Below are 288,358 nucleotides of genomic sequence, written 5' to 3'. Positions count from 1 at the left end.
AGCTTCCTAGTGCTATGACTAACCCTTTGTGCCACCAGGGAGGCCCTCACCTTCACCCTTTGAAGCCCAGGCATCGCCTTCTCTGTGACCTCTGTGACCTCTTTGAAGGGGAATGAAAGGGATGGGTCTCCCTCCCTTTGCCGAACCCCAAGCGTCCGTCGTGCACCCCCGCGCACACGCCGCGCAGAGCCGTTAGCGAGTCTCTGCACCGCAAACTGGGCTCTCCTGGCGGGATGGTTAGTTCCATCCACCTGTGTCAGAGGAGGACCCCACAGCGCTGGCTGAGCGGGCTGGAGGAGACCCTTCTCGCGAGGGCAAGGCAGGGGTGATGGAACTCGGGGCCTGCAGAGGAGGCGTAAGGGAGGGGTGTGGCGGGGAGATGGCGGGGGGACAGCCCCCCACGCAGCATCGGGGAGCGCAGGCGCCTTTCACTGCGCGAGGTTAATGAGCACCCTTGACAGTCCACGTGCTAATTAGCTAATGACAGTCACAAGCCTCGGAGACACTTGGCACAGCGCCGCAGTAACGGAGCCGTCAGCCACTTATTTCTTGAAATGAATCGGACTCATTACAAATGAACCACCAACCAATCCCCGCGCCCCCGGCCGTGAGCCGCAAGCCTCAGTCACCCCTATTGTCCTTCTGAGATGTGGGGGGTGGAGGTTTCCCGCCCAGCTCGAGGCGAAAACTTTCCTCTCAGGCTGAATTTGCTGCGCAAGAAGACTGCAGCAGAGGGAAGGCGGCCTCTCTGGGATCCCCGGTGCTGGGGAGCTGAGCTTTTAATTAAAAATGGAATGGGGTGCAACCTGGGGTGGGGGCGCAGAGGACCCTGAGTTCTCCTGCACTTCAGGCGCCGCGGGCCACCCACAGGGGCAGGGAGGCACGTCAGCCGCAGAGTTTGCTTCAGGCTGGAGTCTCATGGAAAGACAAGGGGCAGCTCCCCAGGGGAGGTGGAGGCCACAATGCTGGTGGACTCCCCTGAAGGGGTGACCCTCCACTCAGTACTCTGGGGCACAAACGTCACATTTATTTTTCTGAATCAAATTTAGCCTGACTTAGGTCTCAGCCCTCTCGTTTCATAAGGTATAAAAAAATCAGGAGTGACAGATCCTAATTCCCTGAGGAGGAGCCTGGGGTCTCTGGTGGCCTCCCAGATGCTCAGGACATGGGCAAAATATATGTTGGAAGATGGAGGGGGTCAGGGTTGGGGGTGACCTGAGATTTGCCCCAAGTCTCACAACAGAGAAGAGATGGGTCCTGACTCGCATGCAGCACTGCTAACCCATCCGCCCTCTCGCTTCCCAACAACGCCCCAAGTATCCAGTGGGCCAGGGGCGCTCAGCCAGTGGGGAAGTGGTCCGGTGCCCACACGGCACTTCTGGGGCCTGCCGCGGTGGTTAGCCCTCCGAAGGGCTATGGAAGTGGCAGGGAGAGACACCTTGTCTCCAAGTCTCGTGCTCAGAGGGCTCAGACGTGAGTAGGAAGTGAAACCACTGAGCCTTATGTCAGTGAAAAAATAAAGAAATGAGGAAGCAGGAGGAGGAAGTGTGCAACCCAGCTCAGATGTGGTCAGCTGTGGGGGTTAAGTGGGGCACGAAGTGCCCATGATGGGAAGTCTTAGTTGTATCCAGAACCCAAAGGTCATGGCAACCGGTATTTATTGAGCAACTCCTGCAGGCCAAGTCCTCTGCAGGGTGCAGGCGGTGTATAGATTAATCAGACCTCAAGTCCACCGCCCCGTCCAGGGACCATCTGACATGCTGGGACATTCAGTGCAGTAAACGCAACCTCAGGTGCCCATATAGGTCAGGCGGGGACAGGAATAGAGTGACTTCCTCCCTCGTGGGGTGTGTGAGGTGTGGCTTACAGGTTGGCTGTCCTTCAAAACATAAAGCTGCTCCCCACCCCAGGATTTGGGATTGGGGAACAGTCAATGTCTCCCTCTTCTTAACTACCTATTTGCAGGCTGTTTTGTAAACTGTGGCCTAGCTTTTCATTTCTTAATGCTAGCTTGGGGAGCGTAAGCTGGAATTTTCTATGTAGAATTTTATGGTTGGGTTAACGTTTGCTAATGGGGTCAAGTAAGAGCTGAGGTACATTTATTTTAATAAATAGGCACAAACAGTAACAATGGTTGAAATGAAATTTTTTATGAATATTCTTATATCTGTCAAAATAGCTGGTCATGTATGAGTTTCTTGACTCCTGTTCCATTGATCTGTCTTACAGCAGCTTAACATAGCTTTGACAGTCAACAGTGTAATTTCTACAGTTAGGTTCTCTTCACTATTGTTATGAATATTATATATTTTTAAAGATTTATTTATGCATACAAGAGCTGGGGCACAGGCCAGAGGTGTGGGGGGTGAGAGGATTCACCAGAGACAGAGTGGGGAACATAACAGACAGACCGAAATACACTGCTGAGGGGAGCAGCAGGCGAGACAGGAGAGGTCTGTTGCGCCATGTGGGTTGCTCCCTGGCTGGCTGGGGGTTGAACTCATGCTGCAGAGGCTGCAGATTGCTTCATAGTGCGGTGCTTAACCCCTTGCACCACCAGAGAGGCCCTGTTATGAATATTCTATTTTGAATGCTGTTCTAGGTCTTTTTATTTCCTATACATTTTAGATTCAACTTGAAGCTTTCTACAAACAAAAATCTCAAATTTTGATAGGGATCATTATGAGGGAAAGTGAGATCTTCACAATATGAGTCTTTAAATTCATGCATGTAGTATATCTCTCTGGTTTGTAAAAGTCTTTAATTTCTCTAAGCAATAGAATCTAGTTGGCAGAGTATAGGGCTTCTACATATTTTATTAAATTTGTCTATAATTATTTCATGTTTTTATGTCCCTGTATTTTAGAATTTTATTTTCTGGCCATTTGTTGCAGTTATATAGAAAGATAATTGATTTTTCTATAAATTTTTCATGTTGCGTCTTTGCTAAATTTGCTTATGCTAATCGCTTTCTTGAAGATTTATCAGAACTTTCTATACACATAATCATAACAGAATGTCATCTAAATTATCAAATTTCTGGCACAAGTTTGTTTAAGCTATAATTTTCATTATCCCCTATTGTCCTTTTAATATTTGTATGACTTACAGTGATGTACCTTTTTTTAACTCCTGGTGTTAGTAAATTTTACCTTTTCTTATTTTCTTGATCAGGTTAGCACTCTGCTTATTTAACTATAATTCCCAAGAGTTTTAGAAACCCCTGGAAACCTTAAAAATGAACATTCTTGGGTTTTACTCCAGATTACTGAGTTAGGAACTCTGGGGTCTGTCCAGCAATCTGTGTTTTCCTGGAGATTCTAATGCACACTAAGTTTTGGAAAGTTACCATTTTAGGGAGAAGTTTATATATTACATTGATCCTAAAAAGTATTGGTTTTGGTTTAATTGAACTTTGCTATTATTTTTTCTCTATTTCACTGATAACTGATTTAATCTTTATTATTACTCTCTTCCTACTTGTCTTTCATTTGCTATTTTTCTCTTAAGGTATAAACTAAAATAATTGATTTTAGATGTCTGTTCCTTTCCAGTGAGAACACTTAAAGATGTAACTTTTGTGCTAAGCACTGCTCTAACTATATTCCACAATACTTGCTATGATTTGTGTGTACTTTTACTTAATTCAAAGAATTTTCTAAGTTTATGTGTTAATTCTTCTCTGCCCCTGGTACTGCTTTTTATGTATTTTGAGATTAGTTTTTCAAAAAGCATTTTGTTACCGATTTCAAATTTAAGTAGTTTGTTTAGATAATATAGTCATCATGTTTCAATCATTTTATATTTGCTTAGATTTAGAAATTTTAAATCATTGAGCATGTGGCCTATATTGGTGAATTTTCTTTAGTTAGTTGGAAAGAATGTGCATTCTGCTATTGTTGCTGGAATGTTCTCAAATGTCACTTAGATGAAATTAATTGGTGAGATTTTTACTAATTTTCTGGTTACTTAGTCATTCAATTACTGAGAATGTCATGTTTAAATCTCCAACTATGATTGTGAATTTGTCTATTACTCCTTTAATACCAGCTTTTGCTTCATTTATATGCCATCTTTTTAATTATGTGTATTTTCTGTTAGTTTCATGATAGCTACTTGACACATTGGTTTTGTTAATCATTAAAAGATCATTCTTACTCCTAATAATATTCTTTATAGTATTCGTGACTATTGAAATCATCACTCTAGCTTTATTTTAATGTGTTTTCATTATGTATTCCCATGCTTCTACTTGTCTATATAACTATTATTTAAGTGAATTTCTAGACTATATATATTTGGGGCTTGCATTTTCATCCATTATGACAATCTACCACTTGATCAGAGGGCTTCAATCATTCTTATTTATTTATTTATGTGTAGAAGAACTGGGGTGTAGACCAGAGGTGCTTGGTGTGAGAGGATTCACCAGAGACAGAGTAGGGAGCAGAACAGGCAGACTGACTGAAATACACTGCTAAGGGGAGCAGCGGGAGAGCTAGGAGAGTTCTGTTGCACCATATAGGGTTAGCTCCCTGGCAGTGGATTGAACTCAGGCTGTAGTGGTGCTAGCACTGAGACTTAAACCCTAAGCCACCAGTGAGACTCAAATAATCATTCATAGTTAATGCAATTATCAAGGTTGTGTTGCTATTTACCATCTTGCTATTGGTTTCATGTTTGTCTAATTTGCCCTATTTTTTTAACTGCATTTTATTATTTTTCATATTCCATTTCTTTTCCCCCCCTTGGTTTATATTTTGTTTCAGTTTTAGGTTTACCATATGCTTTTAAAAAATCATAGTCTACCTTCAAATATGTTGTAAGTCTTTCATGATGTGAAGTGATATAACAGTGTATTTCTGGTTCCTCTTCCCATGCTCTGTGCTGTAGATATCATAAGTGTTACGTCTACATATGTCTAAACCCATAAGATAGGATTTTTTTTTTTATTTTAAACAGTGAGTTATCTTTTAAAGGTTTTAAAAATGAGAAAACTTTATATACTTTCCATTTTAGTCATTCCTTATTCCTTGGTGTGGTTCCAAGTTTCTAATTAGATTTCAAAAGCGACGGTTTTAGCAGTGGATCTTTGGGAAAGATTGGTGGGAAATTAGGTAGAAGAGGTTTGGGAAATTAGGTGAAAGAGTTTGGAAATCCTGGATGACCTTGAGTGTTGTCTTACAGACTTTAGACCTTATCTGAAATCATTGCAGATTGCGTGACCAGATTGGGCTACAGGAAAGTTACACCAGTATTGGTGGGAAATTTATTTGAGGCCTGTGAGATCATTCAACTGTCTGAGATGACAGTAAATCAGAGTCATCCAGTTCTGGATGGTCTGAACTGCATGGAAATGCAGAAGAGAGGACTGATGCAAGGGAATTTCAGGAGCTAAAATGAAAAGCATGAAGTGGTTCGTTTGATATTTGGAGAGGGCCGTGGGGACAAAGAAAACATTCAGAGTTTTCCTTGGCTGACCAAACATGGCCACAGCACCAACAGCTGAGGTAGGGTGTGCAAAAGGGCTAGTGTGAGAAGAGTAATAAATTCAGCTTTGCATAAATTGTGTTTGTGTTGTTTGTGGGAAACCTAAATGAAGATTGATGAATATCCAGCTCCAAGGAAAAGTCAGTGTTTAGAATACAAAATCATATCCGTGAATGTGTATCAGACTAGACTATTTACTATGGTGGTGTTTGTCAAAGTGTGTGATCATGGAACACCCGCATCAGATTCACCTGCAGAACTGAATGAAGTTAGCGGGTTCCTGAGCTGTGAGTAGGAACAAGAATCTGCATTAATAAGTGCACAGTTGATTCACATGCCCATTAAGTTAGGGAAAAAAACCAAACCCTGGTTTAAAGAGTAAGAAGAATTTGGACATACAGAGCTTCCCTCATATATTATTCTCTCACATCGAAAAGGTGTGTGAGATCTTGAGAATTCAAGCTGGAAGATGCCTGGTGTTGGATGAGGAGGTGCTGAGTACAAGCATCGGTAAACAGATCTGCAGAATACATGAGAAAAAGAGTTTGTAGTCGAAACAGTTTTTATCCTCAAGCTTCACGAAAAAGACACTTTGGAGGCGGTGTTATGTAAGAAATGATAGGAGGAGGTGAAAAATTGCTGATAATTTTAAATATCAGAATGATTTCTGTAAGAAAGCAGTTAGGAAAGTCTCTTTGCTAACAAGACACAGCCATGTGGCAGGACCACCCTTCTGATGACGCCACCATCGTGTCAAAGTCCTGTCCCTCATAGTGCGACAAAGGGTGAATCTGGGGCTCCGTGAGATCCTTTTTTGAGGTCTGTCCACAAGGGTAGAGTTTAATGTCTTAAATTCTGATTGTCCCCAATACTTATTGTGACTATCTGCTTGTGTAAAGATTTAGAGAAGTACTTACAGAAAATACATAACTGCTTACACAAAGTTCACAGAGAGGTTTAACTGAAAGGATGTGGACTTCTAGTGAGTCCGACCCTGACCCGCGACGGTGAAGGAAATCAGACATGGGGGACTGTCATGTCCAGCATGCAGCAAATCTTTATTGTCTTAGTGCTTATTATATACTATTTTAATTGTAGCAGGTGTAACATCAAAGCATACCACATAATGATAACATGCATGAGTGATTAGTCTATTTTCTTACTATTATCTATTTACTTCAGACAGTAGGATACCAGGCGGTTAGTTCCCACACACATAATCTTATTGCCTCCTAGCCTGAGCCTGGGAAGTTCGCTCATTATTTTGTTGTTGTCAATCTGTGGAGATGTACGCAGTTCACTTCCAGGCTCTCAACACCAAGTCCTGTCACCCAGAGGTTTTCCTCCGAGACACATGTGTTTTCACATGCCTTAGGGACTCGGGTCAAGGCCCTTCTGCTTACTGCGCAGGATCTCTCCATTTTATTATTCTCAGGCTGTGGAGATGTACAAGCCCGACTCCACGCAGGTCACTTTCCAGGCTCTCAACACCAAGTCCTGTCACTCAGAGGTTTTCCTCCGAGACGCATGTGTTTTCACATGCCTTAGAGACTCGGGTCAAGGCCCTTCTGCTTACTACGCAGGGTGGCCGCCTCCAACAAAGGACATTGTGCTTTTGCAAGCAAATTCTGGTCTAATTTATGAAACAAGATATAGTTTTCAGATTGCTAATATTGATTATTGATTTCTCTTAGGATTGTTTTGGGGTTTTCATAAAGATGGAGATTGTGTTTAGCACATGAAATAGTAACTCAAAGGCAGTTAATTGAAAATGTGTGAGCTGTGGTTAGCTTTTAGTGCCTTTAAGAATCATAAAAGGTGTTGAAAAGAATAACTTTGTCAACATATTCAAGGTCCTGTCTTGAGTGATTTATATATAGTAATTAATTGAAGCTTTTAAAAAGCTCTGCCTGAGGAAGGTACAAGCATTTTTATAGGTGAGAAAGCTGGGGGGCGCAGGGAATGTGTGATAGAAACCTGTGTAGTATAATGATGAAGAGAATAAAGAATAGAAATAAGATAGGATCACTGAGAAAAGAACAAAGCTAAAGAATGAACAGGTGCTTTAAATAAATCGGTGTTGTAAACCAATGGTACCTTAATAAAAACCATTGTATTCAAACAAATATAAATAAAGCAAATAGTTTGCATCCACTGGAGATTGCACAAATAACCAAGGTTAAAACACAAATTAGAACACTGTGTATCTTATTGTATCTTACGTATCTTCCACAATATGTATCTTCAGCAGAGAGGGTGAAATGTGGTTAAAGCAATTGAAAACAAAAATGGAAGTCAAGACAATGCCCTCAAAGTAAAAACAAGAAAGGCTGTTGAGGTTAATCAGAAAATGGGAACCAGAAAGGCATGGCACAGCAGAGGCTCTGGAGTTTCCTAAATTGTTTCTGACAACAGAAAAATTAAGAGTTTACCGAGAAATCAGCACCTGGGTGGTTGAAAACCTCTGAGAACGGCTTGTTTCTGGACCAGCCGGGCTCACGGCCAGGCGGGAGGAAGACTCCCGGAGGGCTAAGCTGGCTTGGTGAAAGGATTTTAATGACTTTAGGGAAAAGGAAGAAATGACAAAGTCTGTAGTAAACGAGTCTTGCTCACTTTATTTAGGAGAAAACTACAGGTTCTTCTAACAGTGGATTTAGACTATAAAATATTTGCAAGCATTTATTGCCCTCAAACCAGGAAGTTTTCTTGCAGAATGAAGCACAAAGCAATAAATGAACAGAAGGAGGCAGGCCGTTGGGAGTCTGTCTGGAAGGTTCCATAGGTGGTGGGGGCTGCCAGGTGCCTCATGTGGCTGAATGAAGAGAAGGTCCTTCCTGCTGGCAGGTGACTGGGTGGCCACACTGAAGGGGGTGAGCAAACACATCTGTGTTTGTGAGTTTGGCTTTCAACGTAGGGGTTTAAGAAAGGAAACTGGAGTCATGTCAGTGAGAGGCCAGGCTTCTAGGGCAGTCCAGGACAATCACCAGCAGAAGGCAACAGGTATATTGATCACCGATGTGGGTGGTCGCCACCAACACCACTAGAAGGGAAATACAGCTTTACATCCAAGAGCGATGGAGAGTACCCTTCAATGCACTTCAACACAGAGTGACTTGGGGAGGAACGTGCTAAGAAATGTTGGAAGACAGCAAGGTATCAATACCGAGACGGATGTAAAACTCAAATAGTAAAAGAGGTAAAAGAAAGAGAAGAAATACACTCTGAAGTGAAGGAATTTCACTCTGAAGCTTGCGATGATTCCAAAACAGAGTGTGTGTGGACAAAGGCTTTTTTTTTTTTTTTTAAAGATTTATTTATTTATTTATACAAGCACTGAGTACAGTCAGAAGCGCGGGAGGGTGAGAGAATTCACCAGAGCCAGAGCAGGGAGCAGAACAGGCAGACTGACGAAGTACACTGCTGAGGGGAGCAGTGGGTGAGACAGGAGAGGTCTGTCACGCCATGTGGGACCCTCGCCGGTGGCCAGGGATCGACCGGCGCTGCAGAGACTGTGGGCAGCTTCGCAGCCCAGCGCTCAACCGCTGCGCCACCAGGGGAGGCCCATGGACAAAGGCTTTTAATAGAACAGGAAGCCAACTAGCCAGTGGATCTTTGTTGGAAATTTTTAAAATTTTGTCTGCATAACAATAGGGATCATTTGATTCAAAGGCGGCTGATATCCACAGTTCCTAAATGTTAAAGAGCAATGCCTTTAAAGACACATTTTAGTAAGGATATTGGGGAACGATGAATGGAGACAGTCCCTCTGGAGGGAGAGGCAATGTCTATAATTTTATGAGTCACTCGCAGCACCTGATACAGCTTTTGGCCATGGAGAAATTTCCCCACTGTTAATGCAGGGAGATACAACATGTGTTTGTTTAAAAAATCTGCCAAGGGCCTCCCTGGTGGCACAAGAGGTTAAGCACAGCACTGCGAAGCTATCCTCAGCCTCTGCAGCATGAGTTCAATCCCTGGCCAGCCAGGGAGCTACCCACATGGCGCAGCAGACCTCTCCTGCCTAGCCCGCTGCTCCCTTCAGCAGTGTATTTCAGTCAGTCTGCCTGTTCTGCTCCCCACTCTGTCTCTGGTGAATCTTCTCACCCCCAGCCTGTACCTCTGGCCTGTACCCCAGTTCTTGTATGTATAAATAAATAAATCTTAAAACAAATAAAATAAAAAATCTGCAGAAAAATGTCAAATGAAAATATATAAGAATATTTAGTTTTTCAAATGAAAATAGAAAATCTTGCGTAAACAGAATTATCAAACCAATATTGAAAAACAAAAAAAATTGAGATGCATTTATTCAAAACCAAAGCAAAAGCATACTATTTTAGGTGAGATATTTTGAATTCAAAGATAGTCCTAAAAATATGCAGTCTCAAATAGTTCCTGTTCCTGCACAAAATAGAAGCAGGACCACATGTCAGGGGAGGCTGAGACCCAGGTCCTGGCACAGCTTTACCCACCGTTGTTGCTCTCATTTAACGAGCCATCAGCATCTGGCTCATGCTTCGTTAGTATCTCGGTAAGTAGCTGCGAGAATCACATATTTTAGTTCCTCAGGAACTGAGCATTTTTCTAAGATACTGACAGCAAAATCTTTTTACCCAGTTCTGGAGTTATGTATGGAAATCTGTGCCACATACACACAAAACCAATAAAAAACGTGTGTGTGTGTGTGTATGAGAGAGAGAGAGGTTTTGAGGAACTAGCTTATCTAACTGTGGGGACTAAAAAGCCTCAAATCCATAGAGCAAGAGGGCTATGACTTAAGAATATCTGATGTGCCAAGCAAAATACCTACATTTCCCCCGTGTTTAGTAGGGCAGTTTGTAGAAAATAAGCAGAAGACAAATGCTTATAATCAGACACCAAAACTTCCTTTTGGAAAAGGCCCTTTGTTAAGAAAGAACATTTGGAAAATCTATTCTTGCAGTCCTAATAGACTCAGACTTGATATGAGAGATACCATTGACAGGAAAAAAATCTATCAAACTGGAAGGGGAAAATGTATTAAATTTTTGAAGTAAAATTGACTTGATTGGAGATTGATACAGTTGAATTGCTATGTCTCTATATATTTGTGAGTATTTTACAGGTCCTATTGGGTGAGACCATGTAAACTAAGTAGGGAGATTGGGAAGAATCTGTGTGGTCAGTGAAGTGTATGAAAACACAGGCAAGATGAGGAGGAAGAGACCGGTAGGGTCTGTATTCAGCACTCGGGAGAACCTGGGACTTAGTGAGAACGGGAAGCCCTGGCCCCAAGGAAAAAACAATGTCAGAGTCATCCCTTCTTGCTCAGAAGCAGTGACCCCACCTCAGGCTGAAGATTTATAATGAGCAGAGCCTCCTGTAAGGGCTTACACAGTGGCCAGGGAGAAAGCCATCCTGCAAGCTTCTATTCTGGAGATAGGACTTGGGGTGAATTCATTAGAGGTTTGAGAAGAAATCATGGGGGAGGGTTTGGGTGGGAAATAGAAGAGAGGTTCCTTTTTCTCAAAAAGTACTTGAATAGGGTGTGTGACTACCTCTGGCAAAGAACATGTGGACATGGTATGTGACGACCATTTAGCTTCTCACCAGCACAAGTAAGCCCAGTGGGTTCCTGCCTTGTCTGGCACTCTGTGGATGGCAGGCAACCAGAGATCAGGGGTGTTGGGCCAAGGCTGTAATGTTGTTTCAGGGAGGAAGAGGTCTCTGGAGAGGGATTTACGACTTTCAAAAGAGTAGAGAAGCACGGATTGGTGTGGCTACACAGGAAGCCCTGGAATGAAATCATACTTAAGGAGGACTTTTGAGAAGTAGATGGAACAACCAGAACATGGTGGGAATACTGTCAGGAGACCGAAGCTCAGAATTAGCTGAGTTTGGAATGGTGAATGAGGATAAAATATGTATATGTTTTGTTGGAAGCCAATAGGCTGGACAAAGTCCACTTGCTTGGGTCAGATGGTGAGATTTTTAACTGCTAAAAAGGAAAAGGGAAAGGAACTTCTGTTTCTATTTTCTCCAACAAGAAGAATGATAATAAAACTGGTTTGCACATAATCTATAATCTCATAAAATGGGATGAAAAGTTGAAGGTGTCTAGGGAAATATTAGGAGCACTTACGGATTTCAGATGACTATATTAGAAGGAGTAAAATGTACAAACCTGTATGTGACCTCAGAGTTACCATCAGGAATATTTGAACACTCTGATTCTGGAGAATGGAAGCAGGGCCAGGAGATTAGTGATGAACAAATGCTCTTCCAGTTTTAAAAAAGAGGAATTCTGCAAATTACATGCTGGCAAATCTGATTTTAATCCAGGGAAAGCTTTTAAAATAGAATATTAAACAGATGGCTTGTGAGTACAGAGAAGAGGAAGCAGTGACTCACTAGGGAAAGTCATGCCAAACTCATAATCATCCTCTTTTTTAATTATACTCCTAGATTGGTGGAACATGAAAAATTGGGGGAAACCTTTAGAAAAGCCTGCCTTGATTTCAAGACTACATTTGCCAAATACTCTCATGACAACTTGGTAAACACAAAAACTATTATTACCTTGATGCTGGGATGATCAGGGAAAATGGAGGCCGACTGAGCAAAACCCTCCAAAAAGTTTTGATTAGTAGGTTGATGTCAACTGGAGAAAATGCCGAAGAAATATGTCATATGGTTCGGATCTTGGCTAGCTTCATCAATTGCTTGGCTAAGGACATGGAAGGCCACGTGAAATTTGCAGATGATACAAAGCTTAGTGACAAAAAAGAGATAATGTGACAGATGCAAAAATTGAGATTCAAAATAATTTTGACATGTAGAACCAGAGATAAAATTTGACAGAAACTGACAAGATAAAATTTAACAAGGACAAATGTAAAATTCTATACTTAGATATTCATGGATACAGGATGTTAATGACCTGTCCAAATTTCCCACCTCCCCAGCTTCTAACTCTAATCACTGAATTCATGTCTCTGCTGTTTTACTCTGCTGACATGACACTTGAATTTTTGGGACCTTAGGTCGGAAGAATAAGAAATCTTTTACTAGTATTTCAGCCATGCTCTTGGGCGAACTCTGGTATTATTGCAATTCTTACACACAATGTTCACCATAACGGAATCCATTTTGGCTGTTCTGGATTTCATAGCTCTGATATCTAGTGTCACTTTGGCTGTGTCTATGAATCAGCTGTTCAATACATGCCTATTTGATGCTCATGGGAGAACATGGAATAGAATGCAGCAGCCCCTGCATTGCCCTTGCTTCAATAACCGTCCTTTATCTTCGGTTCTATTTGAGGTTTTGTTTGCAGTATGTAATATCTACGTTTCATATAAGAATTGAGTGTACCTGAAGCACTTTCCTTCCACAGATTGGCAGGAAACTTAGGACCAAGACATGAAATCAATCAGTTGGATGGAAGATGAGGCCATAGATGTGACTCTGATCTCCAAGGAAGGAGGTATGACATGAAGAAAAGAGCCTAGAACTGCAGCGTGAGAGAAACCAAGGGAGTTATCGCTGGCGAGCGACACGAGAGAGACGAAGGACAACAAGTGTGATGGGGGTGAGCCAAGCGGGTACCACAGAAGGCAAAGATGTGGACAATTTTCAGAAGGGATTCATCATCATTCCTCAGGGACTCAATGAAGCCAGACACGCCCAACAGGATAAAAGATGTCAAATATTTCAGTGGGGTTTATCCAAAGCTAAATTAGCAATAACATTGGCAAAGGTGGCTTCTGTGAGAGAAATGGAGGAAAAGCCTAATAGCTAAAGGGTACAAGATGGAGAGGATCACTTGTACATTTGAATAAGGGAGAGGATAGAGAAAGAGCTAGAAAGGAGGAAAGGGTCAGACGAGCGTGCTATAGCTTATCCATATAGCAGGAACAATCCCTTAGAGGCAGAAATGGACGCTCCATAAAGAAATACGTTTCTGATTGAGGAAATTCCCTCCAGATGCCCATCTTAGTGACTTTTAATGGCTGCTTTTCTCATGTTCTTTCCTTATCCTACCTCTTCTGCCTCCCCATCTCAGGCCTTCCGTTCTTTTCTCTATCCCGTTTTCTGTGGAGACCAGGGACAACTGCTTTGCATTTTTTCTGTCCTCATACCATGAAATATCACATGTGCAATTTCAGAGAATCGGGGGATATTTGGCTTAGAGAATGATGGAAAGAGGGAAGAAGGCAGAAAAGACTAGTTCCATGTCTCTCTGAGGGAAAACTTTAGGAACCAGGCATTCAATTACATGAAATTGAATTTAGTTTGGTGCTTAGACGAACCTGCCATGAGATCCTCTGAATTATCTTCCTCCTGCTCGATGTTTAAGCCAAGTGACCTTGCATCTGGGAGGACATGAGTCTTCATGACCCCAAGATAGCTTTCAGGTTCTTCCCTAAACATTCCCAACAAAAGTCTTGATGACCCTCTCTCTGGATGACCTAGCTCACCTGTCCTTCCTCAGAGTGGACCGGGACATGGAATGGACTGATTATCTAGATATTGGGTCACATGTTCCATTCCAAGCTTTGCTTTGCCCAAACCATAGGGACCCCTACATTAGGCAGCTTTGGGGAAGGTGAAATGGAGAAATTGATTTTGGAAAGCCACCTGACAATATTCCCCTGGGACATTGTCCTAATTATGGGGCATGCGTGTGATGCTGTCAGTTCAGAAGAAAGAAAAAGAATTGAGGAGCTGTTCTTTTAACACTACCTTTTACTCCCCTGAACATATTCCTTTCCACCTCTAGTTTCATTTTCTGCTTCTCCTTGTCACTTATCTCTTTTCTTCTCTGTCATAACCAAAAGTTTTTACAATAAGGTGAAATAACACAGAATAGGAGCAACCAAAGTGAGAACTTAACCCACTGTTACCAATTCCCCCATTTTTCCCTCCTCCATCCCTGGGTCTGAAAGTTGTGATTATAAAGAAATAATGTATTTTTAGTGTGACTTTACAAAATTTGTGCCATTTTTATAGTCAGTATGGATACTGGTTTGCCTTTTTTATTAGAATTGCTAGTAACTTTGAGGCCTGATTCCCTTTTAGTCCACGTTCCAATATTCAACTGCATTTCTGCTATATTCATTCAACACATAACTAGTGTCTTTGCCCATCTGCAGTCACTGAAGCCCACCAGGGGAAATGGTAGGGGAAAAGACCCAGGTGACCATCGCCTCTGACTTCTTGCTATCTCCTCTCAGGTAATCCTGTAGTGTGGTCAACCAAGATTGTGTGTATTGATTGTTGTGGCTCTGTAGGCTTACCTCATTCCCACAAGCACTTCAGAATTCTACCACACCCTGTACCCAATACTCTTCTGGCCTGCTGTGGTGTGAACCGTGGACTCTGGGTTTTGTCTGGAACTGCCGTGACATCAGAGAGGAGGTAGTGTGTGACTGCACATGTGAGTAATCCAGTCATTTCTCTTTTTGGCAGGGGGAGGAGAGCTGGGTCTCCTGTTCACTTCCCCAACTGGTCTTCACAACTCCACAGCTCTCGTGATCCCTGGGAGTAAATCTTGCAAAGAAATTATTTTCAAGTTCTGCAAAATGTATTGTGCTAAAGGAAATGTCACCACAAAGACTTTGGCAAATCTCATCTTTGCTGGGTAGGTGCCACAAGCAAATATCTATGTGAAAATAAGTCATTAAAGTGAGGTGTAATGTCTGGGAGTTGAGGCTGGGAGTCGAGTCTTGCGTCTGGGTTTGCTGATGTGTTGTGTGTCACCTTGCCTTCACCAAATGGATCAATAATCACCTTGTCTAATTTTGCTCCACCTTGTCACTGTTACAGATGACAGTGGCCACCAATCAGAAGATCTCAAGGTATTGATTTATTGGAATTAGATTTGGCAAAAGCATATTTAGTAGAGAATCAAATAGAGGATCACAGGTGTTGTGATGCTGTAACTGAGAAGGAAAACCTACCCAACAGCGGGAACTATTACTTGGCCCTCAAGTCTAAGACCACAGGGAAGAAGAAATGACTTAATAGCTGTCTCTCTTCACCACCATCCTCCACAATGTCAAGATTTGTTAGTGAAACAGCCATTGCAGCATTTAAACTTGATGCACAAACTTCCCATATCTGAGAAAAGATAAATCAGTCTCACAGCAGCCAAAGCAAATGCAAAACACAGGAAAGCAGTTGACTGCATGCTGGAGAATCCAGCTACAGAGGAAAAGAGAAAGAAAAGCTGTCTTGACTTGTAGAATTCGGTTCTTTCTGTCACGTGATTTGGGACCATCAGCTTTGGACCAGCATACAGGGGCAAACGGTGATGGGATTTATTTGCTTTAAGCAGATGGATATCAAAGACCAGGGACCCAGCTACCATGGCTGCCCGCACCCCTACCCCTAGTTCACTTTCCAGAGGGTTCCTGACATACCAAAAGGAGAAGTAACAAAGACCAAATGATGTATAAGCTGCCGTGATGACACTTATTTGTCAATCTGCAATCCTTCTTTTGTGCTTTGCCTGTAAGAATTTGGAGGGTTGTCACAAGTGTCCTGGATGAGACATATGACCTGGTGACTTCTTTTTCTATTGCTGCAGTTCAGAGGCACTGCCAAGGATATAAACGTAGGTCAGATTCTATTGTAGTTTCTGCACATGTGGGTATTTGCTAATATGATAAATGTGTATTTATTTTTTTTTGCTAATATTGACTAACAGTCAATGGCATGTAAGTTCCAAAGTCAATGCGTTATACTGTCTCAAAATTTTAATAAAATAACTAGATAATGTAAACTGTTTCAGTTCTTGTAATTGATACCACTTTGTCACTAGAACTTTCCCATGAATTGGGAAACTACAACCCCAACCAGGCCAGGTTAGCTTAAAAATTTCTGTCCCAGACTGTTTTGATCTTCGTGTCTGGTTTCACCCCTAGGGGGGCATCACATCTGATTTTCTACTCCACTTTGCTAAATCAGGGAATGTGTATTTTCTACGTCTTTTATTAGGAGGATTGAGTTTCTCATTTGTTTTCTTCTTTTAGGTCTTTCTTCAATTACTAAATTGGGCCTGATTCTTGAAGGCTAAACCTGAGGATCTGGTTGGTAACTTTAAAAATAATTACAGCATCATGTTGCATGAATTCCTTCATAAGGACCCACGAAGAAGAATCGTTGATGGCTGTTAAAATTATAGGGTTGTTATTTTACTTAAGCTAAACGGAAGAAACTCCATCCAAATGGGAACTCATTCAAAACACCTTTTCTTCTGCCTTCCAGAATATTAAAAGTAAAGATTATAAAGCCTAAGTAGCTTCCATGTGCCTTTAAAGGATGTGATTTACATGCTCAGTGCGGGGCACAGAGCAGTTAGTAGTTGCAGTGCTTTCGGCTCACTTTAAAAGGCATCTTCCGTTTCATTTGATTTTCAGAATCCCTAAAGATTCTGCGCATTTCGGTGGAACCCAAAGGCTTGGTCAATGATGGATGAAAAGGTGCAAGGAATTTCTCATGGGGACCACATACCTGTTTATGACAACCTGACAGCCCTTTGATGTGATTGCTCCATGAAAGGTAATTCAAACGTTTTTGTGGAGGACAAAAATCCATTTGAATTTTAGGATCCTAGACTTTAGTTCACGATACTGAATTCCTTTAGCATTTCATATGGTGTGATAGGAATTGTATCTTCCTCGCCCACCCCCACATGCTGGAGTACTAATTTCCAATACCTAGGGAGGTAACAATGTTTGGAGAGAGGGGTTTTAAAGTGGTAAATAGGTTCAAATGGGTTATGGTGGGGCCTGCTCCAGTCTGACTGGGGTTTTTACAGAAGAGTTGTGGACACAGATGCCAGGATGAAGCAGCAGCACAGAGGACGGCTCGTGTGAGCAGACAGTGAAACATTTCCTTGTAAGTCAAGAAGAGAAACCTCAGAAGGAATGAAACCTGCCAACACTTTGATCTTGGACTTCTAGCGGCAGAAAAAGAAATGCCTGGTCTATAAGCCACACTTTCTGTCTGTGCTCTTTGGTTACAGGCAGGCCTCACAAATGAACACACTGCCCATATCCGCTCTTGTTTCTTCTTATCCTTAAATTGGGGTGTGTTGGGTTAACATTTTGATGTAGCCTACTTCTGGAGCAAAGTGAGGCCTGAGGACTTTTCTTTGCAGTTGTCAACTATTTGCAAGTTTGGTGGAAATCAGGCACCATCTCCAGCACGTGGTCATCTAGCACAAGTGACCCTCTATTTCCCCCTCACCCAACTCCACACTCCCCCTAACTTTTAACTACACATTGCATTAGATCAAATATTTCAGACAATGTAAGAATAAAACATTTTCCAAGTGTTCCTAAAAACAGATCCCTAATAACAGTGAGCTTTTGATGAAATCAACGCATATACTCTGGCTAAAGAAAACATATGAAGGGCCTCCCCTGGTGGTGCAGCGGTTGAGCGCTGGGTTGCGAGGCTACCCAGTTTGATCCCTGGCCAGTTCGATCCCCGGCCACTGGCGAGAGTCCCACCAAAAAAAAAAAAAAAAAAAGAAAAGAAAAGGAAACATATGAAGTTGGTGGGAAGGTCACAAAACTAAGCAAAGGACCAAACAAACCAACTTAAAGCAACAACACCCACCATTAAACAACCAGATAATAAAGAAAAAGGAACAGGCCATGCCAAGAGTCTTGGTCATAAGAACTGTCTGAGATTTGTAAGGCTCTGCTGCTGGGATTAATCAGCTTCAACCAGCTCTAGTGTGTTGATTGCACTTCAGGATTCTTGTTCTGGAAGGGATGGGGCGCCTGACTGATATGCAGTCATTTGCCCACCCCTTGGATGGAGAGGCCAAGCCAACTTGAGTAACATCCCCATTCACCTGTGTCCCATGAGGCAGAGCCCATCCCCACTGAGAAAATCAGGATGGAAATTTCAAAAGAAGGCAAATAGGGAGAGGAAGAGGAAGAGCAGCAGTCAAAAGGCAAGAAGCATTCCCGAGCTCCTCACCGTGGGGTTGTGTTGAGCATCACTCTTTGGTGGTGCACACTTGAGAGCATCCCCCTGTGAAATTTCTAGATGCTTCTTTCCAACCTGCAGTTGGTCCACTCACATGGTCCTGTGAGCAGAAAAGTGTCCCTTCTGTTGTGCTCTCTCTAGGAGAAGCCAGTTGGCTGCTCACAGGAACACTCTGGATGCTCTTCTTGGTACATCTGGCCCTAGGTTGGTGGCAGACTGGTTCTAAAGCACTTTGAGATCTTTTGGCACAATGAGAAGCTTGTTCGTGTAAATATTATTATTAATAGTCATTATCGGAAACATGGAACATCTTGATAGCAGGAGAAAAAGAGGAACTGGCTCTGGTGGGCGCCAAGAGGAGCAGCTGTGTGGAGCAGACATGGAGCTGTGAGCTGTCAGACCTGCAGGAGAACACACTGCTGCCTGTTGTTTAGCAGAGTCTCCCAGGAGAACGCATGGCAGAGGCCCTGGGAGGTTCTAGGTGCTGGAATATTAATCTGTGTGCTTCAGGACAAAGATTTTCCCCTATAATTACTCTTTGTAAGAACTCCCAAGGACAGTGTTGGCCACGTTCTGTCCTTTCCTTCTTTTGGAAATGTCAGAAGACAGTTGGATGGTTTTGTGAACACAACACCGGTGCCCGTGACCTGTCAGCTCGTTTTCTCTGGGTTGCCTGGCCCTGGGCTGGGGACTGTGACATCAGCTGCGTTGTGCTCTGCACAATGGCTTTGGGGTCCTTGGAGGACACAAGGCGAGTTGTCTCGGCTCAGAGAGATCAGCAGCGCCTCCAGCTCTTTGACACTGTGACCCAGGGACTTCCGGAAGTCCTGGGGCAGCTTCTGCTTGTTGCTGTTGCTCCCAGAACTAACAGTGGGCGCTGAGATGTGGCCCTTGAGTCCTCTGCACGCCCTTCTCTCAGTGCACCTGGATTTCCAGCAGTTACACTTACTTTTGACGTATCAGTCTGCCTAGTGTCAGGGGAACTTCCTGGTCCTCTTTTTGATGATCTTGGGCTCCCTGGGTGGTCTAAAGGCAGCTGTGACACTGAATACCAGGCGGCTACCACCTCCATAGGCCGTGCTGAGGAAGAGAACACTGTCTGTCCTCTGAGGCTTCCAAAATATAGGGGTGTGTGTGTGTGTGTGTGTGTTACAGCAGTTCCCTTCTGGAACCCCAAGGTGCAGAGTACTGGGGCCCAAATGGAGGGAAGCCCATCTGGACACGAGAATCATCAAAAGCCACAACAAACTGAGCTTTGCTGTTATGAATGTGCCACCACCCCGCATAGTCGAACGCTGCAGCCCAGCATCTGTATTACCCAGTCGCATCATTTCTAAAGCAGCCGCTGCTCGAAGAAGAGCTGCAGCCATCCCGAGCACATCAGCGGGACAGGGAGCCCTGGTCCTCGTGCGGGGTTCGTGGCGGCTGACCCCTGTCTCGGCTGAGGAAGTTGTCACAGGGACGTGGACTCATGGACTCATCAGATGGTTGTACTTGGCAGAGAAAGTATTTGTGGCATTTCAGGGAGCCCCAGCGTAACTCCCTGGCTCTAGAGATGGCCAAGGACAGGGCCCAGCAGGTGGCCACAGGAGGAAACCAGGCGTGCCTCGGGAGACTTTGCTGTGCCCAGCTCCCAGCCGCAGGGCTCTGCCCGCAGCCTGGCAGCCCCCGAGGGCGGAGTGGGGCCCACGAGGGCCGTGGGGGTGCGGCCGGGAGAGCGGGGTCCGCGGGCTCAGGTGGCGGCCTGGACTGACCGGGCCCTGTTCCCAGAAACAAGGCAAAACACAGAAGTCAGAATCCAGAAAAGGAAATTCCTCCTCGCCTGACACTTTCCTTCCCCCAGAGTTTGGTTGACATTTAACTAAAGACACGGGTGAGAGTTTCAGTTCTAGGCAAGTTTGGTGTTTGTTGTTTTAAAGTCCAACAGCGTGTGTGTGTGTGTGTGTGTGTGTGTGGTGGGTGGGTGGGTGGGTGGGTGGGTGGGGGGCGGGGGAATCTTGTTTTCTTAGACGGGCCGTCGCCGTCGTCCTGCCAGCAACAGATCTGCCTTTTGCTGCATGAAGAATTCCATGACAGAGACGAGCCCCTCCAGCGCCACCGCCCCACTTGTGCTCCTGGAGGCCACGAAGCTCAAGAGAGAGCCCCAGGGCTGGCCCCCGGCCCCCAGGGCTGCGTTTCTGCCCTGAATGGGGAGGATGAAGCTCAGAGCAATAAAGCAGGTTCTGTCCAGGGGGTGAGCAGAGAAATGAACAGGCGGTGGTGGAGGATGAGAGTAGAAAAAGTAGAAAGGAGGCGTCACAAGACTCACCCAAGAAGGTGGGGCCAGAGGGATTAACACAGCCATTAGCCCAGCTGTGGAAACCATCAGCCTGCGCAGGGAGGGACAGGAGCACAGCCCTGAAGGTGAGGGGATGGAGATTCAGGACTAACCATCCACGCACAAAGATGAGCCAGTCTCCCGAAAGCAGATGATAAAACCTAAGGCTGCCCCCATGAAGGGGCAGCACGCCTTCTGCCCCCCTGTGACTGTGCGGGCGCCTCTTTTCACCAACTCTCTCCCTCGCGGGGCAGCAACCTCCTGCCTGCCCTGACCTGCACCTGCCGGGGCGTCTCCCCGACCATGAGGCCTCTCTCAGCAAACCTGTCCGTTTCGGGACAGCTCCTTCTGCCCGCTTGTGCCTATGCGAGTGTCTTTTACTCTTTTGTCCCTTTTCTAATAAACCTGCTCTTTTAAATATAACTAACATCTCTGTCTTTTGGAGAAACTCGCCTGGAGAACTCGCCCTGCACCGCTGAAAGGGGAGCTCTGGGGACACCTTTCCTGGGGTGAACCCAAGGACCCCGCACTCCAAGGACCCCGCACTCCAAACCCACTGACTCCAAAAACGACATCAGCAGGGCTTGGAGAGGAAAAGTTCAGGAAAAGCACAGAAATGCTTAATGGAGAATTTTATTGTTTGTTTTTAATTTTTTCCCCTTCTCTTTGTAAAATTTTTAGTAGAATGACCTGCCAGCGTGCTGTGTGTTTGAGTCTGTTTAGAAACAGCCGCAATGGGTGGCTGATCTCATGGTGGTGATGGTGGTGGTTGCAGTGATGGTGACACCGGTGGTGTGGTACTGACTGGTGGTGATGGTGTTGGTAATGGTGTTTGTGCTGACGGTGGTAGTGTGTGTGCAAGCATGCGAGTGTGGGAGAGGAAGTCAAGCGATCAAAAGGCAACAAGCATGACCCCCCCCCCATCCCCAGCTTCCTACAATGGGGGTTGTATCTGAGCATCACTGTTTGTGCACACTGGAGAGCACACCTCCTATGGTGTTTCTAGATGCTTCTTTCCAACCTGCAGCTGGTCCACTCACATGGTCCTGTGGGCAGAAAGTGTGCCTCTGTTGTGTCCCCACTGTGAGAAACCAGTTGTCTGCTCTCAAGAACACTCTGGATGCCATTCTTGGTGTATCTGTCTGGCCCTGAACTTGTGGCTGACTGGTTCTAAAGCACTTTGAGATTGTTTAGCATGATGAAAGACTTGCCTGTGTAAATGCTAATAGTCATTATTGGAAACAAGATATATCTTGCTAGCATGAGAAAAAGAGGCACTCACTTGCTTTTGTTGGGTACCAACATCAGCCAGGACAGACCTGTGCTTGTGATTATGCCATTTTAGACAGTGGTTACCTCTGTGCCTAAAACCACTCTGAGCCCTGTATTTAAAATTTTTTATTTATTATTTATTGTTTTATTCATTAATGTTATCCATTGCATTGTATAGCACTGTACAAGTTTCAGGTGTGTCATATCAATTCTCACAACAACCCACAAGGCAAGCACTCTTTATTCTGTGTCAAAAGCTTTTCCTCCTCTGAGAAGAGATCGCATCTTGTGGGAAGGATCATACTTTATTTCTATTTGTCTGGCACATAAAAGTCCCCATCACCACTATTGGCTTAGATTGCAAAGCTTTGGTTGACAGATCAAGTTTGGATTTTTTTCTTCATTGTTGGGTGACTGGAGGTTGGATAAGGTGGATCAGCTTCATGGAAGTTTGTGATCAAAAAAGTACCTTCTATTTATCTCGGTTTGTAAGTCTCAGCAAATAAGACCTACATCTTTAAGTTCAAGTTGATTCAGCACTGTACATTAGATGAATGCATTATTTTTCTTAACACATAATTTTTGATAATTGGCTGTAATGTTAAGGATAACTCAAGCATGAGCCTGAGTAGTATCTGGAGGCTAAAATTTTTCTGAATTGTCCTTTGATTTATCAGAGAATACATGTGCAAAAAAACTTATTAAAACATCAAAGAAAATTATGTTTAACATTGGACTTTTAACACTGAACATTCTATAAAAACAGATGATTGATTCCTAATAGATAATAAAGGCTATTGTCCTGACCCTTAGAAGAAAAGAAGGCTTAATATACTTACACCTTGCTCCACTGTGCTATTTTCTTCAAGTCTCATCTGTTTATCTTGCCCAATTTGGCAAGAATAGAAGAATCATGGAAATGCAGAAATTGCCGCTGGAGCAGCAACATGATAATCAGCCGCACCAGCCTCCCATCTTCGGTCTCCTAGATAGTAAGAGGAGTCCAGAAACTTATTTCAGTTTTTCTAAGAACTCGACAGAAACCATATATCTTCACGTGATAAGATCATGCCGGCTGACTGAAATTAACTTACTTTGGGAAAGTATTTTATCAGTTCAATGTGCTCAACCTGTTTATTTCTTGCTTATTGAAGCTCTGTATGTGTCTTTGTATGCAGCCTTTGGAAGAAAATTGAATTATTATAAGCTGTTCTTTCAGTGGTAAAAATCTTTTCAAACAAATATTTCTCAAGAAAGATGCAAATAAAAGCAACCTTCGGAAAGAATGGTTGGGAAGCAATTTCATTCACTCCACTCACTTTTAATGATAGGGATTTGAGAGACAAATCAGTCCAGGCCCAGAGTATAGAATCTCAATCCAAGGCTTACTTACTCCCTTAGGGTATCAGATCCTTTGCTGAGTTGGTAGAAAATGTATTTCTCCAAATATATCTTTTGTTCAATATGAGGAATGTATATTCTCCATATTCTATTCCTGTTTGTACCTTTCCAGTGACTCTAAGGGGAGGCAAATCTTTTTGTCACAGCAAGAAAGGCAATTAAAGGGCACCTGATTATATGGTACTGGATCATGCGGATGAGGTGACAGTAAGGGGCACACCGTGAGAGTGTGTGGACACCTGCCTCGATGTCCTATCAGGAATCCTCATCAAGACTTCATCTCAAGGTGAAATGAAGATAGTGGCAGAGTGAAGACCCTGAGCTTGCTGCCTCCAGCCATGCACAGCAAAACTGATGTAAAGCAAAGTCAAAACCCCCAGGAAAACTGATGATCAGAACATACATGAGGATGAGCAGAGCATCGTACCAACTGGAAGGCTCAGAAAACATTCTACATGAACTGTGTTTAGAGGGATAACAGGGCAGCCAACCCACAGGAGGGAGGAAGGGCTGAGGTGCCTAATCCCCAAGCTGTTGACTCTGACACACCAACGCCTGGGCTCCTAGGGTTAGATAGGGGTGTGTGAACGTGTGCTCAGGATGGAGGGTGTTCTCCTTTTGAGTGGCAGAGCCTGGGGCATAGCAAGGACTGCTGCTTTGAATCTGAGGTTCATAACAGAACAGATACAGTCTGGCTTGGGTCAGGGAACCTGGACTTCCTCATAGAAGAGGCTGCTATTGAAGTCTAGGCCGAGATACCAAAATACCTACCACCCTCACAAAGAAATGCTTCACAGTAGTAATTTCAGATTCCTGAGTCTACTGGAGGTGATCCTTTGATGCCTATTGCCCTGATCGTCTTCTGAACCTACTACGCTTTGCCAGTTCCTGTCCCCTGACTACTCCATAGATGCACAAACAACAGTTGAGATCTACTCCTTCTAACACCCAGACAAAAATGAAAATGAGGAGACAGAACATGGTACAAAATGACAGAATAAAAAAGCCTTGAGAAGAGCCCCACTCAGTGGAGTGTGAAACATGACAGAGGGGAATTCAGGGCAAACATCCTGAAAACACTGATGGAAATAAGAAGAACAATGGAGTATATAAAATGACAGAATAAAGATAATGAAAATATGAGGTGCTACATTCAAAAATAATGCAGTTAAGCACTATAGCTGATTAAAAAAATACAATTAAAGGGCTCAATAGTAGAGAAAAAGAAGCAATAAGAGAATTAATGAGCTCAAAAACACAATGTTGGAGAACATTGTGTAAAACAAAGGAGAGAAAAAGAATTAAAAAAAAATGAAAATAGTGTAAGAGTTCTGGGACAACTAAAAGAGAATACCTGTATCATGGGCATTCCAGGAGAAGAAGAAAAAGGGAAAAAAGCACAGAAACCTATTTAAAGAAATAATTGAAGACCATCTCGAGCTCAGAAATGAACCAGAAGTTATGATCCAAGAGGCCCAAAGAATTCGAAACAACACAATACAGACAGGAAGACAGACAGACACCAAGACACAGAATAATAAAGTTGTTAAGAACCAACGCCAAGGACGGAATATTAAAAATGTCAAGAGAAAAAAAGAATAATCTATAAGGGAACACCAATCAGACAGTCAGCAGATTTTTCAACAGAGGAATTACAAACACAAAGGGACTGGAAAGAGATATTTAAGAAAAAAGAATCCCTTAAACAGCAAAGTTAACAATCAAGACAGAAAGAAGAGTAAGGAGCTTCACTGAAAACCATAAGGTGAAATAATTCATCAACATGAAAGAAATCGTAAAGGGTTATTATATAGCAACAGAACAATGACTATTGAGGCCGAATTATAAAGCAACATGACAATGACTATTGATACCTAAATCACTTAGCGTGGAGGAGCATGCCAGCATTGCCTTAGTACTGAAAGTAGACCAAGACAGCATGAGAAAGTTACAAACAAGTGTTCTTGATGAATATCGATGGAAAATGTTCAACAAAATTCTAGCAAATTTTAATTCAGCAGTAGATCACAAAGGCCATATACCACAGTCAAGTGGCATTCATGCCAGGTATGCAAAGATGGCTTAATATGTACAAATCAACCAATGTAATACACCATGTCAACAAAATTAAAGATAGAAATTGTATGATAACTTTGATAGTTACATAGGAAACATTTGATAATATTCAACACACATTTAGAATAAAAACTCTTAAGTAGTATGGGAATAGATGGAACCTACCTCAGTATGGTAAAGGTCATATATCACAAATCAGATTAAATATATAAGCAAGAAGCAAAATAAATCTAGAAAATAACTCCATTTACAATAGTTTCAACCTAAAATAGGACATTGAAGACCTGTAAAAGGAGAAAGAAAAGATAGTATTTAAAGACTTAGATGGCAATGTAAGAGTTGGAAAGATATCCCAAGCTCACAGATTGGGAGAATCAAGGTAATGAAAATGACTTTCTTGTATAAAATGAAAACAAATTAACACAATCCCCATCAAATTCCAGTGACATTTTTCAAAGAAACTGAACAAAAAATACTAAAATTTATATGGAACCACAAAAGGCTTCAAATTTCAAAAATAACCCTTAAAAAAGAGAGAGAGAAAAGAAGGAACAATTTACTCAACTTCAAATTTTACTATAAAGCAACAGTATTAAGAAAAACATAGTTTCAGCACAAAAGGGGAGTCATGGACCAGCGGAACAGATTCAAAAGTCCAGAAGTAAATCCATGCATATACCAGCACCTAATCTATGATACAACACCCATGGCCATAGAATAGGGGAAAGACCGTCTCATTAATCAATAATTCTGGGACAATTGGAAAGCCACACATAAAAGAGTGAAATGGATAACTCACCAACATACACAAAAATAAATTCCAAATGGATTAAGGATTTAGATATAAGACCTGCAACAGGGAAATACATAGAAACATTGATGATATGTCCCATGATATCGGCAATAAAGATTATTTTGAATACTTAACATCTATGAGAAAGGAATTAAGAACAAAAATAAACAATTGAGATCACCAAGTTAAAAAGCTTCCATACAGTGAAAGAATACATGAGGATTTAACAAATACCCTACTGAGGGAGTGAAAATATTTACACAACATCTAACTGTGAAGGGTTAATATCCAAGAGGTATTAAAAAGCTCATATAAAGCAATAACAAAAAATTAAATAACCCTACTAACAAATGGGTCACAGACATAGACAACTCACCAACGACGAGATCAAGAAGCCAAGACATGAAAAAACGTTCGTGGTCACTCCCAATACAGCACATGTCAGAAAACCCTCAACAACAATTGTTGGTGGAAATGTGAACCAATGAAAACATTGCAGGTTTACCTTAAAAAATTAAAAATGGAAGTACCACATTTCCTGGGACTCTCACTCTTGGGCATGTATCTACAGAATATGAAATCACCGACAAAACAAACCCCATATGTTCCACAATATTCACAGAATCATTTTATAATAGCTCAGACATGAAGAGCCTAAATCTCCTTCAATGGATGAATGGATAAGCAAATGCAGCCCATTTGCACCATGGAATATTACACAACCAGGAGAAAGGATGGAATGAGGCATTTCAACTAAGTGGAGAGGATTATGTGCAGCAAAACAGATACTGAACATTCACCTAGCAGACAATTAGACAACATAAAACACTTTCAAAAACTATTGGACATTCAACAAACATCTTGAGGGCCCTGGAATTAAAAGGGACAGGGACAGGATGGGACCAGAGGACACAAGGGATGGTGGTGGGAAGAAATAAGACCAGTAAAAATTACTGATTATCTTAAAAAAAAGAAAGATAAAAATATTCTTTTTAAAAAGAAAAACCTCCCTGAAGAAAATACAGCAAAAAAAAAAAAAAAAGGAAAATATATACATGTGCAATAATAAATAGCAGCATGCTTAGGAAATTATAGCTATTATTTCTGTGTAACAGCTTGTTGATAATTACAAGTACAGGTTAATAATAATAATAATAATTAATAATTAAAAAAACCCTTCATTTGAACCCCTTCGTGAGCCTGGTCTCCTTCTCACATATCCCTCTCATCATTCTGTTGCTTCCTTCTGACATTTCAGGACCTCAAAGCACAGAGGAGACCTATTTGCTAAGCCATGGACCTGGGCAGATCAGCCTCAAACCACTTTTGAATGTTCTTTTCACCAGCGTGTTCGCCAGTGGAATGAAACAAAATATTGAAAAGGAAAAATATGTTTATTAAGGGAAACAAATGGCTTTTATTGGAATCAAAGGAAAGTACATAGTCAACCTGCACTTCAGCAAGACGGAGCCCATGGAAATTGCAGCTAATTCTCGAAAATGGAGTAGAGTGGACACATCACGGTGTCTACGGGAAACGGGACAGATGTAAAACACTGACCTTTGGGATGATGAAATCGAAGATGTGAAACCTATTCAGAGTTTGTTTTGCAAGTTATTTGCTTCTATTTTGGTTGAAATAAGTTCAAGGCCTGTGGGATGAAACAAAGATTTAGGAAAAGCTGAAGAAAGAAAAATGTGATGGAAATTGAAGTGTGGACTCATTTTCCAGAGAGAGGACCAGGGAAACATTGTCACCACTAGAACCCCGTATGTGAGTAGGGTCCCCTCCCCATCGAGCTCATCCTAAGGGCACCCCAGGCTCTGCGCCCTGGTCACATTTCAGCCAAGTCTTGTGACGTGGATGGGACAACGGCCTGGGAAACGTTTCATGGCTCCATTTCTTACTTGGCTATTTCAAAATAATTGTGAAGTGCAGTTTAACGAAGTTGAGAACTGTAGGTTTCATCTGTTCATTGGCAAGTAAATGGGGGGATTTCTGGCCAGGGGGTGGGGGCGCAGGGGGAGCTGGAAAGCTACCCAGCTCAACTCTGCCGGAAGGGGTCTGTATCCTGTCTCCCATGCGTGCCAGCTAGAAGGCGGACGGCAGGAAGGGGCACAGCTCTGCCCCGCCCAGCTCTGCCTTGTGATGCCCCAAAGTGCTCTCTGGCATCTAATCAAAACCAAGCTCGCTGCCCAGTCCTCCCTGTGCCATGCTCTGTGCTCCTTGATGCACCAACTTTGCAAGCTGTGGATAGACTCCTTTTTTTGTTCTTTAAGCAACTATATGTGATACAAGTCCAAGGGGTGATTTGAAGGAATCTTTTCCTTGTGTGATTGTCAGTTCTCAAAATTGACTATTTTGAAACTTTGAGCTGTGAGTCTTGGGAGAGCAGATTCTGGTGAACTGTACTGGAGTCTCAGAGCTGCAGCTGCACACACTTAGCTGCTTTTGGAAGGCCAGTGGTCTTACCTCCTCTTCCACCAGGAATTCAAAGATTGCAGAGGTCTCCCTGCTTTGGCCGCTCAGGCAGTGAAGCCCAAATGCAGAGCCCTCCCCTCGTGGGGGTGGCACTTCCAGTCGGACTTAGAGAAGCAGTGAGGGCCTTTGAAGAGGCAGGAGGCATGTTCAGTGGTGAATAGCACAGGCTTCCAAGGCAGAGAGGTGAGAATCTAATGAGTTGTGACTCTAACTAACAAAGTAACCCTCAGCACATAATCTAATACAACTTGTTAAAATGTACTCAGCATTCTCTGTGCCGCTCTGTGTGTGTGTGAGTGAGGTGAGTGTTTTCATTTATCCTCGCAAGACCTAAAACCTGATATGGTAGAGAAAACTCATGTTTTTGGATAAATTAAGAAAACCATCCATAGGGCTTAAAGTACCCTCCGAAGGTCACATGTGATTTGGTGGCAGAACCTGGGCCAGGCTCAGCAGCCTGGTGCTCCTGATCACAGGTACACTGTCCTGTGCTGCTCCGGGCAGCCTGGAGGGGACATGCTTTTCTGGGAATTCTTTGTTTCCACTTGGAAAGACTTTGTGAATATATCATATTCCCAAGCACATTGTTCAGCGCATCTGACTTATTTTCATAGTAAGACTTTCTAGGTAAAGGAAGCAGGGTGTTGATTTGCGTTTTTGCACATGCTTCTTAAAAGGTTGTAATGGCCTGAACCTACACCCCTAACTCAGTATTGTGGGCAAAGGTCACGTCCATGGAAACAGTATGATTTAAAAAGTCTCAAACCGGCGCCTCCCTGGTCGCACAGGGGGTTAAGATGCAGCACAACGAGGCTATCCTCAGCCTCTGCAGCATGAGTTTGATCCCCGGCCAGGGAGCTACCCACATGGCGCGCAGACCTCTCCTGCCGCCCGCTGCTCCCCTCAGCAGTGTACTTTGGTCAGTCTGCCTGTTCTGCTCCCCACTCTGTCTCTGGTGAATCTTCTCACCCTCCACACCTCTGGCCTGTACCCCAGCTCTTGTATGCATAAATTAATAAACCTTTATAAAAAGTCTCAAATCAGCCTTTTGGGTTCATGTGGTCCCAGTGGAATTTCTTTTACTGAAAATAGGGTTAGTGACACCCGCTTCAAAGATTTCTTGGGAAGGTTTGGGAGAAGATGTGTCCAAATTACATCCAACAAAAAGTTCTGAAAGTTCTTTTATATTGCTACCTTTTCACAATTTTTTTGCCTCCACAAATTCTTTCAAAAAAGATCAGATTTAGGGACTCCCCAGTGGCACAGCGGTTGAGCACTGGGTTGCGAAGCTGCCTGCAGCCTCTGCAGTGCCGGTTCGATCCCCGGCTGATCCCCGGCTGCTTCCCAGCTCCTTCTGCCTGCTCTGCTTCCCGTTCTGGCTCTGGTGAATTCTCTCACCCTCCCACGCTTCTGACTGTACCCAGTGCTTGTATAAATAAATAAAAATAAATCTTTAAAAAAAAATCGGATTTAGAAATTTCAATGTAAAGAAATATAGCCAGATTTTTGAAAAATTAAGAAGGCAAAATGAAATAGATGACTTTCTATAAAATATTAGAGAAAAATTAAATATCAAAAAAGAAAACAGTAACAGATGTCAAGCAAATATAACTGCTACAATAGTATTTATTTACAAAAATACATCTCTAATGCAAATTTCAGATTTAAGGAAACAGAATTAAAATTATATTCAATAATTAATGATAAAAATTTGTAAGGGGCCAGCAAGCTGTAAACAATAAAAGCAAGAAATCAATATAAATATCACCAAATGGAAACAAGCAAAATATCTTTCTAAATTAATTTATTTTCTTATTTTTTACATCATTCTTCATTTTTATTTTATTTTATTTTTTTTAATATTTTTTTTAATAGAGGCATGTTTTTATTTATTTTATTTATTTGTTTGTTTGTTTTTTGTTTATACATGCACTGGGTACAGTCAGAAGCGCGGGAGGGTGAGAGAATTCACCAGAGCCAGAGCGGGGAGCAGAGCAGGCAGAAGGACCAAAGTACACCGCTGAGGGGAGTAGCGGGCAGCAGGAGAGGTCTGCGCGCCATGTGGAACCCTCCTCTGGTGGCCGGGGAGCAGCCGGGGATCGAACCGGTGCCGCAGAGGCCGCGGGCAGCTTCGCAACCCAGCGCTCAACCGCTGCGCCATCGGGGAGGCCCCATTCTTCATTTTTAAACAATATTTGCTTCCCCGCCCCAGGTGCAGTCCCCATAGAGTTTCCTTCCCCAAGGCACCCGAGCACCATCACCTCAGTCCCTGTGCTCCTCCCTCCCTCCCTCTGATCCCGCTCCCTCCTCCTCCCCTGCAGGATGTCTCTGATTTATAATCATCTGTTTTTGCTTTGTTGTGTTTTGTACTGTTATTTTTTTTTGACACCGATGTCTTATTTGGTTCCCCTATATTCCTGCTATAAGTGAAACCATCCAATATTTTTCTTTTACCTTCTTTTATTTCACTGAGCATAATTCCTTCTAGTTCCATCCACGTTGCTGCAAATGGCATGATTTTATCTTTTTTGATGGCTGAGTAATATTCCATTGTGTGATTCAATCATCTATTTTGGGGCATTTGGGTTGTTTCCAGGTTTTACCTTTTGTAAATAGTGCTGCAATAAACATAGGGGTACAGGTGTTCTTTTGAATCAATATTTTTATGTCCTTTGGGTAGATCCCTAGGAGTAGAATTGCTGGGTCATAAAGTAGCTCCATTTTTAGTAGACTGAGGAAACTCCAGACAGAACCTCCTTTCCATAGTGGTTGGACCAGTTTGCACTCACACCAGCAATGTAGGGGGGAGTTCCTTTTTCACCACATCCTCGCCAACATTTGTTGTTGCTAGTTATTCTCACTGGTGTAAGGTGGTATCTCAGTGTGGTTTTGGTTTGCATTTCCCTGATGATAAGGGATGTTGAACATTTTTTCATATGCCTGTTGGCCATTTGAATTTCCTCTTTAGAGAAATGTCTTTTAAGTTCTTCTGCCCATTTCTTGGCTGGATTGTTTATTTTGTTTTTGCTGAGTCATGTGAGTTCTTTGTATATCTTTGTGATCAGTCCCTTATCAGTTGAATGGAGTGCAAAGATTTTTTCCCAATCAGTGGGGTGTCTCTCTGTTTTGGTTAATGTCTCTTTTGCCATACAGAAGCTTTTCAGTTTGATATAATCCCAGGTGTTTATCTTTTCCTTGTTTTTCTTTGCTTTGGGTGATGAGTCTTTAACGATGTTATTGCGATGTATGTCTTGTAGTGTTTTACCTATATTTTCTTCTATATATTTTATGATTTCAGGTCTTATGTCCAGTTCTTTTATCCATTTTGAGTTGATTTTTGTGCACAGTGAAAGGGAGTGGTCTAGTTTCATTTTTGTGCATGTGGTGGTCCAGTTTTCCCAGGACCATTTATTGAACAAACTGTCCGTGTTCAAGCAAAATATCTTAACATGAAGAGAGAATTAGCTTATACTGATAGTTATAATGAACAAAAAAGGGCCATAGCTCTGGAATTGTATATTCTAAATAACATAGCAACAAATTCACGTGTTCAAATTGTTTGAAAATATAAGGAGAACATGCCATACACATGATAGGAATAGAAGGTTTTAATTCTAAAGTCATTTTGAAAGATAAAACAAGAACACAGAAATTAAATAATGGTTAGGTATTTAAATTGTCTTCCCCAAAACAAGAATATATATCTCCAGGGGCCTCCCTGGTGGCCCAAGGGGTTAAGCACAATGCTGTGAAGCTACAACACTGCAGCCTCTGCAGCCCGAGTTCAATCCCTGGCCAGGGGATCCACATGGCTCAGCCGACCTCTCCTGTCTCGCCCATTGCTCCCCTCAGCAGAGTATTTCAGTAGATCTGCCTGCTCTGCTCCCCACTCTGTCTGTGGTGAATCCTCTCACCTCCCTCCCCCGCATCTCTGGCTTGCACCCCAGCTCTTGTATGTATAAATAAATGAATCTTTAAAAAAATAAAAAAAATATCTCCTGATGCATATCTGAAACATTTTCAAAATAGTCCATATACTCACATATAATAAACAATAAATTCCAAGTTATTGTAATATGCAACATTATATTTTCTGAATATAACAATAGCAAATAAATAGGAGCATAATAATAGGATATACAACTTGAACTTTAAATATCCTGACAACTTGCTGACCAAATAGGCTTTTCTAAATAAATATGTTTTTTATGGAATCCTGGAGAACATTCATAATAAAAATATATGGAATGTGTACAAAGAATTTGGAAAGGGAACTGCACATAAAGGTTAGATTTAATATTACTGCACACACTGTGATAGGTCAATGCGCACGTGAAGCAAACAGAAGAGACTGGAGCGATGGAGCCACCAGACAGGCCAGGAAATGCTAGGAGGGAGCAGCAGTTAGCAAGGAGCCTGGAAAGATTCTCCCTTAGTGCCTTCGAAGGGTGCAAGGCCCAGCTGACACCCTGATTTTGGACATCTGGCCTCCAAAACTGTGAAAGAATAAGTTCCTGTCATTGTCATCCTCCCAGCCCACAGCAATTTGCTATGGCAACGACAAACACAGGTCAGTTCTGCAAACCCATCCAGATCACCAATAATATTTATTATGTAAGAAATACTCAATTTACTAATATGAGCAGGTAACTCACAGAAGAAATACAACTGCTTTAAAAAGAGAAAATAAAAAGAGAAAATAGATCAACTTCATCTATAAGTAAAGAAATGCAAACTGAAATAACAGTTCTTTGTTTTTGAATTGGTGAATAGAGAGAGTGATGAGAACAGCAGTCTTGATGCTGATATATTCTCATACTTTATTGTTGAGTGTGTATTTTCCAGTCAATTTTGGAGACAATTTGGCAACGTGTATCAAGATTCATAAACATGCTCATATTTCTGTGTGTAATTCTTAAACATAGGCTATTGTCTAAGATTAAAACTTGTTGGGACATGGGGGTTGATTCTTCTAGCACTTTTTGCTGCATTTACGTCTAGGCTGGTTTAGGAATTTCTTAAGGGATTCTGGACAGTCGCTCAGGAACTGACTCAGGATGGCTGTGGTCAGTGCCAAACCATGACGGAGAGTGAGGTCACACAACAATGAAAGGGGACCACTGCCAAGACCCGAGCAGGGATGTGGGGTTCAGGGTCCTAGGAACAGAGGCCCTTGGAGGGTCCCCACTGGGACCCATTTTCGGTCTCGGGCTGTGGATAGGTGGCTGTTGCATGGGTGTGCTTTGGAGACAGTCTAGCGAGGATGACTCCTGTGACTCCATGTAAACTTGCTGTGCTTCACTGTGCTCTTTCATGAAGTGGAGATTTCAGATGGAGTCTGAAGTTGTTGGTAGGAATAATGAGGTGACAGAGCAGGGGTGTGCAGCTCTGAGCCCAGTACATTCTGACCACAAAATGAGGCTTGGCTTTTGTGAGCTGTGGCATATCTGCTGGAGACTGGAGATCTGGTTCCAGCCTGTCCCTAGCCAGCTGGGGGAGTTTGGACATACCAGGTACTCTCAGAGACAGCTGTGCTAGATTAAGAGATCTCTCAAGTGCCTCCCTGGTGGTGCAAGGGATTAAATCTCAGCACTATGAAGCTATCCGCAGTCACTGCAGCACAAGTTTGATCCCTGGCCAAGGAGCTGACCCACATGACCCCCTGCACCTATGGCCTATACCCTTGGTTTCTAGCAGTGTGACCTGAGGCATGATATTTAGCCCTTCTGTGACTCAGTTTCCTCATTTGTAAAACAGGACTAATATAAGAGTGACTGCCTTGTAAACTGCTGTGGGGATACCCAAGGGTTGTGATAATATCTCTGAAGGCCCACAGCAGAGAGGTGTCAGAGGTGAGGGCTCACCAAGATGTGGTGGTGCTGACTGTGGTCCTAGCTTGCTGAAACTCACACTTGTTTTTTGACTTTTGTAGGGACATTAGAAATATAGTCTCTATTCTGATTCTGAATATTTTAACCATCGTCTACAGAAACTGTAGACTTTGTGGTGACTTTACAGTAAAATTTCTAGCTACTGAAGAAGTTCAGAATTCTGAATAATCCTAATATGCTTGATTTTTGGTGCAAAAAATAATATTACTGTTCTTTGATCTCATTCACTGTGCATTTAAGTCATGACTAGACAAGGGGTCAAAGGAGGCTGAGCAGTAACGTGCATCAAATGACAATATCCTCTGGAAAATACTACAGGATACATGGAAGCAGGCTCACCAATTAAAGTTATCAGGTGGAATTCCATTGCAGTAGGATCATGTGCTTGGAATTAGCCAGTTCAGGGAGACGTGTTGGAACGGACACCACTTCCACCAGCAGTAAAACAACATGTCCTATGCAGGCAGAGCCACTCCTTCACGGAATGAGGTTTCCAGTTTTAATATCTCACCTGCCTTATGCCAGCATATTAGAGTATAGTGCAAATTCGAATCCCTCTCCTCTTCCCCTCGCCCACTCTTTCCCACCCATAAATACCAGATTTGGTGTTGGGGATTCCCAAAGGGCAAATCACCCAGTTATTCCTGCTGTAAAAATAGATTTGAAAGATGGTTAAGAAAAAAATGGAGCAGGCATGGGGCTTAAAGAATTCCATTAGTGTTATTGATGTACCACATTATACACTTTTAATGGAATCATTAGCCAAAGAAGAGAATAATAAAAATTTAAAGATGGAACAAAATGTAGAGGTAAACGAATCCAAATCATTTATTTTACAGATGAGAGAAATGAGGCCAAGAAAGGTGAAGGGACCCTCAAAATCACCCATGGCAGCACTGGGACAGCCCCCCATCCTGGCCTCTGGGCACCAGGGTCTTAGTGGGGACATCTGCATTTCACGATGGCACCTCCATGCTCTGAGTCCCTTAGCAGGCGATGTTTGTGACATTTATGAAATCATGTGACATATAGAAAAACAAAGCAGGGCTCTCTCATTATACTCCCTTGCTTTTATTAAGGAGCCTTTTGGGGAAATACATCTCAAAATTGTGGAATGATGGATATCAGCCCTGAAGCTTAATACTGAAAAGTTCAGTAACTCACCAGAGACTAAAACTGTAGAAATATTGCCACTATAGCCCTTCATTCAACACAATGTTTTCCAATCTGTTTTTTAGCTGCATTGAAAAATTAAGTATCAGAGAAAGGAATGAAAAAGTTGACTCACTGTAGGTGGCCTGAGAGGAGCAAGAGAGATTTGTGCTGGCACAAGAATCTCAGCGATCGGAGAGCTCAAAGTGTATGTGTGGTGTGTGGGAGACAATGTGACTTTAAATAAAATCATTCAGTCACGAAAATTATAGGACCCCGTGTTGATTGACATAGTATGTATGCATAGATGTAGATGTTTTTTCTGGTCTTAGTCTCTGGGGAGTCGGGACCGATCATTGAACCCAGGGCTATTCAGTTCTGGAGTCTGAGCTCCTACTTATTAGAGAAAACTTAGAAAATTCTAGAATAAGTGAAAGACAAATTAAAAATCACCTATAGACCCATCTTCTAGAGACAGCCATTCAACAATCTGGTAGAAGTCTCTCTTTCGATAATTTTTCCTTGCCTTGAAATTCTTTTTGGCTATCTCCACCTCTGGCCCTATTCCCATCATTAACCCTATTCCCATGTCATTAAAACAAAAACAAAAAACAGAAAAAACAGGTGAAGCTGGAGAAGAGAGCTAGGTGGCGTCGGTGTGTGGATGTGTGTGGTAGGGAGGAGCAGGAAACTGGGGGTTTGGGGGTTGCCTGGAATCTTTGGTGAGGAACACATTTTTGAAAATGGCCCCTTTCCACCTTTGGGCATACTGGGGGCAAGTGATTAGAGGCCGTCTGTCATGACGCTCAGCAAGAGTGCATTTTGCATCATGACGTGCTACATAAACATGTGTGTACACACACACGCCCCACCCGTAATCAAATGACTCCTCTTTTTGCATTCTTCTATTTTGTCAGTGCTGATCAAGACTCATTAAGCTGACGTCACAATCAGCCTGAGACCCTAGGGCAGGCTCCATTTTGCTGTGTAAATACCTTTTTTCCCCATAGGGTGAGTGAATTTAGTTTTAGCTGTGAGAAGCACAGAAGAAACATTTTGGAAAAGGCGGGCAGAATAACACTGGGAAAACAGCAGAGCGCAAGTTAGAATTCTGGCACCGTGTCAGTCCCTGCGCCACCCAGTCCAGAGTGTGGTGATGCCGGGGCTAGAACTGCAACCTCGGGCCTCAGGGCAAGTTGTGCAAGCAGAGGGGCCGTTCACTTACCTTCCCACTCACCGTCCAGGGCGCCTCACCGGTGCACAGCAGAGAGCATTAACGGGGAAGGGCGGGGTTCACAATCACTTATACCAATTGTTTTTCTATCAACCATGCAAATACCTCAGCAGAAATAACCAGAATGTTAAAAACTGGTTTTCCAGGAGTGACTGGATTTTGTAAAACATTAGTTTTCTTCTTGTAATAGTTTGTACTTTCCAACTTAAAAAAATCCCCAGGAGTTATTTTTTATCACCAGAAACAAACAAAAATGTGTTCTTTTTCTTAATGGCCCTATAGCTGGTAGTGTTTTATTGCCCTTCTGGTTTATAAGGAGAGGGAATTCTCACAATTAATCTTAAAAGCATCTTGTAATTTCTCTGTGGCTGGGATTGGTGGCAGGTTGCTGTGCCTGGCACAAAGGGTCTCATCCCCAACCACCAAGGTGCATCTGTGGCCCAGGGACCTAGGAGTTAACTCCTGAAGCAGCTGGAATTGGAAGACTTAGTGTCACTGACATTGTTTCCTCACTTCCAGAAAGACTCTTCACAACCTGAACATTTACATGTACTTAAAAGCATTTGCGTCGCATAGATGGTGTCTCTTCCTATTTACCCCAAACATCTATAAGCAAGACCAAGCCCTTGTTCTCTGTTCTCTTTGCTGTTTCCTTTAAAGACTTTGGAAATGAAGATATTTCACTGTCATTAAATAACTCAAAGTTTCCTGTCATGAGGAAAAAGATAAATGGCACAGTTTCAAAATTACAAAATAGGCATATTATGATAAATTTTGGGAGGAAGTTTCCTGAAATAGCCTCTGTGAAGTTTTAATTGGACTCTCAGTGCTGTTTTGTGTCTTGTGGGGAGAAGGCTGAAGTAATCTTAGACCCGTGGAGAAAGGACACGGTGATGCCACCTCAGCAGTGAGGGCTGACAGTCAGGTGGTCCAGGCCAAGGGAGACCAGGCTCACACCGAGAACACTCTGCACGCCTGTGACCTTAAGGTGCTTGTCAGGTTCCCGAGGATACAGACTCAGGCAGATTTTAATGTGCAAAACTAACAAGGAGGCAGGAGGAAGACACAAATCTGCTTCCCCCTTTAAAAATGGATTTGCTTGATTGCGGGGGAATGGGGTTGAGGACAAGGAGTTCATTTTCATTGGCTAAGGAGTGGGCTAAGGGCAAAGGACTTGGATGACAATTATTGACTAGGTGCAAGCTGGGAGAGGTTTTTCCAAATAACCAGATCTTCTGTGTTGATGTCCCACCCCACCTTCACCCCACTAATTGCGTGCCAGAAGCTCTCTTCTTCATATTCCCAACATCTGCGCCCTCTCCTCCCCCAGGCTAGGGCGGTTCCTTAGTTTCAGCTGAGATTCAGCTGAGCTTCAGCTCAGATTGTGTCATTGTTGATAAGCTGCGTGTCTGAAACAAGCTTCAAGTCAGGTCAGTTTCGCATTGCTGGGAAACTGGGGCCATTTGTGTAGTCTAGAAATCTGGGGTCATTTGACCTTGATTTCAATCTGACAAGCATATGTTCAACTTTATAAAAAAGTACCAACCAGTTTTCTGAAATGATTACACCATTTTATATCCCAAACAGCAGTACTGGAGGGTTCCAGTTACTCCACTTACTTCCCCTTACTTCTTAAGGTAGAAATGTAAATAATTTATTTTAGACATCTTTTATGTTCTAAATATAAGCATTTAAAAGTGTAAATTTCTTTCTAAGAACTGCTTTAGCTGTACACAATGATCTTGATAGACTTCTTATTACTTTAAAATATTTTAATTGTGATTTGTTCTTTGATCCATAGGTTACTTAAGAGTGTGTTGTCTAATTTTCAAATAGTTGTGGATTTTCCAGGTATTTCTCTCACTGATTTCTGAGTTAATTGTGCTGTAGCCAGGGAATATGTTCTGTATGATTTCGATCCTTTTCAAGTTGCATGGCGTATGGAGCAGCGCATGGTCTACATGGGTGACTGGGCACGTGAGCTTAAAAAGGATGTGCTGTCTCTAGCCACAAGCAGTGTTCTACAAAAATCAATTATATTAAAATAATTATTTTGCAAAGCAGAGATGGAGGCATCTGTCTAGGCAAGAAAAGCAGTGTTTTGGTTCAGAGGGGTCAGTGTTGTGGTTTTTTGGAGTCAGTGGGTTTGGAGTGCCGGGTCCTTGGGGTCACTCTGGGAAAGGTGTCACCAGAGCTCCCCTTTCAGCGACACGCGGCAAGTTTCTCCAGGAGACAGAGGCATTAGCTGTATTTAAAGGGCAGGTTTATTAGGGAAGGGATAAAACAGTTAAAGACACTTACATAGACACAAGCGGGCAGAAGAGCTGCTCCAGAAGGCACAGGTTTGCTAAGAGAGGCCTTTTCTCCCCTAACAGTTGCAGGCAGGTGGCCTTGACAGGTCACAGCAGGCAGGAGGCTGCTGTCCTGCAGAGAGTTGGTGAAAGAGGCACCTGCAGAGTCACAGGTGGGTAGAAGGAGTGCTGCCCCAAGCCTGTGCAGAGACTGCACTGACACAGTCTTCTTCTGTTTGGGAGGGGTCAATCCTTGTGAGCCCTCAGTTGGTTGCTAATTTTGGATAACTATGTAGAATTTGAAAGGGGCCGGAGATTCTACAATGGGCTCAATCTCCATATCTTTACCTTTGGATGCGCCTTTGGATACCTGCTTGGATGTTATGCTTTGTGATCTGGACATCCGCGCCTAGGGATACTAGTCTGCGCCTAAGGATATTAGTTTCGGCAACTGTGTCCTCTGCGGCAACTGTGTCCTCTGCGCCTAAGGATCTTAGTTTCCATAACTGTGTTGTCTGAGCCTAAGGAGCTTGGTTTCCTTAGCTGTGTCAATGGCTATGTTAATCCCTTCTTCGCCCACCTTCTTGAGTGAGCCAGGTTTCTGGTCTTGTGGAGCACCTCCTTCTCAAATTTTTTTTTTTCCTATTCCTGTCCTCCATCAACAGGATCTGGGAATTCAAGATTTCTAAGGGCAATAATCTGTGTTCCCAACCCAGGCCTTAGGGTCTCACTCCTTTCCAAATGGGGTCCCAGACTCAATGCAGGACTTTTGCAAGTGGAGAAGTGAATCTCCTCTGGAGTCCTACTCCCCATAGAACTAATTCCAGGGTCTGATGATCAGCTTTCTCCACCATTTAGATGCAAGAGATGTGAATCTTTTTATGTGCTGGGAAGAGGCCCCCTGGTTTTCACACCTTGCTGTGGTCAGTGGCATTTTCTTTGTCTTTCTCCAGTGTATTGATGGCACTCAGCAACAGTCATCTGATCCCCCAATCTGTAGAATTACTGGTTTCCCTAATCCTCTCTAATGCACAGACACTGCATCCATCAGGACATTCCCTTCCTTCACTCCATTTCATTTCACAGCCAGCGGAAGTTGTGACAATCGCCCTGCTACAGTGATCCAGAGACCCCAGTGTTCTACCTCTTGCTGTCCGTGGGTGGCCTGGCTCCCAAATCCTTGCTTTAGAGCCTGGAAACAAGTGCAGGAAGCAGTTTTGAGCAAGAAGACATTAAAATGTGAGGCAGCTGCAAACAAGACTTGTGTTGATCCAGCAGAGGCTCCAAACCTGGCACAGTGGCTGCATTTCCCCCCATTGAATCCTTTGCACCCACATATGAGCTAGTTATTGGAAGTGGGCTGCTTCCAGGGAAGGAACATGATGTGGGCAAGTCAGCCCTCCTTGGCTGAAGACTGTGCCAAGAGAGGGACTCATCTGTGAGGCGTTGCGCACGCACCCGAGGTCGGCCAGGAATCCAGGGGCCCAGGCGGTAGGCGCTGGGACCCTGAAGGGGGATTGGAGGGCACATTGCAGCATCCACTGCCCCAGTACCAACGAATAATTCCTAAATGTTGTCTACACTCCAGAGAGGTCATTGACGTCTTGCCACTTATGTGCTGAATATTACAAATGGAACACAATATAAAGCATGATTTCTGTGGGGGTTAACCTGCAACTATAGTAGTGTTGGTTCTAGATGAAGGTTTATCCATAAGATAAAGTCTCCACCCACCAGGCCACTCCTGTACAGCATCGATGAGATAGTTCTGGGAATCTCTAAAGGGAGTTTTGCTTTGCAGAATCATACAGGGACTTGGAGTTAAGCAAAGAGCAAGGAGACATCTTAATTTTTCTCTCTCATGCATGTTCTTTTCTAGATACTCTGATTACTACAAGTGACTTCTGACATGTTCCCTACAGGTTTTTAGGGTAAGTTTGGCTTTGATAACGGAAGTGGGAAGAAAGATAAAATAGAAGCAAAGAAGGCTGGATATGTGTGACATCAGCTCAGATGGAAAGTGATGAGGTGGCAATCGAGCGGAAGGCGTGGCTTCACACCAGCCCAGGTGAGAACACATTTGCAATCTGTGGGTGACCAATTAGTCATGACTGTGTGAGGTGCCAGCAAGTTCCCTTTAAAACCACAGAGACCAACAGCCGTACAGTCACCTCTAAATGAGGTGAAAGCAGATCCAAGAACCAGAACTCAACCTCCCAGGTTCTGGTTAGAATAGGAGCGGAACTGAACCATCTAAAAGGATGGGCAGAGGCTGTTTAACATGGCATCAAAGAGAATGCGAAGGGCTGTGAAAGGGAAGATACCTTCATGTGCATTGCACATTGCATTAGGGAAAAATCAGCCTTGGTTATTATGGACCTGGAGCACAGCCTGGTTCCTATTTTCCTTTCATACAAAACTTACCTGCAAATGGAGCAGCCAAGACCTGGCAGTCTGGCCAGTCGGAAGCAGGACAGAGTAATGAGAATTCCATTATTTCAGAAATAAAAAAGGGACAGAAAAGTAACGAGATGAAAACCCATGTTTCCCACACACCTACTATGTGCTGGACATTCAGGACCTCATTAATCCTAAGTATTAGGTAATATCATCCTTTTTACAGATGAAAAATGAGAGGTTCAGCAAAGCAAGTGATTTGCCAAAAGTCATCATCTAGATCGCTGAATGGTTGAGATCCAACCTGTGTCTCCACTGCTTACTTTTTTCCAGTATTTGTTGAGATTGACATATATTTTATACAGGTATTCAATATATGCATAGTTCAGCCTACTTAAATCTGTAGTTATACTATAAGCATTTCTTTCAGTTGCAACACAGCTCCATAATTACCCTCTTTAATAGTTCCAAATATTTATATATTTGATATGTTGGACTAAAGTTTAATTCACCATTCTCCTGATACGGACATCTAGATTGCTTAATTTGGGGCTCAGCATCATAGACTAGATTAGGTATGCTTTGCAAGACTTTCTTGGTCTTTTTTCTGGACAACCCATCGTTTTTCTTAACTCATCTGGGTCTTGTCAATCTTTTCATTTTTTTTTTTTAGTCATTTTTCTAATGGCTTTATTAAGATCAGGCATATTTATATAATTATAGGGGATTAAGTATGTGGCATTAGGCACATACTAATCATTGCACCAGAGCACCTTTACTTATTACACGTATAGTTCCTGGCTCGAGCAGACCTGTTTACAATGAGTAAGGTGCTTTCAGATTCACCTGGGAGTAGATTGTGATGTCCCCGAAAAACCTGCGCGACAGGGATGCACGTCCCCGCTCGGGCCAGTAGAGGTCTCTATTTCATTCACCCTCACTGCAGGGTTTTGCTGAATGGAAACAGGCTTGGGAGCAAAATTGATGGGTGGGAGGCTGTCACCTCACTCGCTGCTCCCCACCTCCCCACCCAGTTTCAGGAATCCTAGCATCAAGGTCACTCAAAGAGGAGTGTGGATGCAGTCTAAACACATTCTCTACCAAATCTGTTTGCAAAGTGGAAATGGCACTGGAAATAATCTCTCCAGAGTCTAAGTCTTCTCTCTTTAAATAGCACCATTCTCCCAACCAAAATCTGTATTACTGAGTCATAACAATTAATTACATTTGGAGGTGAGAAGACAGGATTTAACGCTCTAATGCGATTTGAATTTAGGCTGTTATCTCATCCCACTGCTATTTAAAGCAAAATCACTTTTCCACGAAGCATCTGCAACTAAGGATGGCTTCCGAGCTTAAGTCTGAAGACCTCCCTGGCAACTTAATGTTCCTGTTTTAGCTTCCTGAGGGGTTTAATATGCACATTTGGATTTTCTAGATTTTTATATGAAGTGCATCTCCCTCTGCCTTGGGATTTGATAAAAAGAGCACTAGGAGGTTGGGAAGGTCTATTATTTTCATCAGGAATTTTCTAGGTGTGGGAGGTGTGCAAGATGAGTTATTGGAAAAGCAAAAATGTCATTTCAAAACAGAAAGCTCAGGACTAAGCATCTGACATGTGTTTTCATGTCAGGCGGACACACCCACACCTCCTCACAAGGGATTATTGACAGGTCCTGAGCAGGTAGCAGGTCTGGGGAAGTAGCTGAGAAATCCCAGTGGTTTTCTGGGGAGACAGAGACCAGCCCCCCAGAAGCATCTCTGTGATTGCCAGAGACTGCTGGAACAGAATGTTCTGGGCCTGACTGGGTAGATGGACACCAACCAAGAACTGCCTGGTTGAGAGGGAACTGCTCGGAGTCCTGGTGAAGAGCACCCTCGGGTGTCTGGAACCCTGGATCAGAACTGCCACAGAGGACTCTCCCCTGGATGACTCTAAGCTGAGCACTGAATTCTGGAGTGCTCTGGTAGCTGGAAATTAGCTATGTATGATAATGGACAGATCTTTCCAGAATGGGGTGTTGAGTTTGACAGTGCAAGAGTAGCTCAGGAGCCAGGCTGCACACAGGTCTCGGAGTGAACCCTTCTGCCAGCCCTACCACCCCCAGGATCCAGCCTCCCAGGCGGGTTGGGGTCCTCACATGCTCTGTGTTCTCCTGGCAGTCCCCACCAAGTCCTCCTCCCACACACCTCTTCAGCCCTCCAGACTCCACTTAGCACCCCATCCTGCAGCGCTTCCTCACCCCCGCTGGAACCCGCCCCTGCCCAGGGTTCTTTCCCCACCATTTCCATGGTCAGGGCAGCTAGAAGCGCCTGGGGGATGTTCTGGCCTCAGCATCACCTGAGTGTGTGCCCCCAAGCTAATCACTGCTATGACCTGGACTGCGGCTTAGACTCTGTCAGCCTTATTTGCTTCACCCACAGCATGGGAATAAGAAACTAACCTTGCCCAGCTGTGCAGAGCTGGGCCTGTTTAGGAGGGAATTCAGGCACCCCCAGACCTGGTCCTGCCACAGGACCTGGCAGCCCTCAGGATGGACGAGGCTGGGGTGGTGTCCCCTGTGGCTCTACTCCCCAAAAACAGGGACCCCAGTCCTCTGCTCCGCATGTCCCCCTCTCCATGCTCATGTGGTCTTACTCCAGAGGTTACCTGGGGCCACATCTGAGCTCTGCTTCTTTGCACATCAGCCCTAGATTATTTTCTTGCTGACACTTATCACCCCCCGACTTAGCAGGATTCATGTGTTTTCTCTCCGCTGAGTCTTCCCCAAGCAGAAAGGCAGCTGGGACAGGAGTGCTCCTGTCTTCCTTTTGTCATCGAGGTAACCTTGTTCATAACCTTATGTAAGTTTCAGTGTGTGTCGTACCCCACATCTGCGTACGCGGCCCCTCATCCCCGCCGAGGGTCCTTTCCACCCCCGGCTCGCCTTGACCCGTCACTCGCTCGTCTTTGCGCAGCTGCCTTTAGAGCCCTGCGCGGGAGCTGGAGCCAAGTAGGTGCTCAGTTAGCTCCAGGGGGGCCTGGATGAGAGTCTGTGCCCCAGCCAGAGCCAGGCGATCCAGCAGCCTGCAGACAAGAAGGCGGCGGGACCCCTGGGGGCTATGGTTTCTTTCTTCGGGGAGCCCCTGCACCCCGCTCGGTTCCTTGCCCTCCCCAGCCTGCTTCGCCGGACCCCATCCCACCGGGGCTCCCCTGGGGAGCAGAGCCGGGGTCGGGATCTCCGCTCCGGGTCGCGGGTGCCGCGGCCGCCGGCTGCGCCCCCGCCCCCCGCGGCCCGGGGTGCAGCCGGGGCGGGCGCGGGCCCCGGGCATGCTCAGAGCGCGCAGGTCCGGGCGCGGCGGCGGCGGGGGAGGGGAGCGGTGGCCGCCGCCGTGCGCTCGCGGCCCGGGCGGAGCTGCGCAGTCCTCTCGCAGCTGCGCCAGGACAGCCGGCGGCCGTGCCCACAAGTTGCCGGCAGCCAGCGCGCGCCGCCCGCCCCAGCCCGCGCCCCTGCGCCCACCCGCGGGCGGCGCTCCCGGCCCCAGGACGCGCAGCCCGCGGCCCCCGCGCCAGATGTGAAGCGGGACCGCAGCCCCTCGGCCCCCGGCGCGCTCCAGAGTCTCCCCGGCGCCTGCCCTGCCCACCCCGCGGCTGGAAGATGTGGCAGCCGGCCACCGAGCGCCTGCAGGTGAGGGGCGCGGGCGCCCGGGAGCCAGCCTGGAGGCGGAGGCGCGCGGGGGCAGCCCGGGCGGCGCCCCTGCCGCTGCTCGGGGATGTGCCCCCCGCGATCGTGTGCGGTGCAGGGGTGCGCACGCGGCGCCGCGGGCTTAGCCCGGCGCGGGCACCCGCGGGGCGGGGGGCTGTGGAAATGGACCAACGTGTCGCTGAGGGCGATGCAACTTTTCCTTGGGTGTGTTCGTGTGCGCGCCGGGATGGGTCATTTTGGACTTTCTGACCAGCCGTTTCAGGCTGCATTCTCCGGACAGGGCTTGGCTGGTCTCGGGTGAAGGGTTTTGCATCCAGATTTCTTTTTGTCTCCAGGAAAAGGCAGAGCCCAGGAGTGTAAAGCATCGTTTGGCCAGTGTGATTGGGAAACAGCAAGTTTGGAGCGGCTCCTCATGGTGTGCTCCTGGTTTGGTTGTGTTGTTTCCCGATTGTTGGCAGGCTTTCCGCAGCTCCCCGGAACCCAGGCACCCCCCATATTTGGAAAGCAAAAGTTAAGATGAGCCAGGGAGACTCGGGTCATCCTATGAAAGTTTTTCACTGCGCTCCACGGCAATGCCAGGCTGCCTTGACTCTGGATTCTGAGACTGGGAATCCGGGAACCGGGTCAAAGCGAGAAAGAGGGGCGTTTTCAGACAGCTGTTCTTTCAGGGAACTGGGGGCCTTCGGGCAACCCCAGGGGCAGAGCTTGGTGACCGCCCCTTGCTGGGAAATAGTCTCAGGAGGGAGGGTGCTGCTCTGTGGACAAAATCCTGGGTGTGCGACAGTGAAGCTTTGGGCAGCCTCAGCCCCACGCTGTCCGGTGGTAAACTTTGAAGAAGTGGTCCAGGGGGGAGACTCGGCCCTTGGAGGCTGGGGCATCTGAAGACTTAGGACCTGGGAGGTCAGGAGCCCTGGCTGGCTGGGGAGGTTTCTCAATGGAAAGTCCAAGTTCCTAACACAGACAATCTTTCCGGTGCAGGGAGAGGCTGGCCTTTGCCTCCGAGCCTTCATGCTAAGGATGACCCTGCAGCGGGCACTGCCCATAGCAGAGGCTGGTACCCCGCAGCCTCCTTCCAAGCCTCTGGGAGCCTCAGCTTGCAGGGACTGAGTCCACATGAATAGAGCCCCAGAAGCCAGGCCAGTCCCCTAAGGTCTTAAACAGAGCAAGAGGGTGGACCTTTAGCCTTGGAGAAGGGACATGGGCGACCTGCCGCCTCACCTCCCTGCCTTGTTAAGTGATTGTCATCGTGGGGCATCAAAGGCGTGTCAGTGTGTTCAGGTGGTGGCACCAGTTCCCAGTGATGCCTTTGAATTCCTCCTTCAGATGGAGGCATGAATTCTATCGAGAGGAGGTGGCTGAGGTGGGTGGCGGGTCCACCGTCCCGGGGAGGGCAGCTTTGGAGGTGTGTCGCAAGCTAAGCCCTGCATTCCTGCCGGCAGCTTTCATGGCGTGCTGAGCTCTGCCCCTGAGGAGTTTGTGTATGTTTTGTCTCCTGAAGTTGTTTCTGCTGGCCTGTTTCATCGGTGACCCGTGGGAGGAGGGAGCTCTGGCTTGCTTTCTGCCTGGTGACGGTTCCCTGCTGGAAATGTCCGCCTGGCTCTTGCGTGAAATGTCCACAAGTGCATTTGGCTCGAGCCTGGCTCATTACGGGCAGCCTTAGCAATGTGCTTTATTGTATTTCGAGGTGTCTTGACGACAGGGCCTGGGATTTTGGATTTCAAAAGCTCAGGTAAACAGGGCTTATCACTGACCGAGATCCAGGCCCGCCTGGAAGGCGCTTGTCAGTCCCCACGGCGCTCAGGCCCCTCCTAGTTCAGCTGGTCAACATCCCGGTTCTCTTTGCAAAGTACTTCTCAAGCTTGCCATTATCACATGAGCTAAATGAAGAAAAGTCTTCTTTATATTCACGGCTTCTTCCCAAATAGCAGCTGGGCTCTTTTGGAAAACCCACAATTTGTATGTTTTGACTTTTTGCTCTGTGCAAGGGAGTTATTGAGAGTGAGGTGGTGAGCGAGCTGTTTGTAATAATATTTTATTTACATTCCTGTGGTTATCTTGTCATGGTCTCTGTTCTCTGTCTGAGATTTTTTCCTCCCTGTTTTTTGCCCCGGAGGCACCACCCCATAGGAAGGTTGGTTTCTGATTCCTCAGCTATTGGGGTGCCTTCCCGGGGTTGGGATTCTGTGCCCAGGAGGTGGTGACGGGAATCCTCGCCTTGGGGACATGACGCAGGAGCCCCATTCTTTAACAAAGTCAGAGCCCCACCCTCCTTACACACATCGCTTTAACCTTCTCAGACAATCCCATTAATTTTTTTCCTCATTAATTTTTAATGCAAACATCCAATTTAGATGAGCCGGAGTGGAGAAAATGCTTCCAGGAAACGTTCCCAGAGCTCCCTCATAGGACGCGGAGGCAATTTATTGTACAAATACCTGGAAACAAAAGAGGCTGGGGAAGAGAAAAAATGACATCTACTTTATTGATCTGATTAGTTCTTACGTGAGGACCCCCCTTGGGAGGGCCAGTGGCTCTGGGAGGACTGTGCTTGTGCTGAACTGTCATCCTCTAACTAATTTGAGGGCAGCCACCGGCTCCCGAGCTCGGGAAGTGGCACCTGTGATCAGGGTTGAAGAACATGATCACTGCCCACGCCTCGGCCGCACGCAGTGCCGCTGGCCCTTTCTGGTGGCAGGGCTGGCTGCCTGACCCACATGCAGTGCGGGCAAGCGACCTGTTGCCCCCGCAGGGCCGAGCTGGGTGATTTCTCATTCAGCCACACAGTCCGCGGCAAGTTCCTCTGCTCCCTTGAATGTTAAAACTTCTGTTGTGTCCCACTGGAGCCTCTGCCATTAAAATATAATGGCCCCAAAAGGGACGGGAGCGTTGGCATTACCACCGCAGCTTTTGAAAGAGGAATAAATATGACTTCTTCCCCTTTCACCTTCTCCTCTGGACAGGGATCTTTTTTTGCTGGAGGAACTCGGGAGAGGTATACATTTTTGAAGAAGCAGATTTGAAGCAGACACTTCTCAGAGAAGGAAAGGGAACTTTTCAGTAGAAAAAGACCAAGCATTGCTTTTTTTTAAGCTTTCTTTTGGCCTCCATGTTTAATATTTGCATGGATTTCCTGATTGTCTTAATTATCGTGCTGGGCGGATCCCTTCACGTGCCAGACCCTTCCAGGCGAGAGTGTGGACATGCTTGACCTTCAGAAACAGGCCTTTCCCCAGAGCGAAGGTTTGGGTTTTTCTGAAGCCAGGAAAGGGGTGGATGGGAACAGAGGTGGTGGCAGCGGAGCTCAGCACATCCTCGCCTGTGGGGTGTAATTCCAGGATGGAATGAGTCGTGAGCGTGGGGATGGATGGGAAGCAAGTTCTAGCAAATTCTGTTTGTGGAGTCTGTGTGTAACTACTGTTTCTCGAGGTGCTCTAGCCGGGTTCCAGCTTAGTAATTTGCTTGTCTTCCCTGCGAGTAAAATCTCTCTCTGACAGATCAAGAATCTAGAGAGTTTTTATCGATAAAGCTGGATTTTGGCTTCTCGGTTGGGGACATTTTCTCTTTCTCTTGTTTTACTCTCGTTTTCTCAGCGGCTGTGTGCTGGCCCTTCCAAGAGAAGCTGAAACCAGGAAGGAGGAGGAAGAAACCAGATCCTGGAGGGCCTTTCTTTTAGTTTCTTGTTAAACTTTTGACTGATAAAAGGTTGCATTTTTTTTTTTTTTGACATGATAGTACTTAGAGGTTTTAGTGGTGACAGAACTTATTTCTTCCCCAGGAGCATCCCACCCTCTCTCTGCTTTGTTGGATCTGGTAGATTTCTCCTTGGCATGGAGCCGTGAATTGTTCTAGATTTATTTCTCTGTTATTCTGCCACTTCTACTTTTCCCTGAGAAGTGACACAGAAGAACCCCCTAAGATGTCAGCTGGAGACCATTAGATCTGGCCCATCAGGAGGAGAAAAAAATCCTGGCAAACACGAAGCATTTCTAGGCAGACCCATCGGCCAACACAGAACAAGGGACGAGCAGGACCACACCTACTTCGCCGGAGCACACGCAATGTGGGCACCATGCTCAGGAGTTTTAGTTGATAAATGACCTAGCTCACTTACCCCCCTCTTTGCCATCACCCCCACTTTATAGACAAGGAAGCTGAAGGTCCGAGAGTTGAAATGATTTGGCCAGAGTGGAACAGCTAGAAATGGACTGAGCCAGAATCCCGGTTTGGCTCCGGCACTTACTTCTTCATCTCTTCTCTGTAGAGCAGAAGGATAAGACAGAGCTGGGGCTGTGCGTGTCTGTTTTGCTGCTAATAAATAGAAGGCAGACGACGAAGGCCAGCCTGGCTCAGAGGGGCTGCTTGCGTGTCTCTCGTGGGGCCCCCCGCTCCCCCTTGTCTTTGATGGCCCAAATCCCTGGGGAAAGTAAGCGTCTGTGTTGCACTTAAGCTGAAATTCCTAAGTGCCATTTAAGAGTCTCTTCAACTGGAGCACATGGCTTTTATCCAAACAGAGACCTTGAAAGCTGGTAATCAGGCCTGGTCACATCTGTAGTTATTCCACCACTAGACCAAAAATGGGGGGCGGGAGAGTTGGGAAGCTATTGTTTAGAAATGAGCGAGCACTACACTTACAGACACTGGGTCTCGCTGCAGTCTGGATTTTGCTGTGATTTGCACCCCCTCAGAGCACAAAGTGGTGAGCCAGGTTCAGAGAGAAACCTTGGTGTTATTAGCATTGACCTGAGGTCTCCCTCAGAAGGAATCTACTATCTTTCATTGTTGGGGATTTCTCCATGTTTGTCAGCAAAATCCCTGCCGAGTGACTTGCAAAACACTAGCCTGGGGGAAAATCCTTTCTGTCCCTGGTTACCCATTGCCTAGTGGGGCTCTTGAATGTTGACCTTACTCGCTTATCCTCCAGCATTACACAACTTTTGCATTTTGTTTGATGTTCCAGATTAGCTCTCTCCACCCCTCTGTTCTGCCATGTAAATTCATCTTGCAAATTTGATACTGGAAGAGGTGACACTGGACAAGCCCCGAGGCTCCCGGAGATCAGACTCCCTTCCAAAGGGCAGTTGGACTCCTGGAACCTAGCAGCTCAGGGCTCCAGCACTGGTCAGCAAATAAAACTAGTCCGGAGATACTCAGTTCCTGCAGTGTGCTCTGCTTGGCCCCCTCGGGCACAGATCTAAATGGAGGCTTTGTATACGTGCAGCGAGAAGAAATAGTTGAGATGTTTAAGACCTCTTCAGAGTCTAGTGGAATTAGTTATCATTCTATGTTAACTTAAAAAGAGAGTTTTGATCCCAGTTTAGGTGCCAACCCATGGTAAAACACGTGAGTGTTCACCAGGTCCAAACCCTCCGCCCAGGAACTGGGAAAGGAGTGTGTCAGGGAAGAAGAGGTCCAGGCTTGCTGGTCTTGACATTTTTCAAAGCTTCCAAAGTCTCTGCAAGTTCTCTCTCAGCGCTGCTCTCTCTGGGTCCCACCGCCTCTTCCCATGCCCTGTGGCTCTGGCCTCCTCCTGCTTCTCTCATTGGTTGGGACTGATGCGGGAGGTTCCCGCAGCAGAAAATACCACTGCCTTCTGTTTGTTGAAGCCGATCTACTTGTTGGGGCTTTGACAACTCGCACCTCTGCTGTTCCTAACTGACTTGGCTCCTAGATCCAGATGCAAATCCTGGTCCCCATGTCTTACTCAGTGTGGCTTAAGTTGCATTGCTTCAAAAGATATGTTTGAATTCCCAACCCTGACACCTGTAACCTATTTGGAGAAAGGGTCAGTGCAGATGTGATCACATTCAGGTGAGGTCCTGTTGGAGTCAGGCCAGCCCTAGATTCAGTGATGGGTCTCCTTGCCAGGAGTGCTATGAAGACACAGAGGAGACACAGGAAGGAGAGGATGGGAGATGGAGGCAGAGAAGGGAGAGGCGGGACCTCAAGCCTGTGAATACCATCCATAGCTGGAAGAGGGAAGGAAGGAATCTTCCCTTGGGCCATTGGAGGCCTCAGGCCAGGCAACATCTGGACTGAGCTTCCGGCCTCCAGATCTGGAGAGTGCACCTGTCTGCTGGCGTCAGTCACTCAGCCAGGCCCCTCCTTACACAGCCCTCACTGATGTCACTGTGTTGCCTTTTGACCAAGTCCCGACGTGGGGCCTGTGGAGGCCTGGGTAGGTCCGACGCCTGTGAGCTGGGACAGAACAAAATGTTCACGTCTGTTCTTTATACATCTGAGTGTGATTTTATGCACAATGGATTTGAAAAAGATGAAAACAGCTCTAAGAGGACAACTGAACTGTTGCAGGACAACTGAACTTGTTCTCTACTGCCATCAGCATCCTAGGAAGTTGTGTCCAGGGACAGGACATGTGCGGTGCTAGGGCAGGGAAGGTTCTAGAACGTTTAGGAGAAGCACTTCAAGTAAGAGTTAACTGTGGGGACTGGGCTGTGAAAGTTAGTTTCTTGGCAGAGAATCTAAGTGACACTTCTCCGGGCAGGCAGAGACCAGCGTTGGGCAGGGGTTTACCTTCCTCACTCTCCATGTGTCGGGGTACCTGGTGGGTGGCGGGTGGGGGGCGCGGCCAGTGTGCGGGGTCGGCTTGAGGGCCCATCCACATGGGCCTTCAGGGCGGCCGAGAGTCTTTCTGGTGGGTTATTTGTATCTGGCTGGGTATTTTGTTTTGTTTTCATGTTTCACTTAGTAACTGTGTAAATTATTTCAATGATGAACCTATTCCTCTGCTGAAGTCACTTTTAAGACAAAAATAAACATCAGGAGGAGCCATGACACTCTGTCTTGGGACAGTCTCGCTTTTCCACCCAGTGGCCAGGCGTGCAGAGCTGCCCCTTCTGTCTGCATGTCCAGGAGAGGAGAGCCAGGTTCTCTCTTCTTTGGGAGGGAGAGAAGAGAGTGTGCATGGCCAGGGGCAGAGTGGAGAGCCCCCAGGAGGAGGGCAGTAACTCTCAGTCCACCCCTGAGTCTTCTGCCCTGACCCTTTCAGGGTGAGGCTCTCCTCAGTGTGAGGCTCCTGTCATTGTGGTTCTGAGGTAAATGCAGCCCCTTCTGCCTGTCACAGGCTTGAGGCCTTTATGTCAGGGCGGCTTTCCCTCAGGCGGGGACCTGGGATTTGCAGCCACCTGTCAGGTGGGCTAGTGGAAACTGCTGTCTACTTTCTCAGTCTTGCAAGATATTCCCTGGGAGTTGGGTTGGGGAGGGTGGGGACATGGCGCTGACGGAGGATGTATAGCTTTGGACGTAGATTCTCGGTAGCTTTGCATGTTTGTTTCTGTTGATGTAAGAAAGTAGCCCAAGCTGGTGACTTACACAACAGAAAAGTGTTGTCTTACAGTCTGGAGTCTGGACTCAGGGTCTAGACAGGTTTCGTTTTGTTAGGGAGGAAAGGATGTCCTGAGCAAACTCCATACAGGCTTTGTGGACTCCACCCCTACTCCATCACAACACTAGAAACTACAAATCCCATGATCCCCAAAGGGAGGTTGCGAGGAACTAGGGGTGGAGTTAAGCAACCATGTTCCCAGGCTTGTGGTTATAACCAGTCATGTAAGTGGCGCTCACTCTCTCTTGGCTCCTGCTTTTGGCCAGGCAGCGCTTGGTCCCAGCAGGTCACTTGGGATTCCAGGTCGGCAGAACAGGTAGGATGCATTTAAGAATTTATCTGCCTCTTTTTCTCCCTGAGTTGTTCATTTCCTCATTTCCCCTTTCCTTGTAAATAAACCTTTTGTTAACCTTCAGTGTGTGCCTGCAGTGTGAGTGCCCTTTAAGCACTGACTGTGGGTGAGGACCTGCAGTCAGGCCACCCCTTTTATATTGGGGTTGCCCTGTAATAGTTTCTTTTGAGGGCAGTGAGAAACACTCCCTTCCAGGCCTCCTTCCTAGCTCCTGGTGGTTTGCTGGCCATCGTCGGCTACTTGGTTCATGGGAATGTGGCTGCAGTTGCCATGTGGTGCCTCCGTGTCCAGGTTCCCCCAGGTCACACGGAGGAGGGTCCACCCTGGTCCAATGCAATTTCATCTTCACTAATTATATCTGCAGTGACCCTATTTCCAAACATCCCGGGGTACTGACTTCAACAGATGAATTGCTGGCAGACACAATCTAGTCTGCGAGGGTGTAGAATTTTCTTTTGCGTATCACACATCAATGTGTTTCTCTTGAATGGAAAGATTTGATCTGACCACTAAAATAAAGGCAGTTGGAATATTTTCCAAGGGGGGATGTGGATGTGAAGCAGAATGGTACGTCTGCTAGATGCCAGGGCTGTTCTTTTCTACTTGATTTAATTTAAAACTAATAAAATATTGTCTGTTTAGGGTGACAAGATAGCGAACCTGACAGATTAGAAGTATGAAATAAAATGAATAATCTTATCCCTTCGCTCATTCTCAGTTCTACCCATGAGGAAACACATATGATCTGTCTGGTAGTTATTTTTATATAATTTTCCCAGGTTTTGGAAACATACACAAATATATAATCACACGTTTAAGTTATTTTTTTTAAGATTTATTTTTATTTATTTATGCACACATGTACTGGGGTACAGGCCAGAGATGCGGGGGGTGAGAGGATTCACCAGAGACATAGTGGGGAGCAGAACAGGCAGATCTACTGAAATACACTACTGAGGGGAGCAGCAGGTGAGTCAGGAGAGGTCTGCTGCACCAAGTGGGTCAGCTCCCTGGCTGGGAATCAAACTCATTCCAAAGTAGCTACAGATAGCTTCATAGTGCTGAGACTTAACCTCTTGCACCACCGGGGAGGCCCCTGTGCTTGTGCTTCTTTAGACTGAACTGCCCAAATTGGAATTGTTGAAATAAACAGCGAGTATATTTTAAATTTTGGTAACTGTCAATGAGAGCCATTGTTGAGATTTTTTTTTTTTAAATCAGAAGTTCATATCATTTTTTTAAAGACTTATTTATTTATCCAAGAACCGGGGTACAGGCCAGATCCGCGGGAGGCTGAGAGGATTCACCAGAGACAGAGCGGGGAACAGAACAGGAAGACTGACGAAATACACTGCTGAGAGGAGCAGTGGGTAAGACAGGAGAGGTCTGCTGCACCATGTGGGACCCTCGCCGGCCGGCCGGGATCCAATCTGCAGTGCAGAGGCTGCAGACAGCTTCACAGCGTGGCGCTCAGCTGCCTGCGCCACCAGGGGAGGCCCAGAAGTTCATATGATTTTGACAAACATTCAAAGAGGATTGTTTCCTGGAAAAAGGATAATATGTTCAGCCAAATGATGCTGGAACAATTGGATATCCACACACAAAAGGCATTAACAACAAATTCCAAAACTTCAGTCCGTGCTACTTGCATATGTCCACAAAAATTAATTAAAATGTGTCATCGACCTATGTGTAAAACCTAAAACCATAAAACTTGTAGATAAAAGCAGCAAAAAAATCTTCCTGACTTTGTATATATCTGTGCAAACATTGCCACTATCAAGATAATGACTAGATCCTTCACATCCCACAGTTTCTTTGGGTTGGGCAAAGATTTCTTAGAATAATAACAAAAACATGTTTGATAAAAGAAAAATTGGACTCCACCTACATAAAAAACTTCTACTTTTGAAAAGATATTTGTAAGAGAATAAAAAAAATGAGACAGCTTGGGAGAACATACTTACATTCACACATCTATAGCAAAGGTCTCACATCCAGGGCATAAAAAGAACTCTGAAAAGCCCACACTAGGGTAAACAACCTGATTTTTAAAAATGAGCAAATGATTTGAGTAAAGAAGTTGTATGGAGAGGAGATAAGCACATGAAAGGATGTGCAGCCTTGTTAATCATTAGGAAATTGCCATTTAAAACCACACCGAGATACACTCTGCAGTGATAGAATAGGTAAGATTAAAAAGGCTCTGACCACGTGAACTTGGATGTGGAGGAACCAGAACCCTCATACTCTGCTGGTGGGAATGCAAAATGATTGACAGCAGATTAATAGTTGCCTGAGGGATGGCATGAGAGGAAAGGATATGAAAAGGGCTTAGGATACTTTTGGGGGTGATGGATATGTACAATATCTTCATTATGGTGATGGTTTTATGGACTAATACTGTATCAAAAGTTATCAATTTGCTCAGCTGGTGACATGCCAGCTGTCCTCTGCAAAGCTGTTGTAGAGCGTGTGATGTCCTCATAGTGGGCAGGCTCGGTGCTGGGTGTTGGGGAGATCACACAATACTTGGCTTCTGCCCTCGCTTTTGAAAATCCTTAGTAGTGTTCCATTTTTTAACTGAATGTTAATGTCCTAACCCAGAATATAGATAATGGACTTGATCTTTTTTCAGAGCTCCATCTTCAGAGTTCCATTTTCAGAGTTCCATTCCTTTTAAAATACTTTAATATTTTAAATTGAAGTCACATTGCATCATGACATTGGATAAGCTTCATTGTGCATTGCTGAGAATCAACACTTCCATACACGTCACCAACTCAGCACCGGAATTCCCATGTTAGTCTTCACCAGGGAGTTGTCGCCTTGTCTCAGTTTACCCACTCCCTTTCCCCTTTGTTTCTGAGAGCCACTAATTGGTCTCTAGTCCAACAGTGTATTTTTGTTTCAATTAGTTCATACGATTGTTTTTGTTCTCTATATGGTAGATATGAGTGACGTTTCTTCACTCTAGTTCTTGGAGTGATGTTTTTCATCCATCTCAGTTTGCCTGAGGATCTCAGTGTAATTGAGCAAGAGAAGAAATTCAGGGTGGAAAGTCCAAGTTGCTAGATGCCCCTTTTGCTCCCAGTGGCTCTCACCTCTTTCTAATAGATTGGTTTCCAGCTGCCTTTCCCTGACTTGCTCCTCTGACCCATTTTCTTCCCTAAATCCCAGCACTGGCTCTGCCCTAGCAACCAGGAGAGTCGGCAGCATTTGCTGTTGAAGAGGTGAGCTTCAAGATGGTGGTCCTGGTGCCTGTCCAGGCCTCCTTCTTGCCATTTTCCTCCAGGAGAGAAGTCACAGAGTGAATACATCTTAACCACAAATGGGTTTTGATTCTAGTTTGTGCATGTAATTGCCTGCAGCAATAGGACATAGATTGCTTAGGAAAGAATTGATTTTCTCAGGAATTTAGAGAGGGTGCAGAAACTTCACTGATGGCCATTGAACTGTGGTAAAAATCTGTTGAGAAACATTCATGAAAATAACTTGAAACTTGTTTGAAAATTTTTTCTCCTCAAGGAGGAAACCTTGAGGCTTTGGACTCAATCATTTGTAAAGTAAAAGGTAAGGAATGAAGACTTTTTTCAATACATTTGTAAAGAGATCATGTGACTTATTGGCCTATTGGAGGTCCTGCTGAAGTGATGGGTGGGGGCCAGTAATAATTAAAAGGAGCAGCTGGCACAAACCCGGAGTCTCCTAGCAAACTAGGGCACGTGGTCACCCCCAAGAATGACAAGTAAAATGCTAGACATCTGCTCCTAACTGTAGAGTCATCCTTGAGGTGGTGATGGCAGTGACCCCCAGAGCCCCCAGTTGAAAATCTGCTTATAACTTTTAACTTTCTTCAAATCTGAGTATAACTTTTGACTCCCCTAAAACTTAACTAATAGCGTGCTGTTGATTGAAATCCTTACCAACAATATACCAATCGAGTAACACATATACTTTATATGTTATATGTACATGTACTACATATTGTATTCTTACAATAAAGTAAGCTTGGGAAAAGAAAATATTATTAAGAAAATCTTAAGGAAGAGAAAATGCATTTACAGTACTGGATTATATTTATGGCTACCCTAAGTTGAAGTCATCCGTTCACAAGAAAATCTACATATACGTGAACTCACAGAGTTCAAACCCGTGTTGTTCCAGAGTCAACTTACTCACATCGGGGATGAAGGAAGAAAATGAAGTAGCTTGAGGGGAAAGGCAGCAGATGGGCAAAAAAGTCAGGAAGAGGGGAAATTGGGGCATCGAGGGGATAAAGACTGTGTACCCAGAAAGGAAGCAGGCAGGGCAAGGGCACTGCCCCTGGTACATAAGTGAGGCCTGGAGCAGTTGGCCGCGTGTTCCACAGTCAGAGCTGCTGTTGGCTGGAGACACGTGATTCTTTAGAGCAAAAAAATCAGGTGCTCAACCTGATCTCCGTACTTGGCTGTGCTGTCTGGCTCTGTTGTGGGACAGCAGTCTTTTCAGGTGAAGAACCTGGATGCTTTAAGGGGGACAATGGCATATGCAGCGTCACAGAGGTGGACCGTGTCGCGGAGACGGGAGGTGAAGAGAGAGGAATATTTCTTCAGGCTAGCAGTCTGGTTACTTGAGGCCCACACAGGCTATTGAATCGTGGAAAGACCTGGGGGTTTTAATCAGGCCCCTTGGGTACAAGTCTTCTGCTTCACTTCTTAGGGGTCTTTGAGGGCCTCTGCTCTGTTATATTCTCAAGTGTAGGATGGCAATAACCACACTCATCTCCTGACTGTTGATTGAGACGTGGAATACAAGGAGCTTCACACGGTCACTGGCATTTTATTGGGACTCAGTGCTCATTGGTTCTCCTTCACATCTCAGGGTGAGTGAGGAACAGCAGGGAGCAATCCCGAGCCAGGTGGACATTAGACATTTGGCGTTTCCCAAAGTATGTTCCACGGAGCACGCATTTATTTAGCTCCTCTCTCCTGTGAGTCTTGCCACAATGCGAGGTGGGAAGCGCTAGGTGAAGCTCAGGAGTCTGCTTTACTGCAGGACTTATGGCTCTGACGCAGCCAATGCCCTGAGGAGTGCCCCATGAGGACAGGAGATCATTCCTCCCTTTCTCCAGGAGCTTGCCACGGTCCAGGATACTTGTGCACAGGACTTGAACTTCCTTCAGCTGACAAGCTGTGGGCCTGGGGTTTGGCTCTAGCTTACAGAATTGTTTCCTTTGGCTCCTTCAGTGTGTATAAAAACTTTACAGATTAGTCTCCAGGACTGAAAACTTAGAGGAATTTGTAAGGAAATCTGGACTTTCCAATTCTCAAAAAAATTAGAGGGTCAAACCACAGTGGGCCCGGATTCTCACATAGTGAGCATGAGCAGCTGCTCTTCCATTTGGATGGGATGTGACTGCCCCCACCTCCCAGGTCTCACAGAGGATGTCCCTCTCATTCACCCAACTCACTGCACCCTGAAGGTACTAGCATCGGAACCCTCACCTAGTCCAGCTCCCTCAGTGGACTGTGGGGTGAACCAAATCCCCAGGTGGCACAGGGCCGGGATCAGGAATCCATCTTTGGTCTTCTGACTCTTAATATCCCAGGTGGTAGTGCCTGTGTGACTCGGTTTACTTATTTAGCACCTGTTGTTTGCTTTCCAGGTACAGCTTGGTAGCCTCTTCAGCTGCCTGGAGGTTAGTTTCTCTCCCCTGTTTTTGGGTGATTGGAGGGGAAAGATGCCATCAACCCTTTGCTTTTGGACAAACAGATGCACTTGAAGGGGCGCTGCCTGACCCCTTGTCCTGTCCAGGGCCTGTGGGAGGGCGTCCAGGCAGGAGGGGCGTCTCCCCCGACTCTCGCTCAGTGCACAGCACTGTTTTTTTCTCTCCCACGCCAGGCAACTAGAATTTCTCATTGTCATGGAATTGGCTCATTTGGTAGATTTTTACTGCCAAACATTGGACACGATTGCTTCCAAAAGGGGGAAATTTATAGGGTGGAGAGTAGTTTTTAATTTAATGGATTTCAACATTTTCCTCAGAGATGATCAGCCCACGAAGAACTGTTCAAATGCTATTTCAGGAAACTCAAACTGAGAGACATCCGTCATGGTGGCAATACCTTTGTAATTTAGAGGATATATTTATATTTTTATTCTATACTTTTATTTCAAGAATTCCCTGTTCCTGCTAGAAAACATGAAAGCATTTTGCAGGCATTTTCTGGTCACCCTGGGGCAGGTGTGCTGCCCTTTTACTTAACTTGGTATGTGCCATTCTCCTGGACTCTGCCCATTTCTTCCAGGGGTTTGGGATTCTGATTATTTTTAGCATCGGAGTACTTGGAATTGGTTCAGAAAGTGACTTAAGCTATAAAACAAGGGATTAGACCTCCCATCCTTAACCAGTCCTCTTGGTTCGTAAAAGGCCAAGCTCTCTGCTCTTCCTGGTCCTGGGGTTCCCATCATGGCTCTGATTAATTAAGTGTAGGTTTGAAACAGTTGCCTATTGTGCTCACATTTGACCCCCTTTCAGTAAAAGTTGATGAATTTTGTTGCTAATTATTCCAAAACTATTACTCACTATAGTCAGACTGAGAGGTAGTAGGTCTATTATCTATTCACTTGTCAGTCCAATCTAAGCCAATCCAATCTAATTGAATCTGTTTTCCTCTTGTACCTTTTAAAACTAGAATTTTATAAACTGGTGTCCACTGCTCAGTAGTCCAGTAGGAGGCCTCTGCAGCAGCCAGGAAAGAAGTGATGCTGGGTGGAAAGTATGAAAAAATCGAAGCCTATAAAAAAGCTCAGAAAATACTATTATCTTTTAGGTTCTTACCGACTTTTGAAAAGGTTGACTTCTGGATAGTAAGAAAAATTATTTAAGTGCTTTTGAAGTGCTTTTCCATCAAAGAGAACTACCATGGAAACATTACAACCAGATGGAACCAAAACCCTCATGCTGGGCATGTCAGGAAAGGAGGAACTTAGTTGTATTTGAAAACCAAGACAAGAGGAGCTCCTGTAGCTGAATCTAGAACTTTCTCTCTGAACTTCCTTGCAGCCTGGCAGGAAGAAGAGAAACTTGACTTGTTCCTCAACCTTCATTACCTGGTAGAAGAGCTCACATTAGCTCCTCTGGACCGCAGGCTTTATCCTAATTTGAAGACCTTGAGTGTTCTCTTGTGGCTCTTTATATGGGACATTGTAACACAGACAACTAGTGGGCAACTCCACTAGTTGTAGTTTTTGCCAATGTTTTCCTTAAAAGTTGAGAAAATAAACAATTCAGGAGGAATGCTAGGATTGTTTATGTAGAAATAGAAGAGGACATCTGTGGTTTTTCTGTTCCAGCTTCATTTCCCATCTTCTTTCTTGTCATAGCACCCTGATTTCACTTTTGGAGACTCTTCCCTCTTGACAATCAGGGCCTCCATTTTTAGGGGGCACCTTTGATCAGTATGTCCTCCTTTAGCTACAGGGCTGATTATGTGCCTCAAATGTCTAGATTAATCAAATGCTTTCCCCAGGAGATGGAAACCTGGTCAGGGTCACAAAGCGTCTGGAACTTTCCCCATTGTGTGGTGGAGACACTGGTCCTGTTGCATCTACCCTGGGAGCTGCTCTATCCCTGACCTCCCTGAGCTCAGAGCTTCTACCTCCTTCCAGTCTGCAGTCACTCCAGCAATTGCTTCCCCCTGTTCAAGGGAGCCAGAATTGGTGTCAAATGCTTGCAACTACAGAAATCTGAGTGATACACATTTAGAATTTTCCTTGAACCTACTGCCCTTCAGTCTTCAAATTCTGTTCCACAAAAAGTGCTGTGTGGAGCAGAGCGAGAAGAGTGCGGGAGTGTTGTTCGGAGGGTCTCCAAGATTCCAGCCAGAAACCCACGACACACACATGGCTTCCTTGTGGGCGCGTTTCCCCTGAGAAATGAGTGCACGCTTTGCTGGGGCTGGAAGAAAGGATGCGAACACTGTCCTCCCCCACCTTCCCCCCAGAATTTCTTACGCGCATGCCTCACTTTAGTAAGTGCCACTGAACAAATATAACCCTAATTTTCCTATGGCCTTGGCCCACAGCCTCCATGTTCTGGCTATTTGTTGGAGAAAGATTTTTGTCCTCATTGTTTATAGGGATGTAACCCTGCTCTTGGCATCTGCTCTAAATCTGAAGGTGTTTATAACTTGGATGCCACTCTCACCTTCCTGCCCAATATCTTTACTGAAAAAGCAGTATCATTTTAAGTAATGATGCTTTTACTGCATCCAAAAGAAATAAAGTGATTTTGGTATGCGTTGTGGGGAGAACCCTTCTTGTCTCTGAGTCTGGAGTAGAAATGCTGTCGGGGATATAAACAGCTGTTTTGGCTAAAATAGCCGAAAAGACCTGGTCTCTGAGCCTCGGTTCTTGAGAAACATTTGTAGTTGTTGGTTAAAAATGTGAATGGCCCCTTAAGTTCACTCTAGGACAATGTGGATTCTTTAGCCCAGAAAGTTAAATACCTCCAACTTTGGCAGTCCTGACCTTCGGAGTGGTTCCCTAGCCTTCAAGACCTGCCTGCCACTTTGATTTAATACGAGGCAGAAATCTTCAAAACAAAGCTCTCTGGATCCAGGAGAGTTCATCTGGCATCAGTTAGCTTGGGTACCACCCCCCACCCCCTTCCCTGTGCCACCCACTCGTCTTTTTCTAGGAGCGCGATGCTTTGTAGCAAATGAATGGCTTTGCAAAAGTGCAAATTTGGGAGCGTGTTGTACAACCAAAGAAAATTCAAATTAGTATTCTGCCTGTGGGAATTTTCGGGGGGAACTGAAATGATATTTAAATATGCATGTACAGAGCGCAGCCAGTATCTGCTTTAGGTTGTTGACAGACCGAATGATGCAGCTCTGCGGTTTTCCAGAAGGAAGATGGCCCAGAAGAATAGAGTCTAGCAATCCCAGTCATGGACATTGCCCTCCCTCGGCTGTGCTGCTGGTAAACAGCACCGCTCGGCGCTGGTCTCCTCGCTCCTTGGCGCAGCGAGCTGGCGTGTCTCTTCATAACGTAATTTAATGCCCTGGTTGAACAGAGGCTGACCCGCGAGCCTGTGTGTTCTGGGCGGGAGGGGATGTGTGCTGGCAGGCCCCAGGAGCAGGGAGGCTTTCAATGAAAACTTGCAGGGAGTCTTTTAGAAATAAAACTGAATTTGCGGGCATCTCCGCACATAAGGGGGGCTTGCTATGTGATTTGGGGTCACGTCTGTGTTTTCTCTCTTTTTTGACCCTCTTCCTCTCTGGCTGCTCTTCTTTTCTCCCAGAACATGGGAGAAAAATTCTTAAATTTCTTTGAACTCTGACTGCTGACTCGGGCATTTTTTGCACAGCTCTCCCAAGAGGCCACCTCCACCTCTTCCTTGCCCATCTTCCATTGTTAGCCGTCTAGGCTCTGGGCTGGAAGTCCCAGCTGGATTGGAAAAGCCAAATCTGGCTGTTGCTTCAGTCATTGCTTTTGGGGGTTTCATTTTTTTTTTAAAGATTTATTTATTTATGCATACAAGAACTGGGGTACAGGCCAGAGGTGCAGGGGGTGAGAGGATTCACCAGAGACAGAGCGGGGAGCAGAACAGGCAGACTGATGAAATACACTGCTGAGGGGAGCAGCGGGCGAGACAGGAGAGGTCTGCTGCGCCATGTGGGTTGCTCCCTGGCCGGGGATCGAACTCGTGCTGCAGTGGCTGCGGATAGCATCATTGGTTGTGTCTTATAACCCCTTGTGCCACCAGGGAGGCCCGCTTTAGATGGCATTATTTTTCTCTTTTCTTCTGACTTTTCCTTCTTGTTTGGCTTCTGGTAAAGAGGCATTATCTTTGCAATAGGTGGTCATCAAAATTCGTTCTCGGGTTGTGAATGAAGAAAAGAAATGGATGCATTTTGGTTCAAGGACTGTAAGGAATTGATGTATTGTTGATTTCTTCTAAAATAATGAAAAAAAAAATCTATCCTGGAATTTAGTAGCGCCTATTTTCATTATGGAGAGGACCTGGTCCTACTTACTTGGTTTTTACTTTCATCACTGGCCCATCCAGCAAGGAAATTTAACCTTGAATTGGAGCTGTTAATGGCAGCTGGTTAATAAAAAATAGTTGATAGAAAAAATTATTTTTCATCTCTTGCAATTATTTGGGCACCTCAGAGTCTGGGGAATTTTTATGTAGCATAACACTTTTCTAAGTGTTAGCATGCTTTTTTAAAACGTTGCAGTATAAATAGGAGCAGAAGCCTGCCTTAGAAATTTAAGGTTTCTAGATTAAGGTTTGCCAAAGCAAGAGACAAAACCATGGCTCTTTTAGAACTCATGTCTGTCGCGACCCAGAACAGTAGTTTGGCAGTGGAACAACTCAAGGCCAGCCTCCTCTAATGGGTGAGTATTTCTTGACCTTGGCACTCAGGGCATCATGCAGTTATTCCAGGATACCTGTGAGTGCCTGTGCAGTGAATTTTAACTATACGTGAAAATAACAGACCTTGCAAATATATCAACTGCTTTTCACATTTGATGTGCTTTATTAAAATAAATAATTAAAATACTTTGGTTCATTATGGCTTCTGGACTTTTAATATTTTCATTTACTGAATACCAAGGTACTCAGTGAATCAATAACATTTTAGATTTAAGGAGGACTGTGATGTTGGAGAGATTTGGGGGCTGTAGGTGGTTCGTGGTGATAACAGACGCTACCGAGACTGAATTTGGTAGAGAACGCCCTGGTGCTTCTCCTCGTGCTACTTTCTCATAGACTTTCCTGTCAACAAATGTTTATTGTCATTTTATTTTGGGGTGAGGAGCCAAAGTTCAAAGGTGGGTCTTAAGAAATGGTCCCTTCACCCAGGAAGGCTCGAATCAGTTCAATACAAAGTGGATTATTGTTATAATGGATGAAGCTTCCATCCTAAGACTCTGTGAAGGGGCAAAGGTGACCCTTTGTAATCTCTCCTTTTTTATTAGGAAAATGAATATTCCTTCCAGTCCTGCCTAGGATGGCTCTAACATCTTGTTTGGGACAAGAGCAGATGCTTTAAGTGGGCACATTTTGCCCCAATCTGAGCAGGAGTTCTGTTAGCGAGGCCAAAGGGAAAAACGGTGGACTATGCATGGTCTCCTCCATAGGTACTAAATTTAAAATAACGGCAGATGTGGACAACAGTAGCTGCAGATCCTGTGTTATTTGCCTTAAACCTTTGTGCTCTTCCCTATGGCTTGGTGCAAACCTAAAGCGACACAGTCCTCTTAGTTGAATGAACAGTTGAAGCTTGTCTGATATGTTACTGGATGGTTTTCCAGCCCATCTTGAAATCAGAGTGTTTTGTCCAATGGGACGTATTGAGAATCATTTCCAAGAGCCCTAAGAATGGAAGATTTTATGATTCAAGTCAAAATTAGATCTGAGCCTTCAGAATTTTAAAGGTGTTATGTTTGGACATATGCTATTTGGCTAATTTTTTATTTGGGCCAATGTTATTTAATTCCTATTTCTTGTTGTTGTTTTTTTAATCCTTCTTCCTGCAATCTCTTGCACATTGGATGTGAGAAGATGGTATAGAAGACGCCACATAAACCAAAATGTTGGTGATTAGATAGAACCTTCCTTCCCTCCCTTTTTGTGGTTAGTGTTTATAACTATCAGATGCTCAAGAATTGCTTTGATGCTTTGTTTCAAGCTCAAGCACCAGCTTCATCCCCCCATGATTTGACACACCTTGGACCATATCCCACACTTGCACATATTTGGGTGTTTGCTGCCTTTGCTAATGTTGTTTCCCTAGTTTTAAATACCCTCCTTCCTCACCCATATGCTCTGCCTGTGGATCCTTTCAGAGAGTAGAAACCATCTCTCTGCCTTTCCCTCCTCCTGTTGCCAAGAGCCACAGCTTTCATCTACATGTCCACAGTTTGTTCTTATGCCTCGATATCCCACTTAGTTCATTTTAGTTTTTCTTTTAATTAGAATTCTTTGAGGACATCCATATCTTAAAGGCCATTAAAGCTTAGAGGCTGGGGACAGCGTCTCTATTCCACATTGTGTGTCTCCCTTTGCTTAATACTTGGAATATAAAGCTGGCGACTCAGTGCAAACCCAATCAGTATACTTACTTATATAGAGCTTCAATGAAATAATGACTTTATAATTTATCTACCATCTCTTAATTTTTGTATAAAGAAAAGAGAAAGTGATATGACTTGTATACTGTACATATAAATCAGTGAGTTTACTAAATGTAGAATTTACCTTTTGTATTGAGAAAGACAATGGGGGTAGGGGAAGGAGAGATTCTCATATTTATCTTTAGAGCCAGCTGTTAATGATGAGGCATACAATTTCATGCGTGTATATTAAGTTTTTTGAATGTGTCCTGGATCTCCTTGACATTTAAGTCAAGATATCATACATCAAATCTATCTTATACTCAAGTTATTACTTGCTTACTCTAAGGATATTGCATGCTATATTTAATTTCAGAAATGCAAGCAATGTCAACAGTTAGAGCTATTCATAATAATGGACGATTTATTGAAAATATGAAGTACAGAATCCATCTTGCATGGAGTTACATCTGTTTTTTTTGGTAATTGATTACAGTAGGGTTTTATTTTATTTTATTTTTTTTTGTTTTAACATTTATCATTTTTTACATTTTTTAGACTACAGTAGGGTTTTAGACAGGAGTCATTTTTATGTAATTTTTCATCTAAGGTAAACTGAACTCCAGTTGGCATCACCAAGAATCCTGGAGGCCTCCAGGATCACTAAACACATTATTTGATGTGCTATAAAGTAAGACAATTCTCATAAAAGATTATTTCAAAAGGATGCATAAACCAGCATGGCTTCCGTTGGCCAAATATGCCGCCTATTGAAGCTTAACAACTGTTGTGGGTTATAGCCTGTTGTGTAAAATAGGCATCTGCGAGTCCATGCTGATAAAATATGATGTAAACAAACAAACATATATATAGGCCAGGAAGGAAAGCTCTTCCTTTTAATAGATTGTCAACTCATACATAAAACAGGAATGCTGGGGTTAGGAAATTACCATTTTGCAGCCATGGGAGTAAGAATTGGTCTAGCAAGAATCAGTGACTCGAAAACTAGTGAATGGATGTTTGATGTGGAACAAGATATTTATAAAATCTCAAAATATCTCCCCATACATTGACAATTGAGAAATGCCAAATAATACCTTCTCGGGGGGATTTTAGGTAGGCAGCTCCTAAACAGCCAACGTTAGCATCACCCAGAAAGGGCCACACCATTAACACGTGCCTCCTAGCACAGGGCACCGGGGAGGATCACTGGATCATTTACCTGTTCCAGAAACATATTCCACAAATAACTGGCTCATGTTCTTCAAAAAATATCAGTGCCCAGAAAGACAAAGAGAGACTGAGGAACTGTCCCAGACTTGACCACGAAATGCAGAGCGTGATCTTGAAGTGGTTCGTGGGTCAGGAAAGAAATTGCTATGAAGGGCTTCATAGACGTGGATGGTGACATAATTCATAGGAATTCTACCGCAGCTGTGCCAGAGGGTGTTCGTGTTCTTTTTTTTTTTTAATTTTTTTTAAGATTTATTTATTTATTTTATTATTTATTATTTTATACAAGCACTGGGTACAGTCAGAAGCGCGGGAGGGTGAGAGAATTCACCAGAGCCAGAGCGGGGAGCAGAGCAGGCAGAAGGACCGAAGTACACTGCTGAGGGGAGCAGCGGGCGGCAGGAGAGGTCTGCGCGCCATGGGGGACCCTCCTCCGGTGGCCGGGGAGCAGACAGGGATCGAACCGGCGCTGCAGAGGCTGCGGGCAGCTTCACAACCCAGAGCTCCACCGCTGCGCCACCGGGGAGGCCCTGTTTGTGTTCTTAAGAAATATGTACTGAAGACTGCGTGTGGATCCCTGTGATCTGTATCTTATTCTCCAATATATGTGAGGAGGATGGGTGGGAGGGAGAGAGAGAGAGAGAGGGGGGGGAAGGATTAGGAAGGGGAGAGAAGGAAAAGAGGGGAAAGTCAGTGAACAACAATGGGAATATATTATAAATCAAATGCATTAAGTACTGATGGTTCTAGAGCTGGCGAAAGGTATAACTATTCTTTTTTCCCAGCTTTATTGAAATATCCCTGACATGTAAGCGCTGTCCAGGTCTCGGGGCACCGTGGGATGTGCTGACTCGATACGTGTCTGAAGCCCCGTGGTCACGGCTGTCGCAGTAGCTGCCACGCCCTCAGTTCGACCCCCTGGGGACATTCCCTGCGGGACGCAGTGTTACTGGCTGCGGTGACCATGGTGCCCGGGGGGTCCTCAAGCTGCTGCTCTTGTAACTACAAGCTTGTGCCTTTTGCCCAACCTCTTCTACGCCTTCTCCTTTCCAGAAGCGCAGTGGTTCTTGCTGTGTTCTGGTCAATTTGAAATTGTTTCAAGATAAAATGCTAAAGCACACCTTGCAGGTGTGTTCACGAATGCTGCTTCTAGAGGTTTTGGGGGCCGGGGACGAGGGGAGTGTGAAGCAGGAGGGCAGGGGTTTCTGTTCCACTCCTCACTGTACACCCGAGCGGTGCCCAGGGCCTGGCAAAAGTTGCGGTTCGTAAATACTTGACAGCTGCATGGACCCCAGGGCCTGGAAGTTCCCGAGTGGTGGAATCTCCATCCTTGTGCCGCCCATGTGCCCGTCGTGAAGGCTCGTCTGCTGCTCTCCGGCCCCCGGCAGCTCCTTGGTGGTAGCACATGCTGGTTGTTGCCAGTGGGATGTAAGCAGAAGAGAGCCTTAGAGGGTGGAGCCCTGCTTCTCTGCCCCTCCGTCCTCTACTCTGGAGGGAATGCGGATGTCAGGAAGGTTGAGGGGCCCTTGTAGACCACTGGGGGAGCACTATGTTGAGGACGGTGGAACAGAAAGATCGTTTGGGGTCCTTGAGACGGGGGAACCCTGGGTGGCTTTTCTTAGACCGTATTTACAGGTGAGAGAAAGTCTTCATACCTTTGTTATTTTGCTTTTCCTTCCATTGGCAGCTGAAGCGCATCCTGAACGCTGCACGGCGCCTTCGTCACTGTCACATTTTTGTTTCTCCGGGGAGCGCTGTCTGGCTTGTCCCATGTGCACATTAACGGTAGAAATTGTCTGGCTCCCCACTTTCCTTCTGCGTTCTGTTTTCCATGAGTGGGATTTTTTCTTGTCAGGACAGGGATCTGTTTCTGGCCTTGAGTCGGGGGGCTCGTACCTGGGGTTTGGGGTACTTTGCGTGCTGAGAGCACCCCCTCCGCCCCTTTTGCTCCATCAGGAAAACCTCCTCCATTTTGCAAATTGCTAAATTAGCCAGGAGCGCTTGTGAGAACTGGCTTTCTTGGGAGATTTCTTGTCCTGACAGATGCAGCTGGAGACCGGATGTGCAGAGGTAAGCACTTGGAATAATCAGAAAATGGGAAATTTTTAACTATTTCCAGTTGCCAAAAACATTTTACTTCAATGGAAGGATTTGGAGCAGGTTTTTAAAGTGCTATTTCTGTCTGGTGTGTTCTGTTTAGCAAATCTTTGTACTTTTTGGAATCCACTCATGTTTTTACTTGTTCTGCGGACGCTTCTTCCTTTGGAACCATTTATTGCCACTGGGGTTTGTGGTGCGTTCAGTCCCACGGATAATGCATGGGCATGTGCGGCCACAGCAGAGCACAAACAGGGGTACGATTCCAGCTTGTCTACTGCAGACCGGGCCGTAAGCAGGCGCTTGACTCCTCCATTATGTGTATGTGACGTTCAGGCCTTGAACGTGGACTTTGTGGCCTATTTATTACAGGGTGTGTTGTTTCCCTTAAAGCTTTTATTTTTCAGATGCTACGTGAATAAGGTTGTATCTACTCGCAGAATTCCCATAATATTTATTTCATGATCTGGCACCTTGGCTCTGGATTTTGAATCCTCACACCCTTCTGAAAACCTGTTGACTGCTGTGCCCTGGTTAATGTGAACTGCAAGATAACTGATGGCCTCTTGGACATAAAGGATTAAGTTTGGCATTGCTACAGGTGAAGCCTTTCAGCTCTTTAAATTCCAACTAAAAGTCACTAGGAATCAGGGATGGCGGCTGTGTACAAATGTAGATGTTATTCTGACCGAAAAAGAGTCCAAATAACTTATTCGACCGGGGTCAACTGAAGATGCCATTGCCACAGTTTGGTCTGGCAAACAAAACACCAAAGGAAACCCATTATCAAGCAAACAAAATTCAAAATGTAGAGGAACGTGCGTGACTTAAATCTTCCCTTGGCCTCAGTGAGTCTGGAGTAATGGGAAGCCCGGCGGCCTTTTCATGCAAGTTTCAGCCCTGTTAGGACCTTGGGCGAGTTACACGGACTTCTGAATCTCAGTTTCCCCATTCAGCAAAATGAGTCTAATCGAGTTCTTCTGAATATAAAATGGTATCACATATGTAGCAGTGTTTTGTAAACTGTAAAGTATGTTCAAGTGCATTTTGAGCAGTAAAACCTCCAGTTCTGATTTTCCTGGCACAGAAAGTTTGTGCTCTATGGTAATTCGTCATAATTTTTATAGAATGTGCAAAACTATCTTCTGATTAAAATGAGTGGCACTTCAGTATCCTGAGAATTATTACTGTTCATGAAAGTGTGAAGCTGGTGAGGGGGAAATTAGGCAAAGCAAAACACATTGTCTTTCTCCCTTGCCTGTGAGCTTGTGCAGACACTGCAGCATTCACCAGGAGCGATGGGGTGTTGCAAGAAGCATCACTTCATCTTGGCTTTCCTGAGAACAGAGAGGCGTGGGTCTAAGAGGGGAGCTTTGTGAAGTCGTGTGTTCCAAATAACACAAAGGAAGTGGGATGCAGGAGACTTAGACACACAAAAGACTTTAAGAGTGTTGTCAAGGAGAAGATGTGAATGTCATGTTTAGCTAGGACAGCTCTCGCTCGCTCTTTTTTAAAGATTTATTTATTTATGCACGTAAGAACTGGGGTACAGGCCAGAGGTACGGGGGTGAGAGGATTCACCAGAGACAGAATAGGCGGATCTACTGAAATCCACTGCTGAGGGGAGCAGCGGGCGAGACAGGACAGGTCTGCTATGCTATGTGGCTCAGCTCCCTGGCTGGGGATCGAACTCATGGTACAGTGGCTGCTGATTGCTTGATAGCTGAGACTCTAACCCCTGCCACCAGGGAGGGCCCTTGGACAGCTCTCAAGTGCAAAGATGAACAAGCCTGTTGGAGGAGATGGGCTTTGTTACACGATCACCTTATCGGTGTGGTTGTCACTTTGGGTGATTGAACAGCAAAGAAGATTCCATTGCATTCCTCGAAGGTTCAGGTTGTGGAATTTTGAAGTTCTCTAGGTTTCCTTGTTTCTCTAAGCACCAGAATGGCCAATGCCATGGCAGGGGTCTTACCAGATAGCGCCATAAGTCAAACACGCAGGGATAGATATTGTAGGAACCTTCTTAAGGAAGTTCAGAGAGCAAAGTTTGGGAAGTGAACTCTTTTGGAAGTGAGAAAGGGAAGCAGGCATGGTTTTACTTTGAAAAGAATGGACAATTGCTTTGACTGATTAGATGATTTGTTGAGATTATGGAGCTGAGCAGATTTTGTGTTTGTAATAAATACATTATTTGGGGAAAACAAAATATAAACCAAAGGAGAAAATAATCTGTCTTCTTTAAGAGAGGTTATATAATTTTCCCTGAGTTAAAATGAGAAAATAAAGGGTTTTGAGGGATTGAGTCTTTATTTTATCATGAGGTGGCCCACAGAGTCAGAACTTGGGGAGAAAGGTCGTGGGTATTTGTTGATGAATGCCGTCATGTTTGGTTGTTTTGGGGGGGACTCTGTGCAGAGAGACTTGTTCCCAGGTCAAGTTTCCACAGCGGGCTGCAGTTGTTGGGACGGCGATAAGAATCAGGGATACTTGGTTCTGTATTTGGAAGAAATGATGCCAGACTGCTTAAAAGTTTGGGAAAGGCTACCGAGTGTGAGACTCTGCCAAAGGGTGCTTGACAGGAGCCCCGCTTTCTACCTAGGTAGCATCCCAGTCACAGTGAAATGGTGGTTAAATGAGGTTGTGCTGATTTTCTCTTGAGAACTAAGAAGGAACATATTTTGTTTATACAATGCTGGGCTTTTCTTTATTCTGTTTGTATTAGAAATCAGTGATTTCATCCCAGAGAAAGTACATGTGGGGTCTCTGCCAATACCCAGTGCCAAATATGTTTGGTGATTAAAGTATCCAGTATTAATCTTTGCTTGATGAAAACTAAAAACTAAGTCAACTTTTTTTTTTTTTTTGACTTTACATGATCTGTAAGGGAAGCACTGTAAATAAAATATGTGCATTGGGAAAAGTTGAGAGTTACTAAATTGGACTTTGATCTGCGTGGATATATAACCTTAATCTTGTAAACATTTTCATTCCTCTTGGAGGAAGGCAGATAAAGATGAATGTGATTAATACGAAGCCTCCTTGTTTCTTGTTTTCTTTGATCATTTTCCTTGGGTGCTGGGACTTTCTGTGAGGCAAATAGTTTGCCTCTTTGTTTTTCATCTCTGAGCTTAAATGTTCAAATGCCACACATATCTGCAGAATATTAACTCTAGAAATGAAAAAGTGACATTCATTTATTAATTCAACAGATGTTTATTGATCACCTGCTGTGAACCGGATACTAGACTGGACATTGTCTTTTGTCTGTGGGAGCTCTTTGTCCGGAGGACACAACAGACCTGTAAACGTGGGATTACAGTACAGTAATAAAAACAGCAAGCGGTTAGTTATAATTCCCATCCTAGATGGAACCTTTAAAAGCAGGATATAGAAGCTATTCAAGGATGAACAGGCATTTAGTACTCAAGAAAATTCCCCAAGGCATGGGTAAGGCCCTGTGCAGAGCTGGGAACCGAGACCTCCCAGGACTGAATGAAATCATATCATGTAAGGCAGGAGGTGGGAGAGAGGCAAAGGGCCAGAAGGCAAAGCTAAACTGTTGCAGAGACACAATTAGGCAGTGTCTTGTAGGGGTTATTTCTGAGCATGAATTTCATCGTTTAGTTTAAGAAGCAACCGGGGGCTTTTGAAGATAGAAAGATACCGGCTTTAGGAAGCTCATTCTGGGGGTGGCATAGAAAACAAACTATAAGCAGGGAAATGAGGAGGCTGTTGGAAATAGTACGGGAGATGAGGCTGAAGATATCTAAAGCAGTGATGTGATTGAGGAGCTGGCAGAGGAGTTGAATGAATGAAGAGGCAGAAGAGACTGATAGCAGATAAGGGAGAAGAGGAATAGTGGAGTATGAGATTGGTGTTTCCAGTCTGGGAACCTGAGTGGATTGCCCTGCTACATGGGGAGGCTGCCAGGTGGTGTAGCAGACTGCACAAGTGGAGGGTGGAGACAGAATCACGAGTTTCCCCTTGGATCTGTAACCCACTATTTCAGCATGTGGGCATGCAGTTCTATTTCTGTGGCATCTGCTGAGTCAAATCCAGTGGTGTGAGTTTTGATTTTAGCTGGCCTCTAATTAGGCAGAACAGGAAAACTGCATTTTAGTTGTAAGGTTAAAATTTTTTTCTATTTCATGATCTGAAAGCTGTAGCCTCTGCCTTTAGAAATAACTACTCGCTGAACAGAAACTCTGTATCTGCTGTTGTGCTTAAGAGACACCTGTCTTAATAAGCATTTTACAGGTGATGGAACAGATGTTTATAGAAATTTTCCAAAAGCGGTGAAGATGAGTCAATATATTACATGCAAGTATATGCTTATATTTAACTCTGAAAAATGATGACTTTTGTGGAAACATGATTAAAAAAACAAAAAAGATTCTATTTTTTTCCTATAAATCATCAGGCATTTTGGTTCTTATTTTATCATTCAGGCTAGTCATTAAAATTCTTCTGCCCATATGGGGATATTAAACTTTGATTTATGTATATTGTGATTTTTGTAGTACTTAAAAACTCATCAACTCTTCAGAAAAAAATATAGTTTGAGTATCTTTCCCAATTAGAATGAAACACCTTGAAATTCTGTGCTTAAAGAATGCTTTTTCTATTTATTTGTGCAACACTCAATTTTCTTGTGACCAAGTAAATAATATTTTGTAGTCTGTTTTGAGAGAAATTAATTTTCTCAGCTTGAGAGCAAACTTGAAACAGACCTATCTTACCAAAATGTAAAAACTGAACCTACCCAAGTTCGTGGTCATTAGCCAGGAACTTAACTGCTTTTTAAATAAAAAAAAAAAAAAACAATAAAATGACAACATAGTCAGAGTTTCAAAGTATATCAGCCATCATATTTATTGTAAAATTTCTGGCAGGGAAAAGTAACATATAGCAAAGAGCAAAAGGAGTCAATAGAAACAGACCCTAAGAAAACACAGACATTGGAATAGCAAAAAGAGGCTTTCAAGCGGTTACCATCCATATGTTTAAGTTAACGAAGTTTCTTTATAAAGAGTGAATAAAAGGAGTCTATCAACGGAGAAATGGAAATTATATGAAAACAATTGAAAATTTTGGAACTGGAAAATAAAACATCTTGAAGTCTTACAGTAGGTTGATGAAAGAATAAGAAAGGGTAAGTGATCTTAAAAGCAGATCAATGGAAATTAATCCAGTTGAAGAACACAGAGGAAAAAAGGTTAAAAAGGATGAACAACAGCCTCAATAACTGGAACATATCAAACAGTCTGTGATACATATGTCATTGTGGTGTCAATAAAGAGATAAGACAGAGTGGGGCAGGAAAGAAAGTTAACAAATAGGTTTGAAAATTTCCAAAATTTGTGAAAAATACCAACTTATAGGTGCAAGAGCCTTAGCAAATCCCAAGTAGGAGAAACCCAAAGGAAACTACATCTAGACAAATTGTAGTCAAAATGCTAAAAATCAAAACAATGAGGAAAAACACAAAAAACAGCCACAACTCCCCCCACACCCAGTCTATAATAAACAGGGAAATACTGGTGTGAGTGATCACTGACTTGCATCAGAAATAATGAGGAGCAGGAGACAATGGCAATGACGGCCTTTAGTGCTGAAAGAAAAGGCTACTCAGTCTAACAAGATCCGGGGGAGATACAACTTGGACTTGACAACAGGACTTCCTGCTTACCCAGTTTGGGAAACTGATTTAAACAAAGTGGATGAGCTTTCTATACTTTATGACTTCTTAGTAATAGGAGAATCCTACAACAAGGACACTGCATTCACCGATTTCTAGGCCTTTTTTTTTTTTTTAAAAAACCATAACTGATTTCACAAACTGTCTCAGGGGATTCGTTTTGTTTTTAAAATGCTTCTGGAAATACTAAACTTCAGCAATGGAATTTAATATTATTTATCCTCCATTTTTATGTTCCTTATGTCTCTAGGATGAAGTGATTTTGGTAAATAATCACATATCTATCTATAATAATGAAAATGCAAACTTTTGCCTACATTGCTGGGTCCTCTGTCTACCAAACGCGTTTTTGGAATTGAATGGCTTGTGTTGTTGTCAAGTGAAATATTTTCCAGCAGGGCTAAAACGTTCAGTATTGCCTCTTTAGATGTTTAGATGAGGATGAAAATAGAACTCCCACCTAGATTTCTCAATGCATATTTTATGAGTGTAATAGTGCCAGGAATATAGGTTGAGTTGGATTACACGGAGTCATTCTCTTTTATGTCTGTCTTATGAGTATTCATGTGAACCCTTAAGTGGAGTTTAAACATGAAGTGTCGTAAATTAATGCTAAAAGAAGAACGTCATGAAGAGAGTGCTGAGCTACACTGTAAATGACTTAATTCATCTAGTTAAAATAAAACTTCAGCTTCTTGAAATAATTCAGTTAAGGACTAAATGACTTCAGTTTCATTGCTGCTGATGACACGGCCCTTCTCTTTGAGTGTGGTAGAAAATGGAGCTTAAGATACCATCTTTTCTCAGGTTTGTTTTGAATTTGTTTATTGTCCTTGTCCCCTGTTGTTAGGTCCAGACACAGGTAGCTACCCTAGAAGTCTGACATATTCTTTTTCCATGGCTTACTTTAAATTCTGTCATGGGCTATATTGAAATAACCATTGCTTGTTGCTTGTCATTTATTGACAAATGAGATTGTGCTTGTCTTCTTGCTTTTGGCTGGTAAGGATAAAAATGGAAATTTGTCTCTTTTGCTCACTTTTTTTATTTCCCCTAGGAGTTTGTAAGTTCAGTCTTATTTCCTTCACCTAAACCATAGATTCCTGATTGAGATTATAAACTTTCAATGGAGATGATTTTCTAGTTGGTCAGCCCCAGACTTTCAGCATTAGTAACTTGGAAACTTCTTAGAAGTGCAAACTCCTTGCTTCCCATTGATTTAGTGAATCTGAAACTCTGGGAGAGGGGCAGAAACTGCTTTACCACCTTTTCCTAGAGATTCTGAGGCACAACTAAGTGTTAGAGTCACTTCCCTATAATAAGGAAACATTTTTGAATAGCATTACCATGCTGTTGGTCATTCAGCCACAAAGGTAAATCAGGACCTGAGTTCTTAGTGGTGGTGACAAGATAGTGCATGAGCCCATTTTAAGCCAAGTGAAATATTTAAAATAATAATAAGCAATAATTAGTAATAACCATAAAGAAATAATGGGTCTGGTATTTACTAAACATTTTTTCTGCTGGCCAGGTTCTTTGCCTGCCTTCATTTTTCTCACGGCATCCCTGAGGTTGGCACTAATGTGATTGCTGCCTTATATTGAGGAAACAGGTTTAGGGAAGGCGTTGGCCCAAGTCAGGATGCTGTCAGCCAGGCCTGTGATGCTGGTCAGACTAGTACTGGCAATAATACCCACTTGGAAATGCCATCTGAGACTTCAGACAATGCCTAGCTCCTCCACCCCTGCCCTTTAGCTCCCCGGGAAGCTAGAGACCAATTTGTAAATGCAGGAAGCGAAGCCAAAGCTCATGTCTTTGTAAAAGCTTGTCTTACTTTCTCATTTGCGACTTACCTACTTTCCCAAATTAATATCTCAGTCACTTTAGTCAAGTAGAGTGGATGTTATCCTTTATGCCCTGTACAAACAAATTTTTACAGCCTGTTTCCTTTCAAAAGTTTATCTCATTCTGAAGTAACCAATTCATTGGTCTTTTATCTTTGGGCTCTACTTGGTGGTTTTTGAAGCTTTCCAGGATCAGCTGAGCAATGATGTGGTTTGGCATTTTAATCAGTCAATACAGTATCAAGCTGGATGATTTTGGAAGTAATTAATGCTTGAATGAAGTCCTTATCCTAGTGAGTTATGCCCCCATCTTTTAGGAAACTTTATGGGATGATTAGAGGCAGCCTTTCAAATTCCATTTGAGGGATTTATTTTTTCCTCCAAGATGTTTTTGTTTACGTGACCAAAAAGGAAATAGAGTGTTTTAAAGAAGCGAGACGAGGCATATTAAATGGAGAAAAATGCGCTCACTAAATTGAAATTTAATGTCATCACTTTTAAATATGAAAGTAAAAACTTAAATGAATCTTCAAAGTTACTAATTAATTTGGTGCTGGCCCCTTCCATCCCATCACATAGATGCGCTTTATCGAAGAGGGACATTAATTGAAATTGGAATGATTCATTTTATTATGTGTAAGTCAGAATAAATTAATTCCAATGTCAGTATTAATTAACTCCAGTGTTAATAATTCCACAGACCTTTCTTTCACGGTTTGCTACAGTAATTGAAAGTTTATCTGTTGTTTTTAAAAAATCAGAGAAACCACTGTGTGGTTGGGGGGGTGGTGGTTGTGAAGACATAAAAATTTATAGCTACTTAGAAATGTCACTTATACTCCAAATTATTATTTATGTTAGAGTAGCCTTCTATTTTAAGCAAACTATTTATTTGAATGATAAAAATTTCTCCTCTACTTCTTCATCTCCCTCTGTATCCACATCCAGTTTCCTCTATTTTCTCACATACCACGTGCAGGTGGAAGGGAAGGAACAGTTTTGCACTTGTCTGAGATCAAAGACTTCTTTTTTTTTCCTGTTGCACAATTAGGGCAAGAGGTCATTGCAGATTATTGCTCCATCTCTAGTCTGAACTGAGCTATCCAGAGAATAATATTTGCTAGGTCAATTTGCTGGGGCAGTCTTTTTAGGTGATACTCTTACACGAATAAAAATGGAAAGAAGAAGTGGTCACATAACATTGATTTATTTTTCCTCCTTTTCACCTAGAGAGGAGTGTTGGGGTGGAAAGCAAAGGAGGGAGGGGATCCTATGGACTGCGCTGGAGGTTTATGGGGACCTTGGTGGTGGAGTATGATGTGGTGACATATGGCGAGGGAGGTGTTAACCTGTACCCCGAAATCATATAGTGTTTTATAAACCAGCGTTACCTTGATTTAAGCAATATGGTTAAAAACCCAAAATCAAGAGTGTTCAGACACTCACAGAAAATCAATGAAGATCAATTTTAAATTTCAAATGGAAAAAAATATTGGAAAACACCCATCTGGCTGCCCTTGGCTCTGTGGCACCCCACTCCTTCCACGCCTCTCTGGAAGTCGACACCTTCTGGAGCCTGGGTAGCAGGGTAGGCCTTCTGCACTTTCTTTCCTCCAGGGTGACTTTCAGAACCACAGCCTGTGGGCAGCTCCTCTGCGCTGCCAGCTGGAGGAGAGGCGTGGCAGTTTGGTTATTTGAGCCCTTTCTCCTCTAATTCTTTTTTACTTTTCCTTCTCTCCCAAGAAGAGATTTACTGTTTCCGAGGGTTCCTTCTGCTACCAATGTGACAAGCGTTGGCATAGGAAGTGCCCAGTAGTGAAGAGGAGCAGGGAAGCTTAGCAAGAAGACCTTGGGAGCTGGGAGAGAGGAGGGCAGCTGGCAAGCGCCACAGGAGGTGCCCATCAGGGCAGAGTGTGAAATAAATATCAGAAGTCAGTACTTCAAGTTTGGACCAGAGTCCCTGGTTGCAGAGACTGGACTGGCAATTGCTGATAATGTGACCATAGCAGTCACTGTTTATTGAAAGTTGTTTGGGGGCAGGAATCATGCTGGGTCCTCTGTCTAGCGACCTCTCAAAATAGGTCCACTTTGTCCATCTCAAAATGACAGCAGCCTCACCTTCAGAAGTTCCACACTTGCCTGACTGGTCCTTTTAGTTTACTATTCAGTAAAAGAGATGGACACATCTGTAGTTGGTCATATCCATCCATAATGTTCCAACCATGAGAATGTCATCTGATTTAGCTTCCTCTTGCTCCCATAGTACATTATCACACATTTAGGGGCTTATGAGGACACCGCTATATTGGGTTGTCGGAAAAAGTCATGACCTATTTTTTCTTTGAAAGACATAGAAAAAATGAATCATGACTTTTCTGTCAACCCAATATTATCTTACTGTTCTCAAGGTCCAAAATCCTAAATGGGTCTCACTGGGCTCCACTTAAAGTGTCCATAGGACTGAATTCCTTCCAGGGGTGCTACGGGACTGTTTCCTTGCCTTTTCCATCTTCTGGATGCTGCCTGCATTCCTTGGCTCCTGCCCCTTCCCATCTTCATCTCACTGACACCACTATTCTGTCTCTCTCCCCCAGATTTAAACAGCCCTTAACATTACACTGGTCTACCCAGTTAATCCATGATCTCTCACTATTTTAAGGTCTGCTGATTAGCAACCTTAATTCCTCCTACAACTTTAATTTTCCCTTGCCTTGTAATGTACCATATTTATGGGTTCCAGTTTGGGGTAAGAGGCGACATATTTTACCTACCATAGAGCATCTGAGCTGCTCCTCAGATATAATTAAGGTCATAGACCTGGATCATCCAGAAGGGTCCAACTGAATCAAACGAGCCCTTAAGAGCAGAGTACTCTTTCTGCCTGGGGTCAGTGGGATGTGTTAGGTGGGAAAATGTTTAATGGAAAACATGACTTTGAATTGAGCTTACACAATGCTGCTGCATGATTTTTCCCAAGTGTGCTCTGTTTTACCTCTTTTTTGCCCAAGAATGACAGTGACTCTTTTTTGTTCCTCTTGTAAACCTGAGTCCAGCTTCCAGACCTAGTGGTCAAATGCTTCTGGATCCAACTTTGGATCATGTACCTGCTATTCAGCCAGTCTCTGTTTATTTTGGGGCCTGCCAGGGCTCTGTTTTCTTTGCCTTGATTATCTGTCTTACCGTAATGTCTCAATTTCCTCCTCTACTTTTAAAGTTAAATTAAATTTACACTTTTTTTAATGAAGCTCTGGCAACATTGATCAATGCTGATTTCTTCCCATCACATTTATAATCTTTGATATACAGAGTTCAACTTACTTCATTGGCATGACACACTATTTTCTGAGTGTTTCTTGTGTAAATTTTAGTCCTCTGAGGCATATGATTCTTTTTTTTAAAGATTATTTTTATTTATTTATGCATATAAGAACTGGGGTGTGAGGCATGGGGGCACCGTTAGAGGATTTACCCGAGACAGAGTGGGGACCAGAACAGGTGGATCTACTGAAATACACTGCTGAGGGGAGCAGCGGGTGAGACAGGAGAGGTCTTCTTCATCATGTGAGTCAGCTTCTTGACTGGGGATCGAGCTCATGCCTCAGTGCCTGGTGATAGCTTGATAGTGCTGAGACTTAACCCCTGTGCCACCAGGGAGGCCCAGCATATGATTTTTGAGAGGAAAGACCTTTTTTTCTAGGTTTTCAGCATCATGTGATATTTTTAATACTCTGCAAATGTGTGCTGATCTACTAACTAAAAGCAATTACATACAAATAAATGAGACATATGTGTGGTAGTGGAGGTTTCTTCATTGTACAGCAGCCATTGTACAGTTACACCAGATACTTTTGGCTAATGGGACTGAAAGAGCTTCCTCTCTTTCTCCTCCTGGTTCCCCCGTTATCTGCACACCCACTCTACTCATGTGCAGCTAGAACCATCAAGTGGTTCAGAAGCCCATGTGGTGGCCTGGCAGCTGGCCTGCTACCCTCTGAAAGTTCCCCAATGACATTTATTATTCTGATCCTCAACCTGTACATCAAAAACTCTCATTCCATCTTTGAACAAGTAATGTGATTAGAATAATTCATATTATATTAGTGAAGAATGGATAGGCATCTTTAACCTTTCTGGCTTTTGTTTTGCAACCAAAATATTATTTTGAAAGTGTATATGAGGAGCTGTGTTTTGTGAAGAACTCTGTCTTCTCTGGCCCTTCTGTTCGTAAGAGGATCATGGATGTCTAGGCACATATCTGTATTTCTGGTGGGACATGCATGGGGAGGTTGGTCACAGATGGGGAGTCCAGAGGTACGATCTCCTGAGCTTTGTCTCTGTACGCTGGAGAGGCAGATAAAGAGCTAGTGGGGATGTGGGTCATGGAAACTGGCACCCCACAATAGGAATACTGAGACACATCGGTGGCACAAGCGCTGTAAAAGCAGGGTAATGGGAGCAAACAGGCATGAGTTTGGGGTTCAGCACAGCTGCAGGTGTGCACACACTGTTCAATTGTTTCTGGCTTTGCCTCTCCATCAGCAGCAGGTGCACGGAGTTCCATTGTCTTCATCTATAAAATAGGATTGATAATACTTGCTTTGGAGGGTTAGAGAGCACGTAGCCCAAACAGCTGATAGGTGCTAAGTAATCGGGTTTAATTCCAAAGTCAATGTGATGATAAATCCCAGGATGACTTAATGTGCAAACTCATCAGCTTTCAGGAGCACAGAGTGTCAGACTGTGTAAATGACGGAGAAGTCCACATCCGTGACTTGGGGGACAGCGCCCCATGACCAGAGGGGTCGCTTGGGACTGTGGGTTTGTTGGATCAGGGGCATGGGCTTTGATTGGGTAGACCTCAGCTGCTGTGGTGTGACCTCATCCGCTGTGCTGTGACCTCAGCTGCCTCTGGTGGACAGAGTTTGCTGTTATCTGGCGCCTTGTCAGGTATGGTGTGGCCAGGCAGGTGTGGCTACGTGAAGTAAAGCTATCAGTAAAGTAAAGCTATCAGGCTTTTCTGCCCTCCCGCCATCAGGATGGATGGTGGATCCCTGCGGTTCTGAATGCATGCCTGACAGCGGGCACCTGGAGTAGGGTGTGGGCATGCGTAAGTGGGTGCACCTGGGCTGAGAGACTGGGCTTATAAGGGTGGTGTCATGGGGATGCCAGCAGAACCACGAGAAGCAGAGAGTAGAGCAGAAGAGCAGAGAAGCAAAGAGAACCACAAAAGCAGCAGAGAACAAGGCCACCAGAGAACTCCGGAGAGCCCAGGTAGAGTGAAGACTTGCTGTGGGCTGGGAGGCCTGCCAGCCTCCTGGCCCCCCAGCACCCTGCCTGCTGTATACTTGGTAAATCTAAATAAAAAGCCTGCAAAAGCCACCGAGGGCTCCAGGACTCTCTCCTCCTTTACCCCATCTGCTTGGGTCATAGAGATCCTTCTCCGTGCCCGTTCCTGCCCACTGTACCTTCTTCGTGGCACTTGGTGGTTGGCTTTCTGATGGCACACTCATTGGGGAGAGGAGTCATATCTCCCACGCCTGTGGCACCCCCATTGCCGGGCAGCCCTGCTTATTCAAAAGGTAAGAGGAATCTGTTCCACAGTTGTCTTATGAGGAGCCATGGGTGAGGCGAATAAGCATTTCTAAGTGTTACATGAAACAAATAGAAACTAGGAGAAGCAGTGGAATATCGCCCGTCGGCCTGGGTCTGTGTGCTCCACGAGATGTGTGTGTGTGTTTACGTTTCTAGAGGACAAGAGCATATATATTGGTGTGTGTAAAATATATCCCTTTGGAAATTACAGTTTGTTGTATTTTGAAAAGTCGACTGTGGTTTGATATAAAAAATGGAAAAATGAACTTTTTTCATCCCCAGTAACTCATACAAACCTTCACAAGCAAATATTACAAAAGCCCCAAAGGCAGCAATAAATTCCTCTTGTTGATTTAAATCCCATTAAGGTTTCAGAAATGCTGAAAGCGTGCGGCTGATAAACCAGATGACTTAAGGGGGTTTATACCAAAGGGGCTTATAGAAGTTATTCTAGAGGAAAGACTTCCAATTGTGAGAGATAAACAAGCTTTGGATCTGAGTGGTGTTTCTTCTGAGTGTGCTGGAAGGGCCAAGGAAAGTTCACATCGCAGAAGAGCGGATGCATTAATGAATTTCCACACTTTGAAACTCTAGGGGGGTCTCTGCCTCACTGACCTGGGCTGCTTGATTTTACCTTTTTGCTTCCCTCCTCCAACTTCCCTCGCTCTCCCTCCCTCCCTCTCTTTCCCTTATCCCTTCCCTCCCCCACCTTCTCTCCTTCTAACTGATGGCGGTGTGCAATAGGGCACCTGTGTTTCGCATCAAATTATAACTCTCAACCCTTTTAATTTTCCTCTGGATACATCTAAAACTCCTCTCGGCTCGCACTAGAAATGATTGCTCTCACAGATTGGCATCCTTTTCCAGGCCAAGGCTAAGGCTAACCATTGCAATTTCTCAGAGAAGCATAGAGCAGTCAGAAAGCTATTGAATGATGGGTCCCTGAGACAGTTGTTATTTACTTCATCATGTCTTAGCAGAGCTTTCTCCCAGCATGCCTTGTGTTTGCGCAAAAGTCTTAATATGTAGCATGTGTGTAAATAGAAGAGTTAAGTAAAACTCAATAGATCACCTGAGTGAAGCTATGGAGTGAAACATCTGCTCCAAGCCAAGTGCAGATGTGCTGTGTGCAGAATCAGCCTGCCGCGTGCAAGGGCACGTGGAGCCAGGGGTCCTTTTCTGCATGTCGATGGTGAAACGTAGCTCCACCAGGCAAATAAGAGGTGGTTGGGAAGAGGTGCCCACCTGCAATTCAGTGCCAAGCCTGCCTCTGGGTTGTCTGCATGGTGGGGCATTTTGATCTGAGGAAAACGATGTATTCATCAGCACAGACGGGGCATAATGTCGCTGTTAAACATGTCCTTTGTTTGGGACACTGCGGGAACACCCCATGACCTTGCAAGTTGGGGTAAAGGGAGGTCAGAAAATGCAGGTCAGGGTGAAATCCAAGAGGTCACCACGACTCTAAGGCCCCTGTGTTGGCTGTGCTCTGAGGTGAGGTGGCCCCTGTGTTAGCTGTGCTCTGAGGTGAGGTGGCCCCTGTGTTGGCTGTGCTCTGAGGTGAGGTGGCGGAGTGCTCCGCAGCAGAGGCTGGATTTGCTGCTGGTTCTTCATTCATTCATTTAAACCCATACCCAGCTCCCAAGTGAATCCTGTCCTTACCAAGCACAGAAGCTTAGTGATGCACAAGGCTCCCTTAGCTGACCTTGGGACTACCTTGCAAAAGGAGTCCGCAGACTTGATTGCACATGATGAGATTCTAAGTCATTGGCTCCTGTCGATAGCGTTGGTTTGAGATCAGGTGTATTTCTCACACCAAGTGAAGGAAAGGCCCACCAAGGCCTATGTTTTCTCTTGAAGGACTATTCTATTTTTAACAGGCTTCCTAACTGCTGTTTTGCTCAAGTCAAAGGTATTTCTTAGGGTGGGATTGAAGGCACCAACAAATAGTATTTTGTACATAAAGGAATCTTTTCCTTGATCTCTAAGATAATTTCGAGTAACTGACTACCAACCTGGTGTTAGCAGATAATGTTTTATTTAAATATAAAAACATGTGAACATCTTTATCCACATAATCTTCTCAGGTATTTGTAACAGTACTTACACACACACACACACACACACACACACACACACTATTCATTAGAGGACAGTTTTTCAGTTTTTTTTGCTGAATCCAACTGGTTGATCCCTTTTGAAGGGGTTATTCTCAGCTCCCCGTGTGCTGCTGTAAGGCCTGTAGCTGCCTTCGCCCCACCCCACTGCCATGAATTGGGCCCAACTTCCTATTTTTATCTTGAGTTTTTATTATGAATTTTTTTTCAGATTTGATTTTATGCCTGCCAAGTGACATGAGGAAGAAATATCAGGGAAGACCAGGAAGTTCGGGGTGTGGGCATGCACTGGGCTCTGATTTCCTCGGGTGCATGAGTGTGGGTGACTCTTGGGCCAGAGCTCCCGCAGATGGACATGTCCGAGCCGGACGAGTGTGCTGGGCGCACCCTGGGGCTGGGAGCCCAGAATCCTGGGTGGGGCCATGGGTTTGGGGCAGTGCACCCCCATGTGAAGTACTGTCAGGACATAGGGAGCAGGTGGTCGGCTCAACCTCCAAATCAGACTGTCGGGTCCTTTTGCTTTGGGCGACATTACCGTCTAACGCAGTGATGTTCTCTGAGGTGAAAGTCTGCACCTGCAAAGCAGCCTTCACACTAATCCTAGAAAGTTGGGCAGTGTATTGCTTTCTGACTGGGCCACAAACCCAGTGGGATATGGACATCGATGACCATGAATGTCAGAGAGATGGTCCTTGAATTTCTATGACATGTTTGCTCATCAGTTAAGAGTTAATATTTATATGAGCGTCCTGGCTGACAACAGGGTCGGAGTGACTTAAAGAATGAGAGGCTACGAAAGTGTCCGTGGGGCAAGAGTGTGCACAGGAGATAATGAAGCCGCAGGGGCCAGCATCAGTGGCCCTTTCCTCCTGGAAAGGGCCCAACACAGCCCTGGCCTGGGGAGAGAGGGGGAGGGAGCAAGGCCTCTGAGAAAGAGCTGCCTCCCTGGGAGAGGGAGAGCAGCCACCCAAGCTCTGGGAATACAGGTGAGAAAATAACTAACACACGCATGTTTTTCTCCGGTTGCTTCTCATTTCCCTTCTGTGTGCTCCTGGGCCTGGCACCTCTCAGAAGCCTGAGACAGGTGAAGTAAAGGCCACAAACACACAGGCTGGAGAAGGACATGAGGGCCCCCAAGAATAACCAGCCTGAGACAGTCATGAGTCGCTGCTGCCCATCAGGCTGCTGAGGACTCACTGACTCCAGCCTTGCCACTGCAGTCTCCGCCATGCTCATGAGAAGACTGGCTCTTGGGGAGGTTATGCAATTTCCCCAAATCCAGCAGTCAGGCTGTGGCATCCAAGCCCAGCTTCTCCACCGTGAGGGGGACTGGGCAGAGGGACTAGAGCTGAAGGAACGTGGAAACCGAACATTCTGGTAACCATCATCGTCACCATCAGGGGAGAAAGTCTCTGCCTTACATCTCCAGACAGGATCACACTGGACTCTCACAATATTCTTGGGAGCCAGAATGGTCAGGTATTGTTACCCTCACTTTACTAATGAAAAACAACAAAGGGTCAGGCCAGGTGAAAGGCAGTGTCTCAGAGCTGGCTCTTGGGTTCTGAATCCGTTGGTGAGTGGAGTCCACCACTAATTGCTAATTAGAATGCTGGCAACCGGTCAGTTTAATTAAATTAAGCTCCCAACCAAAACAAGACAAAATAAAAGCCAGATACTCTGCTTAAATATTAGAAAAATTTGTTTCTCCTTTCCTTATGGGCTGTTATCTCATTTTGCCCCTATGGAGGAGGCACTCAGGTGGTGGCCGTGATTAAAGAAGGGATGTGTAATGCATGAATCAAAAACAAGAGGGAGGAAAATAATTTTTGAACTAATGAGTAGCAAAATAAAAGTTAATCTAAAATTCATAGGCTAAACCACTATGGAAAGCTGTGGGGAGATTCCTCAACCTGCTAAAGATGGAGCTTCCATATGATCCAGCAATTCCACTCCTAGGCATTTACCCAAAGGACACAGAATCATTAATTCCAAAGGGCACCTGCACCCCTATGTTTATAGCAGCACTATTTACAGTAGCAAAGCTGCGGAAACAACCCAAATGCCCAAAAGTAGATGACTGGATCAGGAAGATGTGGTACATATACACCATGGAATATTACTCAGCAACCAAAAAAGATAAACTCATGCAATTTGCAGCAACATGAAGCTGGAAGGGATCATGCTCAGTGAAATAAGCCAGAAAAAGAAAAATACCGGATGGTCTCACTCATAGCAGGAATCTAGAAAACCTAAATAAGGGACCAGGAAAAAGATTAATTATAATAAAGTAAAAATCAAAATCGGGCCTCCCTGGTGGCGCAGCGGTTGAGCGCTGGGTTGCGAAGCTTCCTGCAGCCTCTGCAGCACCGGTTCGATTCCCCAGCAGCTCCCCGGCCACCGGAGGAGGGTCCCATATGGCGCACAGACTTCTCCTGACGCCCGCTGCTCCCCTCAGCAGTGTATTTCATCAGTCTGCCTGCTCTGCTCCCCGCTCTGGCTCTGGTGAATTCTCTCACCCTCCTGTGCTTCTGACTGTACCCAGTGCCTGTATGTATAAATAAATAAATAAATAAATAAATATTTAAAAAAAATCAAAATCAACAAGCAACTATAAACCAGAGACACACTATGGGGGGGGGGTGAAAGGGAGGAGAGAGTAGGGTCAAAATAAGGGGGGTGGGAATTGTATGGGGAATATAACCAAGATGAAAATGCATACATTGTGCAAAAATGAAAAAGGATGTAAAAAATATATAAAATAAAATAAAAAATAATTATTGGACTAGTGGTTGTAAAAAAAATAATATAAAATTCATGGGCTAGAATAGTGTATGAAAGACCCCAGAGTTTTAAAATAGATGCTTGATTTGCAGAGCGATGGCTGGCAACTACGGTGCAGGAGTCACTGGCGCTACTGGACGCTGCCTTAGTGGGCTCACACACTCTCTCCTTTCAGTTGTGTAGTTCTTCCTTGAGGTGATGTTGGTTTACAGCACTGCCCGTGATGTAGGAGTAGAGGGTCACGCCTCTTCAGCCACAGCTCAGCACACCTTTGGCTGGAGGACACTCCTGTTTCACAGAGGAGAGAACTGAGGCCTGTGGCACAGGACAGGCACTTCCCCAGTTTCTGGCTCCACCTCCAGGGCCCGGGGCCCTAGATCCTTTGCGTCCTGGCCTCCAGGACCCCACAAGGGAAGGAATTTGTGGTTTCTTTTGTAGAAAACCTCTTAGCTATCCATAAAATGAGCAACAATACAGTTGAGTGCAGGCAGTAAAACGGAGAAAATATTTGCATCAACTATGATGATCAAAGGGTTAAATTTCATAGTAGTTATTTTAAGTGATGCATGGGACGCTCTGTGGAGATAATGGGCATGGGCAAGGATAAACAATAGACTGCTAGGTCAACAATTTGAAAAAAATCAAGCTCATTAATAATAAAAGAATGCAAATTAAATTTATAATGAGGTTGTATTTTACATGTTTCAAATAAATAATAGTTTTTTGCTTGTTTTTTTAAGGCCCAAACTAGAGAAGTTATGAGATCATTAGCATGGTGGCAGTGGAATTGGTGTAGCATGGTAGCATGGTGGCAGTGGAATTGGTTTTTCCTCTTTGGAAAAACAATTTGGCAGTGATTATAAAGAATCATAAAATTTCCACACCCTTTGACCCAGCATTCCCACTCCTGGGAATTTATCCTCAAGCATGTATTAAGAAGACAGCAAAAGCCATGTGTAAGAAAATATTCACTACAGTAATGTGTATAATAGTAAAAAATTGGAAGCCACCTAGAGGTCTCACAACAGGGACGTGACTCAGTAAATTATGGGTCTGTACAGCCATCAAATTAATTATGGAAGCTGTGCAGTAATATAAGGATATACTAATGATGTTAATTGAAAAAGGAATGCAAAGTTATATTTATACTGGGCCTTTAGCTGAAAAAAACATCTGCATGCATTTGTTTTATTTTCCTGTGTTTACTCTCAGCTCTCAGTGCTACTCTACAAGCAGATGCATTTGGGTGGCTCATCTTGGGTCAATGAACTTGGGCCTGTTTGTGGCTCCGGGGCACAGAGTCTGGGTGTGTGAAGGGCAGTGTTCCAAGGTCAGGCTGAAAAGGTAATTAAAGCACAATGGGGAAAGGAGTCAGGAGTCAGTTACATCCTCCAGAGTGTGAACTTTGTCCTTAGAGACATTGGAGGGAACTTGAAGTGTCATAACGAATTTATGTTTGGGGAACTCTGACCACACCCAGAGCCTCTGAGTGGGAGGGGGGTACTGAGGAGAATTTTGATGGCCTGGGTTGGGTAATGAGGGCACCATCCCCAGGCACGCAGGGCAGGATGGTGAGGAGTGGAGGGCATGACCTGAGAGAGTCGTGGGCACTTCCAAGTGCTCAGATGAAGGAATGTGGGAGACTGGAGAAAAGAGGGCTGCTGTTTCCCTAGCTTGGGTGGGTTTGCCACTAGGAGGAGTGGACGGGAGTCTGTGGCAGCGCTCATTCTGGGGAAAGTGATTGTCCTGGGGGGAGGGGGTGGTTGGCAGAGGTGTTGGGGGAAGGATGTCCGGAGCAATATCCATACAGGCTTTGTGGACTCCACCCTCAAGACACTGGGAACTACAAATCCCACGATCACCAAAGGGAAGGTTGCAGGACCTAAGGGCAGAGTTAAGCAGCTGTGTTCTCTGTTTGAGTATTTAACCCGCCATTTGGCCGGGGTTGCTCTCTTGGCCATGCAGCGTGCTTGGTTTTTCGCCAGCTCTGTGGATCATTGGGAATCCAGGTCAGCGGAGCGGGTAGGATGCATTTACGAACTTCTCTCCCTCTTTTTCTCCTGCCTTATTTGTTACCCCTTCCCTTGTAAATAAACCTTTTACCAACCTTTTGTGTGTGTCTGCAGTTTAGCATTAATAAGTCCCCTTTAAGTGCACGGGTGGGGACCCACGGTCAGGCAACCCGTTTTATATCGGGGTTGCTCTGTAACAGAGGCACTTGGGCATGCTGGTTACTGGACATCATTGGCATCGAAAGAGTGGAGGATGCCCAGGGATGTGTGTCTCAGTAGAAAAGGGGGCAACAGGGACGGTCAGAGATCGAGATGGCTGGCAGGAGGGGTTGATGAGGCCGGTGAAAAGGAGCTGTTGGAGGTAAATGAGAAAAGGGAATGAGGAGGGAAACTTCAGAAGGAGGGAGAGGACAGTGCAGCCAGCAGGACTATGGGTCCAGAGGGTGAGGTCCTGGGGTGGCCCTGGTTATGCCTGGCATACAGCACTTTGACCAATAGAGTATGTGGTGTGTGGAACAGTGCAGGAGGGGTGGCAGAACCAGGTGATTTTGGGATGAGAGGCTAGAAGCAGCGGAAGAGGTAGATACGTGACTCCAAAGTATTCAAGACTTTGAGAGGCTCAAAAATAGTGACCAAGCAAAACCAGGGAGGGAAAGAACAGAAGGGACTGTGGTGATGGATCATGGTTGCTGTGGTGCTGGGAGAAGTAGGGGGACTACGTCTAAGAGGAGAAACCAAATACTATGCAAAAATTAATACTGATGTAAATAAATCAATAAATTTTATTATTAAAAAGCAAAAACAAAATAAGCCTCCCCCACGCCCCCCAAAGTGACCAACTGCCCCAGCTTGGCCGGGACTGGGATGTGCTCAGGATACAGAATTTTCATGCTCCAATCAAGGATGTCTTGGGCACACCAGGCCAAGGTGGTCACCCCATTCAGAAATGTGTGAGCTGGGCCTCCCTGGTGGCACAGGGGTTAAGTCTCAGTGCAATCAAGCTATCACCAGCCACTGTGGCTTAAGTTCAATTCCCAGCCAGGGAGCTGACCCACATGGCACAGCAGACCTCTCCTGTCTCACCTGCTGCTCCCCTCAGCAGTGCATTTCGGTAGATCTGCCTGTTCTGCTCCCCACTCTGTCTCTGGTGAATCCTCTCACCCCCACCCCATACCTCTTGCCTACACCCTAGCTCTTGTATGCATAAATAAATAAAAATAAATCTTAAAAACAAATGTGTGAGCTGTAGAATCTGCTCTCTAAGAGAGACTCAGCGGGACCGGGCTCCTGGAGGGACAGGCATAATGTGGTTCAGCCCCCTTACAAGGGAGTGAGTCTACACTGAGATGCCAGATTTGTGAGAGGGAATGTTGCATTTGGAACCATGGACAGAGCATCAATAATTGTGCATTTATGTGGTGATTTGAGAGGCTGACTTTAGGAGACACGTTCAGTTTAACATCTTTACATTTGAAAACGTAAAAAGTCAGGGAATATTGTTCAAAATGTCTTTGGGTTGGGGAAATTTGGGGCAGGGTAAGTTTTTCTTCTTAATTTTTGCTTAAAAACATTAAGTTCGAGTGGCACACTAAAACCCTAGGAAGCACAGTACTGGTGTAAACATTGACAGTTTCAGATTAAATGGCTTCCTCATTAGAGTTTTCCAATTACTGTTTTATTTATTTAGTTTTAATTTTACATCAAGGGGAATAAAAACCTATTAACAACACCCCTCAGTAATTTGCATTCATGGGGGAAGTGGTATGCTCTTTGGTGAGTGGAAATGGTGAGTTTAAAGACAGAGTGTGTTCCCAGATCCCTGGCCCCAGAAAAGACCCTAGTCACCTAGTAGAGTCATCTGTTCCTAGGGAATCACTGTTTTCTATGTTGGGCCACTACTATGACCATTTCCAGTTTTAGACAACTGGTAAACCTCTTCGCTCATTGGTTCTCTGCTCATATGGGCCGCTGGAATCCTCCTGGCTCTCCATGCCTTGTTCCCCATCAGTAGTAGAGTCCTTTGGCTAGAACTAAATACAGAGTTTGTGAAGGGAGGATGCCTTTCTGTCTGGGGCTCTTTCACCTGGCTTCTGCCTCTTGCCTTTTCTATTCAAGTCACCTAGTGTCTCTGGCCCTCAGTTCTCTCTGCCAAGGATGTTCAAAGACATCCAGGGGTTTGATGAAATAGAGATAATGGTTAGCCTGGTGTCTATCCCAAATTTTTATTATTATTAGTTGTGACCCAATCTCTTATAAGTCACATGATCTTAAGAAGTGTCCTCCATTTTCTTATTACAAAAAAGGTCCTAGCTAGGTGATCTCTATCTAGCTTCCTCTCCAGTTTTTGAATGTTGCATTTGGTAAACATGGACTGGGGATCAATAATTGTGCATTTATATGGTGATTTCAGAGGCTGACTTCAGGAGAAGCTTTCAGTTTAACATATCTTTACATTTGACGATGAGAATTAGTCGAGGAGGGAAGACCTAGAAGGCTGCAAACAAGAGGTGGGTCAAGAGAAAGTCATTGAACTCTATGAAGATCTAGGCAGAATTTCTGTTGAGCAAACCAATAGATTGGGCCAATTGGGAGGTTGTTTACTTGTATCCTTGCTACCTCCTTTTCTATTTGTCACTACTGCACCTCCCCTGAAGCTGGCCTGTGCCTTTGAATCCTAGCCATGTCCTCTCTTCTCCCCTCCATGAATCCAGGGCTCCAAACCTAGCCTCTGCATATGGAATCTGCTTCTATACTGATTCCCATAGTGTCTGGTCACCTGTTCGGCAAGACCTGTCTCTATGACCTGCCTTTGGGTAGTATATCTGCTCTCCAGGTAATAGCTGACTCTGATCTTGGCTTCTCCCCTGCCCTGTTGTGTCACTCTCTATGCTTCAGCTTGGTTCCATTATTGATTTCTAAAGTAGGTACAGCTAGTTACCCTGTGGTTACAACTTGTACAACTTGACTGTGTGGGATGGCCTGGGATGAATGGGAACAAAGGAAGGGAGACAGGTGAAGGTTGCCTGTGATTTTTCTTTTGATTTTATTGTCATAACTTTTTTTCTTTTTGCCTAGGAAACAGAATTGTGAAGTTCATTTCAAGTGTAAGTATCTCAGGAGAGAATCTCTTCCAGCCTGTGTTGTGAACTTTTGTATTCATCTTTCGTCATCTGCTTTTCAAGCATCTGCTGTAAAACAGGCACTGTCTCGGATCCCCCTGGGGACACTGAGAGGAACTAGTACTTGCGTGGAGGAGAGAATAATAATTTAATGAAAATAAAGGGCCATTAGAGGGGTATGTGCACAGGATTTGGGGGTGCACAGGGGAGGGGACACCAGTTTGGGGATCTTCTCAGTGGGAAGGTCATTTAGGTTGAATCTTGAAAGACATTATAAATGAAGAGAACAGCACAGTCAAAGCTTGTAGGAGTGAGACTTCCTGGCATTTTTAGAACATGAGCTGATTTGGGCTGACTGTGGGGTGCATGAAGAGCAGCAGGAGATGGAATTGTAAAGGGAGAGCCAGGACCATCATTAGAAGTACCTTGGAATGCTGGGAGAAGGAGCTTGTCTGGTGCTGATAGGGAATTACTGCAAAATCTGAGTGAGTTAAGTCTAAAGGAGTGAGAGTTGAGTATAGGTTGTTTTATGCTGGTTGTCTCGTGTCACTGAAGCTTTGAGAAGTCTGGTTTATGAGACCTATAGTCCTCACTCCCCTCTGCAAGTCGCCAGCCCATATTGACCTTTTCTGACTGGCCTGGCACATGGCCTGGGTCTCATTGTTCCCTTCCAGCCTCCCATCTTCAGGCGTGACCACCTGCTGCCCCCATACACCTCCTTCTCTGACTCCAAGTGAGATGAATGAATCTCGTTCCCCTCAGAGCCAGGGCTCAAGGAGAGGCTTTGACTAGATCACTTCTGACTGTGTTTCTTCTCAGCGCAGTTTCTCTCCAGCAAGGCACTATCATTAATTAAAGCAAACAAACAAAGCAAATCCTAAACAGCTGAGCTTCCTATTTTCAAAGACTCATAAACCTCATCAGCATAAAATAAATTAAAATTGGAGCTCCCCTCTGGTACAGACAATCATCTGGATGGTGTGTTCCAAGCTTTGTTTTACTGTCTGGGATAGAGTTCTCTGGAATCTTCCCAGAGCTCTGTTGGGGTCATCCTAAGATCTTGGAGATATATGGGCTCTGTCCCCAGCAGGCTGCTCCAGCAAAACTGGAAAGTTAAGTAGACTTTCGGGCAGCCTGTCCCAGGACACTGGGCATGAACCTTTGGGCTGTGGTTGTACAGAGTAGTTATGTATTTAAAGTTGTCCCTATTTGTGCTTGAGATCTGTAAATTGCATTTCATGTTATGTAAATTATACCTCAATAATAATTTAAAAAGTCACTTGTTTATTAAAAAGATGTGTGCAGTAGGAGCTTGAGGTGCTTTTTTTCAGGAGAGGACCTTGAAAATCAAAGGGACGGGTGATGACAGTAATATATCATTTATGGTTTGGGGTCATTTATTTTCTCTGCTTCATTTTCCTTATTTGAAGATGCCACAATAGGTTTTTGGTGTTACTTGGGGTTTTGATTCAGGTTTGTTGTTCCTCCATCATGGACTTGCATTAAATCAGTGCTTGTAAAAAAACACTTTAACACATCAACAGCAGCAAGAGTTATAGTTACTCACTTTTTAAAAAAACGAGTTGTTTATGCATACAAAAGCTGGGGTATAGGCTAGAGGTGTGTGTGGGGGGGCAGGGTGAGAGGATTCACCAGAGACAGAGTGGGGAGCAGAGCAGGTGGATCTACTGAAATACACTGCTGATGGAGCAGTGGGAAACAGGAGAGGTTTGCTGCGCCATGTGGGTCAGCTCCCTGGCCAGGGATCTAACTCATGCTGCAGTGGCTAGTGATAGCTTCATAGTGCTAAGACTTAACCCCTTGCGCCACCAGCAAGGCCCCATATAGTTATTCACTTTTTAAGTTATTCACCTTGACAGCTTGAGGATTACTCACACATGTTTGGGAAGATCAAAATCTGATTCTTAAGTCCCAGCCGCTCCATCATTTTTCAGATCTTTTTTGGGTTGTGTGGTCACATCAGTGTGGTCGTCTTGGAGGAGGGTTAGTCTTTTGCTCCAAGTCCCCTATTGCTTTCTTACCCCATCACTTTGGGGGCAAAAGCTTCAAGAACCCATAGAACATAAGGGTGCTGTGTGTCAGGGCTAAGAGGCTATGTGAACCTGGAGGAGAAACTTTCCGATGAGGTTGAGCATTGCTCAGAGCAGTGGATGAAGAAGTCGTGGTGTAGACATACTCAGAGAGCTACTTAGTTATAGGAAAGGATGAACTCTTGCCATTGGTGACAGTGTGCATGGAACTGGAGGGGGGGTGGTGCTAAGTGAAATAAGTTAGAATGAGAAAGACAAGTATAGGATGGTTTCACTGATATGTGGAAAATAGAGAAACAAGCCAGAACCAGCCCTTGAAATCTGACAGCAGAACTGAGCCTACCAGGAGGGTTGGGGGTGGGGGTGGTGCAAAAGGGAGGGTCTCCATGGGCTTTGGTGGCAGATCATGGGGCTTGGGTGGTATGTGTGGTGCTAACACATCTGAGGCATTGTGAACCTGCACCCCTAAAACACATACAGTTGTGAACCAATGTTATCAGAAACATAATTTAGAAAAAAAAAAAAACATTTAAAAAAATGGGTCAGTTGTACGGTGTGTGTGGACTATATCTCCATAACAATGCTGGGGACTCATCCATTCCCACAGGAAGATCAGTGTTCTGCAGGCCTCTTCCTGGCAGGTGGGGATTTACAAGCCGCATTTGGCAGAGGTGGTTCAGGTGTTATCCCAAACAATTTCATTTCGATTCTGTTTTTAAAGTGTTTTCACGCCTTTGAAACCATGGCCGGCCGTCTTCTGGTGACACTTGAGTAGCATGGAGGCCTCCAGCCCATTCATCAAGGTCGTGATATATGTTTGATCTTTTTGTTCATTTCATTCTGATTTTGCAGTGCAATCCCCCCTTCCATGCTGTGCCCATGGTTGGGCTTATGATAACATCTGCGGGAGTCCTCCGGTGTCTGCAGTTCCCTTCTGCCTCCGCCCCTGGGCATGTCCTGGTCTTGAGAATGCCCAGTGGTGGCACCATCCACTCTCCCCGGGGCTCCAGCCCCGCCCGTGCTCTGCTTGTGGACAAGTGCTTTGTGGGTATTAAGGAGCGGGCTGTTTTCCAGTATGTTCGGTGAACTGAGCATTCAGCAAAATGACCCCAGCACCCCCTAGAGATAAATGACACCTGAGGGAAAAGTATGCAGAACATGTGGGTCTGTTCTGTTAATATTCAAAGCATTTTCACAGTCAATGTGAAAAAAAAAAAAACAAAACCAGCAATGCCTGGCAAAAAAGGTAAATATCTTAAATAGGGCTGCAGGGAGAAAGTGTACATTGGCAGGAAACATGCATTCTGCTGTTCAGCATCTTCAGCTGAAGAACTGGAGAGAGGCTGTTCCCCCCAGTCAGCTGGGTGGTGGTTAAGGGGTCCGAGGAAGCCGTTGCCGTGGGAGAAAGGAATAATGGGCACTTTCATCCCACGTAGTTCTTGGTAGGAGCGGAAATTGCTGCTGCTATCTCTTTTTAGAGGGTTTGGGTGATAGGTGTCAAGGAAACAAGCGCCCCCTTTTGATAAGTAGTTTCCCGTCTGCAAATTTATTCTGCAGTTGCCCAAAATATGTGTAATTTTCTCCATTGTTTGTAATAACAAGAGTATGCCAGCACTGCTAGGCGCGGCCTGAGCATCCATGTGTGGTTAGTAAAATCCTGGTGCCACTACTTAATGCAGCACTATAGAGCATAAAGAAAAGCCAGAAGGACAGAAGGAGAGAGGGAGGAAGAGGAGAGGGAGGGGGGCCGATGAGAGAAATACACTGGGTGCTGCTATTAGGGAAAAATGTTCAATATATGCTAAAAGAAAAAGGTAAGGTATAAAGTAGCATTGTGGTACCATCATGTTTAAATAGGAAGGGGGAAAAGAAAATTCTCCTTGCATTGAAAATTTCTGAAATGGGGCCTCCCCAGAGGTGCAGCAGATTGAGCGCAGTGCTGTGGAGCTGTCCGCAGCCTCTGCAGTGCGGGTTCGATTCCCGGCCAGCCAGGGAGATACCCACATGGCTCAGCAGACCTCTCCTGTCTCGCCCGCTGCTCCCCTCAGCAGTGGATTTCAGTCGATTTGCCTGTTCTGCTCCCCACTCTGTCTTTGGTGAATCCTCTCACTCCCCACACCTCTGGCCTGGATCCCAGCTCTTGTATGCATAAATACAAATTTAAAAAAAGAAAATTTCTGAAATGATATGCAGAAGGAAAATCAAAACCAAAAGAAAATAACAACGACCCTGAGAGTGGTTGGCTCTGGGATTTGACATTGGCATTCAGACAACGAGGGGAGGTGTGCAAGGGCTTCTGTGTTGGTTCAATTTCCTTTTTTTTTACACCGAGCATGTGACTCTTTAGTGAGAGGAAAACTATTTAATAAGAAATACCTTCTGTTCTTTCTCAGACATCCTGATAATGCCCTAATCCTTCTCCATATTTGATTCTAGATTTCTAATTTTCTTCAAATCTAAATACTTGAAGATTTGTTTTTAGCTGGTGAGGGTACTGTGGTCTTCGGAGATCCTTACTTCTCAGAAGCCGTCACATTTGGTTGATTTACCCTGGATGCGCCACAGAATTGGGGGTATGAGAACACCAAGGGTACCCCTGTTCCCTGTTCTGAGTCAAGACCACTGGCCATCGAGATGACTCTCCAGTCGCATGATGGGGGCTTGGGACTTGGGTCTGGTACTTTCTAGTGACACGTCGCTGGGCCAGTTATTTGATCTCTCTCAGCCTCTGTTCCCCGTCTATAAAGTGGGACTGTTACCACTGTCAACCACACCGGGTTGTGTAGGTGTAAAGTCCTACTACTTGTGAAACACGTAGCGCCTGGAACTGGGTCACCCACATGGGGTGACGCTGTTCTTTCCCATCATGCCTGGAGACATGTCCAGTTCATCTCTGAGTTTTAATTTTCTTATTGTTAATTTATGAAGGTTGCATGTCTCTCCCAGTTCACAAGTAATTCACACCTGCATTTCTGGCATACGCTTTACTAAGTCACATGTGGCTTAAAGTTGTGTATAGTTGTTTGTGGTGTTGTATCCTTGGTTCATTTAAATGAGGATAACAGCGCATGGATCTCGTCCAAAACCATGTGTGTCCTGTCTAATAGTGTCAAGGTGTGTTTGGTGCTGAGGACTCAGACAAAAACATCTACTCCTGAAGGGCATGTCGGCATGTGACTTGTAGAATTTTGGGGGAAGTTGCCTATAGAATGAATGATGTCTGCCTATGTGTTACGGACTGACGCTGTTTGGAGGGAAAATTGTGAGCAATTTGTTACTTTTGCAAGGGGCACTAGGGCAGAGGATGTGGAAATTGCCTTTTCCTGAATCAGTACTTACCTTTCTGGATTCTAAGTTTTGCCTATTTGTTTGACTTAGATACTTTGGATTTAGTTTTCCTACATAAGGGGGCAGTGCCCAGGGGCTCCAGGGCTTGAAAACAAAACCTCCTGGTACATTTCTGTGCTCTGCTCCTATTAGCATTTTTTACCAGGATATCCTTGCATGGAAATAACAGCCTTAAAATAGGACATTGGAAAGGGCAGGTCTCCAAATTTAGTGCCCTTCCCATCTCTGTGTAGACCAGAGAGCTACTTGCTTGCTGCCCTTGAATCTCAGCGACCTTCCCAGAGTCAGTTTCCTCTTCCTGCTGAGTGGGAGCCTGGCTCTGTGCCTCCTGAGGGAGCAGGGAAAATGTAAGAATTCACCCTGCACATGGGCTAGAAAGATCTCCCAGATGCTGACTGCTGCCTCTCCAGGTGAGGTTCCAGAACTTTTCCTTTGAAAGGCAACTTTCAATTTCCAATGAGGAATGTTTGAACTCCCGACCCCAGGCAAGGAGGGCAAATCTGTTTTAAACAGGACCCGGGAAGCTCAGTGTTAGAGGAAAGAATAGACCAAGCAGAAGGAGGCTTAGCCAGATCATTCTTCATTGTTTTCTTCCCAGAAAATACAAACTCCAAGAAAAAGAGGCCGTATAAAGACCTAATGGCAAAACCCACTTAGCTCTTTATATTAAGTTAGTCTGGCACCATCTTTATCTGTGAAGCTCTGAGATTAAAATTGATTTCCAAAGAGTGACCTTGAGACACCCTATCTTGCTCATTAGAGTGTCTTACTCATTAGAAAGATCTTCCATTAGTTTCAGAATTGTATTCAACCTCAAGTTCACGAAGGTATCATTTTCTCCTAATTCTGATTGTCCAACATGTAGCGTGAGCGCAAGCGTTGTCGTGTGTATGGCTGTTTGAGGCTACATAAATGTGCCATTGTGATGCTCTCTTTCTGGAAAACAAACTTTTCTGACAACTTCACTCATCCACAGCACAGCAGAGTGTGTCCAGAGCAGGTAAGAAAGCCCCCAGGGGCTCAACTGAGACCCCAGAGCCCACTCATCATATGCTGTGGGGTGACAGAGAACTCACAAATGATTGAAAGCAAGAAGTGGTACTTTCGGGTTTTGGGACAGAGGATCATACCTTTCTCTCTGACCCATGAGAGTATTTCTCCATTTAGCCCCAGTAATGCCTTCATATTGGCAATACATGTGATTAATAGTTAAATTTTATGTGTACTCTGTTTATGAGAATCACACATATGCAAATAAAGATTTGTCATGCACCAGTTGGGGACATCATCTCCATAATGAGGCTGTTAGTCCCAGGAAAGTTTCTGCCCATTATGTATGGAATGAACACATGGAGAACAGAAGGAATAGGCCATTAGGTCATCAGGAATGCCTCACTTCTGAGGACGAGCCTCAGCGAAGTATTGCTGTCATTTGGAATCTAGCAAGTGCACTTTTGCTCACCCCTCTGATAGATGGATGGCCCATGTCCCCTAAACCTGCCTGCCACGTCTGTTCACACGTCCTGTGTGTAATCTCTTGTACATAATCATTGCATCGCCACTCCCAGCCTCCTCCTGCCATCCTGAGCCGACAGTGTAGCCTGACCACCATAAATATTTCTTCATTACAAGGTAACTATTTGGAAAGGGATTTTAGAAAATACCAGTTAATGAATTTTTCAGCAGAAGCTGTCTGCAGCCACAAAAAGCATGATTAAACTTTAATTAAAGTATACTTAATTAAATCCTATTGGCTGAAAGTAAATGGAAAAAGTGATTAACCTTCCTTAACTGTTTTCACCAAGCCTTTGGGTGCCCTGCCTGGGGGCTGCGCTGGCAGAGAGAGGCACCTGCCTGCAGGGGGATGTCTGCCCTGCGCCGCGTTCACTGCAGGCTGCTCACGCCGTCTTCAGCTCCTCTGCTCACTTTTTGACTCTAGTAGCTGCATGTAAAGAAATCAAGTTATAAGACAAATAGCTATGTTCTGGGAAGTTTATCTTTATCTGTGTAGCAAAAGGTGTTGGGCATGTGCCTTGAGGTCTTCTGACTTCTGCTCTGGCCTACTATGGCAATTTCTTCTCTCTAGTGCAGAATGTTCCCTTCTGATGAATTTCCATATTTTTAACCATTCTTTAAGTTCATTTCTCCCCTTTTTCATATTAAGCTATCAGGGAAGTCATCTCAAATGGAAGAAGGGGTGAACGACTCTGTAGATAAATCATTTGCTCTTGGGAGAGTTTATGGTTTGAAAAAAAAAAGTGACAATGTTGGGAGATTCCCCTCTTAACCTCCCCTTAATGTCATGATAATCTGTTACCGAATCAACTCCAAAGTACCTGAGTTCTCTGGAAAAATCCTCTCTTAAGCAATCAATCAGTAAAAATTATCTGCAGCACGGGTTCGATCCCTGACCAGGGAGCAACCCACATGGCATGGCAGACCTCTCCTGACTCTCCTGCTGCTCCCTTCAGCAGTGGATTTCAGTCAGTCTGCCTGTTCTGTTCCCTGCTCTGTCTCTGGTGAATCCTCTTAGCCCCCCTCCACACAGCCACTGGCCTGTACCCCAATTTTTGTATGAATAAATAAATCTTTTAAAAAATTATCTGAACGGACATGGGGAGTCTGTTGTCAGCAGAACTAAGGATAAACGGGTCTGGGCGTGGATAGTAGAGATGCCACTCACGTTTGAAGCAAGGACATCTCAAGGATGAAGGATCATTATTTTCAGTCAAAAGCCCAGATCTCAGCAAGTCTATTCAGCAAGTCCACCTGGGGGCCAGGAAGCAAAAGGCCCTGGAACAGGAAATGACTCTGCACCATGATGGTCATTTCCCAGCTTCCCCTGGGGTGGCCCCACTGCGTCTGTGGGTTGGTTCAATGTTGGCTGTGGATGTGGATGTGGAAGGATGGATGAGGGGACTTGGTGGCTTCTTTTAAGCTGATGGTCCCAAGGGACAAATAGGCTTTCTACTTACATTCTGACCTAAGAGGCTGCTCCCCGAGCTCCAGAGGCCACGGAAGGGGTCAGGTAGTGACTGGACACACGTCCTGCTTCCTCAAGAAGCCATTGAGAAAGGCAGTACCCAGAAGCTACCTGGCAGGGATGTGCTCCCTGCGCTCACAGGCAGGGAGACTCAGTGATGTCTCCTGTGTGACCCTGGGTTGAGTGCAAGCTGTGCTTGGGGTGGTGATTAAAAGAGGAAAGCATCATCTCCTTGGCTCAGACACAGGCAGACACATGGAAGGCCAGTGGGTGTCACTGTGAGCTTTCTCTGCCCTACATATTTTTTCTTTTTGTTGAGGTAGCAGTTCACTACACTGTAGAGGTCTCAGTGTGTCTCACCTCACCACCCACCACTAAATGTCCAGTCACCATCCCCCACTGACCTGTTCCCTCTCTCCCAAGTCCCTTCCCCGGCACACCCCCCTCCCCGCCCTTCTTTGGGAACAAACCACTATTGTCACAAGTTCTGTCGTCAAAGTCTTATGACTTGTTTGCGTTTCATTTGTTCAGTTGGGTTTTTTTCCTCTGTTATATTTCAGGCAGGTTTGTCTTCTTCTGACTTATTTCACTTAACTTACCTCCTCAAGGTGAATCCATGTTGTCACAAATGGCAAGATTTTCTTTTTCCAGGCTGAATAGTATTCCACCATGTATACAGATCACATCTTCTCAACCCATTCATCCATCACTGGGCACTTGGGTTGTTTCCGTGTCTTGGCTATTGTGAATAGTGCTGCAGAGAATGTGCGGGGGCAGGTATCTCTGAGCTTATAGCAATGGCAGCACAGTCTTATAACTGGTAAACAGTTTGCCATTTACTAAGCCCTGTTGTAAAAGCCCCAGATGGAGGTGATTGGTTTGCTGCCATATTCGAGGTACTTGAGAGTCTCCAAATGAAGGCTGTGATTTGAGTCCTCACTGCAGATTGCAATGACTAGGGAAATATTTAATAATACAAATTGAAAGTGACCATCTCAGACCTGTTGTACGAAAACAGGTCTGCCTGGCTGGTAGGCAGAGGAATCTAACTTTTATGAAGTGATTATTACCCAGCCAGCTTGGTGCAGGGCAGACAATACATATCTGAGATGAAGTGGGCGAGTGAAGCGATTTGCCAGAGAACGAATAGCTAATAAATAGCAGAGCCAGGTCCAAACCCAGCTGTGTCTTTACTGCATATTGAGCTCTTTCTACTGGAGCCAGGGTTAGACAGTTTGATAATGTTTAATAGTAATCAAAGACAGTGGGAAAAGAAACTCCTATTTGTTAAGATCTCTTGTGCTAAAGCACTATTCATATATTTTTATCTCATCCTGTGCTAACACCACAGGGTGAATATTTTCTACTGCCATTGTGCAGATGAGGATTATGAGACAAAGAGAAGCTCACGATCACATTTTTGACCCCACAGCTTAATGGGAGATCAGGGAAAGAGCCAAATCTGGGGTATTTATAGAGCGACTCCTGACCTATGCCATGCAAGTATTTTTCTAAATTTCTGCACTTTATTTTTTATTTTTTTTAAAGATTTATTTATGCATATAAGAGCTGAGGTGCAGGCCAGAGGTGCAGGGGTGTGAGAGGATTCACCAGAGACAGAGTGGGGAACAGAAGAGGCAGACTTACTGAAATACACTGCGGGGAGACAGGAGAGGTCTGCTGTACCATGTGGGTAGCTCCCTAGGTGGGGATCGAACTCGCCATTGAGTTCAGTGCTGCAGTAGCTGCAGATAGCTTCATAGCGCTATGATTAACCACTTGCACCACCAGGGAGGCCCCGATTTCGGCACTCTAAACATTACTTTAAGAGTCATGTGAAATATGGTTTTCAATTTTATGTTTGATTAAATTAATGATTTTATTCAAAATAGGGAAAACAAAATTAATCAAAAGAGCTTACATTTCGTGCCTAAAGAGAACCAAACTATGGACTTACCAAGTCATCAGCAAAGCAAGGTCCTCTCCCATCTTCTTCTCCAAGCACAGCGTCCCAGGACTGGTGTCAGCATCATCTGGGAGCATGACAGAAATTCAGGGCTGTTGGGGTCAACCCCACTTATTGACCCAGAATCTGCATGGATTCTATTGATTCTGAATCTGCATGCAAACAAAATCCCCAGGTAATGTCTATACACAAAGTTTTTGGAGCGCCGGACTCTGTTAAAGCTATCCGAAGTCAGATTTCTCATGGAGAAGTAACAGGTGTCTGGTTTCGTCCTTGCCAATGCACGTGTGTGAGGGGGTCATTGACAAAGCTCAAGCCTCAGGTCTAGCCCAGCAGATGGCTTGCAGGCAGAACTAGGGGTATCAATATAAAAATATGCATGTTTATTGAATTTATGTTGTCAGGGTTAAAGCATGAGAATGGGCGTCCTCTCACTGGGAACTACAGAGTAGGGCACTTCTTGTATACGGGTCTAGAGCAGTTTCCTTCATCTCGAGGAGGTTTATTGGTGAACTTCTGGGAGAATTTATAAGCTGGATGGCAGAGACTTGTCAGGTCATAGAGTTTCTATAACTGAAACAAATTTCTCACGCCCTGATACTGATTCTCCATTAGTCATATTCCTTACCTGATAACTTTTAGGCAGAAAACAGTGAACCCAAAATGCTGGAAAAAAACATCCTGATCATCGGTCATTGTAGTTAGTAGGATCTGTGGGGTTTTGTTTTTGTTTTTGTAATTGTGCAAGAGATAACTTATTAGCAAAAATAGTTCCCCTCAGCAGTCATTTTACATTTGGTTTTATGAGAAATGGTCCCCAGAGTGTGGCTCGTAAATGAATCTGAAGAGCAAAAATCGTCTTGGCAAATGGTTTTGTGTCTGCTTGGGTCTTTCGGCCCGAGCAAGAGAAATCTCCATTTCACCCAAAGCACACAGGATCTCCGTCGGCATGAGTCTCATAATGAGACAGTAATTGGTGTGTAAGCCACTCATTCTCCAAGTTTTCTCACGGGGCATAATTTGTCTCTTATTTGTCAGGGATGGGCTCGGGCAAACAACACCGCCATTCACGACGGGCAGAGCGAATGCACTAAAACATTATCATAGCTGGGGTGAGTGGCCCACTATGGATTTATGTCAAGAATGTTAATGATTTGTTTATGAATAAGTGGGCCTGTCGCATGGTGAAACAGTAGCCTGCAGAACCGCTGAATGGGCAGTTTGCTCGCAGAGGATTCGTGGAGGAAATAAATAGTCTTGCCAGGCCTTTTGCATCTCTTAAGTCTCTACTGTGAATTGACTTTGGGATTTGAAATGGTGGCATTTACCTTACAAAGTCCTGTGCTTGCTGTGGCTGATCTTGTGACTCTACATTTTCATGGAGAAAGAATATCTCTTTAGGATTGAACCTAATTTGTTTTTTGATAAATATTGTGAGAAAATATTTAATGAAAGCTCATTAAATCTCCCCACCCACTGCTTTTGACTGGTAGATAAAGCCAGTTATTGCCAGATAGAGTCCAGGAAATGGCAAATGAATTCAAATTATGTAATTATCCATATGCATACATACACATAGATTGATATAAAAATGTGTGTGTACATGAGTGTTTATATTTGTGCACATGGTTTGTGTGCATGATGTGTGTGAATAGCTTGCAGTGTAAATACTTAGGATGAATTTAATAATGTATATTCTAGCTACTTTTAAAAATGTACCTTTTAATGAACGAGGATGTTGGCTTTCTCTTAAAAAGATACTGAAAGTTAAATGGTATGCTATTTTTACAAAAAAGATGTCTCTCTTTTTCAGTCTGGGATCGAATTAGTATAGTCAAGTTTTTCTTGCCCTATATTCAAAGGGTCTTAGTAATTTAAATATCTAAGTTAATTCACATGAAGTTCTAATTGAAATCTGAGACGTTTTAAACCATAAATAAATAGGAACTAAAGGATAGTAATGCATAGGCTCCTGTATAGTTGGAGAAAATGTATATGTTTTTAAAATAAAAGTGCCTTCTGGATCAAGCACCTGGATCAAGGATTTTCTTGACTGCACTGCAGCCCTGGCTGCTCTGTGGTTAGAAAGCCATGGAGTCAAGCCTCCAATCAGATCTCCTGTTCTTTCCATGGTACAACAGCCCAGGATGGAAGCCCATGTGACCTCCCCCTCGTGTGCCTCTCCCTCTCTGCCTTGCCTTCATGATTGTTCAGGCAGGTAGATGAATTTACCAAATGTAGTCAAAACAAAATGGTGGGCACAGATGACCTTCCAGGGATCACTTGACACAGTGTAAATATCTTGGGCTTGGCTTTTATCTGATGCTTCAAGGGCTCTGTGATCCCCCCAAAAGGGAATATACCAAAATTTCTCATATACCAAATTCTTAGTGTGTGTTTAATCTTATTGCACCCATCCTAATCCTCATCCTCATTTTGTCCAGTAAACATGATTCTGATGTTGAGAAACTGAACTTCCTAAGAACTCACCTACAAGTTGATCTTTTTCTCTCCAGTCATCCTCGATGTGAATGATCCCCAGCACTGGCAGCTCTGACAATAAGCCTCATGTATATTGACAGGGTCTCTTGTCATTCTTCTCATTACCTTCAGAGAGACTGAGGGCAGGAAAGTGTGTACTGATCCAAGTTCTTCCAGAATTAAGAGCAAACTAGAAGATCTGTCATATTTTCAGCTTTATTGAATTCCATTTTAATACTATAATATACCTGCATCAGATCTGTTCTCTTGGAGCCAATGGTGGGGTTTGGAATGGAGTAGTTTGCAGACATTACACTTAAAGAGTGTTTGTTGAGCAGCCCCCATGAACAAGGCATCGTTTGCCTTTCTTGGGGATGCAAAAAAATGTCCAAGTCCTGGGCTGAGTGCTCAGGAGTTGGGTATGTTCCCTCATGCAGAGATTGTGAACATGATTCACTGGTGGTCTTTGCTTCTTCCTATTGCGATGCTCACATTCGCATCCATTGAGTGTTAGCACATTAAATATTTCAAGGTAGGAACACTTTAGTAGAAATGCTAATTATAGTATAATGTAATATCTAAACTACAGAATCTATGTGTAGTTATTTTTCTTATCTCATATATCTTGACTTTAGGATTTCCTTCTCCCATCCATAGATGTGATTATAGTAGGATTATTTTGATGAGTGCAGAAAGTAGATCCTACTCTCCCGAATTCCCACCTGGTCAAACACTGGTGTCCTTGCTCTTGTTTTTGTTAAAAATGAAAATGACTTTCTTGTGCTCAGGAATCTTCTATTGTAACCAGCACTGCTGGTGATTCTGATGCAGAATGAGATCTGAGGAAAGACCACAACCCCCTGAAACTACTTTCTAGATTTAGCTTCTGTTCATTTTTTTCTGGGACAAGATCTATAGTTTTATTTAGATTCTCAAAGGGGTCTGACATTCAAAGGGAGTTTGTGAGTTGCTGTTCTTGAGACTGGATTGTAGGACTTTAATTATACCCATACACCTGTTACTTCCCCCGACTCTGTGTTTTTTAGATTGCATTATTTTTTAATAAGATAATGATGATTTACAACACTGTGTATGATTTAGAGGTATAGGCTCACACTTCTTCAGATTTATGTGACCACACCACATCCACCACCAAGGTTCCTATAATCCATTGCAGTCCATTGCCCCCCCTCCCCCCGCCTTTGCTTCCCAGTCACTTAACTTCCCCCCGTGGGAGCCTCAAATGATTATGCAGTTGGATTTCTATGGTTTGTTTTGGTTTAGTTTTGTCTATTCCTCTGATTTGTTTCTCTATATTCCACACTTGAGTACGATCATCTGCTATTTGTCTTTCTCCTTCTGACTCAGTGTATATGAATTTGAAGGCAAATGGGTTAAATTCAGTGGCATTATGATGAAGTCATCTTATAATTGGAGCACACTATTAGAATAATCATTTTTACTTTCAAACTAAAAGACAAGCACTACTTTTGCAAAACCACTTTGTGTCTTTTGCCAATACCGATTAACAAGCTTATACCATTTGATGGCCAGGTGACATTACAGAAAGATTATGTTACAGATGCAGAAGAGTATGGATTAGACCTTACCTGGGCCAGGTGTAATGGGATGGACCTTTATACTCTTATGGTACAATTGGCGGCCTGGAAATCCTTTCAGAAAGTCATCCCTGCCCAGTCCCCTTGGAGGTCTTGAGCTCTTGCCAAAGCCCTCATCCGCTGTTCATTTTCGTGGAAGTAGAACAATGAGAGGCATTAATGACTCAGGGCAGACACAGTGCTAGTATAGATGAAATAATCATGTTATCAAAGCCATTGACTTGAGTTCTAAGAAAGACTGTGCTTTGAGGTTCAAAGAGAGCAGTGAATAAAGGCAGATCGGTGCCTGGCCTGGACCCCTGGTGTTGCCAGTCCCCAAAGCTTCCTGCTAATGGGGACTATTTGCAGAGTCATGGTAAGAACCTTACATTCTCCAGGCATGTTTTCGCTGCTTCCAGACAGTCAAATTAGTAGGTAGTTTTACTTTAGGGACTAGGTGCACTTTTCTCTTTCAGGAATATTTGACAATTGTTCCCTGGAGTTGGCAAGGTTCTCTCTGAGAGTGAAGATACAAATAGTTTAAGTACCAGCTTCACTTTGATGTCTTTTCACATAATAGCAGGTGGCAGGGAGGAAGCACAGACCTAAAAATATTGTGGGAGCTGCAGTCACGTGGTTTGGGCTGGTTAAGACAGGAAGTCATGACAAAAAATCGGAGTAGTCCAGGGTCCCAAATGCAAGGCAGTGAAGGAGCGGGACAGCAGAGGGACCTCAGGGTGGGCACTGGAGCTGGGGCTGGTAGTGGTGGCAGAAACTGATGAACTTGGGAGGTCGGGGACAAGGGACCCTCTAGCAGAGGCCTTATGTTCTTTTTGGGTGCTGAACCTCATCAGAGTCTGGTTCTGAATCTGTTTACTGGATAAATATGCCTTGACTACCCTGTGCTAACCAGTGCCCTAATTTCTGGTAATATGGGTGAAAACTTCCCCCTTTCCCAGAGGTGCTGTTGGCATAGCAGGAGGTGGGGTGGGTGGATAAATGCTAGAATAAACTGTAGAGATGTGGGCCAACTTCACTACAACTAATGCCTAGATACCAGGGCTCAGACGGGGTTAGAATCACTGCATGGAACAGACCCATCCAGATGTTAATTCAGCCAACAACTGTCTTCTCAGTTTTGGGATATACATCCCTGAAACAGCTTGATTATTTGGTCCCTATAAAGAAAGGGAGCACAGGCTGATGTGCTGACCAGAGGGAGAATTATAACTTCATCGATGGTTTTGACCTCCCTTCACACTGGACCTGGGATAGGTTGAGGGAATGAAGCAGCAGTTGCCATGTAGCTAACCAGCTTCATAGATGAGTCACATTCCTTATTCAAGTTCTCTCTAGTGGTGGATACTGTGCCTCCTGCCAGAGCCTGGAGATTGGGCCTCAGTTTCAGACTGACCTCTTGGAAGTATTGATGACACCACTACATTCACCTAAAATCATGTGTGTGAATGAGAACACTTACAATTAAATTTCAAAATTAAGTTAATTTATGATATATGTTTTGTTATACAGGCAAACTGACTTGCAGAATACTGAAATTGGTTGGGATACTGGAAGAACTCATTGCCTTTGATAGAAAAATAATCTTAGATTTTATGTTGACTTATTTTTAATTAGAAATAGCTCATTCATCTAAAAGTGCTATATTTTTTATTTTTTTAAAAAAGATTTATTTATTTTTATTTTTTACTTTTTTAAATTTTGATTTTATTTTTATATTCCCCATACAATTGCAACCCCCTTATTTTGACCCCAATCCCTCCCCTCCCCACCCCTCATAGAGTGTCTCTGGTTCATAATTGTTTCTTGATTTTGATTTTTATAAAAGTGCTATATTTTGAAATATAGCAGTAGACTTTGAATTTAGTCATGGGGTTATTAGTTTGCAGATATCATAGATCTCAAACCAGCCAAAGAATTATTTATTACCATGTCCTTGTTATTTGAGCAATTTGATTTTGTTATTTTATTGTCATCAACCACCAAGACGCATATCTATTAAAAGGCTACTGTGGGTCGGGCGGTATTCTCGGCACTAGGACCTTGGTACCCTGCAGGTGTTTGACGATTGAGAGAATTCCTGTGTCCAGGTTCACATGCCCATGTTTGGGGACAGCAATAAACACACCACCAATGAATCAAATCCCAACATAATAGTATCACGTCACCCGACAGCCAGTAGTGTTCCTTCTGTGTGGAAGGTCAAATGAGCTCCTGGGACACGGGTGCCAATGACTGCTTTAGCACAGGAGGAGAAGGACAGCCTCTCAGAACAGCGAAAAAGCTGTCATCTTGACCTTGAGTAGTAAGAATTGAAGAATGAAAAAGTGGCCTCTCTTGAGCATTTGGGAGAGGCAGACAGCAGGCGGGAGGAACAGCCCTGCAAGGATGTTATGGGAACAAGGTTAGGTCCAGTGCTGGGGCCGTGAAGGAAAAAGAGAAGGAAACTGGCTGAAAGAGCATTCGGGAGTTGGGCCTTGGCGGCCACTCCGGGGGGGTGAATGTCAGCTCACGAGTGAGGGGCGTGATGGCGGGTCTTCGAGTTGACCTATGATCTGCTCTTTCTGAAAGAGGATGGACTGTGCCAGACAAAAGGTAGGGAGGGAGGCAGGGAGGCTAGTGATGAGGCTGTTGTTCGAAGTCTGGGGGAGAGACGATGAGAGTGTGTTTCCAGTCGAATTCCTGATAGACGCGGCATGGCCTCACAGAGGGAGACAGAAACTAGGAGTGTCTCCTGCGATACTAGCTTAAACAAAGAGGTACACCGTGGTGAGCCCCTTCACCAAGAGGGGAAGGGCTCCAGGGGGGAGGATGGTGGAATCATTTTGGAAAAAGATCTGTGTATTCTGTGCCAGCCATTTCAGTTTTGAGACCCCTTTTCAGACATCCAGTTGAAGCTAGCGAGGCGGCAAGTGTGTGCACCAGTCCAGGTCGCAGGGGAGTGGACCTGACTGGGCGTCTGTGTTTGAGGGTTTCTGGAATGCAGCTGGGGTGTGAAACCCTAGAGCAGCAAGCGTTGGCCTAGGAGACAGGGCGGGCGGAGAGGTGGCCTGAGAACAGAGCTCCTTTGCTGGCTGCCCCGCCGAGGCCTTGAACCGTTGCGTTGTCTCACCAGCGGCCGCTGGGGATGGATGCTCAGAGCAGATTGCTGCCTCTCACGTCGTGAATGCGGAAAAGGTATTTATGCGGAATGTAAGAATTCCTAATAAATTGTGTAAAAACTTCGTCTGCTTTATTTTGTGTTTTCCTAGCCCATTGGGAAGGATAATAAATTTGAGGAGAATTTGTGCATACTAGATCCCAAGAAATATTTGAAAGGCTAAGATTACTTTCTCAATATGCTGATATTTCCTGGCCTCCTGTTACTTTAAACCTGAAGGTTATCAAGATTATTAGTTGTAATTGGTTGGATTTGCACCAAAAATTCAGAAAATTTGAGCCAGAATCCTAGAGATTGAATTGATTGAGTTTTTCAGAGTGTTGTCTTTTCCTTAATAAAAGAATAAAGTGCATTTGAAATGGTCGTGAAAGAGTCATAAAGGAAAAATGATGATTCGATAAATATCCACATTCCATTATTTCGAGAATTTTAAAGAAAATCGACAGCCCACCCACGGCATTGGTGTTCTCACTTCCATGTTGTGAATTACAGAAATAAAGCTAACACCAATCCCATTGCCCTCCAGCATGATTTAGAGAGAGATTTTTATCTTAGTACAGGTTGTAATTGTTCACCCTCCAATACAGTGTTTTTAGTATCAAATGTAGTTTCTATAATTTTAATTATGTTTATTTGTGCTTTAGGAAGGAAACATGTGATTTATAGCATACAACTGCATAGGATAGATAAATTATAATCCTGAGTTACTGTTATTAAGTGGTGCCACGTACTTAGAATGTAATTTTGAGAGTCAGGAAAGTGCCTAATCATTTTTCACTGGGCAACGCTATAATTGCCAAGGAACTTTAAAACAAAAAAATAAAATCAAAAGCTTTTCCTGAGTAATTGTGTTGTAAATTTTTGCAAGGGAAAAATTTACAAAGCCTAAATTCAAAGTTTGGAACTTAGGCTGCTAAGTTTGATATTTGTCACTTGTACAGACACTGTTTTTTAAATAATTCAAATTCTTTGCCTTTCCACTACTATTTGATTCCTTAATTTCTGAGATGGTTTCTTAGTATCTCATGATATCATCTATCATTTTTTCTTTTTATTCTAATAGATCTCATCCATTATTTTATTTTACTGTATACTGTCCATTATTTAATTAATCCTATGTGTTCTCACACACTGACATACACTGATAGATATACAGCACAATATGTTTTATATTCTCTCTCCTATTCTATTCTATTCTATTCTACTCTATGTACATTATGAAACAATGAAAATCAGTGATTATGCTAGTGTCACTTAAGGAACCAAGGTTTTTGTAAATATACACTCCAGGGTAACTGTCAGCGCTAATCCTTCATTTGAATTGGAAATAGCTGTGTTTTATGTAATCTCATTTTGTTGCATTTCAATGCACGTTCTCCTCAGTTTTAAATTCTTTCTTATGAATGAAATAATGCCTTGTCTCCTTCCTTCTGACATTTCACTTAGCATAATTACCTCAAGTTCCATCCAGGTTGTTGCAAATGCCAAGCACTCATCTTTTTACTGGCTAAAAGGTATTCCTTTGTGTTTATACACCTCAGCTTATCTATCCGGTTGTCCATGGTAGTAACTCAGGTTGTATCCATAGCTTGGCTGTTGTGCATAGTGCTGCAGTGAACACAGGGTGAATCTATCTTTCAAGTTAGAGTTTTCCTGGAAGCTGTCAACAAAATGGTGGTTCCCAGAGGGAAAAGGAGGCGGGGGGAGGAGAAGAGGGCAGAAGGTGATGATTTTAGGGTGGTGGAGGATTCTTAGAACTTAGGGGGTGGGCATGATGTGGTGTATTTTAGAGGAGGTGTGAAGTTGTACCTGTAAAACTTAATGTACAGTGTTGTAAACCAAACCTACCTAAATGCAGAAATGAGAAAAATAAGTTCTCTTTTTCTTCAAGGGGATGCTATATTACATGCTCTTGAATGTGCAAAAATGGCTTTCTATAATTTTCCTCATTCCCTTAGCAAGATAAACATGAAAGCCTGCTTGCTCATTTCTGTCTTCAGAATGACATTCTCTTTCTCTTGTTCTAGAATATTTTTTAATTTATTTATTTTATTTTTTAAAGATTTATTTATTTACTAATACAAGCACTGGGTACAGTCAGAAGCGCGGGATGGTGAGAGGATTCATCAGAGCCAGAGGGGAGAGCAGAGCAGGCAGAAGGACCGAAGTACACTGCTGAGGGGAGCAGCGGGCGGCAGGAGAGGTCTGCGCGCCATGTGGGACCCTCCTCTGGTGGCCGGGGAGCAGCCGGGGATCGAACCTGTGCTTCAGAGGCTGTGGGCAGCTTTACAACCCAGTGCTCAACCGCTGTGCCACCGGGGAGGCTCTTGTTCTAGAATATTTACCAAAGCCTCTGCGTTGGTTTCTTTTTTATTTTTGAAGAGAAATATCTAAATTGTGAAAATTGAGCTAATAATAAATCCTAGGTCTTGCATTGCTTTATACCAGTGTTGGTGTCTTTTTTTTCCTTCTTTTTTTTGGTGTATTTTTTTTCCTTCCCATTTCTGACTCTGAGATTAACTAGTCATTTTGAAATTATTTTTTGAAAGCTTGGAAGGTTCCATATGCCCTTAGAATAGCTGTGGGTCTGCTCTAAGCCCAGAACAACAAATTAAATTTAATTCCCTCCTAGAATTTTCATTAGGCTTTTGGACCACAGCTCAGTGGCAAGGGACTGGAGATTATTCTTGCTATGCACGGAGGTAATAAGTCCTCTTTGACAGTGTCTTTCCATTCTGCAACTTCAGTCCTTCCCCATCTTGCCTGCTCTCTTGGGAAGCCATTTTGAAAATAACATACGACTTCCCTTTCATTTTGTGAAACCAGTGTTTAATTTGGCAGGGAGCAAATTGTACTTTACATCAATTTTACTTATTTATATTTCTGGAAAAACTACTCTGAAAGGTTATTTTCCAATAAGGTTACAAAGTAATTTTATTAAGTGCATACTATTTATTTATTACATGTTAGTTAATTTCTCTCTCTCTCTTTTCACCTTCTCTTTTTCTCTCTTCATGACAAATAACAAAACACAGCCCACTAATAACCAGAGACTTGACTGACAAAAGCAGTGATATTATCATTTGTGCACCTGTGGTCTGTAGACTAACAATGACTACAGATTTGTTCCCATTTCTCTCATTGGGAGATGGAATCTATTTCCCCTTCTCTGGAATCTGGGTGGACAGTAGTGGCTTGACTCACAGGATGTGGCAGAAGTTGAATATCATTGTACTATCCTGGTCCACAACTTGTGGAGCAGAAGAACCAACCCAACTGAGCTCTGCCAAAATGCCTGATCAAATAAATCACAAGATTTAGTAAGAATAAAAAAAGATGTCTTAAGGCACAAAGTTTTGGAGCAGTCTGTTAGGTAGTGAATATATATATACACACATATATACGTATATATATATATATATACACACACACACATACTGAATATATATACACTGATCTCTTAAATGCAGTGCAAATATGGTAAATACATAGCATTTTGAGGAAACTGCAAGGAATTAGGAGCTGGGATTTGCAGGTCTAAGGTCCAGTTCTGTTCCTAATAACCTTTGTGGCTGTTAGCAAATTATCTGGCCTCTCTAAACTTTGTTTCTTTCAGATATAAGACCAAAAATTGACCATCATCACAATGAGGGCAATATAATAAATTTCAATTTAATAAAAGCAAACATTGAATGTGATTATGTAAATTTAGCATTTTCATACATTAATTTAATCACCACAGCTACCCTGTAAATTAAAGGTATTATTGTAAAGGTATTATTATAATTACTATCATTATTAATACCAGTAATACCATTATCTATGGGGAAGCAGGTATAGTGGTATTAGGAAGCTGCTCTATGTCAGCGATACATATTTTTCAACCTTGAGTCTGCTGTTACTCTGTTTCTAAGATTCTTTAAAGTATTGCTTGTGAATTAGACTTTCCTGTTTGTGACCGATCAGGAATAATTATCTTTTTAAAATTGTACCAAGAGAAACTTCCGAGTAGTACAAAATCAGTTATGTAGAAGAGACCAGGCGTCTTCAGTGCAGTAACTCCTGGTGCTCTTGGTAAAATGGGACAGGGGAACAGGATGGCGGAAGGTTCTTTTGCTCTTGGGTCACTGTGGGGTAAATGGCTTTCAGGCTTTTCTGTCCACCCACCCTTCTGATTGCCCTGCCTGATGGAGCACCTGCAGTTGTTACATTGTTGTAGGCTGCCTTTTTACTTCTGCCATAGTCACCAAAGAAGCAGATGCAGGAGAGACAGAAGAGAGAAGGGGAGTAAAGAAGAGAGAAGCCCAAAGGGAAGACTTGCCAGAGGCCTCCTAGCCTCCTGCTCCCCCCCCACCCCATCCCTGCCTGCCATGTCCCTGTTTGCCACTCTACATGTAAAGCTCAATAAGAGCCTGAGAAAGCCACCGAGGGCTCCAGGACTCTCCTCTACCCGGTCTGGTCTGCTCAGATCCTAGAAACCTGCTCAGTGGCCATCCTACCACTACATTCACACAGGGAGGCTCTCCCATTGGTGTCTGACGCGCCTCACAATGGGGACCTCCTAGGTACAGCAGGTGACACATACCTGGAGTCTGTAGAAACAGAGCTTGGCAGGGAGGTGAAGAGGTGCAATTGATAAACTGTCTTATGTGTAGAAAGACCTACGTTTTCATCTTAATTTAATGGAAGATAAATTGCCCGTTTATTTTTTGGTTCCCAATTTTCTTCAACGAATTATTTTCTCTTGCATTTGCAGTTAGACAGTGTAGTCATTGAAAGAAAAAATGAAGGGGTGAATGAGAGAGGAGAGGCAGGGAGGGAGAAAGGAAAACCACTGACACTCACTGGGTGCCTTTCACTTGCCAGGCCTTCTGCGCTGTCTGGCACCTTGCACAGCACGTGGGATATTTCAGGTTTCCATTTTAAAATATTTAACATTTACATTTTTGAGATTGACTTGGTTTTCCAAAGGCATGTGGCTAGTGAAAGGTGGAACTGGGTGTTGAATCCATCTTCCAGATCCTCATTCCTGACAGATAATACATCTCACTGTCTCGCATGCACGTGCTCCTTAGTTGATGAGATCGATTTTACTCACATTTGCCACACCAATTCTTTAAAAAAAATGTGAGTGCAATTTAAGGTCGCTGATTCACATTTTGCATAATATTGACTGGTTCTCTGAGCCTATTAATTTTCGTTGAAGTATTAAGAGTGTCTAAATGTAAGCTCATGAATGAACTTGCTGAGTGGATTGAAAAATATCCCTATGTCCTTTAGACCTTAGTTGTGGGATGTGTATTAGCTGTTGAACTTGAATTTATTCATAGTGAAGATTTCTTTGAGGCACTGATGGATGTGTTATTTTTCGTGATTTAGTAGAATTACTTGTTGTTGTTGTTGGTGTCCTGGCTTAATTATTGTTCTTTTATACCTTGGATCTAAAAATCTGCTGTATAGACAAACATGAAAACCTATATTTAAATCACTCCAGATATATTGGGCCTTTGAAAATAATTCTTGATTTCCTGTATATTAAAAAATACTTAATGAATTTTTACTTCATTTCAGCGTTACTATTTGAGTACGGAGTAGATTTTTCTGAAAGATAGAAATAAGAGTTTTCTCAAGCATTGAAATTATCCTTTTATGAATATTTTTTTACCAAAATTTTATCTTATTTTTGTCTTGGTATATTTTAGATAAATGATGGCATATAAATTTCTATTCAGTGGAATTTCTTTTTATTTATTTATTTATTTATTTTTATAGAGGCATGTTTATTTATTTATTTATTTATTATATTTGTTTGTTTGTTTTGTTTATACATGCACTGGGTACAGCCAGAAGCGCGGGAGGGTGAGAGAATTCACCAGAGCCAGAGCGGGGAGCAGAGCAGGCAGAAGGACCGAAGTACACTGCTGAGGGGAGCAGCGGGCGGCAGGAGAGGTCTGCGCGCCATGTGGGACCCTCCTCCGGTGGCCGGGGAGCAGCCGGGGATCGAACCGGCGCCGCAGAGGCCGCGGGCATCTTCGCAACCCAGTGCTCAACCGCTGCATCACCGGGGAGGCCCTATTCAGTGGAATTTCTAAGGAAATTATTTTCCCTTTGAAAATTTGAACAAAACAAAGATATCCATCACTACAACTTTTTTAACTTTTATTTTTTAAATTAATTTATTTATTTATACAAGCTCTGGGCACAGTCAGAAGCGCGGGAGGGTGAGAGAATTCACCAGAGCCAGAGCGGGGAGCAGAGCAGGCAGAAGGACCGAAGTACACTGCTGAGGGGAGCAGTGGGCGGCAGGAGAGGTCTGCGCGCCATGCGGGACCCTCACCCAGTAGCCGGGGAGCAGCCGGGGATCGAACCAGCACTGCAGAGGCTGCAGGCAGCTTCGCAACCCAGCGCTCAACCGCTGCGCCACCGGGGAGGCCCCAACTTTTTTACCTTTTGATCCTCTTCACTCATCCTTTCTCTCTGGACCCCAGTCCCTTTCTGCCTCTGGCCACCACCAATCTTGCTCTCTGTATCCATCCATGAGCCTGGTTTTTCATTTCAGATTGTACAAATAAGAGAGATCATTTGGTATTTGTCTTTCTCTGCCTGATTTATTTCATTCAGCATCATGCCCTCAGGGGGTTTAGTGGAGACTGCTCTCCACAGGGTGCTGGCCTCTGCACCAGGCCAAATGAGTCTTGTGAGAGGCACCTAGTTACATACCAATTTCCTTCCATTGTCTTGAGAGAGGATCTTCATACCCTGTGAAGTTCCCTCTGTTGAGAGCCTGGGGCCAAGTGGCTGAGTTGCTGAGTTGCCCTGAGCCCAGTTGTTCTATAAGGGAGGCAGTTTTGCCCTTCTTCAGGAAAATATTTGCAAACCTCTGGAGGCAACTGGGAGATCCAGCGCTTACCTGGTGGGTAGAGGGTAGGCATGCTGCTAAATCCTACCCACTCAGGATGATCCTACATCAAAGAATTATGTGACCTGTCAGTAGCCCTGAGGTTAAGAAATGGGTGTAGGTTTTCTCTCTCTTTTTTTTTTTTTTTGTATTATTGCTCCCCAGGGACCTTTTTAGGTGTTTCCTACCAAATAACACTCTCCCCAAAGAGTTCTAGTACACTATACTACATAATTATTTATGTACTGTGGTTACATCTGTGCTTTATAGATAATAAGAGTAAGATTTTGTGTGTGTGGGTGGGGGGAAGCTACCAAAGCTAGTCTTTGTCCCTTGGACAAAGGAGATGGGTACACTGAGAATGTATGTCCCAGTGGACCAGCCTGGGAAATGAGAGACACTTTCCAAGTGCATCAAGTCCTTGAATGAGACAGAACAACAGCAACAAATCAAAAAAGGGAGAATAGTTAACGTACCTAGAAAATTAATGGGAATACTCATAGATGTCAAATGTCTGCTGCATGCTGTATTGTCAGTGGTCAGCTATGAGTTGTAGATAGGTGGATAAACAGATCCTTTTCCCCCTGCCTTGCAGTATGCACAAAAGGCCTCCAAATCCTCCATCTACATAAATATCTGTAGGCAAATTAGATATTGATATTCTCTATGTACCCATCTCCTATGTAGTTGGTCAATGAGCGAGCATCCCTGTTTTCTTTAGTTAATTTGAATAGTGCTTAGCCACATCTTTTACATGCCTGGAGTGACTAAAAGCTGGGATGCCACTGGAATAGACAGACATGCACCTGCCCTACTGTTGCCAAGTAGTGGGCCAACTCGAGTCTTCCCATAATATAGTCACCAACATTTTTATTTCTTATGTCATCTTCACATTATTATATAATTTCAGTAAATTCTCATTCACTGTCATCAATAGGTCCTTGGAAACTGCAACTTTAAGTGAAACAATGATATATAATAGAACCAGGTCCTCAAATAATGTTTTATTCAGCCTTGGATGGGATTGTTTTTCCTCATCAATGTTACAGTGAAGTAATGTGGAATGAAATGACATCATCTGAGGACATGCTGTTCAGGTTAATGTCACTGAGCATTGCACTTGTTGCCCAGTGTGCATAGAAGCTAATTATTATGATACCAGGCTTAGAGAAGAGAAATAGTTTTATTGTAAATTGTTTGGTGAGAAAGCAGGAGAACATAAATATGCTTCCTTGGTTAAGAAATGAAATGAAGTTGTATAGATTTTGGGGTCTGGGATTGAGAACAAAGGAGTTAAGTGTATTTAGGTAAGAATAAAGCTAAGGGCAAAGAAGTATGTCTGAAGTTCATTGGCCAGTTAAAGTACAGTTCATTTATGAAGAACTTGGAGGAGACCTTTCTTGAGATCACTGGAGTTTTGAATTTCTTTCAGTGGGCTCTGCCTTTGGGTATCCCCTCTCCTCTGCTTTCATGGACCTGGGGCTGACCTGGGGCTCAACTCAAGATTGGTCACTTCTGTTCATGCTCAGGTTGTACTATTTTTTTATGAGGTTCAGGTTCTGGTGTGTCTATGAAAATAAACCTCAAAGGGGAAGTTAGATACCTTTTATTTTGTGTTCTAGTGTATGAAAGCAATTTAGTAATTTAACCTCAGTTTTACTAATTGAAGTATTTACTCTCCATTGCTATTGCATTGACACACTGTAATAGGTAATACATTTATTTACAAGGAAATATTCATGTCATTGTCTTATATGGAAAACCAATGTCAGTGCCGTAAGTAGAAGGCAATAGTAAAAATAAAGTGGGAAAATTAATGAGCTGTTACTACTTTCTGAAGGCCCTGAGCTTGAAGTTGGCACTCCTTGAGCAAAAGAGGAAGACTGATGTGTAAGAAAAGTGTTTTAGATACATTGGCATCAGACTGAGACTTTCTCCTTGGAATTATGTATTTGAAGGAGAATGGAAGTGGGCATAACTTTTGCAAGAGGGGATTGGACACTATGTAATGTAACTGTGTGATGCCTGAGGTTGTTTCATGTACTCTAGGGGTGTCTTCCACAATTTGTGAATATTGTTAGGCTAAGCCCAGTGAACTTTGTGCCCCTGTCATTGGTGTTCCTTGACAGTCTACTCCTCTTCTAGTATCATCCACAGTCAACTATCACATTTGAGATTTCTTATTTCTGTTTGTGCTCTTAGTGCCAAGCACTGTGACTGCACAGAACAGTAGTTAACTGTTTATCTGTAATTTGCATGATCAAATGAAGATGTGTTCTTGCTGATCAAGCATGGCCCATGTAGTGCATACATACAGTTTGTGTGAACTAAGGTTGAGTGCAACTCCACAGGTGAGCCCTTGGCGAGAAAAGCTTCTGGTAGATCTCGGTCTCCCAATCCTGGGCTGAGGGGCATCCTTGTGCAAGAACAGTCTACATCACCACCCCCAGATTCTGTGCATAGAGATAAAAGCTGTGTGGGTTCTGAGGTCAGAAGATGAACTTTGCAGGTTCTTCTTGTTATAGAGCAACCCCGATATTAAACGGGTTCCTGGCTGTGGGTCCTCACCCGCGCGCTTTAAAGGGACTTATGAATACTCTACTACAGACACATGCAAAAGGGTTAATAAAAGGTTTATTTACAAGAGAAAAGGAAATAAGGAAAATGTACAACTCAGGGAGAAAATAGGGAAATAAAGTCTTTAATGCGTCCTACCCGATCCGACGACCTGGAAACCCCAAAGTCACTCTCAGAGCTGACCGGACGCTGCTGCTGGCCAAGAGCCCAAAAATGGAGAGAGCCCCAAAGCCCACGTGTCTGCCTTTTGTATCCACCTGGCTGCTTAACCCCACCCTCAGGTCCCAGCCACCTTCCCTTTGGTGGTGATGGGATTTGGAGTTCCCAGTGTCTTTGGCTTTGACCTGGGGTGGGGTGGAGTCCACAAAGCCTATATGGAATTTGCTTTGGGACATCCTTTTCCCCCTAACATTCTCATGACTTAAAGGTAAATGGAGAAGCTTCAGTGGGTTTTTTCTTTTTCAGGCTGCTTTTGATGTAATCCCTTTGTTTTGAGGAACACTTAAGGAGCAGTTAACAGTAATTGTCACTGAGAGAAATTGAATATGGAAGGAAAATAGACTTTGCATAAATGTTTAAAAAGCATGCTTACTAGAGACCAAGGAGATTTAAAGAGCAATTACTTCATATAATCATCTCTTGTTGCAGGACAAGGAAATAAATATGAATATTTCTTTAACAGAGCAATGTTGTGAGTGATGCTGCCTGCCCTGCCTTTCTCTTCTCCCTTCCTTTCCTCCTCCCCTTCCCTTTTCTCTCTCTCTCAAGGGAGGAGTAAATGCTCCCCCAAATCATCAAGGGTACAGATATTTTCATTTTGGTTGAGGGCACTGCTGGGCAACAGCTGACGACCAGGAAATGAATGGAGACTTTCCTAAAACATTAAAGCAATGAGGGTTCAGTGTCAACTCCTGATGTCTCTGTTTAAGATGGAGAAACCTAGAAAGATTGAGAACCTTGCCTTCGTCATACAGCTTGTGTGGTTGTGACGATGTCTGTTTTGTGACCTGTATCTTGTGGCATGTATCAGGGTTGATATGAAACAGGTAACATTTATGTCAAGGGTAAACATATTCCTGACGGTGGAGTGATACCAGTATGTCATTCAGCTAATACTCGCTGAGCCACCTTGCTGGAGTGATGGGGCAAAAACCCATGTTTAAGAGGAAATAGAAGTGGTCGAGCTCTAGAAGACAGTAGACAAAACTTAGTTTTTCTGTAAAGAAGAAGAGAAATGGGAAAACAGCTGGTGAGGGTCGTGGCCTGGGTTCTAGGCCAGTGTCAGCAAGGTTTGTTTTTTGCTGGTGGTTCTGAGGGAGACTGCACCATGGTGGCTGCTGTCTGTCCTTGGGGTTCCTTGACTTGAAGACATATCACTCCTAACTCTGCCTCTGTTATCACAAGGCATTCTCCCATGTGTGTCTGAATTTCCATCCTCTTAGCAGGATACCAGTCACTGGCCATGGACCCAGGCTAATCCAGTTACTAGCTCACCTTAACGTGATGACATCTGCCAACATCCTGTTTCCATGAGGTCACGTCCATAGATTCCAGGGGTTAGGACTTCATACACATCTCTTTGGATGATACAGTGCAACCTCTATCGGGGAGCAAACTCCTCAACTGAGGTTGAAGATGGGGAGGAGAGAAGGTGTAAAATAGTCATATGAAAGGGTGGGAGAAGAGAGGATTAATGAAGTGCAGGGGGAGAGCTGAACAGCATGAACTTCCTGCTTGGGGTGAATGGATACGAACTGCATGTGAGACCAGCCAGCTGGTTGTGTGGGATTTTCCAGCCATGCTCATCTCTGTGTTTGCAGCCTCGACTTGAGCAGAAAGTTTTTTTCCCCGTGTTGGCTTTCCAAGGAGTTCGATACAGTGATTGGTAAGGTTGTTTGAAGGGGACTGTTGTGATGATTGACCCCGGATATTAATCTGGGCAGGGAAGGCTGAAGGATATGAGAGGGCGGGCCAGGGAAAAGGAGGTGGACAAATGGGTTGAGGTCCCTGTCTAATTGCAGGTGGTTGGAGTAATGGGTATTAAGGGAGTGAGCTGACAAAAATAGGATGCTGTGGTCAGAGAGTTTGGTACTTAAAATGGAACCAGGGACTCTCATGGCCTCTTATTTTCTAGAGTGTCTTTCAATTACTTTTGACTCTCATACTAAATCTCCTTGCCCCAGGCAAATCAGAGGGCTATTAATTTCTCTTACAACAAAAGTAATCAGTTCATACTGATAATGCTTCCTGTATTTCTTGCCTTCATTATTTTGACCTCTCTGGAATGTCTACAAAGACAAGTAAGGCAGAATGTCATTTTTGAGCTATTCTATTGCAATTCAGTGTATTGCAATTTATAAATGTAAAAGTAAGATGCTATGGATATTGTAATTATGAATTGGGATTCTTAGATTATTAGTGGGGATACCTACTCCCAGGAATATTTGGAGATAAGGTATCAGTGTTATTTTCTGTTTTTTTTTTTTTTTTTTTTAAGATTTATTTATTTATTTATACAAGCACTGGGTACAGTCAGAAGCGCGGGAGGGTGAGAGAATTCACCAGAGCCAGAGCGGGGAGCAGAACAGGCAGAAGGACCGAAGTACATTGCTGAGGGGAGCAGTGGGCGGCAGGAGAGGTCTGCGCGCCATGTGGGACCCTCCTCCGGTGGCCGAGGAGCAGCCGGGGATCGAACCGGCGCTGCAGAGGCTGCGGGCAGCCTCGCCAACCCAGCACTCAACCACTGCGCCACCGGGAAGCCCCTATTTTCTGGCTTTACTGCCTTTTTTATTGATAATGTAACAGCACATCTGATTTCAAAAGATATTTGTTGATGGGTAGCTTTAATCTTGTCACACCCTGCCCCCAAATTCTCATCACTTCTGACATGGCCTAGATCTGTTCTATCCAGCAACATATAATGCTTTTCACCTTTTAAACTGCATAATTCAGTCCAACTAGACTACCTGCAGTACAAATACAAGGTTTGCTTCTTGGCCCCGGGTTCTACCTCTTCCTGCCCTTGACCTCTATGAACATCTTTTTGCCTCCCCAGAACGTCAAAGCTCTGGAGGATACCTCTTTCATGAGGCTTCCATGTAGTCTTGTGATTCGCAAATATTAGAGCAGATCAGAATCACATGGAGGGGTCTAGAAAGAAGGCAGATTATCTGGCTCTAGAATTTCTGAATTACCAGGTCTGTGTTGGGGCATGAAAACCTGAAATTCCAGTGAGTTCCCCAGTGATGCTCATGCTGCATGCTTGGAACCCACACGAACCACCATGCTAAAGATTTCAACTTTTTTCTTAGTTCCATTGATATTTTAAAGACTCCGACCCACCTGCCAAAGCTATATTCTGTCACACAGTAAATATAATAAGCACACAGTTTATTTTTTTAAAGATTTATTTATTTTTATACAAGAGCTGGGGTACAGGCCAGAGGCACAGGAGGGTGAGAAGATTCACCAGAGACAGAGCAGGGAACACAACGGGCAGACTGATGAAATACACTGCTGAGGGGAGCAGCAGGCGTGACAGAGAGGTCTGCTGCGCCATGTGGGATTCTCCCCTGCTGGCCAGGATTGAACCCACGCTGCAGAGGCTGCGGACAGCTTCCCAGCGTGGCGCTCAACCCACTGCACCACCAGGGAGGCCCAAGACACAGTTTAAAGCAATAATTGTTTATCTAATGCTATCTGTATGCACACAGATGTTACACGTCAGATGGATTACTGAGATTTCCAACCAACTATATAACATTTACAACACTTGAGATTATGTTGAACATAATTTAATCTTGGCTGAGTCAATAGGCACCTCTATTTTATGCATTGCCGAGGTATATCATTATAAAAAATAATCATAATTTCATGGTACTCTAGAAAAAAGAGGTCATTTGAATTTTCTGCAGATATTTAAAAGACGAAGGAGACTTGGAATATGAATGCCAAGTGCATGTGGGTACAATTATTGGTATTTGTTAAAACTGCAGAAGAGTTAGTCCTTTTGACTTAGCTCTTGTCTTGGCGCCAATGCGGGCTTATTTCTGGGTGAGAACATGGCCTGTGAGAGACTGTTGAGAAGAGGGACAACGTGAGTTGGGGCAGATTGGGCTGTTTCTGAGCAGAGGTCCTTGTGGTCATGAAATGTCCAGCTTGCACGTGCTCTCTCTCTCTCTCTCTCTCTCTCTCTCTCTCTCTCTCTCTCTCTCTCTCTCTCTCTCGCTTCGTGCTGCTCCAGTCAGGGCTAGGTCCAGGACAAACAAATGACCTCTACACAGCTGCCTTTGCTTAAAGCAGCTCAGCAGATTGTGTTCTCATATGGCCAGATAAAATCTGGCATTACTCTGTATCTAGCGACCTTTGCTTTTAGGAGAGTTAAAAAAAAAAAAAAACCCAAAAACCAACAAATAACAAAATGGGGAATTTTGCATGACTAACTTTTATAATAATGTTGTATTAAAGTAAAGGGAAAGCACAACTCCTAATGAGGGTGCTTTGGGTTTGTGAAAGGAATATTATCCTCTCTACATAAATAGTATAAACATGTCAGGGTATCTTTTACTGTCAACTTTGTGAGTCATGTGTCTCCCCAACTTCTCTCTCTTTGGCATTTCCTATTCATCACTCCATTTTAACAAGCTGGCTTCTTAGCTTTGAATGAGAAACATGTTCGTAATGGAGTGGAAGCTCTGTAGTCTGAGGCGCCCAGACTCCTGCTTACATCTTAGAAGAGATGGAAGTAAGTTCATCCATTTCTGAAGGCCCAGTGGGGGTGATGGAAGCTGTGCAGGTCCCTGTTGGGAAGCTGTGACTGCCACAACCAACCATTCCTTGGCAAGCTCTTCTTTTACTGGGGTTTGTGGGAAACCCAGGAGCTGCCAGCTTCCCTGCCAGGATGGGGCAAGGCACAGTGCCTCAGGCTGAGGAGGCAGAATTGAGCTCGTGGGTGGCAAGAATTGTTGATGTCTTGGGACCAAGACAGAGTCAAGTTATCACCTTCTCTTTCCAAAAACTTGCAAAGCAGAGGTGTGAGAAGTCTGTGAATGAGCCAGAGGTTAAAGGGATCACATGCAATGTTGTTGGACAGTTTTCTTATCTGACCTTGTTTGGTGCCCTCCTCTTTAAAAAGTCAAATCGAGCCTCACTCAGTTGGCTTGACCCTCTGCACAGTCACTTCCCTTGTACTTGACACAGATGCGCCGTCCTGCATCCTCTTCACCTCTTCCCTGGTGCCCCCGACCACAAGAGAGCCTCCCCTCCCCTGCAGTTCTAAGTATGCAGTCTCAAGCACATAGTTTGTCACTATGTTTGAAACTGAAATGGTAAAAATTAATTTCAGTTTGGGCAATTCAAAATGCCTTTATAAATAATGAAATACATTTAGTCGAGTATAATTACTAGACATACTCAAGAAATGAACAGAATTTCTTCATCCCGGCCAACTGTGGAAAGTGAACTATGAAATGAGTGTGTGATTTCAAGGAGGATTTGAGTCACTGAGAAATACATGTAAGTAATAAAAGTTAAAGATGAAAAAATAGCCTCATTACCACCACCAAAAAATTATTAGTAGTATTTTTCTTTAAAACAAAGTGAAGAGGGCCTCCCTCCCTGGTGGCACAAGAGGTTAGGCACCACACTGTGAAGCAATCCACAGCCTCTGCAGCACGAGTTCCATCCCTGGCCAGGGAGCAACCCACATGGTGCAGCAGACCTCTCCTGACTTGCCTGCTGCTCCCCTCAGCAGTGGATTTCAGTCCGTCTGCCTGTTCTGCTCCCTACTCTGTCTCTGGTGAATCCTCTCACCCCCCACACCTCTGGCCTGTACCCCAGCTCTTGTATGCATAAATAAATCTTTAAAAAAAATAAAGTGAAGAAAAAAATCCAAAAGCTTCATGTACCACCTCTTAATCAAGATGCCTTTTATGACCGTCAGCTCATGGTGTGGGCTGGATGAGGACTGATGGCCACTGAAAGGGACAGGGCATAAGAGATGGCATGTCCTGAGCACCTGCAGAACTGGCCTTACCCACTGTGATGCGCTGGTTCTGTGTGGTTACTCTCCTGAGGATAGAGAACTTTGAGTAGGACATATCGTCATAGACTAGTGATCACCTCAAGTAGGAGAGTGTAGGGGGCAGGATAAGCACAGAGCAGGTTATCTATGATCCTGCAGATGGGTGAAGGAGAGTCCTGGAGCCCTCAATGAGTTTCTCAGGCTTTTATTAAGCTGTTACATATAGAGCAGCAACAAGGTACACGCCAGGCAGGGGTGCTGGGGGCCAGGAGGCCAGGAGTCCGACAGGTCCTCCAAGCCCCCAGCAAGTCTTCACTCTAGGCTTCTCTGACTGCCTTTCTCCCCTTCTCTCTCCTGCTTCTCTCTCCTCCTACCTCTTTTCCTGCTTCTCTCCTGCTTCTGCTTCTCTAGGTGACTATCTCAATGCTGCTCCCATGGCCCACAGAAGTAAGTAAGACAGTTTGCCACAATGTAGCCACTGCAGGTGCCCCATCAGGCAGGGCAATCCTAATGGTGGGAGGGCAGAAATGCCTGAAAAACCATTTACCTTAGGGAGAGGGTCTGCCTTTTCCTGTAGCTTCTGATTTCATAAAACACAGTAGCCAAGGGACTTGATAAGAGAATTGGCTGGGCATTTTGACTGGATGCATATGAAGTGTAAGAAAGAGGGAGCAGTTAAAATATAGCCCAGATCCATGAGTTGACCTCTTGATTGATTCTGGGCCTGAGATGGATACTGGAGAAAAGAGTACCTTCCGGAGAAGACATGTTGCCCAGTTTTGGATATTTGGACTTTGGGTGTCACATGGGCTAGGCTATTTAATGTCTGTATTCCTTATTTTTAAGTTCTAGAGAGTGGGTTTAATTGTAGTTTCCACTTGAGAGGGTTGTTGTGGGCATTTCCTGAGTCATTACACTTAAATAACACCTTAGACACAACTCAATAAATGTTAGCCAATATCACGTGATGCTGATGATTTAGGACATCAGATACCAAAGTGGGCAAGTCACTCTTTTTAGCTTGTGTAACCAACATATTTTCATGTTAATCCTTTCTTTTTTTTTTTTTTTAAAGATTTATTTATTTATTTATACAAGCACTGGGTACAGTCAGAATTGCAGGAAGGTGAGAGAATTCACCAGAGCCAGAGCGGGGAGCAGAGCAGGCAGAAGGACCGAAGTACACTGCTGAGGGGAGCAGCGGGCGGCAGGAGAGGTCTGCGTACCATGTGGGACCCTCCTCCGGTGGCTGGGGAGCAGCCGGGGATCGAACTGGTGCTGCAGAGGCTGCGGGCAGCTTTGCAACCCAGCGCTCAACCGCTGCGCCACCAGGGAGGCCCCATGTTAATCCTTTCCTTCCTAGAAGTCAAAACCAGCAATCTGCAGAACCCACTCATCAGTAACTAGGTCAAAAGTTGAAATAGGTCACTTGTAGAGTAGAGAGATGAAAAGCAGAAATATTGACATCAGTGCTATAAGGTGGGGAAGAAAAATAATGGGGTGGTTTCAGAGAATGGGAGACAGAACAAAAACAAAATAAAAATAAAAAAGAAAGAAAGAAAAGAAGAAAATAGCAATCATAGTAATGAGTATGTTTGATTATGTCGTATTGATTTGTATTGCAATTATGGCTAACATCTGCAGCTCTTGCCATGTGTCAGGCCCTGTTTATTTTCCTATAAATCCTTATGCAGCTCTGTGACGTGTGGATGCTTAAATACCTCCATTTACAGGAGAGCACACAAACTTGGAAGGGTAAGTGAACTCCCAAGTTCAGGTGTCTATTAAGAAACAGACAGACCAGTATTTAAATTCTAGTAAAATCCTCTATTATGGAGGAGGTGGAATTACTTAAGTGCATTCTTGACCTCGACCAACTGGTGGATTCTTCCTGGTCCACAATCTGTTATTTTGCTTCCTTTTATTAATTGCATGGTTGAGAAGAAAGCACAAGAAAATGTCTGCTATATAAATGAAATGTTTGCATGCTTAGGACTTATTTGATCACTTTTTTTTCTTGATAGTGTGGAATAAAACATTAATTGATGTGGCAGATATAGATGTCCATCAAGAATTGCTGAAGTCAGACATAGCTTGTGTGTGGGCTGTGTGTTATAGGAAACAACTTATACTAGAAGGTTTCATTCATGCTGTCAGTGTCCACTAGAGTTTCTGAGACTTGTTGGAATATAGGCTTTTGAATTTGGGACCTCAGTTACCTAAAAGGGACAACATACAGCACAAACTGTATTAGCAATGTGTGTTGCATCCAGGAAGTAAAAATCATATGTCCCCAGGGAAGAGTGTGCCAGGTGTATAACTATAAACTGAGGCAAGACAGGGAAGCTCTGAGCCAAATGGAAACAATTAATGTTCCTCAGAAGTGGACCTAGGTTGTTTACTAAGTCTGTCCACTGGTGGAGAGTCAAGTTTCCTTATCCTTCTTGTTTGTAGTTTAATTTGATAATTATCTTTTCAAAAAGGGTTGGAGGTACTTTGGATGAAACTTCAAAAATTCAAATTTTATGAGCATGTTGAACGTAACTAAGGAAATAGAAGGTTGTCCCAGATTTACATGCTAAATATGCACCTGTTTTGAATTTGTGGCTTTGATAGATGTTGCTTTTTGGAATACGTGCAAGGAAGCTATGTCATTTGAGGCAGATGATGGCTGGCATCAGGCATGGGAAGAGTGAAATCCTTCTCAAGCAATCACAAAATTCCCTCCACCCCGCAAAGTCCAATGAGATCAGTAGGAGATTATTTGAGAGTAATTGTACCTGACTTTCTCAAACTTAACTTCGTGGCTGCAAATATAGAAAAGTCCATTTGGTTTGTTTCCTGGAAGAGGGCATGAATGACATGTGCTATGTGTCATGCAGTTTTCATACCATGGCTATTCATGTTACTGCTAAAAAAATGTTGTTTTTTTTCCCCCTAATATTTGGTTGAAGGTGGTAAATGGAAACAATGATAAGAAATGGTCTTATTTGTTTTCTATCAAAGGATAATTTTTCGAAGACTAGTGGTTCTCTGAGAGAGATTGACTTGGCGCAGGGCTGGGAGTGTAGATGAGAATGACTTATTTCTACCTCTGCCTTTCCCCTCGTTATGTTATACTGCAGGATGCGGGTGGGAACAGTTTTCCCACCATGTGTATTTGAAAATACTTTTTACTTAACTCTGAACTACTCTTCTAAAATTGGTTGTTTATTTTCTTTACTATTTGAAAATATTTATTGTCTTTTTGCTTCTTGGAAATACAGTGATGTTATTGTTCACAGACTTGTGATGGATTTTGGTGACAAGCTAATTGACTCATAAAAGAGAACAGCTTTGCTTCCAATGAAAAAAGCAGGTATTTGAGAAGTAAAGTATGACTTTTGACTCTACTAATGAGTCGGTCTTTTAAAAACTCCTTTTTCCCCCTTAATGTTTCTTGAGTTTCTTAGTATGTAATACCGTCAAAAGCAATGAGTATAGGTTGCTTAACACTGCTGTGAATTTGTAGGATCTTTGCTGTGAGATTCGGTAGCTGTGAGTAGTGTCTACAAGTATTATGTTCCAGTTGTTTATTGCTGTATAGCAAATCATGTCCCAAATTAGCTGTGTAAAAAAAAAAATTACTCATTTTCCTCACAAATCTGCAATGGATTTGCCCTGCGCCAAGTCAATCTCTCACAGTTCTGGAGTGTCAACTGAGGCAGCTTAAGTGTGTATAAAAGACCCACTTCAATGTGGCTTATTTACTTGGTGGACAAGATGGCGGAGGTTGCCAGCTTGGAACTGAGCAAGGTTGCTCTGCTGCCCGCCACACCCTGTTCTCCTGGGCCTCCTTGAGCCTCCTCACACCCTGGCTGCAGGATTCTAAGATTCAATGGGTTGCAAGTGACCTGCTCAAAGGTTCCAGTCTCTGAGATGCTGAACTGGGAGGGGCAGTGACCTTTTTGTTTGTTTGTTTGTTTTTGTTCTTTGGGTTTTTTTTTTTTTTTTTTTTGAGGTGAGGAATGTCTGAGAATTTGTAGCCATTTGTCATCTCCCATAGTCCAAATCGGACTCTTTACCTTCACCTCTGAAATATTTACTTTCATACCTTCTGGCATTTTCTTTTCTTTCCTTATGTTGTCCTCTCTTCTCTCTCTCTCTCTCTCTCTCTCTCTCTCTCTTTTTGTGGGGGCACTTCATTTTCAATGGCTGCAAAAACTGGTTTGCGGGAGAGGCAAAGATTCTTAGCTATTTACAGTGGGAATTTCTATGCCCCCAGGACGTGAACAGATACACATGCATCTGTGGTATTCATGGTGGAAAATAGGACAAAAAGGTATGACTAGACTCTTTAGGGGAGCAGAGGTGTGAAAATCGTTGAGAAACATGTCTAGCCACATCAGTTGTCTTTTTTTCCATAAAGCCTATTTCAGCACGTCCTGGCAGTCATACTTAATTGTCCCCTTGTTGCATGCCGATGGTCATTTGTATCTGCCATGTGTTTAAGCTGACTTTCTGATGTCTTGCTCTCTTTTACCTGACTGAGCTTCTTAGGTGTGCACACTGTGTATCTATATAATGCCCAGAATCGATATTTAGTAAATTGAATTAAAATGGTCTAAGGGAAAACCAGTTTTTTTCTTTGCTTGGGTTCTTCCAGAAGTAGACCCCAAGATAAAGACTTAATTGCAAACAGCCTTTTGGAAAGTTCAGGAAATACCCCCGGGGAGCGAGGTCAGGGGGGGAGAAGGGACGTGGACAGGGAGAGAGAGGAAGGCAGCCATCGCCTGAACTTTACTTAGTTTTGCAGGGACAGTCTCTGAAATGTAAACACTAAAACAAGTCCCAGGACTCGGAGTTAAACCACGAATGGGTTGAGGATTGGGGTGTTTATACTTTGTTCATTCATTGATTGAGACCTCCTAGGGGGGTGTTCATGCCACTCTCTTTCCTTCTGTGGCTTTGGAAAAGCCCAGGCGAAGAGAAACAGGTGCTGGTGGTGGAACTTGCTTCCACACCTGGCCTGGGAAGGCTGGGCCAAGGGAGAGACACTAGCCATGCAGTTGTGAGTTTCCTTAGCACTTTATGCTTCGCATTCATTGTCTGAAGAAGATTGCTGGTGTCCTTTGTTTGCAATGGGGGACCCTCCTTTCTCAATGACACTGTCCCTGGCTGCAGTTCAGTCCCAGGAAGACAGGGGATGTGCCTATTTTACTGCATGCTGTTCCACCAGCAGAATCCCTGAGTCAGCAGGTAAGAGGACTCATGAATGGGGGATGGATGAACTGGCACCAGGGTTTCAGATGTGTCCTTCACTGTGTTCCTGTTCCAGGTTGCTCATGGCAGGTAAGACATAAGCTGGTAATTTCAGGTGCTGTTTGCTTTTAGAAACTCTTACAGAAGAGATTAGCCACCTAGCAGATTTGTTCCCGGTGGTGACTTGGTGCTTATGGAATCACTGGCATTTTTGTGACTTGTGTCACAAATTCTAGAGTCAAATTCAGGTCCACTGAGCTCAGGCAGGCCCAGGTCAGTCATGTACTTGTGTCTAGTGTTAAGGGATTGAGCGTTATCTTGGGTTCAGGTGCAGGGAAAGCAAATAAAGTGACCGGTGTCTGTGCTCAGATGAGCTTGTGACCATGGAGAATCCACATGGTGAAAACCTTTTCCTTCTGTGATGGGCTGAATCGTGTGCTTCTCTCCCCTTCATGTTGCTTCCCCTGGGAGGGCAGCCACAACTCTTCCTTCTTAAGAAGATTCGCGTGATTTCACTGGCCCTGTGTGGCCATCATTCATGTCTCCCTGACTGAGGACTGTCATATCTTACTAGTGAGGTTGGATGTTTGTCTGGTTTGTGGACTTGGATCAGCTCAATTCCAAGTTGGTTTTCATGCCTAGTTGACAGTGGCGGGAGTGCTATAGACTCAGGGAGTGGGAGGGAGTGAAGTCAGGTGAGATAACGCATGTTTACCTTGAAGGTATTTTTAAATTCCAATAATGTTTTTCTTCTCCCACTGAATCTTCCATTTGTTCATTAAATATCCATCTAGACTTTGTATCAGGCCCTTTGGTAGGGATGAGGGATACAAAGAAGCGATAACATATGAACAACACATGTTGCATAGTTGATAGGAAAACACCCATCATGGTACTAGATACGATGCAGGCAAAGCACAGACAGGTTCCTTCTGCCTGGGGTGGGAGAGGACAATTTCAGAAAATCCTTCATAGGTGTGATCATAATTCAGAGCCACGTTACAGTCTCTGTCTCCCTCGATATGGATGACTTTTTACTCCATTTTTTTAAAAAAACTCTCTTAAAGCCATCATATAGCAAATGAGTTCTCCGCCCTCGGATGTCTCTGCTGCTCAGCACTGTCCACTGATCAAAATGAACCATAGTTGGCCAGAGCTCTGGGATGTCAACTTCCTGGCCACCTGAGGCCAGGGGACAAGATTATTTTTAGTTTTCTTCCCACCTGCTAAGGTCATGCTCGGTCCTGCAGCCCCCAGGACATTGTCCTGTGGGGGGTTTTGTCCGTGCAATGTCCTAACACAAATGAAGTGAAAATAAACCGGAGGTGCGTGGACGTGAAAGCATGTGTGTTTATAACGTGTGCCTGCTGTTCCTGAGGAGCAGGGCTTTTGTGCACTGACTCCAAGGCCGAGGAATCGGAACATGAAGTGCTGGGACTGTACAGAGAACTGAATGAAATCCCTTGGGGACTACGAGAAACAGTCTTTGGAACCTGAAATTCATTTGTTTTGGTTTCTAAATCTTACGTTGTCTTGTTGCACTTCATTTTTTAAAAAAGCATGTTTTCTCTGTTTTCGCTTTAATTTTCTGTTCTGGGTCTTCATTTATTACTTGGGTGACGGTAAGCACTGGGGCTGTCACTCGCTTTCATCAGGCTTGGACAGGCCACGCGTGTGTGTGCACGTGACAGTGTGCCTGCGTAGGCAAACTTGATCTATGACTCTTCTGCTGTTGAATTACAAATAACTCACATTAAAGTTTGTGTAAAATCATTGCCAGTTGGCCTTGGAAATGTTCAACAATACAAATTGACAAAAGAGAGCAAAGGCAAGAGAAAAAATACTTGCAATTCAGTCACCTGTTCAAAGTGGGGTCCGTGAGCATTTGTGTGTGCACACAGCCAGACCTCTGACCGTGGGGTCGACACTTCATGGCAGAATATTGGAGGGTGGACGATACAGATAATTTGTGTGTGTGTATACACACATCAGTTATTCTTATAGATACTTTATGGAATTATTGGGGTGATGTTGCCGCATACTAGAATCTGGGTTCTGACATCAGAATGTCTCAGACTCACTCTCCCCTGCTTTATGGGAATATTTTTGAAGGTAAATAAGAGAATCCTGTAAATTACCTGGCTTTTGATAAGAAGTATAGTGAGCTCTCTCTGTGTCTCTTTCTCTGAGTGTTTCTATTTCTCTGTCTCTTTCTCTCTCTTACACACATGCATACACATACACGTGTGTGCGCACACAGTGATTGGCTCTGTTTTATGATGAGTCATATATTTAAACGCTGCTTGAACCTGGGATTTTCTGATTCTATACGCTTCCATTTCATTATGAGCCTTATTCTATTCATTACAAAATTAGGTCCATGATGCAGTTCTAAAAGATGTTATGCCAGCTACCTTATGAGCTTGTGACAGGGTTGTGGACGTGATCTGGTCTGGCAGGCTGGGGGTGGACTGAATAAGTCATCAGACAGCTGGACTTCGGGGTCCGACTGTCTTTGGAACCTGTAACTTGGGGTCACCTTGACAAGCTGCCTCACTTCTCTGGCCTTCACAGTCTGTCTGTCTGTGAAACGAGGTAGTGGGTCTAGGTCATCTGGTAGGAAGGCTGCTCCTGTTCTTAATGCTCTGCGTTTCTGGATAGTTCCTCAATACAGTGTCAGGGCTCATGTTTTCTCTTTTATTTGTGAGGGAGGGTAGGACTCATATGGCTGTTGGAGGAGGTGTCTGAAAAGGAAGGCAGGACCCCAACCAGCTAGCAGTCAGCACCATGGAGACATAAATATCTGATCAGGGCTTGGACTAATAGATAATGCTAATATTATTTCAAAATAATATATGTATCTTCTAAGCACAAAGCACTCTTTGGTGATTAAAAATATGAATTTGACTTCTGGCCTTTGGCAAGAATGTAGACAGCTGGAGAAGTATCACTCTGACTGTATCAAAAGAAAGAGTGTGATAACTAATGAAATCATAACTTCTCTTGAACTCAACAAGAGCCAGGACTATAGTCCATCCAAGTGGCCTGGAATGTATAGAAAGCAAGGTCTCCAAAGAGAGACCACACATGAGCTATGACTCGCCTGTAACAGTGGAAGGATGATGGCCTTCAGTACAAGAGGCTAAGAAAAGGTCAACTAAAATATTGACAACTTTCTAAGGTCAATTGTGGTCTAACATGAGAGTCTGGAAGCCTCGGTTGGTGTATACCCAGTGGGCGTCACGCCTACTTACTATGCATTTCTGAATGGACTATAACTAGGACTCAGAAGGAAGACGGAGACGCAGGCTAGAGGCCAGAGCAAGCCTCCTTTGATGGCTTGCTGGAGGAGGGGTCAATAGTCATCTTCCATATCACCTTTTCTGACCTTTGTGCTAGTGTTGTAATGTGTCTTACCTTTTTATATGCAGAAATCCCATAACACATTGATGTTTTAATATTTAAGAATACTTATTTTTCAGTGAATTTTAAATAAGAAAAATTTCTTATTCATATGGTGCCCTCTTTCTGTGTTTGTCATGGAGATCCTTATTTTTGTCTTTTTTTCCTGCATAATTGACTTTCTTTAACATTTCCTACGGGAAAATATCCAGTGACAAAGAATCGTTTTACATCTCCTTTGTCTATAAAGTCTGGAAAATTTCTGACTATAAGGTCCTCAAATTTTTTCCTGTTCCTTGTTATTTTTCCTGGGACTCCAGTTATACATGGATTAGGATATTTGAAATTGTCTCTCAACTCATTGATATATTTTTCCTCTTTAATCTCTGTTTTATTTTGAAAAATTAATGTTATGTCTTCAATTTCATCTTTTTTTTTTTTTTTACTGCAACAAAATCTGTTGTTAATTGTATCTAGCATAATATTCACCTTTGCTATTGTGGTTTTATCTTGAAATAGATTTGGATATTTTTTATTTCTTTAGTATCTGCTTAACTCTGGGAATGTATGAAATACAACTAATTCTATAGTTTACTCATTATAACACCTTTGTCAGTTCTGAGTAGGTTCTGACGAACTGATTTGTCTCTTAATTATGGATGCTATTCTCTTGCCTTTTTGCATGTCAGATATTTTTTGACTGGATGTCAGACAAATTGATTCAGCCTTGCAGGTTGCTGTATATTTTTGTATTCCTATAAATGCTACTCACCTGTTGTTGTTTTTTTAAAGATTGATTTATTTATGCATACAAGAGCTGTGGTACTGGCCAGAGGTGTGGGGGTGAGAGGATTCACCAGAGATAGAGCAGGGAACAGAACAGATAGACTGAGGTACACTGCTGAGGGGAGCAGCGGGCGAGACAGGAGAGGTCTGCTGCGCCATGTGGGTTGCTCACTGGCCGGCTGGGGATCGAACTCATGCTGCAGTGGCTACAGACAACTTCACAGGCTGCGTCCTAATAACCCTTTGCTCCGCTAGGGAGGCCCCCCTACTCACCTGTTTTTGTGTGGATTTTATTAGATGACTTTGAAACACTTTGATATTTTTGGATATTCTTTTACAGATTTTCAGGTGGATCCAGAGTGGCAAATAGTCTGGTGCTGGTAATCCCAGCATTGGGGTAGACCTTCTTGAGTATTCCACCTTGTGCCCCAGGACTCATGAGTTTTTCTAATCTGTTTGGTGGGAACAGGCAACGTGACTGATTCTATGTGAGCACCAGCAGCCTAATCTCTAATCCTCCTGTTGGTTCTTTTCCAGCCTTGGTTAGTTTCCATTCATGCATATTCTGATTAATATTCCGCTGAATATTTAAAGGGACTCTGCAGATTTCAAGAGTTCTCTGTCGGTGCAGATCTCGCCTCTTTTTGTCTTCCCAGCCTTTCATCTCTATCTCCTTAGCTCCCTGAGTCTGCTGGGCCCTGTCTGTATTTCTCCTCCCTGCACTGCAGCCTGCACATTCTCAAGGTGGTAAGCTGGGCAGTTGTGTAGCTCATTTGTTTCCCGTCTTTCAGGGATCGCTTTACTGTTGAGACACTTCAGTATCTCACAAACTGTTGTTGTGTAATTTTCATCCAGTTATTTGGTTGTTTAAAGTGGCAGGGTCAATTTGGTCTTTGTTACGCCTGCTTGATTGAAAGTGGAAGTCAAAAATATTGATCTTTGGTTGTTTAATTATATTCAGTGCAATCCATTACCGACCAGGGTCGTGTGGGAATAACTTACTCAGAAAAAAAAAAAAAATCCCAAATCCTTATTCCTGGTCTAGACATGTTGTGTGAAAGGACAAAAAGACAGGGAGGCCAATTTATTCTTACTTCTTTCTATCACTTGTTCACCCACATTATCTTTAGTTGAATTTGCATGTTAATTAAATATAGTTATGAGTTACTGCAACTGTGAGTTTTTTCATGAGTGGGTGAAATTTTTGTCAGTTTACACCAGGGGCTGCATATTCAAATGCCTGTACGGGTCAAGCAAGTTATGTATAAGAAGCATGTTGGGAAGGCTTAAAAAGAGCATAAATTAACCACTGGTGTTTAGTATCAAAGAGAAATCTGGCAGTGGGAGAAAGAGGCACCTTGTGAATTACAGAGAAAAGTGGCTGAGTAATTGAGGATGGGGGACAATAAGTTGGGGTGACTTGCTTCTATGCAAGTCACTTTGGCTGACCTTCTGATCTGTTAAGAGAAATGGCAATGTAAAATGTAGCCATATGCATTTCATGTTTTGAATACTGCTTCATATTTTAATCATAAAGCAGCCTCTGAATCAAATAAAACTGATTTATAAGGGAAATGTGCATTTGGGCCAACAGTTTGCAACCTGTGATTAACAATCAATTAACTGTTAACATAGAGAAACCATAGTTTGGAAGATGACAGATACAGAAGTTACTTAAGCTAGGAAAACTCTGTGTGTGTGTGTGTGTGTGTCACCAGAACCAAAAATAAAGATCCCCCCCCTCCCCAAGTGGGTCTTCAGCAGCCTTGGGGACTTTCTGTATACTCTGTGGGCCTAGAGTTATTTTTGTGCTTCTCCCACATAATCTCTTGAGAGAATCTGTGATGTTCAAAAGAAATGCTTCCATAATTAAAGCTGCATGAATAAATATGGGTGTGTGAACATGAGTATTTTCAGTCAGTGTAAAAATAGCTATCACTTTAATAGATATAGGCAACCTTTAAATTTATGAGTGTCTGGATGGAGGCCTTTAAAATTAGCTGGAACTTTTCTGAATAAGTAGCTACTTAGAGCAAGAAGGCCAATGCCAAATCGGTGTAGGTCTTTCTTTTTTTGAAATAACGAATCAATGTAAATTACATTAAAAATTAATCTTTGAGCTCAAATAGGGCATTTCTGCATGTACTTAATACATTTAGGAAATGTTCTAACCCTGCTTTACATTTTAAAAGCATAAAAACAAAAATCTGCATTAAAAATGTTTAAATGAAAGCAAATTCAGGTGGGAGAAATGAAATTTTCTTTTATTCCTTCATATAATGCCTGAAAACCATGTATAAATCATTTGCTGTAAACTGAAAAATATTTTTCTTTTATGTTGTTTTTGGTATGAAATTGCTAGAATAAATATTAAAACAGATATATGAAATGATAAATGATAAATTTTATTAATGGTCACAAATGAGTATCACAATTATTTCTTTTCTCTTATTTGGGATCCAAAAATACTTTAAAAAAATCAGTGGTGTAAAATATTTGGAGACCACAACTGAGTTCTATTATTTCTTACAACTCCCAAAGTAATTTAACATGGAGCATGATTCTGAATAGCAGGTCAAAGCCCTATGAAGTTTGACACTTGCACAAATCAGCACTTGTTCCTCACAGATCTTGTACATTTGCAATATTTCTGAAACTTGATTGGGCCATTACCAAATCAGTAATTTGCAAGTTTAAACTGTTACAGTCAGCCCTCAAAAGGCAAGGGTGAAGCAAGGGTTCAAACCTTCACGCCTTCCGAATAGTGTCCCAGTTGTTTTAGAAAAAGAGGAAGCAGGATTTGCCTTCCAAAGATGCTTTATATTTTGGATGCAGAATCAATACAAAGGTGAGCTACACCCAATTTGAATTGGTAAAATATGTAAATTTTCGCCTGCTAAACTGTCAGAGATTAATGTCTGAATAGAAGTAGGGAGCGCCAACTGTAAAATTATACAGGGCATGGCGATTACCCCATCCGCATAATGGGGCTTGATTTAGAGGCTCTATTTTAGGATCGTGCATAAAGCACCAAATGTAAAAAGCGGAGCTTTGTTTAATGTGTCCGGGGCAGTGCCCTCATTTCTACGACACTGACACTATTCAATTTCCTTCTTTAAGCATGAATAACACATTTTCTTTATGCGACTCTGTGCATCTTTCATTTGGGAGCTGTAGCTTTTCCATTTTTCTCTTCGATTCCTCCTTTGTTGTCTTAGTGTAATGTAGTGGATTGTGTCATTGTAAACTGCGTTGTCGGTATCGCACTTGTTTGTCCCTGCAAAGAGCAAGTGGCAACTGCATTTTTGAAGTGACATAAAAGTGGCATTTTAAAGTGGACACATGCGAACACGGAGGCCCCGGAACTACAGGCTGTGTGGCTCTGACTATTCTAGGTCTTTGCTCCTCAGAGCAAGTTCTTGCCTCCCAAATTGAGTGTCTTTGCAGTCACAGTCCTTGACTGTTTTTGAGAGTTGGAATTCATCTCATTGGGGGTAGCTCAGTGGGCTTTGCTTAGACTTGACTGACTTGGGGACTATAATACTTTCTTTAAGGTCTGCTTTTGCTACTTTATCATCTTGGCTCGACTTGTTCGAATAACTGATGCAAATTCACTTTTTGAAAGAAGGATGATATTGCTATTCATTTCTGCAGTTTATCATTTATTTTTTTAAGGTAGGGTTTTTTTTAAAGATTTATTTATTTATGCATACAAGTACTGGGGTACAGGCCAGATGTGTGGAGGGTGAGAGGATTCACCAGAGACAGAGTGGGGAGCAGAAGAGGCAGACACACTGAAATACACTGCTGAGGGGAGCAGCGGGCGAGACAGGAGATGTCTGCTTCGCCATGTGGGTTTCTCTCTGGAGGGCCGGGGATTGAACTTGTGATGCAGAGGCTGCTAATTGCTTCATAGTGCAGTGCTTAACCCCTTGTGCCACCAGGGAGGCCCTATCATTTATTAATCCTTATAAAATTTTTGTTAGTTTCCTTTTATTCCCTAGATAAGAAGCCGTTTGCACTGGTGGACTCCTTTAGCTACAGGATCAGACTCCTTATCTGAAGCCTAATCTCAGCGAGTACATGGTGGATGGGAGTCACAACCGCTGGTCCAGGACTCAGTGATATTCAAGTGTGACTCCTCTTTCTCAGATCTCCTGGGGTGCGTGGTCTTATTTGCAGACTGACCTTGATGGGGATGAAGGACAGCAGCTCTCCAGACCACATTCTCCCAATCTGGTCACCCCAAGTCAGTCTCCTAGAAGAGCCTGTTCGGCCAACCTCAGGGTTCCTCAAACCATTGTCTTGGTCAAGGACATACACATGCAGGTGGACAGCCAGCATCATATACTCCTTGTCATTGCCACCCACACCCCATTCCACAGCATACCATATAGTGGTGGAGGACTCTCCCCAAGGTAGCGGGCGCGAGGGACACTCTTATTAGAAGCAGCTGTTGCTGTCACACTTCTACTGCTGACGGTTTCCAAAGAAGGGTGATGTAAATAGTCAGGACAAGATGTGTTAGTGTAGATATAGTGATTCATCAAAAAATGTGTATTTTATTTCCCTTTTTGCCTTTATCTTTTCACAGCAAAGGACAAAACCATGAAAATGGATTTTTGAAATTAATTAATTTTTGTTGTATTTTTTAATTGGGAAAACATTGGTTTACAAGAGTGTATATGAATTAGGGGTATACGTTCACTCATCTTCGTATGTGTGTGATCACACCACACCAACGAGGCACCCATAATCCTCTACCACAGTCCATAGGGCACCCTCCATACTTTGCTCCCCACCTTCCACCTACCCTATCTGGTAACCTTAGTTCTACAGTCATAGTTTTAGGGTTTATTTTGGTGTAGGTTTGACTGTTCCTGTTTTGTTTCTCTATATTCTGAATGGGTGAATTCAGTATTTGTCTTTCTCCTTCTGACTTACTTCCCCTCCATTTCCATCCATGTTGTCACAAGTGGTAAGCTTTCACCTTTTTTATCGCCGAGTAGTATTCCATTGTGTATCTGCATCCCATCTTAGTTTCTTTTTCTGTCCTAGAACACTTCAGTTGTTTCTTCGCCTTGGCTATTACGAATAGTGCTGCAGTGAACATAGGAGTGCAAAACAAATTTTTTTGAAAAATGACTTCTTTTTCCCATTTCACTTTCAAATATTGCCTTAGCCTCTGTCTTCGGCTCTCCCAATGAACCTTTCAGTTAGATTTGCACTGGCCATTTGTTTAACAGCATCAATCCACTGTGAGAAACCCTTTCATGCAGAGACTGGCGTTCTATTTCTGTTCCAGCTGCACCTACCACAGTGTCTGGTGTCCTCAGTGGTGTGTGGTCTGAAATGAGTGAATGAGGGCTCACACCAGCTCGTGGGAGTCCAGGGCTCTGAGGAGCAGGGTGGCGGGGCTTACACAGCACATTGGGTTGAAGCTGGAATTGGAATCTGTTATCTTCCTAACCCCAAATTAGGGTTTTAAAATGTTTATTTTTTTTAGCTTCCTCGCCCAGCTGTCCAGGGGGTCCTGTGTGTTCCAGCAGCATCCAGTGTCTCTGTGTGCTAAGTGACTGGTCCATCAGCCATGGCGTTCAGCGTGACAATCATGACAATGGGGCAGGAAGGCAGTCTCAGAACTTCCAGGATGTGCGGCTGCCCAGCCCTCGGGAGCACGGGACCACCTCTAGTGCCGTCTTCAGGCACGTGCTGTGTGGCAGAAGTCAGGCTGAGTTGAGGTGTAACTTCACGTGCCTCTCTCAGAAACAGAGCAAAGTGTGAGCCTGGGGACAGTGTCCCTGCTCCGGTTCCCTTGTCTTCTGAGAGGCTCCTTTATCCTGTTCATCCCATGGATACTTTTTACCCTGGGGAAAACACCTTTGAACTCTCACTCCAGGTGATTGCTGGCTCCCTGGGCCATTTTGACACCCCAAGCCCCATACTTTGATGTGGTGCAATCAGTTGGGAACAAAGACAGAAACTTCTAGATCAATATGAAGATTTTTCCCAGAAGAGAAGGTAGAAGGAAGGGGTGGGTTGAATCGGGAAAAGAGGGAGGGGTCTGGCTTGTGCTGGTGGACTCAGGGTGGAGTGTGTACGTGTTGGTTCACTTCTCTGTGATGCACACCTGACACTTGTGTACAGTGTCGTGGGACGCCAATAAAACAAGACCTTTTGTACATTTGTAAAATATATAAATTAATACTCACTATGAAGTAGAAGGGCAAGTCTCTATCTCCTTTGAAAAGGACAAATTTCTGTGCTGAGATGTAACTGTCAGGCAGGTTATGTTCAGGAGACATTGTTTGTATTGTGGGGGGCGCCTGGGCAAGTTTGAAATCCTTACTTTGAGGTAGGGTGTGCTGGGCCTCCCAGGCATAGACCAAAGCTGCATCAGTAGATTCTCCTCCTCAGGGAGTCTCAGCTCATCTGCTAAGGTCCTTCAACTGGTTGTGTTAGGTTCACCCAGATAATCTTGAATATTCTCCCTTCAATTCAACTGGTCACGCACTTTAATCATATCTAAAGTCACCTTCCCAGCAACCCAGACTACCGTGTGATGGAGCATGGGGTGTCTAGCCAAGGTGACACTCCAAACTGACCATTGGCTGGATTTCTAGTAGGTTCCATGTGGACTTGGGAGATGAAGACCTAGTGCTGAATCAAATTTAAAAACCTCTGCTGCTTTTACATTACATTTTACATTTACATTGATTTGGAGGGATGTTGTTTTTGATGCTTTCCTTGGGGATGCAGTTCATCACTTACTTCCTTCACACCCCTCATTGTTGCACACACCACCACAGGTGCAGAAGGGTCACCTTGGGTGAGGAGGGTGGTCTATTTCCTGGTTTAGAGATCATTATTTTTATATTCACACCGTGAGTTCTTTCATTTTGTCATCTGGATTGCTTCCATAAATAGTCCTTGGACATCTATGATGTGTCAGGAACTGTTTTAGGCCCCTGGGATACTTCACTGAATAAAAGAGCTCCTGCTTCTGTGGCAGGTCTATGGTGCCATGCAGTAACACGCAGTACAATACGTTTTATAGTGATGATGAATAGTCATGAGTATATCAAAACTGGGGATGGAACCTTGACAGTGATGGGGATGTATGTGCAGAGCTAGCTGCATAGTTTGTGGGTTCCAGTAGGAAATGAAAATTCAGTCTCCTCTAATCAAAATGTAGAAGAAGATTACCATTCAAAGTAGCCAGTCATATAATTTGTTCTTTTTTCTTTATTTGGGCTAGTCAGTGATTTTTTTGCAGTTGTTTTATTTGCTGGTTAGTGCTGTGCTAAGACAAGAAAAATTAAAGATTTGATTACTAGCATGGTTTTACATTCATCCTTATATTTGTAATTCCTCTAATACCACTGTAAGTAGAATCACTGAAATGACAGGGTGTGTATTTATTCGCTAGCTTGGACACTCACCTGAATTTTGTTCTTACCAAAACAATGGAAATGCTAACTCAGTGAGTATTTACAAAACCCACTCACCTGCTTTTAATCTCACGTCTATCTAATATGTGCATGTCCTGCCCATACGCGATCTTTGGTTGAATGGTTAGGAGGGCTAGAAGGAAGAGGGGTTGCCCTTCCTGTCTCTCCGCTTCTGTGTTCATCTCCGTGCAAAGTGGTTGTCTGATATGGGAATGTCTTAGAAATCAAGCTGGAAAAAAAAAAAAAGAAATAATAGGGGAACTACATTTAAAAAAAACAAAAGATGATATGACAGAGCTCCTGGAGCATTCCTGTTTCTTAGGGCACAGCTGACTTCTTTCTGTGTTTGAAGCAGGTTCTCCTTCGGAAGGGCGACCTCTTGGGGCTGACAGCGCACCTGCTGAGTCAGAGAGGTCCCTTACTCGCCTTGTGCTCACTTTGCATCTTGCTAAATCCCAAACTGTCTTGCACCTCCCCCTGCTCACCTTGAGCAACACTGTCCCATTTGACTTATCTTACAAAACGCAAGTTCAAAAGTAAAGTTGCTAAGAATTTCAAGATGGTGATGCCAAGCATGGCGCACACCTGAACAAAGGGACTGTGCACAGGTTACCCGCCCTGGAAGCCAGTGACATGGATGCACCTGTGTGTGTGCGTGTGTGTGCATGTGCACATGTGCTAGTGTAGATGATGTCTCAGGAGTTGATGTAGATCAGGGTCCTCAAGCAGGTGAGGAAGCAAGGAGTGTGGGATTCCCAGGATGGGAGGGGAGGGGCATGTTCAGAGAGTCCCTGCTGCAGGTGCCGTTGGCTTATTCTCAGAATAAATAAGCCACTTATTTTGACTGAATCCAGGTGAGTGGGAGTGAGGAGAGAGGGATGAGATCAGAAAGTAGAGGCCATGGGTCATGTCTGGTTTCACAGACCAAGGAAGGACTTAGGATTTTTCTGAGAAGACCGAGGAGAGTTTTAGAGGGATGGCATGGCATCATTAGCTTTTAGGGGGCTCCCTCTGGCTGCTGTGGCAAGACTTTGTCTTGGGCTAGGATTGGAAGTGGCAGGATCAGTTTGGAAGCTGCTGTGATAGAGCAAATCAAGACAGCGCCGCCTGGGTGGTTTAGATAAGCCATGATTAAATAAGGCTGGTTTCTGAGCACACTTCAAAAACTAGTGCCAGCAGGCATGGCGTATACAATGGATATTTACGTAGGGTCCTGGCCTGAGACAGCAGATAAAATGGTTCAAGAGGCCATGGAAAGTAGTGAATCTCCTAAAATCGTGCAGCCCAGGCCTGGCAGAACTGGGGCAAGGCAGAGAACAGAAGTCTTGGCTCTCTTATTTCCCTTCTCCTTTTTAAAACTTGGGTCTAGACTTCCCCCAGATAGCTCCTCTAGCATTCTCTTCTGCACATTTTACTTTGCTCATTCAGCATGGATTGCATCTCCAGGATTTCCTCTCCTCTTGGAAGGACTTCGAGAGCTTGGTCCTGCCAGAGGGGAGAGAGGTCCTCCCCTGTGCCCATGTTTTCACGGCGTCTGCGCACACTCGGCTGTCTCCTGCAGGTTCCTTTGGGAATGTCCTGACCATGATTTCCTTCCATTTTTACCAACTACCTCTTGGCCACCCAGAAAACAGTTACAATAACAAAGATTTTGCACAGGCTTTGTGCTACAGTACACCACGGGTCATGTCTAGTATTGAACTGGGTTATTGAATTGGCTTATTTTTTCTGCTTTTCAGCACTTTCAGACCATGCTGAAGTCCAAGCTGAATGTCCTCACACTGAAGAAGGAGCCTCTCCCAGCTGTCATCTTCCACGAGCCCGAGGCCATCGAGCTGTGCACCACCACGCCCCTGATGAAGACCAGGGCTCACAGCGGCTGCAAGGTAGGGCCTGGGCATAGCAGGTGCACCGTACCAGGGACAGACGGAGGAAGTGGAGTCTTAAGGCACAGTTTTCACCATGGTGCCTTTCTTAAAGCTGTGAAATGACTCCAAATTAGCTCACCAAGGGATAGTAGTATGGATTTCCTCCCTGATTTTCCTTGATGTACCAGCATTGACGGCACTTTCAGTACCCAGTAAAGGCATACGATTTAGTCTAGCTTGTAAAATCGTATTCTCGCCATATTTTCTATAGCTCTGGGGAACTTTGGGCTTCATAACTAAAGTTCTATCCTTAATGATAATTCCTCCCTTTGTATTTGCAAACTGGATAAAACTTAAGTAAGTAACTGAACAAAAGCAAGATTTCCAACAGTGGCACACTCAGCGTCCTATGGGGTAACTTCACAGTTTTGTTTTGCTTCAACTCTCAAGATTTATACTAATATTCATGTCTCAGAATCCATTAAAAAGACATTTTTCATTTGTGGGATCCATAATGCCGACTTGGAAACAAAACGACAAGGAAATGTGTAATTTTAGCAAGTGTTTGGATTCTTGTGATATTCCAAGAGTTGATGAGTGTAGTAATTGGTTTAGAAGTAACGAGGAAAATGTTTTATGCATATTTTATCATCAGAAGTTTGTTTTGAGTAGTGAAAATGAAGGAAGAGCAAAAAATTGCACGTTGGCCTGTGGATCTTTTATAACCGGTGGACACACACTCTCCTTACGGCTTCCAGGTGAGGGAAGCAAAGGCCCGTTGGCCTGCTGGCCCATGTCTGGCCCCTCCCCAGCTCTTGCATAGATTGTAGCCTATAGCACCCCTGCGTGACAGGGTGTGCACGCACCTCACACACGCCCATTCATTCCGCAGACGCCCAAGGGGTTCTGGGACACTGGGGGGCCCAGTGTGAGCAAGACCCACCAGTGTCTTTATGGAGATTAGCTGCTCCTTGGAGGAGAGAGTGAAAACAAGCAGTGGCTGCTGAGAAAGCCAGTCTGTGGAGAACTTGTGTAAGAAGAGGGGGTGCTAGTGCTCTGAGGTGGAAAGGTTGTGGGGGGCTTTAGGATGTCATGTGATGGGCCAGGGTACCCAGGGAGTTGAGAAGATGGTAGCGGTGGGATCTGGCAGGGGCCTGGGTGTAGAGAGCCTCTTCTTCCAGGCCAGGAGTTTAGCTTTCTGCCCTCTAACTGTGGGAACCGTTGGAGGGCTCTTGGCCAGCAAGTTTAGGCCTCCTTTTTACAACCCTCTTTTCAATGGCCACTCTCTGAAGGTGACTTCTGGCTTCCACAGTGAAGTTGCTAGTGGCTCAGCTTCATCTGAAGAGAGAGAGGATCCACCAACCGGGCATGGGATCCCCTTGTATGTGATGCTGCTGGTGAATTGATGATATAAAATAATTACAAAATCCTTAAATTAAAAAGTCATGGGAGATGAAAGGATGTGATGCACACCCTAGACACTTCCTAAAGTCATTTTGAATCTGTTCGTGTTGGACAAAATGCTCTCTCAGAAGCAAGATGAAATTTGTAGGGACAAGTTTAAGGAGAAGAGTTTAGTTTGATAACGTCTAGAGTATGTTTAAATGGGAAGGAAAGAAAATGCAGTTACAGACAATTACAGAATAAAAGGACACAGCAATTCTACATAGATGGATAGACGAATGGACGTATGGGGGGTGAAGAAAAAGACAGAGGAGAGAGGAGAGAATGCTAGGAGAACAAGGACCACCATTTTTCATTTCTTTAAAAAATATTTATTTATGCATACAAGAATTGGGGTCTAGGCCGGAGGTGCAGGGGGTGAGAGGATTCACCAGAGACAGAGTGGGGAGCAGAACAGGCAGACTGACTGAAACACACTGCTGAGGGGAGCAGCGGGTGAAACAGGCGAGGTCTGCTGCACCATGTGGGTAGCTCCCTGCCTGGGGATCGAACTTGGGCTGCAGTGACTGGCGATAACTTGATGGCTTGATACTTTAACCCCTGCACTACCAGGGAGGCCCCATGTCCATCATTTTTCTGAAAAGGAGTGTAGGCTTCGAGATTCACACAGTAATTTTTTTTTTCCATGCATGGTCTTAGGTCGGGTTCATTGATTTTACTTCTAAAAAGACGTTGAACTGAGTGGAAGGCATTCAGACAGGGATAGGAAGTGTGAGGGCTGCCCTGGTGTTGGACCAGCTAGAAGAAGGAAAGTCAGTGGCCCTTTCTGCTGGACACAAGGAAGAATTCCTGCATTCAAGGGGCAAAACACATTCCACCGGGCTGTAAACATTTTATGAGCCCTGCACCCCAAGGAGTCCTGAGGAGATGTGGTGTAGACAACCACAGTCCTGGACTCAGGGGCCTGGGCCCACCCCTCCTGGAGGGAGGAAAACTGCCAGTTTTTGGTGGTTTTCATCAACAACCTCATGTTGTTGCCTTGAGTACACTTTACACGGTTAAGTTTTAACTGCACAGGTCCTGGAGTGACACTTTCTTTACATTGGTCTTCAGAGCCATGTTTTTCTGTTTAAAAAAAAAAAAAAAAACTAACTAGAAAAAGTCATATTTTTGAGCCTTGAAATTTCTGTTTCCCACACATCTGAAGAGGGGTGAGCCTGTGTACCCCTCAATCACATACAGGGTTGAAAACTAATGTTATTGCAATAAAAACAAACCAATTAAAAAACCAGAAATTTCTGGTTCAGTTCTTCAGACGGTCCCCGCTTTCCCGACAGCCTCGCGAACACAGTGCAGTGTTTCCTCTGCGCCTCTTGAGAGTCACTTTGCTCACAAAATGCCAGCTGCAGAAGGAGCGCTCCCTCTCCCTCGCCCTGTCCCCTCTCCCTGCGCAGGCCAGGACAATGAGCACATGGGGCCTGGCCAGCTGCAGGCCTTGACCCTCCGCCTTCACATAGGACGGTTCCTTTGCCTGACAGCTCTCAACTTGGGCTTGTGTGGCTCTGGCCTGGGAGGGAGAGAGGCAGGAGGAAGCAGAGGAGGGCGGGCGACGGTTAACACCCTCCAGGCCTGGCTCGTCTCCGAGTTCCCTTTCCCGCTGATCTGTATTCCCTGTGGGTCCCGATGGGCTCGCGGGCCAGGCTATTCACGGTGTGGGCAGCTGGGGCTTTGTGTGTCCCCCTCTCTGGCTGCCACGTTTTTGTTCCCTGGAGTGGAGTTATGGGGCCGAACCACTCACGGGGGCCACCAGGATACGGCCACCAGCACCAGGTCGGAGCTGCCCAGGGGTCCTGCTGGGCCTGATTCTGCTTGTCGGCCCTCCTGCTGCCTGGCGCCCCGGCACCCGCGGTGGTGCTGGCTTGTCAGCATGTATTTATGCCATCAGTAGTCACAGAACCTTGTGTGGCGTGCGCTGGGGGAGGACGGACTCTAGGCCTGTTCTGAGGGTCGTGCAGTGCGGGGCCTGGCAGCGCCCACAGTGACCTCTGAGTGCTGGTGAGAGCCAGGGTCTCACCCACTGCGGGGGCTGCTCTCTGGACACGGGCACCCAGCGGAGTGCCGGGGCCCAGAGCCCAGTCACTTACTGGGCAGGGTGCCCGCCCCTTGTCTTGTGTCTGAGCACTGAACCAGGCTGGTGTGTGCTGAGGGCAAACTGAGGGCATGATGGACTCACACTGGGAGGGGGAGATGGTAGGAAGGAGCGTCTGGGCACCGGCGAGCTGGTAGGCCAGACGGGTTTATAGCCGACTGGGAGGCAACGTGTCAGGCAGGACTGGGCTCTGTAGTTTTTGTACCAGACACGTGTCCCCTGCAGACAGTGCCACCTGCTGCCAGGGACCGCCTGACTCGCGCCAGACTCACAGGAGCGTTCTCAGCGCCTTCAGAAAGTGATGGTAACAGTGGTGATGATACTCAACATGGTCATGGAATTCTGGTAAAACGAAAAGAGTGACCAGATATGCATGAAGACATGCACCCCCAACTTTGTGCTTACCATGATGTGGACTCGTTTAGTCCTTGAGGCGGCCTGATGGTTCAGGGGCCCCTGGTCACCCCATTTCTCAAATGGGCTAGTTGAGGCCCAGGGAGGGCCACTGGGCTGTCCCAGGGTGCGGCAGGCAGCGAGGAGCTGGCAGAGCCTGGACTTGAACCTCATCTGTCTGACTCCACAGCCTGTGCTCCTCGCCCGTGACCCCATGCCTTGCGGTGACCCCTGAGTCTTCCCATCTGTCCAAAGAGAGGCTTTAAACCACCTGGCTGGCTGAAAAGTATGTCTGAACAAGTCCTTTCTTTGCCTGTGTCAGACTTCAGTGAGGTCACTTTTCCCCACGATTGATGGTCCGGGAGAGGTATTGATCCCATCGAGGGGTTCTCTGTGGGATCCATGACACCTCGAGAGTGCCTGTTTCCTGGTGTCCCACACACTGTGAGGGCTACGGCTGCAAGTGGCTGCTTTACTCTAAGGAACCAGATATGGCATAAAAACCTGCTAACCTTTCAGCCAGAGTAAGACTTAATCTCCCTGCATCTCCACATTTGTGAAAGCATCACTGCCTGTTTTATGTTACTTCTCCCTTTAAAATTTTTCTCTTGCAAGATCAGTGAAGATTCATTAGTGAAAACTGGGAAAACTACCTAAATATCTAAAAGAGTTATTATTTATGTTTCTGATCTATACTAATACCTTGGAAAACACACAGTCATAAAGATTCTGTTGAAGAAATTATTCTGATATGTAAATAGTTTACAGTGTACTCAGTGAGTTAAAAAGCTGACAGCAGAGCATTATTAGGATCCCGTTTTGTGAAATAAAATAACAATAATGTAATTGTAAGCAAATGTTCATTATTAAAGGCTAGTACTAAAATATGGCAGAGGTGATGCCTGGATAGCAAGGGTATGGGTGAAATTTTGATGTTTTACTCATTTGCAAAGTTTCAACCATGAACAGATATTACTTCTGTAATCAGCTTTTAACAATATTTAAGAAAACGGGTGTCTCTGGATGAGAAGCTGGTTGGAAAGTTCTTTGGAGGAAGCTCCATCCTAAAATGGGCATCTTAGAAAACAGCTTTCTCTGTGCCACCGACTTAGATTTTTTTTTTCCCCCAAATCAGAATTTCCGTAACTATGAGGAAACCAACATTTTCCGTGTATTTTGCCTGGAGTCAGGCTGTCTGGTGTGATCAGCAGAGTCGCTGTAGCATTTGCCAGGATGAGATACTGGTGTCCTGAGGGCTCTTCAGTGGCAACCTTGGTGCTTAAAACAATGGAAATTTATTTTCACATCTCTGATGACCAGCAGCCCTAAACCAGCATCATGGGCTGAAACCCAGGGGCCATTAGCCCTCTGGAGGGTCCTGGGGAGTGTCAGCTCCAAACCTTTTCCAGCTTCAGAGGCTGCAGGCATGCCTTGGCTAGTGACCGTGTCACTCCTGCGTCTGCCTCATGGCCACATTGTCTGTCTTATCACATACCCCTCTGCACTTCTCTTATAAGGACACTGATTGGATTTATGACCCACTGGTAATCCAGGAAAACCTCCTTTTCTCACTAGTGTTGACTTAAAATCTGCAAAGACCCCTTTGCCTTGCAGGGTAACCAAGTTCCAGGGATTAGAACCTAATATCTTGGGTAACCATTGTTCAGCCGACTATTATCATCATCTTATAAAAGGGGGTTCTAGAAATGAAAGAATTCCCAAGCAAAAGTAAATATAATGCACATAATTAATCATTCATTTAAGGACATTCTTTGATTACAGTTCAGAAAAGTGCTTACAAAACAGAAAACTGAGGCGGCTTGGTCAGTAGAAGTATCTTGTTCTAGTGTTGCGCTCTCAAAATTTATGAAATTTGTCAAAATTTATGAAAATGAAATGGAATCTCAGCACAGAAGTCACAAGCATTTGTGGTTTGCTGTGGTCTAGTGTCATGGACATTAAACAATGTTACTTTTTATTGCAGTAACATTGGCGTGAACCACTGTCTGTGATTCACATGTATGTTCAGATATTAACGATTCTGATGCACGTGACCACACCACAACCACCACCAAGGCTCCCAGAGTCCTCCACCACCGCCCATGGGTCCCCCACCACCACGCTTGGGTCCCCCACCACCACCCATGGGTCCCTCACCACCGCCCATGGGTCCTCTCCCCTTTTCTCCATCCTCCACCTCCCCCACATATCCTAATTTTACAGTCAGATGTCTTGGGTTTTGTTCATCTGATCCCTTGTTATTGTCTCTGTATTCCACATTAAAAAAATGCACTTTTCCTCCACAGGGAATGTGGGTGATGATTTTGTTCCACTCCCAGTGAAGCTGTAAGGATAATTTTAAAAACGATATGGAAAATATTATGAGGATAATGTCCATGGCTTGCGAGAATTACCTTGTTATGAATTGTTTTCCCCTCATGCTTTCCTTTTTAGATAGTTTGTCTTTGAAATTATTTGTTGATTTAGTTATGAAAATTTATGTAGTTATCTGCATTTAGGGTTTATTTATTTAGAAAATATGCTAATTATTCTGCATGTTTTTCGGGATTAATTCTGTGGACAAAATATTGTTTCTCTGTGATAGACATCATTTGTTAGGCAACTTGCAGAAACACCCCACAGAAAACCAATTAGGTTGGTAAAAACTCATCGAGAAAACATTTTTTGGTTTCCAGCAGAGATTGTACATCTTGTTGATGGTAACAAAATTTTGATAACTTCAAACTAATACCTGGTTTCTGCAAATATTAATGTTTAATTATAGGAAGTTAACATTTATAAGATTTCTCATATATAGGTGTATATATATACATATAGTTATCCTATCCAACAATTTTGATTACATTGTTTTTTCACTATTTATTCAGCTTTTATATTAGCAATATTTGTACTGACAAAATCAAATGTTCCAAGATAATCTGCTTCTAGTTTAATCTATTGTTTGTCAAATGAAAAAAATGAATATTAAATAAGAAAGTGTTAGGCAATATAGATTGTGAATATTATGTATCATATAAACAGCTTTCCTTTACAAGTGACTTTTCCCCTAAGTTTTAATTTTATTTATTTATTTATTTTTTGGGGGGGACCCTTGCCAGCGGCCGGGGAATGAACCGGTGCTGCAGAGGCTGCGGGCAGCTTTGCAGCCCAGCACTCAACCGCTGCGCCACCAGGGGAGGCCCCCTAAGTTTTAAAATTTTATTGAAGAAATATCTGCATAGACAAAACATCAAATAATAACTAAAAATGAAACAAAATATTTCTAGTTCTCATTCATTCCTGTCACATTCCAGTTCTTCTTGAAGAGGAAGCTATAATTAGTTTAGCCATGTAATCTTATGTTCACCTCCATATTTTCCCTACTTTAGGTATATCTTTTGATTATTTTGGCAGCTAAAAATGTAGTTCTATAATAACCTTACCCTCTTCTCTTACTTTCTCTTCTTGATAAAGTTACTTCTGAAATTTTAGTGTTCAATAGCTGTGTAATAACTGCAGAGTCAGTTAAAACACCATGATTTTATTTCCTTTATCCTTCAATTTTTTTGATGTATGATTTATTATTTTTAGATTTGTGTAATGTTACATGCATGCATGCCTAATTTTCCCCTAAATCTCTGTTAGATTCGCATATACCTTTGAATATGTTACTCAACTACTCAATCATGGAGACATGCATTCTTTATAATCTCCTGACATTTTTTCTCCCAGAGTCCTTTGTCTTCCTCTACCAGACCAGACTGTCTCTGCTGCTATAACTCTGGGACTTCTCTCTCCTGTGGTAGATACTCCTCTGTTTCTTCTTTTGATTTACTTCTTGGTTTTTTTGGAGCACATTTTTAAGGAGTAGAAATCATGTACCTTGCATGTCTAAAAATTTCTGTAAAAGAAAAAAATCTTTATTGAAGACCATTGTATTATAACAATAAGTTCCAGGTGTGTATCATTGTAAATTATCATCTGCATTTACCATGTATGTTCACCACTCAACATCCAATTCTATCTGTCACCAAAGAATTAGCCTCTTTTACCTGATTTACCCTTTCTTCCCTTCTGTTAACCACTAATTTGGTCTTTCAGTCTAAACATTTTTCTTTTCTTCATTCACCTGGTTTCATTATATACCACAGAGGAGTGAAATTGTATCTGATTCTAGCCTCATGTTTTCCGCAGTTTGGCTAGGTGTAGAAATGTAGATTGGAGACAATTCCTACTTACAATTGTGGATCACTGCCCATAGATTTCTATTATCCATTGTTATTATTAAGAAATTGGTACCCACTTGAGTCAAATTTTAATGTTCATTTGCATGTGACATTTTTTCCCTCAATTATATGGTTTTTAGTGTTTTCTGTGTGTTCTTGGTGGTTTGAAATTTCATGACTGTCTTTGTGCCTTGCTGTGATTTTTTTCCCCCTAACCATACAATGGACAGGTGATTGGACTTTTCAATTTGGAAGTTCTTACTTCTTGGTATTTTAGGGAATCTTAACTAAAATTCTTCTCCAAATTTTGGAACCATTTGAGAAATAAGAAACATGATACAGTTAGATTAGATAAAAATACTGCTTTGTAGTATATGGCTTAGGTGTATAGACTTACTGGATTTTCTGAAATTCCAAATCTTTGCTGAAACCTCTAGTATGTTGCTTACTGCCTCCTCTTCAATTTATTTTGTCTTTTGTGCTGATGACTTAAAAATGTTCATTGCAATCAATTTAATGGCTTTTGTAGAAGAGATAAATATTGAAAGTCAGTGTACCATCTTTATACAGAAATCCTTTCTACAATGTTAAGCCCTCCCTAATTTCTAATTTTGGCTATTTGAACTTTCTTTGTTTTACACCTTTATGATGAAAATGGTGATCCTTACCTTACTTTCAAGTTTAAAGAGATTTCTATAAAGTCCTTAGGACCTCCTTCAAGAGCAAAGCTCTATAAATACAATACCTTTGTTACTCAAATACAGCTCCCCTTGGCTTAAATGAATTATAGACAAAATGGTGGCAAATGAGATACAGATTTTAATGAATCAATAAATAAGCTAGATTATATAAAGACCATAACCCAATCTCATATACGAACTGATATTTTTAGTACAGCTCTGAATATTTAAGCTCCTGACTACCTAGCTATTAAATAAAAAAATTGCTGTGACTACAGGTACAGATGTGTTCCTCGGGGTTCTGGCTGTTCACTTCTTTTTTACTGAAAATATCACACATTCATTTCTTGGCAAGAGATGATGTCTGGGCTTCTGTGTGTGCTGAGTTCTCTGAATGAGACATTGGTCACACTGGTATTTATGGGTCACCAGGTACCTTTACAAGCCAAAATCCAGGGATTATAAAATAATTTACCCAGGAAGTAATGGGGCCACGTGAAGTTTATCATCCTGGGAACTACAAACCTATCTAAGATTCTACTGAAATTAGTTTTCTCCCCACTTTGACTGGTTAATGCTTTCTCTTCAAAATTTGTTTTTATGACACTTTTGAGCAGTGCTGGTGTTGTCATACTTGCCACTTAGCTATCTCTGTGATGTTTGTCAGGGCAGGAAAGGTGCTGTCCATGATTACAAAGACATTACTTGCACAAAATACCCTACTCTTTTGTGCTTTCTTCCTCATTCACATTCTAGTGACTTCCTAAAGGTCATTTTACATCCCGATCCTTCCATCCCCACAGGGTCCTGGCTTATCAGGAGCATCTGGTTTGGGGTTGGAAGAAGCAACAGGAAGCTTCAGAACCCTCCACATAAATCTTCTTTAAGACAAACAAACCTTTATCTTGATAAAAGTAGACTCTTTGCTCTAGGAAAAAATCTCATTCATTTAGTTATTATGTTAACCGAACCTTGGTTTCTCTTTTTCCTTCTTAGCAAGGGTCATCAGAGTAAAGAGCAAGGAGAGAGATAATTCACCCTGCCATTTATATAATAGCTTCATTGAAGGAAAAAAAAAACACAGAGGAAACGAATTTAGAGATCCATTAGGACAAAGAAAAAATTAGTTTATTCATAAAGAGTCACTCAAATTCCCTATTAGGGATTTTATAGATTTATTTTCTTTTTAACTTATACATCCTTTCAAGCAAAAGACACATTCACTGCTGATACCTCTAAATTTATTAACATAGAAGTCAAATCTGTGTATGTGTTAAAATATATAATATGGAGAGCCTCCCCAGTGGCACAGCGGGTTGAGCGCAGCACTGTGAAGCTGTCCGTGGCCTCTGCAGTGCAGGTTCGATTCCCAGCCAACCAGGGAGATTCCTACATGGTGAGGCAGACCTCTCCTGTCTCGCCCGCTGCTCCCCTCAGCATATTTCAGTAGACCCGCCTGTTCTGCTTCCTACTCTGTCTCTGGTGAATTCTCTCACCCTCTCGTGCCTCTGGCTTGTACCCCAGTTCTCGTATAAATAAAAATAATTAAAAAAATAAAAAAATAAAAAATATAATATGGAAATTTTAGAAGAATGCACTAAATATATACCATACTGTGCGTACACCTTACTGACTGTGATGGCGTCATGGTTCTATTCGTTTAGGCAAGTCTCTTTACATGGACGTTGATGCAAGAACGATTTCGAAGGGTTTTGGTGACTTCAGTGTTGTTTGCTGGCTCATGTCTGACCCAGCTGGTCACTCCGGAACAAAGCCCTGACAGCCGTGTGCCAGAGAAGGCCACGTGTCACCTCAGCCGTCTGCTTGCTGTTTGCTACATGTGTGGTCTCCTTACTCTCTTAAACCTGCCATTTGTTTACAGACATCTCAACTGAGTTTTTATCAAAACTTGACTACGTGACCCATCAATCCACTGAGGGAGTGTCCCTGTGGATTCCTTACTGACTAGCAGAGGGTGCTTGTGTCTGTGTATTAAGCATGAGCAATGCTGAATTTATTTCCTATTTTTGCAAGTAAAAATAACTGTTAATAGACATTCAGATATATTCAGCTGCCAACCTAGGGGATTCTGTTGTGCACCCCTTGGGGTGTCCGTGGTGAACTTGGGAGACAAAGACCCTGACTTCTGTCCTAAAGATGCCAAGGTTGCTTCCTAACTGTCGGAAGAGCATGCAAGACCCCTCACTAATACTTGCTGTTGTTCCCAGAGGAGAAAGGGGTGCACTTGTGTCTGATGCTCTGACATAGACCAGATTTCTCTCTTGGATGCCAGGTGGTGGGTGCGAAAGCTTTGACCTGTCAGGCTGAATGACCTTCTTCATAAATGGGTGGAAAAGCGGAATTACCCATCGGCTTCTTTTCTGGATATTGCTCCAGTGACGCTGCTTCTTCTTACTCAATCATAAGGAAATAAGATAAGGGAAGAAACACATCAGAAGCACTTATGTCTGGATGTTAGATATCAAAATGAAATGCCACTCATCAAGCCTTGGCTGAGCTCTATGATATCTTGACAGTGAGCAGTCAGTGATTATAACCAAGAAGGCTGGTGATCTGGGCTCGGATCCACATTTGTAGACAAGATTTCGTTGCAGGAAGAAGAGACTTTCTTAGTGGTGGGTATTTATTTAGATGAAGGCATTTGTTTGTTTTTAATCTTGTTCTATAGGTCACAGCACAGGTTCCTGGGAGAAAGAGGTGCTGAGATCAGCACTACTGAAACAGCGAAAATTCCAAATCTTATGAAAGGAGAAATATGTATTTTCATTGTATGTGCAGGATAACAGATTCTTCACCTAGCTCATTAATTTGTAGTGGTTTGTCTTTTGGCTTCAGCCTTTCACTTGTTCACTAATGATTGATTACACCGTCCCTGTGAAGAGGGCAGCATTGGGGGCACCCTGTTCTTTGTTCCTTCTTTGAAGTGTGACTAGATGTGAGCTCAGTGCCTTGACAATGACGTCAGGACAATCAGAATATGTATCCAAGGGAGTGTTTGCTGTAGGAAATTGCATCTCCCCCTTTTCTTGCTTGCACTTCTCCTTCTGGTTTCTCTTTATTTAAGTCTTTCTTCAATTCCCTTTCTCTCCTACTTCCTTCTCTCTGTCCCCATTATCCCTCTTACCCTTTCCTCCTGCTTCCTGCCTCCTTTCCTTCTCCTATATCCTGGCTGTCATCTGCCCAGAACAAGCACTGAGGGCCCCTGATTAGATCGGGGTAGACCAGCTGTCCAGATTCAGACAGGCCATTTCAGCCCAGAGCTGGAACACAAAGTGAGTCCTCACTTAACGGTGTCACTAGGTTCTTGGAAACTCTAACTTTCGGCACAATGACATAGAAAGAAAGTAGGTTCTGGAATAATGTGGTTCTGTTCACCCTTAGCCAGGAGTGTTCCCCTCTCCCCATCAACCTTTTAACATAGGAAGTTGAATAAAGCACTGTAATTTCAGGACCTGCTGTCCTAGCCTGGATGTTCTGTGGCGGAGCTAGGCCTTCAGATCTACTGGGGCACCAAAGGGCGGTCGGATATGTAGGGGGAAGAAATGGAAATGGACACCAGAGAATAACAACAAAAAATCCCCAGCAGGTAGCATCCTGCTTTTGCTGAGGAGGGGACATTGTCATTCTCCTGCCAGGTGGCACTGCTCACCGTGGGCCTTGACTTCGGGCATCTTGTTTGCTTTCCAGGTTTGGTTCCATGATCACCCCATTGTCAAGTGGGTATTTTAGTGAGTTCCAGGAGGACATGCAGGGGCCCCATTTGGAAGAGCAGGGGTTTATTTATTTATTTATTTTAAAGATTTATTTATGTATGCAAGAACCTGGGGTACAGGCCAGAGGTGTGGGGGGGTGAGAGGAATCACCAGAGTCAGAGTGGGGAGCAGAATAGGAGACTGCCTGAAATGCACTGCTGAAGGGATCAGTGGGCTAGCCAGGAGAGGTCTGCTGTGCCATGTAGGTCAGCTTCCTGGCCAGGGATCGAACTCATGCTGCAGTGGCTGCAGGTAGCTTTGTAGGCTGTTTCTTAACCCTTGCACCACCAGGGAAGCCCCAGAAGAGCAGGGATTTAAATAGTATATGAGAAAAACTGAGAAATCCTGAAATATTGGCAACAACATGGATGAAGCTGAAAGACATTCTGCTCGGGGAAATAAGCTGGACACACAGAATCCAACACTGCAATCTCCCTTCGATGTGGAATCCAGAATAGTCAGACCCATGGAACCTGGGGTGGAGGGTGCTGGGGCAGAGGGAGGCAGGGAGAGGTTCACAGAGGGTCCATTGTTTCTCTTATGCCAGATGATAAAGTTTGGGGGACCTCATGGTGACTACAGTAATAATATTGTGCTGTGTACTTGAAATTTGCTAAGAAGGCAGATCTTTAAAAAAATGTTGAAGTAACATTGGTGTCTAATATTCCATCTCAGGCGTACAGTGTCATAAGTAGCATCAGTGCACACTATGTTATGCTCATCACCGAAGCTTAGTCCCCCCTTCATCATGCCATCCACCCCTTTACCAACTTAGCCATCCCCATGTGCTTTTCTATTAACCACTATTTTATTCTCATATCCCAAGAATTTGATCTTAATTTCCTTGTTCATTTAGTTTCTCCACTGTCTGCCTGGCAGTGAAATCATACAGAGCCTGTCTCACTTCACTAAGCGTGATACCTGGAGGGGAGCTCTCCCGTGTCCCCATCACACACACAAAGATAATCTGTGCTTGGTGATGAAGGTGGTTGTCCGCATCATTGTAGCAGTCATTTCCAATTGTATACATGTGAAATGTGCACAGAAAGCCTCACATTGTACTCCTTAAATACATACAATTTTTATTTATCAGTTATACCCCAGTAAAGCTAAAGATGTCCATTAATGTCTAACAAGCTCTGAGGGCTCAGAAGGCAGCTTGGTCTTCGCACCTGCTGACATAGCCTCATCAGGAATTCCTCCCTCCTTTGGGGGGTCCAGGAGAGGGAAGGGCTGTTGACCTAATATTGTTTGCTAACACTCTCTAGGTTTCAGGTGTACAGCGTTACAAATCAGCATCTGATGTGATCACGTTGGAGGCCATAGGCCATTTGCTGTTGATTATCCTCTGGGGTCCTGAGAACTTGTCTTTCTCCAGCAACTGAGTTTCTCATTTTGCCTGCTGAGGTCCGGTGCTTTCTGCAGAGGGTGGCATGAAGCTCCTCAGCCCTCTGTTTGCATTTGGTCCTCTTCATACTCTGAGCCAGGTCTACATAGAGTGACTGAGTGTTTGCTTGTTGCTCCAGCAGGTACCCCACCCCCCTTGCTTTCTTCCAGTTTCTCAAACAGAACTTTGCGGAGCCCCTCACGGCGTCTTTCAGTGGCCTTGATGTATATTTATTTCCTTATTAGCCAAGCACAGTGCTTTGTGGAGAGACAGCTTCACTCTTCTAGCCGGTGGGTGGAGCTTCCATGCCAGTGGGTGGAGCTTCCGTTACCTGCTTTGAGCGGTGCCCTGGGCAGCCCTGCACCTGCTCCTGTGTGGAAGGGTCTGCTCTTTGCTACTTTGATTCTTTTTGTCTTTAAGCACTTGAAGATGGATTTACTTTGCAGTAGATTGAGTTCAAGCCTTTGTTTAATTTTTCCTGTCTTGAAATATTACATTTAAACCATTGATGTCTAATTGGAAACATTAGACTGGGCTTAACGTCCTTGATTTGAAATCTGGTCCTCTGGCAAAAGGTAAATGCCCTCTTTACCATTAGAAATTAACTTAAATATGTTTTATGGTGAACGACGAAAGGATAAATGATCGTGCTTCTTTTTACACACACAGGGCCGCAGTTCTTTCCATTCAAACAGGTGTATTACAGTTAGGCAACATATTCACACAAGTCTGGAGAACTTATTTGACAGAAATAATTTTGTTCTTTCTGCACTTTTGTTGCCGGGCCTTCCTCAAATATACTGAATAGACCAACTACTTAGAAGGAACTAGAAAGGGACATTGCCCCGTGCAGCTATTTTTATTTGGAATTGATGCCATCTGTAAAGGTTTGTGACTTAAGAGAAAGGGTCATGAACTAAATTGATTGAAGCTCTTAAATGTATAAAAAAAAAAATCCTCGTCTTCCTTCTGCACTTTCCCCTCACTGTGAGGAGCAAAGTACAGTTTAATAGGAAAGTTGGGAATAAACATTGCCTTAAGGGAGTTGATTTTTTTCTGCTGTGTAGACTTTAGTTTATGGCTCATTTCTCTAAGAAAAACATTGATTACCGAAAAGATATGTGGTAAGTTCTAACATAGGACACGTGAACCTGCTCCTAAATGTTCCCATTGCTGCCCTTCTCCGCTCCTGTGGGGTGTAGGTTTAGGTTACTGTAGGCCTAAGAATTTTGAGGAAATCGTTATCTGAATTTTCTCAGGAGGTCACGTGCTGACTCTAGTTTCCTTGGTGACCTATGTCCCTGAAGTTCAAAATAACCAGCCAATAGATTTAGATCATGGTTATCAGGGGTGAGGGATGAAAGATATGGTGAGATGTCAATTGAGGGGTCCACAATTTTGGTTAAGATGAATACATCACAGCATGGTGACTGTAGTTAATAATATTGTACTATATACTTGGAAGTTGTTATGCAGTAGATCTTAAATGTGTTCAAAACAATAACCTAAAGCAGTAATTGTGTAATAGGAAGGATATGTTAACTAGCTTTATAATGTTAAACCTTTTGTCATGTACATATCACATTTCACACCTTAAAGTTACCCTATATTATTTGTCAATGATTTATCAAAAAACCTGGGAAAAAAGAAATCTTAATCTTGAAGTCAGTCACAGATGCATAAAGCTTTGTGGATTTTTTTTTCCATGATGTTTCCTCCCAGCTCCAGTGACCTAGCTAATTTGGTTGATTACATCTCATTTGGCAGAAGGGGGTGATTAAGACATTATCCTGTTCATGAGATGATTGTGGATGGAGAATTTAGAATTGTATGTTCTGTTTTATCCTATTTTCTGTTGAGAAATGTCACGTCCCTTGAGATAAGAAGTTTCAGTTGGGAAGAAGGTTTAGCGACTTTTCTGGTTTCCTAAATAACTGTGTGGACTGTGTGAATCTAGTTAACTGAGTAGTTAAAAATGTGTAAGCCCAAAGTCAAGGGTTTTATCCACCTGGCTAATCTGGACTTGTTCCCTGGCCACAGGTTTTAAGAGTCAGAAGCAAATTCTTACTCCACGCTTCAGAAGTTCCCATCCCTGAGTACCTCAACCTTCTAGGTCTCTCTTACATCCACTGTAAAGTGGGAATCACAGCCGCCAGGCAAGACAAATAGCAGCTAAAGGAAACAATGACAGGCAGTGGATATGCCGAAGATAGCTATTACTACTTTTCTCCATTTTGTTTTTATTTAATTTTAAATTCTCTCAACTCAAATCAATTCAAAAAAGAGATTAGTTTATTACTTGTTTCATGGATTTTTAAAACACATTACAGAATTTTCCACATTAGCCATTTTAAAGTGTGTCGCTTGTGGCATAGGGCATCCGCAGAGCTGTGCCACTGTCACAATCTCCAGTCCAGGCCATGTCTGTCGCCCCAAAGGAAACCTCAGACCAATAAGCAGTCACACTCCATTCCCTGCCCATCAGTCGGTGGCAGCCACAAATCCATAAATCAGCTTCCTGTCTTTATGACTTTGTGTTTTACAGACATTCATATAAATGGAATCATATACCGTGACCTATCAGCTCTGGCTTCTTTTACTTTGCATCATCTTTTCAAGGTTTCTCACTTTTTATTTTATGTAAACATTTCATGAGCACCTCCTAGTCTCAGGAAGAACTGAATAGAAAAAATAATTCAAAGCGTATGCTCTCCGAATCGTGGGTTAGCATGCTATCAGCTTTGTATTGAGGAAAAACCACAGGAACTCTCCAAAGACAGAAAAAAAAGTGGGAAGCATCTCAGGAAATTCAAGTCTAAATCAGGTTCTGCTGAAACTGCTCCCTGTCACCTCCTGCCCCCCACGCTTTTCACTCTTCTCCCTCTCTTGCCCTCTTTATCCCCCTTCCTGCCCCATCAGACTTCCTCCACCTCCCTCTGCTCCTCTCCCCCTCCTGTTTTTTCTTCTTCTTTTTGTTCCTTCTTTGTTTCTTCCTTCCCTCTTTGGTTCTTTTTGTGTAAGGATAGAGTCTGTACTCAAAAACCTGTGAGAATTTATTGCAGGGACATAATAAAAGTAATTGACATCAACCTTTGGGATCAGATTAAAAATTTCAATATATAAGTCCCTAGTTAAAACAATCCTGACATATTGGCTGGAAAGAACACTATATAGCCATGAAAAATGATGAGTTGAGTATCAGTGACAGGTTATAGATTTAGAGATAAAAGACATTTTTACAAATCAGTGCTGTTGTGTGGAGACATTTTAATCGATCAGGCAATTATTATTACACATATTCTAGTATCTTTAAAGACAAAAATATGAGGTGATGCAATTGAAGTTTTCATGTAATCACGGTGTGCTGGCAGGGGACAATTACTGGAGACTGGTTGGTTATCTCTTTTGTGGTCTTTATAGCCTCAAAAATTTCAACAGAGCCTCAGTCTTTAGAATTAGATAAGGAGTATACTAAGCATTGTTATTGGAAATATCCTCATGGAGGTGACTCACCCTGGCCCCCAGGCAACATCGACAATGCTGGTGTAGGTTTTGGCTGTCAAAGCTGAGCAGGTGCTACTGGCATCTGGTGGGCAGACGCCAGGGATTATGCTAAGTCTTCAAAATGCACAGGCTGTCCTCACATCCCAAATAGAAAAGAATTATTTTACCCCAAAGTGGTGAGGATGAGAAGTCTGGTCATGGGCTAGTTTAATTAATTTTCAGTTGGCACACTGGATAATATCAATGAGAGAGGTCAAGTCACCTGGGTTATCTTTAGTGGGGATGGAGAATTCATTTTCTTTCAAGTAACCTTACACTGACCTAATTTTCTAAAGGCTTGAGAGGTGAAATCTAGCTGTTTTTCTGCTTTTCTACCTGCTTTCTGTTTAGGGCTTTTCATCTGGACTGTGTATCTCAAGAAGAAACCAGGCAGTACAGTTGAGGTTGGTATGTTAATACTGATGTAGGTTCCAGAACTCCATGGAAGAAATGAATTACAGGCAGTTGTCACATGGAGTCCTCCAGTGCCACATAATGAGAAGGCTAATGAGGGAACAGTGCCACCTACTGAATTGTGTTGTGTTTCAATAGCTTCTAATTGATGCAGCTTTCTGCCTACAAGTATTCTTTTCATTTATTGATCTTGCACATCTCTTAAGTAGTCACTGCCAGAACTTTAAACAATATTCAGTTATTATTGGATCAAGATGTAATGAGAAACAGCTGTGAGCAGTGGCATGCCATTCAACTTCTGTAGCAGCAAACTAATTGCACTAGAAGACCTCAGGTTGATGGAGAGATTAGACCTGGCAGTTAAAACAAAGCCATCTCCGGTGTGAATGCTATCAGCCAGTTCCGTTTTACCTAGATAACTTGAAAGATTAAAAATGTATTAACTGCACCAGTTCCAGATGTCACCAAGTTTAAGAAAAAAAAGAACTCAAAGCTCAAAGTGTGTTTGTTGTGACAAAATTGTCAACATTTCATCCTTTTTCCAGAAATTCTAGCTTTGATCTTTAGTCTCTGTATATTTTTAAATGTACATTTAAAATGTCTCCTTTCCCCCACCAAGCATTTAAAACCTTTCTATAGTGCAGTGCATACATTTTGATGTGTCCATTTAATTATGATTGCATTTTTATATAACTTGAAAAATCATTTTGAATTAGATGGGTCAGATAATTTGTTACCATGGTGAATCTCTTTATTGGGATTAAATAGTTAGTCTCATAAAATTACATGCTTCTCTGTAATATGTTAATTTTTGCTTCTAATCAAACATTTAATTATAGAATGAACTTGGACTAATTTGTAACCTGAATCAAAAAGCTCATCCATAAAAAATTACAAAATGACATGAGAAGAGAGAAATTAAGAATTTGTAGCATTTTTGTTTCAAAGTTTTGGTAATAATTTGCCACTTGTAAAAGTCAGGATTGTGGCAGTTTTCAAGAGCAGTGAAACACATAGCGATAATGGCAGCAAATCTGAATTGCTTGTATTTACACTGAATTGCATGTTTGAAAACCAGCTTTACAGTGTTTACTCTTCGCTTGGATTCTCTGGATCGGTGATGGTCTGTCACCCAAACACAAAGGATCCAGAAAATGAAGGGGACCTTCTGCATGAAGGGCTCCCCCTCTTCCTGACGTCACACTTGGAAGCAGGGGGTGGTGTTCTCAATAAATCAGTGGAGATGTAGCTCTAATAAGATGGGGCAGAACCTTCATCACCAGCTCACCCATGACTCTGAGTTGCTTACCTTCTCCCAGAAGCGAGCAGTGTGTGTGTGTAGCGGCAGGAAGGCACAGTGCAGGGTCTCTGTGATCCCAGCAGACGGGTAAAGGAGAGAGTCCTAGGAGCCCTCAGTGGCTTTTCAGGCTTTTATTGGGATTTACCAGGTACACAGCAGGCAGGGGTACCAGGGGGCCGGGAGGCTGGCAGGCCTCCCAGCCCCCGGCAAGTCTTCACTCTCTCTGGGCTCTCTGGAGTTCTCTCGTGGCCTCTGCTTCTCCGCTGGTGGTTCTGTTCTCTTTCGGGTCTTTCACTCTTTTTGCTCTCCTCTCCTTTCACTCTGCTGTTCCGCTCTGCTCTTCCGCTGGCGTCCCCATGACGCCGCCCTTCTAAGCCCAGTCTCAGCCCAGGTGCACCCACTTACATATGCCCACACCCCACTCCAGGTGCCCGCCATCAGGCATGCACTCAGGACCGCAGATCTGTCATCCATCCTAATGCGGAAGGGCAGAAAAGCCTGATAAACATTTACGGACCCTACAGTGTGCCTTTAAAAAGAGATGGTCCTACTAAGTACCCTTAAATAAATGAAAATCAGGCCTCCATCTGGATACTCGGGAGGCACAGACGTTAATACACACCGATTGGGTCCACGAACAACACAGTGTTCATTCTGAATTGCTCTTTTCGAAGACCGCGTAGTCTCCCTCCAGAGAGGACGTTCCCAGCCGCAGGATGAAGGGGCTCCAAGACAGCTAAGCTTCTCCCCGCTCTCCACGGAAGTCGCTGTGTGACAGCGATTGATGGCGAGGTAGATAAACATAGATGCTTCTTTCCACTCGAGTCCTGTTGGCGATTTGAGAAAACGCGAAGCCTCTCTCACAGCTGAACTTTGCTGGATTGACCTGTGTGATTTACTCAGAACAGTGTCGACTCCTGAGACTGGATTTTAATTGCTAAGTAGGATTAATGGGTGAGATTCCTGTCTGGCCCGAGTATCTCGTGGTCTTGCCCGGACTGTAGACGTGGAGGAAGCAAGTCCCTCCTGAAGTTGGACCACTGCAGTGATTTTGTGTGAGTGGACGTTTGCTCCTCTTTTTGCACTTTTTTTTGTTTGTTTGTATATTGTCTTTAAATTTGTGTTCAGATCTTATGGGCTGAATCATATCCCCTAAACTAATATGTTGAAGCCCTGTACCCTGGTATCTCAGGTTGTGGCCTTATGTGTTGCTGCAAGTAGAGCTAGTTATGGTGAGTTGATGTTGGAGAAGGGAAAACCTCTAATCAAATGTGACGGGGTCCTCTTTATAAAGGGGACATCTGGGCAAGAAACACACGCAGAGAGAACGTAGCACTATGTTGTCACAAACCGAGGGAATTTGAGAAGCTGGGAGAGCGACCTGGAGCAGATCCTTGCCTAGCAAGGTCCTGTCCACACCTTGGTCCTGGACTTCTGGCTTTCTGAGTGGCGGGACAGTAACCTCTGTTGCTCAGGCCACTCAGGAAATGAATACATCAGACACCACGGGCCGTGACTTTTAGTTGAATTCCGCCAGCATCTGCGAGCATCGGCCTGGTGCCAGCAGCTGAGCTGGGGCCAGTGATACAAAATGGACCCCAGTCTCATGGAAGAAGTGGCCAGAAATGGGTGGGGAGGTCTGATGTCCCTCAAAGTTCATGGTCACCCACTTCAAATGCCCCCCTGAAATGGCCCAAGAAGCCTGCTAGTTTACTTACCCAACTCCATTTCACTGTAGTTGTCCAGTTTTCCTCTTTATTTCATTTTCTTTTTCCCACCACCACCTCTTACATCCCCAGTTCCTTGCCCTCTCCCCTCTCATTTAACCACAGGGCCCCCCGGATGTTTACTGATGTCCATTGTTTTTTGAAACTATTTTGTGATATGAAATTGTCTGCTATGTAAATGTCCAGTCTTTGTTTTTATCATTCTGACTTTGTTGCACATCATTCTCTCAAATTCCCTCCATTTTGTTGAAAAAGGCTGCACATCATCCCTTTTCATGGCTGAATAGTTCTCCATGGTATATATGGACATCTTCTTGACCCAATCTCCCATCAGTGAACATCTAGACTGCTCCCATGTCCTTGCCTTTGTAAATTGTGCTGCTCCGGACACTGGGGAGCATGTGGGGTTTGTGTTGATGGTTTCATTTTATTTGGATGGATGCCTAAGAGCAGAACTGCGGGATCATATGGTTTTTCCACTTTTAGTTTTACAGTCCAGATTGCTTTCTGCAGTCAACTACCACCGTCTTCATCTCCTCTGAACAAATGACTCTCTATTACCTTGTTGTGATGTTTCTTAAAGATGATATTTTGAAAGATTTTTGTATTTTTTTCTTAATAGAAAGAAAACAGAACTCTTCCAAAAGGCTGGTTTCCTTTTCTTCTGCCTCCATCACTTTGCCTCTTTGCACTGTGACCTCACTGTTCTCATGGGCCGGGCACAGCCGGGAGGGACATGCCCCTTGCTAGGGAAAGCGCCACCCTCCGTTGGGATGTAACTGCACCTGAGTGGCCGCTGCAGCCCAGATGGGCTTTCCCGCCGCCAGCCATGGCCATTCAGAGCTGCCATTCACTGCTGGTCTGTAACAGGTTCAAGTGTATTATGTCTAACAACTTTAAACAGCAGCCTGTAAAAGTGAGCTGATGTTTATTTTGGTGATTATGTGGAATAGATGCAGGATGGTCGACGGCTACTTCAGAACACAATATCCTTGAGCATATTCCCTTTTGTGTGACCACTGCGATTTCTGGGTGGAGCCAGTCAGAGCTTCTTTGCTGGAATTTGTGTGAGTGATGTTGCTGGTAGGTTGCCATGGTTACTTGAGTCTGCTGGGCAGCAGGACAGATTTGCATTGTAATTAGCTTGAGCACCACAGCCCAGCTGTGGATGCTGCTCTGTGGAGGAGCCGCCCGCCTTAGTTCATGCAGTCTCTGCACAGGGCGAGTGAGACAGAGGAGCGTCTGTTCATTCCCTCACACACACTCTTAGAGGAGACTTTCATGGCTAACTTTGGGTATAAGGACAAATCAGATTATTGTCAGACATGTGCTGCTTAATAGTACTGTTTGTATAAGCTACTGTTCCAAGAGGGTCATGGATAAATATTTTCTAAATCATTGGGATTCAATTTAATATGCTTATGCAGAACCCAATATGTTAGCCAGTTGAGAGCTACCAAGCAATGAAATGAAAAGGAAAACATCTATCACCATAGTGATATTTAGATTTTGGTGTGTGGACAGAGCTGTGATTACCCATAATCCCATAATGCATTTTCAGTAAATTACCTCCACATGGAATCATTAGGGCTTGATGCAATAGCATGGACACAGTGGCCTATGGAGTCAGGGGGATTTGGGTTCAAGTCTCAGATTGTACTTACCTTGCTGTGCATCCCAAGGCCAATCATACACCCCTCAGCAGTGTATTTCAGCAGATCTGCCTGTTCTGCTCCCCACTCTGTCTCTGGTGAATCCTCTCACCTCCTGCATCTTATCTCTGACCTGCACCCCAGCTCTTGTATGCAAAATTGAGCTCTTCTCTCAGCTCAGTTTGTTCATCTTTAAAAAGCATAATACGTGTATCTATTTACAGGGTATTTCATGGGGACTGTAACTGAGATGAGAAAGCGTACATTGTACAAAAATGAAGAATGATATAAAAATATATAAAATAAATAAATACAAATATAATACAAATATCTGTTTACAGGGTATTTGTAAGCATCATGAGTGTAAGTGATCTGGGGAATCATAGACACTCAACAATCAACTGGTGGTGATTATTGTTAGTTTTAGTTTTCTCTTTAAAAATGAAATGAAAGGGCCTCCCCGGTGGCGCAGCGGTTGAGCACTGGGTTGCGAAGCTGCCCGCAGCCTCTGCAGAGCCGGTTCGATCCCCGGCTGCTCCCCGGTCACCGGAGGAGGGTCCCACATGGCGCGCAGACCTCTCCTGCCGCCCGCTGCTCCCCTCAGCAGTGTACTTCGGTCCTTCTGCCTGTTCTGCTCCCCGCTCTGCCTCTGGTGAATTCTCTCACCCTCCCGCGCTTCTGACTGTACCCAGTGCTTGTATAAATAAATTAAAAAAAATAAATCTTTAAAAAAAAATGAAATGAAAAAAAGCTCAGTTTTGACTGCCATGTTGGTGCAGTGAACTGGTGCAGTTCATAAAATAGTTTGAATTTTTCAAGTATTATCATCAAAGAATAAGTCTACTATATTCAAATAAAAGAATCCTTTGGCTTTGAACAGTTTTCTTTTCCTTATCAAATATTCTGCTTTAGCAATGAAAGTAATAAGTAAGACCCTTTGCACATTTCAACTTAAACCGCTTGGAACTTTGTACACTTATACCGACATCACAGAACTTTGTTCTAATTGCTAGGATGCAATAGCTAGTTGATAGAAGGGTATGCAGTGCTGCTCTTTGGACTGAAGTTGAAAAATAATTTTCTATTTGAGTTTCTAGAGGAAGTTTAAAGGGAATGCATTTTCCTGAGCTGTTACACTTTGAACACATGTCATGTGATGAGAGCAAATATCAAGTCTGTTGACTACCTCCTTGGAGATACCATTACCTGAGGGTTGGGGAGACTTTGATGTAAAAGTCCCATTCATGTTCCTTTGTTGGAAATGCTCTGTAACATTGAGGTCCTGGGAGCTGGGGGACATGGAGCCTCACAGCTCTCACCATGCAGACAGTTGAAGAATCTCAGCCCTGGTCCCATCACATCTGAAGGAGATGTGTCCTCAGAGAAAGGTGAGCCACAGGGGAGCTAGACAAAGGGGAGACAAAGAGAAGGTACATGGCATGTTTTCCCCCACTGTCCAAGAAATAGAGGTGAGAGCTAGAGAGAAAAAACGATCAGGGCTTCCCTCGTGGTGCAAGGGGTTAAGACACAGCACTATGCAGCTATCTGCAGCCACTGCAGCATGAATTAGATCCTTGGTCAGGGAGCTACCCACATGGTGCAGCAGACCTCTCCTGACTCATCTGCTGCTCCCCTCAGCAGTGTATTTCAGTTAGTCTGCCTGTTCTGTTCCCCACTCTGTCTCTGGTGAATCCTTTTACCCCCAGTATCTTGGCCTGCACCCCAGCTCTCGTATGCATAAATAAATGAAAAAAGGATGGACACTAGACACCATCTGTGGCATATAGGAGTTTTCCAGCCAGAGTAGTTTGTGTTGTTTCATTATACATTCATTATACATTTCCATGATCTAGAGCAGTAGTTCTTCAGGTTTAGGAATGCCATTTCACACCCCTGTGGATATGCGGCAATGACTTGAGACAATTTGGGACTTCACAACTGGGGAGATGTTAGTGGCACATAGTGGGGCAGCCCAAGATGTTGCTTATCATTCTCCCATGCATGAAACACAGGACAGCCCTTCAATGAACCGCTGTTGGGTCCAGATGCCAGTAGTGCTGAGGTCGAAAATGCCGGTCATCTGATCTAGAAAAAACTGACCCATGTCCTTTTCTCTCGCTCCCCGCCCAGTGTGTTGCCTTCTGATGGCTTACACTGTGCTGTAGGCACCTCGGCTTATGAAGGGGCTTGGTCGTCTCAGTTGGCTTGGTCTGCTGTAACAAAATACCATGAACTCGGTGGCTTATACATGCCAGAAATGTACTTTTCACTGTTTTGGAGGCTAAGAAGTCTAAGATCAAGGTGCCGGCTAATTGGGATTCGGGGAGCGGGGGGGAACTCTCTTCCTGGTGGGAACAGCCAGATTCTTGCTCTTTCCTCACTTGGCAGAAAGCACAAGCCAGCCCCTGGCCTGAAACAAAGACACTAATCCCATTCACAAGGGCTCCACCCTGTGAGTTATCCCCTCAAGGCTCAACTTGCACATACTGGCAAGTGAGGGTTTAGATTTTAGCATATGACTCTATTGAGCACAGACCTTCAGTCTTTAACTGGGGTGTCCTAGTGGGTCACTCCAATAGAAATCAACTGGTAAGCTTAGTCATCCCTAAGTCTCTTAAGATTTAAGTCAGTTCTGAGTATGATCAGTTTTGAATTCCTGGAAGAAAAGGGAGTTGGGATAAGAAGTAGGGCAATATCTATGACTATTTTGTAGAGCAGAGAGCAAAGAGAGTGGTTATTATGTCTTACAAGCCAGGAAGTGAAGGCGTTCCTGCACACATGACTATAGTCCATTTCCCAGTCTCCTGGGCAGTGAGGTTTCCCATGTGACTAAGTTCTGACCACCACGATGTGAGAAGAAGTGATATATCCCTTGTCCAAGTTTGGCCCTTTAATTGTGCAATTGAGCTTCCATTTCCTTCTCCTCCTGCCATACAAATGGAGAAGACTCCAAGCCCCTCAAAGAGGTTGCAACCTCAAGCCAAGGGAGCTTTGCTCATGGCCTGCTGTTTGGAGGACAGATGCCCGACCCGGGGCCTTAGTCTTGGAGCATTGTATGAGCAAAAGCCAATCTTTTATTTAAAGCACTAAAAGGTTCAGGTCATTAAAGAAGTCAGTAGCCTGCTACGATTGCTATATATTACTCACAACTAATATGAATCAATGAAATAGACACAAGCAAAGGTCAGGAGCCCCTTGGCATGTGGCCACTTCCCTGGGACTCCGTGGAGCAAGTCACACTAGCCCCGTGGGCAAAAGTACCAGCGGTTGGTGATGCTGAGCCTGCCGGCGCTCATCTCAGCACACGCGCTCTTCTGAAGCATGTTTTAAAATCAGCTTGTCCTTTCAAACCCCTTTCTCAGTATTTTACACACTGGGTGAACGTTGATTTATATCTCAGATAGTGCCTTTAGTGATTTCAGTTTCCTAAACCCTGCATGAAGTTCCCTAAATTCACCTATTATCCCCTGAGCATTAAGTGTTACATGTGAGTCTGGGATTTAGCTGAGAATTGTGGAATAAGAAGTTAGGTCTCCCCCCAAACCTTTTTTTTTTTTTTTTTTTTGCCAGATCATCCCCAGTTGGCTGTGCATCTCAGGAGCCAAAGCTATGACTTTCCAAGTTGTAATTTAAACTTGTTAAATTGCCTCCAGACGCATCGCTTTCTTGTAGCACGATGAGAAACAGCCAGTGATTTGGCTCCACCTGCATTTCTCGTTTCTTTTTCTCTCTCCCAAATCCTGCCTCCTTTGGGGCTGCATCATCATTATTTCATAGAAACTTTGGGCAGGCACATCTTTTTATGTAAACTTTTTGTTTTGTGTTTTTTTTTTTTTTCTTGGGAGACATTTTGCTGTCGCATCTGGTGCGGGTCTGTGGATGTCTTTTAAACCCGTGATGTAGTCATGTTGGAAGGTCTTCGTGGAGGGCCCTGAGGGAGATTAGGCTTTGTAAGTTGCAGAAAATTGACCTGGTAAACACATTAGAGGTGGTTATCCTCTATTGCTTCCTAAATAGTGCCCTCAAAATGTGCAGTTCATAATAGTCACTTCGGAACCTAGTGGGAATTTTGTTGCTGAGAAATGGAAGGTTTGACTCTTGCAAAGCGTGCTCCATGGACTCAGAGAACACCTCGCCTGGTAGACCAGCTGTCTCTGTGTGGCCCAGACCCGGACAGGTGCAGAGTGCTCATGGGGAGGGCTTGGGGCACAGATCACACATGCTAACTCCTCTGTGTCCCTTCTTTCAATATTTAACAAATGAGATGATATTCAACAAAACTGTCTGTTCTAATCTCTTATGATTGTGCATGCATATGAGGCTGCAGTATATGCTTTCAGGTTCTATGCATGCAGGGAAGGAAGAGCCATTTACATACCTCATATCCTAGACCCTATATTCTAGGCAATTTTTAAAAAGATTTATTTATTTATACATACAAGAACTGGGGTACAGGCCAGAGATATGGGGGGTGAGAGGATTCACCAGAGACAGAGTGGGGAGCAGAACAGGCAGATTGAGTGAAATGCACTGCTGAGGGGAGCAGCGGGAGAGATAGGAGGGGTCTGATGCGCCATGTGGGTCACCTCCCTGGCCGGGGATGGAACTCGTGCTGCAGAGGCTGTGGATAGCTTCACAGTGCTGCATCTTGACCCCTTGTGCCACCAGCCAGGGAGGCCCCTCTAGGCTATTTTTTTATTGGTGTTGTCTTCATGCTCCAAGAGGCGGGTGCTGCAATATGGCTTGATTTGGGTTGTCTGTTGCCTCAACAGCTAATGAAGGACTTTGAAGTGTGTTGAGGAAGAACAGATCAAAAATGAACGCAACTCTTTTTTGTTGTCTATGTTAGTCAGGATGGAAAGTTATGCTGCGGTAACAGCATTCCCCAGACACTAGTCATGGAAAGCAGAGCAGACTGGTTTCTTGGTTACTCCACACACCCATGGGCGGAGGGAGGGCTCTGATTCATGTAATCTTCACTCTCAGACCCAGGCTGATGGTGGCTTCTCCATATGCAATTTCACAGGGAAATTTTAACAGGGAGAAGGCAGGGGGACCCACATGTGGGTTTATCAGCGCTTCAGCAAAAAGAAAGACACTCTTGGGCTTCCCCTGGTGGCGCAGTGGTTGAGCGCTGGGCTGCAAAGCTGCCCGCAGCCTCTGCAGCGCCCGTTTGATCCCTGGCCACTGGTGAGGGTCCCACATGGTGCGACAGACCTCTCCTGCCGAGCCTGCTGCTCCCCTCAGCAGTGTATTTCATCAGTCTGCCTGTTCTGCTCCCCGCTCTGGCTCTGGTGAATTCTCTCACCCTCTCACGCTTCAGACTGTACCCAGTGTTTGTATAAATAAATAAATAAATAAATCTTTAAAAAAAAAAAAAAAGACCCTCTTCACTTTTGCTTGATTTTAATGGTCAGAGCCCTATATCCAAAGTTAAGGTCAAAGAGACAGGGAAGTGTAATTATCCTAAATACCAGAAATATAATAATCTGGATATCAGTAAATCCTAGTCAAAATTAGTCTCTCATCACAACAGACACATGCACACACACACACACACACACATTTATACCTAAGCTCAAAACCCAAATATAAAATTAGCCCCCAAGGAAAAATGAAAACCTCACAGGAGAATTTTAGAACTGTGGCTAAGAACACAAAAAGACACACAAAGGAGCAACACAAAGAGTTAGATTCTTGTCCTGACTCAGGAATCTTTAGTCACCAGATAATGCAGAGGCATTTTTGTTTCAAGATCCACTATCTACCCAGGCTAGTTCTAACTAGCACAAGATTATGTCTGAGCTGAGCAGATTTAATGTAGTGGTGGATTTAATGTAGTATATACCGTGGCTGATTTATATGATGCACACACAGTTGTGGTAACATATATGTGGAGTGGCGTGATCCCATAATTCTGGGTTGTATGCAGTGTTGCAGAGCAGTGTTAATTAAAAAAAATAATGATGAACACCTGAAATTTATATGTTATAATGTAACGTTACTTTAAAAATATATAAAAATAATAAATTGAAAACAATTTAGACTCAATTTTGATTTTTCTTTTAATTTCCATTTCCTTTCTTTTTTAAAACAGCAGGTCAGATATCAATAAGGAGTATGTCTACAATGTGAGGCTTATTCACTGAATTTAATTTTCAAGGTCTGTTGAACAGACTAAAGGCAAATATGAAGCATGAGAAAAAGACTTCAAACATGTAATTGTATCAAATTAAAGGTGCTACTATCAAAATTTATTGCCATAGATAGGACCTCAGTTCTTTTGTTGGAAACCATGTTAAGATAATGTCTTATCAGTGGTTTTTTTCCCTTCTCTTGTTAGAATTCTGTTTTTCTTTTCCCCAAATAAGTAACATATCAATTGCCTGGGAAAAATCAAAAGGAAGAACACAGCAATCCAATGACCTTTTCCCAGGTTCGAGAAGCCAGGCCAGATGGGTAGATTATAGATTGGCGAATATCCATTGAATGCAGCCACCAACAAAAACAAAAATCCAGCTTTCCTTTTGAAACTCCTCATGGGTCAAAAAGAAAATAATAAAATTAACTCAGCATGATAACTGTAGAGAAAACATTTCTTTTTATTTTGTCTTTGCCCCAGGTTTTAATTTATCAAACACATACAGAGAAAGTCTTTCAGGCTACCATCCAGTCTTGCTGTGTTTTGTTTAACATGTAGTGGAGTCTGACAGGAAAGGGACTGGTCTCAGCAGGCTCCTGAGGGAAGTTCATTAAATGGCATTGTCTGCCTCCTCTATTAGCATCGTAAAGAACAGATTGGCAAATTGTATAGGTGATAAGGGAGTTATACTTGGAATATATCAAGAAATCTTGCAACGTAGTAATAAAAAGGACAGAGATGTGATTTAAAATACAGGCAAGCAATGTAATTTCCCAAGAAAACGTACAAATGGTCAATATGCACGTGGAAAGCCACTCAAGGTCTTTCAACACTAGGGAAATGCAAGTCAAAACACCACATCACACCCATTACAATGGCAAAAATCAAAAAGAAAGATAACAAGTGTTGCGGACGATGTGGAAGTCAGCCCCCATCAACTGCTGGTGGGATGTAAAATGGTGCAACCACTTTGGAAAATACCCTGAAAGTTCCTTAAAAAGTTAAGCTGGGGTTACTATTTCTCTTCCAGCAGTTCCACTTCTAGGCGTATATACCCAAGAGCGAGAATCCCCAAAGAAATGAAATGTATGTCCGTACATAAGCTTGTATGTAAACATTGGTAGTTGTGTGATCCAAGATAACTAAGATGTGCAAATCATCCAAATATTCTTTTTTTTTTTTTTTTTTTATTTTTTAGTAGAGGCATGTTTTATTTATTTATTTGTTTGTTTGTTTGTTTTTTGTTTATACATGCACTGGGTACAGTCAGAAGTGCGGGAGGGTGAGAGAATTCACCAGAGCCAGAGCGGGGAGCAGAGCAGGCAGAAGGACGGAAGTACACTGCTGAGGGGAGCAGCGGGCGGCAGGAGAGGTCTGCGTGCCATGTGGGACCCTCCTCCGGTGGCCGGGGAGCAGCCGGGGATCGAACCGGCGTCGCAGAGGCTTCGGCAGCTTCGCAACCCAGCGCTCAACCGCTGCGCCACCGGGGAGGCCCTATCCAAATATTCTTACACATTAGACTGGAGAAGCAAATGTGGTTTATCCATAAAAATGAAAATTGTTTGAAGCTACAAACAAATGAGGCATTGAGACATACTACAACCTGCACAATATATCATGCTAGTGACAGAGTCACCAAAAACCATGTAGGATCCATTTACATGAAATACCCTAAATAGGAAAATCTGGAGAGACAGTAGATGAGTGGTTGCCTGGGGCTGGGCTGGTGGATGGATAGTGGGGTGTGATTGTTAATGTTGTTCATGAGCATGGGATAACTGGTTTCTCTTTTCCAAGTGATGGAAATTCGATTGTAGTGATAGTGGTACATCTGTGAATCTAGAATTCAATTGTAGTGATAGTGGTACATCTGTGAATATGCTAGAAACCATTGAAGTGTACACTTTAAACGAGCTAATTGTGTGTTACATGAATTATATCTCAATGAAGCGATTTTTTTTAAAGTAAGGTGCATTTCACCCAGTGCCAATACTGCAGCATCACCTGCCTGTGAGTGTTGCTGTTTCAGTGTATTATAATGTTGTATGGTGGCTTCCAACTCCCCTACCAAGGAACTGGTAACACTCTTGACTATTCCAGACTTCATCTGCTCTGTGCCTCTCCCTGCTTCATTCCACAGTAGTTACACTAGGAAATCTCATATTTTGCCTCGGGACGGAAGACTGGCTGAAAATTCTTAATATCTGCTAGTGGAATTGCGGGAAATACAGTCTGCAGGTCCTCAACAGAGCCACACATGGAAACAACTGCTTAAGCCATCAAGCCTAATCTTGTATGCGGCGCAGTTACTTAAGCATTGTAGGCATATAATAATTTTTTGTTGAATTAATTAAACTGTGTAGGAATCACCTTTCTGTGACTTTATGCAAAAGAGATGTGAATTAGTGTAAATTATGTAAACTTTTCCATTAACTTTGCTACTGTTTCTTCATTATCTCAATGAGAATTTACTGTGAACTATAAGGAAAGCAAATACTGATTCTATTAGACCTTACGAAATGGTCCTATTAGACGTGATGGCCCAGCTGTTTGTGCAGCTCCTTCTCTAACCTTATCCAGGCTTCTTGAATGCGACCTTTTTTAGACTTCTGCCCTGATGCCCCTGCCGGAGACCACGGTGTCTCTATTCTTCCTTTTCCCTGGCCTGTGATTGTTTTTCTCTTTAGTCTTAAACACTCCATAGTTTTTATTACATTGATTTCTTTATTGCTTATCTCTGCCATAGACTGTAAGCCTTGTCAGGGCAAGACCCTTTTTTTTAAAAAAAATTACTTATTAATGCATACAAGAGCTGGGGTAAAGGCCAGAGATGCGGGGGGTGGGATGGGGTGAGAGGATTCACCAGAGATTGGGGAACAGAACAGGCAGACTGACTGAAATCCACAGCTGAGGGGAGCAGCGGGCGAGACAGGAGAGGTCTGCTGCACCATGTGGTTGCTCCCTGGCTGGCCCAGGATCGAACTCGTGCTGCAGAGGCTTTGGATTGCTTTGTATTGTGGTGCTTAACCCCTTGAGCCACCAGGGAGGCCCAGGGCAAGAACCTTTGAATCCTATTTGTTTGTCTGTCCCAAGTACCCTGATCAGTGTCTGGCTTCTTGTAGATACTCAGTAAATATTTGTTGAGTGAATAAACAAAACTCACATACACTCCTCTCCTTGCCTCTGTTCTCCTTTAGAGAAAAGAGAGCCCCACAGCTCACATAGCACATGAGTGAGCCCTTTCTCAATGGTAATGACTCATTACCTGGTTTCCAGAAATTAGAGGGTCAGGCAGAGAAATGTAGGCGGATGTTGGTGTTTGGAAGACCTTTCTTCTCTGACTCTCCGCATTGACGAGGAGGTTGATGGTCCAAGTGGCAAAGGAATTTCCCCATGGTCATGACCAAGGTGAGTGACAGAATGAAGACCATCCCTCGGAGGACGTGATTCCTAGGTGTGTGGCTCTGGGAGTTATTGAATAGCATGTGTAGAAAGACACTTAGGTTACATTGGAATGTTTAGCCCTTCCAGTATTTACTGACCATGAGGTCTGTCCTACATTAAAATTATAACCCAGGCATCGGCTGGAAATTCAAATATAGCTGGCCGAGACCCCCATCTCCCAGTTGGTTCACACTTCACAGATTTGTAGGTGTAGAAAGAAGGGCTCTGTATTGCTCCTTCCTCCTAATCAGTTCAAGGTCATTGACTTTCCTTGTAGATGCTGTTTCTTTGCTACCTCACCATGTACCCAAGTGACCTCGTTTGGTGTTTTGCTAAAGCAAAGGAGAAATTATATCATTTCCTTCAGAGGCAGGAGTGGTTTCCATCAGTGATTGGCTTAAAATGAGGAATAGGTAATGTGAGGTTAAGTAATCATCTGAATTACTTTCACCCATGACCATCACCATTTTAAGATGCTAACTTTTAAAATACCTGAGCTTTTCAGGGGCTGTCCTGATGCAGTAATGTATTACTGTAGAGATGAAGGTCCCCAGCGTTGGTGGAGACCTCGGCCTTACCATGTACTGATCCTTTAGTTTTAGACAAATTAATAATTTTCTTGATTGTCAGTGGAGAAAATAATAGTTTACAGGGCAATAAGGGTGAAAGGAGGAAACACAGGAAGAAATGCTCAGTTACAGAAGACGATGCATGGGTAATATCACCATTGCCACAGCACATGGTTTTATGATAGTTTTCTTTCTTTAGAAAATGACTACATGCATTCCCCAGCTTCCTGTCTAAGAGCAGTCATTAGTCACCGAAACTCTGGAAATGATATTCCCTTTGGATTGAGAGTGGCAGTTCAGGTAAAGAAAATGAATTATGTGTAAGAAGTCAGAAAGCAACTTGAAAAATCGTCTTCCCAATTGGATTTTTTTCCAGCAGGCAAATGTAGTTTCATAAATTGGTTAAATTCCTCTGTTAAGACTCTTTGCCTCTGAGATATCCCAGATTCCTTTTTCATAGTTACACTAGTCAAGTTCTTGGTATTTTACTTCTCCAAGAGAGGCAGCATTTCATCAGCTGAGATCCTGCCTTTCTCAGTGGGATTAATGTATTTTGCCTTCTGGATGCATTTTACTTAAAATCCTTTTATGTTTAATATTCCCTCCCAAAGCAACGGCATGTGGGGTTTTTGATTCCTTTTTCCATTTCTTTCGGGTGGATAGTGGTTTATCTCCCCTAGTCTCTGTGCCATCACAAAGCATGGTTGTAACAGCACCTCTAAAGACAGCACGATGGGGCTGCTTTTCCCCTTCACAGACCAGAGTTCAGGACATAGAGCTATTAAATGGCTTACCCTTAATCCCCAGTGGGTTAGCTAGTGACAGAGCCAGGAATTTTTCTTCCCTCTCATAATACTAATGATATCCTCTCTGCATTCTTCTGACACACAAGCATGTGAGTAAGTTTAAACAAAGAACCCTTGTAGACTGGGAGAAATGGAGAAAAATACTATAATGTCCCTCTAAAATAATGTTGATTCACCACCATTCTTGAACGAAGGAGACTTTCCATTGAAGCTGCCACTTCCACTTCTTTGTTCTTCGGTATCTATATTAGGAGGATGAAAAAACGTGGATGATTTGAATGCAGAAGGAAACAAAAAAGGAAAGAGAATAATCTCATTCCCATCACATCATTGATTTATATAGTTATTGATTTCCTCATAAACATTTTTGAGTGCCTACTATGTGCAAGACTCTGGGTTGGTCACTGGTCATGTGTGGGTAAAGAAAAAAGGAACTGTCCCAACCACGTGGAATGTCTGAGATGCCATTAACAGCTCAGCTGTTAAGGTTGGAATGAGGACAGGCGTCTGAGATGAATGTTTAGGGTAGTGTGTGCCCCTCATATTTCGGCCTCTTGACTGAGCCTCTTGACTACAGCCTTTTGACTCACAGAAGCTGCCGATCAGGTGTCTCTAGCTGAGACTAGGAGTCTGAGCAGGAGTGGACCAGGTGGTGGGAGCTGAGTGGCAGAGAGAATGGGAAGAGTCTGGGCAGAGTGAAGGGTGTGAGCGGAGATCTTGAGGCAGCAAGAATCTTGGCACCTCAGGAAAACAAAGTGAGAGAGCCGATGTGAGGAGGTGCTGGAGACAAGCAGGTTGGCCTGGTCTCGGAAGTACCTTGGTGGTGATGTAGAAGATTTTTAAAAAATATTTATTTATTTATGCATACAAGAACTGGGGTATAGGCCAGAAGTGTGGGTGTGGAGGGTGAGAGGATTCCCCAGAGACAGAGTGGGGAGCAGAACAGGCAGATCTAATGAAATACACTGCTGAGGGGAGCAGCAGGCAAGACAGGAGATGTGGGTCAGCTTGCTGGCCAGGATAAAATTTGTGCTGCGGTGGCTGCAGACAGCTTCATGGTGCTGAGACTTAACCCCTTGTGCCACCAAGAAGACCCCGATGGCGTAGAAGATTTTACTCTGTTGTAAAAGAGTGGGAAATTATTTAAAAAGTTCTGACTGGTAGGAGCATCAACATGTTGGCACAAAAAGGAAGACTAGAGAGACACGGGACTGCGTGATGTGCCCATTAGGTATTTGCAGCCAACCAAGCAAGGAGTAGTGCTGGCCGGATGGGGCAGAGGTGGACGGAGGTGTGAGAGGCCTGAGCTGTGGATTTGGGATCTGGACAACTAGTATGTGGTATAATTTCTTGATGAAGGGATGATGAGAAGAACAAGCTTTTTGATTTTTTTTTTTTTTGGAGGGGGCAGTAATACTAAATATATGAAATTTTGTATGTGTGCTATTAAAGCAACGGTGCTGATTTTGGCTGTATTTTTGCTCCAAAACTCAAAATATAGAACTGGGTTGGAATTACACCTATCTCAACTGTCCACAAATAGATGATATATACAACTTTGTGGGAGAATGAGATCATTGAAGACAAAAAAAGCAGATGCAAAGAGGGTCCAGGATGAACCCCAAGAAACAGCTGCTCGGTCTGTTAATGTGTGTTACAGGCAAGGTGTAGGGTGGGTGGGGGGTTGAACACAGTATTTAGGCGTCAAGAGAACACAGAGGAAACTGAATAAGCAACCAGGGTGGTAGGCAAAAAGTCAGGAGTGTGTGATGTCTTGGAAGGCAAAGGTGTTCCGAGGAGATGGGAGGACATTGTATCCTTCAGAGAGTGGATAACCCAACTCAAACTGGGTTAACCACTAACGTGTAAAGTTTCAGGATCTGATATTTCTCTAGTACCTTAATACCTCATTACTGAGCTATGTAGAATTTTCCCTACTGAATATTTCTAATGAATAAAATGATATATTTTTAAAATTTCACTTGCAAGCCAGTTGGAAGGTTGAAGGAATCACATGAAGCAATTAAAATGAACTCAGTTGACTTGCCTTTGGATTTGGGGCCAGCAGAAAATCCGCATAATAGCATTTTGTAAATGCTGATTCTAGACTGTTAAGTTGAAAGCGTTGACAAGGTAAAATATGGAAAGTAGCTTTTCCAGTGTTGTTGGAGGATGGAGGGCACATTCTCTCTGTTGGAAGCCAGTGTCCCCATGATTTCCCAGGAGTGTTGATTATGGACTAGGAAGAGGGCAGAGTCTGAAGAACAGGACATAGGTGAAAGATTTGAAAAATTCAGATCAGACTCAATACTACTTGAAAGATTCATACCATGTATTTCCTCTCCTTAAATTTTGCTTTGAAGAATTGGTGAAAATACCCAACTTCCAGTCGATTAGGTAGACCTTCCTAAAGTGATTGTTTTAGGTACTACACAGCTGACTTTGTTGCTTAAAAGAGCTGCATAAAGTAAGAAACTGGATTTTGGTTGGATATAAATTCTATATATTCTACTATTCCTTCAAAACCTTAAGATAGCTCCAAATATAGACTGATTTTTTTAACTGCTAAATGGATATAATATTTTTTTATTTAGTAAATGGAAATGGCTTCTTTTTTCCAAGTTATGTATATTGAGGTAGAGTTACATCTTTGTATCTGCTCTGGGGGTTATAGGTTCTGAGCTCTATAAATCTATAATTTCACACCCTGCCCATCACCAATGTCCCAAAATCTTCCACATGTTCTGCTGGGGCTCCTCCCCGCCAGCCCCTTCTTGGTGCCCTCCTGCTCTGGTTGCCTCAGGTTTGCAGCCAGATATTAAGAGTTTATTACTGGTTTTGTTTTGACTGACTCTTTGTTATCTTTCTCTAGATTCCACATGTGAGACTAGCCTGTATTTGTCTTTTTCCATCTGATTTATTTCACCTAAATTCTGATTTTTCATATTTCATAATAACATGTAAAAATAATGCAGAAGGTAATAATCAAATTTTAATTTTCACTAGATTTGTTAATCTCATTTAGTAAAATACCTTCACAGAAATATCCAGAATGTTTGACTGATACCTGAATACCATCACCCAGCCAAACTGACACATCAGACCAATTGCTATTTCTGGGTTCCCTTCCAGTTTCCTCAAGTATAAAGGGATGACATTGGACTAGATACCAGCGATAATCCATTCTAGTTTTGAACAAGAATACTTCTGTCTTTGCCAGCATTAAGGATGTTGGTGGCCAAACTTATTTTAACATTCTAGAATTTTAGATCTGTCAGGTAGCCTTGACATCTGTGAGCACATTCATATAATGGTCAAGGCGGGAGGACAACTTACCATTTCATACAAACTGGCTCATTTGCTCCCATTTCGGGGTACCATGTAATTCAGTGGGTGTGTCTACCAGTGTACACGCAGCCAGATTCCCGTAACTTGCATCATGCTCGTGCCCTGTTAGGGAGCTTTCCCCCAGCTTCTGGTGTGATTCAGATATTAACACACATTATTATACTTTTGTGAGCTAGGGCCCCTTCACATGGAGAGTCTTCCAGCACCCAAGACAAAGCAAAATATTGTTCATATTATGATACTGAGTCAGTCGACTCAGGGAAAGAAGATTTTCTTGAACAGTGGCATCGGTGTGCAGATTTTAGGGTTCCAGTGCTCCTTCCCTGTTGTGAGTTTTCAGAGATAGACAAGATGGCTTATTTTTCTTAAAAAAAAAAAAAAAAATCTTAGAAAGGGCTTCCCTGCTGGTGCAAGGGGTTAGGCATAGCACTGTGAAGCTATCTGCAGCCTCTGGGCATGAGTTTGATCCCCCAGGGATCTCCCACATGGCACAGCAGACCTCTCCTGTCTCCTGCTGCTCCCCTCAGCAGTGGATTTCAGTGGATCTGCCTGTTCTGCTCCCTAGTCTGTCCGCAGCCTCTGCAGCACCGGTTCTATCCCGGCCGGCCAGTGAGGGCCCCACATGGTGCGGTAGACCTCTCCTGTCCCACCCACTGCTCCCCCCAGCAGTGTATTTCATCAGTCTGCCTGTTCTGTTCCCCACTCTGTCTCTGGTGAATCCTCTCACCCTCCCGCGCATCTCGCCTGTACGCCAGTTCTTGTATGGATAAATAAATAAATCTTTAAAAAGAATTATAATCCGATTACGCTTTCTTATTAACAGAGAAACAACCAGAATGTCTCCTGGATGCAGTAGTTCTTTTTACTTTCCTGTCTGTTTAGAATGAAACTTTAATTTTATTTTGCAAAATGTGCCTGTGGACCGAGGTGGCTGAGAGCTTTTTGTGGATGAAATGGTTTTAACATTGAAATGATAGAGAAAGGACGGAGGTTTAGCATTGAGCTGGTGGATGAGAAGCTTTTAAAGAGCTAGTGGACTCTTGAGAATGAGTTATGACATGTCACCAGTGGTCACGGCGCATGCAATTTGCTGTCACATGGCTGTAAGGATTTTAGGACCTTCAAATACTCATATTTTCCTCCAACCACAGTCCTTTATACCTGATATTTATCTTTGAAGTCTGGGGCCAGCTTTTGTCTTTTCTTGCTCAACTCACTACAATTTTGTTTCTGACATTTTGAGACAATTTTTGAAAGACATTTTCCAAGTTCTTTCAGATAACTTCCATTCTTATCTTGATGTCATTTAATTTATGTGAACAGGCCTTTCTTTAAGCTTGTTGCTGCCTTTGAACCAAACTTTTAAATCCATTTTGCTTCTTAATATATTCTTTACTTAAAGGCTTTAAAACAAATTCATGAAAATTTTTAAGATTCTCTCTCATTTTGGAATATTGTTTCTGTTATTTAGTCAACACAGAGTATTCAATCTGTGCAGAAAATAAAAGGAAAACGGAATTCATTTCCTATGAAGTTGGGATCTAGGTCAAAGTGGCCCTTTCTGAATTCCTTGAGCTCAGTCCTACATTTTCCGATCATCCTTTTTTGTTTCTAAAAAGGCATCTTCAATTTATTATATAACAGCTTAATTGAAGATTTTCCAGGCCAGGAATCACTCTGTCCCTTTATCTTACTATTTAATTTGAGACAGTAAACATTTCCATTGAATCTGAGGTCCGTTTTATGATGGACATCTGTGGGTGATGCCTCACCCCTTTCTTTGCGACATCTCCACTTGAGCCCAGCACCTGCTGGCTCTCCCCAGCAGCAGGCGCTTGCTGCCCCCCAACTTCTCTCTCAGTCTCAGGTTCCCTGCAGACAGGCCCTTGATCCCAGGCTGCGGCACCTGGGTAGGGGTGGTCAGAAGGATGCTCCAGCAGAGGCCGTGTCATCCCTGATGCCCGTCCTCATTCTCTCGGATATGAATCTGCCATGCCCTGCCAAGGACCACACCCTTTCAATTCCAAGTCTAAGTGGAAATGTTTTTGAGAAAGTTGAAAGTTCAACTCTTAAAGAAATGACCAATATTATAATTATACCCTGTATTTCATGTGATTGATATATATATATATATATATATATATATATATATATATATATATATACGTTTCCTGCATGCTACCTGTTACCTGTTAGGTATATTCATATGGTAGATATGGGTACACGTGTGCCTACACATATATGAAGATACACCTGTACGTAGCAGGGCCAGGTTGGTTCCTGCAGGTCTCACTGCAGCGCTGTCCTGGCTTTACTGCATTGGAACATCAGCCAGCAGGCAGCTGCCCATGCCCCCTGCTGCGTCCCAGCCTCGGGAAGATAGGGGGGTCGTGGGAAGGCGGCTCGTCCCAGCTCCCACAGTGAGTCTATTTTAGCTTTAAATCTGCCTGTTCAAAACATACTATCATGGGTTGTTTACAATAGCATAATATCACGTAGGCACTTTCATCCAGGAGATTAGGGTGCCTTCATTTCCCACAGAGTTAAATTTTTTTTTTATCTCTCCTATATACACATACACACATACACACATACACGCGTGTGCGACTTCTCTACTCTGTGAGGTCAGGCTCTGGGATTTTTGTCCAGGAGCAGCACTGCTCGTGCCTCTGAGAGCACCCTCCTGCGGCGGTAGCGGCACTGCTCCTTGTCTGGTCCCTTGTTTTTCTCAGTGGTGTCCCGGCTTCTCCCTCACTTAGTCTTGCCTCCTTACCTCGGCCCACCCTGGGTTTGGTCCTGGACCTCCTCTCTCTCTAAAGGGTGGAGGGCCCACCCACACCGGCTCTGGCTCCTGATCTCCCGCCCAGCAAGTCCTCATCCACCCCCATCGCCAGCAAGTGGCTGTCCCTGGCCCGTATCAACGGATGGTGGCAGAGGACACATAAGGCCAGAGTCTCATTGAAGCAGTTATTGAGCCTTTGTTTAAAATTGAGCTGGCTGGGAGTGGGGCTGTGTCCCAGAGGTGCTGGGTCTGAGGCTGGTGGTCTCCGGGGATGAGGACCCAGGCGTCTGCCCTACAGAGGAGGCAGACCCCTGTGCAGCTCTCCAGAAGACGCAGCCTTTGGGGCGACTTCTCCAGCTGTGCAGCAACTAACTGGAGTCCTCGTTACTGTGTTCTGTATGACGAGGTGGGGTGCCTTAAACAGCTTGGGTGTTTAGGGGGAAATATGGGTTCTAAACTGGGATGGCTGCTGTGGCTGGATCTGCCTTCCCAGATGTGCAGGCTGGCTCCCAGCTCACCCAGCTGCAGCTAACTCCCCAGGCGTCTGCCTTTGTTTCCACCATCCCCACCCTAGTCAGGACACCCGGCCTTGCCCCGGGGAGTAGGTCCTTTCATGGGGTATTGCCTTCGTGTCCTTGGGGTGCATGCTTTTTAGTTAATTATATAAGATCATGTCAAATAATTATAACAGAAATAGACGATGCCACGGTTTTCTGTTTATGCAGATTATTCCTCCATCCACCAGAGTAGCTCTCCCACAGCGGCGATTTTGGGGGGGTAGTTGTGACAGAGATCCTAAGTCATCCATCACTGCTCATCCAGCACCTTCTGGGAGGTGGCACTCGCATTTGCACGGCAGCTGGCGGGAGGTAACGATGCCGTTTGCGTCCGTGGACTGGCCCACGTGGGACCCGGCGCCACAGCTCCCGATACATTAACATGCCAACCAGTGTGTGGCTGACACACAGGCATTTCTACTTCCCTAATTGCCTGGAAAATTCCATGTTGTTTTTCTGACTCCTTGCCACGAACACACAAATGCAGACTGTATTATAACCCAGGGGTTTCCGCAGCCTGAAGCAACTGGCTTTGCACAAGCCCCGATGGCTTCTCCAGTCCTCGCTCAAAGAAGGTTTGAGGCATCTCCTCAGATAGGTGATTCAACCGCCCCATTACCACAGTGAATCTTTTCTAGCAGAAAATAAATAATAATTTTTACAACAGAAGTCTATTTATTGCCCTCTAATCACCAAGATGTGTAAGTCTTGTTGTATTAGTGAACTTCCTCACCAAACATTACATTGCACTGTATTATAATTAGTATTAATTATTACTATTGCACTGCATTGTGTAATTAATGAATTATACTTTGTCATCAATATTTAAGTGATAGAATCTATTTTGCCTCTTAAGAGTAACCCCATTTTTTGCTCTTATTACAGTAGGAATACTCACACCCTGCACAAAGCAGCAGAGATTTATGAGCAACTCCCGAAGGATAGAGTCCAGGATTTTATCTCCCACCACCAGCAGCAGGGAGACGAGCTGCCCTTACTCCCCCAGGGTGTCCCGGCCCCTGGCCCCCACGCAGCAACAGCTCTACCCACCTGCTCTTCCTTTCCCTCCCTCTCTAATTCATTCCACAAAGTTCTAAGGCATATTTCAAGAAAATGGCCACTCAGTCTTGATTTGTTGTTCACTCATTACTTAGTACAGAAGCATTTAAACTCCAGCATTGATTAAGGGAAACTATTTGTAAAGCATCGGAAAGAGATCTTTCTATTGATCAGAACTTCAGTTTATGAACAGTTTTCAGCTGCCAGCTGATTGCTGTGATGCTGTCTCCTTGCATAAAGGCTCCTATTTCACTACCTGGTTCTTTGGCTAGCCAACTTTCCAGGGGGCAAGATGTGAAGAAAATTCTTAATTGTACCACTTTCTAACACTTCTTGACATTATAAGTGGATTGTCTGGCCATTTGCCATTAGGTAACAGGGGATTCGGACTTCCAAGCAGTGGCTAGTTAGCAAGTGAATTAACAAGCAGTCTTGGTGGGCGAGTGCTTGGTTCTTCCAGGAAAATGCCCTGCATCCTCATACTGAGCCCCAGTTGGCCTGGGGCCATCCCACAGGATTTAGCTGCTTTATTTGAGGCTTCATTTCAGGATTTGGAATCAGAAACAAAATTTTCCAGAAATCAATATCACTGCATAGAGAGGATTCCAAGATTCTAATTGTGTCTACTGAAAGGGATATTCAGTCAGTTCATGGGTGGACAATAAATGCTGAACTGGAATCTTATGATTTTTAGTGGCTGACTTTAAAGATGAGACTAGGTATCTTATGCCAGACTTATTGCTATTAAGGCATGCGGCACTGCTACTTCGTTTTTTTAATTATGTGACCCAAGATACATGAACTTGAATTTATGTATGAGTAGTGGATCCTTTAGCAAAATTAAAAGCAGTCATTTATTTCTTTAGGTCATTGATTTCCCTGTGTATCTAAGGTGCACAGAATCCATTTCTCGCAAGCAGGCACGTGTGCACACGTGCGTGCACACACACAGGCACAGAAGTGCATCGTACAGTGTTGTGGTTACACTGGGCTCCGTGTCTTGTCTGGATTATATCCTGGCTTCACTAGCTCTGTGACTTTGGGAATTGACAGACAACTGTGCCTCAATTATATGTCAAAGGAGACGCTTTAGAGTCTCCGTGTTACGGAGTGAATGGGGTGAGTAAGGAAAAGCACGTAACTCACCCTAAGGTAGCTCCATCCAGTGGAAATACAGTATGAACCATGCAGGTGATTTCACATTCTGGAATAGCTTCCTTAAAACATGAGAAGAAACAGTGAAATTCATCATGTATCATTTAACCAATATGTTCAAAATATTTTCATCTCAACATGTCATTGACATAGGATTAAGGAGAGACGTTCCTTTGCTGCTCTCTGGCTGCCATGCCTCATGGTTCTGCTTGCGTGGGCTGGGGCACGGCCCTGGGTAGGCTGGCAGGGCTTCCCCGCTACCCTCCCACCCCATTCTGATGTACAGGACCAAACCAGTATTCTGGGGAAGCCACTTGACCGTACCCGCAAAACAGATGACGGTTTTGGCTATAACTGCTGCTCAAAGTTATAGATTAGAATCAAATAGGTTAGTGATAATTAAATATAGTGTAAATATAATGCAAAACCCACAGGAAGGGAAGACTAGAGCTTCTCAGTGAGTACAGGGTGGGGTGGACACATATCAAGGAGCAAAGCTATAGTCTGGAAACTGATAGAGTGTGGTAAGCCAATGAGCAATCAAAGAAATATCAAGGGAAAGCAATGTTGATGGTGCCCCCTCCTGGAGATCTGGTAAGGACAAGGGCGGTCTTTGATCTAGCATACCTGACATTTTCTTAAGAGGAGGTAACGTGTGTGTGTGTGTGTGTGTGTGTGTGTGAGAGAGAGAGAGAGAGAGAGAGAGTGTGTGAGATGTGCTGAAACTGATGTTAACGAGCACCATCTTTGTGCCAGGCTGGATGGAGAATGGACAGCGTTGTTCAAAGTCTTCTCTCTGCAGTAAGTGCCGACCCCATCAGTTGCTAACACACTCTGGGCCTGTTTCCTCACTGTAACTGGGTCTGTCACATGCAGAGCGGGGATTTTGTGAGGGCCAATATGAATGATGGACATAAAATGCTAGTGCGTGGTCTAGCCTCCCTCCTGGCCGTCTGTCTAGCAGTGTGTGTGTGTGTGTGTGTGTGTGTGTCCTGGGAACCTGCAGTGCTTGTAGCAGGTGTCTGTGGCGACATCCCAGAGCCCTCACTCCTTGACCGTCCCTCCTGCACACTCACAGCAGAGCTCCTTCCCATCCCCCCTGCACATCCTGAGACCTGCCTCTGGAGCCACATTGAAGGGACTATTTCCTTGTGCCCCGAGGGGAGGGACTGGGTTCAGCATGGCTGCATTAATTTGGTTTCCCTGCCTGCAGCAGAAAGGATGCCTGAGCTGCTGATTGAGTCTTTCCTTCGGGAGAACCGAGGCTACTTTTCCACATGAGGCTGAGCCTGGAGAAGTGGGCCCAGACCCGACTGGACACCAGACTAGGGATGTGGCCCATCTCCTGGCTTATGGAAATCCCTCCCTGTTATTCTAAAACTGAGATAAATTAAGCAATAACATGTGACAGCATGGAGAGCCTCTTACGCAAATATGTTTCCAAAGCCCATTGATTAATTAAAATAAAAAACAAACTACTTAGTTCTCCAGAAGGCACCCACAACATAACCACCCCACTTGTTGGTTATCAAGGCACTGACCCCCTGGCCAGCTTACCACAGGGGACATTGGCAGCGTGACCATTGGTCCCGTGATACCAGAGGGCATTTGTTTCTTGTTTTTAAGATTATGTATGCATACAAGAGCTGGGGTGCAGGCCAGAAATGCAGGGGGTGAGAGGATTCACCAGAGACAGAGTGGGGAGCAGAACAGGCAGACTGACTGAAATACACTGTTGAGGGGAGCAGTGTACAAGATAGGCGAGGTCTGCTGCGCCATGTGGGTAGCTCCCTGGCTGGGGATGGAACCTGTGCTGCAGTGGCTATGGGCAGCTTCATAGTGCTGCGTCTTAACCCCTTGGGCCACCAGAGAGACCCCAGCATTTGTTTCTGTGCCTGCTTTCTGAGCCTGCCTAGACCCACGGTGGTGTTTACTGCTGGCCTCTGTGGGCTGTGTCCAGGAGGCGGAGGTGACATACTTCCTGTGGGATATGCCCTTCCCTCCACAGCGGCTGTCTTCTTGGGAGCAGGGTTAGTGGACTAGCTTGTTTTCTGAGCAGTGTGGAGAGTGCCTGGGTCCTGGAAGGAGCAAAGCCTGTCTAGCGGGCAGGCCTTATTCTGCAATGCCAGGTGTTCTGAGCACCAGGCTTGTCGCGAGGCAGGTAAGGGCAGGAGAGCCTTTGGGTTTCTGACTTAGAACCCTTTGTTGCTGATCATCAGTTGTGGAGGGTCCAACTCTGCCTCCCATTTAATAGGTCTCCAGGGCCGGGGTAGAGTTTTCTGTGCACCAGGACTTCCAGTGGCTAAACCATCAGAGAAGTCAAAGAATCTTGGGTCTGGCTCTTTCTAGAGCCACACTCAGAGAGTGATTTCTCTAAATTCTACAGAAGCAGCTCGTGGAAGGTGGAGGAATCTGGTGAGTGTGTCCTTAAGTATAATTAAATTCTTGCCTGCACCAGAAGCAGAGCCAGCCATGCTTTGTTTATTTCTCACCTGAGTTGCACTATTACTATATGTGAGAAGTCTGACTTTTGCCATCAAAAAAATATGCCCTGGATCATTAGGGTCTCATCATTTCCTTCGTCATTTTTCTGTTTGCCTTAACTAGAGATACTGTTTGATGTGATAAAAGATCATACTTGTAAGTGGTAAACAGCACGTGGGAGCCTTTCATTAAATTGGTGGCAGGCTCTTCCTGTAGACTGTCACAACCCTGTTGAGTGTGGGGTCTAACATGGATAAGACAATGTGCTGTTTCAGTTTTATAAGAAGAAAGACTTCTTTAAAAGGGAGAGAGGCGCTTATACCCTTTGAAATGTGAATGAACTCAAGGAAGATGTGCCCCCCATCATTCACAGGTCCTTCAGTTGCTCTTCCTAATGAGAGGATTTCTTGACCAAGCTTCAGATTGTCTAGAAAGGAACTGTGGAATTTCCAACTGCTGTCCTTTGCTGTCACTTTCGTGTCATGTCCTCTGGCTAAATGTTTTTGCTTTTGTTTCTTTGAAAATTTATTTGCTTATTTGAAACATCCGTGCTTATTTTCTCACAACTTAGGACTTGTCCCCTCAGGTGCAGCCACCATCAAGAGCCCACAGTCCTCCACCTCCCCCCACCAAGCTCTGCCTGTTCTAGTTTCCCCATCTCCCACCCCTCCCTCCTCTCCCGAGCGTGTCAGATCTGCCATCTGTATCCAAGGGTCAGCCTTACAGTTTGTCTTTGTCTGATCCTTTGTTTGATTTCTCCAGAGTCCGCCTGTAAGTGGGATCATATGGTGTTTCTCTTTCTCTTTCTGGCTCACTTTGCTTAGCATAATCCTTTCTAGCTCCATCCACGTTGCTGCAAACGGCAGGGTTTATCTTTTTTGATCACTGAGTAGTATTCCTTCGTGTCCTTTCTTGACTGGACTACGTTGTTATTCATGGTTGGGACGTTGCTTCACTCCAAGTGCCATTCTAAAGTGGATTTTAGATTTTGAAAATTTACATTTTACATTCATGTGCTTCCTCCAAGTTTCTTGCCAAATAAACTCTCCTGTGTCTCTGAGCTTCTTGTGTATCTTTCGTCCTACCGTTCAATTCATGTTCATGAAAACCTTCAATAAGTTAAACTGTTGGTGCCCCGCCTCTGGTATTGAATTCCCTGCCTCAAAATGGTCTGTGTCAAAACCAGTGGGTGCCAACCTGTCCATGTAAAGTGGTTAATAAAAACCACATCTGCTGCCTAATATGTGGGAGAGGAAGGAATAAAATAGAAGTTGATTCCATATATCTACACCCCCCCTTCCCACCCATGTCACCTAGTCTCTTTCTTCTCTTTGAATTAAAATTAAATTTTTCTCCTCTGTAGACTCATATTCTAAGAATTTCTCACCTGGTTTCACTGAGTATACAATCCAAGATCAGGAGAGGGTTGGGATGGGGGTAGATGAATCGCTTAAACTGCGTTCCTGGTTGGACTCAAACATTACGGGAAAGAGTCCTGATTCCTGAAAGTTCCCAGGCCTACGCCAGCCGCCCGCTGGGCACCGCACACTGGGCGGGACGGGCCTCCGGCTGTTTGCTCTGGCAGAGACGGACAAAGTCCTCAGCATCCCTTCAGCATCAGAGAAGTTCAGTGGAGCAGAAAGCCAAAAAATGATGCTGGAGTTCAGTTGGGAAAAGGAATAAAGAAAGCTGGGGGGCTGGACGGGGGTGGAGGGGAGCAGGAACATGGTAAGAGCAATTGCCCTGGGCTGCCAAAGAAAACAATCCGCTGACACCTAGTCACCTGGATGAGAGAGCCGGCGGGGCCAGGAGCAGGAGCTCAGTGGAGCAGCAGAGCGGGAAGGGCCAAGGGCATTGATCTCAGAGCAGGGGAGAATTCCGGGCTCGGGGGCAGCCGGCGTGCCCAGCCAGCCAGCCGAGAGCTCCATCCTGCTATATTGGTATTACATTTCCCCGGGGCTGTATTGTGATCCCAGCTTCATCTCTCCCAGCCCAGCAGAGAGCATCTACTACATGTTTTAACCATGAGCAAGAGGTTTCTTCTGCGAGACACAGAGAATGTGGGGCACACAATGGGCACTTACAGCTAGCTAGGAAGGTAGCCCCGAAACGGTGCCTTGGACATACGGACTTTCTGTGTGAACAGTCTGAAGTCCCGTGACCAAGAAATGGTTTCCCTTTACCATATTTTCCAGATTTATTTAATCATGATATCCCCCGCCCCCCATCTTTCATCTTTTTTGCTTTTTACCGAGGCCTGTATGGTTAGTGAAACAAAGTAGGAGGAATGCTCGCCTGGCTCTTTCATTTTACGAATGAGGAGAGGGGCCCACGGAAATGAAACTGCAGGAGTCTTTGCTCTGGAAGGATGGAGCTGACATTAGCGCCCGGTGCTGGTTTAGTGCCCACATCCTGGTAGCTGTTGGCCCTTCAGATCTCTGTGAGTCCGCCCAGCGGGGCTGCTCTTGGGTGCTCGGGTGGCACTCAGGGTGGCCTCATACTTCTAAGGGCCACGAAGAGGGCTTCGCATTGAGCAAAACTTTTGTTGGATCTGAAACTCATGCCTGTGGTAAGAGACCCGAGAAACCTGGCAGGAAAACAAGAGCTTGACTTGAGGAATTCCGAGCTCTCATTTCAGAACGATTCAGATAAATCTAATGTCCCATTTAACTAGCAGCAAAGATTTTGCTTATTTAAAGCAACTTCTGAGGACTGCTCTTTGGTTCTTTTACCCATAGAATCAGGCCATTATGGTTTCAATGCGAGTCTCACTCATTACCTCTGCAGTAAAGAGGAAAACTTTAGGCTTGTGAAGTTAATAAAAAAGGAATTTAGAAATGTCACTATAGGAGAAAATGCTGATTAGAAGGTAGGTCTACAGAATAACTTTATATACCCCAAGTAGCTCTAATGATTAGTTGGAAGCTCTACCTAATTATGCTTCCTTCTGTTAAGACACGATCTTTTTTTTATTTCAGGCTGCATTTGGCATTGAAAATTAAATGAATTCTTTTAGGAAGGAAAGCCATCGGGGTCATGTAATATCCAGCTCATCCTTTCAGTGGAAGTAATTGTGGAAAAAGGAAACTCAGTTACTTCTAATTAAAGGCATCTATTTTCCCTCTTGACTGCAAATATAGCCCGAGACCGCTCTTTAGCAATGATAGTCCTGGTTCATTGGCTCAGGGTTTTAGTAAGAATGTTCTAGACCTCTGCTTTGTATCCAGCCTGTCTGTCTCCCACGCCTTCAAAGCTCAGCATTTTCACATGTGCCGGACCTTGAGGGATGAAGTTCTCCCCAAGCCAGACGTCCTCAACTTGAACTTGAATATCAGGGTAAAGTGAGATTTCACACGTAAGGGCCACAGAACTTTGTTTTCACAAACACTACATGTGTTTCTAGCTTGAAAGTTCCTTAAAGGCTTTATTTTATCTTGTAGCAGGGATGGACTTCAAACATGGCTGTTTTTGTAGAAACGCTTTATTTTTTAATCAAATGGGGTGATTTTTATGAGCTATTTTCACAGCTGAGCCCCCGGTGCTGGAGATTTATGGCGTGTTTCATATGGTCTTACTTTGCTCTCCACTTTGACTTGTTTATTTTTCATGACACATCTGAATGCGTTCCTGTAACCAGGGCTTCTTGGGGTCTGTGGGCTTGAGACCCGACTGGGGGGTTACGAGTACAGGCCGCATTGCAGGGATCCTGACTAAGGGCTTAAGAGACACAGGGCAGAAATTATTTTCTTTCCTGACCAAACATATGCAAGATGTTTTTCCTCCCATCGAGCTATAACCCAGGCTTGAATTTCTGAAAGCTCTGAGTACTTAGGACTCTGGCACTGTTGATACTACCCATATGATCCTCTTTATAGAGCCTCTCATCATTATCTCCCAGCTGAACCACTACAAGGGAAAGAATTATGAAGCTAACTCAAGGACTGGAAGGCAGACACAAGTCAGATGTGTGAAGGTAAAACTTACATCATGGGGTCAAGATTTAGTGAAATTACCCCCAAGACATGAATCTTAAGTGAGAGATGGAGAAGTCGTTATTGACGACATGTTAAAGAAAAAAAAAAAATGGCTGAGTAAAGAGTCTTTCTTTTGGGTGAAGACTACAAATTATCTCCACTCCATTTAGCGGGGATATTGCCTCCAAAGCAAATTATTTAGACAAATGCTGACACCGTCCAAAAAGTGTCAAACTCCTTTACTCAATAAAATGAGAATATAAAGAAATGTATTAGTAGATGCTGGCCTGGTGAGTTCCTTTTCTAATTCAAGTTCATCACAGTTTTTTTCAAAACAAAAGAAGTAAAATGTTATTTCCTTAGATTTCAGCCTCTACGTCAATAGCTGTTGAAACTTGTGCCAGTGGTTTTGGTAGAATATGCCTACTTTGTGTATGGATAAGTTTGCTTACAGACTAAATTATAGTCTTTGCTTGTAGGCATTTTTCTATCTATTATATATTTTCTAACATCATATGACCTGCTTATGGAGTTTCCATGGGGTAACCGTCACATCCAAAATAAAGCTATAATAATTTACTCTCTGTACATCGGACTGATGCAAATTGACAGCCTCAACACTTGAAAATCAAATTGAGTAGGAGCAAATAGATCAGAAAAAAATCCCCTAATTATCACACCTTTAAGGCTGAAGAGTGACTTCATGGGTATAAACCAAAGACTTTATGGCTATACCCACATCCAGAAACATTTGACAGCAACAGCCTGTCGCTTTCAGTAAGGGACTAATGAGTCTATTTGGAATTGAGCAAGTGTTGGTTGCAGCCTGACAGGGCAGGCCTTACAAGATGTACTGACAGATTTTGATGTCTGTAATGAGCATCTTTGTGTGAATGGCTTCTGATATGAAAAGACATTTGCTTTTCAATGCAAGGAATACCATTGGTATGTTAATTTTATGCAAGCATCTCTCACTTTCTAATTCTCTCCTCCCAATAATGGAATTGTAATTGGATTTCTAAAGGAACATGGTTAGAAAGTAATTTAAAAGTAACTGGTTAATCAGAAATTACTCCAAATTTGTGCAATAAAAAATGAGGCCATGTCGCCTTTGTCCCCAAATGCAAAATGGGCAATTTTCCCTAAATATTATAATTTGGGGGAGGCTCACCTACCACAACATGTAAACCTCAACAGCTCTTTCAATTCTATCTTTAGAGAACTGAAAGCTTCATCTCTCTTCTGGCAAGCAGTTTTCTCTCACCTGGCCTGCATGTAACACCTAAGATAGAGTTAAAATACCAAATCTTTAATCTTTCTCAATGTCTCCCATTTTTGTTTCTCTAAGAGGAGAGATGGGATCTCTTTGTATCTGTATGGTTTAGGGATTAGGGCAGGATCCAGGAAGCACAGCTTCTCTATTCTTTGAAGTGGAAAAAAAGTCAGAAATCCCAGTTCTGTGACTCCCTTGCTATGTGATTTGGGATCCATGATAGCCCTAATCATTGTTGGCTCCATCTGTTGAGCCATCTACCATCAGGGTGCCCTGGCAATTTGATCAGATAACTCATGCAATGGAGGGTATGAAACGTAGTACCTGGTTACTAGCACTAGTGATCCTACTACAATCTTTCAGAGACAGTGCTTGAATTTTGAAGCAAAAAGTAACTGTATAAGTGCCTTTGCTTCTGTAACACCAACTCATAGTAATAATGTGTGTGTGAGCTAAAAACTGATCACTCACAATTTGTTTATACCATACAGGCCTCTTCTCTCTTCTGTTATCTTATACTCACAAAAATCTTATGGTGCAGGAATCTCTAAAGGATGAGCAGAACTGGGCATTCCTGCAAGCAGGTAGTGTAATTGCCTCTTGACAAGGTGATACACAAGCTGAGAAACTTTCAGGAGTGATAGCTCTTGATTCCCCAAGCTTAGTAATTAATTGGATCAAAGGTAAGCCCCACATTTCATTGCTGGGAAGAAACTAGAATTACTGGAGTTTAGACATTTGAATTAATGTAATCTTATGTCAGCCTGGGACAGGCCGGTGATATAGCTGGCGCTGATAGAGGCTGAGTGCTTGTTGGGCACCTGGGCACACAGCTGGCATGTGGTAGATGCTGAAATGTTTCTAGGTGCCACCGACCCTCTTGGGCCAGGAGGAGGTGATTAGGACAGTGATGCTCCTTGTGTTGGAAGAGGAAAACCAGGGTCCCAGACTTCAGAAGTCATTTCCATTAGAGTCAGTTTTGGTCACATGCCTGGGGCGCCATTATAGTGGAGCTGACCAGATGGCAGTTGGCTCGGCTGTGAGGGATGTGGATTTTGGAGCCATTTACAAACCAGTGATCACAACAGCTGAAAGAGTAGCCAAGAAGCAGCGTGAGACTTACAGGAAAATCTCTCCTTCCATCTCCGTGTGTCCACTGAGTGTGTTTGCAGGTCAGACTTCAACCGCCTCCATAGGGACACTTTGGCTGGAATCTTTAATGTTAGAGGGACTGCCCTGTGCTTTGTCCATGTTTAGCAGCATCCCTGGCCTCTGTACTTTGCTAGTTAGTGAACTCCTTGGCCCACTCCCGAGTGTGACTTCCAAAAATGTCTCCACACCAGGCCGAATGTCGTCTGGTAGAAGTGTTGGGTGCTGAGATCACTGCATGGCCTGAGATCACTGCTCTCCTGCCAGTTTCACTAATGAGATGGAGTCCACCTCCTGCCCTTTACTCTGGGCTCACCTGTGTGACTTGCTTAGGCCAACCCTACAAGGTGTAGTTGAGGTGTGCAAGCTCAGCCCCTCGGCCTGGAAAGCAGTCTCCCTCAGTCCCTGCCCCACTGTTACCATCACCACGAGAAGGCCACGACTGCCCTAGACCCCTGGCCCCAGAGGAGAGAGGAAGCCAAGAGTTTTGCCCCAGCTAATGCCCTTGTCAAGGCCGCCTAGATCAGAGTCCGCAACCATGCACAGATATCACAGATGAATAAAAACCTTGACTGAGATCTGCAGACCCCCCCAGCTGAACCCCACAGAACATTTGAGTAGGAAATAAATATTTCTTGTTGCCGTCTGCTGGGACTGTTGACTTTTTTTTTTTGGTTGCATAGCAAAAATGAGCTAATGCAGGGAGGGAGAAGAAAAGCCAGAAAAGCAGAGGGAGAAACAAGATTCAGGCAGAAGAACATCACACGCCAGGAGCTGGTGCTGCTTCCAGAAGAGGACCTACTGTGGGTTCCTCGGGCCTTGCTTTCAGCTTTGATAGACAGCGGTTGTGATAGAGTTGGGCCCTGGGACTGAAGCAAAAGTCAGATTATAGGAGAGGAAACCCCTGGTGGACAAGCGGCAGGATTGTGTTCTGCTCCTACACAAGTTGGCATGGAAGAGAGGTTTCGGGAAGACATAGAGCTGTTGCTAAGATAGAAACGGTGTCATGAGCTGTGTATTCTACTTTCATTTTATTCAAGAACAGATCGAAGCCTGAGTCTTAGTGTGCTGGCTTTCTGGGGTTTGGTTTTGAGGCCTCGGTGATGGTGCACAGACGAGGCACCCCCAGGCAGCACGGGGGGAGGGTTGAACCTGCTACTTAACTGCCAGTGCCCTTGGGGCTCAGCCATTGCACAGTGCCTGGGAGTCTGGCGGCAGGCGAGACTGGGTGCATGGCCTCTCGGCCAGGACGAGGGGACACCACCCTTCTCAGGAAGCAGAGGAGCCTGCGTCCTCTTCCAGAAGGGTCCCCTGAGCCAGTGGTGACTCTTTTCCCTTTGACTAGTTTTACCCCATCTCAGTTTTCAGCATGGAAACAGGGCTCAGCACCTCGTTGGATCGCCGAGGCTGTTCTCGTCCTTGCTGTTCACTGACCCCAGACAGTGCTCTCTGGGCGGGGCTGGGTCTCTCCATCCCTGGCCATCAGCTGGCGGTGGAGACCCTTAGCTGCCCCGGTACTGAATAGATGCTCAGATATTAAAGCATCAGTTTGAGGATCATAAACCCATACTTGAGACGGGAACAAACACCTTGCTGGGGGCTTGTTAGTCTGTCTGGGAAGGCGATCAGTTTCCCTGTCCCCCTGAGGGCCAGCGCTCACTGTAGCTGGGATAAGTGCCTGTGGCACAGGAAGAGCTTGACGTCACTGGGCTTTCAACGCCAGACAGGAGTCAGCTGAGGGTGTGGTGGGACGTATGTGTCCTCCATATCTGTTTGTGCCAGGAGTAGCAGCTTCATGAAGGGGAAGAGCGAGTCAGCAGGATGAGGATAATTCCTGGGAAGCAGGTATTTGCTGCTCACAGATGCTGATGGAAAATCCAAATGGATTCCAGGCATGGCTTCCCATTGGCTCTCACTGTTCAAGTTGTCTGATGAGTGTGACTGTGGTAATTTTGGAGAGCTTGTTGGTTGGTATCTGCTGAAGATATAATAACTCATCATTAATTTTTTTTGAAGCACAAGAATTTTTGCAATTCCTATTTTGAATAGAATCTCTTGCCTTGCCCCTTTTGGCAGGAATCCCCTGCCCTTTCTGCTGGTGATCACTTCTATGAAACATAGCACATGCCTTTTTAGGAAATAATTTAATTCCTATTTTTTAGAATGAAAGAATATATTTGATCCTTAATGAGTAAGACTGTGTTAGTTGTGTTTATTTCTTGTTACAAGGTATGTAGTGTAAGTCATCACTTGTGGCTACCTAGAAGAGAAATAGCTCTTTGGAAAGTGCTACCTGGGGCTTTATTTTGTGTGAAGTGTTACACAGGAGCAACTGTGCTTGGTAACAGGGAGGATGGGTGAAGGGTAAAGACAAGGCTGCCAGCTGGTTATCAGTTCTGACATACCCTAGAGAAGCCTTGGCAGGAGAGTTTACCATTTATGGTGCTTCCTGCTCCTTCTTTGCTACCATCACCTGCTTCCTTAATAATTAAAGCCATTTGACAGTCAGGTGTGTCAGGTGTGTCAGGTGTGTGGTCCAGGTTCCATAAGTACTTGTATGGGAGAATCAGGTAGTGAGCGAGTGCTGAGTGAATGAGTGATAAGAGTTGATTTTCTCATTTCTGGCCTGGCTTCCATGTCAACCCTCATTTACTGAGGGTAAATATTGTGCCTCAATAAATGACAGGAAACAAAAAAATGTGAAGCGGGAAGGGATTTATTTATTTTATTGTGGTGAAGATGGTTTACAACACTGAGTTTTAGAAAACCAATTCACTACTGGAAAGACTGGAGGTGCACTGTCAAGTTCAAGGGCATTCTGGACTAGGAGCAAGGACCCTGGTGGCTGTGTCCACCCACCACCCACGACTTGGGAGGAGACACAGCTGATGCCCTGGGCCAGGATCTCCACCTCCCTCCCATGTTTCCTAAGAGGGCAGCAAATGGTGGGGCCCAAGTTAACTCAATGAGCCTGTTCCTCCTCAGGGGCAGGTCTGCCTTATGAACATTATTATAGATTCTGCTCTTTTATTTATAAGTTGATTTATTCCTTTGATTAGCCATAAGATAACAAAGAGGAATATATTTCTAATGAACTAGCATTCAGATATTCTGATTGGAAGCTCATGAGAAAATTGTTTGGGTCATTGTCTTTATTTTAGGGAGATTTGAATTGAAGGGTCTGGGTTGAGTTTGAGCTTTGCATGGTAATTACAGTTGCGATCAGATTTTACTGGGATAAATTAAATAATAACCTTTGACCAGGAAATAGCAGCAGCGGGAACTGCTCACATATGTTACGTATTTTGGGTGCAAAATTGTTTCAGCCAAATGGGTCTTTTACTTACTTAGAGAACCACAGGCCACAATCAATCTCAATTTCAGTCTCCTTGTCTCTCATTTATCTGCCTTCTTTCTACCCTCTGCTCCCATTTATCCACTGGGAAGTGTGTTACTGCAATTCATACAGAAATATACCTTTTAGATGCTGATAACTGACATTTCCCAGCTGGTGAAATCACCATTGCATTCTCAAATCTCTTTTGCCTTTCTTTAGACGTAAAAGTGCCTTTCCTAGACAAATTGCTGAGAATTGACTCTCGTATTTCAAGTATTAAGTGTATCATATTTGGTAATTAATTATGCATTCCATATATGTTTAACATTGCTGCTGTTAATTAATATACCTCCTAGCAGTTTACAGATTTCATAAAATAAAATCTGCAAGAAGAGTTCCCTCATGAAAAGCACTGGGAAAGCCTTTATGTTTTTACTTAATTAGTGTGACAATAAGAGCTGTTCGCTCCAAGCAAATGCCCGAGTCTAGGGATCCAGGTTATTCCAGCACCTTGATGATTATCTCTTCTTTCTTACGAGTCCCTTCTACTCAAGGTTCATACAAGCCAAATCTTAATGGAGACTGGCCCATAGGGTTGAATGACTGAGCCTTAAATGTCATGTTGAGTAACAGGAGCTACCAAAAGCACTTAACCAGGGCCTTTCTGGGCTTATAAATAAGCCAGTGCTTCCAGACATTCTTAAATTTCTGGAGCATTGTAGTCAAGTCCAGCTCCAGGCCACAGCAAAGGCCAGAGGCATTGATGACCACTTCTGGCTACTGGGGGGATAAGAGAGAACCTGCACAGCGATGACACCCCCTACACACCTTTGCCCTGAGTGTCTTCCATGATGTGGATGCCCAGGTTCCTCTTCCCCACCCATCTTCTCTAGACCAGGTATCAGGAGACCTCCAAGACATCCCCTGAAAAAATTATGGAATTGACATAGTCAACAGCACTTTGGTCTTGCAGGCAAAATAACTGATTTTGGTAGCTCTAATATTATCAGCTACTGTATCATCTATTAGTGTAAACAGCTGAGAACCTGGGCAGAGATAAATTCTTACAAGGATAAAACAATCCCAGTCAGTATTCTTGGAGGCATCCTGTATATTTGTTGCTCCCCCTTTTTTTTTGGTAGAACATGGCTGGAATTGAAGGGTGACCTTGAAGACAACATTCAATCTCCCATGAATTTAGCTAACGACACTGGAAGGATTTACTCTCCCACTCTATATGGATGCAGGCTCTGACTATATGGATTTAGGCTCTTATACTAGATGGATTTAGGCTCCATTTCAGCTCTAGTACCCAATTCCTTTATCTTATGATAGGAAACTAACAAGGAGGGTATTTCCTATCATTCAGGGACATTCATGTCTGCTAGGAGGATGCATTCTGCTCACACTTTTATCAGGAATGAGGTTTTGTCTTATCCTTACTGAGGAGAAATCTCATGGCCGGGACCTCATCTCTTTCCATATTACAGCCTCAGAAATGTTTTCCAAATGAAGATATGTGTAAGAGATTAAAAAAAAAAAAAACTTATTGCTGACTTTCCCCAGATGTCTTTCCTCTCCTAGGGACCCCCTGTTTAATTAAGAATTGTCACAATTTTTCAGAACATAGGATGTTTGAAAATGCCCAGACCTGATTGCAAGGAGCTGTTAGCGAGAGGAGCTCAGTTCTGTCTCTCGGGTTAGTTCCTGCTCTTGGCTGTTGTCATTGGAGAAGAAGAACCTCAGCAGCCTCTTCTCTGGGGTTTCCGCATAGAGCAGGGCATCAGGCCGGGGCCGAAGGACTCCACAGCTTTCTCCTGTGAGTCGGCACTGACTTCCCTTCCATGGATGCCGAATAAAATGCTGTGAGCTCAAAGCTCTGAGGTTAGAAGCATCTGAGATCACATCCTCCCCATTCACCCTCTTCATCTTCCCCTTCCGGGCGACCAGGGCACTTTTCTTAGCCTCCCTGAATCGGCCTTCTGTCCTTGGGTGGCTATTTTAAAATTTTATGCTACTTTAAAATTTTAAACAAGGAATGAAAACTTGAATCTCTACTTAGAGATTCTATTTAGAATCTCGATTTTAATGTTTAAGTCAAGACAAATTGAGAATCAGGGTGTAAAGCTCCAGTTGGTTTGTGCTGTTTTCTTTAATCTCTGTGCAGAGATGATGGTGGTGGTGGTGGTGATGGTGATAGTGGTGGTGATGGTGGTGGTGATGGTGATGGTGGTGGTGGTGGTGATGGTGATGGTGTTGGTGATGGCAGTGATGGTGGTGATGGTGATGGTGGTGATGGTGGTGGTGATGGTGATGGTTGTGATGATTGTGATGATGGTGATAGTGATGGTGGTGGTGATGGTAAAGGTGATGGTGGTGGTGGTGGTGGTGATGGTGATGGTGGTGGTGGTGGTGATGATGGTAGTGGTGATGGTGAAGGTGATGGTGGTGGTGATGGTGGTGGTGATGGTGAAGGTGATGGTGATGGTGGTGGTGGTGGTGGTGATGATGGTGATGGTGATGATGGGTGTATGTGTGTTTTAAGGGAAACTGGAGAAATCGTAGATTTGCTTACTCAGTGGACTGTTTCTGAGGAAAGCTTTATTGATGTATAACGTGCACAATGAGAAGGATGGACATCACTACTGTACAGCTTGATGGACTTTCACAGATGAGCACTCCTGTGAAACCACTTCTGGGGTCCAGAAGCAGAACAGCACAGTGATTTCAGGCCCCTTCCTGTGACTCTTGTCACTGTTTCCCAGGGAAGACAGGAACCTGATATTTAGCATATTTATGCATACAAGAACTGGGGTACAGGCCAGAGATGTGGGGGTGAGAGGATTCACCAGAGACAGAGTGGGGAACAGAACAGGCCGATATACTGAAATTCACTGTTGAGGGGGGCAGCAGGCAAGACAGGAGAGGTCTGCTGTGCCATGTGGGTCAGCTCCCTGGCCAGGGATCAAACTCCTGCTGCAGTGGCTGTGGCTAGCTTCACAGTGCGGCGATTCAACCCCTTCCGCCACCAGGGGTGCCCCTGGTGTTGCATTCCTGAACTGCACACAAATGGAGTTCCACAGCAAAGGCTCTTTCATGTCCAGTTTCTTTTATTTAGCACCAGGTCCTTAACAGAGACTCTTAAAATGATGCTGGGTTGCGCTGCAGCTGACTTGCAGGATGCCTGCTTCTCTAGATCGTGGTCAACATTTTATTTTTGTGGCATTTATCTGGTGTGATAGACATTTCATGATGTTTGACTTCCCTGGGTGGAAAACACCTAAATGTAACTTGCAAAGCACTTACCTAGCTCCACTTTGCCTCAAGCCGGGAGCCCTTCAACACATCCGTGGTCTTCTTTATGGAATCTGGTATTAATTTCTAGTTAATGGCAAGCTTAAACTTGCTATTCTTTCTGACAGTAGTTTGTGGTTGGAAGTGGCATGGCAGTCCTTGCCTGCCGCTCCATACGTGCATGTGTGAATGCACACGTAGCCTGCGTGTCATGTTGTCATGGAAGGAGTGGCATGTGCTTGCAAATGCTCTGCAGATGTGAACTCTGCTGTCCTGAAGATGGTATTTCTGCTGAAAAGGACAGGCTTGACAAATGCTATGTGTAAATCCCTTTGTCTTGCATTCGTCCCAGGAGACTTGAATTGGCACCTGTAGCTAGTGGGTCTTTTCAGCTGTTACCTAACCTCTCTCTTACTCCCAGTCAGGTCCCTGCAAAGGTGTTTGCAGAATCTTTAGTTTCTGCTGCGTCAGCAATTATGTCCTTTAAATTCCTCCTTTTGTTCCACTTTCACAGAACCTTTAATGCAGAAACTTAAATGAGCAAGTAATACAAACAGCAAATAAGAAATCATTCAAAACCATTGTCCTTTAAAAATAAAGATATGATGTTCCATCACACTCTACTTTTGAATAGGGCTTGGATTTAAATATATTAACAAATCAAAAAAGTATGTGGATTATAGATTCTATAATGTATTCACTCTTATTTTCTTAATATTGTTGATATGAATATAATTTATGTTTTTGAAATAAAAGACAATTTTCCCCCAAATTGACTTTTCAGAAGTTGGAGTCAACTCTCTTTTGAAGTCCTCATCATGTTTCCAATAGTTTCAAGTTTGCCTAATTTATATATTTTTTAATTTTTTAATTTTTGTGTAGAAGAACTGACTGTTGGTCAGAGGTGTGGGGGTGAGAGGATTCACCAGAGACAGAGTGGGGAACAGAACAGGTGGATCTACTGAAATACACTGCTGAGGGGAGCAGGAGTTGAGACAGGAGAGGTCTGTTGCGCCATGTGAGTCAGCTCCCTGGCCAGGGATCGAACTCAGGCAGTGGTGCTCTGTTGCGGTGGTAGTGCTGAGACCTAACCCCTAGGCCATTAGGGAGGCCCCGCCCAATGTATTAATGGATTAATACATGGGAGTGCACTGTAGATCAGTTGGAATTGAAGTGAATATTTTGGTCTGCTGAGCCATGTCTGGTTGTCTAGTTGAAGGACAAAGGTACATGCTTGATTGGTGAATCTTGTTTTTGTTTTTCCATTTGTATCAACAGCTTATTTGTATTGTCAAGATTTCATAATATTTTGCTAAACAATATTTTTTGATGGGACCTAAGCATATGATCCTAAAGCTTCTAGATTGTTTCGGGAACTGAAGGCTTTGGTTGATTCCCCAGTCGACTTTCTCTCTTTGTTCAATTCAATCTAACGTGCTTTTATCAACACTCTTAGAAGTACAAGGCAAGGGATTTATGCAGGGGTACAAAGATGAATGTGATAGCTTTCCTGACTTTTCAAACGTGTGTTCTGTTGGAAGTCAGGGAAATCTACAACAGATACATACAATCTCTCACGAACTTCCTGAAGAACTGAGGAAGTCACCTCAAAATCAAAAATCATGAGATTAAGTTTCCCTCATTTGCATGAAGATAATATTCTTGCTTTTCACAAGGATTTATAGTGTGAGAGTGAGTGAGATGTGACTGCAACAGGCTTATTATGGTTTCTTTGAAAGCTATCAGTACTATTAAAATAATCACAATAAAATGGATGCAATTAACATAGTTTATAGAAAAAATTGGTACATTATCTTCATTCATTTTACTGGTTACAGAGCTTTGTCTGAAGTTCTTTCAAGAGTGAGATATTCAGAATCCAGAAATGATAAGAAGAGAGGAAACTGGAAAACAAAAACATCTTTTTTTTTGAAAGGGGTGGCTTGATTTCCTACTGGCATGAACCATCTCCTTTGAACTACTAAGGAAAATAAAGCAATATTTTTCTTGGGCCATATCCTACGAGAGAAATGAACTGCCCGCTCGCTGTGAATTATGCAGCTTTAATGCACCGGAGAGAGAAAACATGCCTTTCTCAAGCGACTTGCGAGTTCCTGCGCCGTATTTCATCCAGCATGAGATGTTGTGTTCATTTGCTGCAAAATCCTCGTCTTGCTCTTTGTTCTTGAAAGGTTTGCCTTCTCTGCTCTGAGTTTGGTGAAACCAACCTCCCCCGCTTTTTTCCAATGGTTCTAAAACAAATGTGGCTGAGAATCAGTCGCTGTAGCCTCGCTTCAGAGTCTACATTTGTTATTAATCAGGGACATAATTATATTTGGAGCAAGGCAAAGAAACCATTTATCATGGCAGACCCGGATGAGACAGTTCAATTCATATGGCTGTAAACCTACCAGCTGAGTCAAATCATGGTTGCCAGCTCCATCATTTTAGGTTAACCTGGAGGCAAAATTGGGAACTGTCAACCCTGTTACCAATTAGAACAAAGAGATTTTCCCCCATATCCCGGCACTACTAGCAGTGAAAGTGTCCCATCCAGATGCGCCAAAGGGTGTTTCCACTTCACATGCAGCCAGGGCCGAATGGGCACCGAAGACAATGAGAGTAGATAACACAGGAGGTGATAGTAGCAGCAGGAGGCATATTCTTTGGCTTCAAGCCTCACCTTGCGCCTTTGAACTCTGGACTAGCCAGCGGCATCCATGATCAGGGGAGGCAGACACCTTGACTGTGTGGAGATCAGGTTTGGCGCTTACTTGGAGCAACCACAGCCATAAACACTGGGTCTGTGTCGGCAGCCAGCAGAGTGTAAATATTTAAAAGGGTCCCATTGGCAGGGAGCTGTTTCAAAAGCCTTCTGTTTATAATCATTCACTGAAGTAAATGTTTCCTATTACGCAGACAGCACGTGGTCTGTTACTGAACTTCGCTGCCTGGTGAAAGTCATAGAAGAATGTCAAAATCTGGCAGGCGCTGACTTCCTTGGCTGCCTCTTCAATAGTCAGCCAACCCGTCACATCTTTCTGCCATGAGGCTGCCCCATGGCGGGTCCCACGTGCCTCTGGCTTTTTCCACTTAATGCACTTGAGAGGCTGTTGCCATCCTCATGACTTTTGACTGCTTGAGTTTACAGGCAATGGTCTTGAATAAACACGTTAGCCCTGAACAGATAACCTTCAGGTCCCAGTAGCTTCCCTGGATCAATTTCACTTTCACTGTACCTGGAGACTACAGAGGAATCGTTTCACCAAGGGCTAACAGGATCCCTGCATATTTGGCTGCTCAACCAAAAAGATGGTTGTACATCAAACATTTGCTGGCCAGTATCATGCTTTTCACTTCTATTTCAAATAATACACCTATTTCCTTTATTTTAATTTTGGTTGCCGTGAGTCCTCTGTCTTCACTATGTTAATGTCGATTCAGCTTTGGACAGGGACTCTAAGATTCCTTTCCCCTCTCTAATTTAACATCCTGTCTGCTGGGAAGATGGAATGTCCCTTTTGTATCCTTGTAGGGGCAGTGAAACTGTGGCGTTGCAGAATAGTCCACTTGCATATTGGATGAGTGAATAGATATGGCCTAGTTATCAGAAAGGTGTTCGATTGCACCCTGGGGAGGAATGGGTCCTGTGAACAGTGGGGCAGAGCGTTTGCCATTTCCTCCAGCCTGTCTTTGCCAAATGTTGCCATTCTCCATGCTTTTTCCTTTCTGTTTTCTGTATCACTCTCCCGCTCAATGAAACCTCATTAGGATGAAGTATTTATTCAGTTTTACACCTTCATGTCCATTCATTAGCGTCTGGAAGACATGAAGAAGAAGTCCATTTCAAGGTCATTCAAGGTCATTCAAACTGAACTGGCGAAGTTCAGGGTTTTTTTTTTTTGTTTTTTTTTTTGTAGCTGTGGACGGAGGTTCATGTTTCCTCTCTGGCAATCAGTCTGGGGTTGCTCTGTTCCTGGAGGTCATTTGGATTCCTTTTCACAAAATCTTCTCCATCTTCAAATCTCTGATTTTCCTTCCATCACAGCGAGAGAAAATGCTCTGCTAAGGGGCTCCTCTGATAGTACCCACCTGGAAAATTTCCCTTTCTTGAGGTCCCTGAGAAGGGATGTTCATGACACTGGCAACATCCTTTGCCTTGAATCTAACGAAATTGCTGGAATAGCACCAGGGAGTGAAATCAAGGTCCAGCTTCGCATTCTCCTTACCATAAAGGCAGAAGGGGAGCCCATGCAGCTTCTTGTGCCTGGAAGGTATTTTTTTTTTTCACTCCCTGGCAGTGGCGTACATTTCTCTGCACCATCGTGCCTCCTTTCAGCCCCACAGTCCACATTTCAGCCTCACTCTTCACTTACAGAGTCTAAAAGAGCCTCTGAATTACTTACAGACTCAAGTCTGTACTCAGAGTGTCATGGGGACATTTCAGGAATTCCTGGTCTGGACTCTGTGGCAACTCTAGACTTGGAAATACAATTTGGAGATACATTAAATAGTACTGAGGTTTCATGCACATTTTCTGTTTAGGTGAAGCTTATAATTTTGTGTTTTCCTCATTTAACTTAAGTCCTGCTGAGATGAAACAGTTTCTCTGAAAAGCCATCTGGAAGTCCTAGACAGAAAGCCTTTCTTGATATACTTCGGCTTCACCAAACTCTCCTGGCTTTGAAGATTCTCTGGTATTTTTCCTGAGCGATTTGGCAAATTCTTTTGCTTTTTGAGACAGGCATCACCCATTAAATATTAACAGGCACCCTCTTGGGCACACACCAGCACCTTTTTGTTTGTCTAGCTTTCAGCTTTGTGCAGCATGCTCTCCGGCCATCCCTTGATGAAATAAACACCTTTAATGACTGGAACTAAGGTCCTTTATGAAGGAGAAAGTCCTATTTTGTAATTCATGACAAGGAAGCTTAGGGGATCTCATATTGCACCCTCTCCCTGCTCCAGTGAATTCATCGTGCTGCTACCAGGGGTTCTTCCTAAAACACCATTTGCAACCGCATGCCATTCCTCTCCCATGCTCTACGCTGGCTCTCTGCTGGCTGCTAAATCAGCTCAAAGCCCCCTAGCCAAATGTACTTCACCCTGTTTGCTAGATTAAAGTTTGTGCTAGAGTCAAGTTCTATCTCATTTTTTTAATCTCATGTACGACTTCTGAACTATTGTCTGCCTCAGTGCTGTACATGTTGTGCTGCATTAGAGTTATGCTTCTTTGCATATTTAATCTTTCTGCAAGATTCAGTCTTCTTTAGCTTATTAACCATGTCTTCCTTCCCTTTGTGACTTTGGGCTTTGCCATGTGGTAAATTCTCAGAAAACACTGGCTAAACTGACTTATTTAATAAAAGTTCATTGAGTCCCTACTGTGTTCCTACACTGTGTTAATGATTGAAAGGATGACGTTGAATAGGATGTGCCTTCTGCTTAGGAGACATTCCCGGGTTCCTGGAGAAAGGTGTGGGTTGGGTAATTCCAAGACGAGAGCTCCAATCCGGGTGTGTGAGGTATGAGTAAGATTAGGTCCATGCACCTGGGTGAGCCTCTTAGAGGAAGTGATGTTGGGGCCACATCTTAGGATGGGAAGACATTCAGGAGTGAGTCCTGGAGACAGGGCTGGGGCTGAGCACCATTCCAGGATGACAACACAGGTGTGTGTAGGCACAGGTGTGTAGGGCTGTGGTGCCATCAGGCTGTGCACCTCATTTGTCAGGGCCCAAGCCAGGGATGAAAATAAGTCCTCAAGGGCAGGCAGCGGGGGGAGAATAGGGGGTTGAAATGTCTCAAATGCCTCGAGCTTTGTCCAGTAGAAAATGAGCAGCCGTGAACGCGTTTTCAGAAATAACATGATGACCTGGTATTTTAAGTTCCTTTCTTTATTCTATCACATGAGCCAAGGGCAGACAAGGCATTGCCCAAGCCCACTGTCCAGGTAGCCATGGGGCTGTGTGCCTGGGAGCGCCCCAAGGAGGATGGACTAGGAGAGGTGGACACAGGAGCTCCAGGCCCATCATGGCAAGTCCTGTCTTGTGCTGTCCAGCTGCTTGGCTCTCGCTCCCTCGCACCTGTGGCCAGCAGAATCTATGGCAAACCTACAGCCTGGGCTCTGCCCTACAGCTTTGTAAACATTTTTTCCCATTCAATAGATTGCTTTCTAAATCTACTTATATTTTCTTTTGCTGTGTAAAAGCTTTTTAATTTTAGGTGATTCCAGTTATTTATTTTGGCTTTTATTTTTCTTGTCGTAGGGGTTGAGTCTCCAAAGACATCTTGATCTGTGTATGTTGTGAAAAGTATCACCAGTATTTTCTTCTATATATTTTATTGTTGTAAGTCTTATATCTAAGGCCTTCTGTGGTTCCATATAAATTTTACTTTTTTTAGTTCTACTTCCTTGAAGACTATTATTTGTATTTTAATGGAAGTTGCTTTAAATCTATATATTGCTTTTAATACAATAGTTATTCTTGGGTATTTATTTGGTTATATTGATTCTCCTCATCCAGAAGCATGGACCATCTTTCCTACTCTTTAGGTCTTATTCTATATTCTTTCTTTCATTCTTTGTTTTGCATTTTAAAAGGACAGGTTTATTGGGAAAAGGAGAAAAAGAGAGGCACCTATATACTCACAGGTGGGCAGGAGAGCTGCCATTGTTCTATACCCTTTAGTAGAGTCTTGTAGTTTTCATTGTATAAGTCCTTCCTAGGTATTTTTTTTTTTAAGATTTATTTATTTATGCATACAAGAGTTGGGGTGTAGGCCAGAGGTGTGGGGGGAGTGAGAGGATTCACCAGAGACAGAGGGGGGAGCAGAACAGGCAGATCTACCGAAATACACTGCTGAGGGGAGCAGCAGGCGAGACAGGAGAGGTCTGCTGTGCCATGTGGGTCAGCTCCCTGGCTGCAGATTGAACTTATGCTGCAGTGGCTGGCAATAGCTTTATAGCACTTTGTTTTAATCCCTGTACCAGCAGAGAGGCCATTTTTAGCCTATTGTTCATTTGTAGAAAATAGAGTTGTTACATTTGTTTCTTCATAATTGACTTCCATAGCTTATCATCAAACTTCCTACAAGCTACCTCGTATCTGGACATGTTTTAGATCAAGCTAATCAAGTCACTTTTATCCAATTGATTAAAAAGAAGTGAATGTCTTCTAACCTTGGCATCTCTCTAGTTACACTTAACAACTGAAGAATTATGAAGAATCATTAGGGTGTGTTTAAAGGAGACCATTATCACCTCCTGAGTTCATTAGTTCTTTGTACAGAGGGATACTAGTTTCACTAATAAGCAGCACTGTACATTAAAAATTATTACCCCCATATGTTGATTTGTGTTGCTCCTTATTCTCTCCTTCCCTTCTTTCCTCTCTGTCCCTACTTCTGCTTTTCCCCAATTCTAAGTCTGGCCTATTGCTGCCAACACACCCTTCTTTTATTAGTATTTCTCTTCTAAGTAATATTTATCCCTTGAGGTGTGCTCTGTTCAGCATTTCTATATTTTCAGTCTGGATTTTCAGACCTGTATCCCATAAAGTCTGGAAGAGTGAGTAGCTGTTGATGGCATTCAAAGAACTGAAGCATCATTTCTAAACAGATGAGCATTTGCTGAAGTTTTTGGTATGTTTCATACACAGAGCTTAACCATTGTATTTGCCATTTACAAACCCTGTAAGGCCTAAATCTTAGTTTATTGGTCTGTAAGCACCCGTTTCTAGTTTCATGGTCTCTATCTTGGAGGAGGCCTGACAATAACAGTGCACTGAACTTGGATGATGCCAGGAGATAAAACTGGCCCCATGACAGGAGCGTGTTGTCCTGACTAGCGCAGAAAAGAGACTTACGCATACAAATTGTCCTGGGTCATTTTGTGGCCCCTGAAATCATAAAGTAAGGTTCATTTTGATATACACTTAATTTCTTTCAGCTGTATCCCCAATGGCCAAAATCTTTATGTGCCCCAAATGACCTGTCTTCCTTCACATAGATTTAAATGATAAAACTTGGTCACCAACTTGGGGCAAGTCACGCTAACTTCAATTTTGATTAAATCCAGTCAGTTTTCTACCTACAATAATGTTTCTTTAAAAGATGTTTCCAGTTGTGTTGTCCTTCCCCATGTCTTGAGTTCTTCCTGAAGATTTTCAAGTAAGGGCAGGGGGAGGCCTTTACTTGGGGGACAGGAGTGGTGTAAGCTTTATTAAAGTCAAAAGAATTGATCCTGGGACTTGTTTGCTCCAAACTGCAGCATTACCGAGCAAGGCACTGCATGCAGCTACCACCTAATCCTCCCATTTTTTGATAGAGCTTAGTTTTTGCAATAAATTGTCTTTTAAGTTGCCCGGAGCTCTTTGGTCAAATGCCAGCTTAAAATGGCAGCAGTTACCCAATTTGTGAATATCACCCCATTTTGGGGTCTTGCGATGTGGCATAAGCCCCTTGCTGAGGTGTGCTGTCCCTTTTGTGGGGAGATTATTGAGCAGGGATTTCAATTTTGCAAGCGCCGTGACACCTTTTAGAAGCTCCTATTTTCCCAGGAAGTCTTTTTGCACCCTGTTACGATCGTTCTCAGCTGATTAAATCCTGGCTCAGTGTTCACGGTGTGTGCAAAGCCTCCATCCAGCTGGGTGAGCACATTAGTTTGAAAACAGCAGAAGCCCAACTACCCAAAGGCATGAGAATGCCTGCTTTTCCCATGGCAACTTTAATGGAAAGCCTCAGAGACAACATCGGTGAATCTGAAGATCTGTCACTAGATGTGAAGCAATTTTTATTGTTTTATACAATACTAGACATCTCTGGACATTAAAATTATAATAGTCGAAAGACTTTTAAAAAACCTCTCATTTCCAATTATATATTATTTCCTCTCAGCAGGTGATTGTGAACTTTTTGACAGGATGGAAAAAGTCTGGTTCCTAACGAGACAGTGAGATATGTTCTATTTGCTTCCTTGACACTCCTGCGTACCAGTGATGCACTCAGTTATGTTGTTCCTTTGAAAATGCAAATTCAGCTGACAAGACAAGAATGTAGCCATTATTTTTGTAGATTTGTGTATGATCCCACAGGTCAAAACCGGAGAGAGTGATCCAGGCCATTTGAGGATATCAAATAAAGAATTTCAATATTATGACTGTATTACATAACGGCCATGGTATTGACATTTTTCATTTGATAGTCTTTTGCAAGGAGGGTCCAGAAAATACTTCCATCATTGAGAAATGCCAGTGATGCTTAGAAATGAGACAAGGACTTCCCATCATGGCTCAATACTTACTCTTCACCATAGCAGCTTTTGCCACATAGATTTCTATATCTTCAAAATCTAGTTATAGTTACAAACTGGGAGATGCTGAAGAGTTTCTCACGGTGTCCCTGGGGACAGGGGAGCAGAGAGGACACCTGCTGTAAAGGTGGGGAGTCAGTTTCCCCCGTTACATTAATGAAGAATAAGCAAGTATGAAGTTGACCTCTCTCTCCCCCACTTGCTCATCGACCGCTGACACATCAAATCAGAGTCCTCTTGGGTCTTTTCTAAGCACGTTGTTCTGCAGTAGGCTTACAAAGGCATTCTTTGAAGCTGATGATGGTGTGTATTCCAACATTCGGCTCAATTCAGTTTCTGTGGAGTTAGAGGAAACCCATACGAAGCCGTGGGGGTGTTAATGGCCTTATATGGGTGGGTCAGGCCCAGCACGCAGTATTAAGACTGTGATTTTCTCAGTGGCTCACTGGGGTGGAACTTCAACCATTTGATTACTTAATGGAGAAGGGATTACAAGTTAATGCTCAGGTTGGAGTCTCCAATACGCATGTAATAGAGCCCAAAATGGAAACTTGCTTTTTTTCAGAGGTCTATCTGAAGGGTGCAGGGGATCATGGAAAATTCAGGGTCTGTCCAGATTCAGTCCTTCAGTATCACATGGTGCTCATGGAGCCTCTGACCTTGGCCAAGATACTTCCCTAGGCCGTGTTATTTTTTTTTTTAAAGATGTATTTATTTATGCATACAAGAACTGGGGTGTAGGCCAGGGTGTGTGGGGGGAGGGTTGAGAGGACTCACCAGAGACAGAATGGTGAGAGGATTTACCAGAGACAGAGTAGGGGCAGATCTACTGAAATACACTCCTGAGGGGAGCAGTGGGCGAGACAGGAGAGGTCTGCTGCGCCATGTGGATCAGCTCCCTGCCTGGGGATCGAACTCATGCTTCAGTGGCTGGTGATAGCTTGATAGCACTGAGACTTTAACCCCTGTGCCACCAGGGAGGCCCCCAGGCCACATTATTGTGCCAATGCTTTAGACTATTCTTTTATTTTTGAACACAGTTGTTTCCTAGTAGTGAGTGTCCTCAGTCGTTGGCCAGCCCCTGTGTACCCTCCAGCTTCAGCTCAGACCCACTCTGCACAGCTCACGGAGCTCCCTCATCCCGCTGAAATGCTTCCTTCTGTCACTTGGCAAACTGAGTTGAATTCACCCACCTTCCTGACTGACCTTGAGGTCTTCCAAGCCATGACTTTTTTCCTCTCTGCGTTCCTCACTTGATAGTGCCTGGCATAGGTTAGGCGGTCAAGAAATGAAGGAATATATAGAAGCTTGGCATGTACCAGATGTTGCTTCTGTTGTGCTTAGTTTGACAATTTAGTTCTGTTGGTTTTATTTTCTCACTTAATACATAGTTCTGCTTGTTTCCCCTTAGCTGCCGTGGAATCAGAAGCAGTAAGGTTGTTTGGGGGAGTCTGTGGATTACCTTGGATTACAAGAACAAGTGAAAATCATACTGTTTCCACACTCATGAAATATTTTAGTTGGGGCCTTCGCTCACTGCCCAGCATGCAGATTACTCTCATCAATGTTGGTGAATATGCAGGGCCAGATGAGCAGAAACCTTGGAAAATTGTTAGATGAGTCTAGGCCATCAAGATGGTAGCTGCTTTCGGCTAAGTCTATCACCCAGGTTAATGCCCTAGACAGTTCTCTGGTACATTTAGCTTTGGGTCCTTTTTTTTTTTTTAAAAAAAAATCACAAAAGACCCATTTGTGGCTTTAGTTTTAAAAAGAAATAAATGAAAAGATGCTGTTCTCAAGAGAAAATTCTGACTTCAATAATCCTAGGAAAGTCTTGAACTCAAACCTGGTTTGAATTCCTTTAATTTAAGAATTGCTGTGCCCGTGTGTACACTGTATGTGTGCACATTTGCATGTGGCTTGGGGGGTGTGGAGCGGGAATGGTTTCAAAAATTATAATACAAATGAGCATTCTTATGACTGCAGACACTTCCAGCAACTACAATAGAGTCAGCTTGCTCTACTTTTTACCCAATCTTTTTTTAAGGTCTCATTAGTCACAAACTGAGAAAGTTATCAGCAATGCTTCCCAGGTACGTCATGTCTACTGTACTTTGGAGAAAAGATTGTTTAGGAAACAATCCTACAGACTGGACTAGAATTAACATAATTTGTTGAGGGAAGACATCTCTAGAATCCCAGCTGCTTGGCTTCCCACAAAGTGTTTCCCTCACAGTGCTCAGTGGGTCATCGCAGTTGGAAAGCCAAGTTTCCCAAGTGCCGGTACCCAGCGCTCAGCCAAGGTCTTTCCTTCCAAGCACCTGGGGAATGTGCTGTCCCTCTGTGCAAGTTTCTGAAGTAAAATGCCAATTACCAATATGGGGCCAGTGATTAGCCTCTGGTTATGACTCTCTGGAGCCCAACTCATGTACGAGGCTCCTGCAGCCTCATTCCATGTTTTCACAGCCACCATCTGTCCACCACATGGAATCCTGTGCCATTCCATCGCCATGGAATCACCGTTCCATGACCGCCGCACATTTCATCCCGCTGGCCTGTGAAGTCTCCATTATTACAGGAGCTCTCTTTGGAAGCAATAGCCAAGTCCCGAGTAGGTTGATCCAAGTAAAACCCAAGTAGTTTTTATTTTTCTTTAATGATGTTTTTACTCCAAGAAATGAAAGATTAGTGCAGAGGATTCCAGTACAGTAACATTCCATGACTTCCCCAAATTCCTCTTCATCAGCGAGAGTGACCATGGTTCCAGTGCTTTTTTTTTTTTTTAAAGATTTATTTATGTATGCATACAAGAGCTGGAGTATAGGCCAGAGGTGCGGGGGGTGAGAGGATTCACCAGAGACAGAGTGGGGAGCAGAACAGGCAGACTGACTGAAATACACTGCTGAGGGGAGCAGCAGGGAGACAGGAGAGGTCTGCTGTACCATGTGGGTAGCTCCCTGGCTGGGGATCCAACTGGTGCTGCAGTGGCTGCCGATAGCTTCATAGCACTGAGACTTAACCTGTTGCCCCACCAAGTAGGCTGCTCATGTTTTGAGGCAGTTAAAAGAAAGTTCAGTGCTTACTGCCATTCACAGAAGCATCTTGAAACTTGTGATAATTGATGTAAAGCCTGGACCACCCCTTGCCCTCGAACTGACAACTGGATACATAAAATCAGCTGCTTATCCACAACCTAATTCATAATTTCCTTCCAAAATTGTTCTTCTGTCAGTGTGACACCTCCCACTTGTCACCTGTCCTAGTGACAGCCCATCCAGTGCCAGCCCCCATGATCACCAGCAGGTAATGTCACATACCTGCTTTTTGACTTTCCTTTGTTGTTTTGGTTTTTTATTTTGCCTGTATGGGGTGCTACAACCCCTTACATGGCGCTTTTTTTTTTTTACGATTTATTTATTTATTTACACAAGCACTGGGTATATAGTCAGAAGTGCGGGAGGGTGAGAGAATTCACCAGAGCCAGAGTGGGGAGCAGAACAGGCAGACCGATGAAATACACTGCTGAGGGGAGCAGGGGGCGCAGCAGAAGAGGTCTGTTGTACCATGTGGGACCCTCACCGGCGGCTGGGGATCGAACCGGTGCTGCAGAGGCTGCGAGCAGCCTCGCAGCCCAGCGCTCAACCACTGCACCACCAGGGGAGGCCCTACATGGTGCTTTTATCTCTGCAGGCATATTTAAGAATTAATGCTTAATTTAGCAGATGTAGCTTAAGGACATAATGCAGTCAGTGGTAGTAAAACTAATCCTTGCCCACATGGGGCTCCATTTTTCTTTCTTTTTTTAAAAAACTTAAGATTTAGTTAACTTAATGAAAGTGATAGAAGATACATCCCTTGACTCGTAATTCTTATCAAGTCTTTTGGAAATGACACCAAGGATGAATGAAGAGGACTGACTGGCAAAGAACTATTTGTAGAACCGCAGAGAATCACTGAGAAAGCTCTGAAATGTTTGTCCACAGGGGCGTCTGTCATATGGATGTCTTCACAGTAGAAGCAGTTCATAAATGTGAGCATTTGTGGCACCAGGAGAGAACCCCTCTTCACACTACGCTCATCTCAGTGCTGCTCTGTAGGAGTACCTGTTGCTGCCTTCTCTGGCGGGACAGCTGCTACCAGAAACCATACAGACAAAGGAAGGCCACTGGAAAACTTCTGCTGAATACTCATTTCTATGCCTCCTTCTCAGAATGTGGTATTTTCCACTAAAGAATTAAAATACGCCAGAGGTGGTGGGTGAAGAGGTTAGATGTGTTTTTATTGATTTCCTAAGGAGACCTTCAACACTATTCTATTGTGTATCCATCCCGGGTGATGTAATGCAAAACAGGGCTGGAAATAGTCCTCTAGCATTCAGGTGTCTGCAGGGAAGCGGTGCCTTGCAAGCCCATGAGGATTATATTTATTCTGGCTTCTCCTTACCAGGGGGGCATATAGCCATTCACCAGAGCACAATTGACCTTGCTAATTGTATCCTGCCTGGGAGGAAGAAAGGCTTTGCATTTCTAATTACCTTTTAATTCCTTTGTAAACATTTAGGTCAGCAAAATATCGTTGTCCCATTTCCTGTGCATATTAATACTGATTTTAAATATCTTCTGCTTCTACCCAGCTTTTAATGAGTGCCAGCAGAAAATGCAGTGTCTCTTCTCTAGGCAATGATGATTTTGAGAAGAGCATTATTCTCTGTCTGAGTTCTCAAAAGGCTGCTTGACCTCTGGCTGGAAAATTGCAATAAAGGCCCACACATGAATTCTTAAGGCTGACTACCCTCTAACAGCATCTGCAGTGGTATTTTAACCAGATTCTCACTTGTTGTTGGTTTTTCTAATATAATCTTTAGCTGTTTTACTTGCTAGCTTCTGATATTTTCATAGATACCTTTAAGCTGTCAGTTATTGAACATTTCCCATTCAGATTTAATTCTGTTTTTAGTGCTTACCTTTATTTCGATGAGGCAAAAAGTGGCCACTTGTTTATGGGCAGAAGCAGCACCAGGTACAAACAAAGATGAGAAATTAATGTTTCTATTAACTTTTGTATCCCGCTTTGGTTTTGCTTGTCTGTTTCCATTGTTTCCACAATGCAATTCATCTCATCTTCAGATAAGCAAAAACAATTAAAGTTCATTTTTAAACAATGTGTGCCTCCCCCCCAGGTGTAGTCCCCAAGGAGTTTCCTTCACCCTTGCACCCATGCACCATCACCACAGCCTCGCTATGCTCCTCCCTCCCTCCCTCTGATCCCTCTCCTGTCTCCTCCCCTGCAGGATGCCTCTGATTTATGATCGTCTGTTTTTGCTTTGCTGTGTTTTGTACTGTTATTTTTTTACACAGATGTCTTATTTGGTTCCTCTATATTCCTGCTATGAGTGAAACCATCAGATATACAATGATGTAAAAAAAAAACTGCAAGTGCAGATGAAACAGGTCATATAAAAAACAAAGTTATTAGATATGTTCAAGTTGCATATATTACTTTCCATTTGGAAAAATAATTCTTGAAAAATTACTGTGTCCAGTGAAAGTGATAAACCTTGAGTCAAGCAGACAACAACCTCTCTTCTGCTGCTTAGGAAGTAGGTGGTTCTAGGTCATTTCTTCACTTCAGGTCATGAACACACAAGAAATATGGGTCTCTGATATGAGAGCATATTAGAGCATGTGCCGCCAGGGACAATGAGGAGGATTTATTTTAATCATGGCAGCAATGCAATTTACTACCCAGGAAATTGATTTTAGCAGGAAGTGTGAACATCTTTTTGACTACCAGATTGTATTGGGAAAGAGGGAAAATGAAGCAAAGCAGGTGAAAGGATTAATTTGATTCTGGGTTGTAGTCAGGAATAGATTTTTATTTTGTTAAAAGAGATTCATTTTATTATGCTGAGGCCTTATAAATGGGCCACATTTAGCTTTTCAGAGTCTGGTTTCCTAAGGAGAGCTCAATTACTCATCGAAATTACTCCTTCTTAGAAGAAGGATAGGTTCCAAGATTCAAGATAGGTGGAAGGTCTCCCTGAACTTCAAAGTTGAGTTGAATCGCTGAATTCTTTTGAGAAAACACAGAGCCGTCTGGCTGTGTAGGTGAGCGCGTGAGTGGTGTGCGCCCCTCTGATGCAGGATCCTTTGCGTGTGGCTGCCATATTGTTGTGTGACCAAACCCAGAGACCGGTTCTGAATCACTGTCGTGGACTCCGCACGGCGGAGGGCTGGGTCACTGGCTGGACTGGTGATTCGTGTCTCCTGTACTCTGTGGCTTTCATACTCTCTCTTTCTTGTTCATTGGTTCTTGTGGATTCAGGAGCTTCGGAAAGGATTCTAGAACAGCCACTGGGATTTCATTGGGGAATGGGGCACAGAATCTAGGAGTAAACATGCTTTATCACTTGCTGAAATTTGAGCTTTTTCTGGATTTAAATTCTAGCTCTTTACAACTCGGCCAGCTTCTCTGCCTCCACTCGTGAAATGGGAGCCTGGACTCACAAGCTGTGAGCTTCTTCCCTTCTCGGCATGGGAATGTTTTGTAGGCCTGTGAAGTAACACAATGAGTTATCATTTTTGAAATCAGGTTTTTTCTTTATAAAAGTTCAAATCCAGTCTATGTGGCTGTATCCTTAGACCTTGTCCTGGGCTTTTGAACAAGATAGAGAGAGATTAATATATCGGCAGGTTTGTTGGCTTAGATGTGAGTACTTGGTTATCTTTTGCTTTCAGTTTTTCACATGCTGTATTTTGTGTATTGAAATAAAAATGCTTTTTATACAGGTCACAACAGACTCCGATATTTTGTTTCTTTCAGCCTGAGTCTATCTTTTGTCTTTTTCCTGACACTATTTCCCCCTTGGCTATATTTTAATAACCTCTTTTACATTCTGAGTTAGTAGGGCACATGGACAGCCTTTCAAACATGTTAAATTAAATGGTACTTGTTTTTTTTTACCCTCTTCCTCTTGAGGGCAGGTCAAAGCAGAGTGAGACATCACAGGTAGAGATTGGTGCTGGCCGTGAATCCCAGGAGGTCTGCTGTTGGTGAGGAGGGTGGCACTGTAAAAGGAGCACCTGGCATGGTGCTTTTCCTCTGATGTGGTCCTGATGTGGTCCACACATCAGGCCCCTGTGCAGGGGTTCACAGGTAACCGAGGCTTTGTGGATTCTGTGAGTGTAAGCACTAGTCATGAGTGATACACATAGAAGACCGCAGGGAGAGCCGGAAAGGACCATTCAGCCCATGTCTTGTCCATGTGCTTTCCTTTAAAAACCTGGTTTCTTCCCTTCTCTGCATTTACACTTCCACTGAGCTCTGCTAAGGTGCCCAAGCCTACGCTGTGACTTTATCCTCCAACAGAAGTATCCAAAACAGGCAGCAGCCTCATTTCCAAACATAAATTGAAAGTGTTCCGATTTTTTCTATTCTTCAGTCAATGAGGGACCAGTCAGATGTTATAGCCAGTTTCAAAGAGAGTCCAAAGACAGTTTCATGGAGGGGTCAGGGATATTGAAATGATGTACAAATGGAGGCAACTGCCCCCATCCCCATGGGGGAGTGTCCTGGGGAGTCACACACATTGCTCTTGGACAGGACAGAATGTGCATGTTCTACGTAGGCAAGAACTACCCGCATCGCTCTGACTCACTTACCATCTCCAGAGTCATGAAGGATACCCATAGAGCAGAACCGTATGGCTTGAGGGCTGTTCTCTGGAGTGTAGACAGAGGGTGCTTTTCCATGGAGGCACAGTTGTTTTCCTCAGGACTGGCTGGTCACTGCCATGGGGGTCACCTTTGACCTCCTCCCCACCATACAACCTTTCTGCAACTGCTGCTTTGCTCTCACCCTTTGACTCATGGCCACCAAACTGTCCTTGGCTGCCTGCCACTGATTTTATCTGATTTGAGTGTTACCAACTATCAAGTTCTTCCATCTCCAGGGTTAGAGGCCACTTTTCTCCAAAACCACAAGCCCCGTTTTATTCAGATGACCCTTTGCTCTTCACATGTGCACATGATTAATTCTTCCAACCCCACAGATTCCTCCCTTGTAGGCTGGCCAGCCCTTGTTCAGGGCTAGTTCATCTCGACCTTGTAAAACTTGGTCTCCTCTGTTGGGTTCATGGCTTCTACCCAACTGCCCACCTCCTGGTTACCTGCTGGCCTGTGTCGGTCACTTCAGGCGAGTCCATTCCACTTGCTCCCACACTCCTCTACAGCACCCTGCCTAGCCCCACTGTGAGCCTCTGAAACCAGCCACCAGAGACTTGCTGGTCTGAAATTATCCTGTCCTCGCTTCCCATCCATTTTGTAATTAAAACAATAATTGAATAAATGGGGAAAGATAGAGAAAGTTTTCATTTCTTAAAGTAGGTTTTAGCCTTTCCCTGAGTCTTAGTCGTAAGACCTTCCCCGGGAGACCCTGAAACCTTGCTCATGGGTCTGTCTCCAATCATCCCGGGGGTTGGCACCCATAGTTTAATCTGAGGAAGAGTATTTCTTGGGAACAAACTCTCACATGGTATTTCATTATGAAGTTCCTTCAGAGAGACAGACCATAGTAACTGCAAGCCACAGGATTGCATGTTGTATTCTATTGCAAGGATGCCATCCAGTGATGTGGTCAACAGGTAACTTTGGTTGGCATAAAAGGAAGTGACTTGAACTCTCCATAAGGAGAGGGTGTGCCTGAGCCGGTGCCATCTGGATCCCTTAGGGCACTGACCTCAGATTGATGGGGTCCCCAAGAGGCAGGGACCTCAGATTGATGGGGTCCCTGAGAGGCAGGGGCCACCGCTGCTGGCTTGGCCACAGAGAATGAGAAGTTCTGCTTTTTTCTTCCTCCAGGAGGCAGAGATTTTTTATCTGTTTTATTTACTTCTGACTGTGCATGGCTGCAACAGTGCCTGCATGTTCTCAATTGCTTCATAAATGTTTGTTTTTCAATGAGAAAATGCTTGATTTTTCATTTTCTCCTTGGAATATCTTAATGGTTTCTGAATTTACAGTTTTTGATATCCCATTTTGGTGGTAGTCAAATTAAACTATTTCCTCCAATCGATAAACTCAGACAAGGCTTATGAGAAATGTCTTGTCAAAGGAAAGTAGAAGTTCCTAGTAATTTCAACCCAAATACGGCACTTATGTATTACCTGCATTATACATTTATATGCCTCATATGTTTTGAGTGATAGAGATTTCTCTTCTACCAGGAAGTAGTGATATTTGATTTATGCTTACTAATATCCAATTAGATTTGTGTGGCTCAGACTTTTGCTGCTCTAAATCATACTTGACTATTGACCATAATGTCACTTAAAATCATTTACTGACTAAAATAGTTTTCACATAATTTTATTTGGTACACTTGAAAGAATTCAACCTCATTTGAAGAAAAACATGTTTCAGCATTGGAATTCTTTGTGAAATGCACTTCTGCTTATGAAGAAAATATTCAGATGGCTTAAAGTGAATTCCATGATTACTTGGTCTTTGTCCACCATCAATGTTTGCTTGGAACTAGCTCCTGGAATTATCATTCCTGTTGTTTCCTGTCCCCTTGTCCAGATGCCCAGCAACTCCAGGTAGTTCTCAGGCCCATTTTTTTCTTCCTGCTTGAAATGAGCATTTCCCACAGGCCGGATTAGACAGTGGACAACCCAGCACATTTATGGCAGGTCTGAGGGCTTCTGGATGGGAAAATGGCCTGAACCGTAAATCTGTCTTAAAAGCAGCAAGTGTTTTATCGATCTCCATTTGTTGAAAAAGAGGCTCTCTCAGCCAATTCCCATCTAAAACAGCAATTAGTTGGGGAGGCCTTTGGTAGCAAAAAGAAACATTAAGTCCGCTCTTTAAAAGAGTAGAAACTTATCTAACAATCTCAGTGCTAGCCGTATTCATTAAATAGAGCTATTTTAAAATAGAAAATGTAACTGGAGAATTTTCCCCCTTTGCAGGGATGGAAGGAATTGCAGCTCTGCTTGGACACACAGGCTCGTGTGAGCTCCCTCCCTACATGGGAGCTCCCTCCCCTACATGGGTGCTCCCTCCAATACATGGGTGGTCCCTCCCATACATGGGTGCTCCCACCTGCTGTGTCCTCAGAAGCGGGGTTTCCTGCTGTCCAGTCTTCTGGAGAGCTATAGTCTTTGGATCCACTTGTTACATGTAAAAATGAGATTTATTTCCACTGAATATTTTGGCATTATAATATTATGAGACTACTTGAGCAAGATTTTTCTTTGAAGGAAGGAAGTGGAAGTGAGGAGATAACCAGAGAGGATCAGCAATGAGGATCTGAGCTGGGCAGACCCCAAGTCTGCATTTCCCTGTCCTTTGGTTGAGCTCCTGACCAGCCTTTGGAATGAGTTTTCTGCAGTGACCTGACTCAGTCTAGCCCACCCTGGGACATTATGGGAAGGATGCAGGCCAGTGTAACAGGAGGAAAGTTAGTGCCCCAGTGGTCTAGAGGGTGGACAGAAGAGGACTTGGGCCTTGGGGAAAAGAGCTGAGCCACAGCTGGAGGCGACCGCCTCTGGCCCTGTGGTCCTCATGTGAGACTGTGCGGTGAGCACCACATCTGTAACAGCCCGTCCCAGTCCTCTTCTGTAGAGACTGTATTTGTATTACATAATGGCTTGTTAGTTTCAATTGTCATTTCTTCTCACTTGTGCTATCTGAGTCTGACAGAGAATCAGCACTCAGACATTTGTGAATGAATCCTCATTGTGTAGATGCAAAAACCAAAATTGAATAGTTTCCCCAAGACCAGACATCGCTTAATTGGCCCAGTTACTTGCTATGAAGTTCATGACTCCAGTAACCATAGGGTTAGCATGCCCTGTGGCTCAAGGCTATAGTTTGTTGCCTGTTTATCTGCTTGGATGAATTAACTTGTTCTCTTTCAATTTTTTTTTAAATTTATTTTTATTTATACAAGAGCTGGGGTACAGGTCAGAGTTGTGGGAGGGTGAGAGGATTCACAGAGACAGAGTGAGTAGCAGAACAGGCAGACAGACCGAAAGCACTCAGGAGGTCTGCCTCGACATATGGGATTCTCCCTGACGGCCGGGAATCAAACCGGTGCTGTGGAGGCGGCGGACAGCTTCACAGCGCTGTGTTCAACCCGCTGTGCCACCGGGGAGGCCCTGTTCTGTTTCATTTTTATAAAATTCTCTGTACAGTTTGAGTGTCTCTCACCCTCTTCCTCATCCCCTCCCCATGCTGTAGGTTGGAATAAGGAGTAGAGATTTGCAGTCACTAAGTGGGACTTGTGAGCCCGGAGCCCCAGGAGGCACAGTGAAATGGGTACTGTGTGTGGGGAACCCACCTTAACAGCAAACCAGGGACCTGAGATGCCTTCAGCTGCTTCTCCCGCCTGATCTCTTTTCAGACCTTTCTCTTACACGGCAGGCACCGTGGTCGGGCAGGCTGATTGATTTCCAGTAGCCAATGGATGTTTTCTTCATAGAAAATCTATAAAAATCTATTAGGAGATGCTCAAAAGCCTCATCACTTGAAGAGCACAGACTGGTATTTTAGCATGTGATTTTAATTTTTCTTTTTTGTCAGCTCCTTTGGACCTTATTAAATTTTTTTAATGTCTTCAGTTTCCACCCTTAGTCCACTGCCAGGCCTGCAGTGGCGCCGCTCGCGGCTTATTCCTTAGAGAACCCACAGTGAGTCACATCCAGCTCCACCGCTCGCTTGTGGCAGGGCTCGGAGCGGCTGGGCGGCTACGGGCCAGACGGGTGTGTCCGCAGGAGCCTATACCCTATACACGTGTCCACCATGCACACCAGTGCACACCAGCACCCACGTGGTGGGACCTTGGCTTCCTGGGGCTTTTCTGAATCCACCCTCACTTGGTGGTTGCCCTGTTGTGAACTGCGAGCATACTCACCAGCATTTGGAAAGGTGAACTTTTGCAAAGGAATTATTTTTCAGCACCCATGACTTCTTCATTCAGCAGAGTCTGAATCCAGCTCTGCAGATGTGTCGAGGCTGCTCCCTCAGAGTAACGGATGTGCTGCCATGGCCATCCGAGGTCCTGGCTTCCCAGTGTAGACCTCATGTAATTTCGGAAGCTGCTGGAGAGGTTGTCCATTTTGACAGCCAGGGAAGTCTCCAAGGTTGCCTCAGTCACGGCCCTCATTTTGCTTCACCCTGTGTGAGAAAGACAGGATACTTGGGGCCGCCACGCCTTCTGTGTGGCTGGCTGCGTCCTGGCAGGCTCTCGGATTGCTCAGGGAATGCTGGTCTGTGGAGATTCACACAAGGATAACCCAGAGAAACAGGAGCTGTCATCTTGGAGAAGTTCTGTCACCAAACAACTTATCACCTTGGCATGCTTTCCTATCAGTCTGCTCGCACGATCCGTATTTGTAGAATTTTGAATGCAGAAGGTCCATGAGACGTGAATGTGTCCTTGCAGCTATGAATGCATGTGTATAAGTGGGTGTGTGCATACATGTTTGGCTTTCTTGCCATTTTTTCTCTAAGATTGTGATAGATTAAAGTGATTGTTCGAGAACTCAATGCTTCTGTAAAGGGCGTGGACAGCACGTAGTGACCCAGCCAGCGTTTGGTCCCCAAGGCCATGTGTTCCTTGTAGCTGGGTTTTTCTTCTTTTCTCCCCCTGAGTGAATTTTACAACAGCCTGAAGGCACTCAGAAAGTTTCTTAGGATCTCCTGAGTGCTGGGAAATTAACCTCAGGATTTCTGAGTTGGTAAACTGGCGAAAGAAGTTAGAATATGCCTGTCGGTTCGTCTCCTGGTTGGCTCTTGATTATCATTGACATAAACTCCAGATCACCCACCATGAGGTGACACTGAATTGCTGACTGGAGGTTGTGGCCTCATCTATTAGCTCAGGGCTATGTGTCCTGGTGCTCTGGAATTGCCCTGCATTCCAGGTAAATTCAGGCTCCATGCTCCAGGAAATGCAGGATTTGTGAAATCACCAGTAACCGCTGTCATTGCTGGGACTTTCCTGCCAGTGGAGTGAGATGTAAAACAAAGCAGGATAGGATTATTGGAAAGAAGAAACAAATAAAGAGGGGAAAAAAATGGAACAGGTCATTTACCAGGGGAAAAGTAAAGATGCCAGTAAACATATGAAAAAAATTAATCTTATAAGGAAAGAGCGAGCACAGCGCTTCTCACTGTCACATTGGCAAAGCCGTGTGAGGAGGTTCGCTTTGTTTATCTGGGGTGCGGGAGGAGCTCCTGTGAACTCTTGGAAATGAAAACTGGCAAAGTGTTTCCAAAAAGCATTTTAAAAATATACATCAAAATCTTCAAAACTTTCATATTCATCACCGTAATTCTGCTGTAAGGATTTTCTATAGACGATGTGTTTCTACTTCTTTTGCATGGCTAATCCCTTTGAGAATCTGATTAAAGTGATGAAGTCTCTGCTGGAAAAATGCAAATGTACAATCAAGTTTGCATTTAATTTCTTAGGTCGTGTGGTAATTGCCAAATGCCAGCAGATTGACAATACCCTATGTTGCAATATTAATTTTGTACAGCACCCAAAATACTACTGCTTTAAAAATTATAAAAAATTCATGAAATAAAATCCGTGAAGCGCCACTTTTAATGTTTCATATGTAAAATTATGAAAATAAAACATAAAGTAAAATCTTAGCATTTATCAAAATAAAAAATAGCATACATACATTATCATTTTAATATATGTTATTAACCTCAGCAGTCTCTCCTCCCTGTAACATACCCTAGCAGTGGAGCTGCAGCTGGTTGGAATTCACCCCCTTCCTGCTCTGCTGACTGCTCCTGAGCAGAGATTTGAGGACCCAGTTTGGGGTCCTCTTCACTCTCATCAAAACCTTCAATTTGCTGGTTTTCTTTAATCCACCACCTTCCGCTCCACCCCCACTGTTTTTTTTTTTTTTTTTTTAAACCAAGGAGACATATTTGTCAGAGAACAAATAATTCCCTGGTCTGAAGGACTGTAATCCCCTTTGCAGTAGAGACCTGCCCCCTCAGAGCACCCCTCCCACTGGAGGAGGTGCAGCCTTTGTTGATTGTTTTAGCGAGAGGGGGCTGCACTGGGACTGGCAAGACATCCAGTGTGAACAAAGCTTGATCACAAAGAGGGCTGAGCTACGCTGATGGTGCTGCCCCAGTAGAGCTCTGAGGTTAGGAGAATCTGTGAATTGGGTCAGTTGGAGGGTTTTCTGAATGAGGAGCCTATGTAGCCTCCACTCATATTCACAGCTAGGAAGAGACTCTTGAAGTTTTCACATGTCATCAAGAGCAACATATGGGGAATAAATCTCCCAGATAGGACTGACTCTCCCTAATAAGCTAAAATTGAGTAAGGAATCGTGTTTATTATTAAAGGACAGTTTGGTTTCTATCTCTAATCTTAGTGGGCAGAGTCTAATGCTTTTCTCTTGTGGTTGTACCATCTTGGGTTGAAATCTTGCACCACTAGTTGTAAAGCCAGACTTCAGAAGTGTTTGCTCAGGCACTAGAACAAAACATCTGAAAGCAGATCCAGATTTGATTCAAAGAAGTGATAGTAGAGGAGCTTCAGAACTGGACTGTAAATCCAAACTGCTTATGTGACCTTTGGTGAGTGTCTGAATCTCCCTGAGCCACCCCTCACCCCTCCTCCTTCCTAATTTAGGAATGATAATAGCACCTGTGAGAATTTAATAGTTCATGCATTAAGCATGTAAAACAGTGCCTGAGAGTTAATGTTCAATGAATATGAGGTGCCGATTTTATTTTTACAATTTAGATGAGACCAAAACTAAAATCATTAGAGGTCTTAACAAAGTGTGTTGTAATTTAACTCCTTGGTGACACAAGACTTAGTATTATCTTTTTTTTAATTTCATTTTGTTTGTCTTCCTTTCTTATTTCTAATTTGATCATTAGTGCAGTGCTGGCTTCACATGAAGAGGACTTTGCTTTTTTTCATCTTATCGTGGTTTCAATGAGTCAGGCCACCTGGCTGTACTGAGGCCCAGAGGCGATCAGAAATCACACCTCTGCCCGTGCTCCCTGTATCTGCTGACTCTGGTCTGGCCCTGGAGTTGGGTGGCAAAGTTGGATTTGGGATGGCTGAGCAGGAAGTAGGTGGAGGACAGTGTGATGTCTGCTTCCGGTCAAGACCACGGTCCTGGATTTGAATTCTTTTGCTAGAAGAATGGAGGCCAGTGCAGAGATAACTCACAAGATGCTCAGGCACTGTGATCAGAGCATGTGGCTGGGCACGTCCAGGTGCCCAAGGATACCAAGACTTGAAGGAAGCCCTGTGCCCAGTTGATTGGGACCTACTGGTTCTGGAAGCCCAAAGGTTAAAGGGTGGGGTGTCCCTCTGGGTGTGAATGTTGAGGTTAATCTTAGAGCATGTAAGCAGCAAATAGGAACCAGTGACAGGGGAGGAAGAGCTTGAGGTGCCACAGATGATTGCAGATTTTGTGGACTATATGGGACAACTCTTTGAGGACACTCCCAAATAACTGACTATTCCTGTATTGGGAGCTGTTTTTGCAGCAATCGAAATGATGGCTGATCTGGCCACATTCATTTGTGTGTTCTTCCCTGTATTTGTTTTTTAATAACCACAGATGGGGGTGAGGGGTGGCTCAGAAGATTTAAGTTGCATGTGAAGTTGGTTGTGAATAAACATTGCATTATAGGTCAGAAGGTTTCAATTGGGGGGATTTCCTGTTGCAAACAAGATGGCATCACCAAATTATAAATTTCTTCCTAGACCAAATCTAACAGAGGGATCAAATATTTGGGGGAGCAAATCTGTTTTGAGTCTTTCTTTAATCTAGGTTTCCAGTAAGAAGAATAAAAAACCCCATGTGTCATCTGCTCTTAAAGGATGTCTGTGGGTAGTGGTAATTAATTAACTTAATTAGAGATAGCTTTTTATTATCTAGGTGTTAGATTACATTTTATTTCCTTTTTTTCTGAACCCACCAGCAGCCCCTGACCTTTTCTGTTCCTGTGCCTTTGAACCAGTCCATAAGGAAATGAAATTAAATATCAGGTTGGCTGTATTTCAGGTGTCCTTGATATCTTTATTGTCTCATGATAGCCATCATTTATTTTTTTATTCATTGAAATGTTTATGAATCAATTGTAATCATTCATTCACCACCACAAGTAGACCGACTGAAAAAGGAAAATGAAGTCTTCATGTGGCACTAGCTCGAATTTCAAACATTTGACAGTGGTAATGCTGGGGATGTTACTATGCCATGTACAAGTTGGAGGTTAAGGAGAGTTAACAGTTTATTGATTCCTCCCTCTTTATGGGGTTCCCGCAGTGCAGTTTGCTGTTAATAGGACACATATCTACAAAGTGTCATCTGCACCCCAACAGAGTTCCTACATAAACTCCTGGACACTCTGCACAGGGCTGGTGGAGCATGCTGGGCCTCCTAGGTGCTTGGCAGAGGGAGACGGTCTCCCAAGGGAGGCTGCCTCCGAGTGTGGATACAGCATCTCCTTAACAGCCGATCCTCTCTGCTCTGAGCTCCTCAGACAACTCAAGCAAGTCGCTTCCCATGTGAGGCTGAGAGGAGCAGAGGCCTGAGTAGGTGCTGGTGTTGAAGGAAACTCAAGTGTGAGCTTCTTAGTTGACTCCCCTTCAGAGTCTTCACAGCTTAGATTTGGTGTGGAATCACTCCTGTAGAAGCTGAGAGCTGGCAATGGTGGAGGAACATGCGAGGCTGTCTCTGAAATGAGACGAGGTGATGGTGAGGAAGAGAATTTGTAGGTGGTGGACAGAGGGGAGGTCACAAGTGGGGCACAGTGGGGGTTCTTCCCATATTAGAATTCTCCAGAACAGCAATACCAGCAGGGGGTGTGTGTGTGCATGTGCGTGTGTGTGTTTGTATACACGTACACACACGCACACACTCATACAGAGAGATTTCTTTATATATACAATATGTGTAACAAATTATGGAATAAAGATTTATGATAAGGAGCTGACTCATGTGATCTTGGAGACCAAGAGGTTCCAAGAATTGCAGCTGGCCAGCTGACACCCATCTGTCCTTCCTGCCTGAGCCTCAGTCTGAAAGCAGGAGGAGACTCTTGTCCCAGCTGGCAGCAGGCAGGCAGTAAGCAAATGCCCCCTTATTCCACCTTCTGTTTATTCAGGATCTCAGATACTGGTGGGGGACCCGCCTTGGGGCAATCTTCTTTATTCAGCCTAAGGAGTCACACATTCATGTCATTCAGAAACGCCCTCACACACACACCCGACGTAGTGTGTAGCCAAGCGTCTAGACAAGTGACACAGATTAGCCAGGACGTCACCTTCCTGTAGAAGGGGCGGGTCATCCCAACCGGCACGGGCTCTGCCGGGACCGGGTTCTGTGTTCCTGCAGGCCCTAGGCTGTGGACCTCAAGCAACTCGCCTTTCAACCACGTGGGTCCATAGATTTTCTTCGAACAACTTACGGTACCAATAAATACCATGCAGTTCTGTAAATATATTTTCCCTCCCTTATGATTTTTACATGAAGTCTTCTCTTCCTTAGCTGGTTTTATTTTAAGAATACAGTGTGTAGCACATGTACATGCAAGGCTGCGTGTACCATCGCTGAGGGGGACAGCAGGCTGTTTGCTAAGTTCCTGGCGACTCAGAAGTTACACTTGGATTTTCAACTCTGGGAGAGGGGCTGGAGGCCTCTAATCCATGTGTGGCTCAAGGGCCCACAGTGTGGTCCTTTAGGGCCTCATAGATCTCAGCACATAATCTCCACGTCCCTGAGAATGATGGAGAGAATCCCACAGACGCCCAGTGCAGGAAGCCGAGGGAGCTCTCTCCAGAACCCAGCAGGAAAGAGCCACAGGCAAAATCCAAAGAATTCAAAGGGAAGTCAGTCCCCTTTGTACAGATCTGTTTCCTCAAACTTTGACAGTAAAGTTCCTTTTAGGAAGGGATCATTTTCCTGATTGGAATCTGTGATTCGTGCTTTCTCTACCTTTGCTCTGAGTGTCTGAGTCTCAGGGAGTGGATGAGTCAGGCTGCCACCTTGTAAAAGATTTAGGGGACTGGACATCCTCCCGCTGCTGCTGTGGACCCTCCTCTGGATGCTGTTCACGTGTCTCCATGCCTCTCCAGCTAGGTGTCTGCTCACCGAGGCTGATGGGCTTCTCAGCTCTTCCCTTCTGCTGAGCAAATCAGAGGGAAGCAATTCTGAATCTGTCCACTGGACAGTGATTGCACATTTTGCACTGAAGGTGGCTGAAAATAAGACTCTCTAGACCACTGAGCAGGTGCTTCTTGAAAAATAACAGGAAAACTTGTTTTTGTTAGTCTGTTGAGATCTGAGAACTTTTGCTCCAGCAGGAGGGCCCGCTTACTGAAAAGAAATCTGCTTGCTGAAGTGGTCATTCTCTTAAACATGTCCTAGGATGCCCTTATTCTTTTCCCAAATATTTAGAAAGAAATACTTCCTTTTTCTTTGTTTTATGAGTCCAGTTGATTCATCAGCATAAGTGACTTTAACAGAAGTTGTTACCCTGTACAGCTCTAATACTGCAGCTTTGTATTATAAGCACTTGCTTCTGTACATCCAAATATTCACGGTCCTCTCCTTTCATATTTAAAAATACATCTAGGAGGATCCTGTAGTAGGAGTTTTTCACTATAATAGAGAAGAATAGTGATGATGTTATCAAGTAGTCAGAAAGTTTCCTCGGACTGAGTTCAGCATTAAGTAGCATGAAGATTGCATGACTTTTAACTAAAAATATAAAACTGATGGATAAGTCATTGAAAATTGCTTTTATGTCATGCACTGGCCTTGTAACTCAGACGTGACATTCCATACACACACACACACACACACAAACGCACACAGACGTGGGCACCAGGACAAGTGCAGTTGAAATTGCCACATATCACTTAAATAGATTGATCCAATCAGCGCAGTGGGGGAATTTGATGACATACACATCTGAGCGGGTGTATGTTCATCTTAATTTACTCTTCAGGATATGAACATTGTGCAGTCAGCCACGTATGCTCTTCAGAGTCCATTCATTTTCCACTTAAATTAGCCTTGAGCCAGGGGAAATGTATTCATTGATCTCCTTTTTAATTTTTTAGTATGCCATAATTTCAGGCACAAAAATGTTGAAGGGGCATTATAATAAAATTTCCATGTGTACCTTTCACTCTTATTTCCCAAATGTTTACTTGCTGCCCGATAGTCTCATACCGCCTCTCCCTCGCTCTCTCCCTCTGCCTTTCATGATAAGGTGTGATGCCCCTATATTTTGGGGTGTAGGTCCTAGAAATCTGGATATTCCCTTCTTTCAATTTCTCCCCTTCTCTATATATGTACCTATCAGTGTATATACACATATGCAATATGTTTATCGTATTTTAGCTCTGTAACCTTACATATAAGGGTGTTTAGTCTCATAATTATCAAGATCAGAAACTTAATGTTTATATGCCACCATTATCAAGGTCGATATTATATAATGTAAATAGGTCCGGGCTGGCAAATCTACACCACTTGGAAAACAACACCCACTAAATGAATCTCCCAGTTGGTTTGCAGGTTTCCTGTCCTTGCCTGAGGACTTACAGTTCAGACACTGTGTTAAGATGTTATTTTGGTTTGTTTTCCTCTGTTTAATGTAGTTCTCCTTTTCATTGCATTCTGATTAGATTCCCTCATTTTGGTTTTTATTCCATTTTGAATCGTTTTCCCCATCCGTCTTGGTGGCATAAATTTCTGTTTACGATTATTTTTTGTCATAACTCAGTTTAGAAAATATATCACTGCTCTATGCCCACATCCTAATTCCTGCATGCCCTTCTTTGCAACTCCATTCCTGGTTGGTAACCAATCTCTGGTGTTACTTTTTTCCACAAATGAGCAGACATAAAAATGTATATTTTTACTCCCCCTTCTTGCTTACATAAAATGGGTAGAGTTTTTTTGCTTTGCTTCCTGTGACTCACTTTGTACAAGTGCTTAAGTCTTTCTCATTTCATTTGTATGCATCTATAATAGTCTGTTAGATGGGTGTGTTGTAATTGATTCAGCTGCTCCCTTTTGTACAAGCACTTTGATTGTTTTGTATATTTTATAATTAGATAAACTTGTGATTATGTATTTTCATATTGCTGGAGGGTAAATGTCTAGGCAGGATATTGCTGGGTCAAAGACTTATACAGTTTTGTTATATCTTTCCAGTTTCCTTCCAAAGAGGTTTTACCAATTTGCAATCCACCCAAAAAAATATGATTGTCTATTTCCTCATTGCCTTGCCGAAAGAAATTGTGCCAGTATTTTTAATTTTCCCTTTATGGTAGTTGAGAAAAATATCTCAGCATAGATTTAGTTTACATTTTTCTAATTATGTGTAGATATTTTAAATAAGACGCAATTATTGTAGGCATGTTATTTAGTTTTCTACACAGTATATCAGGATTCTCATTGGCCACATATTTTTAAGGATGTAACAAATATCTCTCTCATACAATTAAGTAGTTGCAAAAGGTTATCATGGCTCTTATACTTTAAGTACTAAAATTCTAGATAAACTGTTACATGGCTCTTAAGATATAGTCATTATAAACACCAAACTAGTTTCTTTTTTAAAAAAAATACCATGAGCAAGCTCTTCTTTAACAGTCATAAGTTTTATTTAATTTCTATTCCTGCTCCTTTATTCCATAGAATGTCATCCTAATATATCATTATCCTATGGCATTACACACGGAATTGGATATTCCAATCAGAAATCTCATCCAGTACCAAAGCTTGCCAGTAATTTCATAGAGATAAATAATCTGAAGAGGAGGCAGAACAGGGTGAGATCGGGGCTGACGAGGTAGTTCTTTCACTCCTTTCTTGCTGCATCATACATGGTCTAGACACCTTGTACTGGTTTTTTTTTAAGATTTATTTATTTATGCATACAGGAACTGGGGTACAGGCCAGAGGTGCAGGAGTGGGGAGTGAGAGGATTCACCAGAGACAGAGTGAGGAACCGAACAGGCCGATCTACTGAAATATACTGCTAAGGGGAGCAGCAGGCAAGATAGGAGAGGTCTGCTGCGCCAGGTGGGTCAACTCCCTGGCCAGCAATTGAACTTGTGCTGCAGAGGCTGCTGATAGCTTCATAGTGCCGAGACTTAACCCCTTGCACCACCACGGAGGCCCCATTGCTGTGTTTTATTGCTTATGCAGAGGAGCACACCTTTTACCTTGAAACACCTCCACTGTATTCCCAGTTACAGAGCCCATGAGAGAATTTCCTGGAAGCCTTGTGTCCTAACACCACAGATTTCAGGTTTACCATAATCAATTCTGGGCTAACAGGGACATCCTGCAAAAGCATCCTGGCGAGAAGGACATGCCCCCCTGGCAGGCAGCTGTGACTGCCCTGAGCCAGCTGACCGGGAGCTTCAACAGGTCTCTTGCAACTACCCCTTTAAGTGTTCTCACCCCTCCCCTTTACCACCTGTCTTTCCTTCAAAAATGATACATCAGTGGAATTACAGCATGCCACCTTAGGGGATTATTAATATTTTTTCACCTGGCAGAATTCCCTGGAGTTGTGGCCAAGCTGACCCATTGTCAGTAGTTCATTTCTTTTTATTGCTGAATAATATTCCTTGGTGCAGATGGACTGCAGGCTACTTCTTAACCACTCACTTGTTGAAAGCCACCTGGATGATTCTTTTTGGGCTATTACATTTAAGTTGTTGTGAACATGCACATTAAAAGCTTTGATTACACACAGTCCTCGCCTCTCTGGAATGCACATGGGTCCCGCGCTTGCTTATCTGGGTGGAGGCCTGTTAAGTCAGCCCACCCTGGTCTCCTAGTAAGAGACCAACACTTGCAGCCAGTGAATTGAGTGTTTATCTAATCACCTCCAACCAGAAGTTGTCTCAACATTAGTTGACTAGCTTTCTAGTCTCCACATTTTTCTTTCTAAATGTTTGGTGTCTTCTCTGGTTCACCCTAACAAGTGGTAGGCTATAGAAAGTGAATTGCTAAAGTGCTCCAAGGCCTTCAGTGGGTGACACTCTCACCTACCAGAGTTTGTCCCTTGAATTCATTTATCAGGATAACTCGTGAGCAGTGGGCTTGATATGGATTCATCACCCAGAGCATTTTCCCACTGTGATCTTTGAGGCCCGGAGGACTCTGCTGAATGTCCTTCCCTTTCTAGTGTGGGCTGTTGATGGGAAAGTCAAAGGGGAGAGTTCAGACTTGCCATAAAATTAATTGTTCTGGTGCCACTGAGTGGGGCAATGCCAGGCTAGACCAGGCTCAGGCTGGTTCCCTAGAGGGGGCCGGAGGTGGAATGTGGTTTCACGTGGCGTCATCTTTATTAAGCAGCTGTGTCTTCAGAGGCACACTTCAGTGCCTTGCAGATAAATCACTTCTGTCTTTAACAGTGACAGTGACAGTATTTCCAAACTTCACACATCCATGAGCCGAGTGACGGGACAAATGGTGTGTTGGGACTGCTTGATTAGTGCAGGAGGAGACACAAAATGTCTGCTTCATTGGAACTAAGTTATAATATGAATAACAGAAATAAATCTGTCACTTAGAGACCTAATCGTGAGACACATGCTGTATTTAACAGCTGAAATGATGTTCATCTCTTTGTTAAAGTGCAAAAATAGCACTTAATTATTCCTTGATATTGGGTCTTACTCAATTTGCTTCCCCCCATGATATACATTTGCATAATAAAAAGACAGTATCTCTCCCAGTAATATTTCCGTTAATACTTTTATAGTTTGTCAACATAGCGCATGTGAATACTTGGACAGAACTGCTCAACAATAAAAAGTATTTTCAATATTTTTGTGACTTAGGAACGTTTTGGGAATAAATAAATATCATTACGCAAGAGCAGATTCATCAAGGTGCCCCAGAGGATATGCACTTTAGCAAATCAGCATTCCACTGGCAGCACTGTTGCCATTAATAATGAAAATGGAAAGTAAGTCAGCGACCCTTTCTGCTTGGTCCCCCGCGGGGATGACAGGGGGATGCTGTTCAAGTCAGAGTTAGGCTTACTCGAGGCAGCCACGTTCCTCCCCTGCCTCCTGACCAAGCCTGGCCAAGTAGACCGAAGACAGGCGCCTTCACAGGGGAGCCTCCCAGGGAAGGAAACCATCAGTCCTGATCCCCACCCAGCTCCAGACAGCAGGGGTCCTGCTCTGGGGAGACTGAAGCAGAGCTTCCTAAATGTGTGGCCCCAGAATAATGGCACCTAAGACTCACTGAGGAGGATTAAAAAAAAACACTAGTTTTTTTTTGTAAAGGTTTATTTTTATTTATGCATATAACAACTGGGGTGCAGGCCAGAGGTGTTGGGGGTGAGAGGGTTCACCAGAGACAGAGTGGGGAGCAGAACAGGCAGACTGACTGAAATACACTGCTGAGGGGAGCAGCGGGGGAGACAGGAGAGGTCTGCTGCATCATGTGGGTAGCTCCCTGGCCGGGGATCGAACCTTGGCTGCAGCAATGATAGTGCTGAGACTGTACCCATAGGCCATACAGGGAGGCCCAAAAAAACACTAGTTTTGATTCAGAATCGTCGAGGTTAGTCGGGACCTGGAGCCCCTGCAACCAACCGGCAAGGACACCCAGGTCTGCGCTGAGCTGAGCCCAGGCCTCGCAGGCTGGCTTTCAGGGGCCCTCAGCTGCCCTTGCGGAGGGAGGTGCCAGGCCCTGCTCTCCGCGGCTGAGGCCCCACCTGGCTCTGCGTGGCGTGCTCTGGGGCTTGTTGGCACATGACCCGTGAGCTCAGGCTGGGCCAATGAAGCACAGGTTTAATGTTTGCTCCTTGGAATTATTCTTTGAAGTAGGAATTGTTTGCTTTGTAAAGCACCATTTCAAAGCCCTGGAGGATGGGATATGTGCCTGTGGGGTGTGTGTGCTTACCGCCGCGTCCAGCCTGGCTGTGGAGCATCATCAAAGCCCCTGGCTGTGCAAACACAGAGCAGGTTAACGGCATCTTAAGTCTGCTCCAGACTCCTCTCGGAAAGCCTCACAAGCCCTGCAGACTGGCTGCTCCTTCCCGGGCCCCGGCCAGTCCAGTCTCATGTGGACGCTTGGAGAAATGGCCAGAGGAAGTTTGATGTTAGGAGAATGAAAAAAGGGTGGGGGGGTCGGGGCCTCCCCGGTGGCGCAGCGGTTGAGCGCTGGGTTGCGAAGCTGCACTCAGCCTCTGCAGCACCAGTTCAATCCCCGGCCACCGGGCGAGGTCCCGCATGGCGCGCAGACCTCTCCTGCCGCCCGCTGCTCCCCTCAGCAGTGTACTTCGGTCCTTCTGCCTGTTCTGCTCCCCGCTCTGGCTCTGGTGAATTCTCTCACCCTCCCGCGCTTCTGACTGTACCCAGTGCTTGTATAATAAATAAATAAATCTTTTTTAAAAAAAAGAAAAAAGGGGGGGTCCAGGCCCCCTTCAAGGAAAGAGACGGGGGGATGGAAGGCTCCTGGGCCTTGGGTGGGGCTTGCTGCCCGCACCTTGCTCTCCCAGCTGCCAGCTGTGTGATATGGGCAAGTGTCCTTGGGCATCAGAATTGCCAGCTCTGCAACAAAGGAGTGGTAGGTTGTCAGAATAGCCCCCTTGACCCCCCAAAAGCCCATAATGCTGATGATATACCTTTGAATCCTCAGCTTACTGTGATAGAATTACCAGTACTTTCGGCTTAAACACTGGGAAGACCTGATGTTGACGTGAAGGGTCCGGCATTGGAAAGGTGGCGAATGGAGCAGGTGCAAGCAGACTCGGCTCTACAGACAGATTGAACTCCTGGCCTCTCTGTGGCCCTGGGAAAGTGACTTACCTTCTCCCCAGTTGCCCAGCCCCGTGGAATGAGGGCGCTAATAGTACCTGCCTTGTAGAACTGTTATGAGGATTAATGGCCTGTAGAAAGCACTAACCTAGTACCTGGTACTTAACCCAGTACCTGATATTAAGTAAGCCCTGGGTCAGTAAATGTTAACAGTTGGCCTTGTTCTGCTCCTGTTGATTTTTCAGGGCCCAAGAATAGGTAAAAGCTCCCTTTCTTTCTCCCCTTCTACTCTTCCACATCTCCCACGTTCGCTACTTCTCTGACAGTAGTTTCATGGATTTCACTGTGAACATTTGTCCTTTAAAATGTTCTTTGTGGGCTTCCCCGGTGGCGCAGCGGTTGAGCGCTGGGTTGCGAAGCTGCCTGCGGCCTCTGCGGCACCGGTTCGATCCCCGGCTGCTCTCCGGCCACCGGAGGAGGGTCCTACATGGCTCGCAGACCTCTCCTGCCACCCCCTGCTCCCCTCAGCAGTGTACTTCGGTCCTTCTGCCTGCTGTGCTCCCCGCTCTGGCTCTGGTGAATTCTCTCACCCTCCCGCGCTTCTGACTGGACCCAGTGCTTGTATAAATAAATAAACAAACAAACAAATAAATAAATAAATCTAAAATAAAATGTTCTTTGTGGCCTCCCTGGTGGTGCAGGGGTTAAGTCAGCACTATGAAGCTATCAGCATCCACTGCAGCATGAGTTCAATCCCCATCTAGGGAGCTACCCACATGGCGCGGCAGACCTCTCCTGTCTCCCTGCTGCTCCCCTCAGCAGTGTATTTCAGTCGATGTGCCTGTTGTGTTCCCAACTCTGTCTCTGGTGAATCCTCTCACCCCCCACACCTCTGGCCTATACCCCAGTTCCTGTATGCATAAGTAAATAAAAATAAATCTTTAAATAATAATAATAAGTTCTTCATGTATTAAAGCATAGCGTAAAGGTTTGCAGTCATGATTAGCATTATGTTAGCATTGTGAATCATTAGGTAATTGGCATGTGGCTCCATCTCCATTCTCCAAAGTGCCTAGTGGGTTCCTGATCTTCTCTTATTGGAAGGAAAGGAGACCCAACCTGGAAGCGTCCATCTCTGTCTCCTGTTTCTCTGAAACATGCAGGTGGGTTAATGTGAGAGCAGGGGAGCTTGACTCTTGGGCGCAGGGTTAAGAGCAGCTTCGTTTGTCACATCTTCTGCCTGGTAACCCAAAGGCTAGCAGGATTACCTGTTGAGTTTTCTCCAGCCTGTGTTTATAGCATGCTGTTTTGTGTCATCTGGGGAAGGAAGTCTCCTACAGACAATGAAACGACAAAAGGAGCTTGCACATGCTAAGAAAGGCCTCTGGAGAGTTTTTGTTCTCGATGTCTCATCCTGGAGAAACCCCACAGTAAACCAAACCAAACCTTGAGGTCTTGAACTTGGGTTTATCCAGCTTGGAAGTCAAAGGTGCCCAAGAAACTGGGTGCATGGCTTCTATGTGATCATCTACCATCTCTCATCCTTGTACTGCAGCCTCTGCCAGTCACCTTGTCTAGTGCCAGCAGACACAGGGCAGGTTCACCACACCCCCGGATTCGGGCAGGGGGATAAAGGAGAGTCCAGGAGCCCTCCATGGATTTTTTAGGCTTTAATGATCCCAGGAACCAGGTACACAGGCGCACGAGGCAAGGAGGCAGGCACGGGTCAGGCAGGGCAGGGGAGCTGGGAGGCAGGCAGGCAACTGAGCCTCTGAGCCCCCCACTGATCTTTACTCTTTTGCTCTGGGCTCTCTCTGGCATTCTCTCATGGTCTCGCCTCTTCTGTTATGCCGCTTGTCCTCTCGTAGCTGTCCTCGAGGGACTCCACCCTTGTATCCCTGGCCTCTAGGCTCAGGTGTGCACACTTGCACATGCCCACACGCATATTCCAGGTGACCACAGTGAGGCACATGTGCCCCAAATCCACACTCCCAAGTGGCCTCTTGCATTAATTAGCACGATTAAGGCTACAGGTGATAGCCACAAAGGCTAGTGGGGTGAAAAGCCTGATTAATTCATTTACCCTACACCTTGCCAACCCTTTTTCCAGTCTAGGGTGAGGCTTGGCAGGGTCCTAAACAAGAGTTGTTCAAGCCAGAATGAAAAATGGACTGGCCACCAAGAGAAAGTTCCAGAATAGTGCTGGCTCAGCCAGCATGACACATGTCAGGCAACCAGGGTTTGTTTTGCCACAGATGAGCAGAGGATGGTGATTCATGAACAGAGAGTTGGCCAGAGCATCGGAAAACTCATGGGTGGGAAGGAGAGATTCTGAGGACACTTGTATCTCCCAATCTGATGCTGTTAACAGTGCAGACACCATGGCAGGCCCCACGGCTCCATGGCCTCTGTGTAGTTCACACACTGTGGATCTTCTCAAACCATTTCTTCAGTTGGGATTGGGCAAAGCCCATTCACACACACAGGAAGCGTCTGCATCTGGAGTGTGGGTGAATGCCACTGGATGACACAAGGGAAAAGACTTTCATTTTTTGCTCTGCCTGTTTATTTCTCCTGGAATGATTTGTTGCCAATAAGTTTCTTGCCCGGTGCCTGCCCAATGTTCTGCAGCCATAGAGGAGATGCTAGTATTTACTAGTTGTTACTCTTCTTGTCATCTTCCAAGTCTCTTCCTCCCATCACCCTGGGAGCTGAGAGATTTAAAAATAATCTGTCTACCATTTTGGACATTGAGTGACCAATTTAGTGACTTGGTGTTTCTCATTTATTTTGAGGCCGTGGAAGATTGCAGCTCTTATGGCGGAGGCTCAGAAGGGACTTATTCATCTAGAAACCATTCATCTCTTTGCTAAATGGGCAGGATAACAGGCTTCTCACAGTCTGGTACATTGTGTCCTGTGTTCTTACTCCTGGGGAGGAAGTGACCACTGAGGAAGAATGTGGTGGAAGGAATTTCCCTCTATATATTTAGAGTAAATCTCTGGAGCAGTGCTGACATAGAAGGATACAGGGGTAATGCCCCATGCTCCAGGGTGTCTGTTTCTTGAGACATCAAGTATTCTCTACCCCACTCCACAGAGTTCATGGCAGACAAACAGTAAATAATTGACTTATTAGGGTAAGTGCACAGACATAAGTCAGGATTCTGGAACATGGGCCATTATGGGTTATCTCAAGGCTGACTTAAAGGGGTCATTCTGAGGAAAGGCTGCCTTGGTACATCATTGTATCATCTTGCATTCTATTTTAAAGAAAACTATTGGAGTCATTCTTTTTATTCCATTTCTAGTCAACTCTGTGAGATCGCTCTTTTCCTATACTTTGTTAAGAAGTGTTAACTTATTTTGCTTAATTTAATCCCTTCCAAATCTATACGTTACCACAAACGACATGAGTCTATCATTTTTGATTGCTGAGTAGTATTCCATTGTGTATATATACCACATTTTGATATGCTCATCTGTTTTTAGGCACTTAGGTTGTTTCTCTAGCTTGGCCATTGTGAATAATGCTATAATGAGCCACATAAGGATCAGATTAAGTCAAATTTAAACACTAACACTTGAAAACTGACTGTAGAACTGAAGAATCCATTGGGGAGCGATGAGTCCAAAGTGGGGGCGAGCATAGTGGACTCTGGGCACTTTGGTTTTGGGTGCACTTTGATAACAATATCTGAAGGGGGGTGATCGTACAGACAAGGAGGTAAACTACTACCTCAATAATTTTTTTAAGAGTCAACTTAGTAACATGATTTTTTTGTGTTCATGTAATCTTATGGTACTTAAGGCAGTGTTTGTTGTCAGCTCACAAGGTAGCAAGAGTTTCATTGACTTCATCGCCTTGCCCAGATTTACCCAGTGGCATAAGTTAGACTTTCTGATTCATATTTGTGTTGATTAACTCCAATAGGAATCAGAGATCAGTTAATTACTAGGATTGCTTAGGAGGCTCAGTCATTTGAATCAAAGAGAAGACTCAGCCAGGACTTCCCCAAGGGTTAAACTGAGCATACCCCAGTACACTCAAGCAGCTGAGCTGGGGCTGTCATCAGTAGGGAAAGACCCAGTTTCTGGCATTCTGGTCATGCTTGTTAATTCTGTTCTGGTCTGAAGGGCTTCTCCGTCCATTGCAGCCCCTTTGACTTCCAGTGCAAATCCCAGATGAGAGAAGAAATAAATTGTGGGTGCCCTAGCCAACATCCAGTGTCACTGTTGGCCCCTATCAGTATCACAGCTGAGAGGAGTCTTCACATAATCCACTTTTCTCTCACCTTTGCCATACTTTGCAAGATGAAGCTAATGGAATATGCAGGATTAGTGCTGGTAGAATAGAACATGTTTATGCGTCTCTTCTTACAGAAAACTTTTGGAAAGATGCCAGAAGTCTGCTGTTCTTTAGATTAAAAGTTGTATTTTCTTTGATTTTATTTTCAAATGGATTATACATGCTAGGGTCTTAGAAGACAACATATATGTGCATACTTCTATGTTTGCGTGCATACTCAAATCACATATGATATATATAATTTCTGTTTCACTTTACCTGAGGATATTAAAAGGATTCTGAATCTTACTTTCAGCAGTTAAAAACTACGAATAAAAATTTAAAGAAATGATGCTTAGGCTAGGTTGGCATGGAAAAATAGTGTCATTCATAAAAGCACTAGACAAAGGCAGGCAGCTTGTTTTTGGGGGAGAGCCCACTCCATACAGGATGCTCTTATAAATCCAGTTTGTCTTACAGTCCAAAGAAGAAGAGCATGAATAAATGACTGGAGTGAAATCAAATGGAAAAAGCCAAATGGTCCAGAATTCACCAGGTGTCTTTTTGAGCTGTCTTTTCTATGCAGTTGTTCTCTTAAATCATCACAGTGTTGTAGCAATCTCTACACTTTGCAGTGTAAACTGTTACCCAGAGCCACACCTGAACTAAGTTCCTGTCTTTAAAATTGGGTGAGTAAAAATAATATTCCATCCTGATCCACAGGGTCACCCATGGATCTAATTGATACAAAGTGTTTTCACCCACAAGTGTCACACAAACTATTACTGTGATTACTCAGTGTCTTTGTGTTTTGATTAGACTGATATGTGGGTGGCAATTCAGGACCTTATTCTTAATGTGTAGAGTGCTGTTGCATGACTAGAGAAACTAGGCCACTAAATAAATATTACTTTCATAATAACTTTAATACCAAGAGATTACATCTGTGTTTTGTGTTATTTCTCAGGGTTTTAAATTGTCCTTATATAGGTCTCCATATCAAGTAGCTTTCATTATTGTCGTATTAAATGATTCGAGCTATTAACCTCTCCTCTTTTAGTCTCTCAAGCACAATTCCAAAATGAAACTTTATTTCCCTTCAAATTTTTATTTTTTGAGTAATAAATATTCACAAGAGAGACAGCCTTTTTACTTGTAAAAAAATTTATTGCTGTGAAGTTGCTTTTTTTTCAAGTGAGATCAATAGGAACATTTGATCAATATCAACATCAAATGAAGTTCTTTAACTTCATCCTTCAATTATATTGTGATAGAAGTCACTTACACTTTGTAAAAATTGTGTGTTTGTCTTTGTGAGAAAGATGGAGACACAGAGAGAGCCAGCCCTGGATAAGCACAATTGAAAGGAGATTCTTTCCCTCCAAAGAATTTTTGTATCAGATATAAGCGTAGTTATTTCTAGTTTCAGTGGATAGTAACAGTGAAACAGGTTTCCTCCATTTGCTTTTAAACTTTGCAAAGTAAAGATGTTCTGGGGAGAAGGGAGGGACTGATCCATGTTACACCTTGGGTGAATCTTCGAATAGTGTTCTAAGCGAAATAGAGCAGACACAAGGTGGCACAACATGTGATTCCAGGGAAGCCAGAATCCAGAAGTCAACCCAGAGAGCTAGAAAGCAGATGGGTGCTTGCCAGGGGGCTGGAGAGGGGGCAACCCTCCTAGTACTAATGAGTACTAGGTCACTTTTGGGGGGAGTGATGACAATATTTTGCAACTAGACAGAGCTGGTAGTTGTACAACATTTTGACTGCTAAATGACACTGAATTATGTACCTGAAAATAGTAAATTTTATGTGAGTTGAATTTCAATTGTATGTGAGGTAAAAACAATAAAGCTATTAAAATAATAAAGATATCATAAAATACCGTGATTAGAGAGACATTTCCAGTATTATAAATCAAGAGCCCCCTCCCATGCATTTGCTCACAAAGCACTCTCATTATTTGACGCCAATCCACAGGAATGGCTGCTCTACACTCAGTTGCGTCCTTGGAGAGCACAGGTGCCTGTAGTGTCTGGATCATTTTCCACCTGTTGAATAGGGTCACCCAGTATTTGTCTTTCTCCTGGTATTTTCTCCTTGGCCTGATCCCTTCCAGGCCCTTCCATGTTGTTGCAAATAGCAGGATTTCATCTTTTTCTTATAAGTGGGTAGTGGTCTTGGTGTATAGACGGTCTACTCTCTTACAAAGACTCTTTTTATTAAAAATCTCTTCAGTTACCCTTTTTGACTACACCTTGAGTTTCCAAACAGGACTTTCATGGATACAAGCACCTCATGTGAACATGCCTTGCAGAGTATTGTCATTAGCTACCTTAAAGGCGCAAATAAATAAATGAAATGAAATCTGACTCTATTTAAAGAATTTCAGTACTGTTAGCAAGTGGACAACTTGTTGGGGAGCAAAGGTAGAATTGTGATGATAGTCAATCTTTTGGGGAGCAAGAAAAACGTCTTGTCTCCTTCTGTGGAGATATGATGACCATCGAGAACAGCCAAATGAACACCTTGAAAGAAGAACCTACTCTTGACATCTTCCTTTTGCTTCTTCTCTTCCCTCTGCAGGTCACCTATCTGGGAAAAGTCCCCACCACTGGCATGCAGTTTCTGTCAGGCTGCACAGAAAAGCCAGTCATTGAGCTCTGGAAGAAGCACACACTAGCCCGAGAAGACGTCTTCCCAGCCAATGCGCTGCTGGAGATCCGACCCTTCCAAGTATGGCTCCATCATCTCGACCACAAAGGCGAGGCAACAGTCCACATGGATACCTTCCAGGTGGCCCGCATTGCCTACTGCACCGCCGACCATAACGTGAGCCCCAACATCTTCGCCTGGGTCTACAGGGAGATCAACGATGACCTGTCCTATCAGATGGACTGCCACGCTGTGGAGTGTGAGAGCAAGCTGGAGGCCAAGAAACTGGCACATGCCATGATGGAAGCCTTCAAGAAGACTTTCCACAGTATGAAGAGTGACGGCAGGATCCACAGGAACAGCTCTTCTGAAGAGGTTTCCCAGGAATTGGAATCTGATGATGGCTGAATGAACACAGGTGCTTCAGCCAAGGCAGCATTGGTCAAGGAATTTCGAGAGGTTAGACAAAGAAGCAATGATTCAAATTAGGGATGAAAAGACTGCCAAACTATTGGCCGATCCAGCTTTTTAAATTCAGAAGAGCAATTCTAAATCATAAGAAATGTATTATTAAAGTCATTACGTTACATTGAAATCTGCTGCTGCTGTGACTGTGAGGAGGGTGGGAGTTCGGATGGGGAGAACATTCTAGAATCTTTTTTTTTTCCCCCTCATTTCCTAATGCCTTCCCATAGGAGATCTCCATGTTGATGTTCGCCTCTCTCAGGCAAATACACTGCGGCTGTTATTTGATGGACCATCCCAATTTGCCTTATGAAACTCAGCAGGAATGTCAGATATACCGACAGGATCCCGAACAGCGGGGGAGGTGGAGAGTGACACTGAGTGATGCCAGTGCGTGGGCACCGCAGGCTGACCTAGAGAGCTCCTCTCCCAGGGCAGTTTCCAGACTCTCCCCTCAGCGAGCAAATCAGCATAGTCTTTATTGAGATTTACAGCTAACCACCCGATAGTTGGCAGTTAACTCACAGTTAAAGTAATGCTTTTATTTACATAAATATATCAACTCATACCCTTTTCTGTATGCACACCATCTCTGTTCTTAGGATACTTGCAACTACTAATAGCCCTGCCCTTCCTCCTGTCCCTTCTCCCTCTTTCTCCTTCCAACCTTTGTCAACATCCTTCTAAGGTTGGGATCTCAACCTACACTGCAGGACATCAAAAGGGAAGAAAATAACCAAACAGATGAAATAATCAATCGAGCTAGCAGTTGAAAACCCCCACCACAAAAGAAACCTTGGAAAAGGGAATGAGTTCTCAGCGAGTGAACAAGTTCCATTTTTCATCCCAGATGTACAGTAACTTATTCAGCTGATGTTCCTGACTGAGGAATCCTTCATGGCGGGTGTCACCTCTGGACATCCAGGAAGCCCGGCCCCATCCCTCAGTGCTGCACTTGGATAGTGAATGAGTTACTATTGACTTGTCTGCAGAACCAATGCCCACTTAGTCCAAGAGGAAACCTGACTTGTGACTTTAAAATTGGTGATAATTTAGAGTTGGAGATGCCAGTTTGTTCACTGAGAAGTCCACACTCTAAAAAGCCTGAGATTTCTAAGTTTCACAGATTTTTAAACCTCCTAAATGCAAAGTCACCATGGAATGACATTGAAAGTATTTGTTAAAACACATACATTTAAGGCTGAGAGCAGATGAGTAGTTTTCCAGGGAATGCTGATCCTTTAGTAAAGTCTGTTTTGCATCCTGGTGATGATAGGGACATGGGCACGCTTTACAGAAGCCTTAAACAAGAGCTAATTGAATCCAGAGAGCACTGGTGTTGTGTTTTGGTCTGTGTAACTGTGTGTCCGTGTATGCATTTGTGTGTGTATGTGTGCCCCTGTGTGTGGGTCCAGTTCTAAGGCATGTAGAATAAGCATGGAGTCATAACGAGGAGAACACGGCTCTTGGAGATGTGCTTGCTGCTTTACAACACATGTAAACTATTCTTTAGCATCAATGCATCCATTCTTTAATAAAAAATATGTTTGCATTAATAAAGCTGAAGTGTTTCATACTTTCTATGCCCTTCCTTTTTAAAGTCATAAAAATCCAGACAACCAATCAGGGCCTCCCTGGTGGCGCAAGGGGTTAAGCATAACACTATGAAGCAATTTGCAGCTTCTGCAGCACAAGTTTGATCCCCAGCCAGCCAGCGAGCAACCCACATGGTGAGGCAGACCTCTCCTGACTTGCCCGCTGCTCCCCTCAGCAGTGTACTTCGGTCAATCTGCCTGTTCTGTTCCCCACTCTGTCTCTGGTGAATTCTCTCACCCCCTATACCTCTGGACTGTACCCCAGCTTTTGTATGCATAAATAAATAAATCTTAAAAAAAAATCCAGACAACCAAATAGATAAGGTGGAATAAACAGGGTCTGAAGATATGTTCAAACTTGGCCATAAATAACCCATTTCTTGAAGATGTTTAAGAAAAATCTTGTTTTATTTTCTAATGCTCAATACATACTCACTGCCCCTTAACTGAGATCTTAATATGCCAATTACTGAAATATTCTTTAATGTGGTGGACTTAATTCAGAGAAGAATCTTACAGAACAAATTGCAAAAGATTACAACTTATACAACCTCAGGCAGATTTTTGGAGAGACTGCACTGGAATTCAGGAAGGAAAACACGAGTCATCCTTCTGACAGGACTGGTTAAAAATGTCTCCTGCAGGCCATGAATTCTCAGAACAGTCCATTCATCAAGCAGGGCTGGTGGTCATGGGGTTTCTTCGTGACCGATGCCCTTCATAGAATCAGTAAGAAATGAAAAGGCATCTGAAGTGAAAATATGGGTGCCTGCTGAGGAGCTGAACTCCTCAAGTAAGAATTACTGCCTAACTCTGATTAAAAGGGCATTTTCTCCCGTCAAGCTTTTCTCAATTTCAGTTTCTCTCTATTTGTCCTTGAATATGCCTCTAAAGTGGGAGGCAAGGGAGGGAGAAAGAACCCAGCCAGCATATATTTCAAGACAATGTCATTTTCCTCTCTCAGTAAAAGTTGGATCCCCAGTGCACATGTGATTATTTATTGCAGAAAATATTTGCTGGCATTTTTTTCAGGGTACTGAGTATGACATGCTAAATAATTTGCTCTGATAATATTAGTGTGAACTTTTGCCTGAGTTGATTGGTAAGCAATTTAAAGATAAATACACAACCACATCTTTCAAATACCTAATGAGGTCTTTCTGGACAGTCAACCCTAATTCCCTCCAGAAGTATGATTCAGATTTGCATTTTTCTTTTTTAATTCTTAGTTCTCATCCTTTGGATGCCATCTTTGCATACTGGTGGTCACAGAACACTTTGTGTACATTAATTCCTGTGCCCCTTAAAGAATCCAGGAGGTGGGAATGGGCAGCGACCTTAAAGGTAAGGAAACCGAGGTTCAGAGAGGTTATGTAACTTGGCCAAGGCAACACAGCATGGGCATGTTGGATGGAGGCCAGAGCCTTCTTATTTCTGCTCCAGGGTTGTTATTCTGTTTAAGTAAGCTCCACTTTTGTATTTTTCATTTCCATTCTAAAACCCTCTATTTTATTTTAAATTAGCATACTAGACCATTATAAATAAACATTCTTTGCTATTCATTTTTGAAGTATTTTTTTTACAATACCAGCAAGAATTTTAAAAGCAAACAAAAGCCCAAGAAGTTTCATTTGTTAAGGGAATATGAGATTTTGTGTAAGTATTTTACTGGCTGTGGTCAGTAGACAAAATACTCTCTCAATTCCTAAAAAATCAAGAGGCATGTTTTGTGTTGTTTTTCTCAGGTCATGTTAAAACTCTTACTTAAATCCTTCTATTACAGGACCCTGGAGCATCTGTGATCTCCCTCCATGCCATTCATTATAGTTTTCAGTAGTGTATTTATTTGTGTAATTATGTACTATTACGGAAAGCCGGAGGCTGTATAAGCCTCTGGGGTAGGAATCTGTGTCTTTAAAGGGGATTTTGTCCTTTTTGTTCATATTTTAACTCAAGTTTTTTGCAGTAGGATCAGCTGCTTCAGGCACCTGGGGGGAAACACAGTAAGTTTCTCTTAGGTGACTGGCAGGACGGAGGAGGGGGTAAGCTGAAGGTTGGCAAAATCACGATGTGAGTCTTTGATTTGCAAGTTCTAGCACAGAATCTTGGCCTTTTCATCCCCTAACTAATTCCAGAAAGAATTCGTGGTGCTTAGAGATAAAAATGAATGTTAGAGCTAAGCTCTACGGTTGACATAGAGCACACATAGTCCCAAGAAAGCAGACAGGTAATGTATTCTAAGATACCTGCATTTAGTAGATTACAGTAATTTTGTCATTTATTTGCTTCTTTTCATTTCTATTGCTGAAAAAGGAAAGTGTGTTGAGGAAAGGTGTTTTTGTTTTTGGACAATATGTAATGTATGAATTTCATGGTTTCGCCCCAAGTTTATACTCAAGAAATGATTTTTTTCCACTTCTTCACAGCTTTTGTTCACGATTCCTCCTCCTATCCCTCTGGCCTTCCCCTGCCCTTGCTCCTTTCCTGCCTTCATGATTTAATTCTTTTGTGAGATCACTCCAGATTTTCTCTGATTTTAGCATATGGCCTTTGAAATCACACTGTGGTTCCTAAGCCATTGAGGCAAAATTTGGAAAGCTTTCAAACTCTGCAGATTCTTCTAAATTCCTCTATTTATTATTATTTTTTAGTCAGATGAGGCATGGTAACTAGTTAATTCTTCTTACTCTCTCCAAAAATGTGCTGTCCTCTCATCTCCTGGCTATACCTTGTGCTAATTGGAGTGAAGGCGGCCATGATTGTCAGCAGCAGTGTCGAAATTCATATGCTCATTGAGAAACGTTTCTGTTATGTGCCAAGATTGATTTTTGGAGCAATTTTATGGGATGTTTTGTTCAACGTCAGGGCTTTGGCTGCTCCTTCTGTAGAGACAGCAGCTGGTAATAGTCACCAGAAGAGAACTGCGGATGGCGCCTAAACCCACGTTTAGAGAGAAAAACAACTGGGTGGGAGATAGCAAAGAGGAAGAAAAATCGAAACCATCTTATTTTGAGCATTTATAAATAGACTCTATTTGTTGAAAAGGCATCTAAGACACAGTGTTGTACAATTGAGCAAAGCTGATTTTCAGAAAGAAATTTGGGAAAAATGTTTATTTTGGAATGTTCTAGTAAGATTATCTCTGCTTATGTACCTAAAGTTGGTTGTTCAGAAAGAACCTGGATAGTTTTGCTCACAAACCTTAGGACTTTTACTCAGAAACATTCTCAAGTTCCTATTAAGTTTTCAATAACTTGGCTTAGATCTAAGCTACCCTCACATCACACTGATATAGTTGGTCTACACTTGGAATTATTGAAGGATTACAGATTTTCAACCCCACAATAGTAAATTACCAGCAATTATCAAAATTTCATGTCTGTAACTTCCTTAACTCTGAATAGAAAATGTTTGCATCCCTTTACCTAAACATCCATATTAGCTTGAGGTTAGATCATCTGAAAACATTATGAGATTTGTGAAATAGACCATGATGCTACATGGGGCCCACTTTATTTCAAACCTATCATTATATGGCCTTGGTTACCATTCCAGAACATTCTTTATCCTTTGAGGTAAAGTTTAAGAGAAACATTTTAGGAAACACCCACTTACAAAGAAGAGCCAAGAGCTGACTCTATTCCAAGGTCACTTTTCAATGTAAATTTGGAATCATCCAAGACCCATTACAGGTCTGAATTCAATTTTGTTCAGAAAACAAAATCTAACAATAAATTTCATCATGTTCATAATTGGATTATCTTTGTGTAGCTGCTATTATGGTTTGAAAACATTTTAATTGGGAGGCTTAGGATAGAATTAGATCTTTAATTCAATCTTTTGCCAAATTATTTTATTGCTTTTTTTTCCATTTTAGTTGCAACAGCTTTTCCTAGAATTTAGTGCTGTGCTTTTAGAAATTAATACAGTAAAACCTCATTCATTTAGATAAAACTAATTAGGAGTTTGTGGATTTGGTCACGAAAAGCTCAAGTTTTATGTTTATTTTTAATAAGCAAATAAATTGGATGAATAGCATTGTTATTAGCAGTATCAGCGTACTTGGGAAACTCTACTTCCATATATTAAAATAACAATTTACTAGATGTAGTGTGATTTCAGCATAAGAAGAAGTGAGTACAGCTGAAACTGAGGCTTTGGTGTGCTGGTTTCAAGACATTCTTCTTTATTTTTGAAAGCAGTTTTTCCACTAAACAACAGATGTTTAATGCAGTGCTAAAATGCAGAGCTCTTGAATGTAAGAAAATGCCTCTTTTTCAAAATACTCACTATTTACATGCATCTAACCTTCATTTAGTATAAGCATTTGTTTGTATTAACTAAAATCACCCCCCCAATCTAAAGTGACTAGAACTTCCTGTTTTTCAAAAGAACATAGCTATTAAGACATGGAAATTGAAATTGTTTTTCCTATTAAAGTTTTAACCATTTTCTCTTTGCTACTGGTTTTTTCCCATCAGTTATCAAAAACTCAATTATTAAGGATCACCTTTAAGAGCACAACAACTTATTGTGGATTCCCCAGCCCCACACCCCTACCCTGTTCTCCAGATTTTTCTTGGTGCCCAAAGTTGCTGCTGGTTAAGCTAACATGTAGAGTACAGCTTGGAGCCTCTCACCAGGACAAAAGTCTTGGTATGAGGATATCTGCAGAAAACAGCAGGCAGACATTATGGTCAGATTAGCATAACCGGCTAGACCACCTTGACAAGAAGTTAAGTTTTACAGTAGGGTGTTTTGATGAGCCTCAACAATGGATCCCCCCAGGCAACCCAACCGACCCTATTCACTCCCTGCTAGCTTGTGCCAGAAGTTATGCATCCCCGGTCCACATCCCACCACACATATCCTCCACACATTCCTCCATAGACTTGCCCATCTCCCCTGAATCTGTTACCCAATAAATATGAGACTGGGGCTAGGGGGTGGGGGGTAGGGGGTGCTGCATCTCCAGAAGTACAAGCCCCTCTAGGTCTTTCTCTCTCAGTACTTAGACTTTGAGTTGTGTTTCCTTTGTCCCGTGCTGCTCCCAATGCTGCCACCTCACAGCGCGACAGCTCATCATATCCTCAGTCAGTGATTACCAATTATGTTTCATGGTCTGGTTTATGTTGAAATTTTGATATGTTATAAAAGAAAAATTATGAATTTTCCACTTTCATGACTGTGTTTATGACTTGTGGTGCTGCACTACCAAACAGTCTGAGGGTCCTGCCAGCCCTGTCTGAATGGGGGTGAGACTGAGAGTGGCCTGGGGCCACTGGTGTGTTCCCAGGGGAAAGCTGGTGTCCTTCCCAGAGGCACATGGTGGCGGGACCAGGCAGGGGCCATGAAAATCAGCCCATTAACCTTAGCAAAACCTGTGCCTGGGGCCTCACCTGGTGGCACAGCAGTTGAGTGCTGGGCTTCGAGGCTGCCCGCAGCCTCTGCAGTGCCGGTTCGTTCCCTGGCCGCCAGCGAGGGTCCCACAAAAAAAAAAAAACAAAAAAAACAAAAAAACAAAAAAAAAAAAAAAAAAAAAACAAAAGCCAAAAACCAAACCTGTGCCTGGGCAGCCAGGCAGGGTGGGCTGGGGGTAGCGTCCATCAGAGGAAGAGGCACCTTCTTCAATCCACCAATCAGAAGAGGTGTCTCTGTGTCTTTTTTCCCCACAAGCTAGATAGCTTTTATTCAGGGAAGAAATGTTTCTCACAAGTCATCTTGAAAGGAGCAGCTGTCAGTTTTTACCCCATCTTGAATCTGTTTTATTTAATCAAATGATTTTTATTGGGGTAACCTTGGTTTAGAGCATCCCACATGATTTAGGGGTGGTTCACATCTCTTCAGATGAATGTCATGTAACATGCCCAGTGTCCATTTGGTCCTCTCCCCACTTTACCATCTTGGGGAGACTCAGCTCTGAAGTCAGATGTCTAGGGTCTGTATTGGTTTAATTTTGTCTGTTCCTTTGTTTTATTTTTTATATTCCATGCATGAGTGAAATCATCCAGTATTTGTCTTTCTTCTTCTGATTTATTTCACTTAGTGTAATTCCCTCCAGTTCCATCCATGTGGTCCCAAATGGCACAATTTCATCTTTGTGTACACACACACACACACACACACACACTCACACACACACACACCACACACGGACTAGTGTTCTATTGTGTGTATCTACCACCTCTTCTTAATCCACTCCTCTGGTTTTTGTATTATGGGCCATTTCCAAGGGCGTGAGGTGGTAGCTCCCTGTGGTTTTGACTTGCATTTCCCTGATGGTAAGTGAGAAAGAGCTTGTCTTCGCAGCCTCTGCTTTGCCTACAAGAGAAATCAGTGTCCTCGCTCTCTTCCTGCCTCCCTCCCTCCCTCCTTCCTAAACGCCTTCCTTATTTTTATAGGTTTGTATAACAAGCTCCCTGGCAGATTGCCTCTCACCTGCTCCTACAGGCTCAAGTTTCCCCCTTATTCTGCATTTTCCTGGACAAAGAAATTGAGAACTCTGGTTTCAGCTTCTTCATTTGAGGAATGTGAATAGTAGGCACCTGACCCACACAATGGTCAAGGTAATATATATATAATATATAACGATATGAAATACATAATGTATATAATGTATATGTGTGTTATATACATATACACATATATACCTATATATATCTATAGGTCTGTGTTTGTCTAAATTTCCCCCTTCATAAATCATATTAAGCTAAGATGTCATCATCACCAATTACATCTGCAATGATCCAAATTCAAAAAAAGGCTGTATTACAAGATACTGCAGAGTAGGCCTTCAGCTATTAATTTGGGGACAGGACACCTAGTGACAGGGGGCCTATGGTGTACAGGGCTTCCCTTCTGCTCTAAGGTCAACACTTTCCGTTCTAGTCCTGGTTGGGAGTCGTCCTTGTCTGGGCTTGGTCCAGTGAGAGTTGTGGTTGTGTAGCCAAGGACAGAACAGACAGTTCTTTGAAGTATGCTTTCATTGAGGTTTTTTGAATTTCCATGTGAAATAGAATTAGCATGGCTCTTGCAGGCACACGCACTTCAAGAAGGTGAGCACCCCCTGAACTTGCCCTTCCCCATCTTCCATTGCTCTGTTATAATGGTATCTTTTTTTTTTTTTAAAGATTTGTTTATTCAAACACACGAGAACTGGGGCACAGGCCAGAGCCATGGGTGGTGAGAGGACTCACCAGAGACCGAGTGGGGATCAGAACAGGCAGATCCACTAAAATACACTGCTGGGGGAGCAGCAGGTAAGCCAGGAGAGGTCTGCCTCACCATGTGGGTATCTTCCTGGCTGGGGTGAGCTGCAGCGGCTGTGGTGAGCTTTATAGGTTGTGTCTCAACCCCTTGCACCACCAGGGAGGCTCCATATAGTGGTATCTTTTTATTACCTAACTGGAAATCACTGTTTCCAGTTGTGTACTGAGGGAAACGAGGTTGTGAGGGAAGAGCAGCATGAGAACTAAAGGAATGAGGGAGCTGGAAGTAGGTGGGACGGCCCTTTTCTGTGTGTGACAACAGACGCCAACTCTTCAGATCAAGTTTCCCGGTCTCAGGCCAACCTGGTCCAAACCAGTGGCCACTTTTCCAATCATGGAGCTCCTTATTCTTTTTGTTGGGTATTGTTTTGTTTTTTTTTCCCCCCCAGGCTTTCAATGTGATCCAACCAAAATCTCCACATCACAAAGAGAAATCTGTGAAAGCCAGAACTTGGGATTTGTCAATAGCACAGGGTTGGTGGTCCTGCCTGCAGCTCCCTGCTGTGTGGCCCGTCTCCCTGTGTCTGGGGGCGCGTGCTCTGTGTCACTCTGAAAAATCAGATTCTGCTGTGGGATGTCTTTCCCCAGCATTTAGACAGCAGCTTTCATGTCACTCTGTTAAGATAAGCCCACAGTATCAGTGCTTGATTGGCCAACCACCAAGGAACTGTGCAGCTGAGAAATCACTACAAAAAATTATTTTCCAGACTGATTATTCAATTCCTTATTTAAAGGTCAGACTTTGTGAAATTAAGATGAAAGATTCTTTTTTATAAATTGCCTGTTTCTCCACAATGGGTTACCATCAGAGGACTAGGAAAGATATTTTCTCTGAAAAATTAATGAGTTTTGCAATTTCTTTCAACATACTAGTTTTGGGTGCTGAAGTTTGTCTTTTTGTGTTTAGGCAAATGCAATGGACATCATAGTATATCCAGCTTCTGTTGATGCCATCTTGGATGTTTAAGCTTTAGGACATGGGATTTGTAGTATTATGTTCTAGGTTTTCTTTTTTAGGCTCAGAATAGTCTAGAAAGGAACTCTGGAAAACATTTTTGCAGGCTCTCCCTTAATTAGTTCCTGGATAGACACTTTGGTGCAAAATGGTGGTTAATGTTATTTTATTTATATTCAACACTGCGCATTAACTGGTGCTTTGGAGTTCACCAAGAGCAGGAGCTGAGACAGAGGTTAGACAACAGTATTTTGAAGGAACCAAAATAAGGAAGTCCAATATTTTTGAGCACATGGGAGGTGTAAGACACATGGCATGCAGCATATTATTTAATCTTCAATGAACCCTCTGTGGTGGGAATTATTATCATTTCATTGTCAGTGAAGAAATGACTTTGCAAACACTTAGGAAGTTGGCTGAGGCCCACAATTACTGGCAAACTGAACTGAGACTGAACGAGAGACACTCTGACCCCAGAGTCCATGAGACTGAGACCCAAACTTCCCAGCAGATCAGCTTGTCGCATGCTCAGGTTCAGCTCACACCTGGGCCCCAACTCCCCTGCCTGTGCAACCTCAGGCCCTCAGTGGTCCCATCAGTCTCCCACCCTCATGATACTTGTTTTGCTAAGTGAGTCCTCAGAACAGCTCATTCTCTTACAAAAGCAGGATCATTGACTTCCCTTGGACATTTTTGATTGTTCTTTTTAGTCCTTTCCCTGGCATGTAAATATGCTTCCCTGGGTGAAACTGAAAACTAGGCTGTCTAAAAGCAGAGCATTTTTACGAAATATTTTGTAAGCATAAATGTCATAAAACAATGAAACAATTGTCATTAATTATATGGAAAACTTTTTAAATGTTCCAGAACCCAAAAATAACCTACCAACTCATATCAAATAACACATTCAACCGAAAGTAACACTGATATATAGGGAAAGTAGAAATGACAGGACACACCCACAGCCATGTGAAGTAGCTCATGGGGCTCCATTTTGCTGCTCAGAGCAGGTCAGCTTCTAGAATGGCTGCTGTAAGACCAGTGCTGATGCTGTATCTTTTGTTGTTAGATATAGACTGGAGTTGTTCCTGTGGAAAACAGCATGGAGGTTTCTCAAAATATTAAAAAATAGATCTACCACATGAGGCAGCAATCCCATGCCTCAGTATCTACCCAAAGAATATGCGAACACGTGTTTGAAGGATTATGTGCATTCACGTGTTCACTGCAGCTCTATTCACACTAGTCAAGTTATGGAAACAACCCAAATGCCTAAGTGTATCTATACCTCTCAACTGTTAAAAAAGCTATTTAAAAAAGATGAAATATTGCCACTTGTGACAACATGGGTGGGAGTGCAGGGGGTCATGCTAAGTGAAATAAGTCAGAGGAGAAAGACAAATACCGGATGATTTCATGCATTAGTGGAATATGAAGAAACACAGCTAAGGAATAGACCAAACCCTAGAACCCAAGCTAGAAATGAGGCTCCCAGAGAGTGAAGGTGGGGGTGGGGAATAAAGAAGAAGGGGGACCAGTGGACTGTGATGGAAGACGGTGGGGCTTTGGTGGTGGGTGGGGTATAGCGACACATCTAAAGAGGTGTGACCCTGCGCCTGTAAATCATGTAGTGCAGACCAATGTTCTCTCAAGAAAAGAGAATATAGGGCCTCCCTGGTGGCGCAGGGGTTAAGTCTCAGCACTGGGAAGCTGTCTGCAGCCACTGCAGCATGAGTTCAATCCCCGGCTAGGGAGCTTCCCTCATGGCACAACAGACCTCTCCTGTCTCCCCACTGCTCCCTCTAGCAGTGTATTTCAGTGGATCCACCTGTTCTGCTCCCCACTCTGTCTCTGGTAAACCCTCTCACCCCCCACACCTCTGGCCTGTACCCCAGTTCTTGTGTGCTTAAATTAAAAAAAAATAAGAGAATATAATTATTTTAACAAAAGAAAATTTCTGTCAGGTTTCCTTCAGTGAGCAGAAATAGGCAATAATGTGGGTCTTTCATAAAAGTGGACTCTTTTGAATTTTCAAAAAGCAGGGGATTTTTATACATTTCTGGCCTGTTTTTCTCTGTGCGCATAGGGAATCTGAACCTTGAGCCCAAACCATGAGCAATTTAAATAAGAAAAAAGCAAATTGTTTTTGAGTGCTTACCATGTGTGAGGCTGTCAACTTTTACTGTCATTTTCTAATCTTAGGGCTCAAGCCATCCATATGCAGAGGGAGTTGTTATGTTTATTTCATAGTGCAGGGAAGGTAAGTTCAGAGAGGGATTGGCTACATGGCACATCCTGGAGGAGCTGTCTGACTCCTGCGCTGTGCATCTTGCCAGCCTCTCTGGTGAGTGCAGGCCCAGGACATGCTGATGGGGGTAAGTCACAGGTATTCTGCAGCCCCGTCTCTCCTAAGTCACTTTTCTCAGCCCAGCACTTTGATATTTGGTGAAGTAAATTATACCTCGTGTAATTGGGAGTCCACGTCTAAGTTTTTATGACTTAAGGAAGGAAGAGAAGAAACATCAACCCCTGTGCTGGGCATCTTTATATATCACCTGGTTTATTACCAGGTGGTGATCAAACATTTTCAGAGAAGCCAGAGAATGAAATGGAAAGCCAAAGAAATTAAATGATTTTTTCCACTTTGCACAAAGCTAGACTGAGACCAGCTTCCTGATTCTCTGTTGGAGGCATCTTCCCTGACACGGCAGAGGTGACCCCTCAATTACGGAGGCAGAGCCCATTCTCTTTACTGACCTGGGGGGCTCAGAATGGACATGTGGGTCTCCTTGTGGATCAAGGGCTGGGGCAGGGGCTACCACACATGTAGTGTACATGTAGTGTACCCGAATAATTAGACTCTACAGAAAGAGAAAAGGTACTGAGGTTGTGCTGAGCATACATGAATCTTAACAACTGCATCATTGATTTTCCCCAGCCCCTTATTTTTTTAAAAAAGATTTAAAAAAGATTTATTTATTTATTCATACAAGAGCTGGGGTACAGGCCAGAGGTGTGGGCGGGGGTGAGAGGATTCACCAGAGACAGGCAGATTGAGGGAAGTACACTGCTGAGGGGAGCAGCGGGCGAGTCAGGAGAGGTCTGTTGCGCCATGTGGGTTGCTCCCTGGCCGGCCGGGGATGGAACTCGTGCTGCAGAGGCTGCGGACTGCTTCATAGGTTGCGTCTTAACCCCTTGCGCCATCAGGGAGGTCCTAGCCTCTTATTTTAAATATGCCATTTCCTGAACTATTGTTGAACTCAACATACCATTTATTCCAATGAAGCTTGAATAGTATAATGCTAATTTCACGATTTCGCTAAAAATGTAAGCCATTGAAGCATAATTCAGTTTTTTAGAACCCTCTATTTTTCAGGACCTGTTATAGGCCATGAGCATTTGTATGAGTCAGCTTAAGAGTGCCCTGTTGTTGTCTAGTACCATCACGTCTTCATTACCTTTTCTCTCTTTACCCGATTTTAAAAGACATTGTTGATATTTACGACCAGATTGTTATTCAGGAGATGCTATCCCAGTCCTGGTTTTATTTCGTGGCTTTTTCTGCCTTACTTTTTAATGTAAGAAAATATTTTTTATAATAGAGAAGACAATAACTAGTTGTCTCTGTGTATCTTTGTGTCAAGAGGGACTTTTTCATGTGGGTGTGATTAAGAAATGATGGTTGCAATTTTTTTCTCATATTGCTAATGAACACCTAGGAATGACTTCTGTTGCTCTCTGATTTGGGGAAAAATCAATACAATATTGGTTTCCCTGGTGAAAATTCTCCCAGGAAGACACAATATGGTGTGAGATATTCCCGAACAGCAGGTAATATACAAAGTCATTGCTATGGGAGACTATACCATCTGGAAAAATACAATTTGTGGAAATGCCTTTCAGTATGGCTGTATTATCCTAGGTTAATGACATGATAACTGCATCATCAAATAGTTTCCTAATAGAAAATGGAAGAGCATTTGGAACGAACCATTATAGATACCCTTTGTTTAAATTTTCCAACAATGGCTTCATGCATTTAAAGTAAGAGACCCTGAACCAAGACCACTGTGTTGTTCCCATGTGCTGGATAGTCAATGTGGGGAGAGGGAGACTTGAGTCTTAATATACCTGAGAAAACTGTTTCTTGGAGTTATCCTGAAATAAACCCATGATGAGCTGACTCACAGGCCTGCTGTCCTCTGTCCCTCAGTATCCTGGTCAACTTGTAGTTCCTCAGACACACCAGCGGTCTTTGCACATGTGTTTCCCTCTGCCTGAAAGGGTGGAAATTCTCTATCCTCAGTTCCCCAGTCTTAAATTCAATCCCTATGACCTAGAGAACAAATCTTCAGCTGTTAAAGGATTGGAGAGGCATCCTACACTATACCCTACTTCATAGCAGCTTGTGCATTTTCTTCCCAAGATCTATCATAGTTGTAACTGTGCCTTTGTTGACATGACTGCATGAATAATGGCTGTCTATTTCTTGTTGGATTGCAAATTTCCTAAGTACCTACCGCATTGCCTGCCTCATAGGAAAGATCAGCACATAGTTCTTGAATGAAGCTATGACTTGGTTTGTGAGCAGTGCAAACCTGATGGCCTTGCACCACCTCCCTGAGGACTCTGCTGGCTTCCTGGGCAGCAGTGCCTGCCTGGTGGGTACCATGATTTGCTGGCTGCCTTCAATCATCATGGAAGAGAGATTTCATGTTTGAAACTGTCTGGACTCTGTGAGGATCAAAGTTTGGCATAAGAGAACAACATATTCCTTCACCAACAGAGTCAGAATGACTTCAAAGAGATTTCTTCATGGGAAAGTTTGGGCAACAGTACAGAGGCGGGGCAAAGCCTCGATGTAGGAAGCATTAAATCTTCTGTTCTGTCTTTATGAAACTCTCTTTCTACCACATTGCAAGTGTTTTCAGTTTAGTTACAGGCATGTGCCCAAAGACTAGCAATCACTAGAATTAAGTTCTGAGAAGTAGGAAAAACCTTAGCAAATGTTTTTGACATTTTTCCCCCAGATGGAGGCCTAGAAATTTCCAGTGACTTGCCCAAGATCTGTGGGCTAGTGATAGAGTCAGGTTGGAAGCTCAGCATTCTCTCCATCAGGTTAGATTCTTGCTTTAGAGGATTGCAAGACTGCTGCTTAGTGTAAGAGAAGGTGGACCTGGATCAGTCACCCGGCGTTTAGGATGCCAGGCTCGATTTTTCACTTGTAAAATAATGGGCCATGCTGTATCATCTAAAGTACCTTTGAATTGTACATCATTTGTTACTCTGCACATCCCCTCTGTTATTTCCAAACTGTGTGATTCCTTGGCCCAGTTCTAAACCCAAGGCATGTACTGCACAGTGTGATATGGAAGCTCTACATTAATAATAAGTAGCACATGTTTACAGTTGGAAAGTGCTAGACACAGTCAGCACAGACACATATGTGACCTCATTGTGACCTTATGGGAAACACAATTATTTATTTTCTCCTTTACAGATGGGAAAACTGACACTCAGAAAATGTACATGTCATACCCAAGGACCCACAGATCCTAAGCGGTAGGGCTTGAATTTGAACCCAGGCAGTTTGGCTCCAGGGTTCCTGCTAACTTGGCTTAGAGATAACTGTCTGTATATAGAGAGGGATTTATCTTTTCTGTTTATTTGTGTATTACTCCTTTTCCAACAGGTTTGGAAGTGCTTCATGCTTATAGACCCTTTTGAACATTTTTCTAAATGTGGGCTCATGCTGAGAATTCCAGTAGTGAATGGAAATTATAATACCTGGAGATCTCCATTCATCTGAGACAGGATTTGGAAGCACTACTTTCAGTCTACGTTGTATAGTAGGATTTTTTTTGTATGTTTTGGACATTATCCCCTTAGCGGATTTGGGGTGTGCGAATGTTTTCTCCCATTCTGTAGGTCGCCTGTTACTCTGTTGATTCTTCCTTTGCTACACAGATAATTGTTAATTTGACATAATCCTCTGTTTATTTCGGGTTCTGTTGCCTGTGCGTTGGGGGTTTCATACCCATGAAGTCATTGTCAAGAACCATGACAGCTTCCTCCTATGTTTTCTTCTAGGAGTTTTATTATTTTAGTTTCTGTATTTAAGTTTTTAATCTATTTTGAGTTGTTTTAGGTAGTGTGGTGGAAAATGAGGGCTCCATTTCATCTTTTCACATGTGTATATGCAGTTTTTCCAAGACCACTTGTTGAAGGACTATCCTTTTCCAGAGTGTGTTCTTTTTTTTTTTTTTTTTAAGATTTATTTATTTATTTATACAAGCACTGGATACAGTCAGAAGCAAGGGAGGGTGAGAGAATTACCAGAGTCAGAGCGGGGAGCAGAGCAGGCAGACTGATGAAGTACACTGCTGAGGGGAGCAGCGGGAGGCAGGAGAGGTCTGCACGCCATGTGGGACCCTCGCTGGTGGCCGAACCAGCACTGCAGAGGCTGAGGGCAGCTTCGCAGCCCAGCGCTCAACCGCTGTGCCACCAGGGGAGGCCCTCCAGTGCGTGTTCTTAGCACCTTTATCAAGACGCCCTCCTCTCCTGATTCACGCTCCATCCTTCTCTGTCATGAAGGGCGGCATTCATCTGGCTCTCACACCCTCAGCAGCATTGGTTTCAGCTAATGGGGAGCATTGGCCAGACTGGAGGGTGGGGAGGCTGATGTCAGTGTATTAATTTCCCTGGCTTATTCCTTGTAGGAGCCTCTGAGGATAAAAAATTCTTCGGATCTTAGTTTTTGGAACTATTATCTTTTTGTACATAAACTTCCTTATTTTTAACTTCATTTTGTGTACCACCTGAAGCAGGGATCCATTTTAATTTTCTCCATGTCTACTAGTTGACCCATCACCATAAGACCAGGTCTATCCTGATTTGAAATGCTATATGAAATAATAGATATCAATTTGTTTGATTTTTTTTCAGGTTTTGTTGTGTTTTTCAATAAGGTTTATATTTATTACTAAATGTTGCTTCATTAGATTTAGTATTCGCTAATACACCTAGTTCTCTATTTCGTTATACATGATTTAGTCCCGATTTTGATAAGGATAATGAAATTTGTCAATATTGATTCTTCCTCCTTTCCTTTTCCTCCTTTTTACCATTTTAACTTTCATTCAAAATTAAATTTAAAATTAAATTTTAATTGAATATATTATTTTTTTCAGTGTCCATCTTCATATCTTTAAATACATACTTATGTCCCTGTTATTTCATTTATTGGTTTTAAATTCTTTTTGACTGCAAGTTATTTAATCATTGGAATAAATATATTACAGTTATATTACATATATATTCATATAACCTCCATCCCATCTACTCTCCAACTTCCTCTCCTGACTTTTAATTATTCTAATTTGTATTGTTGAGGTTTATTATTTGTAAAGATTGATCCACATCCATAATTTGTCACCAGCAAAGTCTTGTCATCCAGTATGTTAAGCTTACCTTGATTTCTTTTTCTATCATTTCTCCCTTCAAGTATATTATTTGCTTAGACATTTTTTTTAAATCAAGAAATTTCTTTAAGAAGAGCTAAAATGAGAGTTTTATTCCCTGAGTTCTTAAATGTTCAAAGTTTTTATCATCTTTACTCTTGAATGGTAGAATGTCTTGGCATTATATTTATGCATAAGGTTTTCTTTTTGCAAAGACTTTTTAGAGTGTATTCAACTCTTTTCTTGCACTGATTATCTCTCAGACTTGATGTGGGTTAATAAGATGGAACATGGCCAACTAAATTTCCCCTGTTACGATGATTTGATTTTCGCTTAGCTGCTTAACTATTATTTTTTTTATGACAAAGATAAGTAACTTGTCCTCAGTATCCTGACGACTTTATTGAACATTTTTATTCCATATTTATTAGGATGTAGTCTACAATTTCAATCTGTAGAGACACTTTTTCTTTTATTTAGGGAATATTGCCTTTAAAATATATCTTTATAAATAAAACCTAAAACCTTCAGACTTTCCTAAATGATTAGGGCTATGAAAGTCTCTTTTTTATGTTATTGAAAAATCATGGAAATCACTAAGATGCTTGTCTGTGGAATCACGATTATAGGGTTGAAATTTACAGTGCCCCCACCCAGCTCTGTTAAGGGGAGAGAGGCAGAGATTGAATTTAACCAGGGATGATTTAGTGAGTTGTGCAGATGTAGTAATGAGATGTTTTCACACAAACCCAAAAGGATGGGGTTCAGAGAGTTCCAGGTTGGTGTCTGGGGACAGTGGTGCTCAGATAGAACACAGAAGCTCCAAATCCTTCCCCCGCAAGGGGTCCCTTTCCCCCATACCTCGCTTTCTCTCTCTTTTCCCTCTGACAATGCCTGAGTTGTAACATTTACACCAGTAATTTAGTAAGAAAACTTTCCTGAGTTCTCTGAGCTGCTTTAGAAAGGTAATGAAATCTAAGGAGGGGGGTGCTGGGATCTCCGATCTAAGCTGACGGTCAAAAGCACAGTTAACTGATCTTGAGATGGGCGTGTGAGCTGGGAGGATGGAGCAGTCTGTGGCTGGCGCCCTTAACCTGTGGGGTCTGACACTGCCTCTAGGTGGACAATGTTAGAACCGAGAAGCATTGTAGGGCACCCAGCTGGTAGTAACGGAGAATTGCTTGGTGGTGTGGGGAAAAACACACATGCAAGCTGGTGGCTAGAATTGTGAATGGGGATCAGAATCACAAAGGACTGCAGGGCCCAAACTATTTTGATAACAATGCTAAAAACTTGTTTGCTTTTTTTGTTGTTTTCATATTTGGGCCAGTGGCACGGAAGCAATTGGGGGACTGACATTGGGGGGTCCCTTGTTGTGAATGAAGGCAGTAACTACAACGTGTGTTGGTCCCATTGTACTCCTCACAGCCACAGACTCGCCATGTAAAGAAAGTACCAATTATTTTTCTGCAAGTACGTTCTACATAAAGCATAAATCTTTGTTAAATTTATTAAGGCTTGTCCCCTGAGGACATATCTTTCTAATGTTCTGCATAGTAAAATGGGAATTACACAGAAAGCACATCTGCTGAATGCAAATGCACAGTGGGTGTCTCCAAGAACAACAAGCCCCTTGTCCATGAAGTAACATCTTTCCATGAAAGAATAGCTAACAGAGAAACCAAGGTTATTCAGAAGTGAGCATTTGGTGTGTATTTTCTCAAAAATGAATCAAGTGAGCCTGTCACATCAAAGAGGCTACGTGAGAACGTTTGTGGCCAGTAGGGGAAAAAAATCAACCTTGCAAGTGAAAAATAATATTTGGGACTAACTTGTTCAGCATCCTGAACTTGACATTTTCCCAACACTTACAGCCTTTTCTGATGAGTTCAGTAGTCACCGCGTTGATTTCTCAATACTAGGCAATAAGATGTGTCAGCGTTTAAAAGATCTGCTTGATTCAGTGAAACAAATAACTGGAGCGTCATGTCATAAAATCATATGTGGGTAAAAGTCTCTTTCAAGGTACAAGTTAAACCAATGCATGTTAATGTCATGTGGTAGGGAAAGCTTATTGTCATGATTTCATATTCTGCGCTGCAACTTGCCTTTAAGAAAGCATGGCTTTTCAAGTTTTGTGATATTACAGCATATCCACAAGTATTTGAAAAGGTTTATATTAAAATAGTCCTTTTCCAACTACAGGTTATGTAAGTCCGATCATGTAAGCCAGATTTTCTTCAGATACTTCAACCAAAAACAACACATCTCAACAGATTAAATGCAGAAGCAGATACTAGAATCCAGCTTTTTTTTCTATTAAACCAAACATGAAATGATTTTGAAAAATGTGAACAACGTTGTTCTTCTCATTATTGTTTTTGTTTGGAAACTACAGTTCACTTTCATTGAAAACGTCTTACTCTTGTTAAAATACAATGGGTTTATTATTGTTAATTTTGAAGGAATTAATAATTAAAAATATACTTGGTGTTTATTTCTAACACAGTGTTAATAGATATGACCCATATAATCAAAAGGTCTTTGGGATCCTGAATAATTTTCAAGTGTGATGAGGTTCTGAGAGCAGAGGGGTGTTGCTGTGCTGCTGTGTTGGGTTAGAGTGCAGTCTGGGTTTGCCTTCTGACCACACCTCTTTAGTTATATGACCTTGGGCAACTTGCTCATCCCCACTAGGAACAGAGGCACTCTGTGCTTCAGCTGCCTTGTCTGTCAAATGAGAATATTAGAAGCACTTAATTTATGGGGCTGTTGTGGGGATTACATACATGGAACATGGCTAACATGTTGCCTGCGAATACAATAGTGTGAGCTGTATGTGTTACTATCCAATTCATAACACTCGTGGCATCACTGCACAGACTTGAATGACACTACAATGTTCTTGAATAGCTATTTTATAAAATTGACCCGAGGAAGAAGCAAAGACCATGCCACAAGTTTGGGGCGGGAGGTGGTTCTCTGCATAATTCCTTTAGCTTTTGCTCCTTCCCAGCTAAGTGAAATGAGCAGCTGTAGCTTCCTCACCTGACCCCTGGACCAGTGCCTTGGATTTGACTTATCAGGTGATTTTGCATTCATGTCCTCTTTTCCTGCTTCTCAGAAATGTATGCCCTAAGGTTTCCAGGCAGCTCCCACTGCCAGCTGGTGCCTCTGCTCCTGCTGGGCCCAAGAGGAGAGTTTGGGATTTGCTGCTTCCTCTGAAGACCTGTGCTCTCGTGGCTTCTCTGCTTTGCGAGCCCTCGCCCATTCCCTTGCTCCTCTTTAATTTTCACTGAATCTGGTGCCACTTCTTATAATGTTTCTGAGTTAATAATTTTATCGTGTGTCATCAGTGGTTGATTTTGAATTTGACCTTGATCCTCTTGGTTATTTTTTATTTGGGGATATTTTCTAAAAGAAAATTTGAGACAAAGCAAAGACCAGGCATGTTTTAATGACTGGAACAAGGAGATGTGGTACATACACACCATGGAATATTACTCAGCATTCAAAAAAGATAAACACATGCCATTTGCAGCAACATGGATGGCACTGGAAGGGATCATGCTCAGCGAAATAAGCCAGAAAGAAAAAGAAAAATACCGGATGGTCTCACTCATAGCAGGAATTTAGAAAACTTAAATAAGGGACCAGCAAAATGAATAACTATAAGAAAGTGAAAATCAAAATCAACAAACAACTATGAACCAGAGACACTCTATGGATGGCGGGGGGCAGGGAGGGGAGGGATTGGGGTCAAAATAAGGGGGTTGCAATTGTATGGGGAATATAAAAATAAAATTTATATAAAAAATAAAATAAAATAAAATCACTTAAGAAACAAAAAAAAAGAAAGAAAGAAAGAAAGAAAATTCCGTGTGAATACACTTCAGGGTGCACATTGTTTTCACATTCTGAATATGTGTTTTGAGCAACGGCAAAAGCAGACACCACAGAAGAGAAATCTAAAGAATTTCTCTATTAAATGATGCTTGTGATTTGGTACTGTTCACTCCCAGAGCTAAGGATAACATATGACCGAGGTTGACTTCAGCTTATGTTATTTCCTTTAGGTCTAGCCACATGTATCCTATGGAAACAGAAAAGCAAAGCAAACATTTTCTTCCAAGGAACTTATTTTTAGGAACTACTCCTGATCTTTACTCCAAGGTTACCTAGCAGGAGTTCCATGTTGTATGTCTCTTTCTTTCCCAGAAATCACATCATTCATCTGACCTCAGCAAGATATATATGACAGATGGAAAAGAAATGATTTGGCCACATTCAAAAGGGAAAAGAAAAATTGGATGATTTTTAGAAGAGTATTTAATTGAAATACCTTCACTTGATTTTACACCTTTGCTTCTTTCCTTTGGTGTTTCAAATGTAGTGAACATGGTTTTAATTTTGAATACTACCTGCTATTAAGTGATTTTTCCACCAAACCAAAAAAGGAATATGTAATAGATTCCAGATCCAGTGCAGCTTCAAGAAACATGAGATATTTCAGAGCCCTGGAGAATAATGAAATGCTAGAAAAACTTCAAAGCAAACCCCCAAGTAGAAATGCTCGAATTCACATCTTGAGGCCTCTTGGTTATTTTTCTAATCATGAGCGAGATCAGCTTTACTCAACCATAGAAACAGGTGAACAGTAGATAGTTAGCATAGCAGAACACTTTCCACTGCTCTACTTGGATGGCTTTTTCCTCTGTGCAACAGATCTAGAGCTAGAACAAGACTAATGTCTGGTTTTCTATACGTGATGCAGAACGGTGCCAACCTGACCTTCCATTATTTCGTTCAACCTCTGTTCTCTTCCTATGGCAGTGACACTGGGGGCGGGGTGCTGCGGGCCTGAGGGGGACGGGACAGGCAGGGCTGGCAGTTTTCAGTGGGCAGCTTCGTTCATGCTGCTTATTCTTGATCATTGGTGGGAGCTGAGGAGAGGGTGTGAACTGTAGTGAATCTGGATCTGATTTTTAAATTTGGAATGCATGTCAACCAAGCACAAATATGAGGGTGATGACCAACATGATTTCTAGATAATAAAATAAATGACAGTGTCAACACTCGCTGTGCCAAAATTAATTTCCTTCCAGAGAAAACCGCTTTGCTTGGGAGAGTTAGGTGCTGGGAGGAGCCTACAGGATCATTTCTCTATAAGGGGTCACCCAGAACTAGAACATTCTCTGTTCCTGTTTTGAAATTGCCTGCCACATTCCTTCTCTGAGGCAATATTAGGGACTTCTGAATTTCCAGAAAGTGGGCTGAAAGAACTCAATTCTCACCTTTAGAACCAAGTTATGTTAATTGCATTTTGGGGGGAACTGGCTACCACATGTATTTTGGAATTTTGAGCTGCCATGAAGGTGACTATGGAGACCAGCAAACAAACAAAATCTGGAGTGAAAGAAGGGAGAGTGGTATTAGGTAATATTAGGTGGAGAAAGAAGTTGAGTTATGGACCCTTAATGAGAACTAGATGACCTCTAATATATCCTCTCAATGTCTCTGGGAAAAACACAGGATCCAATCAGCTTCTCTGACTGGGAGTCTTACATGTAGGTTCAAATCCCAACTCCTCCACTTGTTAACTAGGTGTTGAGACCTATTTATATGAGACCTCTCTGTACCCTCTTCACAATTTTTCTGCAAATAAAAAACATTTCTAAAATAAAACATTTACTTATAAATGTAAGTCCCTTGTTCAAGGTTGGGAGAAGGTTGGGGCAATGGAAGGACAGGACTCTGTCTCAGGCAAGAAGGCAGGGAGGAGGGAGGGAATGGACCCAGGGTGGTTTTGCAAACAATGACACAGTATTCCAGGATATCCTTTCTATAAACTTGTGTAGCTCAACATTTGTATAGAGTTTAGTCAAAGACCATTCCACAGTGTAATGTTCTTATTCAAGTTAGGCAACAGGAACCTTTACACTGAAAGACTGCTAAAGTGAAGATGACTCTGAAACTTTGGAATTTCAGTTTTCTTGGAGAGTGTAAAAGAGAACTGAATTCATAGTTGGCTGGGCTCCCTCAGTTTGGCTGAAACTGTGTGACTGAAAAACAGACAAAAAGGAGACTATAAAAGGCAATGAAAATAAAATGAGGAAGAAGACAACACTTCATATCCTGAAATTCCTAGGACAGTATCTTAAAGATGGCAATAAAATGGAAAGCACTGCATTACTAAATTTCAAGAATAGATACAAAAAAGCTTTCTACCATCAAAATTAATATATGGCCTCCCCAGTGGCGCAGCGGTTGAGCGCTGGGTTGCGAAGCTGCCCGCAGCCTCTGCAGCGCCAGTTCCATCCCCAGCTGCTCCGCAGCAGCTCCCCAGCCACCAGAGGAGGGTCCCACATGGCGTGCAGACCTCTCCTGCCGCCCGCTGCTCCCCTCAGCAGTGCACTTGGGTCCTTCTGCCTGCTCTGCTCCCCGCTCTGGCTCTGGTGAATTTTCTCACCCTCCTGTGCTTCTGACTGTACCCAGTGCTTGTATAAATAAATAAATAAATAAATCTTTAAAAAAAAAAAAAACAAAAACAAAATTAATATAATTCTACCCATAAAACAACCCAGGATTGAGAATCTCCTTTCAGCGTGTGCAAGAAAGAGGGCTAGAAGGTCAGGCATGGACAGTCCCACCCAACTCCTTTGCTCCAGGTGCGCTGGAACACTGGCTGATATATCTGATGCCAACAGAAATCAGAGTTAGGCGTGCGTTTCTAGGAGGTGATTTAAGTGCCACATTGCTTCCTGTGAAGGTGACACTGAAGAACTGGGAGTAAATGCCATGCAACGGTGAGCATCACAAACACTCTTTATGAAGCCTCTAGTAAAGGATGGTCTCTTGCCTGACTGCAGTCACAAGGCCAGCTCGTCTCTGTGTGGCTCCTGCTGTTGAGCCCTCACCCATGTTCAGTAAGGGCTGGAAAATGCATCTAGGAAGGCAGATAGAAACTCATTTTCAAATCTTTCTTTAGCCATTCTTGGGAAGAACACCATCATTTCTCTTTCATATCAGTTCTTTCATCTGAAGATCATGAAGTGTGACCTCAAATGTTTTCCAGATGCCTAATGGAATGTGTGTGGAGGAAATAACTTAATTTGTTTAGTGCACAAACCCAGCTCTGTGACTTACACTGCAGAGGAAAACAAACAAATGGGGACTGAGAGCATCTTTTTTTTTGCTGTATGTCACCCTATATAAAAAATAAATGCAGAAGATATAAAGTAATATGTAGTTAAAGGGAAATTGTTATCCAAGAAACAAAATTTTATTTGTAATTCTCTTTAATTACTTTTCTCTAAGCATGCATCACTGTAAAACATTTTGCAGTTGTTCAGCTAGTTTATTTCTGATTCAATAATAAAATCTTTTTGTCTATCCAGCAATCCTACCCAAATGTTTTACTATTACTTTGTTTTATTAGTTAGAAGTCAATATTAAATAATATTAAAGATCTATAGCTTACTTCTAAAAGGGTTCAAAGCACCTAGTAACCTTTATGAAAATATCCAGGCAAGGTCATTTTCTCTCTGCCTCTGACACAACACCCCATCTGCCGCACGAGTACAAATTATCTCATTTCCTGCTTGTACAGCTGATGAGAGGATCATGAAATTCAAGAGAAAATCATTCCCCGGTTCTTCAAGCTGACATCACTAACTCCCACCTGTTTGAGACTTGGCAGTCTCCATGTAAGGAGGTGCTTTTGAGGGGAGCAATCCCAGCCTGCCATAAAGTCAACCTCCTCTATCCACCATGCCATGGGGGTCCCCAACTATAAAACACGCTGAGTCATCTGGGTCCTTATTTGTTCAGTAATTCCATTATTTAATGACAGGTTGCCTGAAAGATAATTCATAGAGTTTTTGGAAACATATTGAGTTCAAATCCTGAAGCCACCACATTTTTTAAGCTTCAGGAGTGAGAGAAAATGACAAGAATATATGTGAAGATGATTCTGACCAAAACATGTAGGTTGTTTCCTCACTGATTTCCCCAAAATGTCCTGATCCAAGCATTGTGAGTTCATTTCTACCTCAGCTACACCACACAGCAGTGGCCAGTTGCATTATAAGGACTCCTTGAAAAATTTCAAGAGTTTCCAAGAGCAAGAAACACTAGGAGGTGAGTCAAGTAGGGGACCATGGCGGGAGACACTTTGATTCTATCCTGGCTCCGGCTAGACCCCAGGAAGGTGCTAGTGCTTACAACCTACTCAGTTATCTAGTGGTAACCTGGGGGTTCATTTCATGCCCATTCCTTTTCAGGCAAAGGATATGTAATGGGCATTTGCTCATGTTTTGCTCTTCAGAATTTAAATATGGTTTATATTTAGGGGGATTTACAAAATTGGTACAAGCCACAGGGAGGCAGGTGTTCTTAACTTACTGGTATTAGAGTGGAAACTGATGTATTAAACCATCCACGCTCAGGTTTGAATGGGGAAGAAAGGTGAATGAGAACAGAGGTCACTAGAGATCATTTTCTGGGGGTGTAGCAGTAAATGTGTCAGGGACTTTCAGTGTCCCTGGAGACTGGGACTCATCAGTTTGTAGTCTTTCTCCAGGGGGGTAGTACCTATAGCAGCATCCTAAAAAAAATATTTCTCTGCTGAAACTTGGCCACCCTAGTTTCCTTTGCCTCTCGTCTATATTCCAAGCTTCATTCTAATCATATTCCACGAATCTATGATTTATTTATATCAACACTATCAGTAGTACATTTTTTCTCTTTAAATATTTATTTATTTATTTATAGAAGCACTGGGTACAGTCAGAAGCGCGGGAGGGTGAGAGAATTCACCAGAGCCAGAGCAGGGAGCAGAACAGGCAGAAGGACCGAAGTACACTGCTGAGGGGAGCAGCGGGCGGCAGGAGAGGTCTGCGCGCCATGTGGGACCCTCGCCCGTAGGCCGGGGATTGAACCGGCGCTGCAGAGCTGCAGGCAGCTTCGAAACCCAGCGCTCAACCTCTGCACCACCGGGGAGGCCCTATCAGTAGTACTTTTGCTTGATAATTCTCCATCCCCAAAAAGCTCAGTTGCTTTCAATGTAAACATTTGTTTCGAACTCTGATGAATGTAGGACAATAAGAAACTCACCCTTCTAGGCTGATTTAACATTAACTTTAGGTGGACTGTACATTTTCTTGTCTCCAGCAGCGATTGGAATCACCATCTTCTGATGGAGAAAGGAAAGAAGGCACCACTCCAGGCTCTACTGAGTAAGCACATTGCAAGTATCTGATAAAAGACCACTGGCGAAAGTCAGTCTCATGGTTAAGCCTAATATCAATTTATTTTAAACCTAAAATAAACACTGTCACTTGTAGAAAAACTGCAGTCACGGGAAATGCATCCTGACAAAACTAAAGCTTTATATAGGGAAGGATGAAGGATCCAGGACAATTTCTCAATATCCTCACACCAAAAGCCTATTCCGTTTAAATTTGTGTTTTATTTATAGTGTTTGTAACAAGTAATCTTGATATATAACAAAAATACTATTAAGAAAGCAAATTGTGTTTCTTTATAGAGTTTGGGGAATCTCAGATTGTTATCTTGCCTAGATAGAGCTGAAGGCCATGGGAATCTAGTCTCTTAAAGTGTATTAAAAGATAGGAATCTGGGACCTATTGATATATAGTTCCAACATGAGCAGGCATTTTAAATTATTCCTTTCTGTGACCAGTAATGGAATGTTCATTGAAGGCCATTAAGTAACAAAAGCATACTAGTGTGGAGACATGCATTATTCAAAGAATGTAAGGTAGAGGGTTCACATCTAATAGGACTAGATCAATTTAAAAGAGATAGTAACCTCCAATCATTTCATTCCTGCTCAAGGCACAAAGTGAAAGCCAATGAGTTAATGTGACTGCCAAAATAATCTGATTGGTATGTTTTATACCTGAAGAACTGAGGTCATGAGCCAAAAAGCAAATGTGGAGAGGATTCTATGCTTTGTCAAATTACAACATTGATAAAATATTGTAAAGTCCAGGAATGGACATGGTGCAGGTTTTCTGATCCAGCAGACCAGGTCAAGGAGGAGTCAGAGTCCTAAGTGGCTTTTTGCAGGTCTTTATTGGGGTTTACCAGGTACACGGCAGGCAGGGGTGCTGGGTGGCCGGTAGGCTGGCAGGCCTCCCAGCACCCCCAACCCCCAGCAAGTCTTTACTCTGGGCTCTCGGCCTTCTCTCGGCTTCTGCTTCTCTTGCTTCTCTCTTGGCTTCTCTTTTGGCTTCTGCTGGCGTTCCCATGACACCGCCCTTAAAAGCCCAGCCTCAGCCCAGGTGAATCCCATCTACCTATGCCCACACCCTACTCCAGGTGCCCGCCATCAGGCATGCATTCAGGACCGCAAGGATCCATCATCTATCCTGATGGCGGGAATGCAGAAAAACCTGACATTTTTCCTTACTCTACAAATATACAATGTGTCCAACTCTTTTAAGGTATTGATTAAGAGTGAATTACTGAGAATTGGATGGTTGACTTGGAAGGACTGCTGCTCCCCAGATTTCAATAGCCTGCTGAGCCTGCCTTGCCACCTTCAAGAGGCTCATTTTCTGTTTTTGAAGAGATTATTCCATCTTGATTTAGAGACAGTGTCTCCCTTGCCTATTTTGCAAAAGAGCTTCAAGTCCCCCTCCAGCCCCTTCTCTTTTACTTCTAATTTTCTCCAGATCTATAGGGAGAATCAGATGTAGCATGCAATCTACAGGTGTGTGGAGAAATATTCACACAAAGATCATCACAGCTCTTAAATTTTATCAGCTAAAAAGTCCAAACCCCCCAAATCTGAGCAATATATGAGGAATGGATTTCAGAAATGGTAGAAATAGGGAAGACTATTATAAACATAGATCAGTCACATATATTTTAAAATCTGGAAGGGACAAGAGATTCTGTATTGAGTATGCCAGTTAACAAGTGGGAGGGGTTTTCAATGTAACTGAGATACCATAAATTCTTCTGTATAACCAGGAGAAATGCTGGGGAGCATTTACTATGTGAAATTCATTCACTTCTTACTTTCTCTCAATAGAGTCTTCGGGAAAGAAGAGAAGATATGCCTTCCTAATGTCTCAAAAAATCATTTGTGAAGGAAGTACTGGCCTTTCTGAAAAATACTTTGGTAGTGCATTCTGTAAAGTGATGATGCTGGGAAGACAATGAAGTTGAAATGGGTTTTCTAGTGTCAGTGCTGTGAAACTCTGCAGGATTCAGGTGCCAATAAATAGCACCTCATCAATGGAAGCACAGTGGAAGAGCTCTCACCATTAGGATCCAGGTGGTGAGTTAAATGCCTGACACTGATTGAGCTTTGATTATGAATTTCTGATCAGGGAATCCCAGGAAGTGAAATTAGGTATATCTCACTGAGCAGCTATTGTATTTATAGAACTTAAACAAGGTACAAAGAAAACATATGAGATTTCCTTGAGTGTCACAAATCCTTATCAAATTCTCAGCTATGAGTCAGTTCATAGACCCAAAGCCCCAGTAAAATGGTTACCTAGGACCCATAAATAAGAACCTCACACTAGAATCTTGAGCATATTATATGAATCTTTATTCACTCTTCTCTAAAGAGGTTGCAGCCATTTAACAACATAATACATAGAAGTTTGGGTTATTTATCACAGTTGCAGAGTGTAAGGGCAGGACTGGGCACAGCGCAGGTTCTCTGATCCCATGCAGACCGGGTAAAGGAGGAGTCAGAGTCCTTAGTAGTTTTGCAGGTTTTTTATTTGGGGTTCACCAGGCATATGGCAGGCAGGGGTGCTGGCTGGGGGACTGGGAGGCTGGCAGGCCTCCCAGCAAGTCTTCACTCTATCTGAGCTCTCTGGAGTTCGTTCTGCTGCTTCTCGGCTTCTCTTTCGGCTTCGGCTTCAGCTTCAGCTTCTACTGCTGCTTTCTCGGCTTCTACTGCTGTTGCTGGCATCCCCGTGACGCCGCCCTTAAAAAGCACAGTCTTAGCTCAGCTGAATCCCATCTACCTATGCCCACACCCTATTCCAGGTGCCCGCCATCAGGCATGCATTCAGGACAAGGATCCATCATCTATCCTGATGGCAGAAGGGCAGAAAAGCCTGATATTTTCTTTACCCTACACAGAGATACCCAGACAGAAATTTCAGTTATATTTGGAGGTGAAAGGATTTAGTGGTAAATGGAAATTTGACCTGAATCTGCTTCACAATAGATCCATCCATCTCTGTGTTCATCTTAAATTTATTTCACCCTTTGCAAAATGAGGATACGCAAATATTCAGCAACAATAAAAGTTCTCATAGTTATTTTATAATTCACAGTAAATATAATTATCAAGTAAGCTTGATAATTGTAACAAAGGCTTTCATTTCCTACCAATGTAATAAAACTAAAATTCTGTGTAGAGGAGGTGGTAGTACAAATGAGCAAACAAAAATTATATATAATCCATATTTGCAGCATAACTAGAATACATAGAAATCCAAACTTCAAATTACTTGTGAATGCAAAAATAAAAACCAAATCTTAGCAATATCCCATTGTTCCTACCACATGACTTGGGGGTAATCAATAACAGGTTTTGAGAAATTACGTTCAAGAGAGTATGGGGGATTTGGGGCAAGTTGAAGTGAATCAAAAATCAATACTCCAAGGGAAGCCCACATGGATGCAAAAATTCTGAAACAGGCAACCATCTTATAGCTGACATGGCTACAGGGAAAAGGTTAAAAGTGCATCTAGGACCTGTGGAGTCAGTCTTGGGAAAGTCATTTTTCAAAGGAAAAAGAGGGTTACAAGGAATGCAAGGGTACCATTGAGAAACTGAAGAGAAAGGAAAAACAAACAAAAGGAGAAAATCCAGTACGTATAAAATTTAAAAATAAAAAGGGATCCAAAATTCCTTTCCATATTTTTCTCTCTATAGGCACCCCACCAAGCAGCAAAGAAACTTTTTCCATACTCACTGAAGGTATGTGTTTGAAGCTGGAATATCATAAATCACCTAACCACCATCCCTGTCTATAGAATGTAGAAAGGCAGCTTATCTATCTATCTATCTCTCTATCTATCTATCTATCTATCTATCTATCTATCTATCTATCTATCTACCTCCCCACCTACCATCTTTCTATCTAATCTATTAAAAAACACTAAAAAAATAATACCCAAGCATTTTAATTAGCCAGTATTCTCCCAATAAAACAAAACCATATTAACCTCAGAAAAGAAATCTTAAAAGGACAAAAATATAAAAAAATAAAGGTTAAATTACAAAATTACCCAGAGAAGAATAAACCTTTTTGAAAAACAGTATAAGAGGAACTTAAAGGTAAACAGGAGATCAGAGAAGGTAATAAAAACTAGACCTTATCTCTGACACCACACAAGTACAATAAAAGAGCTGATTTAGAAAACCTCAACAAAATGATAACCTTGAGTAAACAGTTATTGAATAAGACTAAGGCAAATATGAGAACAAGGGCGGAAGTAACACTATGTTAGATGATATATGCTATGTATTGCATGTTGTATGTTTATTAAATAGAATTAGAACAATGAAAAGGTGAGAAGACAAAGCTAAAGGGAAGAGCAAACTTGAAAGGAGCCATCAATTGTTTTATTAGCAAATGTTTGGAGTTCTGGATGCCATTAGCAGCTGACAAAGAGAATACTAAAGGCTAAAAGTAGGAAATATAGAATAAATGTGTTGAAAAGGTATAAATATAAAGGTCACCACTTGCACAAAACACAGATTTTCCTCCATAGCAAAAAGCAAATAAATGATAGAGAAGTAAACTTTTTATAGTGGAAACCAATCTTAACCACCCCAATAAATACCTTTAAAATTACATGTTAGTATCAATATTAACTCTAAATATAAATGGACTAAACTCTTCAATAAAAAGACAGAGTTGCAGCCTGGATTAAGAAACAAAACCCAACCTTTTGCTGTCTCCAGGAAACACATTTAGCTACAAAAGATAAAAAATAGGCTCGAGAACCCTGCTCCCCTCCCCCGCCCACAGAGGCGGCACTCTCCGACCGGCAGAGAAGAGGGAAACAAAACAAACCAAAACGACCCACAAGAACAAACGACGCAGCAAGCAGGACTGTGAGTGGAAAGGAACTATTGCAGCCACCACACCCCGTGAACGGGAGCTGAGGCGAACCCTGCAGTATCCGCCGCTGCGGTGAGCGAACGGCTCCGCCATTAGAGAAGAACAAAGACCCCGGGAGACGCGCACACAGCCCGGGCTGCCGGTAAGCTTGCGCGGAGAGCGGCGCGCTCGGGCGCGCTTGAAAAGCAAGTGCAGACCTGGATCACGGCTGCCCAGGTCCCCGCGCCTGCGACCTAGGCTTGCGGGGAGACGACCTAGGCTTGCGGGGAGACGCGCGCGGAGGTCCTCACTGAGGTGAAGGTCCCTCCCTGAGTGAGCAGGAACCAGGCGCCCAGGCACGGGAGCGGTGCAAAAGGCGCCATTCCCGCGCCACTGAACTGGGCTACAGCCCGCGTCCTGGAACTGAGGGCTTTGAACTGAGACCCGGGGCACGAAAATTCGGGGCGTGGGTTCTCCACGACGGTGGGGCACAAGGCAGACACAGCACCCCAAAGCTGTTGAGGTGTACCCTACCATTCCCGCTCTGTTCTCTGTCCCACAGGGTGGGGGGAGGCGAAAAACAGCCCCCCAAGGACAATAGGAGAGATCTCTGGCGCCACCTAGCGACCAGGAAAAAAAAGTCACTAACACCCTATAAAACAGGACATTTCTTAAGACTGCTTGAAAAGGGCAGAAGGTTTCTGGAGGACCCAGTGGCCAGCCGGGAAGTTATTCCATGCCAGGCCCCTTCCGACCAGCAGTCTGAGCCCACAGAGGGAGCAGGCACCCACGTCCGGGGCAGACCGGGTGCGCAGAAGAGTGTGCCTGAAACCGGAGGTGCAGGGACTGCATCCCGCTTCGCCATTTGAGAACAGGGACATTTCTTCAGTAAAAACTGCCTAAAACCAGCAGAAAGCTCCCCCAGAAGACAGAGATGGCTCCTGGAAGAGCCAGAGGGGAGCGGAGAAGTTCACCCAAGATGTCAGTCAGTCCGAGCAACACAGTGTCCCAACGCATACGACAAATTAGAAAACAGACAGTAGGGAGTAGAAGAACCACACGCAACCTAAAAACTCCTCAGGAAAGAAGCACACACAAAAAGAAAACCACTCCCCAGATTGCAACGACAGCAACTTGGAAGAACTTCTGAGCCTTCCAGAAAGAGAATTTAAAATTGCCATGATTAAAAAAGTGATAGATCAGAAGAAGGAAATTGAGTCCCTAAAGAGGGAAAACAATGGTCAGAAGAATGAAATTGAGTCCCTAAAGAGGGAAGTAAAAGAAATGCAGGAGATCAAAGAATTAATGGAGGAACTAAAGAACTCCGGGAAAAGCAAGGAAAGCAGAATAGATGAAATGGAAGAACGAATAAGTTCTCTTGAAAACACAGAAATAAAAAGAACCAAAACAGAAAAGGAAAGAGAAGTACGAAGGAAAAAGAATGAAGAAAGACTTCGGGAACTATCTGACTCCATGAGGAAAGGAAATATAAGAGTTATAGGAATTCCAGAAGGAGAGGAGAGAGATGTAGGAACAGAGAAAATATTCATGGATATAATTGAAGAGAACTTCCCAAATGAGAAGAAGGAGCTGAAAATTGATATACAAGAAGCAAGAAGAACACCAAACTTCCACGACGAAAGGAAAAACACAGCAAGACACATAATAGTAAAGCTCCCAAGAATCCAGGACAAGGAAAAAATAATGAAGCTGACAAGAGGGAAGAAACAGATAACATTCAAAGGAAAACCAATCAGGCTGACATCAGACTTCTCTGAAGAAACACTACGGGCAAGGAGAGAGTGGAGGGACATAGTCAACAGACTCCAAGAAAACAGATGCCAACCAAGAATACTCTATCCCGCAAAGCTCTCTTTCCTCCATGAAGAAAGAATATGGACCTTCCCAGACAAAGAGAAACTCCGGAATTTCATTGCGACTAAACCCCCACTCCAAAAAATACTACAAGGAATCCTAAAGCCAGAACCTCAGAGGGACGAATAACAACGAAAGAAGACCAAAAAAAAAAAAGTTATTAAAAGAATAAATAAATAAAATCAAAGGAAAGACAAACACAATGGCAAATACAGATGCTAACATATCAATATTAACTCTAAATGTAAATGGACTAAACTCTTCAATAAAAAGACACAGAGTTGCAGCCTGTATTAAGAAACAAACCCAACCTTTTGCTGTCTCCAGGAAACACATTTAGCTACAAAAGATAAAAATAGGCTCAAAGTCAAAGGATGGAAAACAATCCTACAAGCAAATGGGCCAAAAAAGAAAGCAGGAACAGCTATACTTATATCAGATAAAACAGACTTCAAACTCAAAAAGATAAAAAGAGACCCCAATGGTCACTACATTATGATCAAGGGGACAATACTTCAAGAAGAAATAACACTCATTAACATATACTCACCAAACGAAGGAGCACCAAAATATATCAGACAACTGTTATCCTCTCTGAAAACAGACATCAGAGAAAACACATACGTAGTGGGAGACTTCAACACACCACTATCAACAATGTATAGATCAACAAGACAAAAAATAAGTAAAGAAACCAAAGCTCTAAATAAGGACCTAGAGCAATTGGGCTTAACAGACATCTATAGAACACTAAACCCCAAAAAAACGGAGTACACATTTTTCTCAAGCGCACACGGAACATTCTCCAGGATCGATCACATACTGGGGCACAAGACAAACATCAACAGATACACCAAGATTGAAATCATATCAACCATCTTTTCTGACCATGAAGGCATCAAACTAGAAATAAACCATAAAAAGAAGGCAAGGAACTTTTCTACCTCATGGAGATTAAAAACCACACTACTGGAAGACCACTGGACTAATGAGGTGATCAAAGAAGAAATTAAAAAATTCTTTGAATTGAACGACAAGGAAGACACCAATATCCTAAATGTATGGGATGCAGCAAAAGCAGTAATAAGAGGAAAATATATAGCAATAGAAGCTCACATCAAGAAACAAGAAAGAACTCAAAGAAACAACCTAATCTCGAAGCTCAAAGATCTAGAAAAAGAACAACAAAAAAACCCCAAAACCAGTAGAAGAAAAGAAATAATAAAAGCCAAAGCAGAAATAAATGAAATTGAAACTAAAAAAACAATCCAAAAGATCAATGAAACCAAGAGCTGGTTCTTTGAAAAAATCAATAAAATAGACAAACCCCTAGCCAGGCTCACAAAGGAAAAAAGGGAGAAAGCACAAATAAACAGGATCATCAATGAAAGAGGAGAAATCACAACAGACACAGAGGAAATCAAAAGAATAATCAGTAACTTCTATGAACAGTTATATGGAAACAAGTTTAACAATCTAGAGGAGATGGACAAATTCCTACAACTCTACAATCACCCAAAGCTAGATAAAGAAGAAATAGAACACCTAAACAGACCAATTACAAGCAGCGAAATTGAAATGGTAATCAAAAACCTCCCCAAAAACAAAAGCCCGGGACCTGATGGATTTACAAATGAATTCTACCAAACATACAGAGACGAATTAGTGCCTAGCCTTCACAAACTCTTCCAAAAAATTGAGAAGGAAGGGACAATACCAAACACGTTCTATGAAGCCAACATTACACTAATACCAAAACCAAACAAGGACAACACAAAAAAGGAAAACTACAGGCCAATCTCCCTAATGAACACTGATGCAAAAATCCTCAATAAAATTTTAGCTATCAGAATCCAACAATGCATCCATAAGATAATTCACCACGACCAAGTAGGATTCATTCCAGGGACACAAGGATGGTTTAACATCCGAAAATCAATCAACGTTATCCAACACATCAACAAAAAGAAATATAAAAACCATATGATAATATCAATAGATGCTGAGAAAGCTTTCGACAAAGTGCAACACCCATTCATGATAAAAGCCCTTGAAATTCTTGGGATACAAGGAACATACCTCAACATCATAAAGGCCATCTATGACAAGCCAACAGCCAGTATCATTCTCAATGGTGAAAAGCTGAAAGCAATTCCATTAAGATCTGGAACAAGACAAGGATGTCCACTTTCACCACTGCTTTTCAATATAATACTGGAAGTCCTAGCCAGAGCAATAAGACAAGAGAAAGACATCCAAGGAATCCAAATAGGAAAAGAAGAAGTCAAACTATCACTATTTGCAGATGATATGATAATATACATAGAGAACCCCAAAATCTCCACAGAAAAACTAATTCAACTCATCAATCAGTTCAGTAAAGTGGCAGGATACAAAATCAACACGCAAAAGTCAGTAGCCTTCCTATACACAAACAATAAATCTGAAGAAGAAGAAATCAAAAAAACCATCCCTTTTTTTATTGAAACAAAAAAAATCAAATATTTGGGAATAAATCTAACAAAAGAGGTAAAGGACCTATACAAAGAAAACTATAAAACACTGTTAAAAGAAATAGAAGAAGACACAAAGAAATGGAAAGACATCCCCTGCTCATGGATTGGAAGAATAAACATTATTAAAATGGCCATCCTTCCAAAAGCAATATACAGATTCAATGCTATTCCAATCAAAATTTCAATGTCATTCTTCAAAGAAATAGAACAATTATTGATGAAATTCATATGGAATCACCAAAAACCCCGAATAGCCAAAGCTCTCCTGAAAAAAAAAGAAGGGAATGGAGGCATCACACTCCCAGACTTCAAACTATACTACAAAGCCATAATCATCAAAACTGCATGGTATTGGAACAAGAACAGACATACAGACCAATGGAATCGAATAGAAAATCCAGAAATAAACCCACAGATTTATGGTCAACTAATCTTTGACAAAGGAGCAAAGACTATGCATTGGAGCAAAGAAAGTTTGTTCAATAAATGGTGCTGGGAAAACTGGGTCGCTACATGCAAAAGAATGAAGCTTGACCACTACCTCACACCATACACAAAAATCAACTCAAAATGGATTAAAGAACTAGACATAAGACCTGAAACCATAAAATATATAGAAGGAAATATAGGCGAAACACTACGTGATTTGCACATCAAAGACATCTTTATAGACACATCACCCAAAGCAGCGATAGTGAAGGCGAAGATAAACAGCTGGGACTACATCAAATTAATGAGCTTCTGCACAGCAAAAGAGACAATAACAAAAACAAAGAGAAACCCCACCAACTGGGAGAACATTTTTGCACCCAACACTAATGATAAAGGACTGATCACAAAAATCTGCAAAGAGCTGATGAGACTTAACAACAACAAGGAAAAGAATCCAGTCAAAAAATGGGCAGAAGAGCTAAAAAGAAACTTCTCTGAAGAGGAAATGCAAATGGCCAACAGGCATATGAAAAAATGTTCAACATCACTTGTCATCAGGGAAATGCAAATCAAAACTACCATGAGATACCATCTTACACCAGTGAGAATGGCACATATTAAAAAAACTAGCAACAACAAATGTTGGCGAGGGTGTGGAGAAAAAGGAACTCTTCTGCACTGTTGGTGGGAGTGCAAACTGGTCCAACCACTATGGAAAGCTGTGTGGAGATTTCTGGACCTACTAAACATAGAGCTTCCATATGATCCAGCAATTCCACTCCTAGGTATTTACCCAAAGGACACAGAAACATCAATTCCAAAGAACACCTGCACCCCTATGTTTATAGCAGCACTGTTTACAATAGCTAAGCTTTGGAAACAACCCAAATGCCCAAAAATAGATGACTGGATCAAGAAGATATGGTACATCTATACCATGGAATATTACTCAGCATTCAAAAAAGATAAACACATGCAATTTGCAGCAACATGGATGGCACTGGAAGGGATCATGCTCAGCGAAATAAGCCAAAAAGAAAAAGAAAAATACCGGATGGTCTCACTCATAGCAGGAATCTAGAAAACTTAAATAAGGGACCAGGAAAATGAGTAACTATAAGAAAGTGAAAATCAAAATCAACAAAAAACTACGAACCAGAGACACTTTTAGGGGGGCGGGGTGGGAGGGGAGGGATTGGGGTCAGAATGGGGGGGCTGCAATTGTATGGGGAATATAAAAATAAAATTTATTATTAAAAAAAAATTAAAAAAAAAATAAAATTTAAGCCTGAAAAAAAAAATCAAATCAAATCAACAAGATATAGTAAAAAAAAAATAAAATAAAATAAAATAAAATAAAATTACATGTTAGACCAGATGAACTTAAAAGACATTTATAGAATATTCCCTCCAAAAGCAGCATAATATACATTCTTCCCAAATGCACATGTACCTTTCTTCGGCATAGACCATATCTTGTGACCAGATGACCAAAATAAATATCACCAGTAAGTAGACTAATCAACAGCAGGAGCCTCCTGATACTATGCACTAAGGAGGCCATCCCATTTCTATTGTGCTTATTCTAATATGACATAATTGGAATCAAACCATGAAGAACCATCAAACAAATGGATTAAAACACAATTCAAGGAAATCTATGAAATAATCATTGTGCTCTATTTTATGTTGACTATGAAAGGCATTATTGCAGAATTAATAGCATCTAAGTGAGGTCTGTGAATTGGATACTATATATCAACCATGCTAATTTCTTGATTTTTATAATTACCCTAAAGATAAGCAAGGCAATTTTAGCTTTTAAATAAATGTAAACTGTGAGGCCTCCCAAGTGGCGCAGTGAGTTGAGCACTGCACTGTGAAGCTGTCCGCAGCCTCTGCAGCGTGGGTTCAATTCCTGGCTGGCCAGGGAGAAACCCACATGGCACAGCAGACCTCTCCTGTCTCGCCCGCTGCTCCCCTCAGCAGTGTCTTCAGTCCATCTGCCTATTCTTCTCCCTGCTCTCTCTGGTAACTTCTCTCACCCTCTCAGACCACTGACCTGTAGTACCCCAGTTCTTGTATAAATAAATCTTAAAAAAAAGAAATACATTGCATATCTTAAAAAAATAAATGTAAACTGTGGTATTTAGAGGTAATGGGGATTCTTATGCATAGTATGCTTTTATAGTTAAGAAAAAATAATAAGAGAAAAAATGCTGAGTAAGAGAAAGAAGAGAGAGTGATAGTGGAGAAAAGGGATGGGAAGAAAGGATAAAATGATGTGGATGAAGTACATCAGAGGATTTTTGTGATATTTCCCAACTTATGTTTCAGTTTAAAGTAATGTCCAAAATAGAAGAAAAAATAAACATTTTCAATGGGAACAAAGTACTAAGAGACAGAGACTGAGCAAAGCCCCAGGATACAAGACTTGACGCTGCATGGGGTGGTAATTACAACCCTGTGTTCACTTGCTTTTCCAGCTTGCCCAGAGGAGAAGATGGATTGGCTTCACAGAACCCATTAGTAATCGTAAGTTTAATCATTGGATGGCACCAATTAAAACTGCTCCACATGTGGTCTCCTTATTAGAACAAATCAATAGATCTCTTGGGACCTGGCATATAGCTATTGATTTGGTTTTATGTGCTGATAAAGAACAGCTACCAGTGAGAACAGTATGAGAGACGACCTTTCTTTGGGTTATGTAAACCATCAAGTTTTGTCCTACGTGAACATTTTGGCCAACAGACATTTTGCTTCAAATCAATGGGAAGATGGAATGGGTATTGGAGAATGGAAATTTTATAACCAACTGTGACATGATCATTGTAGATATGAGGAATGTAACATCAGCTCCTCCTTCCTTTCATAGCTTGTCAAGTATATATTTATGCATTTAACTATTTTCCTTGTTATTTTGACTCCTCTCTTACTATTTTTTTTTAATATTTATTTATTTATTTATACAAGCACTGGGTACAGTCAGAAGTACGGGAGGGTGAGAGGATTCACCAGAGACAGAGCAGGGAACAGAACAGGCAGACTGACGAAGTACACTGCTGAGGGGAGCAGCGGACGTGACAGGAGAGGTCTGTACAGCATGTGGGACCCTCGCCGGCAGCCGGGGATTGAACCAGCGCTGCAGAGGCTCCAGGAAGGGCAGCTTCGCAGCCCAGTGCTCAACCGCTGCGCCACCAGGGAAGACCCTCTTTTACCATTAACATCAAACTTACTATTAAATAATGTTATTATTTTATTTATAGTGTATTATTGTATCATGGATTTCTTCATAAGTAGTAAAGGCATGAACCTCATCTCGGATAGGGAAGGAACATGAACTTGGAGCAAGACTAAGGGTTCACAACACCCCATAATCCTCTCCTCAGGAATAAAGTGAATATATTTTTCAGTTATATGAGTGATAGCTGAAGTTTAGTGGGAGATTTTCAATTTTGAAAGACTACGGTGAGGAGAAGATGTTTAGGGTGATCCCATGTTCAAAGGTAGGAGTGGGGGATATTTGTCATTCTTGTCTTCTCAGTGTATAAACTTTGAACAACAGAAAATGATTTTAAAATGGCAGCTGTTCAGGGAGCATTGGGGTTGGCTGCTGCAGGCTCCTGTACTCAGATGCAGGGCGTGACCTCAGCAGCCCATGGCACGTTTTTGGCATGCCCTGCACTCCCTGGTCAATGACTATTTTTCAAACTTGGTTTTAACATTTCTAATCATTTTGTGAGCTTCCCAATATAAGTTCAGTTAATCCAATGTCTGAAAATTGGAATATTATTTACAATACTAACTAAGCTGCTGTAGCAAAGACTCTCATTAATACATTGCTTCTCTGTCACATAGGAGTTGAAATACATCTGATTCAGAATAATCATAAAATGTCATGTGAGGGGCCTCACTGGTGGCACAAGGGATTAAGTCTCAGCACAATGAAGCTATCACCAGCCACTGAAGCACAAGTTCTATTCCCAGCCAGGGAGCTACCCACATGGCGCAGCAGACCTCCCTTGTCTCACCTGCTGCTCCCCTCAGCAGTGTATTTCAGTAGATCCCCCTGTTTTGCTTCCCACTCTGTCTCTGGTGAATTCTCTCATCCCCCTACACCTCTGGCCTATACCCCAGTTCTTGGATGCATAAATAAAATAAATCTTTGAAAAGAAAAAGAAAACTGTCAGGTGAGACTCAGTCCTCCAATCTCTTACATGGAATCAAATGTCTTTTTTCTTCTTATTCACATCTCAAGGTGTTATCCTGGATTTTGTATTTGAACTTGAGTTACTAGTACCATGTCCACATCCCACAGGGAAAGAAAGTAGTGGGTAGCAATTGTTTTCTTTTAAAGAAAGGATGCAGAGATTATATAGATCATTTTTTTCTTCCATCCATTTTTTGAGAATTTAGTCACACAACCATACAGCTGTAAGGTAGGATCTAAAACATAGTCTTTAGCTGGGATGTCCTTGGTATCAATACAAATTAGAAGACAGGAAACTTCTATTGTTAAAGCAAGAAGGAGAAAATGAATCCTAACCTAATAATGTAATGCTGTGACACATTGGATGGAGTCAATTTCTGTTGCTATTACTGAAAACTTCTGAATAGTGAAGTCACATTATAGCTGGCGAACTTGAATTTAGCCCTCTGTGCAAGTACCTGAAACTGTAAATCTGGTTTTATAGGGAACTGTGGACGATAATGAGCTGCCCTCTAGCTCTTCTTTAACTGTAGTGAGTCTGTCCCCAGTGCAATTAAAAGATGACTCCATTTACCAAAAATTGATTTTTCACAATACAACTTTGTAAAAATGAGTTTTCAGTTCATGGAGGATTACAAAATATAGACTAAATTACAGCAGGAGAAATGAACTTGGCTGCATAATGGATTACTTAAAACAAGATATAATCTTTGTTCTTCTCTATTTATGACATTTTGATCAGGAACAAAGGTATGTGAGTATATCATGTTGATTTCTAAAAGGATTTGGAATGGTTGAAAATAACAAAGTGCAAGAAAAGCTAAAGCAAATGCTACCAACACAAGAAGAGTAAGGTAGAGAGTTACAAGTTTCTCAACTATAAAGTCTCTCTTATTTTCCCTCCTTCCCTCCTGGGTTTTTTGGGAAGGAAGTCACTATGCAGCACCCCCACTTGGGTGGAGGAATTATCTGAAATTCTTCTGCAGGGAATTGTGACTTCTCTCTCATTTATTCATTTAATTATATCTGTATGCATCTCTGGATATTAATTTTATGCTTTGGGTTATAGCCCAATACCAGGCAGCTGGTATTTAAAAATAATTTTTAATTATGTACTGTGATTTTTATTTGTAGCAATACAGTGATATTTTAAAGGCATGTTGGGGTCTCAAAACCAGAATTTCTAAGTAATATGTGCATTTCTATCAGAAAGTGTTAATGGCACAAAATATTTTATATGCTAACTAGGTTTTTCTGCATAATATGGTTTACATATTTTGTAGTACTGAGATCACATAAGGCTTAGAGCATTAAACCTACATTAAATGTTTGTTTTTCTTTTTAAAAAAATTTATTTATGTATACAAGAACTTGGGTACAGACCAGACCAGAGGTGTGGGCGGTGAGAGGATTCACCTGAGACAGAGTGGGGAGCAGAACAGGGGGATCTACTGAAATTCACTGCTGAGGGGAGTAGCAGAGAGACAGGAGAGGTCTGCTGCGCCATGTGGATTGCTCCCTGGCTGGGGATCAAACTCATGCTGCAGTGGCTGGGGATAGCTTCATAGGTTGAGTCTTAACCCCTTACGCCACCAGGGAGGCCCTAAATATTTATTTTTCAAATAGACTTCTGGCCATTTAAATATTTGGAGATGGGGCATCATATTACAATGTGTAATGATCTTTTCACCCTGATTATTAAAGATATTAATGTTATTATTATTATTAAGCAAGCTTTACATAATGCCAAGCTATAGCTAAAAAAAATAAGTTTAATAGAATCAAGTGACTTTTCTGTATTAAACTTAAAAAGAAAACAAAAATTCTCAGCCATCATCCTCTGGGAACCATCCCCCTAAACGCAGACCGGCAACATTTCCAACAAAATCGCTATCTTGCTTTTTAAAATAAGCATCTCTTTCTTAATTGATGAATAAGCAATACTTATAATAATTAATTACATATCTCAGAGGAAAATGAGTTATGCCAAGGAAGGATTGAGTGAAAAAAAACCTTGTCTTACTGCGTCATCCATCATTCTAAATGGATCTTCTTGTATTCTGCTACTGGAATACATTAGCAGTCTGCCATGAAGCATGGATCACAGGAATTGATACATCACCATTAATAAATCGTCTCTATTCATGCCTATGAACATAATAGCAAGGCAGTGACTCTTAACCCTTTTAGTGTCACAGGCTGCTTTAAGACAGAAAAAATTCGTGGGTATCTTCTTCTGGGAAGGATGCTCATGGCACAGGTTGGCTGTCTGGGCCCTCCTGAGATCCATGAGTGGCCCATGAATCTACTGTTAGAAATGATTGATCTAAGTCCATAGTCCCTGCTGGGCAGGGTGCCATGGCCAGGGAAGAGCTTGGGTTTCACTTTCTAGACTTATGTGGGATAGACCCTAATCATCTCCTGACCTCTTAGGTCAAGTGTTCATACCCTTCCCCTCCCACAGGGGAAACTAGCAATGAGATGAAAATTGCATTAAGACAAAGATGAAGGGTCCCCTGAGCTGTGCATATGTCTTGGAATGTACTAAGCACTCATTAATCTTGTTTGAATAAATGAATGGAATAATGTATATATGGATGCAATAGTGCCCGACATACATTTTCCTATTGAATTCATAATGCTAACAGCAATATGCACACCCATACAACTTTAACTTCTATAACTTTTCCTGAGAAAAAACAGATTATAGGATAGCAAGGAACAATTAACACCCTATAATTTCTAAGATTTCATAGAATGAGATGGTGAAGAAGTGTAATTTTTGATGATGATGCTTCTCATAAAACTGTCTCACTCTTTGTGTTGGTCCAGTCAACAAAAGAATTGGTATTCATGGGTCAGCACAAAAAAATCATAGTTATAGCACACACAAAAAAAGTCAACTTGATTTAGAAGAGAAAACAGAGGCTGTGAACAGAAAACTTCCCCAATGGCTCTAGATCCCTTTTTTGCAAGACTTGACTTTGGCATTTTTAGGGTGTGCATCACTGATCGAGAAAATTAGGAGTCCTGGCCCAGAGTTTTCTAAATCAAAGGGGAGTCACATTAAGTCACAAGCACTTGACATGAGTAAGCCAGATGCTAGTGCAAAATTTCCCTGGGTTCAAGAAAACCCAGGTCAAATAATGAAGACAGTGCATGTATTTTCATCTTTAGCTTTCACCAGTAGCTCTTATACAGCACCTCTGAAAGTCTACAATCTGCAGTAATTCCTGAAAATGTTTTACAAAAAGGTGAACTTGACTTATGAAATGATTAGAAACTTAGAATAAGTTTTAGTAGAAAAGGACTGGCCACAATTGTTAATATTGGTTTCGTATGTGTTTGTATAATTGTAGGTGCATAATAGCTTAAAATGTTTTAGAAATGATTATTCTGAACTTATCATTATAGAAAATTTCAAATACAAACAAAATGAGAGAAGTTAACATAATAAGCTTCCTTATGTCCATCACTCAAGCTGAACAATAATCAATGTGTACAATTTTGTTTCTTTGATATTCTAATTCACTCTCCCGAACACCCATTCCCAACTCTGAATCATTTAGAAGTAAATCCAAGACTATATACTTTCATAAATAAATATTTCAACATGCACATCTAAGAAGATAAGGACTTTGAGGGAAAACATAACTGCAATGGCATAATCAAACTCATTCCTTAACTTTTTCTAATAAATAAGCAATAGTCATTTGAGAAGAATCACTTATTTTTATTTTAGAGCTGATTATATAAACCTACGCCAGAAATACCAAATGCATTAAATTATTTTATTTTATTTGGGAATGGATGCCAACATTTATTATCTAATTATGCATTATATATGTATATATATATACATATATCTCAAAACAAACTCACTTTTTTTGCATAAGATAAATACAAGCAAAACATGATTCTATCATAAGGGCAGAATAAAAAGGAACTGAAAAAAAGAGAAAGACCCATGCGGTCCCCAGAAATACCAGGTATTCCTCTCGATGATTTCACCTTTCCCTATGAAAAAGAGATGAGTTTACCTGCTAAGTATCAGTGCAGATAAGATAGAAGCGGAAGTTCAAAGATTGTAGAGGACAATCAGATATTTAGTGACAATGAGAAGCTCTACTAGCAGTTTCCAGTGCAAACGTTTTTTTATTTCTTTTAGAACATCATTGAGGATAGAAGCAAACTTAAAAAAAAAAAAAGTAAGACTGAAAGTTGGACTCTAGGAAGAAATGATGCTCATAATAAGAAAAAAATAAAAACCACAGGTTCAGAAAACCTCTGGAAAACTTCATCTCATGGCATAGTCTGTTCCCATGTTATGAAACAAACATAATATTCTTGACATGAAACTTCAAATAGATTAATCAATGAAAGAGAGTAAAGTGTATCAAAGTTTTCATCTCATATAAAGAAGACCAAAAGTGAACTTCTCATTTTGTCTTTGATATTTAGATAAATGTAAGTTAAGGCGCTCTTCTGAAAAACTTAGAGGGACCTACTAGAATAATGAGTAGTATATAGATCCTCAACAACCCTCATTCATTTAAGCAAAACAACCAGCAATAAAAATGAAGCAAAAAATTTTGTATGTTAAAAGACAAAAAAAGGGGCCTCCCCGGTGGCGCAGCGGTTGAGCGCTGGGTTGCGAAGCTGCCCACGGCCTCTGCGGCACCGGTTTGATCCCCGGCTGCTCCCCGGCCAACAACGGAGGGTCCCACATGGCGCGCAGACCTCTCCTGCCGCCCGCT

At 43.3% G+C, this 288,358-nt stretch overlaps 1 protein-coding gene across 4 annotated transcripts; it reads left to right on the top strand.

Moving 5' to 3' along the window:
• Positions 1–45,352: 45,352 nt before the first annotated feature.
• On the top strand, positions 45,353–244,811 carry PID1 (phosphotyrosine interaction domain containing 1). 4 transcript variants are annotated; one of them, XM_054700128.1, is made up of 3 exons: positions 45,353–45,450; positions 143,497–143,643; positions 242,643–244,811. In XM_054700128.1, exons 1-3 carry the CDS (start codon positions 45,421–45,423, stop codon positions 243,117–243,119), a joined length of 654 nt encoding a protein of 217 aa, XP_054556103.1. In that variant the 5' UTR covers positions 45,353–45,420; the 3' UTR covers positions 243,120–244,811. The 4 variants fall into 4 exon arrangements, with proteins under 4 accessions (XP_054556103.1, XP_054556105.1, XP_054556104.1 ...); XM_054700130.1 differs by lacking the exon at positions 45,353–45,450 and adding an exon at positions 81,314–81,422; XM_054700129.1 differs by lacking the exon at positions 45,353–45,450 and adding an exon at positions 81,492–81,499.
• The last annotated feature ends 43,547 nt before the right edge of the window (positions 244,812–288,358 follow it).

The sequence above is a fragment of the Talpa occidentalis genome, unplaced genomic scaffold (assembly GCF_014898055.3).
Source record: "Talpa occidentalis isolate TD23 unplaced genomic scaffold, MPIMG_talOcc4v2.1 talOcc4.3, whole genome shotgun sequence".
In the NCBI taxonomy this organism is placed as follows: domain Eukaryota; kingdom Metazoa; phylum Chordata; class Mammalia; order Eulipotyphla; family Talpidae; genus Talpa; species Talpa occidentalis.
This window is presented reverse-complemented; position numbering and strand designations above follow the sequence as displayed.

Excerpts from the sequence above, each read along its gene's own strand:
- PID1 (XM_054700128.1), top strand. The coding sequence starts at position 45,421 with ATGTGGCAGCCGGCCACCGAGCGCCTGCAG. Across the intron at positions 45,451-143,496 it reads CGGCCACCGAGCGCCTGCAG|CACTTTCAGACCATGCTGAA; the intron begins GTGAGGGGCGCG and ends TCTGCTTTTCAG. Across the intron at positions 143,644-242,642 it reads GGGCTCACAGCGGCTGCAAG|GTCACCTATCTGGGAAAAGT; the intron begins GTAGGGCCTGGG and ends TTCCCTCTGCAG.